We start from the raw sequence: 228,596 nt of genomic DNA on the forward strand, positions 1-228,596 counted from the left end.
TCCATCCAGCCCATTCCCTGCTCCCATTCCAGCACTACGCAGCCATCAGTCCACCACCACACCCAGTCTTTTTATTTTTTAAATTTATGTATCTATATATCTAATTATTTCTCTATTTATAAATAAAATAGAGAGAAACATTCCACGTGGGAAAAATATATTAAAACAAAGATTCTGTGACTTACCAAACGGGAAAGTGGTGGTAGATAGACACAATAAAAAAAAACACACAAACACTAAATTTCAAGCTTTCGCAACCCACGGTTGCTTCATCAAGAAAGAGGGAAGGAGAGGGAAAGACGAAAGGATGTGGGTTTTAAGAGAGGGTAAGGAGTCATTCCAACCCCAGGAGCGGAAAGACTTACCTTAGGGGGAAAAAAGGACAAGTATACACTCGCGCACACACACACATATCCTGATATGCGTGCATGTGCGCGTGCCGCGTGTGCACGTGCCGCGTGTGCATACCTGTCCTTTTTTCCCCATAAGGTAAGTCTTTCCGCTCCCGGGGTTGGAATGACTCCTTACCCTCTCTCTTAAAACCCACATCCTTTCGTCTTTCCCTCTCCTTCCCTCTTTCCTGATGAAGCAAGCGTGGGTTGCGAAAGCTTGAAATTTAGTGTGTGTGTGTGTGTGTGTGTGTGTGTGTGTGTGTGTGTGTGTGTGTGTTTTTTTTTTTTTAATTGTGTCTATCTACCAGCACTTTCCTGTTTGGCAAGTCACAGAATCTTTGTTTTTAATACATTTATCTATTTATTTATCTATTTATTTAATTATTTATTTCTCTCCTTTTCCACTACTCCCCCCCCCCCCCTGCCCACCCCCCCTACTTCCCTGCTCTCCATCTAACCTGCAGCACTTCGCTGTCTGCCATCCCCACCATGCTATCCCTCCCCACCCCAGCCTCCCCCTTACCCCCACCCAGTCACCACTCCCATCATGCACTGGTGCTGCTGCTCGCAGTGTGGTTTCAGTTGCCCGAGACTGCAGTCTTGTGTACGAGTTGCGTTTGCATGAGAGTGTGTCTCTTGTTGATGATGGCCATTGGCCAAAAGCTTTAAGTGTGAAAGTGTTTTTGTTGAGCCTATCTGCGACTCACATCTCCGCTAAATACAGTAGGAATTTTGGTTGTCCACATACACATAATATAATAATAAACACACAAACAATTTTTGCTGTCTTTATTTTAAAAAATACAAGCAGTGTAAAGAGACTTTACATTTCTTTCTTTCCTCTTTCTCTCAGTAAATTACCTGGTCTGTACGACACTAGTTACAAAACCTCCGTGGCATTTTGCCCCGGATTTTTAATACCCCAGTCTTCAGAAAACAAAACCTCGATTTGTTTTATACAATACAATGCACTCTTGTGTAATATCAAAACTGAACACAAATTTCTTTCTTAACAGAAAATATTAAACACAATGAATATCTCTGAGGAGTATTACATACTGAAGTTTTCCATGGCAAACAGAAGACTTCATTTACATGTGGCAGCTATACTACTCATCTAATAGAAAAAAATAATCTTACACTTCATCAAGAAAATTAAGGAAGATACACTTTTCTGAGCATTTCAATTACACACTACATTCATATATGACTGACGTGAGAAATACAATGTGATTATCCTACATTTGGTTTTGCGCAGCTTCTTATATTTGTGTTCTTTATAAATTCGCAGTCTTAACTATGGTGTACTTCATACTGAATGCAAACTGTATCAGGAAATATATGCAGGCAACACTGAACCCTAGTGAACACCAACAGCAACCAAACATTTGAATACAAAAATGATCACAAATTAAAAGTGCCATATTTTCTGAAATGCAACTTTTAACAGTTTCATCTCATAAGCAACAGTGACATTTACTTAACCTTAAGTCATTCTTTACATACCTGTGTTTCACTGGAACTGACCTAATAAATTCAACACACAGTCAGCCTTCTAGACTAGGCAAAGGTCTGTGCTGTATTGGTAATATGTGCCTCAAAAGAATAAGAAATAAATTTGTACAGTTGGACTGCACACAGAATTTTAAAAATGCAACAATATTTTAAGTAAACTGATAATTTTATGAAACTGTCACGAACCTTCCTTCCTTAGGCAAGAATTGTGTTTTGAATTATTAGCATTATTGTTCTAAAAATCTGATGTAAATATAAAATTCTATTTAGAATGGCTAGAAAAAGAGAGAGAAAGATTATGCAGCTACTGATAGCCAACAAAACCAAGGTTTCAAAGACCTTCTCAAATCTAAATATTATTACGTGACTGCTGCACTTCTCTAATCCCAACTTAGCTTCCACTCACTCACTCACTGCCACTGTTACAGAAACTGAAGCAATAAAGAAATGCAAATACCTATACATTTAATAGTGACACAGTGCCCGTAGTGATCTGAATACTGGAGTACTTTCCCTACACCATTTAAGACACTATCTGTTCCCATAATGAGTAAAAATTTTCAGAACTTATTAAAGTTAATAAGCTTCAGATATATTTGTTCTGGTGATACATTTGTCTGAGTACTATGAATCACTTCTTGGAACTGTAATTTGCAGCACAAGCAATCTGAAAGCATTATGGATGCCATGATGTATTCTTATAGTCACTACTTCTCCAATTCCCAGTTACTCAGGGCTGACCCATAACATTTGTCTTATTTCAAAGAAACAATATGTTGAGATTCAATGGTTTACCTATGAGCTATTCCTACAAATACAATTTTGTAACTGCACTGTTCAGTACTGATTACTACTGATCGATATAACTTTATAGGTACTCTATTTATGCCAGAAGTTTATATCATATTTATATTTAATCTAAGCATAGTAAATATATTTAAAGAATCATCATTCTCAAGTACAAATCTAATATCCCTAACAGAAATGATTAAAAGCAGATACTGTGGGTCTTAAACAATGGCAATATAACTGTACCTGACATAGTAAAATATCTTTTTGATTAAGTATGACAATCGACTGCAAAACTCATTTTAAGCAAGAATTCTGATACCAAATAAATGACAATTACTTTATTACAATTAAAGTGAAGCCCAGCAGTAACTGGGAAAATGAGAAGGTAAAACACACACACACACACACACACACACACACACACACACACACACACACACAAAACCTGTAGGCATATATGCTCAGCAGAAGGTTGCAGCCTCAAGTAACTTTGTCATTGCGACAAGAGAGCAATGACTGCAGGTACGTGAGCTGCACAGGCTTGTGTTGAGAGAGCTGCTCCAGCGCGTCTTCCACAGTGAACCATTTCCTTTGGCGACCTGTTAAGACAACCACTATTAGAAACCACAGTCATTGAAAGGAAAAAAACAACACACATTTCCTTGACCAAGTTCCAAGTGCCATACCAAAACCCACGAAAATATTCATCCAGGTGATGGCTATCCATTATTTTTCTTTTTTTCCAATTTGGTAACAGATTCTAGTTGTAGATGGTAGTAAGACAAAGAGAAATTAGAAAGTAGACACTGCAAATACAGGGTCTGGCAATAAAACCTCCCTCATTTTAATAGGTTGTCACAGAAAAGCTAAATACGATAGTGGAAAATTACTTATTTATGAAAAATACATACCATTGCCATTTTGAATAATTTGGTTTTAAAAATTGTATCTGCTAAATGGTGTCCTCCACTGTTGACACACTGACTAAGTCTCTCCCAAAAGTTCTCCATACATCTTCATGTCATTTCTCTTGGAATGGCTGTCACTTTTTGAGTAATGGCCTATATGTGCTTGCAGTGTTGTGGGATGATTGTACACTACAGCCTTTAAGTGTCCCAAAGGGGGGGGGGGGAATCATAAGGTGATAAGTCAGGCGACCTTGCAGGCCGCATATGTCTCCTTGCAAAGAGACAAGATGACCAGGAACAAACTTGCACAATATTTTCATAGAAAGCCGAGAGGTGTGGGGACACTGCTCTGTCTTTCTGGAACCACACTTCTTGATTTTCATGAACTGCAATAAAATGGTTTAGCCTAAGTTGGAGGAAGGTCTTTAGCATACGACAACTCGATTTGAATTAACTGTTACTGTGTGGCCAACTTCGTTGAAAAAATACAGTCCCCATACAAAACATTCAGCAACAGTGCATCAAACTTTCACATGAGGGCTGTGTAGTGGTTGCCGACAAATTTCTTTAGGGAATTCTGCAGCTCAGTAATGGAAATTCTGTTTGCTTACAGTTCGTGATACAAGGAAACTGGCTTCATCCGAAGAAAAAAAAATGAAGCACCAAGTGGAATGTTTTGAAGAATTTCCTCACCCACAGCTATGCGAGTCTCAAAATCTCTTTCACTTAATTCCTGGGTAACCACCATTTTGAGGTGTGCTTATGAAGTTCTCCATGAAGAATTCTTCTTACTTCCTATCAGATAATCCCAGGGCAGCTACATGTTTAAGTGCTGAACACACTGGTAATTGTTGCACAGACACACTCACATGTGCCGCATTTTCTGGCGTTGTTTCAGTCTGAGGATGGCCAGGAGGTTTTCTTTGAAGTACTGAACCTGTCTTTCTAAAGTATGGCACCTACAGTCTAATAGTTTTTCTATCCGTGACACAATCATGTCAGCCAAGTTTGAAACATCTCTGAAATGCTTATCGAGTACTAATCATAGAACCACCATTACGAATAAATTCCTCCACAACAAAAGCATGATGCACACTGAAAATGGCACATACAGTACTTTCAAACGAAACATACTCCACATCAGTTTCCTCGCTACAACTCGCACACAGGCTATGTCAAATGCGGGACGTTTTATTGCCAGACCCTGTATATAATAATATTATAGTAAAACAAATAAAAAATCTAAGAACTAAATCCTCCAAACAAGGTTTTGGAGGGTCACTGAGCAGGGAGAAGAGATTAGTACTCTCCAGGCTGTATTCAGTTTTTGCAAAATATCCATTGGGTACATTGGAAGAAGGAAAAAAGGCGGGGGGGGGGGGGGGGGGGTGAAGATTGTTGGAACTGGTATAAAGTTACAATTAAGGGACAAAATGGGAGTTCAGCACTCGATGGAGTCACGTGCGGAACAACATAAGATTTGTTACACACAATAATTGAGAATCTATGTCAGCTAGATTTAGTAGGAAGCAGAGTGCACTTAAATTCTCAAAATATAGGTTGTGAAGTATAGGTAAGTGTTGTACAGGCATAAGAAGTAAAGTCTGTTGAGGGCTGGAGAGATGGTCATCAGGAGAGAGGGTTTTGAAATAAAAAGAGTGAAATGAAGTAAGCTGACTGTGTTCTGAAATTACATGTTACGTAAGGGCTCACAACGGCCAGCCTGAATGATAGTTGAATACCAGAATATAAAGAGGGCGAGGTGGTCGTTCACGTACGAGCTGGCTGGTAACTACTTGAGAGCAGAGATGGGCAAATTGCCTGAATGTGTGTGCTCAGTCTGAAAGACTGACTTAAGATAGCAACTTGACTGTCTGCTCCCCAAGTCAATGGCTAGCAACTACCACGTGGCCTCCTCCCCACCTGCAGATGCATGTGACAGTTTATTCAGGAAAGTTGTGCATGATGCTGGTTAATTTAGCAGAAAATGTGGCTCAATACTAACATTTCAAGTTCCACCAGGTACATATGCGACTGTGGTAACAGACATTGCTAGATTGGTTGTAGATTCAAATACGAAAGCAGTGAAGTATAGGGTATAGGCTAGGTGCTACACAACAGATTCATATCAGGTTATTTGGTCACCAGTATTGTGATGCCAAGTGATGGTTTAAGACAAGTAACAGAGGACATATGGCCGTGTGTAGAAATATTTGTGCAGGAGATCATGTGATTATAGTATCAGATATTGGAGTGACTGAAGAGAGTACAGCACTGAGGGTGATATGTCTGAAATAGGATCAGCTACTCTTTACCAGAGAGTGGCCACAGCCAGCCTTGGGTGGACATGCTAGTAATCCCTGTCAACACAGAGCTGGATGGGCTGCTGCTGGCTGAAAGTCTAGCATCGGGAGTACACTAGACATAGCCTCCATCTGAATGAGAGGGAAGGATAGGTTAACTGCTGATCTGGCACAGAATATATGATGGGGAGGATGCAACCAAGTGATATAGGCCGAGAATCACCTTTTCTAAGTTAGTGTCATCATCCAGAGAGGCAGCAGATTTCTGCAAATTGTGTAAGAAACCAACAAAAGGCACGGTTATTTTTCAGAATATCAAAGGATTAAGAAATAAACTAGTTGTGAAAATGGTTCATGTGAGACATCTGATGTGAAAACCCCACAACATTTCATTGGCGCAACTGACCAACATTTTCAGCTGCAATTAAGACTGCCGAGATGTGACTGAAGCCTTTAATTTTTGGCAGTCAAAGTAGGAAATACGCAGGTGTGAAGGCACCAAATTCTGTTACAATAGAGTAAAATTTTTTTACCAGTTGCCGGAGGACAGCTACACCACTTGTAAGATGGTCAACCAAGAGCTTTGGTGCATGCACAAATGCTGTAGTTCATATTGTGCTTTGCTGTTGGCCACCCCAGAGCTCTCTGTCAGGAGCTGCATGCCATGTGTGTCCATGCTGACATATGATCATCTTTGCCATTGTCATCAGACTGTCACTACCAAAGTGTTATTCATTGTATGACCTTTCATGCTGCAGTCACTAAGAGTATAGAATTGCCAGCACTGTACCCCATCTTGTGTTAAGTTTGTATTCAGTGTCTCTGTTCACCAGATTTATCGAGCTGCAAATTTCCATCTCTTCTTTAATAATGCAGTCTTGACATATGTCGAAGAGAGAATTTTGTTATTTATGCTGTCCATATTGTGTCCCATACTGAGACAATGCTCGGCCATTGCTGATTTATCTGGCTGGTCCAGACATGGGTCACCAATGTTCAACACATCTACACTGTGATCAAAAGTACCCAGACACACCCAAAAACATACGTCTTTCATATTAGCTGCATTGTGCTGCCACCTACTGCCAGGTACTCCATATAAGTGATCGCAATAGTCATTAGACATTGTTAGAGCAGAATGGGGTGCTCCACGGAACTCACGGACTTCGAACGTGGTCAGGTGATTGGGTGCGACTTATGTCATATGTCTATATGCGAGATTTCCACACTCCTAAACAACCCTAGGTCCACTGTTTCCAAGGTGATAGTGAAGTAGAAACGTGAAGGGACACGTACAGCACAAAAGCGTACAGGCCAGCCTCGTCTGTTGACAGACAGAGACCGCCGAAACTCTAAGAGGGTCGTAATGTGTAATAGGCAGACATCTATCCAGATCATCACACAGGAATTCCAGACTGCATCAGAATCCACTGCAAGTACTATTACAGTTACGTGGGCAGTGACAAAACGGATTTCACGGTTGAGCGGCTGCTCGTAAGCCACACATGTTGGTAAATCCCAAACGACGTCTTGCTTGGTGTAAGGAGTTTAAACATTGGACGGTTGATTAATGGAAAAGCGTTGTGTGGAGTGACGAATCACGGTACACAAACTTTTTTTTTTTTTTTGTTTTTGTGGTTTTAGGGCGCACAACTACAGTGGTCGTTAGTGCCTAGACCAAATTAGGAATGCACTGCAAGGCACAATGTTAAAACAGTAACTAAAAAGAACAGCACTAGAAAAGGCACATTAACAAGCAAGGGATTAAAAGAAAATAGCATAATCATATGTCCTTAGACAGGTTTGTCAACTGGATAAAATTAAGAACGCGAGCAGCTGCTCCTGGGTCATCCGCTAAAATTTCATCCAGAGTACATGGCAGGCCAAGGTAGAGTAGTAAAATTCGGACAGGATGTTAAAATGTGGCATACCGTCAGCACTTGCCCACATGGGCAGAACAGCACCGGCGCAGCCATCAGCAGATGGCGGTGGCTGAACCAGCAGTGTCCAATCCATAACCGGGCCAAAATGACCTCCTCCCGCCGAGAAGGGCGTGAAGACGTCATCCCAGCCGTGGGGAGAGGTTTCAAGGCCCAAAGCTTGTTATCAGTAAGTGTAGACCAATCGGTATGCCACAGCGATAAAATGCGCTGACAAATGACCCTGCTAAAATCAGATGAAGGCACACAGCATGAAGCTGTCCGAGGCTGGAGGACCGAAGCCTTGGCTGCGGCATCTGCAGCTTCGTTCCCATGGATACTGACATGGCCAGGAACCCACATAAAGGTAACCGGAAAATCATCATACGTCAGGTGCTGAAGAGAGCGTTGGATCCGGTGCTCGAAAGGGTGAACCGGATACAGATCACTGAGGCTCTGGATGGCGCTCAGGGAATCACAGCAGATGACATAAGCAGAATGTCGGTGGTGGCAAATGTAAAGAACAGCCTGATAGAGGGCAAACAGCTCAGCTGTGAAGACCGAACAATGGCCATGGAGCCGGTATTTGAAACTGTGTGCCCTGACAATAAAATAACACCTGACACCATCATTGGTCTTAGAGCCATCTGTATAAATGAAGATCATATTAATGAACTTCGAACGAAGTTCGACAAACCGCGAGCGGTATACCGAAGCTGGAGTAACCTCCTTTGGGAGCGAGTGAGGTCAAGGTGAACGTGAACCTGAGCCTGGAGCCAAGGTGGCATTTGGCTCTCACCCACTCTAAAGGTTCCAGGGAGTGAAAAATCAAGGTGCTGAAGGAGGCGACGAAAGCGAACTCCAGGGGGTAGCAGGGCAGATACATACAACCCGTATTGATGGTCGAGAGAGTTGTCAAAAAAGGAGCGATAAGACAGGTGGTTGGGCATTGCTAATAGCAGACAGGCATACCAACAAAGCAGTATATCGTGCCGGTAGGTTAGTGGCAATTCACTAGCTTCAGCATGAAGACTCAACGGGACTAGTATAGAACGGTCCGATCGCAAGACTTAATCCCCGATGTATAGAATTGAGGTGGCGTAAGATGAACAGCCATGCAGAGGAATATACGAAGCTCTCATAATCCAGCTTTGAGCAGACAATTGACCAATATAGGCGAAGTAGGACGGTTCGATCCGCTCCTCACGACGTACCGCTGAGAACATGGAGGACATTTAGGGAAGGGGTACAATGGGCAGCCAAATGTGACATGTGGAGACCAGCTAAGTTTCCTGTCAAATGTAAGACCTAAAAATTTTGTTGTCTCCACGAATGGGAGAGCAACGGGACCGAGATGTAAGGACGGTGGGAGAAACCCTTTGTAGTGCCAGAAGTTAATACAGACCATCACGGTACACAATGTGGTGATCCAATGGCAGGGTGTGGACATGGCGAATGCCTGGTGAACGTCATCTGCCAGTGTGTGTAGTGCCAACAGTAAAATTCAGAGGTGGTGGCATTATGGTGTGGTCGTGTTTTTCATGCAGAGGGCTTGGGCCACAAAAGTAACAAAATCTTCCAGTCAGTGTACTCGTACTGGGACAATGTTTTTACAGAAGTTGTGGAAATTCGCAGCTCGACATATTTGGTGAACAGAGGTGCAGGATACCAACATAATACAGGACTGGATGTAATGTAGGCAATGTTCAACTCTCGGTGACCAAACGTAGGTCAAACAAGGGATGACATTTCGGTGACAACAGACAATCTGACAACAAAAACATCTATGGTCACTTGACAGCATGGACATGTGTACCGACATATGGGTCCGATGAAGGATGCTGGGATAGCCAATGGCACCACACAGTATGAACGGCATGCACCAAATTCATTATGCGACAGGTGCCGTAGCTGCCCTTCTCGCTACTGGTCAGGAAATCCTCAGCATTGGCAACTGAATTTGGCACCTTCATGTCGTCGCATTTCCTACTTACACTGGCATAAATAGGAGGCCTCAGTCACAACTCAGCAGTGAGTGTACGCCACACTATGATGTCCATCAATTGCACTGATGAAATGTTTTGAAAATTTCATGACACCCAACGTCTCATCTGAAAAGCATTTCTGCAACTTATCTGCCAGGTGAGTCTCAAGCAACACATGGTAGATGAGCTTCCTCAATTTTGCTTCACTTTTGGATCAAGACAGTTGAGTGCTTACTGATGTCTTTTCAGACAAAGGTCAAAGCAAGCTCAAAAATGTGTACCCAGTAGTTATTGGACTTATCACAATGTCCACATAATTACAACTAAGCATGCATTGCCATAGAGTAGGGGTAAGAGGGGTATCATGGGCCCCTGCCTGTCATTTGGGCACCTCAGTATCTGATAAAGCCACTAATTCGAAACCAAAAAGATCAAAATGCTTACAGATGTCTCAAAATAAATTTGCCTCCACGGTAAAAAACGACACACACCCACCTACACAAAACTGAGGATCAGATGTGCTACTTCCTGTCGAGGTTTGGTTCAATGAAACTATTTTATGCATGGAGGAGTATACAAGATAAGTAGTGACATGTCTGTCAGCATAGCACTCACAGATCTGTCACACCTTAACTCACCCATTGTCCTTGCATCCTCCCAGTCTGACAGTTCTTCAGTCACAACCAGCACAAAAACTTCAGTCCTGTGTTTCCTCTCACTGTTCTGGAACACCATTAAAATAAAACAAAACAAAAACTTTTCAGTTCTCTTGCATATTACCAGTGAACATGAAACTAAGCTAGAAAGGTGAGAAAGCAACAACTAGTACACGTCTGAGATAAAGTACTCAAATAGGAAATGAAATGTGGATGTTGAAAAAGTTTAAAGTAAATGCACAATATCAATTGGTTAAAACATGGCTCATGCATTCACCCATTATTTAAAACAAGATTGCCTGCACACAATGAGGTTATGACAAAACTTGTGGGATAGCAATAAGCAAATACACAGAATGTGGTAGTATTGCATACACAAGGTACAAACAGGCACTGCATTGTCAGAGCTGTCATTTGTACTAAAGTGATTCACATGAAAAGGTTTCCGATGTGATTAAGGTTGCATGATGGAAAAACAACAGATTCTGAATGTGGAATGGTAGCTGGAGTTAGAAGCACAGGGTAATCCATTTCAAAAATTTTGCAAACTGGTAGTGGCTCCATAATGGTGTTGTCTGTGTTTACATGGAATGGACTGGGTCCTGTGGTCCAACTGAACCAATCATTGATTGGAAATATTTATGTTTGGTTATTTGGAGACCATTTGCAGCCATACACAGACGTCATGTTCCTAAACAATGGAATTTTTATGAATGAAAATGTGCCATGTCACCAGCCACAACTGTTTGCGATTGGTTTGAAGAACATTCTGGACAATTTGAGCACATTATTTGGCCACCCAGATCGCCCAACATAAATCCCATAGAACATTTATGGAATATACCCGATAGGTCATCTTTGCAGAAGTGTTGCTGATGCAGGATTTTGTGCACAATGACCGATAGCGGCAGCGCCAGTTCACCTCAATATTTCTGCAGGTGAGTTCAATGACTTGGTGCATCCACACAACATGACAAAAGGAGGTCCAATGTGACTTTTGTCACCTCAATGTATTTTCCTTTTTTCTTTCTTTCTTCATCAAAGGAAAAAGACAAAATAATAAAACAACATTTTAAATTCTTTCTTCGTTATCTCTAGCAGTACAAATTTTACATACAAATTAGTTCTGAACAAAAATGGGAAATACAATAGACAGTCATTCCAAGTAAGTAAAATTACAGTTTGGTCCCATAGGATATATATATCCCTCATTTTGACACACTTAACTGACAACAATCCATCAATGAGCTGCTGTTTCCATCATATAAATTTTAAAAAGAGTAGCAATATTGCTCTTATATAAATCCATAAGGGGGGGGGGGGGGGGAGGAAGCGGTCCTCAGCAATAAAGACAAATATTTATGGGGAATTATTGCCATTTTCGTGCTTTAGCTCAGTTGGGGAGTGGAGCTATTCAACTTCTAGCTAAGTGACATATCCCATTTTTACCAGTACCACTGCCACTTTTCCTGTTACACTCAGGAGTAGTGAAAACACCATTTGTTGGTAAACTGTACACGAGTTCTAATTTTTTATTTTCTTTCCACTACCATTTTATCAGATGCATGACAGAGGAAGTAATAGTCCCAGAACTTCAACAGTAAATCTCTTCATGATTCACAATGCCTCTCTTGCAGTGTATGCCACTGTAAAGCTCTTTCATGTGCTAAACAATTTCCTATGATCACACACACACACACACACACACACACACACACACACACACACACACACACACACACACACACACTTACAATGAGTACAGCAGCCCAATTGCAGGAGATTTCAAAGTGTCCATTATGGGTAGCAATGCATGCTGTGTTACTAATACTGTGACAGGCCTTCACTTGTGTTGTACGACACTAAAAAAAAAGGTCTCATGGATATGCTGTTAAAGAGGTTGTTGCCGATGTTAACTAGGGTAGCAAACTGAAAATTTTTTCATATGCACCCCACATTCAAAATCCAGTGGGTGAGGATCTGAATACCGGCCATTTGTAGCACTATTTGGATGTATGACATACCCTATATTCTCACAACTAATAGTGATGTGCGGCCTCAAGGTCGTGTAAGAAAACTCTAGTAGATATTAAGGGATCTGCCCTGACACACTATAGTGTGCCTAAATCACATTAGTGATAAACTGATCAAGGGACATTTTCCAGCAACATAAACAGCATGTCCTTTACAGTGGTCCAGTGCACTAGTCGATTCAGTTGTCTGAACAGTATGCAGAGGACTATAAGGAGATTTTCTTCCCCACATTTTATTCAACCCGAGCTTGCACTATATCTCTAATGAACTCGTCATTGATGCGATGCTAAAACCTGATCTTCCTTCTTTTTGTATCTCACTGCCCCCACACTATAGGGCACATGTTGAAAGGAATACGTCTCTTCAGCCCAAAGGTCACCTTCCAACGTTTGTTAGAAATGTGTAGAAACACCTGACACATGCATATGTAAATATATTTCTCAGTTTAAAGACGGATGAAATTTATCAGAGTAAAATACTGGGAAAATTTACCTCTCGTTGCTGTTGTGCCTTTGATAAACAGTTTAAGCATTCAAGTGCCGTGGGAAGCACTACCACAAACTGGTTGCATACAGGTGACGGAAGAAAATAATCGCTTGCGACTCATTATCTATGTCCAGAACTAGTTTCTACTGGCACTAGAAACACTATAGAGAGTTTGCATGCCCGGGCGTAGTATAAATAATGCTGGACGCCGCGACACTGGGGCGGCACAGCTAGCCCCAGGCTCGGGACTGCACCCGAGGACACGTGGCCAGCACGTGGCACAGCTGGGTAATTAGCGGCGGTGGCAATTAGCAGCACCGCAACGCGCGGTGGCCACAAGAGACCGAGAATAGCTTTCCAAGTGGAACTCCGCCACGAGCACCTCCTTCACGCTTTGTATTGCCTCCCAACAAAGCAGGCAGGTAAATTAAAAGCAGTCATCAACCTGAAGCAAGGTTTGCACAGGCACGTGCCTATACTGCCGCATTTTGGCATTGGGACACTGGATTGCGCTGGGGAAATTTTCTTTATATTTATATGAAGACCAGTGCCCAGACTTCAGTTTCCTAAAGCAGCAGAACACAATTACTGAAAAGAAAGAGAATTTGAAAATTATTTCCGATCGCTGTTAATTATCGTTACCTGTATCTGAGTGTGCAGAAATTCACAAATCAATTTTGTTTTTATGTTACTGTGATGTATTTATGTATATTTTATTTTGTTAAATAAAGGCTTGGAAAAGTGTGTAGCGTAGAAGTGTAGTGGTCGCAAAATAGTTTTTTTAGTAAATTTTTGAATTCCATATTCATTAACAAATGAAAATGTTTACGAATACTGAATAATAATAATAATAATAATAATAATAATAATAATAATTAATAATAATAATAAACAGTTAAAAGGAAGTCACACTTGATCAAGGTCCGCGTCACTTTCCATTTTTAACCAGGCATAACGTCCGAGACAGGAAAGAGAAATAATAATAATATTTAATAAAAGTGACATTTTCATTTTTAATTTATCGTAGCAAAATAAATCGGCCATGTACGAGTAGGACTCGCGCACTGCTGGTTCCGTACTAACTTAATGACGTATGCACACATTTTATCCATTGCGGGAATCGAGGATACTGAAGATTTTTGCGTGTTATCGAAATTGATACTGCCAAGATATCGGTCCCAGAGATTCCAAGACTTTCGACAATGCTGTAATTTCAAGTTTCAAGTGAGGTAACAAATGACAAAAGAAATGTCTTCTTTTACTTATACTGTGTAACCTTCCTTCTTGCCAATTTCATGATTTTATGTCAACGCGAAGTACCCTACAAGTTTCGACGATACGAGTTTTCGAGAATCAAAATATGTGACAAATGGCCATGCCTTTTGACTTAACTGACTTAAAAGTTACAATTTTTTTACACCGCCAAAGGACCACAGATCGTAATATGAGAAATTTGAAGTTTATACGTTTACTAGTTCCTGAGAAAAACGGTTCTTAACAGTCGGTCGGTCGGTCGGACGGACAGAGCGATTCTATAAAGCGTTCCGTTTCCACGGATTGAAGCACAGAACCCTACCTCAAATTTTAATGACATCCCATATGCCTTATTGTGAAAGGAGGAAGTTATATGCATTAATAATATTATTCAAAAATATGAAAATATTTTATTTTCTATTTGATGCGTCGCATTTTTTGTACTAAGTTTTAATTTATTGGGAATACTTGCATTTTCATTTGGAAAGAAATTAAAATAGAAATATATTTTATTATGATTAAATATTTTAATTAATATTTCCATTTTCTAATACATATGGAATTTTAATAACACTAAGAAAGAATGCTATCAATGAGATTCGAACGAACAACTTCACCACTGCTGAACTGTCACGCCAAGCATTCAGCCACCGGAAACAATGAACTCTAAATGAAAAGTACTTCATACTGGTCGGAAATAAGTTTTCAAAGGCGAAGTTTAAATTTTTTTTAATTGTGTCGTACTGCTTTATGAAATGGACATCCAGGTTCTGATCTCGAAATCATGCAAGTATTAAAAAAAAAATCTAAGAGGACCTGCCCGGAAATTCATCTTGCCAATGTTATATTAGTTCCTTTGACGTGGTCTTTATAAAGACCTTTGGTGGGATTTAGGAACACTGGACAAAGTTTCGTCATGTGGAGCTACAACTTTGCTGCTACATTACACGCAAATGTTGATTTTGTGTAAGAAAACCAGTACCATAGTCGCAAGAGATTGATCGCAGTGTTATATCCGGTACAATGCAATTCAAATAAGTCAAGTGGCTTCTACAAGACTACATCTATATTATGTCAATAGCACATTTAAATGTAAATTGTTTTAATTTTGTTTGTATTAATTCACTGCTGCACGTTTGTCACAGGGTATTTAAAATTTTATTTTCCATTTTTATAACAAAGTGAAAGCAGCTTAATAATTTTACGTCCCTCGTTGGTTTTTTAAAATGTCTCCCCATAAAATTAACCTTTTCCCACATCGCCGGCCCTGACGTATTGGTTAAATTAGTGTGGTGTACGAATTTGACTATTAGTATTTCGGGATTTACTGATTTGCACTATTAATCAGTAGATACACAAACAACCAATGCCATAACAAGCTAAGATTAGTCCAATAAGCAGCTCCCAAGCAATCTGCCCCGGTTAACTACAGTTCTACCAATGTAATGCAGTTCGCTAGTTGCCCTCTTATAATGGAACGTCTGTGCGCTCTCCGCGCCCTTTCGTTGTTGGCACTATTTTTTCTCGAAGCAACAGATTTTCAATCAGTACAACACATTATTTTAGTACCAAACTAAAATAGCTTGTAAATCTGTTTACATGCCAGCTCTCCAACTTAATTACTGCATGTAGGGCACGATTACACGCGGGCAGTTCTCTGAATAGGTAAAAAATTTCAACAACACCGAGTGCTGGGTCAGTCTCCAAGCACATATGGTGACAGTGCCAACACGTAGACAGCGTGTCTGTATGTTGTGCGATCAATGGCTTCTGCGACACTGTGAATGTGACCAGCTCTTCTACTACTACTTAAATACACTACAGCTGAGTAACTGGTAGTCCGTATACAAGAATGGTTACTTGATACAAGACAGTTATGTCCTTAATAGATGTTATAGTAAGGTGATGCTGAGTTTCAGGGCCAAACTAAGACATTACAGCATTGTTTTGAAACAAGAAGGTTTGTATTATCCTCGTAATTTGTGCTTGGATCGAAATGAACAAGTCGATCAGTTACTTTCGTTACTTAAAGGAGTACTCTGAGAGGTACGATTGAGATTAAATGAAATATACATAAAAATTGAACCAGAAACAACAATTATAAAGCAGTGAATACGCTTCTATAGATACATCTGCCTTAAGGATACCGGAAAATCAGGATATTTCTAAAACCGAAGTTATCATGGGCATTACCGGAAGTAAAATAAGTGTCAGGAACAGTTTTAGAAGGGCGGAGAAAAGCTATCAGATTTTTCTGGAGGAAACAGAACCCAGCACATGGAGGGTCAGCCCGACAGGAGCGAAAGAAAGCGCCGAGTGATGGGCTCAAGAAATGGAGACAGCCATGTCAATGCTGGCCGACGAACAATGCGAATGCGACTGGTTGTTAACAAGCTGTTTGTATACAGCATTCTATCGAAAAACAGGCAGAATTTAATCTTTACACTTTTCGTCGTCCCTTGCCGGCTGATCGGCAAGCGAGTACCAATCCACAAGCTTCACAGTATACTTATTCTCTCATGAATTTTGCGTAAATCATCAACTACACTTCAACAGGAACAATGTTGTACATAATTACAACAACAGAAGAAAAAATGGCATTTATTAGGCCACATTACGGTGGTTGTCTGCAGCATTGTGAACCCCTGTTAGTGCTACAATCAAAAGCATAAAAAGCCCCACAGACTGCAAAGTAAAATTTGAAACTAAACTGAAAACATTTCTCTGACAACTCTTCCTATTCCGCAGAAGGTTATCTATTACCGTAATGCATAAATGGTCATGACGAGAAATTATTGGCTAACATCTGTCTTTAATTAAAAGACGAAAAACTAAAAAGTTTAGCATGGGAGCAGTTATACAAGAAAAAAAAAAATTGTCAATATATAGCGCCTCGTTTCACATCAATACGATTTCTCGTGCAAATGATACAAGGAATACGAAACTAGGGAAGCAACTAAGTAACTAATTAATTATTGATACATCACAAAGCATGGTATAGGCTTATATACTTTGAAAACATGAAAAAATTAAGCAGATATCAAAGCGCATGCTGTGCTACCGTTTGGTTATTCCTGAAAAACAGAGATGCTAGCGAAAAATATTCCGGGAAATGCAGCAAACAGGCTACTGTTGGAAAGGTAGGCCTACATATTACACTAGTTAAGATCATCATTACAAAATAAATTCCTTACATACATGTTACAGGAAAATATCCTTTTTAAGGGTTCTTAATCGTTTTAGACCGTTCCCTTTATCAAATTTATTGTATTGCACAATGCTGGTAGATGTTTAAAAAATTATATTTTTTTACCCTGTAAATTGCTATTATTGGCCCCACACTGAATGACTCATCACAGGTAAGATTTCGAAGTGAGAAGATGTGCACACTACAATGAAACGAATGCACTGACAATCTAATAAAACAATATATTCTGCGTGGAGGTACATTTCCATGCAGTTCTGTTTCTTTGCCATTTCAATACTCTCACTTTGTTGACATGCACAAGATACGAATGCATGCCTTGCTTCTTTCCTCATTACACGCGTTTAGGGGCTACTTAAGAACACGTAGGTAATTTTTTTGCGAACGTGAACATTAGAAACATTGTGCAAACTAACTGAAAGCTGGAAAGTGACTAACAAGAATCGTTACGTTAACTAGGCCAAATATATCTTATTACTAGAGCAAATACGCGATCAAGAACAGAAAAACGTTCGAAATTGCCTTCCTGACACTATGTTATTCATGTATGCACTGTAATTTTGAGTATTTAAAACAGTTGTTGCAAGCACAAGACAGAAATAGTGAACAAGAAGCACACGTAAACAAGCTGCTGGTGTTTTGCGCTACTTAAAATGGCACCCACTCTGGCTTCAAAACAACGTACAGAGAATCTGTAGCGCCGTCCTTTTTTTTACCTCCTTGCTGAATACAACAGATTTAACATCCTCTCTGAAACAGTTGAGACTTTTACACACGTGTGCAATACAGGTGACTGAAGCCACGGGCGAAAATCCAAACTTATAAATAAAGATTAAATATCGTCTAAGATACAAAATTATTCAATCATGACAGATAGGACGATACCCGCTCGCTTCTTAGCGCATGTAATTAAAAATGATTTTAAAATAAAAAGCAGGTACCACAAACAACCGTTCCACACCTTTTTCCATGCTCCGTCCGAACAATTAAAGTTTCATTTCTAGGGTAGTTTTGTCATCCTACGCAGACAGTGTTGGCGATTTCTCCGTCGAATCATCTTGCAAGTTGAAGAAACTGCGGAATGCACCATTACCTACACAGTTCTCTGAAGACATTCCCAGCCAGCATTTCAGCGTTAAATTAACTGGTTGCTTGCAAGGCTGAAGAGGCAAGCCGTGAAAGGCGCCGTAACAAAAGGGAACTGCGTAGAACGGGCGCCACGCTACACCGCCCACGGCGGCTGTCACCTTGTCATGTACAAGCCCGAGCTGTTGTCGCTTCGATACAGCCCAGCACTGCACGGCGAAACCAGTCCCTAAGTCTTCAGCTCCAAGTTCACAAGCGTCGAGGCGTTTTGCAAACCAGGGACATTCCCCAGAAGAGGGAAACAATTCCCTCTAGAGAAACCCTTTTTAATTCCACGCTCATTACTTCAACAACACGTTACGCGATATCGGAATCAAAACTGTAGTAGCAAATCAAATGATATGCTGTCTCTCCTAGCAGCAGTGGATTTACAGTATTTTCGAACACACAGCAAGTGACAAAATTACAAATGTCGAGTAGCAACTTGTCGAACAACTTTCAAGCTACCTTTTATCTGCAAATAGTACTCCATTACAGCAATTTTACTCATATAATTTACGAGGTTTGCTATTGATGCCGTCGTGGTCTCTATTACTACCCATAATCGTTGCTTATGCTGCTGTGCCTTTAAATCGTTTACACTGGACACTCCGTGACATTCTAGTAAAGCAATCATCAAAACATCCGTTACTTGATCTTCACGCAAAATTAAACTAACAGGGGATGGAATAGTCCAGTGGCTCCGAAGCATGTGCAACGTCATTTGCAAAATCAGTGATTGCTTAAAGCTGAAAAAATCGTGGGAGACAAAATATGCCTGCCGGCAAAAGCTATCTACACGAGTGATCTTAAGACGAATTAGAATGTGACGTCTCAGTCACGTACACGTTTGGCCCCATTGTATAAACCCCTTTTAAAAACAAACTGCCAAGTAATGTTTATTTTTTCTTCATCCCACACTAAGTTATGGTGACGTAAGCGAGAAGTGTTCCTTGCTCATAGGTAAGACCTCAATTTGCACACACACACACACACACACACACACACACACACACACACACAGAGAGAGAGAGAGAGAGAGAGAGAGGCTATGTGATTTCAATACATTTTTAGTAATTAGGTTCATGGCTTGCCTGCTGGAATTTAAGGATACTTCCGACAAACACACTGTCTTATTTGCAGCTTTCGTTTCCATTACTGCCGTTCCTTTCCAGGTATTATTTGGTGAAAGAGGCTTCTTATTGTGGAACTGTTCTTTAACATCGTTTACCATTCAACCTAATAAAATACATCCACCGCGTGTGATTATTTGTATCATTCCAATATTGCTTACATGAAATAGCCTACCTCTAAATGTAACTGAGTGCTAAACGTCTTCGTCTTCCGTAACTTTCCTTTTACAAAAGTCAAGAAAAATATTGATTAATCTGTTTAATCTAGCTGACAAGATTCTGCTTTTAATTTACGGTAGTATCGCCACGAACTGAGAAACACTTTCACAACACGTCAAACCGACGATGAAAATGCCAGGTAACAGTATTATATCGTCACTTTTGGTTCTGCGCACCATAAATACTGAAACCAAACTTATTTTACAGAATGAGCATCAGTGTGTGGAGAGCTAGACAGGAAAAAGCTCAATTTCAGCATATTTTATTCACAACGACAGCAAAAGCACTGTTGTCCAGAGAGCTACCTTTTATATTTTATAAATTGAAATTGTAGACAGACCAGCAAGTTCTGTATGAACGTTGATACGTGTCTCATTTCTCTGCTGTGAAAACTAGACATTTGAAAGACCCACTACGTAAAAATGTACGTCTTACAAATTAATCCTAGGCTCTAGACCTTCCACTGTCTTGTCTGTTCTGATTATGGAACACTTATCACTTCCCTTCAGGCCACATACGAGAGAAAATACTTCCAGAAAAACTTCCTCACACTTAAATTTATATTAAGATGTTAAATTTCTTTTATTTAGCAATGTCTTTCTTGCTGTTATCAGTCTGTATTTCATACGCTCGCTACTTTGGCCACTGTTAATTAATTTGCTGACCAACTACCTAAATCCGCCTCATTCCCCACTGTAATTCCCGAGCATCACCAGATTTAATTGAACAGCACTCTTTTACACTAATTTTACTTTTCCTGATATCAATCTAATAATCTCTTTTCAAGACACTATCAATTCGTTTAATTGGTCTTCCAGGTCGTTTGATGACAGAATTACAGGAGAAACTTTTCCTCTCTGCACTTTAGCTTCCTTTTCAGACCTCTCTTCGTTTTCCTTTATTCCATGCTCAACGCACAGATGGAAATAACAGAGGATATGCTTCAATATTGTCTTACTTCTCAACTACTGCCTCCCTATCATGTTCTTCGACTTTAACTGCGTGTGCGTGTGCGAGAGAGAGAGAGAGAGAGAGAGAGAGAGAGAGAGAGAGAGAGAGAGAGAGAGAGCGACGGCAGTCAGCTATATTTCTAATCGCGGCGAGAGCCAGACCGCCGCTTGCCACTGACCACCCGTCACCTCACATCCTGCGTTCGCTTATTCTAGAGCACGACGGTTCCAATCCATGTGCGCCCATCCTCATCTACGTTCAGCAGTATTTCCCTAAATGGTATACGGTTGCGGTCACGGTGGCACCTACGACGGTCGGATCGGTGAGCGGCATCGCCGGACGTCGCCACACTGCATTCCATCTGCCTGTTTTTTTGGAGGGAGGGAGGGATGCCACGACCCGCTTGCGCTGAGAGATGAGCCCTGCATTGCGGCTTCCGCTATTAAAACTAAGTCGAATGCATATGAATGAGCTATAGTATACCTGTCTACAAAAATGTCGCGAATACCAAACACTCCTTCAGTTATTTGAACAACGAGACATGTTTTACGAATATACGAGAACCAAGAAATAAACTTTCTATAAAAACTCGGGATGACTCGTGGTGACACTGAAAACCAATCCAACTTTGCAAAACGCATTTGAAGTGAAGAGAGGTTAGTTCGTAATCAAACAGTAACTTTATTCATTCTATTTAATACCTTTTTAAAAATATTCTGTATTAGTCGCTATGGATCGCAAGAGATTCTCTCTGGTTTCCGGCAGCATCGTCGACAGGACCGAATGCGGATCTTTGGTACAGACCGAGTGGAGGGTCTGAATCAGATGCTCAGACGGTTATGCGACCGTGTAGGCGCACATTCCTCGAACTTTCGGATTCCGCTAAATAGGGCAGGTGTCGGCTACACACAGGAGGCGGCTATACGGGTAGCAAGGGCTGTGTGGCGTGGACTGGGCAGTCTTTTAGGTTATACACTCTCGGGAAAGATGAAAAAGGGCTCCAGTCTCAAAGGGTACAGGGCAAATGATCGAGGAGAATCGACCAAGAAACAGTCGGTTCTGTACTTTTAAACTGTAGCTGTGTTGGAAAACTACTAGAGCTTCAAGCGCTGATAGAAATCACTGAAGCTGAAACCGTTATAGGAACAGAAAGCTGATTAAACCAGAGATAAATTTTGCCGAAATTTTTACAGAGGCGCAAACCGTGTTCAGAAAGCATAGATTAAATAAAGTAGGTGGTGGTGTGTTTGTGTCTGTTGGTAGTGAAGTTCAAATAGATAAGTCCTGCGAATTACTATGGGTAGAGGTCATACTCAACAGTCGTACCAAAGTAATAATTGGCTTCTACCGACTCTTCCCCCCCCCCCCCCCCCCCCCTCGACTCAGATGATATAATAGCTGAACGCTTCAAAGGAAACATTAATCTTATTACAAATAAGTACCCCACTCATACAGTTACAATTGGTGGGGACTTTAATCTACCCTCGATTTGTTGGCGAAAATACAAGTTCAAAGCCCGTGGTAGACAGAAAACATCTTCCGAAATTGTACTAAATGCTTTCTCTTACTCTGAACATTTAGTTCATGAGCCCACACGAATTGTAAATGGTTGCGAAAGTACACTTGACCTCTTAGCCACAAATAATCCTTATCTAACAGAGAGCGTCATTACGGATACAGGGATTAGTGAACAAAAGGTCATTGCAGCGAGGCTCAAAACCATATCAACCAAAACCACTAAATATAAACGCAAAATACATCTATCTAAAACAGCACATTAAAATTCGCTTGATGCCTTCCTAAGAGAGTGTTTCCATTCCTTCCAAGCTAATTATGTAAGTGTAGACCAGATATGGCTCAAATTCAAAGATACGGTATTGACAGCAATAGATAGATTCATACTGCATAAGTTAGTAAGAGACGGGACATCCGCCATGGTGCACAAAACACGTCAGAACACTGTTGCAGAAGCAACTAAAAAAGAATGCCAAATTGAGAAGAACGCAAAATCCACAAGACTGGCTAAGTGTCACGGAAGCTCGAAATTTAGTGCGGACGTCAATGTGAGATGCTTTTAGTAGCTTCCACAATGAAACATTGTCTCAAAATATGGTAGAAAACCCAAAGAGATTCTGGTCGTATGTAAAGTACACCAGTGGCAAAACACAGTCAATACCGTCATTGCGCGATAGCGATGGAAATGTTACCGATTATGGTGCCTTAAAGCGGAGTTACTAAATACAATTTTCCGTAATTCCTTCACGAAAGAAGACGAAGTAAATATTCCAGAATTCGAAACCAGAACAGCTGTTAGCATGAGTGACATAAAAGCAGATACCTTATGTGTTGCGAAACAACTCAATCACTTAAGAAAGGCAAGTCTACCGGTCCAGATGATACACCAATCAGGTTCCTTTCAGAGTATGCAGACACAATAGTACCTTTCCTAGCAATCATATACAACCGCTCACTTGACGAAAGATTTGTTCCTGAAAACTGGAAAGTGTCACAGGTCACACCAATATTGAAGAAAGGGAATAGGAGTAACCCATTGAATTACAGACCCATATCACTGACCTCAATTTGCAGGATGATTCTGGAGCATATACCGTATTCGAACATTATGAATCAACTTTAAGAAAATGACTTATTGATACATAACCAACACGGATTCAGAAAATATCGTTCTTGTGCAATTTAACAAGAAGTAATAAGTGCTGTCGATAAGGGATCTCAGATCGATTCCATATTCCTAGATTTCCACAAGGCTTTTGATACCGTTCATCACAAGCGACTATTAATGAAATTGCGTGCAGATGGTGTATTGTCTCAGTTGTGACTGGAGTCGTGATTTCCTCTCAGAGAGGTCACAGTACGTAGAGATATGCAGTAAATCATTGAGTAGGACGGAAGTGATATCTGGCGTTCCGCAAGGTAGTGTCATGGGCCCTCTGCTGTTCCTGATTTATATAAATGCTCTAGGTGATAATCTGAACAGCCCCATTAGATTGTTTGCAGATGACGCTGTAATTTACCGTCTAGTAAAATCAGACGATCAATTCCAATTACAAAATGATCTAGAGAGAATTTCTGTATGGTGCAAAAAGTGGCAATTACCACTAAACAAAAGTGCGAGGTCATCCACATGGGTACTAAAAGAAATCCGATAAATGTTGGGTATACGATAAATCACACAAATCGAAGGGCTGTCAATTTGAGTAAATACCTAGGAATTACAATTAAGAGCAACTTAAATTGGAAAGACCATATAGATAATATTGTGGGAAAGGCTCGACAAAGACTGCGCATTGTTGGCAGAACACACAGAAGATGCGACAAACCCACTGAAGAGAGAGCCTACATTACACTTGCCCGTCCTCTGCTGGAATATTGCAGCGCGGTGTGGGATCCTTACAAGGTAGGATTGACGTTGGACATCGAAAAAGTGCAAAGAAGGGCAGCTCGTTTCGTGTTATCGCGCAATAAGGGTGAGTGTCAGTGATATGATACGTGCTTTGCGGTGGCAGTCACTGAAACAAAGGCAGTTTTCTTTGCGGCGAGATCTATTCGTTCTCTTCCGAATGCGAAAATATTTTGTTGACACCCACCTACATAGGGAGAAATGTTCATCATAATAAAATAAGAGAAATCTGAGCTCGAACAGAAATAGTATTAAAATGGTTAGATGAACCCTCTGCCAGGCACGTAAGTGTGAATTGCGCAGTAACCATGTAGATATAGCTTTACTAATGCAGAGCATGTCTGACGCTACTCTAAGTGATGGCTTTGCAATAACCCATTGCCCTATCAGTGGATCTGCGACTAGAACTACTACTAACGTTACCGAGGACACGCCTGATCGTGTGAAACCTCATTTTGAATAATATTCCAGGTACAATCATTGTGAAAATTCCTTTCTCGTATGTGATTAATCTCTGTGTGCATGTTATTAATGCTCTACCAGTACTGTAACAACTTCATGCCCTGAATACGTAACATAAAATAAATTAAATCTCTTACTAACCCAGGTGAAGTGATATAATGAGCAATATACAATTTAACTGAATTAGATCACATGTCATCTGTATTCTTCAATTCGTGCAACCAGGAAATTTTAAGCGAATAATATTTATTCAACTATGGCTAAGATACATTTAGTTAGTAAAAAAGTGATGTTGCAGATTTTTAACGACGAAAGAATGAAGACTTTTCTTACAGAAATACTTAATTACGTTTCACAAATCGTTTCACAATGTACAGGGTGTAACAGAAATATACGGCACAAACTGCGAGACACGTTCCTCACACGTACATGAACCATGGACCTTGCCGTTGGTGGGGAGGCCTGCGTGCCTCAGCGATACAGACAGCCGTACCGTAGGTGCAACAACAACGGAGGGGTATCTGTTGAGAGGCCAGATAAACGTGTGGTTCCTGAAGAGGGGCAGCAGCCTTTTCAGTAGTTGCAGGGGCAACAGTCTGGATGATTGACTGTTCTGGCCTTGTAACAATAACCAAAACGGCCTTGCTGTGCTGGTACTGCGAACGGCTGAAAGCAAGGGGAAACTACAGCCGTAATTATTCCCGAGGGCATGCAGCTTTACTGTATGATTAAATGATGATGGCGTCGTCTTGGGTAAAATATTCCGGAGGTAAAATAGTCCCCCATTCGGATCTCCGGGCGGGGACTACTCAAGAGGATGTCATTATCAGGAGAAAGAAAACTGGCATTCTACGGATCGGAGCGTGGAATGTCAGATCCCTTAATCGGGCAGGTAGGTTGGAAAATTTAAAAAGGGAAATGGATAGGTTGGAGTTGGATATAGTGGGAATTAGTGAAGTTCGGTGGCAGGAGGAACAAGACTTTTGGTCAGGTGACTACAGGGTTATAAATACAAAATCAAATAGGGGTAATGCAGGAGTAGGTTTAATAACGAATAAAATATAGGAGTGTGGGTAAGCTACTATAAACAGTATAGTGAAAGCATTATTGTGGCCAAGATAGATACGAAGCCCACGCCTACCACAGTAGTACAAGTTTATATGCCAACTAGCTCCACAGATGAAGAGATTGAAGAAATGTATGATGAAATCAAAGAAATTATTCAGATAGTGAAGGGAGACGAAAATTTAATAGGCATGGGTGACTGGAATTCGAGAGGAGGAAAAGGGAGAGAAGGAAACGTAGTAGGTGAATATGGATTGGGGCTAAGAAATGAAAGAGGAAGCCGTCTGGTAGAATTTTGCACAGAGCACAACTTAATCATAGCTAACACTTGGTTCAAGAATCATAAAAGAAGGTTGTATACATGGAAGAACCCTGGAGATACTAAAAGGTATCAGATAGATTATATAATGGTAAGACAGAGATTTAGGAACCAGGTTTTAAATTGTAAGACATTTCCAGGGGCAGATGTGGACTCTGACCACAAACTATTGGTTATGACCTGTAGATTAAAACTGAATAAACTGCAAAAAGGTGGGAATTTGAGGAGATGGGACCTGAATAAACTGAAAGAACCAGAGGTTGTAGAGAGTTTCAGGGAGAGCATAAGGGAACAATTGACAGGAATGTGGGAAAGAAATACAGTAGAAGAATGGGTAGCTTTGAGGGATGAAGTAATGAAGGCAGCAGAGGCTCAAGTAGGTAAAAAGACGAGGGCTAGTAGAAATCCTTGGGTAACTGAAGAAATATTGAACTTAATTGATCAGAGGAGACAATATAAGAATGCAGTAAATGAAGCAGGCAAAAAGGAATACAAACGTCACAAAAATGAGATCGACAGAAGTGCAAAATGGCTAAGCAGGGATGGCTAGAGGACAAATGTAAGGATGTAGAGGCTTGTCTCACTAGGGGTAAGATAGATACTGCCTACAGGAAAATTAAAGAGACCTTTGGAGAAAAGAGAACCACTTGTATGAATATCAAGAGCTCACGGAAACCCAGTTCTAAGCAAAGAAGGGAAAGCAGAAAGGTGGAAGGAGTATATAGAGGGTCTATACAAGGGCGATGTACTTAAGGACAATATTATGGAAATGGAAGAGGATGTAGATGAAGATGAAATGGGAGATATGATACTGCGTGAAGAGTTTGACAGAGCACTGAAAGACCTGAGTCGAAACAAGGCCCCCGTAGTAGACTACATTCCATTGGAGCTACTGACGGCCTTGGGAGAGCCACTCGTGACAAAACTCTACCATCTGGTGAGCAAGATATATGAGACAGGCGAAATACCCTCAGACATCAAGAAGAATATAATAATTCCAATCCCAAAGAAAGCAGGTGCTCACAGATGTGAAAATTACCGAACTATCAGTTTAATAAGTCACGGCTGCAAAATACTAACACGAATTCTTTACAGACGAAAGGAAAAACTAGTAGAAGCCGACCTCGGGGAAAATCAGTTTGGATTCCGTAGAAATATTGGAACACGTGACGCAATACTGACCTTACGACTTATCTTAGAAGAAAGATTAAGGAAAGGCAAACCTACGTTTCTAGCATTTGTAGACTTAGAGAAAGCTTTTGACAATGTTGACTGGAATACGCTCTTTCAAATTCTGAAGGTGGCAGGGGTAAAACACAGGGAGCGAAAGGCTATTTACAATTTGTACAGAAACCAGATGGCAGTTATAACAATCGAGGGGCATGAAAGGGAAGCAGTGGTTGGGAAGGGAGTAAGACAAGGTTGCTGCATCTCCCCGATGTTATTCAATCTGTATATTGAGCAAGCAGTGAAGGAAACAAAAGAAAAATTCGGAGTACGTATTAAAATCCATGGAGAGGAAATAAAAACTTTAAGGTTCGCCGGTGACATTGTAATTCTGTCAGAGACAGCAAAGGACTTGGAAGAGCAGTTGAACGGAATGGACAGTGTCTTGAAAGGAGGATATAAGATGAACATCAACAAAAGCAAAACGAGGATAATGGAATGTACTCGAATTAAGTCGGGTGATGCTGAGGGAATTAGATCAGGAAATTAGCCACTTAAAGTAGTAAAGGAGTTTTGATATTTGGGGAGCAAAATAACTGATGACAGTCGAATTAGAGAGGATATAAAATGCACACTGGCAATGGCAAGGAAAGCGTTTCTGAAGAAGAGAAATTTGTTGATATAGAGTATAGATTTAAGCGTCAGGAAGTCGTTTTTGAAACTATTTGTATGGAGTGTAGCCATGTACGGAAGTGAAACATGGACGATAAATAGTTTGGACAAGAAGAGAATAGAGCTTTCGAAATGTGGTGCTAGAGAAGAATGCTGATTAGATGGGTAGATCACATAACTAATGAAAAGGGATTGAATAGGATTGGGGAGAAGAGAAATTTGTGGCACAACTTGACTAGTAGAAGGGATCGGTTGGTATGGCATGTTCTGAGGCATCAAGGGATCACCAATTTAGTATTGGAGGGCAGCGTGGAGGGTACAAATCGTAGAGGGAGACCAAAAGAGGAATACACTAAGCAGATTCAGAAGGATGTGGGTTGCAGTAGTTACTGGGAGATGAAGCATCTTGCACAGGATAGAGTAGCATGGAGGGCTGCATCAAATCAGTCTCAGGACTGAAGACCACAACAACAACAACAACAACAACATGAAACTGGATCCGGAAACGTTTTGTGTCCACGTTGCAAGTGATTTTCTCCAACTGACTAATCAACGAGACCAGATTGTAAATTTTCGTAGTCGGAATGTATGGACGGACGTCAATCATCACTCAACTGTTGAAGCAAGTCATTAACAAATATTTTCTGTCAATGTTTCGGTTGGCATATTTGGTGACTGGTAGGACGTCACTGTCTTCCACCAATGCTTAACAGACAAAGTTATCAAAATTTCATAGAGAAATTAGCAGATGTGCCTTTACCTGTGAGAAATATTTACTTTATGCACAATGGAGCACCCTACTCATTTTTAGAATAAAGTCCGTCGACTTCTAAATGACACATTCGGTGACGGATGGATGGATGGATGGAGATGCACCAACTGCCTGGCCTCCACGGTCTCCGGACCTAAACCCCTGGACTTTTATTTGTGGGTGCATTTGAAAACTCTTGTGTATGGAACCCCAGTACAAGATGTTCAGAGGCTCCGTGCCCATGTCATGGAAGTCTGTGAAGCCATACGCAATACTCTAGGGTTACATCATTAGCGCATCCGAGAGTCACTGGCGACGAGGGGGGGGGGGGGGGGGAGTGTTTGGTACTATGTATCGATGCCTACGGAGGTCATGTTGAACATCTCCCGTCAGAGAATTGCATTTGGTATGCTGGTGCCATCTGTTCGTGCGTATTACCCATGACTGAGCTGGAGAAAGGAGCTCTAACATGGAAACAAAAAGTGTTTCCAGATCCATGTTCATATAACAATTTCTTTGTCTACGATTAAAGAATATGTCTTGCGATTTGAGCCTTACATTTTCTGTTACCCGCTGTGTAATTTGTGGTGTCCAGTAAAGTAGCAATTTTAGACCATATGTTTCGAGACATTTCTGTTATATATCTCATCCTTAGGATGCCACAAGCTCCTTTGCTGAACTAAACTACTTGTCACACACCGGGTTTTTAGCGTAGGACCGTCCCCATTTCGATTGAAGTAAACTAACTTATCTGAATTCCGCTGTCCGAAGTCGGTATGTTCGGGCGTTGGGGTCGGTTGCACAGATCGCTTTCTTACTAACTTGAAAACATCTTTTTGCCGTCGCGGCATATGTCGGTCATCGGTATCTCCATATATTTGTGCCACAGCTTAAGGGCAATGGAGGGATGGTTCTTTTGAAAGGAGGCAGCCGACTTCCTTCCACATTCTTCCTCAATCCGAGCTTGTGCTCCGTGACCTCTGTCGACGGGATGTTAAACCCTGATTCTGCCTTCCTTCTTGCCGTTGGTGCACCGCGGTGGAGTATCACGACAGGGGCCGGCCAAGTGTCCAGGGCAGGCCGCACTAATGAGCAAGGAAGGAGCACAACTGAAATCTCTTACCCTCACTTTGATTAAGTGTATGTTCCTTCTATATCATAAACCAATTAATATTTTTTACCTATTCAGTTAATGATATATACTGGTAGAAACTAAAACTTCACCTTGATAGAACGGTACCAAACATAGCCGGGTATTTCCATGCCTGTGGGACACGTTGATTGAAATGTTATCCTTGCAAGAATTTATTTTGAGCGGTTTCAGTACAGAAAAATGGCATCCCTACAAATGAAGAATAGTGCAAGTACACAATGGCTATCCGAATGTATGTAACGTTACTGTAGCTTCTGCCGTGGACATCGCGGTTCGACATGGTCAGAGGCGGTGTACTTTAAGCTTACCGCCACGTTTCGAACTCTGAGGAAGGTCAAGCACTTGGGTGAAGGACATGGGAGCATCGCGCCGACAGGTCGCACCGACACTTGACTGTAGAGCAATGACTGGGACACGAAACAGACTCTCAATTAACAGTGCGGCGAAAGAAGCACACTCCGGTTCTCGCAGAAGGAATATACCACTATAAGATCGTACCCGTGTTCAACTGGGTCTGAAGAGAGAGAGAGAGAGAGAGAGAGAGAGAGAGAGAGAGAGAGAGAGAGAGAGAGAGAGAGAGCAACAACTGAAACCCAGGCAGTGTCACCTCGAATCGACCAGAACGGTAAGTGTGCTAGAGATCTCGAACTGTCATACCTCGTTTACCGCTTAGATCATATCTGACGACAGCACACACTTACATAGTGCAGAGCTTGGGTCACTGTGGTGCATTCTGTAGTGCTCATCGATGAGTGTCACTTCTGTTTGTGGTGATCACATTGACTCAAACTGACTGACTAGGCGATCTGGTGAAAGGTCACAGGAAGCAGCAGTTACAGATACCTATAGCTCTCCGAACTCTGTAATCAGAGTGTGAGGAACTAATAGATATATACGAAGACAGTAACTGTTCTCGAAAGAAGAGATACTGTTGATGACTGTGCAGCTTTTCCCTCGAATAAATGATGATTAACTGAAACCCTCAGCTGCCGACAGGTGGTGTTGATATACCTCGATGTGGACAGCTGAAAATGTGTGCCCCGACCGGGACTCCAATCCAGGATCTCCTGCTTACATGGCAGACGCTCTATCCATCTGAGCCATCGAGGACACCGATGAATAGCGCGACTGCAGGGACTTATCCCTTGCGCGCTTCCCGTGAGACTCGCATCCCCGGGTTCGAGTCCCGGTCTGGGCACACATTTTCAGCTGTCCACATCGAGGTATAGCAACAACACCTGTCGGCAGCTGAGGGTTTCAGTTAATCATCAACTATTAGATATGGCGACGATTAATTTTTTGAAATGCTGCAGGGAGACTGAATGCTTGCCGGTATGTGGCATTAATAGTACATATTACCATCGTATCCTTAACGACCAAATACCAAATGTCATTTTCCAATGAGATAATACAATATTTCACACTGCAGTTCACACTACAAATGCTTTGAGGAATGTACGGGTCCAGTCACTTAAATTGACACTCAGATCATATCTGGCATGCTATGGGAAGACATACTTTCTTATCTGCCTCGAGTCATCCATCTTCATGAACTGATACAACCTGTGTTTCAGGAGAACATCCGTGCCTTTGGGGGTAGTAACTTACTGCTGACGTTAATGATGGGCATCAGTTCCAAATGAAATCGAAAATATCCTTTATGTTATGCACTGTGCCCCATGGTAGTAACTCCATGTGTGTGCATGGAGGAGGGGGGGGGGGGGTGGGGGGAAGAGAGGTGTTGTCATTCCAAAAGGATTAATTTACAGACAACCTCACCGGACCAAAAATTAATTACCTCAGTGTGCACGCACAGATGCATTGTTAAGCTTTTACAAGCGATCGATTCACGTGCTCAACCGCGCGCACTGCTCTACATCTGCATCTACATGACTACTCTGCAATTCACATTTAAGTGTTTGGCAGAGGGTTCATCGAACCACAATGAAACTATCTCTCTACCATTCCACTCCCGAACAGCGCGCGGGAAAAACGAACACCTAAACCTTTCTGTTCGAGCTCTGATTTCTCTTATTTTATTTTGATGATCATTCCTACCTATGTAGGTTGGGATCAACAAAATATTTTCGCATTCGGAAGAGAAAGTTGGTGACTGAAATTTCGTAAATAGGTCTCGCCGCGACGAAAAACGTCTTTGCTTTAATGACTTCCATCCCAACTCGCGTATCACATCTGCCACACTCTCTCCTCTATTACGTGATAATACAAAACGAGCTGCCCTTTTTTGCACCCTTTCGATGTCCTCGGTCAATCCCACCTGGTAAGGGTCCCACACCGCGCAGCAATATTCTAACAAAGGACGAACGAGTGTAGTGTAAGCTGTCTCTTTAGTGGACTTGTTGCATCTTCTAAGTGTCCTGCCAATGAAACGCAACCTTTGGCTCGCCTTCCCCACAATATTATCTATGTGGTCTTTCCAACTGAAGTTATTCGTAATTTTAACACCCAGGTACTTAGTTGAATTGACAGCCTTGAGAATTTTACTATTTATCGAGTAATCAAATTCCAACGGATTTCTCTACGCGGGCAAAAGGCAGTAGCCGTCAGTGATACATTTGTGTTTCAAGCGGACATTTTACGTAAACATGGGTAAGAGTTAGGGCTTCACGCAGTGGCAGTCATCAGTACCCATGGCGCAAATCCAGCTGGATACGCAGAAGCGAATTTGAAGACAGTATGTCGCTTGATATTTTATTTTAGCATATAAGCTTATTTCGGCTTTATTGCTTTCATCAATAGCATTTATTTATAATTTACATACTATAATTTATACAGCTTTTTACGTTTCATGTTGTATTCGCGTCCTGACGTAGATGGACACATGTCAACTTTGAGTACACCATCATTGCTGTCTGCAGAGTTGGATGTAATTTTTTTGAGCAATGTTTTAAAGTTGTTCCATAATTTGCTGTTGCACGTATATTATAATACTTGTTTACTATTTGACTGTGTAGAAATTCAAGTCGGACAGCTAGCTGTTTACTTAAATATTTATATAAGCTGTTGGGGTCGTGTATCTATGGAACTGTTATTGATGTGTGTGATTTGTGGTGTTTTGGTTATCCGTTATATATTTTTAAACTGTGTGTGCTTGAAATCGGTTTGTTTATTTGGTTTTAGTATATTGTGTAATCCTTGATGTGTGTGTATATTTCAGAGTCTCCAAAATATTCATGATTGATTGGGCCTTTCGGGATTTTGTACAGAATCTGCAGTGCGTTTTCAATGTTGTCCAGTTCGTGTTTTTCGTTTTTGAGGAGAGTAAAGAAGGTGGACTGGTTTTTGTTTCTCTAGTGTGTTCCCTGAATGTAACTATGAAAATTCTTCCCATCTGTCCTACATAAAATTTTGTAGATTCCAGTGTTTCGGGAGTATGGCTTTTCTTGAACGTAGTGTTTTGCTAATATTTGTCGTTGTTAAGGCCAATGTCACACTGTGTTTTTAGTAGGGAGTTTATCAGATAGCATTTTCACACAGTTTGTTGGTATGTAGATGGTCTTTTTTAATGCAGTATTATTTTATGATTTATGGGGTCTTTTTTGGGTGTGTTTTTTGTTGTATAGCTGCTGAAACTCATTAGGGTCATAGCTGTTCTTGTACGCGATGTACTGTAGTATAGTTGGTTGTTTATGTAGGGCCTCCCGTTGCAATGGCAGGTTTAGTATTCTGTTAATCATGGAATGAAAGGAACCATATTTATGAGACTTTGGATGTGACGATCTATGGCGATTTTGGCGTTACGCGGCGGACTCTTCAAAGCGGCTACAAGCAGTGGTGAGAAACACGCGGCCAAGAAGAACGTCAGAATTGTGGTCGGAAAAGATCCTGCCAGAAGCACCAGATACTCATTTCACGGCTTGTAAATCAAAATCGCTTCCAAACCCGACAGAAATTGCTGCAGGCAGTGAATGGAGGTCCAGTCCAACCCATTACCGGGAGAACATTGCGATGAGAACTGCATGCAATGAACATTTGCAATCTATCACCTCACAAGAGGCCATTGCTCACTCAGGCATATAAAGACAACATCAAAGTTCATACGGCTGGAAGAATATGTGACATTTCTGAACAGTCCCCCACCGTATTACATCTCGACAGGTTAGCAAAATCATCTGACCTTAACCCGACAGAACCTCAGTGGGGTATATTTGAACATCGTGTGGAACGCCAGCATCAGCATTCCCGAAATTTGGTGGAATTGAGCGATCAAATCCTCAGCGTATGGCTAAAGCTCAATGTGACGAACCTACACAACCCTGTGGTTTCATTACCTAGGCGCTCATCAAGTCCAGGGCCGAAATTAGACGGAATTAAATGATGCTTCTGGGGTGACTTTTGTGCTGTGAGCTTAGTTACCAGAAAATTAAAGTATTCTGAGAACGAATCTGAAAACTAAACTGAGCTACGAGTAAGGGAAGACATCTTGCTCACGAGAACCGTATTTCTAACAGACTAATTACGAGTGCAGGTCGTGAATCGCTCCTCGAGTGATCAGTCGACTAAGCACGGCCCGCGGTACGCACCGTTCGGAATTGGAGACGGTCTGACACACAATTTGCCACAACGTTTCAGACAAACAACATTGAAGTACTGCCCAAGACGTGCCATCGTCTCGCAGCGTGAACAATGTCTATGCTACATTATAGCCTGGATCCTGTGAAACAAAATATTCTTACAAGCTCGCTCAGTAACGTGGCATGTCTGTGCTGTATTTCTGTGCTCTGCCGTATTGATTAAATACTTGTTTCAGTTCGCTGCACGATTTTTCACGTCAAAGATTTATTACGTGCCCTTTCGTTCGCTCCAGTCTTTACTTTTTTCGGTACCCGGTACAATTTATTGACGAGAATGAATGAATGAACTATTAGGTTTTAACGTCCCATCGACAACAAGGTTATTAGAGACCGAGGCGCGGACGGTAAGAAAAAAGTAGTACAACCACGAAGTTCCTTATCTCATAGGAGGTGGAGACGCGCCAAACATTTTGTTGACTTGCTTTTGTTATGAACGTAATTACTTCACCTCCCACAAGTTATCTTCAAAGTGGCACCCTTAATAAATCATACTCAGTACACCGATGGCCCGGTGTAGCTGTGCCAACATGTTTGTCGAGCTCAGCCGGAGCAGTATGGTTGGTTAGTTAACATCACACTCAACGTACGCGAGTGGCTCATTTGTAGAAGCAGCTGAAGTCGCTTGAACTATCACCCTGGCATCATTTGGGACCACAGCAAGAAGTGATCATGAGAGAACTTATTGTTGACTGGTGCAACTTTTTTTTGTTACAAAAATGTCGTATTCAGAGGAGAGAACTAGCATTCGACACAACACAGCACTCAATATACACTGTAGTGCCAAAGAAACTGTTCTAGACATGCGTATTCGAGTACACAGGTATGTAAACAAGCAGAACACGGGACATCACCGCGGCCGGAGAAAGATCCTGCAAGAACGCGACCAAAGACGACTGAAGAGAATCGTTCAACGTGACAGAAGTGCAAACCTTTCGCAAATTGCTGCAGATTTCAATGCTACGCCATCAACAAGTGTCAGGGTGCGAACCATTCAATGAAACATCATCGATATGGGATTTCGGAGCCTAAGGCCCACTCATGTATCCTTGATGACTGCACGACACAAAGCTTTACGCCTTGCCTGTGCCCATCAACACCGACACTGGACTGTTTATGACTGGAAACATGTTGCCTGGACGGACGAGTCTCGCTTCAAATTGTATCGAGTGGATGGACGTGTATGGGTATGGAGACAACCTCATGAATCCACGGACCTTGTGAGAGGCGTGTGGAGTGATATGGGACCCTGGTACGTCTAGATACGACTGACAGGTGACACGTGCGTAAGCTTACTGTTTGATCACTTGCATCCATTCATGTCCACTGTGCAACCCGGCGGACTTTGGTGCAATTCCAGCAACACAATGTGACCCCAAACTTCCAGAATTGCTACACAGTGGCTCCAGGAACACTCTTCTGAGTTTGAACACTTTTGCTGGCCACCAAACCTCACAGGCATTAACATCATTGAGCATATCTGGGATGCCTTGCGGCGTGCTGTTCGGAAGACATCTCCACCCCCTCGTACTCTTACGAATTTACGGACAGTCCTGCAGGTTTCATGGCGTCATTTCCCTCCGGCACTACTTGAGACAGTCTATTCCATGCCACGTCGTTTTGCGGCACTTCTGCGTGCTCGCGGGATCCCTATACGGTATTAGGCTAGTGTACCAGTTTCTTTCGCTCTTCAGTGTATGTAAGAGAGTCGGGTAAAGAGATGACGTTATTGAACTTAACGACTTTCGAGGTGCTAACTAATTTTCTAATCTGTGAAATCTGCATTAGTGATCCCTTAAACAGGGATAGCAGTTTGACCTTCACGAAACTATACTGTTAACTTATTACTACATTTCTGCCCAACTCTGTTTCCAGTCAGAATAACTACGGTGACCGATTAACGTTTTGCATAACTACTTCTTTTCCCCAACAATTCTGAAGCTGCTTCTCTCGCAATACAAAAGATCGTAATTTATCAAGCGGTAAGAGGGCTATCTCAGCTAACAGAGAAATTGGCGATGAGTGAGTGTACGTTCAGGAATTTTATTTGGTGGCCAAAATGGCCCAGTCTTAAAAATACACTGACTCTGTCGCGTCTATCCACGATGTCTAAACCTATGACAAATTAGTCTCTTACGACCCACAGGAGATAGAAATCTATCAAACGGTACCACCTACTGATTAAATTCTTTAGGTGACAAGAACTCCGTGCGGTATTCGTTCAAGAATGTCGCCAGGGAACATTAAGGTCCCATAGCACCACGAACTATCGACGTTGTTCACAGATATGTGCTACATGTAGCTACGGTAACTTTTGAACGTTAGTCCATCACACTTCCGTCAACCAGCCGTCAATACGAACGAGCAACCTTTATAAACGCATTAGCAACTCAACATCGACAGAAACCGAGAGACTCAAGTCCAAACAGCAGACCGTATCACACGACAGTGGAGGAAGCCAGGCCTTTTACTGTTGCAGCCGTTCGCATGTCATCTCTCGCAGGACAGGCTGAGGTAGCCTGCAGGTCGCACTATGAATTTTGTTACGTCACTACCTGCTGTTTCAGGTTTAGGAACCACTTCGTCGTCTGAGAAACACGTTCTGCGATATTTAGGCGACGTGTCACGTAAAGTGGAACCAATAGGAAGGAAGAACGATCGGTACGTCACAAGCAGAAAGGCTGAGGCCCGCAGAAAGTGAGACACCATAATGTACTTGTCCAGTAGAACCCCATGTTCTGTGAGTTTATGTTATACTTTGCACTCCCCTTGAAAATATGCTATTTCTAAGCACCAGCTTGCTGGCTGTCGAGAACGAATCGTTACTGGTACGATATGCTGTAATAAAACGAAGTGCAACGTCATATTGGTGATTAAAGAATTTTCGTTCTTAGTTTTTATCGCGTCATAACTCGTGTGTTGTAAAAGTAAGTCGTTTTGAGGCAACGGCACATTGAAGATTCATGAAAAACTTTTTCTTATTAGGATTAATTATAATTAAATGTAAATTAATAGCATTTCGGCGATTAAAGCCTATAGAAGACTATAACATAAAATACAAAGTTGCTCTTAACGAAGCAACAGCATGGAACAGTGAGTAGAAGTACTATGTTAAGGGACAGAGATTAGGTCGTATAGGGTTAGAGTTTTTTACACCTTCGCGTTTTTAAAAAGTTGTGGGTCTTCCTTTCGAGCTTGGTAGAAATAATTTCTGTAATACTTTACGTTGTCTAACTGTAAGTGCCTTCTCGCCAGGAGAGAGTTTGTTCGATTTGATGAACATTTATAAGCTGATGTATTTTTGACTGGTTATTTATCTTTCCTTTTTATTTTTTTACACGTTCACAGAACACGACTAGCATATGGACACGGGAGGAAATCCCCATTTTAACACAACTAACGTAGAATTTTGATGCACGCCCGACAACAACGGCTGACAGCACAAAACCGCGTTAACCGTATCGTCCCGTGTGCCAATGGCGATGTGCCTCGTGACGTTGGATATCCCGTATGCGTGCACGATAACGTTAGCTGCCTCGTTTCCGTGTGCCGACGGCTTTAGGCTGGTGCCATACAGCATCTGGCCGACACGCGGAACGTTCCACCTGCGAAGTGGCGAAGGCTATTCATGTGTCACTACTGCAACGACGATCGTGAGTACCTCGAATCGGGGAAAATGACAGCCGCCAGTCAACTGCAGCGAGCTGACTGGGGTCCTCTACCACCACTGTTCGGTAGCAGGTCAGGAGCACTGGGGCATAGCATGTCACTCGCCACTTTAATGTTGGCCAACAGTCTGCGACGACTATCCCTCGTTCCAGATCCTCCGTCTCGCTAGGGGCTACCTGAGCCACCGCCCCACAGCGTGTGCAGTACTTCTCCTCAACGCAGCGGAGGGATATCAGCGCAGGCGCATCACCACTGGGCGCTTTGAGCATGATGGAACCAGAAGCTGGGCTACAGACTGGCAGGTACACGCGGCACTGCAGGGCACGAGCACGTCGAAAACTACACGATGCGATGGATACACTGCCTTCTGACGTGCATCTGTTTGTTAACTTACAGACACTGAACCCATTCGCGAGGATGGTGGTTCAAATCCCTGTCCGGTCCCTCAGATTTACGTTTTCTGTTTCTCTAAACTGCTTACGGAAAATTCTGGGACGGTTCCTATGAAAAAGGTTCGGCAATTTGCTACCCCCATAATTCCAAAATCAAAGCTCAGTCTCTGACGACCTTGCCCTTGAAGAGACGTTAAAATTTTTTCTATCTCTCAAAGTAACCTTTATGAAGAGATGAAAATTTTCATTCACAACAGAAAACATGGATAGAACACAATAAATGGAAAAGTTGATACAGTGGCTTCTTTTAGAGCTTTGCAGGTATACTAGATATAGCATTATAACTCTGCCTTCTACTTCCTGAATCAGTTATAAATACATACAAAATCCCAAAGCACGGGACAAACAGTGTTCATACTTTGTCTGCAAGCTTTTTTCCTTCAAGTTCCTGTCATATTTTGCAATTCATGCTTTTAACATAATGTTGCAAAGAAAGAATTTTATAATTGCTATATATATAATCTGAACCACAATGTAAATTAGCTACGAATGATCTCTGAAGCAAAGTACCATATTTTTACATAGCTACGAACTTTGGGGTGTTTATATTAGTGGTTCGTGTTTCTATGAGAAAAATCAAATCAAAAAATTTTCATTTATGACGAACTCAGGGTTCTGTTCACTGGAACAGATTATAAGCAGCTCCATTACCATTTCAAATGTATAATCGTAGTGCCATTTGACGATGAAAGTGCCTGGTATACTTTTTCTAGCCAAATAAAACTAAAACAGACAACTAGCTGTATCCAGCTGATACACACTTAACAAGATGTTGCTGTTGTCCTCCTGAAGGTGTGAGTATAAACTCTCGAAACGCGTCGTGGGAGAAAAAAGTGACAGTTAAATTGTTTTATTTGAACTTTGCTTAATCTGTGATTTCAGCAATAAAACCTATCGCTTCCATTATTTAACGGAGTGTACAGTCTGTTTTGTAGTTTCCACATCTAATACGGTTTTACTACTCCAGAACGTTGATGTGCTCTCTGCAAGAAAAAAAGAGCTTTGACGCAAATTTAATGCTTGTGTGTACATTGAGTAACCTTCTTAATGCATCCAGTCCTTAACTTTTTCCTTCTCAGCATCACTAATGTCCTTCGAGTGAAGTGTTTCACTTTTCGCGAAGTATACGTTCCGTGTGCTGAATTTAAAGATGTATTCGACTTGTCAATAACTTTAATTTTGTATGTGCCTTCACCGCTTGCAGCTTAAATCACAACTGAAATAAATTTTTCGGCACAACTTTGTTCGAAACACAAATATTTAAGACAGTGAGTGCAAAGATTAGGCGAGGCTTTATGACAGGGAGCCATCAAGTTCCTACGTCAACGTTAAGATAACGTTGCCACTACATGACGCACAGGAACTCATCAAGTTGAGAACTTCTGCCAATCTCTTAAATCGAAAGTAACTCTACGCATGGTCGTCGTTACATCAATCTCAGATAACTCATTAGTCTGACGTGTGTCAATCACATTGAATCTACGAAGGTGGTTGTCACTTAAGAACAGGTATTTGTGTGCTCCATCATTCAGGGTAAATCCGGATATTATGGTATAAGAAGCAAATCATCCAGGGTAAACCCTGATATTATGGTGTAAGAAGCAAATCATCCAGGGTAAATCCTGATACTATGGTATAATAAGCAAATCATTCTGCCTACGGATAATCAATCACATTTTGTCTGCTAAGAAAAAGCCGTCAGAAGGCAGTAGCCTGAAAGAAGCTTACAGGTAACGAGATGACAGTTGTACACTGATCCCTATTGATTTTCTCCATACGATTTGAAGGCCCGTGTTATCTTCCTAGATTACAATACTTACGAGCAATGCTACCTACAAAATACACTCCTGGAAATGGAAAAAAGAACACATTGACACCGGTGTGTCAGACCCACCATACTTGCTCCGGACACTGCGAGAGGGCTGTACAAGCAATGATCACACGCACGGCACAGCGGACACACCAGGAACCGCGGTGTTGGCCGTCGAATGGCGCTAGCTGCGCAGTATTTGTGCACCGCCGCCGTCAGTGTCAGCCAGTTTGCCGTGGCATACGGAGCTCCATCGCAGTCTTTAACACTGGTAGCATGCCGCGACAGCGTGGACGTGAACCGTATGTGCAGTTGACGGACTTTGAGCGAGGGCGTATAGTGGGCATGCGGGAGGCCGGGTGGACGTACCGCCGAATTGCTCAACACGTGGGGCGTGAGGTCTCCACAGTACATCGATGTTGTCGCCAGTGGTCGGCGGAAGGTGCACGTGCCCGTCGACCTGGGACCGGACCGCAGCGACGCACGGATGCACGCCAAGACCGTAGGATCCTACGCAGTGCCGTAGGGGACCGCACCGCCACTTCCCAGCAAATTAGAGACACTGTTGCTCCTGGGTATCGGCGAGGACCATTCGCAACCGTCTCCATGAAGCTGGGCTTCGGTCCCGCACACCGTTAGGCCGTCTTCCGCTCACGCCCCAACATCGTGCAGCCCGCCTCCAGTGGTGTCGCGACAGGCGTGAATGGAGGGACGAATGGAGACGTGTCGTCTTCAGCGATGAGAGTCGCTTCTGCCTTGGTGCCAATGATGGTCGTATGCGTGTTTGGCGCCGTGCAGGTGAGCGCCACAATCAGGACTGCATACGACCGAGGCACACAGGGGCAACACCCGGCATCATGGTGTGAGGAGCGATCTCCTACACTGGCCGTACACCACTGGTGATCGTCGAGGGGACACTGAATAGTGCACGGTACATCCAAACCGTCATCGAACCCATCGTTCTACCATTCCTAGACCGGCAAGGGAACTTTCTGTTCCAACAGGACAATGCACGTCCGCATGTATCCCGTGCCACCCAACGTGCTATAGAAGGTGTAAGTCAACTACCCTGGCCAGCAAGATCTCCAGATCTGTCCCCCATTGAGCATGTTTGGGACTGGATGAAGCGTCGTCTCACGCGGTCTGCACGTCCAGCACGAACGCTGGTCCAACTGAGGCGCCAGGTGGAAATGGCATGGCAAGCCGTTCCACAGGACTACATCCAGCATCTCTACGATCGTCTCCATGGCAGAATAGCAGCCTGCATTGCTGCGAAAGGTGGATATACACTGTACTAGTGCCGACATTGTGCATGCTCTGTTGCCTGTGTCTATGTGCCTGTGGTTCTGTCAGTGTGATCATGTGATGTATCTGACCCCAGGAATGTGTCAATAAAGTTTCCCCTTCCTGGGACAATGAATTCACGGTGTTCTTATTTCAATTTCCAGGAGTGTATTTGTACTGAACTCACGAATTCCCCGGAAGCTCAGTACGTAGTGTAATCTGATTATGATGGCAGTCACTTGTTCGAATCTCGCCATTAGCATTGTATTTGCTTTTTCCTTATTCCTTACCAAATGCAAGAGTTAAGGAAACATGGAATCATTTCGATTTTTAATTTCTGAACGTACCTAAGTAAAATTTCATAAACACATATGAAATGCCTTTTCGATAAACGAAAAAATTACATCAATAATACTGTACAATCTCTGCAGAGTAGAAAATTCACTTTGAATTTCATGTTTCGCATTTTTGTGCCAAATTTTGACTTATTGTGAATACTCTCATATTTCAAGTGATCAGTAGTTAAAAAATGTTTTATTTACTTGAAACGCTTGGTTCCAAACTTGTTAATTAACACTTCACTTTGTTAATAAATAGTTAAAGTAAGCTAACAGAAACATTCGACGCAGCGACTTTATCATCACAATCGGGTTATGCTACGCTCTGAGCTACCGACGAATTCGTCAATTAACTACAAATGGGTAATTCCATGTCAATTCAACGCACCACTCAACCCAACCCATGCAAATTTGTTTCAAATTTCATGGATTCAGTTATCCAGATGAGATATGAAACACTACCAATTTGCAAAGATTTACGACAAATGATGAAAATTATAGGTCTGTCAACATAAATAGCTATAATAATTCTGATTCTACTCCAGATATACCAATGAAACTTATCACTGAAAAGCTAAGGGGTAGCGCTTTGCACTGCTAGACAAGGTGGTGCGTTTCGAACAATATTCTCACTCAACGTCACTGACCCTCAGTTTTGACCGTGAATATCTCAGAACATACCAGCTTCAATTCTTTTGGGGAAAGATGTTTTAATGCTCCACTATGTTACTATAAACATGGTAAATATCAAGATGGCACAGAAAAGGAATCGTGCCCAAAAAATTTATATTGTCTACATCACTACAATAACAATATGCATAAGCAGCTATGCATCCAGGTTTTTTTTCTTTTTAAGAACAACGTACAATACTGAACATTTGTTCATCTGCAAAGCAAATTTATTACTTTTGGATGGATGTGCTGTCCAATACAAACACAGAAATAATTTCATGAATGTCTTATCAGGAAGGTTTTGATGTTACACCAGAATGCCATTTGTTTGGTGCGGCACATGCTGAAGGACCTTTGATTGGGGGGGGGGGGGGGGGTGGAGGGTAGGGATTGTAACGAGTTAGCAACACCAGCCAGCCCACGCGATCTCCTCAAAACCATATTTTGACACTACAACAGTTGTTTGGGTGGTGCAAAGTAAATATTCCTCCATCTGTCTTCAACTATACAATTGCTTCTGCGCATGGTTAAGACAATGCAACTCTGAAAGAACGTTTCAAGAATATACGTAAGATTCCTGTTACCTATTAACACAAGTATAGTAAAAACAAAGATTTCTGCTTCTCAGTGAGCAGAGAACAGTCAGTAATTGCTACGGAGCATAAAATGCTGTTACCAGACATACGTGTTTCATTGTCTATATGTGTGACAGTCATTGATGGGTTGCACATGTCTTAGAAGCTTTTGAAAGAGCATGAAGCATAGGGCAGCTCTTCTGAAAGAGCATGAAGCATAGGGCAGCTCTTCTGAAAGAGCATGAAGCATAGGGCAGCTCTTCTGAAAGAGCATGAAGCATAGGGCAGCTCTTCTGAAAGAGCATTAAGCATAGGGCAGCTCTTCTGAAAGAGCATGAAGCATAGGGCAGCTCTTCTGAAAGAGCATGAAGCATAGGGCAGCTCTTCTGAAAGAGCATGAAGCATAGGGCAGCTCTTCTGAAAGAGCATGAAGCATAGGGCAGCTCTTCTGAAAGAGCATGAAGCATAGGGCAGCTCTTCTGAAAGAGCATGAAGCATAGGGCAGCTCTTCTGAAAGAGCATGAAGCATAGGGCAGCTCTTCTGAAAGAGCATGAAGCATAGGGCAGCTCTTCTGAAAGAGCATGAAGCATAGGGCAGCTCTTCTGAAAGAGCATGAAGCATAGGGTAGCTCTTCCATCCACATGAATCATCTTCATTTGTGTTTGAGAAATTGTGGATTCTCACAGGACTGGGTCCAGTGACAGCAACTGGAAGAACATACACTCACACTGCACCATACCTGGTGCACATTAACGATTAAATTTGAGACTTCTGAAACGAGATGTGTCCATTGTTTATTGGATTTTCATTGAAGGTACACTGTAACGGATTCTTAATACCACTACAATAACATGAAACGTTATTTCGTACAATATTACTTACAAATTTTATTTCTTATTAATTTATATTCCCTAATCCTTCATTTTGATAGTGTACCGATGGTGACAAATTTTTGGGCATGATTCCTTTGCTGTGCCATCAATATTTACCATTTTCTACCACCATACTGGAGCAATACATTTTTTTTCCACAGAAAGTTTGGAGGCAGTGTGTTTTTGAGGTACTCACGGTCAAAAACGAAGATAAATGATCTTGAAAGTGAAAATTCTTGTAAATCCACCATGTTGTGTGTCAATGTGAGGTCCTACTCCTTAGATTTTAAATGGGACAAGTTTCACTGCTGTGTCTGTACTAGAAACAGAATTACAATAATTTACGTCGAGACAGACGCATGTAAAACACTTACAGTGTCCGAACTTTGCAGATCTGTAACTTTCTTCACAACTGTAGCATACCTTTGCAAATTGGTACTTTTCAATCTTTTACCTGGATCACTGAATGCACAAGATTTGAAAAAAATCTGAGGCGTCAGGTTGTACATGTTACTTTTATACACTGGAATGACATGTAATTACCAAAATGTTTTGTACTTAGCAGCCGCTCTGAAATTAAGTTCAAAGGCAATTTTTTTCGATTTTTTGAAAGTAGTGTGCGGACACGACATTACATTATTGGGTTATTTATTTCCTTCAGTTCTGAAAATGTTTTTGTGGTGCAGTTTCCAAACCAACTTTGGGCTGATGGCAGCTTTATTCAACACTGTACCGTTTACAGACAAGGCGACGCAAATTACAGAACCTGAATAGTTTTTATCGTAAGTATAATATGCTTTGCACATGAATCGGAGGGCGTGTCGCTTGCGTGACATCCCAATGCAAGCAAATTCAAAATTTTTCGTCGAGTCTACATACGTCCATTGGAATGCCAAATTGGTTTCTCAAGTCTCTTATTTCGATTTTAACAATACACAATGTCTTCAGAACGAGAATCGAACACTCCGCACAAAATTAAGACAGTCAGAGTCTCTCTCTCTCTCTCTCTCTCTCTCTCTCTCTCTCTCTCTCTCTCTCTCTCTCTCTCTCTCTCTGTGTGTGTGTGTGTGTGTGTGTGTGTGTGTGTGTGTGTGTGTGTGTGTGTGTGTGTGTGTGTAAAAAAAAAAAGGGTGAGGAAGCTTTTGCTGAGGAACAAGATTACTCATTCCGTGAAAAGCAAATGAGTGTAGCCTGAATAACGAAGTCAGGCAAAATTTGTTTGAAATTCGAACCCTGCTGACGATGAGCAATTCAGGAAAGTTACTTTGATGTTTCCACACAGGGAAATCTGCCAGCAATTACGGTACAGAGTCACGTGTCTGGACACCTATCTGATAAATTTGCTTAGCTACACTCCTGTCATGCAAGTTAACATAAAGACTTCTTTGTACACTCAAGCATAATTAATTGCATAGTATTTGTGAAAGTGATGACATACAAATGATTCAGACTGTTACTGCAGCTGCAAGCCAAACAGTAAACTAGGAGATTGACTCATTAGTGGGTAACGCCCTAGCCGCGATTGTTCTTACGAAAACAACAGCTAGGCCCATATCACAGGAGCTTCAAGTGAAATGCTCGTAACGTCTTTATTATGCCGCAAACCGCTGATTTATTCCTCATCGCGCCATTTCTAGAAACAGTGTAGTACGGTTGAAGCTATATTCGTGTAGACATTAAAACTTCAACGTGAACGACAAAGTAAGTTCTGCTGTGTACCGCTTGTACTCAGTTATTACGTAGGACACTGTCCCATTATTTGGCTGTAATTACCTAATTACCTGATTTCGGCTACAACACCATTTTGAAGTAAAAGAAGTGTGCATAAAAATCTCGGCATAACTTTTTCTGATTTACAACTCACGGAACTTGTCGTATCACCATTTTTCTGTTACTTTTTCTCTTTTAGCGCAGATGTTTGTGCATAATCGCGCCAGTGATCTATATGGATCAAAGACTCATTATGACTGATGGAGTGAAACATTATCTCTGAATCTTAATATAAAAACCCTGTGGAGATAATGTGGAACCTTACGTATACTATGAATTTACTACGTCTGATTTAGCAATTGCAGAGGGCATGATCGCAGTGAAACTGTAATTAGCGGCACTGCTGTACGCTGCTATTTTGAATACGAGATGTAATTTCATTAATTATGCTAACATTTCATATCACACAAGAAGATGGCGAATTCTGAAATGTAGTTATGAAGATCATTTCTGGAAAAATATAATTTCATGAATGGAAAAGATAATTCAACTCTTCGGTCATTGTAACTTTTCCCTCGTCTGTGGCTCTGAACATTATTTGGTGTCTCTTAAGTCGTGAGGAACTTTCTATCCAAGGAAAACGGTAAAGCCCGCACCAAGGTTGTTTATACTCATTTTGCGAGATTAATTTCTGGACTTTACCGAAATTTATACACAACTTGGACACCGATTCCCACGCTGCAGAGGGAGCACGTCATAGCATCCAAGATGGCTTCCCCACGACGTACGACTGTGTGACTATTTTAAGAATTTTCTGAGTCGACAACCGCCGGAATTCAACAGAGCCACAGAAATTTTATTCCAGGTGCTGACTTCGACATCCAGAGGCAGAGTATGATTGCGAAATGTAACCGGCCCTTTTCATAGCGTTCATCATTTGGCCTTCTAGACTTGACCATTCAAACAGGAATTAAATACCGGGGAGTGTGGGAGATATGTGTGTTAAAATTGTTGGGGAAGCAATTTCTCAAGCTAAAAAGTTTCCACTCAAGAAACCAGATATTACTCAGTTATAATTAACTTCGTTTTAATGGGGAGAGACAAAAACTCATTCGATACAGTTTCTCTCAGTCATTTACTGAACAGAATATGAGAGCACGGAACAATGTCGGACAAGATCTCTCATTGGATTTTCCTACCAAGACGAAATCTACAGATGTAATGGCAATTTTTGCTGTAGCCCAGTACTGTTACACGGCCGTTACTATTTATCAAGTCTATCCTGTACGTATGTTTTAATATCTGGGGTTCCTTGGGGCTATTCGTCGGCGATACTGTTGTCTGTAAGCCGGCAGCAACACCATAAGAACGTAGCGAATTACAGTAAGACCTGCAGAGGATCCATGACGTGTGTTAGAGCTGTCAGTTCATCTTGAATTTAAACGTAACCCGTAATGTACGGCGCGTAAAGAGGCGAAGGGATTCATCACGGCTCGTTTACGCTATTAGCGATAAACGCCGGAAACAGTAACAGCCGTAAAACAAATAGGAGTAACCGTCAACAGCGGTCGAAAGTGGGATGACCACCACATAAAACTAATAGTAAAAACGAAATCTTAGATTTACTGGAATAATCTTATGGAATTTTAACTCATCGACCAAAGAAGTGGCTTACAAATCACTTTTTTGACCTATTCTTAGAGTACTGTTCATCAGTCTGGGACGCTTAACCAGGTTGGATTAATGTGAGATATGCTCCTACGAAGATCGATTCGTTTCCTCACGTGATCGTTTAATAAGAGCGAGAGCGTTAAAGAGCTACTCAACGACCCCTAGTAACAGACGCTAGAACAGGTTCAAATGGTTCAAATGGCTGTGAGCACTATGGGACTTAACAGCTGAGGTCATCAGTCTCCAAGAACTTAGAACTACTTAAACCTAACCAACCTAAGGACATCCACGCCCGAGGCAGGATTCGAACCTGCGACCGTAGCGGTCGCGCGGTTCCAGACTGAAGCGCCTAGAACCGCTCGGCCACAGCGGCCGGCCAGAACAGATTCGTTGTGCTTCATCCAGTGAGGGGGCCTTTATTGGAATTCCGAGAACGTACGTTCAAAAAAAAAAAAAAAAAAAAAAAAAAGTCCGCCAACGTATTAGTTCCTTCCTCATACGTCTCGTCGAATGACCAAAACGAGAAAATTACAGAAATCAAAGCTTATACGGTCAACTGCCGACAGCAGCCCTTCCTAGGCACGATTCGCGAATCTAACCAGGACTGGGGGAATGACAGTAGTAGAAGCGCCCTCTGCCACGCACTGGAAGATGGCTTGCAGCCTGTACATCGTTTATGCACGTACTTTAAGCACAGTCTTACGATCCTCTATACTTTTATTCACGACGTAGAATGAAGGAATGTCGGTGTTCAAACTTAGGTTTAAGATCACTTGAAAATGGTTACTGTCGCCAAAATCAGCTCATTGTGTAACATGTACAGACATATGTGTACTTATTACAGCCAAATAAATGAACAATGACAACACTTGACAATTGAAGTTTTGTCCAGTGATACCGCATGTATGCACAGGACAACAAACATTAACATACGATGTGTAAATAGGCTGATAGGGTGTCGTGAGAGTGTACTTTCTCTCTGTCAATTTTAACAGGTGTACAAGTATAAAATCGGAATTACCCCAATAGATGGCTCTAGCCGTCAGTGTAGGATCCATGAGACCATGTCTGCAGCGCCATCTACTTCCTGTAAAGGCTGACGACGAATGTCAATACACAGTAACCAAAGTTCCATACATCGATATCCATTTCAAACCCGTGCCCACGGCCTAAGGATTTGCCGAGAGCATTGGCTTTCTGTTATCATTCGAAGGAAATTGCTACAGAATTGCATCGAATGCCTGTCGAAGCTTTCGGCGAACATGGTCTGGGGAAAACACTGTTTCGAGTGCTTCAAAAAGTTCAGAAGTGGTGATTTGGACTTTAGAAACGACGAGTGCGAGAAACCCAAGAAAAAGTTCGAAGACAACGAATTGTACGCCTTATTGGATGAAGATGATACTCAAACTCTACAGGAACTCGCGGAACAATTTGATGTGACGCAGAAAGCTGTTTTTCTTAGGTCGAAATAGATGGTAATGGTGCAGAACATGGGAACATGGGTTCCGCATGAACTGAATGAAAGACAGCAAGCAAATCTAAAGACCACTTGCGAAATGCTGGTCGCCAGATACAAAGGAAAGTTACTTCCATCGAATAATGACAGGTGATGAAAAATGGATATATTTTGAGAATCCTAAGCGTCGTAAATCATGGTTGAATCTAGGCAAACCATGGACTTCCACTGCAAGACCAAATCGCTATGGAAAGAGAATGCTCTGTGTTTGGTGGGATCAGAAGGGTGTCGTCTATTATGAGTTGCTAAAACCGGGTGAAACAGTTAACACTGATCGCTACTAACAGATTTAAATCAAGCATTACATGAAAAAGACCGGAATATGGAAAAAAGGCAACACAGTCATATTGCTCCATGGTAACGACCCATTACACATAGCAAAAAGGGTCATGGAAACGATCGAAGCGTTCAATTGGAAAATACTAGGGCAAGCTTATTGTCCAGACTTGGCTCCTGCCGATCATCATCTATTTGAATCACTGGGACACGCTCTCGCTGGACAAAGCTTCAGTTCGTATTAAAATGTACGAAAATGGCTCGGTGACAGGGTAAGCTTGAGAAGAACAACTTTTTTGACGTGGTACCCCTAGCCTGCCGGAGAGGTGGGAAAATATATAAATAGCAATGGAGATTATTTTGAATACAATACTGTTTATCAGTTTCAAACAACAGACGTTTAATTATTGCCACCAAATTCCGGTTTCATACTTCTACATCTGTTGCGCCAACTTTATACTTTCATTACTTTGTCAGTTAGCCTCTTGCGTATACTGTCACCATATTGTCGCGTGTGTGAGAACCGTACGACTGTCATCAATAGCTAACTGAGGCATCCGACTAAATTATGTCGTATAAACATATTTATAGCATTCTAAAATATAACTTTGCAAGTAGGTTCCAACTTCGAGGCGACAGAATCACAAATTTTGGCACATTTAATTTTCAATGAAGAATCGTATATTGAGCCTGCAAATATTACAAAAATGTAGACCGTGAATTATTTTGAAAAATGACGAGGGAAAACATCGTATTTTGAGAAATGACATTCATGATACTGAGAAAATCGAAGTAAACGGAAAGGAGATCGAGGAAGTTTAGTTAGTACTAAAACTACCTGAAATAAAATGTAAATTTTAAATTTTTGATGACTTTACAAGTTACATTTTGACGCAAATACAGGAGACAGCAATATCGACGAGTACTTTTTTTAACACTAAAAATGCAACGGCATAACGATGCGGTTTTAAGGAGTTTGAAACAAGGTTGTACCGAATCTTACCTCTAGGTTCAAATGGCTCTGAGCACTATGGGACTCAACTGCTGAGGTCATTAGTCCCCTAGAACTTAGAACTAGTTAAACCTAACTAACCTAAGGACATCACAAACATCCATGCCAGAGGCAGGATTCGAACCTGCGACCGTAGCGGTCTTGCGGTTCCAGACTGCAGCGCCTTTAACCGCACGGCCACTTCGGCCGGCAAAGAATCTTACCTCTGTTTATTCCCTTCGGAGTTTGAGTCTAACCAGTGAACTGGTTCGACAAACAGCATTCTCATTGTAAATCTGATGTTCTCTTGACCAGTCAGGGTGGCCAATTCCTAGCTTCTAAACAGTCACAGACACGAACGAGATTCTCAACAATATGTAATTTGTAACGAATGTAGTATTAAAAGACATTTTTATCACAGTACGTTTTATGGACACGATATACGAACAACATATTGCCAAAAAATATGTTTTATACCAAAACTCGTTAATCACCAATGTGTTAGCATAGTAACTACTTGAAAATGGTACTTACTCGATGCGAGACGATATGCAATGTAACGAGAACGCAGCCCGAAGTTAACCATTTTCTACGAATATGCCTAATTAGATGGTAAACACCTGATGTCAGTCGGTATTCATTAGCAGTATACGACTAAGAACCATATTTTCTTCGCGTTACTATGTTTTCCAAGCACTGACACCAATTTTTCGAATTTCAATTTTAAATGCTCACGTCTACAGCGAAATGGAATTTCCTCGCCAGGCAGAAAAGGTACTACTTCCGAACTGCAACAACAAGCTTGGAAATATCTTCATAGGCTGGTTTATAGTCACTCCACTTACAATAAATGAGAAAAGAACGAAATGTCTTGTGGCTAGGGCTTCCCGTCGGGTAGACCTATCGTCTGGTGCAAGTCTTTTGAGTTGATGCCACTTTTTTTATTTTTTTGCGCGTCGATGAGGATGATATGATGATGAAGACGAGAACACCCAATCCCTGAGCGGAGAGAATCTCCGACCCAGCCGGGAATCGAACCCGGGCCCTGTTGCCGCGCTGACCACTCAGCTATCGGGGCGGACTCCCATTCGTAATCTGGGTCTCCTACGAAATAAGTTGCGAAATATTATACTACCTAATTAAGATTCGTTCACAGGTTGTGCATTTCCATGTGCGGCCGAATTCATCTGATTTAATAGTTACGTTACGTCCTCCCACATCTCGCCAAGTGACCATGTCTCATTATTTATCTTTGAACGGACACACTGATTTTAACGGTAAATTCTTACTACTCATGTCTTCCCAGTAATCTCTCTGACTGGAGACGACTGAGAAATACTGTAACACACATCAAGCATGCGCGCATATAAATGTGTACCCTTCTAAATCTTGCGTGCCGCATCTGTAAATCTAGATTCAGTGACGCACGTCGACAAACACGGATTAGTTACGTGATCTCATTTGTAGGTTAGTTAAGCACTCCTTAGTCTTCTTCCGATGAATGCGAATCGGACACCTGCCTCGTCTAAAAATAAACAACCCCGTTCTACCTTTCAGTGTTGCGATGGAATCCCCTAGAGTTCTTTACTGGTTTGGGTCATTCGAAAGGTGTACCACCAGCACGAGAGAATAACAACGTATTTCCTAATGTTAAGCGTCTGCTATCGGTCGTTTCGCCACCCACTGATCATCTGCGCTTCGCCAGTTTTCTGATGTCACAGCGTCAGCGAACGACTCTGGTAGTTAGTAACATTACATCATTAGATGACTGATGAAACAAAATGAATAGTAACGGATCCGTCACACTTTCCCTAGTCATAAATTCGCTACCAATTCTGCCCGGCAAACGAAAACAATGTCCACAGTCCCATTTACCAGTATGCTTCAAACGAATTCATTGCATAGCTTTACGCATGGCTTTTTGTTTAAAAATCACAGCAATAAAAGCGGTGCCCTTCATTTAAAACTGGTAGCCAATTGGAATTTTTTTTGTCCCCATTCAAATTTATCATGGGTAACTAACATTAAAAAGATGTCATTTTACTTTGCATCTTTTCGCATGTGAGAAACCAGCAATAAAAGGCAACCCTCGGATTTTAACTCGATTCACAGATCTGCTTACAAAGTTTGTCTTTCTAAAAGTCAGCTTCAAAATTGTGCTGTCGTTCTTTAACAACTTCTTAAATTAAGTTCATAAATGCTTTTTCCACGCCAGAAAAACCTTTTTCCTCCGACAGGCGTTTTCGTAAATCGCTGAAGAAGAAATACTAGTTGTCAGAATTCCTAGCAGGCAGCTTCTTTGCTGAGCAGCTAAGTATTATTCAAATGCAAAACACAGAGAGCCACAGTCCTTAACGAAACTTCTCCGAGCCGTACAAAAACAAGCACTGCCTAGAATCTTAACAGTGCACAGAGCGATGTCTTGTGCTTAAAGAAACTTCAACAAATTAAGTTTACAGGAGGTGCTCTGGGCTAACCAAGCGAAAGGTCACTCAGGTCGAGAGCGATCCTGTACAAGATGACCTTTTCGTTCTCTTTCTAGCGAAGCGCATGCTGAGATTATGCCAAATTAAAATAGTGAAATGGTCCGGGGCTTAAACCTTGATCTCTTTCTAGCAACGTTATCGTATCTACGGAAGATAAATTCTTTGGTAATCTGGGAGACAGTCTGAGCAAGGCATTGTCATCAGGGGGGGGGGGGGGCGATTCATTCGAGAGCGTGTGCGTTTTTATTGAGTCACTGCGTCGTCTTGAGTCTGGGGGAAACAAACGTAACTTTGTGATAGACATCTGGAACAGTAATCGACATGAAACAGAAAATTAATGTAGACTGTCAGTAGAGCAGGTGAAACGTGATGGAAGCAAGAGTCTCAGTGACGTGAGTGAAGAGAGAATGATGACGAGTCAATGTTCTAATTAAAAGCGCCAAAAGTGGATAAAATTAATAAGAAACCACAATGGTCCCTTACGAAGTTCGAACCAAATTTTCGTCAAAGATCCAGAGTGACACTAAGCATACCGATAGTGAAAATGGTACTTTAACAACAGTGATGACTGCGATGGTTATTTTTACGTAGTTTCGCGGTTATGGATATTAACTGAAACGAACAGTACTAATAATTTTTTTTTTGTCATCAGTCTACTGACTGGTTTGATGCGGCCCGCCACGAATTCCTTTCCTGTGCTAACCTCTTCATCTCAGAGTAGCACTTGCAACCTACGTCCTCAATTGAGGACGTACTAATAATACTCAAATTACATTCAGACAGACACAGAATGTGCACTGGAGGCACGCTGTCAAAGCTCTTAAAAATCGTTAAAATGGATCTAAGCACTCTGGGACTTAACATCTGAGGTCACCAGTCCCCTAGAACTACTTAAACGTAACTAATCTAAGGACAGCACACACATCCATGCCTGAGGTAGGGTTCAAACCTGCGACCGTAGCAGCAGCGCGGTTCTGGACTGAAGCGCCTAGAACCGCTCGGCCACAGCGGCTGGCGTGTCACAGCTCTCAACCTCCCCGCGTTTAGCTGTACATGAGCACCACCCACAAACTAAATAAACCGCCACTAGCTTTCATTAAATTTACAATCTCTGCATGTTATCTTGGGAGAGTCATCGACAGAAGTGGAAGTAACTTCACGCGTGCCACGGAGAAGAGTGTTGTGACCGTTATCGTTCATGTTGCAACTTAATGCCTTGGCAGACATACTATTAAACGGCTAAAACGGTCCCCTGACCTAACTGCAGGCTATCTGTATAAGGCCTTCCAAGGACATCAAAATCTATTTTCAGTGTTTCATGTAATTACTGATAAATATAAAAATATAAAATGTTGCCATAACCCTCAGTACGAGATATATTGTTAGCTTAAAGTTTTAAAGCAATAAGTATTACAGTTGTGTGAGTGTGCGCGCGCGTGCTCAGTGAAATCAAGGCGTGAAAATTGCCCTGACTATACACGTGCACTATTTGAGAATGACAACACTTGGCCACTTTCAACAAACTTTACACACGGTTTCAAACCTTTCGAAACTTCCTCGCTGAAATCTTCACGAAATAACTCAAGGAAAATAGTTTATCAATTATTACATTTCGATGTATTCATGCAGTACAACATCCATATCCACCATGACGTTTTAATTGTTACATCTTGACTACCTACACATTTCGCAACGTGTTTTGCAGAAAAACAAATATACCACTGAATGTGTGGGCAAAATTATTTCATTCTACGACACAGTCCAGGAGATATGACGTCAAACATTTGGATGTCTGGAAAAAAAACCGCCTTTGTTAGAACAGGTTTAACATGCTTGACGTCAAATTTAACACGTTATCAGATGTCTGAAGGAGTTTTTAAATGAGAAGTTCGATTCTTTAAAGAATCCTGGGTGGGATTTGCTGGTTGTTGTCAAAACGACAGTTCAGAAATTGGTTGAGGAGGAGGAGGAGATTAGTGTTTAACGTCCCGTCGACAACGAGGTCATTAGAGACGGAGCCCAAGCTCGGGTGAGGGAAGGATGAGGAAGGAAATCGGCCGTGCCCTTTCAAAGGAACCATCCCGGCATTTGCCTGTAGCGATTTATGGAGATCACGGAAAACCTAAATCAGGATGGCCGGAGACGGGATTGAACCGTCGTCCTCCCGAATGCGAGTCCAGTGTAAATTGGTTGAGTAATACGGTCACGGTGATCTTTCCGTGGGGAGGAGGGTCAAGAAAAATGAAAATTTTACACCAATATGCTAGTTATTTTTATTTATTTATTTATTTACAATTTTCATGAAGGCCTAATTCAACAATTCAACAACAATAGATCCTATCGCTACGTTCTACCTTTCTTTAGTAATCTGTCAGCTTTAGAAGATACTGTTTACAATTAGTCTGCTGAATTTCGTCGTGGCAATGCATCCATCATCGTTGAATTTCGGTAAATGTCGACAAAAATCCGTTATTAAAAAATACAGTCGATGCTTTTCGCAACACTGTGGAAGAGGTTCGACCTGAGTTACCGCCAGACACAATTCTCTATAGGCGTGTTTATGACTACAGTGGATTCGACTTTTGGGTGAACGATTAGTCCCTCCCAAGTGTTCTGCACGATTTCGCCGAAGCTCAGGAACAGGCACTCGTCAACTGGTTAACGAAACACTCAGAAATTCGTCCGAGGAAGAAGCAGAACGTGTACCTTGACACACACACACACACACACACACACACACACACACACACACAGAGCCAAATGAACTTCTTTATCTTCGCTTTAAATATTTTAGTATCATTTTATGACAGCCAAGAAGATTATAGACATACTTAAATTGCTATAACGTTTGGTTAATATCAGTGATCATTTGAGAACTGGAGAAGGAGCAATCTTGATAATGGTAATAGACACATTAACTCTATAGTTACAGAATAGGACGATTTACCGACCAGTGCTTTACAGGATCGAAGAACAGTTTATGCTGCATGGTACACAGCAATTTCTTTGCATGAAGTCGACTATAAGTAATTGTCAGTTTTCGGGTGTTTGCTGATCACGCAGTATTAGCTGTCATTTGTCACGGACTAAGCTTAAAATTTATTATTTGAAAATATGCTTCCAGAATTGGCTGAACAGAATAAATTTTAAATGCGAATATTTTGATGAACAAACGATTCGTAACAAAAACTGCTTTTCTTTCATTTTTTCGTACAAACTTGAAAGTGGTCATCTTAAGTACAACACCAACGTCCCCTAGTAACGGCTTCTCAGAGAAACCTGACAAAACGAATGTGTCAGTAAACAGAATACATGGCTTCTACCAAATCAGTTTAAGATACACCTAGATGAACCAGAAACCTGTCCATCTCAAAGACAATAAGTGTCTACAGTAAGCTAGACACATTGTTTATCCTGGATATATTATGTACCCAGTTGTTCATGGGATGGTGCGTTATCATGCTTCAGGCGGCTAATTTAAAGAAAATTTCAATGCAGGAACGAACGCCAAGAAACAAGTCAACGATTTAAAGGAAATCTTAACTTCAGAACCATATTAGGAACAGTTTCTTGATACGACTTAAGAAAAATCTTGACAAATCATCTTCACCCGCGAAAAGAGAATGAAAGGGCAAGACAGGGTCTTGTTAGGTATCAGAGATACAACTTCGGGGACGGCTTTTACACCATTATCGTCGTGGCTCAGATCAGTACATGCGATAAAAAGCATCCTACGTATAGATTCTGTGTTTCACGATGCGGTACAATAATTAACGTTTAATCGAGACAAACTGTAGAGTTTGTTGAGGGAAGAACTAAAATGGAAGTCTGTTAACTGCAGAATCTTTTCTGAGGCGTTAAGAGAAGCGGAAAAACATCACAAGAAAACCGACCAGCTCTCTCGTCGTTAATAGGGCCTTGGATTCACTCAGTATTGTTGCTAGGTGTATCAGATTTTAAAGAGCCGCTGTATCCCATTTTCCAAATGTTACGGCACACTAAATTCATGACAGTTCCATTTAACGAAGAGTCGTTTGCTACGAAATATTGCCATTTTCAGGCACTACCATCATTCACCGTAGCATTACTGTTTGCAGGAAAGCTGACTCTCTCCCCCGGCACAATCATCCAGTTGATGAAGCGCACACATTTTTACAGAACTGTGTTATAATCATTGAGGATTTCTGTCACTGAGGTTTGGAAAGCCATTAATACACTGGATGCAGAGAGCAGCACAATTATAACAAGGAATACCACACAGCGAATGGTGGTTTTCCACAGTGACTGAGGAGAAAAATTTCGAAAGTAAAAATTGCCTGCACAGAAATCAACAAATTAAGCTCACATCAAAACAATTTAGGTTATGTGGAAGTGTTGCTTAATCTGATGACATTCACGGGGAATTAAAAAAAAAAAGAATGGTAACGAAGGGGATTTCGGCTTCTGACTATGGTCTAGGAAGCTGAATGGCGATTTGTGACAATAACTTTGCAGAACATTGATTGATTGATCAATTGAGGGGGGTGGGGAGTTATGAGACTAAACGCCGAAGTCATCAGTCCCGCAGTTCCAAACAGAGAGGGTCCGCTAATAATGGACGGACCCAGTCAGAAGAGTCAAACTATAAAAGCTAGAAAGTTGAAACACGCAGGGAAAGGTATAAAAGGGTAGCCCAAATATACTGGGAAAACAGAGCCAAAAGAGCGGTCGTTGCAAGGGGGAGTGGTCAAGGGTCCCAGACTGGGGAATCCTACAGGGCGGCCCAACCACAACCACCCTGTCCCTGTTGCAAGAGTAAAGCAAACATCTGAACGTAAAAACCACTTTCTCAGAGGAAACAGAACCAGTTCAACCTTCAGTGAATCGTTTACCAATATTGAATTTAAGACATGTGGAAGGCTATACTTAGTGCGATGGGCCAAAAGAAGGGGACATTCCAGGTTTGTTACACAAAAGCGAACAATGAATGAGCCTGGTATGACCAATGCGTACACGGCAGAAGACAGCTGATTCCTTCCGTGACGAGGGGAAGGAAGAGCGCCAAATCGCAGTAGACTCCTTGAGTGTGGAGAATTTATTACAATGAGCTGTAGTGCACCAGAAGTCATTCTACTGTCGGGAGAATGATAGCTTTTACGTAGATCCGCATATACGCAGCTGGAACCATCAAAGGGAATGTGGGATAAGTATTTGCTCCTTTAGTCAGTCAACCAGTTTATTCCCTGGGATCCCCTCATGACTAGGGGACCCAGATAAAAAACAACTGAGCAAGCGCAGAGCGGTCATGGATAGCAGAGACTAAGGTGTGACGAGAGTAGCATCAGTCGATAGCCTGAAGGCTGCTCATTGAGTCTGCACAAATTAGAACACTGTGGATGGAGGCCTGAGAAATAAAATGGAAGTCTCTGAATGGCTAGGAGCTTTATTGTGAACACACTACATGATTCAGACAATAAATAGTGTTCTAAGGCAGTAGCAGAAATGAAAGCGTATCCCACCGTATTTATCTTCTTAGGACCATAAATGTAGAAGATGGTGGCACCCTGGAACTCTGCAAGGATGGAACATACAAGACGCTAGAAAACCATAGGGGGCGACAGAGAACTTAGAACCCTGGAACAGGTCGGTACTGATCCGTGGTCTAGGCGCCATTCAAGGACGGGTGTGCGAGGAAGTACGCGGGATGCATTCCTGAGTGGACATGGAGATCCCAACAGAGGTAAATGAGACTCACTCCAACTGGCAATCCCACCTTTGGGAGGTGATCAGGAGGGAGACATCCTTCGTTTGCAAAGAGGACAGGATACACAGGATGGTCAGGGAATTGGCTAATGTCATTGCGTACGAATCCCGGAATTGGCTCCGTCATATTTGTAGAGGGGGAATCCCCACTTCTGCGAGGAGACTGCCAACAAGACTAGTGCAAAAGGCCCCAACAGCCAGACCCATCCCACAATGGTGAACAGTGTCTAGTATTTACAAAGTGGAAGGAACTTCTGAGCCATAAACCCCATTACCATACTCCAGTCTGGACAAGGCCAGAGCATGGTTAAAATGGAGTTGCACAGTTTCCACCCCAAGATGTGTGGGCCACGAGGCAGATAGCATTAAGCTTCTGCATGCACGTTTTCTTCAGGTGGTGAGTATGGGGCAGCGATGTCAGCTTCTTATCAAACGTAAGGCCCAAGATACGGGAATGTGCTAAAACATCGAGGAGCTGTAAATAAAATTCTGGATTGGGATGTACTGTGGATCGAAGACAAAAATGCATAACCCGCGTTTTGGAGGAAGAAAACGAAGCCATGGGAGAGAACACATGCAGAGGCCCGTCATATGGCGCCTTGGAGCCGGCACTCAGCAGATGCTACCGAGTGGGAGCTGTACCAGATGCAAAAATCGTCGATATACGACGCTGGGGTAACCCAGGCCCAATAGAGGTTACAAACTCATTGATGGCTTTGGGGAAGAGCGTGACACTAACACAGAACCCTGTGGGGTACCGCTCTCTTGAATCCGAGGGGTGCTGAGTGAAGCGTCAACTCTAACCCGGAACAGGCGCTGGGATAAAAACTCGCGGATAAAAATCGTAAAGGGGGGGGGGGGGGGGGCGGCGCGAAAGCCCCAGTCATGGAGGGTAACTAAAATGTGATGGCGCCAAGTCATGTCTTAAGCCTTATATAGGTCAAAGAAGACTGCGACAGGGTGCAGGCAGTTAGTAAAGGCCTGTTGGATATGAGTAAATGGTCAGTTGGAACTTGTCCTTCCTAGAAGCCACACTGATATGGGAAATAGGGCCCTCAGATTCGAGGATCCAACATAATCGGAAACTACCATCCTCTCAAGCAGTTTAGTAAGTACGTTCGTCAGGCTAATCGGGCGGTAACTGTCGAGAGACGTTGGGTCTTCCTGGGCTTAAAGACGGGGAGAACTATACTGTCTCGCCCTTGCGACGTGAAAGCACCCGTGATCCAAATGCGGTTGAAGACCCTGAATAGCTGTTGCCTCTGGGTAACGTCCAAGCATTAGGTCATCTGGTTGTGGATGTAATCCAGACCTGGGTCTGTGTCATGTGAAGAGAAGCTCACACCATGGGTGCCACCCAGCCACAGCAAGGGTTGTCTGGCATGGCAGCCATTGCTAGGAGTTCCAACGTTCAGAGGGCTCAGCCACATGGTTACATAGCAGCCACACCACACAGACTGGCTACGTATGCTGGTGACCTAGCCGGATGGAGGGGGGCTATGGCATGGGGGGGGGCGAAGAGGGGGGCGGGGGAGAGGAATCCACACCGTAGACGCTAGACAGGGAGTTGTTCCCAATTGGCCCACAGTAAAAATAATAATAATAATAATAATAATAATAATAATAATAATAGGAGGTCAAACCTCAAGCGGGGCATAAAAGGATGAAAGAACAAGCAGGAGGAATAAAATTGGAAGCAATACAGGGAACCAGGAGGATAGCCAGGTCGACAAGGTGAAGAAGGGGATAGTGGGGAAGGAGCGAGGAGAGCGAGGATAGGGAGGGAGGGGCAGGGTCAAGGAAATGCCGCCAGGGATGGAAGAATAGGCAGCAATACTCGTAGCTCGGGACCCCGTGTGCGCCACGTTAAGGACTCAAGAGAGAACCGTGAGCTCCCGCGGTGGGGGAGGGGGGGGAGTTGCACAACGTTAGGAAGCGTTTCCTTTTTAATATTATGATCATAGTATTAATGTTTACAAGCTCTGGAGTTGACAACAAAGTTATCTTCTAAGGCTGCATACTCCTGACACAAACCCTCGGAGTACGGAGTTTTGAAAACTTGAGCAAAAATTACGACTTTCTATGAAAGCTGTTACGTCTCTTTATAAGGAAATAATGTCTGCTGCCGTAACACCGGCGACACAAACAAGCAAGAACTGTTGTCGACAAAATATGAGACGGAAGTGCATTTCATAATGAACACCCTCCGCTGAAGAATACTTTTCGTGGGGTTTTCAGCATTAAATAGTTCATTACTCATGACGTTTGTTAACACGCAGTCGCAAATTCCACAGGTGATAATGACAACAGCATTCCAGGACTGCGACGACGCTCTTAATACAAAGTCCGTCCTTGTGACTACGCAAGTCACTATTTATCTGGCGTAAACGTTTCAGTTAACATTACCACCACCACCATCAGCATACAAAACAGATGAGGATTTCTTCGCCGTTCAGTACCACTTATTATGGAGATATGCGTGCACGATCCCCAATTTCCACTTCACGTTTCTATTAGATATCCATAGTAGAATATAACAGACCGCATATTCAAGGAAATGCTTTTCAGCCACTGTGCAGGAATGAAGACAGTTCCACGTAACACTGCCTTTGACTACATTTGTAAGAAGCTAATAGCTTATAAATATTTAATCGCAGAAACGGCTGTTATACCAAGCGGATAACTACAGAAGATATCTAATGTGACGAGTATGTACGATTTTACCGAGTCGAATGTGAAAGAAGGATATAATTACAAATCTTGTACCCAGATACGTCGAAAAAGTTTCCGTACAGTATTTTTCTTTAATTTTTCACATTTCCTACTGTATTATCATTAAGTGGTAAAGTTTATATGAATATGAACGTGGCTACAAAGCGTTAAATTTTTCTATGTAGGCATGCTACCTCCCTCCCCTCCTTCTCCATTCCCCATCCCCCTTACTTTCGCAGCATGACATTGCTTCCACCACTCTTCGTTTGTAGCTTGCCCCCAACTGGCATTACGCAGCATCACGGACCAAGTATTTTGCTTGTCATTAGTACCAGGTGAAGCTTTGAGGTAAACGACCAGCTCGTTAGCAAATGTTCCGCCACTGCCTCGGTAGGCCTGTAGGCACGCTGGGTCAGCAGTATCTTAACACTACTGTCCATACCACATTAAGTTCCATTAGCTTACCGCGGGAGGAGAAGAGAAAGTTCGCCCCAAAGCAACCGCTCCACTAATAACAGGTGCCATGCGCATTCAGAGAGAGTGTGTCTTCCTTAGAGTACTACTTGCGTGGCTTACGTCGCTACGCAAGGCATTCTGTGCAAGAGTGGACGTTCGTGGGAGATACTTATCTAAAATAACAGAAACTTCTGGAGTAACATGGTACGAAGTAAACCGGGTAACTGCCACGAAGCCCAAGCTTCACTTCATCAAATTGAAGCTGCTGAGTGCCTGTGTGGTGCTTAATACAACGACACCCCAGAACTTAGTTTCCTATGCACTGTTGTTGTTGTCGTTGTCGTCATCAGTCCTGAGACTGGTTTGATGCAGCTCTCCATGCTACTCTATCCTGTGCAAGCTTTTTCATCTCCCAGTACCTACTGCAACCTACATCCTTCTGAATCTGCCTAGTGTATTCATCTCTTGGTCTCCCTCTACGATTTTTACCCTCCACGCTGCCCTCCAATACTAAATTGGTGATCCCTTGATGCCTCAGAACATGTTCTACCAACCGATCCCTTCTTCTGGTCAAGTTGTGCCACAAACTTCTCTTCTCCCCAATCCTATTCAATACTTCCTCATTAGTTATGTGATCTACCCATCTAATCTTCAGCATTCTTCTGTAGCACCACATTTCGAAAGCTTCTATTCTCTTCTTGTCCAAACTATTTATCGTCCATGTTTCACTTCCATACATGGCTACACTCCATACAAATACTTTCAGATATGACTTCCTGACACTTAAATCTATACTCGATGTTAACAAATTTCTCTTCTTCAGAAACGCTTTTCTTGCCATTGCCAGTCTACATTTTATATCCTCTCTACTTCGACCAACATCAGTTATTTTGCTCCCCAAATAGCAAAACTCCTTTACTACTTTAAGTGTCTCATTTCCTAATCTAATTCCCTCAGCATCACCCGATTTAATTCAACTACATTCCATTATCATTGTTTTGCTTTTGTTGATGTTCATCTTATATCCTCCTTTCAAGACACTGTCCATTCCATTCAACTGCTCTTCCAAGTCCTTTGCTGCCTCTGACAGAATTACAATGTCATCGGCGAACCTCAAAGTTTTTATTTCTTCTCCATGAATTTTAATACCTACTCCGAATTTTTCTTTTGTGTCCTTTACTGCTTGCTCAATATACAGATTGAACAACATCGGGGACAGGTTACAACCCTGTCTCACTCCCTTCCCAACCACCGCTTCCCTTTCATGACCCTCGACTCTTATAACTACCATCTGGTTTCTGTACAGATTGTAAATAGCCTTTCGCTCCCTGTATTTTACCCCTGCCACCTTTAGAATTTGAAAGAGCGTATTCCAGTCAACATTGTCAAAAGCTTTCTCTAAGTCTACAAATGCTAGAAACGTAGGTTTGCCTTTCCTTAATCTTTCTTCTAAGATAAGTCATAAGGTCAGTATTGCCTCACGTGTTCCAGTGTTTCTACGGAAACCAAACTGATCTTCCCCGAGGTTGGCTTCTACTAGTTTTTCCATTCGTCTGTAAAGAATTTGTGTTAGTATTTTGCAGCTGTGATTTATTAAACTGATAGTTCAGTAATTTTCAAATCTGTCAACACCTGCTTTCTTTGGGATTGGAATTATTATATTCTTCTTGAAGTCTGAGGGTATTTCGCCTGTTTCATACATTTTGCTCACCAGATGGTAGAGTTTTGTCACGAGTGGCTCTCCCAAGGCTGTCAGTAGCTCCAATGGAATGTAGTCTACTACGGGGGCCTTGTTTCGACTCAGGTCTTTCAGTGCTCTGTCAAACTCTTCACGCAGTATCATATCTCCCATTTCATCTACATCCTCTTCCATTTCCATAATATTGTCCTTAAGTACATCGCCCTTGTATAGACCCTCTATATACTCCTTCCACCTTTCTGCTTTTCCTTCTTTGCTTAGAACTGGGTTTCCATCTGAGCTCTTGATATTCATACAAGTCGTTCTCTTATCTCCAAAGGTCTCTTTAATTTTCCTGTAGGCAGTATCTATCTTACCCCTAGTGAGATAGGCCTCTACATCCTTACATTTGTCCTCTAGCCATCCCTGCTTAGCCATTTTGCGCTTCCTGTTGATCTCATTTTTGAGACGTTTGTATTCCTTTTTGCCTGCTTCATTTACTGCATTTTTATATTTTCTTCTTTCATCAATTAAATTCAATATTTCTTCTGTTACCCAAGGATTTCTACTAGCCCTCGTCTTTTTACCAACTTGATCCTCTGCTGCCTTCGCTACTTCATTCCTCAAAGCTGCCCATTCTTCTTCTACTGTATTTCTTTCCCCCATTCCTGTAAATTGTTCCTTTATGCTCTCCTTGAAACTCTGTACAACCTCTGGTTCTTTCAGTTTATCCAGGTCCCATCTCCTTAAATTCCCACCTTTTTGCAGTTTCTTCAGTTTTAATATACAGGTCACAACCAATAGATTGTGGTCAGAGTCCACATCTGCCCCTGGAAACGTCTTACAATTTAAAACTTGGTTCCTAAATCTCTGTCTTACCATTATATAATCTATCTGATACCTTTTAGTATCTCCAGGGTTCTTCCATGTATACAACCTTCTTTCATGATTCTTAAACCAAGTGTTAGCTATAATTATGTTGTGCTCTGTGCAAAATTCTACCAGGCGGCTTCCTCTTTCATTTCTTAGCCCCAATCCATATTCACCTACTATGTTTCCTTCTCTCCCTTTTCCTACATTCGAATTCCAGTCACCCATGACTATTAAATTTTCGTCTCCCTTCAAAATCTGAGTAATTTCTTTTATTTCATCATACATTTCTTCAATTTCTTCGTCATCTGCAGAGCTAGTTGGCATATAAACTTGTACTACTGTAGTAGGTGTGGGCTTCGTATCTATCTTGGCCACAATAATGCGTTCACTATGCTGTTCGTAGTAGCTTACCGCATTCCTATTTTCCTATTCATTATTAAACCTACTCCTGCATTACCCCTATTTGATTTTGTGTTTATAACCCTGTAGTCACCTGACCAAAAGTCTTGTTCCTCCTGCCACCGAACTTCACTAATTCCCACTATATCTAACTTTAACCTATCCATTTCCCTTTTTAAATTTTCCAACCTACCTGCCCGATTAAGGGATCGGGCATTCCACGCTCCGATCCGTAGAATGCCAGTTTTCTTTCTCCTGATAATGACATCCTCTTGAGTAGTCCCCGCCCGGAGATCCGAATGGGGGACTATTTTACCTCCGGAATATTTTACCCAAGACGACGCCATCATCATTTAATCATACAGTAAAGCTGCATGCCCTCGGGAAAAATTACGGCTGTAGTTTCCCCTTGCTTTCAGCCGTTCGCAGTACCAGCACAGCAAGGCCGTTTTGGTTATTGTTACAAGGCCAGATCAGTCAATCATCCAGACTGTTGCCCTTGCAACTACTGAAAAGGCTGCTGCCCCTCTTCAGGAACCACACGTTTGTCTGGCCTCTCAACAGATACCCCTCCGTTGTGGTTGCACCTACAGTACGGCTATCTGTATCGCTGAAGCACACAAGCCTCCCCACCAACGGCAAGGTCCATGGTTCATCGGTGGGCGGGAGGCGGGGTTATGCACTGTATTGTTCACAATACGCGGGTGAAACCCTTCCAGAGACTAAAGAGCAATTTAACAATCTGAAACTGACCGCATACAGGTGTGACTTCACCTTACATCACACGTAACCGATTAATTTATTTCATTCATGTTTATTTCACAATGTAAAATGATAGTGCTACATTGTTAATTTGCATGTCAATCGCTGCCCATCCTATCGTCTTAAGTAAACAGTTCTATCCCTTAAACTTAATTGTTAAAAGCAAAAAAAGTGGTAAGACGGTTTGAATCCTAGTCGTGAAACGACTTTTCACCGAGAGGCTGTGCAACAACCAGAATGAGAATAGGTTAATTAAGGATATGTTGTGCCTCAATGCCCTGGAGTGAACAGCAGAACCAGCAGAATCTCTGCACACGGCCTCATAGTGAGGGGGGACAGGAGATTTGACAGTGACCAGTCCTTCACGTGAGGGTGATGTTCGACGGCCTGCCTGGCTACAGAGGACAATGCTTCGTCCCTAATTACCTCTTAGACGGCGGGACGTTGAACGCTTACGTTCCGTTTTTCTTCCTTTCGAAAGAACAAAGCCGTCTCTCAAGAACATTTCTTCTTTTCAGTACCAACGTAACTATTATCTACATGTAGTGGTCTCACCCATCCACAACAAACACAATCTTAACACTCATTTCGAGAAGGCAACGTGCAACCAAGCGAGAGGAGTCGGAAGCTCTTCATTCACATAGCTACACCTGTCCACAGAAGTTTGTCCGCCAGCAATTCCACACGACATGCGTTGGGTTAGTTGCACATAATATACGCACATACTCCTATCCCATTAGCAGTCGGTTGGACCAGAAGAATGATGCTGCTAGAATGGTTACACAATACGTGTTGTCCAGCACAGATTCTAGCAGACACCGCTAAAAATGAACTTTTCAACGACGACAAAACACCATCCACGAATACATGCACATAGAAACCAGCATTTTAAAATGAGTTGCCCGTTTTATGCGACTCAATTGCTGCGATTCTTGCCGACAACAAGAATAACAAATCAATCCGCATTGTTCGCAATAGCCTTTATTACGTGGATCTCTTCTTTCGTATGATTATGCCACTTCTCTGTAAGAGCAACAATGTGCACAGTTTTGTTTTGTTCTTCTCTGTGTACGCGGTTTAGTTTTAGTATTTGTATCATCAGCAGAATGAACTTTTTCTTCGTTTTGTTTGTTGATTATTTGCATGAATGAGAACGAACGAAGTGGAACTCTTAAAAGGGTGTTGCTGGGTCAGTTTAGGGCACAGGGCAATGCAGCCATCAGCTTGAGCTCTTTATCTTTCCATGCATGAAATTTTTCGTCAGCATGAAACTTGTTTTAGTAGCAGCATGGCCCAAGAACAGGTTATCGCTCCAATGCAGTGTAATTGGTACTTTACTATATCAGAGGTTCGCTTGCTACACACTGTAGGTGTACAACAGATACACCAATATTTATTGACCGCAATAACGAAGCCCGAGATCGCTTTCCACAATAGCACCCACCCAAACGCCGCAGTCTTCCTGGTCCAAAACGGCGGCGTCCCCTTTGCCTGAATATAGAAAGCGTATCAAAGCACAGCTGCTATTCTGGATTTTCTGGTTTGTGAGATGTTCTATTGGTACTTTTCGCGTCATGGGAACTGCGATTACGCAGTTCTCACGTTGGAAACATTCTCTCATTGCATCTAAGTGTATCTACCAGCATGTATGACAACTTTTCTCATATGTACCTCGGCGAAATACATGGAGACCTTAGAAATTTGACAAGTTTTGTATAGGGCAGAAACATGAAATTCAGCAGACCTTTTTTTTTGGCACTTTAATCGCTGACATCTCAAGACACAAAATTGCTAGAGATTAAAGGAATGTAAAGATTCCTTTAATTAGCTGCAAGGAAGTTTTTCGCCATGGATACTTTGTATACTTAATAGGATAAGAGGAAAGTAGCCACTGTTAATCGAAAAATCCAATTATTTCGAAATGTGTGATACACAATTGTCCCTTTATTACGTCACAGACCTGAAGTTTTCAGCTAACTACAAACAAATATTAATAAACAAACAGCAATGCAGGGATCGTGTAACTACGTCATATTACTACCTTTAACTATTTGTGCAGTCGCTGCGCGCATGACGCGCTACAAATGTTTCGTTTTTGCATCCCGTGAAACGTTCTCAAATAGCATCGATTCGAATAAATCGATGCATCCGATTCGGATCGAGTGGTATGTGGGGTACAAGGGGCAGGATGAAGAAGGGAACGGGCGAATAGGACCTGGAATGAGTGGGGAGGGGGGGGGGGGGGAACATTTATGTGCTACATACGTATGTCTTGTCCCGAAGACCCTACCAAATTTTTTATTCTACTGTCTACAACAGCATGTCATTAACGGAACTATGTAACTACGTAATGCTGAAGTATTCCGAGATACCCCCTAATGCTAGCAGACTGCGGCAAGTACCACCTAACTTAAGATATGTAGTTGAAGGGGCTTGCTAATACTGATAGTAAAGTTTACTCGCACCCAATCTGCGACTCTGTCCACTGCTGACGTCACAAAACGTTCTTGCAATGTTAAGAAAATAAGACTCGACCTTTCTTAGATCCAATAAAAGAAACAGTAAAAGTTAAGAAATATGTTCATCATGCGCGTAAAACATGAACGTATCTTGTCTGCTACCGTAAGCAAAAGTTATTACCTTTAGTCTCTGACTATGAAGGCTTAAGTTTGAAAGCTAAACGTCGTCCGTCTGTGTCCACACCGAGAGACTTCTGTGCCGAAGTCTGGACTGACACGTTGTGTGATCTGCCAAGTTCTTTGCTTCGTCAGCGCCTAACCAGAAAATGTTTGTGCAGTGCTCAGATTAAACTTTCGCAGCAAGATGTTTTCGGTTGCAGCCACGTGACTACTGGTATAAAAAATAAACAATCACCGCCACCAGGCCCGGAGGAGCCCTCGATGCTGACTGGCCGCCGTATCATTGTCTGCCGCATGGCGTCGTCCTGATACGATATGGAGGGCCGTCGGGTCATCACACCACCGTCCCAATCGTTGACATTACCAGACCTTGAGTCGCTCTTCTCATTCACGGAGCTTCTCAATAGCCATTACGAGGCTCAGAGGACTTCGTTCGGGTCCTCCTCTAAAGGAAAAAACACCTAGCAGTAACGGGAACAGAACCCAGGTTCTTTATATGGGAGCCACAATACCTGACCACTCAGCTACGGACGCTGACACTGCTAATACTTACGCTTCGATAATTCACTGCTTTCCACTTACTTTCAATGACGGAAAGAAAATTTCAACACAAAAAATAATAAATTCAGAGTAATGAGCTTTCAGCATTGCAATTGTCTAGATGCCAAAAGCCCACTGTCTAGATTACAGGAAAATTAAAGAGACCTTTGGAGGAAAGAGAACCACTTGTATGAATATCAAGAGCTCAGATGGAAACCCAGTACTAAGCAAAGAAGGGAAAACAGAAAGGTGGAAGGAGTATATAGAGGGTCTATACAAGGGCGACGTACTTGAAGACAATATTCTGGAAATGGAAGAGAATGTAGATGAAGATGAAATGGGAGATATGATACGGCGTGAAGAGTTTGACAGAGCACTGAAAGACCTGAGTCGAAACAAGGTCCCGGGAGTAGACAACATTCCACTGAACTACTGACGGCCTTGGGAGAGCCAGTCCTGACAAAACTCTACCACCTGGTAAGCAAGATATATGAGACAGGCGAAATACCCTCCGACTTCAAGAAGAATATAATAATTCCAATCCCAAAGAAAGCAGGTGTTGACAGGTGTGAAAGTTACCGAACAATCAGTTTAATAAGCCACAGCTGCAAAATAGAAACACGAATTCTTTACAGACGAATGGAAAAACTGGTAGAAGCCGACCTCGGGGAAGATCAGTTTGGATTCCGTAGAAATATTGGAACACGTGACGGAATACTGACCCTACGACTTATCTTAGAAGCTAGATTAAGGAAAGGCAAACCTACGTTTCTAGCATTTGTAGACTTAGAGAAAGCTTTTGACAATGTTGACTGGAATACTCTCAAATTCTGAAGGTGGCAGGGGTAAAATACAGGGAGCGAAAGGCTATTTACAATTTGTACAGAAACCAGATGGCAGTTATAACAATCGAGGGGCATGAAAGGGAAGCAGTGGTTGGGAAGGGAGCGAGACAGGGTTGTAGCCTATCCCCGATGTTATTCAATCTGTATACTGAGCAAGCAATAAAGGAAACAAAAGAAACGTTCGGAGTAGGTATTAAAATCCATGGAGAAGAAATAAAAACTGTGAGGTTCGCCGATGACATTGTAATTCTGATACAGACAGCAAAGGACTTGGAAGAGCAATTGAACGGAATGGACAGTGTCTTGAAAGGAGGATATATGATGAACATTAACAAAAGCAAAACAAGTATAATGGAATGTAGTCGCATTAAGTCGGGTGGTGCTGAGGGAATTAGATTAGGAAATGAGACAGTTAAACTAGTAAATGAGATTTGCTATTTGGGGAGCAAAATAACTGATGATGGTCGAAGTAGAGAGGATATAAAATGTAGACTGGCAATGGGAGGGAAGCGTTTCTGAAGAAGAAAAATTTGTTAACATCGAGTATTGATTTAAGTGTCAGGAAGTCGTTTCTGAAAGTATTTGTATGGAGCGTAGCCATGTATGGAAGTGAAACATGGACGATAACTAGTTTGGACAAGAAGAGAATAGAAGCTTTCGAAATGTGGTGCTACAGAAGAGTGCTGAAGATTAGATGGGTAGATGACATAACTAATGAGGTATTGAATAGAATTGGGGAGAAGAGAAGTTTGTGGCACAACTTGAGTAGAAGAAGTGATCGGTTGGTGGGACATGTTCTGAAGCATCGAGGGATCACAAATTTAGCATTGGAGGGCAGTGTGGAGGGTAAAAATCGTAGAGGGAGACAAAGAGATGAATACACTAGGCAGATTCAGAAGGATGTAGGCTGCAGTAGGTACTGGGAGATGATGAAGCTTGCACAGGATAGAGTAGCATGGAGAGCTGCATCAAACCAGTCTCAGGACTGAAGACCACAACAACAACAACAACAACAACAACAACAATTGTCTAGATAACTCGTTTAAGTTCCTGACATTGCGAGATCAGACGGTAATGTAAGCGAGAAAAGCTTTTGCAAATGTGAAATGCTGGTACATTAACAACCGTTGTAACCGCCAATATGTTGATTGCAAGCATGCAAATGTACTTTCATTTTTTGTAAAGGTGACGGATGTCAGTTTGTGCAATGTAGATCCAAATCTATTTCACTTGGTTGGGCAATATAGGGACGGTTAATGCTGGATGTGGATGACACTGCAGTTGTCCCATGATGTCCCATATGTAGGTGATTGGCGACAGATCTGGTGACCGCGCAGGCCGAGGCAACATGTCGACAAACTGTAGAGTATGTTTGGTTACAACATAACTGCGTGTACTTGCGTTAGCCTGTCTCGAAACATCCCGTGGAATGTTTTTCGTGGATGGCAGGAAAATAGGTCGAAACACCAGACTGACGTACAAATTTACAGTCAGGGTGCGCGGGGTAACCACGACAGTGCTGCTGTTGTCATATGAAATCGCACCCCACACCGTAACTCCTGGTGCAGGACCAGATGCCTAGCACGCAGACAGCTTGGTAGCAGGCCCTCAACTTACTGCCTCCTATCTAACATACGGCCATCACTGGCAGCGAACCAGCTTTCATTAGGAAACGGAAGATACCTCCACCCTGCCCTCTCAATGAGCTCTCACTTTACACTACTGAAGTCGGAAATGGCGCTGGTTTGCGATCAGAGGAATGCACGCAACAAGAAGTGTGGCTAAGAGCTGCCCTTTAAGTAATCGATTTGTACTAGGGCTGAATGAAAAGTTATGCCTCCACTTTCGTTATTTCGAACGCAGAAATAATCCTTAGAATGTGATCTTTAATTACCAATCTTCACTTTTCCACATAATCATCGGCCAATTGGACACATTTCTGCCAACGATGAACAACTTTTCTGAAGCAGTCACGGAAGAAGTCGACACACTGTTTCCGCAACCACAGTCTCACAGTTCTCTCTCAACGTCTTCATCAGAAGCATAATGATGTCGCCATAGCTCTTCTTTCATTACCGGGAACAGATTGAAAGACGGTGCTAAATCTGGACTGTATGGAGGATGCCGAACAGTGGTGAATTCAGTCTCCGAAGTTCCGCTGTGGTGGCCCGTGAAGTGTATTGTCATGCTGCAGGGAAACATTTCCCTTTCCCTTCCGGACCCTTGCGAGCCGTCGTTTCACAGTTAGCAGCGTTGTGATGTAACGCTCTGACTTTATTATTGTTCCAGAATCAATCTGTCGACATTTTGCTTGTGAAAATCTGTGGTTGCTGTCACAGGAAGGCCAACTCCGTCACGCGGGTCAGATGGTCCCGCCTCAACATCTTTAAACTTACTCGCCCAACGAGGCACAGTCATTCTCTGATGTATGTCCTTTGGGGTGACACCTGCTGCTGTCAAGGATTCAATGACTGCGCGTTGCTTAAATCACATTGGCCGACCGTCTGCGCAGGGTTCCATACCTTACACTGTAACAACACAACCGTTCAATGCTAAGGCTTCCCGCCAACTGTAGTAGTAGAGAAGAGGCTACGAAACAAGCCAGTACATGCCGCATACCGATGCTGCCAACTGTTGAAGAGTTACGAAGGTGGAGGCACCACTTTTCAGTCAACCCTCTTAACAGTTTGTTCGGTTACTGTGATGGCAACTGCTGCTGCAGATGCAGTACGATGCGCAAGAGCCATACGCCGAACACGATGATATCTCTCTCTCTCTCTCTCTCTCTCTCTCTCTCTCTCTCTCTCTGTCTGTAGTGCCACGTGGCCGCCCAGAGCCCAGTCGTCTTGCCACCACAGATTCCCGTGACTACCGCTGCCCGCAATCATGTACACTGCCTGCGAAGTCTCTGTGCAGTATCGCAGAAGGAACGACCAGCTTCTCGTGGCCCTGTTACGCGACCCCGTTCAAACTCACTGGGGTGTTGATAATGGCGTGTTTGTCGGCTTAAAAGCATTCTCGACTAACTACTCACCACGTCCAGTCTCAAAGGTAACTAACGACCATGGCCGTTGTAGCGTGTATACGAAGGAAACCTGATTTGCATCCTCATAGGGACTCTAGTGGTGCCACTCTTACGTGACTGGCGCGATAATTGAATAGACGTTTTTCAGAGGTAGAAACACGCCTACCAACTTACATTTACGTCGCACAACTTCTCCTTGGTGCTGCGATTTTTTTTTCCGGCAGTGTAGTTTTAATACAACTTTCGGCGAAGTAAACGTATTTTACACGCGACACGGATGGAGGCAGAATGCGGGAGGGATGATTCCAGAAAGGATCGTGAACGGAATTTTATTACTGTTATCTACAAGGGTCATTTCAAAAGTTCTGCACACTCGAAGACAGAACTGAAGAAATTATTTTAGAAAATAACATTAATGCCTTCAATATAACCCACATTTTTGCTTATAACCGGTTCCTGAAGTTTCGGCAACTTCCATATTCTGCATAGGGACCTTAACTGTTGAGCTGCCTGATAACGCTGGTCACCTCACTGGATGCTTTATCAATTGTATCAAAATGTTTTCCAATGAGTTGTTCCTTTAGTTTGGGAAACAAGGTCGGGAGGGCTCTTATCAGGACTGTGTAGTGGATGGGAAGTATTTACTATGAATATTTGTTGAACGTTTCTCTCAATCGTAGGGCAATATTCGGGCTTCCAGTATCGTACGAAATGAGGACACCAGGCCTTCCTGAACGAATTTCCGGGCGCAAAACTTCTGCAGAAACAGCTTTTAGTACGCGCCCGTTACAGGCTTCCCCTGGGGCACTATTTGCAGCTATTACTACATTCATGTCCTACGCAAATATCACCCGTTTCGGCAGTGGGACGGGGGATGGGGAGGAGGTGTGAAGAGACTGAACTCTTCCGTGGTGATAACATACTTCATTTCTGGCTCAGCACCTCGTATCCCGGTATCATCAAGTGCAACAACCATTTTCAGAAACTGTTCTGTTCGATAACGCTGAAGCAATGCTTCAGTGATTCTTTTGCGACCTGCTTCCTGCTCTTCACTCAGATCAACTGGTAGCAATTTTTTTTCATCTTTAACTTTTCAGTTGTTGTTGTTGTTGTGCTGGTCTTCAGTCCTGAGACTGGTTTGATGCAGCTCTCCATGCTACTCTATCCTGTGCAAGCTTCTTCATCTCCCAGTACCTACTGCAGCCTACATCCTTCTGAATCTGCCTAGTGTATTCATCTCTTTGTCTCCCTCTACGATTTTTACCCTCCACACTGCCCTCCAATGCTAAATTTGTGATCCCTCGATGCTTCAGAACATGTCCCACCAACCGATCCCTTCTTCTACTCAAGTTGTGCCACAAGCTTCTCTTCTCCCCAGTTCTATTCAATACTTCCTCATTAGTTATGTCATCTACCCATCTAATCTTCAGCATTCTTCTGTAGCACCACATTTCGAAAGCTTCTATTCTCTTCTTGTCCAAACTAGTTATCGTCCATGTTTCACTTCCATACATGGCTACGCTCCATACAAATACTTTCAGAAACGACTTCCTGACACTTAAATCAATACTCGATGTTAACAAATTTTTCTTCTTCAGAAACGCTTCCCTCCCATTGCCAGTCTACATTTTATATCCTCTCTACTTCGACCATCATCAGTTATTTTGCTCCCCAAATAGCAAATCTCATTTACTAGTTTAACTGTCTCATTTCCTAATCTAATTCCTCAGCACCACCCGACTTAATGCGACTACATTCCATTATACTCGTTTTGCTTTTGTTGATGTTCATCATATATCCTCCTTTCAAGACACTGTCCATTCCGTTCAATTGCTCTTCCAAGTCCTTTGCTGTCTCTAACAGAATTACAATGTCATCGGCGAACCTCAAAGTTTTTCTTTCTTCTCCATGGATTTTAATACCTGCTCCGAACTTTTCTTTTGTTTCCTTTATTGCTTGCTCAGTATACAGATTGAATAACATCGGGGATAGGCTACAACCCTGTCTCACTCCCTTCCCAACCACTGCTTCCCTTTCATACCCCTCGACTTTTCAGTCATGATTCTGTAAACTGGAGTGATACACATTCTGTCCTCATAGGCAATTTCCTCACGTTTTTCGTCGACCCACTCCCAAAATGTTATTAACAGTACTTGAGATATTTGGCCTGTTGCAGTTTATGGTCCTTCCACTTCTCCGGTTGTGGGCACGGCTATTGCCTCATTCAACACGATCGAGCATCTGTTCATAATGCACGGCCTGTGGCGGAGTGGTTACGTAATAACATCCCTGTAATGGATTGGCCTGCACTGAGTCCTGACTTGAATTCTATGTAACACCTTTGGGAAGTTCTGGAACGCAGACTTCGTGTAAGGCTTCACCGCCCGTCATCGACACCTCTCCTCAGTGCAGCAATACGTGAAGAATGGGCGGCCATTCCCTAAGAAACCTTCCAGTACCTTATCGATCGTATGCCAGCGAGAGTGGAAGCTTTTTATCAAGGCTAAGAGTGGGTCAACACCATATTTAATTCCAGAATTACCGATGAAGGGCGCCACGAACTTCAAAGTCAATTTCAGCCAGGTGTCTGGATAATTTAGATCACATAGTTTATAAACAGACAGGTAGCACGAATAGTATGTTTGCGACGCGGGATAGCGTCATTGAAATGAAGAGAGAGAAAAAAAAAAAAAAAAAAAAACGCACTGAAAAACGGTCATTCCGCCGCGAAAGCATAATTACGAAGTTCCAAGAACGACATCTAAGAAAACCAAGAAAAATCTAGTACTCCCCGCCCCCTCCCATCCTAGCCCTCTCCCTCGTATAGCTTCCGTAGGGATAGCGAGGATATTACAGTAATCACAGCATGCATAGATGCTTTAAAACAATCCTTCCCGCTCTCCATACGCGAACGGAATGAGAATAATCCCTAGTAAATGGTACACTCTGAAGTACCCTCTGCCATTTACTTCACAATGGTTTGCAGAGTACAGATGCAGACATTGCGACCATTTCTTCAGAGAATCGAAGAACAGATAATGCTGTATGGTACAGAAAATTTGCTTGTCATCGATACAATCAGAAAAAAAGGAAAACTTATCATTCTTCCTCATGCCAACGCCATTTGCGGCACAGTAAGTCAGCTTATTGGTTGGCCGCGAAATTAACTGATCGTCACATGCAAGTCAAGATGACGATTCACCTTTAAAAAACCAGTGAGACAACATCATATATAAATCAACCGTTTTAATTGTCCAGTTCTTAGCCACTGCGACACACACACAAACACACACACACACACACACACACACACACACACACACACACACACTTTTTGTTTAGCATCTGGAGCATCCAAAGTGTCAGGTGTAGCAATAAATTGCCACGTACGTAACGCCTTTAGGAAGTTACGTAGACCTCTACTTTGCATCCATGGAAACGATCGCTTAACTCTTATCAACACGTGGAGTATCTCTTCACTCAATCTACTAGGATTACATAAACCACGCTCGCTTGTCATGTTTCAAATCGCTGCCCCACCGCCTCTTAAGCCCGTAAGCTCACATCACAGATTGATGTAAGATCAGGGCTTACAGAATCTAATTTACGTCATATCTTGCTGATTACATGTTATCTGCGCCAAGTCACTGACAAAGATAGTTTAAATCGTGAAGACGCGTGACTAGCCTATCTCCTCAAAATTATGACAGTGCTAGCATAAACGGTAACTATAAACTACAAATAAATTTGATGTTCGTGAAGATACCGACAATTCATTATTGTAACATAGCTACAGATTTTGCTGTCAAAATCATATACACCTTAGACCTATCAATCAAAGTCGTTTTATCATATTTTACTAACATCAAACTTGACTCATTACAACGCTGAAGTTTAGTTTCAGTGCGATAACGGCGAATTCTGTTCACACATGTTAAGCTTGTCACGTTTAGGCTACATTACGTAATTAACGCAACGTAGGGAACATGTACGGATATGCGTTACGAAATATTAAGACTAGGGAGAAACAATGATTACCTATACTACGCTTCACACATTTAACATGCCACAAAAGCAGACTGCATCAACTCTGGTGGCGTGTATTCTGGTTTCTAGAGGAGCTGAAGATTCCATTTTGCTCACAATATTTCGACGACTGACTATTCACGCTACCTCAGGTATTCCGAGTAAACCTAAGAAAATTCCTTTAAGCATATGAAGCCAGGAAAATTGTGTAAATCCGAACTCCGTCGATCACGCCGGTAATACCTCATATGAAGACATGTATTTATTGGAAACTTTAACTTCCTTATTTCGAGAAAATTAGGAAAAATAGGCGCTACCGATTCCATCTGTGTGTCTAATAATTATAGTATAGATTCAGACAGACTATCGCTCGATTCTTCGTCGGTAAATGTTTAAAACGGACCGACTGTTGTTGCAGTACTATCTTTCATGCAGTCATTTAGTCTGAATGGAACACACACTTCCGTTCCTACGAAAACTAAAGGCATCGGAAAGCTGCGATGAAATATAAAGAATCTTCACATTAACCTCCTCTGAGACAAACTCACGCGGGAAGAGTTCCAGAGAGCTGAAACTAATTCTTTCTGAGAATCTGTGCTAAGCAACTGGAAACATCAAAAAGTTTGGAAAATGTCCTACGTCATCTAAGAAATACCTATGAATATACAGAAATGGTCAACATTCTACCACCAGCTTTATCAGTTTGACAAAAAACCAGGTTCTATTTTCTCTTTCTATTGGTCTACTTGGGCCAGATTGCGTATCAAGAGCTTAGCAGTACCATCCGCAAGCTAATTATTTACGAAACATCTAGCACGTATTGTGTGTCTGACGCTATGTTTGGCTCGTCCCGACATCTGAATATCTATTACAGTTTTTCCTAACATAAAAGAGAAAGAGAGAGAGAGAGAGAGAGAGAGAGAGAGAGAGAGAGAGAGATACGGTGCCTGCCAAAGTGAGACAGTTTTCCTCAAGTTCCCGTCTCTTCAGGCTACCTCAACGTTAAGACATTCACTACGCGATGAAAACGAACACGAATGTAATAGCAGTCAATGAAATTTTCCTTTTTTATATAATACATGGCCCCATTTCCTCCGACCCCATGCTAATTTCTTCATCTCCGCATAATGCTGCATCCACTGTCAACAATTGCCAGTAGCAGTATTTCTGTCTCAGAATATTCCTTCGTTTGCTATTTCCTCTGACAGTGCCGTAACTAATTTGTCTCATCGAATATCACACTCGTCGGAACATCCTTGTAAGCTCTAACTCATCAAGCGTCAGAGAAACCACAAGGCTCCAGGCCCCGACCGAATCCGTACCCTACTCCTAGAGCACCCTCCCCCTCCCACCACAACGTACTTATCAAGAGTTTATAACACCTACCTGAATATAACGTACTACCCTCCAGCGTGGGAAACTGTTAAGGTCGTCACCCTGCGCAAACCTGACAAAAACCTACTCCTTCATGAATGTTGCAGGCCCATTTCCCTACTGACTGGCCTCACTAAAATCCTATAGTTAATAATCCTTTTACCCCTTCGACAGTCCCTGACTGAAAACCATATCTTTATGCTCGAACAGTTTGGATTCCGCGCTGACCATTCCACTATCCAGCAATCCCTCCGTTTTGAACACATTCGTCTGGCCAGCGTAAGGAGAGAGGTAACAGGGGCAGTGTTCCTGGACTTCCAGAAGCCATTTGACTTCGTCTGACACTATGGCCTAATTTACAAGCTAGACCAAATAGGGTGCCCAGGAGAGACAATCTGCATCACTGACTCCTTCCTTACGGGACGACAGTTCTTCGTAAGGAAAGGAGACAAGTCCAGCCACACACGGCAACAGTTTTTTTTTTAATTTGGCAGCAGAACAACAGACCGGCCAAAAACAACCTCCTTTATGCGTGGACTACACAGCCCGTGGATTCTTTTAATAAACCTTAGCCTACAGAAGCCGGCATTGGGGCACTGCTTCTCAGGTATGCAATCGAGTGTCAATACATCCCTTGAAACTAGAGCGTGCACCGTCGATTACCTTCAAGTCTGCCACAGGTAGTCATACACTCTAGTACGAGTTTGTAATTCAAAGAGATTGTTCCAATTTTGGTACTTTATGACACCTTTCTCACACGTTATAGACAGTGTTCCCGGAGCTAAAATTTACGTAGTCCTCGAAGGTTTCTGCTACCACGTTTAAGAAATCTGTTAATTTCTTGTTCCTACATTAGTTTTAGACAGTATTTAGCGCAACAGCCCGAAACGATCTGAAGTTACGTTAGCTGATGTTGAATTATTATGCACGAAGTAATTTTACATAATAAACAGATGCAATTCATCACGTAAGTTCCATTTGTCAGCCATTCTTCGTCAAAGAAGAGGACGTCGCTGGATACGGTTACTCACGTGAGATTCGTTAATGTCTGCCTCGTTAAGGTGGTGTCAGTTACAAAGCGCTTCTTACGGAGGTACTTCTTGTCGTTTAGAATGAAAATGTATCAGTCTAGGTCACTAAGAGGGGAGTTGTTGAAGGCTTTCGAGTCCCGCCACTTCAGAAGAAGCGGACGTTTCGTCCTCAATACTAAGTAGCAGGTTAACCTATAGGGACAATACTTGCAACTGGAATTTTGCACAGTTGCCTCCAGAAGAGTGGGCGCCTTAAAACGCTTGATTATAATCAAAATTAATCGCAATCTTCGTGTGCGGCTGATTGTGCGTATCTTTTTCCTTCCTGACGAGTCTATATGTATAACGCAATTAGTTTACCTTGCCGAGTTCCGTGAACTTCATTCACCGTTACGTTCTTTCGCGATGAAACTGCTGCAGATCTATCGCTTTATCTGAAGGTACCAACTGCGAAAATAACCATTTGTGTCAGCGAGCCTTTCCACAAAATTCCGAACTCTGACTACAGAAAATGTTCCGGCGAGTGCAGATAACCCTGCACGACTCAGCAGCGCGCACCCTTTGTGAGCCGGCTTTTCGAAACGCCCACGGCCATCCCTTTGTGGTTGCAAACGTGACGTCCGCGGAGTGGCAGGTCAATAGCTACCTACGTGTCCACGCTTGATGGACTCTGCGCCACCACCACAGTTCTTCGTCCCAGAAAAAGAAGCGTGCCACGATTGTCTTGTCTTGTCGCGTGAAATTTAAGTACACTTCAGCTCCGAAGAAACTGAGCTTTCAGACATGTGTACTTTTAATTTTCTTCTCATTCATATAATATTGCCGGTAGCAAACGGGCTACATGATTCGGTGCTAACTGCAGAACGCAACGCATCTTTTCACATGCATAATGTTTGCAAACTATTACCAGTGTTTCATATAGCCTACAACGTTTCAGGTAAAGATCACCGTAAAATTGACCCTTCAATAAACAGCAGAAGAAACTTTCACGCCATTACAGGCTGCAGAAGTATAATTAGCAGCTGCAACGTACATACACTTCTCCCCCTGAATAATGGCAGACACTCTTCATATCCGGAGCTCCTCATTTTAAGACATTTTGACGTTTCCACATCAGTAGTTATTGAAAAATACTCTATTACATCTCGCACGATTGGCCAATTTCGGCCTTACAAGCTATTTTGAAGGGCAGCAGGTGTCGACGCGATTGAAAACATCCTGTAAGGCCGACACTGCTCAATCGTTCAAGATTGAATAAAGAGAATATTTGTCAAAAACAATTGTTGTGGGAAACTTCAAAAGATTTTACCACATATACGGCTGTGGTACCTCAACATGAAGAAAATAACTTAGCGATGCATGCAGTAACGACTGTGCCAGGTATTTCCTCCACATACATCTGCAACTCTGAGATCACGTCTTTCAGTGGCAGAGATGCGGACTCTTAGACGTAAAGTTGCAACATTGAGATCTTAAAAATGTCAATGATGCAACATTCTTATTATTAGGAGCTGTCTTGTCTTTTTCAATAAAAACTGATTACTAGAGTCTAATGCGTCTACTTTCTCTCTGCCTTTTTGGTAGTGTTCGCCTTAATATAAAGCAGACCCAAAGCCTGCTGCACACAGGTATTACGCATGGGTTCAGTGGGAGGGAATTGTCTGGAGCCATTTTCCGTATTATCAGCAATAGCTTTTCATACACCTGCTTCGAACAGTTCTTGCGCAGTGTCGATTCATGTGGTATATACTGCGGCTGCTAATCAATATCACTGAGCCAGAAAGCTCTTAAAACCACTGTTCTTTGACACGTTCCATCAAAATGAAATTTTATGTGTGTGTGGTGGGACCGGGACGGATCAAGTGAATAGACACTAGATGGGCCACTGAATTTCTCTGTTGGACTTCAGAATCGACGAGCAAACCTAGATTACGACCGAATGGAGCGTGGTTAGATGTCAAGAAATATGCCGGAACAACACATGCCTATAGGTGGGGAAACCTGAAAGCGGCCATTATCCAGCAGACTGTCAAAAGACTGATGGTTAGCAGAAGCTGGCACAGGATGGTAGTCAGTTGAACAGGGAGGCTACGTCAGCACACACACCTCCCTGCCAACTTCTCAACGTATGCGTGAAACGGTGCGTATCATTTCATCACAGTGGTATCTAAGACTGAATTGTCTTTTAAAATGTGGGCACAGTGACTTAGCACATTTTCGTCACCAGCTATTGTTTTTCTCTTACTCCAAAGCACCCGGCCTTGGCTTCTGCTATCCTGCTGTTGATTACGGCCCATGAAGGACATCAATTAGCGTGACTTAAAAAGTTGGCGTGACTTAAAAAGTTAACGTAAAATTATTTGCTTTTGAGGTTACGCAATTTTTTCGGTTTTTTCTATCTCAACAGCTTTCACATCTACATCGATACTCTGCAAATCAGAAGGTTCATCGAACCACCTTCACAATTCTCTACTATTCCGATCTCGTATAGCGCGCGCAAAGAACAAACACCTACATATTTCCGTACGAGTTCTGACTTCCCTTATTTTATCATAGTGATCATTTCTCCCTATATAGGTCGATGTCAACAAATTTCTCGCATTCGGAGGAGAAAGTTGGCGATTGGAATTTTGTGAGAAGATTCCGTCACAACGAAAAACGCCTTTCTTTTGATTTCCATCCCAAATCCTGTATCATTTCTGTGACACACTCTCCCATATTTCGCGATAATACAAAACGTGCTGCCTTTCTTTGAACTTTTTCGATGTACTCCGTCAGTCCTATCTGGTAAGGATCCCACACAGCGCAACAGTATTCTAAAAGTGGACGGACAAGCGTAGTGTAGGCAGTCTCCTTAGTAGGTCTGTTACATTTTTTAAGTGTCCTGCCAATAAAACACAGTCTTTGGTTAGCCTTCCCCGCAACATTTTCTGTGTGTTCATTCCAATTTAAGTTGTTCGTAATTTAATTCCTAGGTATTTAGTTGAATTTATTGCCTTTATATTAGAATGATTTATCGTGTAACCGAAGTTTAACGAATTCCTGTTGGCACTCATATGGATATATACACTGTGCGTGTATAAAACTGAATTAAAAACTTATGTCTACACTCTGTGAATCACTGTAAAGTGCGTGACAGAGAGTACATCCCAGTGCACCAGTTATTAGGGTTTTTCCCTGTTCCATTCATGTGTGGATTATGGGAAGAATCATTATTTAAATGCCTCTATGTGTACTGTAATCAATCACTATGATAGTATGTAGGGGGTTGTTAGTGTATTCTTAGAGTCATCACTTAAAGCCAGTTCTTGAAACTTTGGTAGGAGACTTCATGGGATAGTTTCAGTCTATCTTCGACAGTCAGCTGGTTCAATTCTTTCAGCATCCCTGTGACACTTTCTCATAGGTCAAACAAACCTGTGACCATTTGTTCTTGTCCTTCTCTGTATACATTCAATATCCCCTGCTAGTCCTATTTGTTATGGGTTCCACACAATTGAGCAATATTCTGGGATGGGTCTTACAAGTACGCTCCAAAACCTTACAGACACTACTCGTGAGAGAAATGGGGCGATAGCTAGAGGGGAGATGTTTGTCCTTTCCAGGTTTCGGAACAGGAACGACGATAGCTTCCCGCAAACGTCTGGGAAAAGTACTGTCGGTCCAAATTCGATTATACATGTGAAGGAGGTAACGCAGACTATGGGTTGATAAATGCAGCAACATTTAGACGTGGATACCATCCGGTCCTGGGACGGAGGAGCGAGAAGAAGAGAGTGCATGTTGGAGTTCCCGCATGGAGAAAACAGTATTGTAGCTTTCGCGATTTTGAGAGGAGAAAGCAAGAGGTCGCACTTCCGCTGCACGTTTCTTCGGGAGAAACGCTGGCGGGTAATTTGAAGAGCTCGAAATCTCAGCGAAGTGCTGACCCAATGAGTTAGAAATTGCGACGGGGTCTACTAATGTATCATGCGCGACAGTGAGCCCAGAGACCGGGGAGAAACTAGGCGCGCCTGAGAACCGTCGAAGCCGACTCCAAACTTCCGGGGAGGGAGTGAAGGTGTTAAATGAGCTAATAAAGAATTTCCAGCTTGCCTTCTTGCTATCGCGGATGACGCGACGGCATTGCGCACGGAACTGCTTATAGCGGATACAATTGGCCAAAGTAGGACGGTGGCGGAAAACGCGAAGAGCACGTCGCCGCTCACGTATTGCGTCACGGCATGCCTCGTTCCACCAAGGAACGGGGGGGGGGGGTAATTCGGACGTGCGTGGTATTGAACGTTCCGCAGCTGTAAGAATAACGTCGGTAATATGTGTGACCTCATCGTCGACGCTGGGAAAGTGACGGTCATCGAACGTCGCTAGAGACGAAAAAAGGGTCCAATCGGCTTGGGGAAACTTCCAGCGTCGCGGGCGCATATATGGCAGTTGAGGCTGCAGTCTAAGGACACATGGAAAGTGGTCACTCGAGTGTGTATCATCAAGGGCGAACCAATCGAAGCGCCGAGCTAGCGGAACAGTACCGACCGCAAGGTCCAAATTAGATAAATTTGTCGTGGAGGCAGACAAAAATGTAGGGACCCCAGTGTTGAGGCAAACTAGATTCGCTTGGTGGAAGACGTCTAGCAATAGTGAGCCACGTGGACAAGGATGTGAAGATCCCCAAAGTGGGTGGTGGGTATTGAAGTCCCCAACCAGCATATAGGGGGGTGGAAGCTGACCAAGAAGATGAAGGAGATCAGCTCGTGCCATTGGTGTGGACGATGGAATGTATACAGTACAAAGAGAGAACGTGTATCCAGAAAGGGAAACACGGACGGCGACAGCTTGGAAGGAAGTGTTTAAGGGGATTGGGTGATAATGGAGAGTATCATGGAGAAGAATCACGAGTCCTCCATGGGCTGGAGTGCCTTCAACAGAGGGGAGATCATATCGGACGGACTGAAAATGAGGGAGAACAAAGCAGTCATGGGGACGCAGCTTTGTTTCCTGAAGACAGAAGATGACCGGCGAGTAGGATCGTAAGAGGATCGACAATTCATGCCGATTGGCTCGAATGCCGCGGATATTCCAGTGGATAATGGACATAGGGTGAATAGAAAATGGAGGAATGTGACCAAGGTTGCTGTCAACTCAACGACTGCTCAGAGCTTGCAACCGACAGCATGGAATGGCATTCAGCCGAAGGCAGAAGATTCTGATCCATAGGTTGTTCAGGAGCAGCTCCTGCCACCAGCGATCGGCCGGTTGATCGGCCGCCAGCAGTGCGCCTCGGCGACACAGAAGACGGCCGAGGGCGATTTCCGCCAGGTGGGGTTGTAGATGACACACGCCTTGGTGGAGAAGGAGATGAACTGGGTTTCTTATTAGCCTTCTTGGAAATATGATGTTTAGATGAAGGAGGAACCGATGGTTGTGAAGTTGGGGTACGTAAAAAATCTTCACGAGTATGCTCTTTTTTCGAAGTCTTTGTGTCTGACTGAGGGGCTCGAGATTTAGCAGAACCCGATGAAGGGTGAGCCAGAGAGTGTGCAGGCGAAAGTGGTGAGGTTGAACGGGCGATCTTTGCGCTGGCCGATCTGACGACCGTGGCACTAAAGGTGAGGTCGCAAGTCTGCGTGGCCGCCTCCTTTCATGGCCGAGGAGAAGCAAGGATAGTGCTGTATTTTCCAGTTTGAGGCACGGTGGGCTGTCGACTGGCGAATAATTTTCGAGCAGCAAAGGTCGACACCTTTTCCTTCACTCTGATTTCCTGGATGAGCTTTTCGTCCTCAAAAACGGGGAAATCTCGAGAGGAAGCAGCATGGTCACCCATACAGTTGATGCAGCGAGGGGATGGAGGTGGACAAGCACCCTCATGGGCATCCTTGCCACACGTAACACATTTGGCCAGATTGGAACAGGACTGGCTGGTGTGATTGAACCGCTGACACTGATAGCAACGCGTAGGGTTTGGGACGTAAGGGCGAACGGAAATTCTCATAGCCTGCTTTGATTTTAGATTGGAGATGAACTTTGTCAAATGTCAAGAAGACAGTGCGGGTTGGAATGATGTTCGTGTCAACCCTTTTCATAACCCTATGAACAGCCGTTACGCCCTGGTCAGACAGGTAGTGCTGAATTTCTTTGTCAGACAATCCATCGAGGGAGCGTGTATAAATGACTCCACGTGAGGAATTTAAAGTGCGGTGCACTTCAACCTGGACAGGGAAGGTGTGGAGCAGTGAAGTATGCAGCAATTTTTGTGCCTGGAGGGCACTGACTGTTTCTAACAACAGGGTGCCACTCTGTAATCTGGAACAAGACTTTACAGGACCTGCAATTGCGTCGACACCTTTCTGAATAATGAAAGGGTTAACTGTGGAGAAGTCGTGACCTTCGTCAGACCGAGAAACAACAAGGAACTGTGGCAACGATGGAAGAACTGTCTGTGGCTGAGACTCAGTGAACTTACGCTTGTGAGCAGACATAGTGGAAGGTGAGGAAACCATTGCGGAAGAATCCCCCATGATTACCGGCGTCTCCGATGGCGCGCTCCTCCCTTGTGGGGGCCCTCTCTGAGGGCACTCCCGCCTTAGGTGATTGTTCACACCTCAGGTCACACCTCCCGACAAACGGACGGCGGGACCAATCGGCACTTTCGGAAGGTATCAGCTCGGGTAATCACCCCTCCCTGGGCCTGGCCGTTACCAGGGGGTACGTACGTGTCCTACCTGTCTACCCGGGGCGGGGAATTACGCGTTACCCCGTCACCGGCTACGCACAAAAAATGCGTGGGTCGGCCTTCAGACACGCACAGGGACGAAGAAAGAGAAAGGGAAAAACAAAGAAAGGGAAAGGAAAGAGGAGAGGTCTCAAACGCCGCAGCGGAGGAAAGGGTAAAGAGAAGAAGTAAGGAAAAGAGAAGGACAAAGGAAGGATGAAGACATACAAGCAGAGAAGGCGAAGAATGCGGTACATTTACGAGCGTCCGTCTCCGGACGTAGGCACAAATCATACTCCCAGAGGGGGAGAAAGGGAAGGAAAGAGCCAGAGGTGAGGGGAGGGGAGGGGAGGGGAGGGGCGAAGATGGGGGAGAGGGAAGGATGCGGAAAAGGAAGGTATGCAGCCCGGAAAGGAAGGAGGGCCACATTAGCTTGGGGTCCCGTGCTCGCTACGCACGTATCCACAAAAAGAGTTGTGGACCTCCTGGGGACTGAGCCTACGTAGTCGTTCTGTTTCATATCCCTACTAAGTGTTACACCCAGGTATTTGTACAAGTTTACAGATTCCAACTGTGACTCACTGATATAATGTTCATAGGATACTATGTTTCTTCATTTTGTGAAGAGCACAATTTTACATTTCTGAACGTTTAAACCAAGCTGGCAATCTTTACAGACTGTATTTCACTGTAGATAATCGCATCATCTGCAAAAAGGTTGAGATTACATGGTCACCTTTAGAGCAGATTTCTGCCAATATTAATTATTCATTTCGTGACTGCTGAGCTGATCACTTTGCAGAGAGATCCTGTTCCAAATTCTTGAAAGCGATTTTGAACTACAGCCCTGGCAAAGATGTCTCAACGCAATGTCAGTGATCAGTGTCTAAGGCGTTTTAGAAAAACAGAATTCTTGGCGTCTCTCTATCTCTGAATCTTGCTTATTCAGAGTCGACCTTCAGCTTTTCGCCCAACTGTTGCTATAGGAATCTACCAGGTTATTGTCAGTGCGGTATAAGGACAACGAGAAACACACTGTCGTACATCAACGACTGTAGCGTTGGTTTCTCTTTCTCCGTCATTTAAGCAATACTGCGTTTTCCTCCAACAGAACTTTCCATTTTTGAAACAATTTTAACTTTAATACGAGGGTTGACTGAAAAGTATGCCTCCACCTTCGCAACTCTTCAACAGTTGGCAGCATTGGTATGCGGCAGGTACTCGCTTGTTCCGTAACCTCTTCTCTACAGCTCCAGTTGGCAGGAACGGTTGTGTAGTTACAGTGTAAGGTATGAACCCTCCGCAGACGGTCGGTCAATGCTATTTAAGCAAAGTGCAGTCATTGAATTCTTGACAGCAGAAGGTGTCACCCCAAAGGAGATGAAAGCAGTTTATGGTGACTGTGTTGATGTGAGTGCTGCGCGACGTTGGGCGAGTAAGTTTAAAGATGTTTAAAGATGTTTCAAGATGTTAAGGCGGGAACATCTGACCTACGTGACAAAGACTTGGCCGTCCTATGACAGCAACCACCGAGTTTCACAAGCAAAATGTTCACAGATTGATTCAGGACGATCGTCGTATCACTCAGAGAAACTGCAAGCACGATCGGCATTTCACAAGAATGTGTGGGTCACATTACTGCTTTGCTTGGCTATCGGAAGATCTCTGCACGATGGGTACCCCTGATGCTGACTCCTGAAATGAAGGCGCACAGACTATAAATTTGCTAAGAACTCTCGCGTTACGAGAATGAAGGTGACGCCCCTTTCTCCATTCAATTGTAACAGGAGGCGAAACGTGGGTACACCATTACGACCTGGAGACGGAACGTCAGCCTATGGACTATCGACACAAAAACTCGCCCCAGAAAAAGAAATTCAAGACGCAGTCATCAACTGGAAAAACCATGGCCACAGTGTTCTGGGACGCAGATGGTGTTATCCACGTTGATTTCCTTGATCGTGGAACAACAATAAATTTAGTGCGTTACATCACAACGCTGCAAACTTTGAAACGACGGCTAACAAGGGTCCGAAAGTAAAAAGGAAATGTTTTCCTGCAGCATGACAGTGCCAAACCCCACACTTCACGAGTCACCACAGCAGAACTTCAGAGACTGAGTCACACCACCGTACGGCATCCTCCATACAGTCCAGCTTTAGCACCGTCCGACTTCCACCTGTTCCAGATACTGAAAGACGATCTGCGTGGACATCATTATGCTTCTGATGAAGATGTTGAGAGAACTGTGAGACAGTGGTTGCGGAAACAGTGTCGACTTTTTGCGTGACGGGTTCAGAAAACTTGTTGATTGTTGGCAGAAATTCATCCAATTGGTTGGTGATTGTGTGGAAAACTGAATATTGGCAATTAAAAATCACATTCTAAGGATTATTTCTGCGTTTGATTTAAAAATACTCCCAACCAAACCCAATTAACGAAGGTGGAGACATTACTTTTCATTCAACCCTCGTACTATGGGTTGATGTTCTTATTTGTGTTTTGTCCAGATACTGAAAAAAAAATCTTTTTGTGGTCTAGTACCGCCGATTCTTGCTATGCTCAACCTCGATAAATCGATGATATTTTGCTTGTTTTGGTACAATCGAAAAAATCGAAGCTATTGTCATTACAGACCACCCTGTATACACCCTAATTCGAAGTAAGTGGCTAACACTCGGAAATACAAATCGTTGCGAAAATTCTTCAGATAAATGTTTCGTCATTCGAATTTCCGCGACATTTGTTTTCTCAACAATGGTCAACTTTCTAAACTACCTAAATCAGTAACAAAAATTACTTCAAAGCAGCCGGCTGGGGTGGCCGAGCGGTTCTAGGCGCTACAGTCCGGAACCGCGCTGCTGCTACGGTCGCAGGTTCGAATCATGCCTCGGGCATGGATGTTTGTGATGTCCTTAGGTTAGTTAGTTTTAACTAGTTCTAAGTTCTAGGGGACTGAGGACCTCAGAAGCTAAGTCTCACAGTCCTCAGAGCCATTTTGAACCTCAGAGCCTTTTGATTTTTTGAACTTCAAAGCAGTGTCACTCTCACAGAATACAAAAGAAGGGATGTAGCGATAAAGTTTCGGGGTTCCCTCATCCAGGTTGTCGACAACCCCGAAGCAGAAAGGTTGAGAATGCTCAAGGTCGGAGAGAATGCGGAACCGGCGAGATGGGTTCTTGGCTCTTGGAAAAATCTTACTGAAATGCCTTTGTCAAGCGTAAGATCGTAGGGAGGTTACATGCTTCAAAAAGGCTGTCATTCGCTGTTAGTCTTAGAATTCAAGGGTTCGCCGCTAGGGATGGGTGGCTCAAAAACTTTAAGGAAAAACGTAATTTCGTTGCTAACATGAAGAAATGAATCAAATTTAACTTGTGTCTAACTCTATCAATTATTAGAACCCTTTGTTAGGTTCCTCTAACGCCGAATTATCGAGGGTCGACTGTATTTGTTCTCTCCTGTGGAGGACCAGTCTTAAAAAAGAAGTCCTCGTGCAACCTTAGCAATGTGTCACGAATTACGGAGCAAACAAAATAAACATTAGGAGGGCACAAAATCTGGAGTGAGCACGGTCGCTTAAATCCACCTCAGTGGGCGACGCTAGCGGCCGTCGTTTCTGAATGTGCCCTCTCTTCGGCGAACTCACGATTTTAGAACTCTTCACTCGCCAGGATCAACTGGTCACTGACGTCACCGACCCACACGTGATACGGTTCGCGGTTGATTAACAGTGACATGTGACGCGCACCCAGAACGAGTAGTCTATTTGGACAAGAAAATTGCCCGTGCGAAGATGAGCTCGCTCAGACAGCGGATCTGGACACACACCACGTCACTGCGTTGTAGGCCGGACGCGGTGCGGCGGTCAGCCGAGACTTCTGTCCAGAGAAAAAGCCAGTAAACCCCCGAAGAGACGATTCTTTAAAGAGGCAAACGCCCATGTATTAAAATAGTTTCGCACGTCTGAGCCCTGCACAACTGAGGTAATGTATTATATATCTGACACTAAGCGTGGAAGCGAGAAACTTTACAGAAATTCGAATTTATACACGGAAGCGCCAAAGAAACTGGTAACAGCATGCATATTCAAATACAGAAACGAAGATTTAAGTGATTTTGGACGTGATGTTACAGTCGGCGCACGAGCGATGGGACATCTCCCAGGCAGCGATGAAGTGCGGTTTCCCCGTAGGACCTTTTCACAACTGTACCCTGAATATCAGGAATCTGGCAAAAACAAATATCCGACATCGCTGGGGCCGCAAAAAGCTCCAACACGAACGGGACCAACGACGACTGAAGAGAATCGTTCAACGTGACAGAACTGCAATCCTTACTCAAATTGCTGCAGATTTCAATGCTGGGCCACCAACAAGTGTCGGTGTGCGAACCCTTCAACGAAACGTCATTGGTATGGGCTTTCGGAGCCGAAGACCCACTCGTGTACCCTTCATAACTGCACGACACAAAGATTTACGCCTCGCCTGGACCCGTCAACACAGACATTGGGCATCGCCAATCAGGCCACTGCGCGTGCTAATTGAAACGGCCCGCCAGAGACTGTGTCGCCAAAAGTGTACTTTTGTCTGCTGAAATCCAACATGAGAGCTATACATCAATTGGACATTGGATGGGAGCAAGGACCGAACCGTAGCCAAAGACTGGGCAGTCTCGTGCGCTATGATAACTGAGGCTAGTTATACCTGTCAGTTCACTCGAATTTGCGCACGCAACGGTGTAATTGGCTCCCTTCAATGCTAATCAGCTCAAGCAGCGCAATTAACTCAAACGCATCGAGTTTTTTTCCTTAACAATTATTTCTCAGCAAACCCTACCCTGCAAACAAGCTTTTCAGGCCATTTCTGATCAAGCTGTCTACGTAGATAGTGTCTGCATAATGTATTGCAAATAGGGTAGTGGAGAAGTAATTAGAACATCATGCCAAAGATCTACGTTTTACTGCGCAAAGTGCGAAAAATGAATTCAGCAATAACTATTTCCTTTCATTATTTATTTGTGTGTGTGTGTGTGTGTGTGTGTGTGTGTGTGTGTGTGTGTGTGAGAGAGAGAGAGAGAGAGAGAGAGAGAGAGAGAGAGAGAGAGAGAGAGAGAGAGACTAAAGGTTTGAATAGTGTGTAAAGTTTGTTGGATGTTGCTAAGTGCTCTCATTCGCAAATACTGGATGAATATACTCTGGATAACTTGCGCGGCTTGAGTTTTGCTGCCAGCGCCATTCACTTTCTAACTTTCATACTTTTCTTATTGTGTTGACCTTTTAACGAAGGATTACACCTCACCTTTTAATCAGTAGATTATTAGAGCAATTTCAATTTTCAAGTTCAGTCAGTAACTGTATGAAACGGCGGCGGATGACTGTTTTAAGCGCTTAGTAATGCTGATGCCCTGGCACTAAACAGTTATCTCGATTTGAAAATGCGGTTTCCAAAAAATTTTCGTTGCTTCAGCTTTACGCATGACAAGAAATTAACACAATCTTCGTTGGTTGTAGAGTTTTAGAGGAATGTATACGCTGGTGCGAGTGCGACGTACCAGTATTCCACACCTTGTTTGTTTTTGGACAAAATTTTACTTTAACATGTATTCCTCATTGTTGAGTATCTCAGAACGGCACTACAAATTTCTCATACTTCTCGGGCATAGCTCAGTACTTCCTTTGTTCGCCTCAGAACTACTAGTTGCTTGAAATGTGTTGTCTTATTAAATGTGCAGACTACATCTGTAATTTTTTAGTGCTATTTCGGAGGTAACGAATTTTGTATAGATGTAGGAACGCTCAACTCTTCTTATAGAATGAAAATGGCATGCTTTCACGGAAACAATTTACTGGGAAACGCTAGCAACTGTAACCACACATCCAGTAATTTGATGAAAAAAGGAGAACCTATTTCATTTCTAAAAATCTATAGCAAGTAGTGCAAATGCGATTTAATTTTTAAAGAAATGAAAAGGTGCGTGGGGTGAATTCATTCAAAATATTAATGAGTCATTCAGTTTAAAAATTTGGAAAATATAGCCAAAGACCCACTTTTTTGGAAGAACAGTGCAGTCAGTTTTTATTACTTTTAATTGACAGGCTGGCAAATAAAAAGTTACCTAGGGTTTGAAAAATGAAGCCATGCACAGATTTTTTTAACGGAGTAGAATGCTCCACCAGGGGGGGGGGGGGGGGGGCGCAAGGAATGCAAAAAGGTAGCTGAAAAAAACAAATTTAAGTTAAGAAGGAACAAGAGTAAGGACTGCTGTATTCACATGAGTAGTTTTAGTTCACAGAAGTCATACTATGTTATATTAAAGCACGGTTAAAATCTCAAAGGTAATTATATACACAAGAGGCTTATCGGCCAAGGATCATCTTCAGTGCGAATGCACTCACATTGCTCAAACTCTTACGGGGATTCGGTAGATTGACTGGCACGAGTAATGAGTATAGAGGGCAGGGACACTACAAATGTAGTGTGTGGAGTAAGTTGGAAACGTGGGTCTCACTGGGAGTGTGCCACAGATAAGTCCCTGCAGTCGACCTATCCTCTGTGTCCTCATTGGCTCAGCCGGATAGAGCATTTGCAAGGTAAGCAGGCGATCCCAGGTTCGAGTTCCAGTCAGGGCACACATTTCCACCTGTCCCTGTTGATATTTATCATCAACTGTAAGCAGCTAAAATGGTCTGGATTTCATTGTAATTCCATCCAAAGCTAATTTTATCAGTCTGCATACTTACAAAGTGGTATCCCCAGTAACTTCTTGTCTAAAACATGAATCATAATTTTCAGAGGATACTCTCCTTATGATGCCCTATAACATCACCAGAATTTCTGCTGCAGAAACAATTTGCATATGGTGTGGCTTGATGTGCTACTGCATGTTCTACCTATACCTATAAAATTCAATTTGGGTGAGTGCAAACTGTTTATTACTTTTTGAATTATCAAAGAAACCATGAAGGTCAACACCGTTGTTACAGTAAATTTTAATTGTTGATTAAGTCATCTGTAAACTATTTTTTGTACAAGTGTCTTTCTCACTACTTGTATGCACATTTTTTCACAATAAACTGCATAGAATTTTAATACTTTAAGTAAAAAAAAAAATATTATAATGCGTGTCAATGTATCCAACCATTTAAAGGATTTGAAGAACGAAGAGAACTGAAGAGGGCCAGCCCACAAATGCCCTTTCCGACAGACTGGGCAAGGGATAGCGCACACTGCGAGTGGCCTGCTACAACAGGGTTGTCACAAGCTTCCTGAAATGAAATTCCCTGACAACTCCCTGATTTCCAGACAGTTTTAGCTCGTTTCCGTGCCGAATTTTGAGAGCTTAAGGGTAAGTAAACAGGTAACTTGACAAAAAATGAAAGGACATCTGTATTTCTGAACATGTTATTCACTGTAATTTTGAATTAATAGTAAGTTATTGTCACATTTATAGGACTTACTATCTGCGCCAAGCCAGTAATGGTGCATGGCCTCTCCATAAAGATACCATTTCATCCGTTGGGCCAAAAACCAGATTTTCCCCCATTTCCCTGACACGTACGTATTGATCTTACTTTGTAATCTACACGAAGTAGTATGTCCTGAGTGCCTTTTGAACTACCTATAGTAAGATGTGCTATGTTGCGTGCCAGTCCGCAAGAACTGATCGTTGGAAGCAGGCAGCATTTGGAAAACTGTCTCACCTGTTCCCTGTGTCAGACTGCTACCTCTCCCTTAGCGACCACAAAATTGACACTAACAAACAGATGAAGTGTTGCTGTATTGACTTTATGAGCGAATGATTAATTCATAACCAATAGTAATTTTAAATACTTAAATGCATTATCCAATATGGGACACAATCACAAATGTTTATTGATGTTTTGAATGTCTTTCTTCTAGTCACTGTGTGGTATTACAACATTCTAGATTTCATTTCATATTCCTTGCTGCAAATAGTTACCGTATTTGAAGGTGATTGTCTGTAATGCATATTCACAAATCGGTATCACTTCCGTGTCTAAATTTATACTATAGCAACTGATCTGACATTGGCTCTAAAGCTATTAGAAACACTCAGGATACTCTTCTTATGGAGTTGCTCTAAGTACCATGATCGCGTGCCTTGTCAGTGGAGCTCAAGCATTTCAGGGGGCCGTCCGGAGTGGTCGTGCGGTTCTAGGTGCTACAGTCTGGAACCGAGCGACCGCTACGGTCGCAGGTTCGAATCCTGCCTCGGGAATGATTGTGTGTGATGTCCTTAGGTTAGTTAGGTTTAATTAGTTACAAGTTCTAAGCGACTAATGACCTCGGAAGCTAAGTCGCATAGTGCTCAGAGACATTTCAACCATTTGAAGCCGTTTCAGGGGTAATTTAAGGTGGAGGAACAAAGTCTGTTGGCGCCACATCTGCAGAATAACGCGAATGACGATTAAGTCACCTTTTGTTGAGAGAGAAAGTTGAGCACGGAGACACTGCAGATATCCGACAACATGTGACCACGATGCGTCGAGCGAGTCCATGAGAAGCGTTACCCGACAGCTTTATAACCTATGCCAGAAGTGCGTTGTAGCTAATGGTATCTGTTCTGGAGGCCAGTTTGATGATTTTTGGTTTGTGGGGCGCTCAACAAAATCCCAATTTTTACACAGTCCAATCCAGCCATTGTCACGAATGATGATTGCGATGAAAATGATGAGGATAACACACAAACATCCTGTCCCTAGGCAGAGAAAATCCCCAACCCTCCCAAGAATTGAACCCGGGACCCCGTGATCCAGAGGCAGCAACGCTAGCCAATAGTCCTTGAGCTGCGGACACTGGAGGCCAGTGAAGGTATTTTGTTTGTAACTCTCGTTTCGTTTATTTTCTGAAACCATTCACCCAACTTTTCAGACGCACCTTGTATTACTGTCTCTAGGTATTTTTGTTCTGTCACTGAGCAGGAAAACTATACTCTTAAGAAGGTCTTAATATTAGTTGATGGTTTTGATTAGGCTATTTGTCTCTAGACAGATGCTGTTCTAAAACAAGGCTGAGAACCACGGGCCGCACGAATACTAAGAGTCCGACAGCAGGTGACCCGCAGGCCGCAGTGTAACGACCGCTAGATGCGTTGGACTCCATTCCAAAAATTTGGGGCACAGGAGAAAAAAATGAATGATCGTGTGGCATTGTTGGCCGGGAGGCCCCATCTGGGGAAGTTCGGCCGCCGAGTGAAAGTCTTTCAGCCGACGCCATATTGGGCGACTTGCGTGCCAGTGATAAAGATGAAATAATGCGGAAAGCACTAAACCCAATCCGTAAGCGGAGAAAACCTCCAAACCGGCCGGGAATAGTGCCCGGGCCCACGCATTACCACTGAGGCGGACGGATACAGTAGGTGCAGCGGCTTACCTCGAAGACGCCGAGGCAGCGGCCCAGCTTGCCGCAGACGCCCGCCTCCTCGCGCACCTCGCGGATGGCCGTCACGCTGGGCTCCTCGTCGGGCTCGACGCCGCCGCCGGGGATGATCCAGTGGTCGGGCCGGCGAGACGACGTCACCAGTAGCACCTGCCAGGCACCCAGCACACGCACCAGTCAGCCGCGCGGCCCTCACCTGCGCCTGCGTCCACGCGCCCACAACAACAACAGTGACGTCTCCGCGTCTGATCACGGGGGGTTCCCCGAGCAGCCGGCAGGGCCAGCGCAGGGCGGGGCGGGCAGGCTGCACGCCGGCGTCGCTCCGCCCCCGCCCTGCCGCTGCGCCACTGGGGCCGCTCGGGGAGCCCTGCACGACACTACAGGCGCTCGCCCGGCTCCGCCGTCAAGCGTCCCGGACAATGCGTCGCTTGACGGCGGTGGCCGGGCCAGCGTTCAAACTCACTACAAATAAATTCCACACACTCATTACTGCAGTTTCGTACACACATTAAAGTACAGCACTGTAAGTCCCGTGAAGGACAACTACGGCATCGAGTCAGCGCCAACCCCGCTCCACTGCTTCTCTAGGAATACAGGCCACTACCATCTAAACAACGAAACAAATAACATCAAACATACTGAAATCATTACACAGTTGCAAAGAAGGCGCCGCAAAATGTACAAGTCATTTAAACACACACATTCGTGAAAATCTCTTCATACACCCTACTGTCAAGTGGAAGCGAATGGCCAGCATACTGTGGCCCTGGACTTACCAATTTACAAATTGAGACATTTCTCTACCTCTCGACCCATGGTTTTTTAAACGTATCATTCCTTTCCCGTTTGGGGGCGGGTAGACGTGAAGATGACTTAAATGTGATTTTGGCACTTACGTGATCTTATGTGATTCTTGTTGATTAAAAACAGTCTTGGTTCCAATTTTAGCTTTTATTTTTCAACGATGCGTTCGCCCTATTTAGGAGTCTTCAGGTTATCTTAATTTGGTATTTCTTAGAAGAATCCTTTAATCAGTGTAGCCAAAGGGCATCGTCTAATATATCAGGCATGATATATTAGACGATGCCCTTTGGTTACACTGACTAAAGAATTATTCTAAGAGATACCACATTAAGATAACCTGAAGATGCCTAAATAAGGCGAAACGCGTCGTTGAAAAATAAAAAACTAAAATTGCAACCAAGACTGTTTTTAACTAATACTGTTAAGCAATGGTTTGCTGTATGCCACATATGGATTGGAAGAACTTTTGTGAGATTTTGTAATGATTTCTCCATTATTAACCTATTGTACTTCCGTTCTTCATTGTTTGCATTTTCTTGCTTTATTCTTCCGCTGGCTTGTCTTGCGGGAGATGTTCACAACCTCACTGCTGAGGGGAAACCTTCCTACGAATACACCTGCAATGGCAGCGTGTATTGCTTGTTCAACTTTCTTTGGTGACTTAGTTTGGTTGTGTGTTTCATTGATCTCCCGTAGAAGTAAATCTAGGATTCATGGTTTTTATGCAGAACCTAATTTCTTTGTTTTGCAGTTCTATGTTGATTGCTACGTGTTGTTTGAGTTGTCAGTACGCATCTGCAAGAAGGAAAATTGGGCGAGTGAAACTGCATCGATGTCGCGGTTGCAGGAGCAGTAATCCAATACAGATACACCACAATACACCACATACTATTCAGAGTTTAACACGGTCATGATCGTATCCTGCGATTTTATTTCTATTTTATCATTCACGTAGCAAGGAAGTAGTACTACGGAACTCAAATATGCCTTACTACAGCAGAGATCATTTATTCAGAGACCTGCCTTTAGCAACTGCAGTAAATCTTAGTGCCGTCTGTCAAATCTTTAAGGCATTACACCACCACATTTGACCCCGTGCTCCACAACTGGTTCACCAGGTCTACAGCCACAAGAGTGTGAATCGCGGAGAGCCAATTTATGCACAAGGGCGCGGTCGGTACTCACGTCTTATTCATTTGTTCCCCTTCAGATTAAGTTCAGCAGTTTTCACTTAAGATTGTGTTCCGCATTTAACGCTATTTTGCCGAATTTCCCCTCACAATTTGCCGTATTGGATTCCTGAGATTTCCCCAAATTTAAAGCTCATCGTTTAAAACTTCATAGATTGGAAGACACTAATGTTTTGAGTGATCTATTTCTTCTGTTCTTAGTATCATTATTTAGAGACGGAGTTTTACTAGGGGCCTGTGGTCACGAATTATAATTATTTCTGCGTCCCTGTAATAACCTGTATCTATTATTGAAAATGGACGTTAATCTTCCACGTTTAACAGCTACATTGCCAGACTAACATTCAATATTCAGCAACAAAAACGAGGTTCCGTCAGTTGCAAAATATACGCTTCGAGAAAACTTAGATGAGTTCCAAAAAGACGTACTCTTGGGAGTAGACTTAACGAAGGATAGCGGTCACATTCTGATCTCGTGAAACGGCGCACTGGACCACAGAACGTCTTGTAAGTTCATGTGAGAGACGTCACCAAGAATTTAGCGCTGATCGCCGAGACTGTTCAACGAGGAATGGAGACGCATTTAGGTAATTGCTGCAAGATACAAGAAAACATGAGTAATTGCATTTTATTTGATTTATTACATCCACTGACTTCTGAATCGGTCTTTTACTGAAATGTATCTGGTCGACAGCGGAAATGACAAAATGTGCTGCATCTTGTTTGCAGACTAACTTGTTCCATTTGCACGGATGAGGAAAGGGCGCAGAAATGGTAGAAGCGAGGCACTGAAGGCAATAATTATGCCAGAGCTGGAAAAAATGATTTGCGGAGAAGATCTGATAGGTACGTAGGTTAAAGCAGTCGGGTGATCTCCCAGGGCTACGCCGTGCCGAAAGAGACCCCACCCGCAGCCGACCCCCGGCAATGTGGTTAACGGCGAAGAAAGGCTACAGAATAAAGAATGCCTTCTAGGCAGGAGGTCTACAAAGGGGAAAGGTTACAAATATAATGGACACTAGCTGGGCCATCATTAATGAATTACGATGAGAGTAGTAGTTAAGGCAGCAAGTGTGCGTCCCCTTAGGCCATGGGCACCCACAACCATCTCGTCATCGGCAAAGCATCAAAGAGAATAGCACCTACTAATCAACAGAGTGCTACTCCTAAATGGGAGCCGCGTCATGTCGTTAAAATGCTGCAAGCTTTCGACCAAGTACTCTTTCGCCATTGTCAAGAGGAGCGCCTGCTGGTACGCCCTTGTATGCTCTAGCAGCCGGGTCCGACGTCACCGATGCTCATGCGAAGCCCACGAGAAAGACTGGCCGCTGCGCGTAAGTCACGAAAGTAGGTCTGAACTCGCTCGCATGCTCAGCTAAGCAGACAAAATGCGTTTCTAAATCTTAACTCGCAGCTGGGCGTGTACGTACTAACGAGAACTGCAGCTCCAACTGGAATCTGCTATTATGAAGTCTTGCTGATTAACAGTACAACAAAATTTAATTTAAGATCAATACTCGACATAAAGTGTATAACGGCTGGTTTTTAGCATTTAGTCTCTTCTACTTAACAGCTCTCATTTCATACAAAAAGTGGTGCCTTATGCAACTGATAATCGTTTTGGCATGATTTCAATTTTATTGTACCCCAGTACAACCGTAAGAAATTATAAGTAGGCCTATGGACTTCCGATTAGTGTAGGAATAATAACAGCAAGACTCCATTATAGCGTATGACAGTAGAAGATGCAATTCTCATTTTACGTACACACCTATTTACGAGTGAACAGGTGTGGAAACTTAGTGGGTCTCCTGAGATGAGCTAGCGAAGGCCTACCTTTCTGACGTACGCGCCGCGCCCCGTCTTACTCGGCTCACGGCATCGCCATAGACGGGCGTTCGATTCCGCCATTTCAACCTCGCGATCGCTGGATCGCACATCGCGCTCATGTGTAAGCCACGTCTCTACTGGGAGTTTCAGTTCAATGGCTTCTTTAATTACTTTCCCCAGTAGCCGTTAGTGCGGATCACGACTGAACTGTGATCGAATTTAACCCTTTGGCCGTTTTGTACGGTAAGCTCTGCTAAAGCAGACTTTTCGGGGTAGCGTAACCGTTAACACCTCTCGCACTCCTTGTTGTGTTGTTCGCACCTGCGGGGTATTTTTATGAACTCCCAATGTTCCCTGACCTGCCGCATCTTTACCAAGTCTCAGTAATTGCCAATTTTCAATAGAGGCCTGAAGATCTATTTGATTTCTGTCTTGAGCTGGCGCTTATCTTGTCCGACCGCAGCCACACAACGGCTAAAATGTAAGCATGTTTTCCTACTCCTCATCGGTTGTCCTACTGCGGGTCTTACTAGAAACAAGTACATTTATTTGATGATCGCTGTAGCCGTTGTTCATGAAGACGACTCGTAGATGTTTCTGCTGATGGAGCGTGACCATCATCAGACCCATGGCATCCTTCGAAGATGGTAGGTGGAGCATTCTTCTCAACTTTCAGTTGACATCACTACAGCTGAGAAGAGTGCTCCACCTACTATCTTCGAAGGATGCCATGGGTCTGATGATGGTCATGTGATATGACCGAAACCGGTCACCTATGTTCTTATGCACAGGTGGTGCGATCAAGACTGAATTTTAAAAAGAATTTTTTAAGAGGATTTGACTGTTGACGCACAGCGGGACGGGGGGGATGGCGATGCTATCTTGATACTGGGCGACTTCACTACCTCAGAGCCGAATTTCAGGTCGCATGTCTGTGCGGCAATGTCCTTCGTGGAGCGAGGGGTAACAAGAGCAGAACTATACGTGCCAGACGGGAGAACACAGGGTTTGCAACTATCCAGTAACTTGCAAGCTACTGGGTAAGGCACTTTTTCCTTTGCCCGAACCTCTTTGACAGTCCGCTCATCTAGATATACGGGACAATCCCGAGAGGAGGCGGCACGGCGGCCATTGCAGTTGATACAGTGGGCAGGAGGAGGCGGACAATCGCCCTCATGTGCATCCCTGCCACAGGTTACACATTTGGCTAGGTGTCAACAACAAGTTCTAGTGTGATTGAACCGATGACACTGGTAGCAGTGTATCAGGTTCGGAATGTTCGACCAGACTGTGATAGCTTTGATCTTTGACGGCATCACCACTCTATCAAAGGTGATGAAAAGAGTGTGGGTGGGCAGTAAGGAAGAATCTTAAGTTTTTCATTACACAATGGACGGCAAAGACACCCTGATCAGAGAGATAAGATGTATTTCGGCCTCAGACCGTCGAGGAGCCTAGTGCAAATTACACCACGGGAAGAATTCAAAGTGTGATGGTCCTTGACACCAACAGAGTGGCCATGGAGAAGCGAGGCAGCAAGCAGTTGTTACGTTTGGGAATCAGAAGTCGTCTCCAAAAGCAAAGTGCCATTCTGTAAACGAGAGAAGGATTTCACAGGGCCAGCAATTGCATCAACACCTTTCTGAATAATAAACGGATTGACCGTGGCAAAGGACTGACCGTCTTGAGTATGTGAGACCACATGGAACCGTGGTGCAGTGGTAAGAGTCTTTGAATCAGTAGCCTCATTACGTTTACGTTTTGTAGACGTCGATTGGGAAGATGAGTGACTCATAGCGAGAAAATTCCCCACGATTAATCTCTGATGGCACGCTCTTTCCAACTGGGGGCTCCCTTCACAATGGGGCACATCCGCCTTAGGTGACTGTTCACACCTCAGGTCACACCTCCAGAACATCTGACAGAGGGACCAATCGGCAATTTGGGAAGGTTGCAGCTCAGGCAGTCACCCCTCCCTGGGCTTGGCCTGTACCAGGGGGTATGTGCGAACCCTACCTGTCGACCCGGGGCTCGGAATTACGCGTTACCCCGTCACCTGCTACGTGTCAGGCACCTGGGCCGGCCTTCAGGAGCGCACAGGGGGGAGGAAGAAGAAGAAGAAGAAGAAGAAGAAGAAGAAGAAGAAAGGGGATCCTCAAACGCCAAAGCGGAGGAACGAGAGAAGGGAAACAAAGAAAGGAAAAGGGAGCCGAAAATAAGAGACTGTTCGTACGTCAGCGACAGAATGCAGAAAATTCCCAAGAATTCCCCAGACATGTTCCCCAAGGGAGGGGAAAAAGAATAGCAAGAGGGCAGACATGCAGCACAGAAGGGAAAAATGCTGGTAAGGCTGGGGCGCCGTGGCAGCCAAGTACGAACCCGCGAAAGAGTGGCGAGCTCCCCGGGGGACCTATGAGATGCTGTGCCCCATCGTTGGTGCGCCGACTGTACTTCTCTTATACGTATAGGCGCTGCCGACCGCAGCGCCGTATTCTGCCTTTTTACATTTCTCCATTTGAATACGCATGCCTGTACCAGTTTCTTTGGCGCTTCGGTGTATATGTTCAATAAAACTCAAGCAGAATTTAATTTGTAAAATTACTCAGTCTGAAATAGTTTTTACGGCTGTTTAGGACTAATACGTAATAAACACTGTCGACTAATTTCATTGTTAATATTATGTAAATTTTTAAATTGGTAATTGCTAAAGACAGATCGTCATTCTTTCAACATCTTTCATGGGAATCTCCCGTTTAGAACCTTCTTGTGATCTATACCTTGTCTATTTACTCCCTCCGTCCCCCTCGCCCATGATTTCATTGCTGGTGACGCCTGTAATTACACTACTGGCCATTAAAATTGCTACACCAAGAAGAAATGCAGATGATAAACAAGTATTCATTGGACAAGTATATCATACTAGAACTGACATGTGATTACATTTTCACGCCATTTGGATGCATAGATCCTGAGAAATCAGTATCCAGAACAACCACCTCTGGCCGTAATAACGGCCTTGATACGCCTGGGCATTGCGTCAAACAGAGCTTGGATGGCGTGTACAGGTACAGCTGCCCATGCAGCTTCAACACGATACCACAGTTCATCAAGAGTAGTGACTGGCGTATTGTGACGAGCCAGTTGCTCGGCCACCATTGACCATACGTTTTCTGTTGGTGAGAGATCTCGAGAATGTGCTGGCTAGGGCAGCAGCAGAACATTTTCTGTATCCAGAAAGGCCCGTACAGGACCTGCAACATGTCGTCGTATATTATCCTGCTCAAATGTAGGGTTTGGCAGGGACCGAATGAAGGGTAGAGCCACGGGTCGTAACACATCTGAAATGTAACGTCCACTGTTCAAAATGCCGTCGGTGCGAACAAAAGGTGACCGCGACGTGTAACCAATGGCACCCCATACCATCACGCCAGGTGATACGCCAGTATGGCGATGACGAATGCACGCTTCCAATGTGTGTTCACCGCGATGTCGCCTAACACTTATGCCACCATAATGATGCTGTAAACAGAACCTGTATTCATCCGAAAAAATGACGTTTTGCCATTCGTGCACCCAGAATCGTCGTTGAGTACACCATCGCAGGCGCTCCTGTCTGTGATGCAGCATCAAAGGTAACCGCGGCCACGGTCTCCGAGCTGATAGTCCATGCTGCTGCAAACGTCGTCGAACTGTTCGTGGAGATGGTTGTCGTCTTGCAAACCTCCCCATCTGTTGACTCAGCGATCGAGACGTGGCTGCACGATCCGTTACAGCCATGCGGATAAGATGCGTGTCATCTCGACTGCTAGTGATACGAGGCCGTTGGGATCCAACACGGCGTTCCGTATTACCCTCCTGAACCCACCGATTCCATGTGCTGCTAACAGTCATTCGACCTCGACCAACGATAAACCGCAATCGCGATAGGCTACAATCCGACCTCTATCAAAGTCGGAAACGGGATGGTAGGCATTTGTCCTTACACGAGGCATCACAACAACGTTTCACCAGGCAAAGCCGGTCAACTGCTGTCTGTGTATGAGAAATCGGTCGGAAACTTTCCTCGTATCAGCTCGTTGTAGGTGTCGCCACCGGCGCGAACCTTGTGTGAATGCTATGGAAAGCTAATCATTTGCATATCACACCATCTTCTTCCTGTCGGTTAAATTTCGCGTCTGTAGCACGTCATCTTCGTGGTGTAGCAATTTTAATGGCCAGTAGTGTAATAACACGTAACAAACCACTGGACAGCAGACGTTCCCGGGTATGAGTCAGAAAAGTGCCTAAAGGACTTCCTAAATTACGTCGATTTTCGAGTTCATTCCGTATATCGAATGGGGACACAAGGTGTAGGAATTTTAAGTGTGTAGGGCGTGTATCGGCGAGGAAATGGTGAACAGAAGACGGCGAGCACAGTGTCGTGTAAGAAACAGCGCCGCCTCGTGACGCTTCCCGGAGCCGCCGGCGAGCAGCGTGCTAGTCCGGCACGGCAGACGGCAGCCGCCCGGAGCGACCTCGACCATTGACCGACGGGGGCGACCAGGCGACGCGGCGGCAGAACGGAGCAGAGCAGGCACGCTGGTCGATAGCGCGCGGCCTGGGAGCGCTAGCCGGCGCCGGCGCCACGTGGCCGCGTCCGCTCACCTCTCCTCACCTCGCCACAGCACCACTCCGGCGTTCCGCGTCGCCTGCCGCATTATCCGCTACATCCACAGCGAGTGGCAGCTGGGACACTCGTCCGTCGCAGTCTAGCGAACGTAGTACTACAAGCTCGGCATGAATCGAACATTGTCACCGTCCTTTTCAGTGACGTCACACACTTCCTCTACCTCTCAAAAGTGGAAAGTAAGACAAAACCAGTTAACCGAGTAGGCAAAGATACTACATCTGCATACATACTCAGCAAGGCACCGTACGGTGCATGGCAGAAGGTACCTCGTGCCTCATCACGCTCAAAGCGAGGGGGAAAACAGTCTACGTACCTCCGAATGAAGCCTAACTTTTCTTCAGGGTACTTACGCGTAATGTACGTTGGCAGCAGTGGAATCTGTGGTATCCCATATCGATACCACTGCATGGATGTCATAGCAATGGAATTGCAAGTTTCTATCTGACGCCGATAGCAATCTCGTTGACCCAATGGTGCGCGCCTGCTGCGCCATGCCTCCAGCGGCTATGGACTATACGAGCGCCCTCTGCCACTGCAATATAGGCTGGCCGTTGGCAGCCACACAGCAGAGTTTCACTTCACTACGACACCGTTGTTCGCTCTTACAAGGGGAGGCCACGACTTTTGGAACGCGGATTTACTTCAAACTTCGTACACTCGTAATACTCCATTAGGACAACAAAATGTGTAAGCAGTAGCCCGTACTTCTCAAGCGTTATTGAGAAAATCTCAAGATAATTTCGGTCGTCAAAAATATACATGAGCGAGGCCGTTTTTAACAGGAAGCGGCGGCAGTTGAGTGGTTAGTGTTCAAGACCCGTAATCGCTGGATCGCTGGCTCGAGTCCCGTTAGTCTTTTTTATTTGTAACAGTCATTTTCTTTACTATTTATATTACAATTGATAAAATGGGAAAAAACGTGTAATCGGATGAACTTTTATTAAATTTACAATGTTATTTGGCAGTCTACTAATTTTTATTATCACAAATAATATAATATTCATAACTATCGACTTGTAAACGACAAAAACGCACAAAGTGATACTGAAAATGAATGATAAATCCCTTATACCTGGAAGGAGCCCGAAACTACTTGTTACCTCCAAGTTTTGACCGGCATAGACGGCTTTCGAAAGATGTACAATTAATCGTCGCTTTCAACGTTACGAGTACAATGGCAGGATGGTATTTTTCGTAAACACATGGAAAACAAAGTTAAACGGCACCAGCTGCACTGAATAAATGCTGCTTCCGCATACGCAAGGTCTTTTGAAGTTTTCCGTGGAAAAACAAACCTCGTTAACATTTTCAAAAACCTCCCTTTGAGCCGATAATTTTGGATCAAACCATGCAAAACGCAGAATTTCCTCAAATATCGGCGCTGATAATTGATCATGCAGTATCGAGTGTAAATTAATAGCGTCTTCACGAGAAGCAATTGCCCGTTCTTTTTCGATTAAATACCAACAATTTTGAAGAGACGGACAAGCATACATTTTCAGTATCACTTTATGCGTTTTTGTCGTTTACAAGTCGATAGTTATGAATATTATATTATTTGTGATAATAAAAATTAGTAGACTGCCAAATAGCATTGTAAATTTAACAAAACTTCATCCGATTACACGTTTTTTCCCATTGTATCAATTGTAATGTAAATAGTAAAGAAAATGACTGTTAGAAATAAAAAAAACTGACGAACGGGACTCGATCCAGCGATCCAGCAACTACGGGGCTTGAACGCTAGCCACTCGGCTGCCGCCGATTCCTGGTAAAAACGGCCACGCACAGGTATATATTTGACGACCGAAATTATCTTGTGATTTTCTCAATAACGCTTGAGAAGTACCCGCTATTGCTTACACATTTCGTTGTCCTAATGGAGTACTACGAGTGTACGAAGTTTGAAGTAAATCCGCGTTCCAAACGTCGTGGCCGGGTCTCGCACTTGGCCTTGTGACAGCCGGACACTTTCTTGGAGCAGTATTTGTAACTAGTCTTCATTCACTTGGAGGAATTCATGTTAAGTGAATCTTTTGCTAATTGTGTTATCTTGTTCGCTAACCATTTCTACTCCTGTTTAGCTTTCCTTCGACAACAATTGCCGCGCCACTTCGGAGCCCACCTGACCTTACTGTTGTGTGCGAAGTCTTACACTACACAATCTTTCTGCCGTCAGCCGCAAATGCCAGTTCCCTAAATTTTCCTAGGATTCCGATCTGCAGGAGGGAGGGAACGAAACAAGGAAGATCAGGCTTTAACCTCAAATCGACATCGACGCACTAGAGACGGAGCAGAATCTCTATATGTTTCCTGGATAGGGAAAGGAAATCGACTGCGCCCTTTCAGTGGAACCATCGTGTAATTTACATGGAGCAATTTAGGGAAGTCACGGAAATACTCAACCTGGATGATGCGACGCAGATTTGAACTGTCATCCTCCGGAAGGCGAGTCCTTCGCGTCTGAGTTCACAAACCATATCCGAGTACTCGCATATTGATCGAATCTACTGCCAACGAATGTAGTGGCTTACATCTGAACTTCTGCGATGTCATGCTCTAATCAGACTTGATTGGGTACTCGAGCAATACCTCAGGATGGGTCGCAGTGGAGTGCTGTAAGCAGTGCACTTTATAGGTGAGCTACTCATTCCTAGCCTTCCCTCAGAACACCGAATTCGACCATTCGCATTCCCTAATACCGAAGTTGCGTACTCGTTGCGTTTATAAGATCGCTTTGCAACGTTATGCCTAGATATTTAATCGACTCGACTGTGTCAAGCAGCAGAGTACCAACGCTGTATTCGAACATTACGGAATATACATTACAAAATATTTTTCCGTACTCGTCTGGATTAACTTACTTTTTTCTACATTCAGATTAATATCCCATTCATCACACCAATTTTGTTTAAGTCGTACTGTATCCCCCTACAGCCAAAAAACGAGAAGACCTTCTCGTGTACCTCAACGTCATCACCAAACATCCGCACCACTATCATACAAGGGAAGGACACGAGGTCTAACGCCTGAAAACGGATGAAAGTGATTCATACGCATCGCGAAACACTGCAGTAATGTACAATCGATGTCGGAACATATCCAAACATGGCTCGATAGTTAAAAGGCTTCCGACCAGAACGAGATACTAATGAGATTCTACAGAGATTACGAGAAAGATCTTACCCCTTTGTAGAAGCAACTTACTGTGAGTTTCTGGGTACCTAGAGACAGGATACAAGCTCACACCATTCCCGGTTTTAAGAATGAGTCGTAGAAAAGATGCACATAATTATAGGTCTATGTCGGGCACATTTTTTGAATTGTGCATGTTTTATGTTCACCCATCCCGAAGTTTTCGAGAGCTAAAATAGCATCTATTAAAAAAATAATAATATAAAGATTCCACGCAGGAATATTATTAAACACAGCTTTGTTCGTCCATGAAATCCAGAGAACAGTATAAAACGGCGCTCGGGTTGATGCCCTATTCCTCCACCTCCTGAAGGTATTCGGCACAATTGTGCGTTGCCGTTTAGGGGGGAAAATACGAGCTTACCTAGTAGCGGACTAGATTTGTAAATGGATTCAGAGCTTCCTACCAGTCAGAAGTCAACAAGTTGTTCCTAAGGGAACAGAATCTACGAAGCAATGGTAATTTCGAGAGTACCCCAAGGGCTCGTTCTACGACCGCCAATATTTACTGTAAATATTAATGATTAGTGGATAATGTTCGAGGCTCCGTGAGACTACTTGCAGACGATGCCCTTATCTGCATGCGCCAAGCAACGCAAGAAGACTGTAGCTAAATGCAGGGTGACCTGCAGAGGATCTTTAATTACAGCATGACCTGTAAAAATTGACACTGAACGTACATAAATGTAACTTATTACACATGAAAGAACGAAGACAACCACGTCCGTTGCTATCTAAGGTGGAATAACTACATGAAACCAGTTTTACGATTCTCTGGCAGAAGAATACGAGTGACGAAGAATGTTAAGGAAATGTAACTCGTGCTGTGAAGAAGTGAGTTACGAAACACTTGTTCTACTGATGGTTGAGCCATGGCCATCAGTGAAGGACATTTACTACCGGGTTGAATTGATAGAATATCCAACACTGAGCGGTGTGTTTCGTCACGGGATCGTTTAGTAAGCGCGAGAAGACAAAATCAGAGATTCGAGCCCACACTCAGGCGTACCAGCGATCTTTCTTCCCGCGAACTATTCGCGATTGTAACAGCAAGGAAGGGGGGGGGGGGGGGGGGGGGAGCGCGGAAGTACCCTCCGAAACACACCGCAAAATGGCTTTCGGCCTATACATGAAATGCAGAGCGTTACGGAGCTGCTGAACGAACTCCTGCAGTAGAAGAAACTAAATAGAGACGTTGAGCATCATGGAGAGGTTTATCAATGAAACAGAGTTTGCGTTCGACGAAGTGCAAACGTCTCGCGAAATAACGCGGAAAAAATCAAATTAGAACACAAAAGAGGTTTATCGACAGTCATTCTTTCGACATAACATTTGTGAATGGAACAGGGATGGGCATAAACTGAAATGTCAGCGGAAGTATCCCCCGCCACACACCATAAGGTGGTATGCGGAGTACAGACGTACATGCAGAATGTATGAAAGGGCTATCAAGAATCGCTGAACACATCTCGAAGCATGAACAGACAATGACGACCAGCCAATTCAATTTCTTCTCTGGGAAAAAGTTCAACGTCTGCTCTAAACTATCCACGACAGCACCTGCAGTACTTAGAGTACCGGTTTGTTGTCGCGACGTTCTCCCCTTATCCGTCATCGAAGTGCAGATGTGGAGTTTCATTTAACCCGTTAAAACGCAGCGAAATGGAACAACTCCTGGGCAGAGTCTGCATGATGTGATCGCTCTGAAATTTTTGCAGTGCGCAGACGCCAAGTACTACGTAGCATGGAGAAAAAAAATTAAAAAATAAAAACGAGTGTGAAGGAACAGCATTGATTCGCTTGGTGCAGTGCAAGATACGGCCTGTGGGAGTAATGCCGTGCCACCTTCACTTTACCAGTCAGCCGATTACAGTGTGGACATCGCGTCTGTTCACTTGTTCTCTCAACTGCTGCTAAAAGTCAATTTACTTATTTCAACGTCTTCCACGTTATGTCCGTATACACTGATGAGCCAAAACAATATGACTACCTACTTAAAAACGCAGTGGTCCACTTCTGGAACGCACTTCGGCAACTGATTCTGCGCGCCTTGAATTCGACAAGTACTTGATGGGTTTCCAGAGGTTTGCGACACCAGATGGCTACGCACAGCTCAATTTCTGTAATTTAGGTGCGGTTGGTTTGTGGGCGCGGAGCTGTCGCCCGATAGCGTCCTAGTTGGGTTTCATCGGATTCAGATAAGCCATGTGATGGCCGAGCTATTAATGTGAATTGACTGTACTGCTCCTCAAACCATTGCGGCAAGATTTTGGCCTCGCGGCACGGACAGTTCTCCTGGTGGAAGAAGCCATCGCTGTTGAAGACATCAAGCGTAAGGGAGTTGCAGTTGGTCCCTAATAGTTTTCACGTTGTCTACGGCTCTTATGGTGCCTTCAATTACTATCGCAGGGTCCATGTGAATGTACCCCATAATGTAATACTGCTCCCATTGGTCTGTGTCCGTGGCGTGCTCCATGTTTCGAGAAGCCGTTCGCCTGTATGACGGCCTATCTAGACACGACTATCCACCTGTTTTAACAATAAACGGGATTCATCCGGCGACACGGTTCCATAGATCTGCGGTCCAATCTTTATGATCCCGTGCCCACTGTGATCGTAATTAATGATGATGTTTGGTCATCATCATACCTAGGGGTCCTCTGCTGCGGAACACCATGTTCAAGACTATGCGCTGAACGGTGTGCTCCAAACCACTTTTGCCTGCTCCAGCACTGTACTCTGTTGCCAGATCTACATCACCGCCTGTCCTTTAGAGGGCAAGTCACCGATCCGTACGTTCTGTGATGAGGTATGGACGTCAAACTTCTTGTCGCCTGCTCACGGTTTCAGCATTCTCCAACCACTTCTTGCAAGTGCTGACGACAGTAGCACGCCAACAGCCGACGAGCTTCGCAGTTTCCGAGATGCTCGCTCCCAGGCACTGGGCCACAACAATCTGGCTTCTCTCAAAGTCGCGTAAGTCGGTGGATTTCCGCATTTGCGCCACTTATCGCCGCTAGAAAGATTCGTCATTCGTCTCTGCTTCGCTCGTATACTTCTCTTACCGACCCACGCGCTCTCAGCGCCACCAAGCAGCATACAGCCTCGCGGTGGGCAGTGGTCATAATGTTTTGGCTCATGAGAGTATGTGCAAATGAATAAATGCAATTTACGTCTTTCCAGGCGTGAAGAAGTGAAAATGTGTATGCATTTCAGGAAACTGAAGATACTTCAATTACAGAAAGCGAAGAGCGTATGGAAAAACGAAAATTGGATTTATTCAGTTGCTTATAAACAATCTAAAAATCGTTAATACAGTATCGCTAGCAACTGACGCTGACAGACCAACAACATTAATGACACTTTATGTATAATTTCAATTGCATTTGTGTCCAAATCTCTTTTTTCCCCGTCCTGTGTCTGACGATATAATCATACGAACACAACAGATGCCCGTACGATTACGTTCTCCACGGAAGATGAACCACGCCAACGATGACTTCAGGGAACCTTTCAAACGGGGTTGTTTTTGCCGGGTCCCACGTCCACAGTCGCTGTGTACACAGTCACAGATGGTGCAGTATGGCACTGGAAGACGCTTACCAGAGACACTCAGATGGAGGGCCATGGGAAGAATGGAAGCAGGACAGTCGCAAACTCATGTGACGGATAGCTTAATGTGAATTGTTCTCTTTCTCGGATGTGGCGCCAGTTTAGAGAGACCAAAACTATCTGGAAGACCAGCGCAGTCTGACACATCAGACAGAGGAGACAGTTATTTGACTGAAAGAGCACGACGGTACCGCCTTAGTGCAGGATGGCAACTGACATCTGGCCTCGCAAAATCCACATGGCGCGTTGATCGAGGCAAACGGTAAACAGAAGGCTTAGGCAGATTGGCCTTCATTGAGTTCCGCTGTATGTATACAAATGGCTCTGAGCACTACGGGACTTAACATCTTGAGGTCTTCAGTACCCTAGAACTCAGAACTACTTAAACCTAACTAACCTAAAGACATCACACACATCCATGCCCGAGGCAGGATTCGAACCCGCGACCGTAGCGGTCTCGCGGTTCCAGACTGTATGTATACCCCTGACGCTTCACAGAAGGGAACGTCTAGAGTGGATTCGTCAACATCTCACCTGGGGGTCAAACAATGAGCCAATGTTCTATTCATAGATGAGCCCCGATTTGGTCTGGAGAGTGATTCAAGGGAATCGCATCTGCAAAGAACGTGGGACACGTTTTCGTGACCCATTGTGGAAAGTGACCAATGTCGAGGAGGATACCTAGTGATGTGAGCAGGGATTATGTTGGCCGCTCTAATGCCTCCTCATGAAACTGAGTGTGGATCGGCATGATTTAACTGCTGTCAGGTATATCGACGAGAACTGGGGAGCTCATGTGCGGTTGTTGCGAGGTGCTGTGGGCCCAGACTTCGTACTGATGGACCATAATGTTCAATCTTGTACAGCAGGGTTCGTTTATGTTTTCTTGGAAACTGAAGATATTGCACACATGGCATGGCCTGCTCGCTCTCCCGATATGAATAACAGAGCATGTCTGGGATGCACTAGCGAGACGGCTTGCATCACGTCAGCACCCACCAACCACTCTCTTAAGACTTGCGAGCAGCTCTGCAGGAAGAATGGGCGTTATTACCTTTACATGAGATTTATAACATGACTCACAGCCTGCCTTGTTGTCAGGCCTGCATTGCTGTCAATGGTGGTCACACCCCATACTGAGAACATTAACCAGCTGTCTGAATGTGTGCGCAAATTCGGTAAGTTGGAAGAAACTACGCATATTTTTGTCTACTGTTGAGCATGTTGAAGTTTACGTTCTGTATTCTTTCCATTATTTCCACTATACTATTCTATCATGTTTATACTGCTTTGTAGCAAAATAAACGTAGCCTTGCAAAATTTCCGTTCGTTGCTTTAATTCTGGACACCAGTGTATTTCATCAATTGAGCTCTCCTTACTGAAATGCAGTTTTCACCCTCACACGCTCGTCAACTCCTTAGATGGCTTCATGGCCTCAATTTTCCATCAATAAGAAGTTTGAAAACCAAAGCTCCTGACATTACTAAACCCTCATGCTACTCATTTAAGGCGTGCTGGCACGTACACCGTGTTTAATTGGTGGCTATGCAGATGGACACAAGCTGCCGTTGCCGGAGTATTCAGACCTTTGGTGATAAGTATGTAACCCGTAGGCTATCACCACTTCGTTAACAGCAGTGGTCCGGCCCCGGTAACAGACGACAGTGGTTTCTAGACTGATATGACCTGTGAGAAAAGGCGGGTTAGCATCAACGTAGCTGTCAAGGTGGTAGAAAAAGATGGGGACGGAAATCCAATGTGGCTTCGTAGCACGAATAATTTCTGTATTCACCCCGAAGTGGTTTAACAAAGCCAAGTGCAACAGTAATTTGCCCGTACAGAGATTTGAACTCCGCTGGGGGTGAGAGTTCTTTACCACTGCGCAAATGCACTCGGCTGACAACAACAACAACAACAACAACAGCAGCAGCAGCAGCAGCAGCAGCACCCCAACAGCAGCAGCAGCAGCACCCCAACAACATTGCTCTTGTCAAGATAACATACTAGGTTCGCCTTACTGACCAAAAATGAACTAACATTCTGAACCCATCCTAGTTGATCTAGTCGAGAAGGATTGCTCTTGACCTACTTCAACATATCACCTGCGTTATATTCAAGACTGAACACCAAACTTCGTACCTCGACTACCAACTGATGGCAAAGAAGTGATATGCATTTCACCTTCAGTGGTATGAGCACTGCAGGTTCCTTTGCGCAATAAATGTATACGAAACGAATGTCCAGTCACGGGTACGGTCTAAAAATGCATGCCCACTAATGGCTAAGAACGGCGCACCTGTATTGAAAGGGTCCTACTGGCAAATCACTGTTCAGGAAGTCTTGTTACTGACATTGCACGCTGCAGCGTATTTCACTGATAACTTACTCTTTTGCAGAAAAAGACAGGAAAAGGTGCACAGACTGGCACGAGTGAGAACGCGACGCAAGGAAAAGACAAGAGACGCGGCGACCGATTGCAGCCTGATATAATGGGCATGACTAGACTCCATTATTCCTAGCAGATGAGTGAAGCATTGTAATGTCAGATGGCGATGTAGCATGCTATCGACCGCGTAACTGAATCCACTCGAATAGCTACCTTGGGAAATTATGACAAGACCCGCAGTTTGTAATTGTAGACTGAAGGACAAAGTAGTTTAATAACAAGATTTCGAGGAAATTGGAGTTGTACTCACGATCAGCGCATCGCAGCCAGATGCATCTCTGATAACCTGATGAGACACGCCATTAAGAATGTGTCCACGGAATGAATGCACACCACTTCCATGAAAATCTTTGCCTACAAAATTACGGTGCATGCACGATAAGCCAATGAAACGAAGACCGTAAGGTGCGATGTTAATGTTAGTTTATTCTGCAACAATTTTTTGAAAATTGGATGCAATCTCCAGTTTTTTTGTATACTCCAGCTATCATTGCTGTGAGCAAGCATCCTCGAGATTAGATTTCTGGTCGCAAGTAAGATATTTTCGTTGTATTTATCGAAAACTGTAGCACTAATTTAATACTGTGAACCACGAAACGTCAGTTATTATTGCCGTATCATAATAAATCATAACCACTGAATAAAAAAGGCAATATGTTCTTTCAGTGTTACTTGAGTACGATTTTACGTGTTATAGTTTTTAACATAATACAGGATTTTTCAGTTCTGATGATTCCTGTCGAAACCAGAGCATTGTAATTTATATTTGAAATTCGACCAAAATATTTACGAATGAAAGAGTATGTTGCAAACAGATCGCGTGCTCCAGTTGACAATGACAAATTTCACTGAAAAACCGACCTGGTCTTGACGTAACTGTCCATGAGCTACTCAAAATTCAAGACTGTCATTGTGGTGAAAGTTGACCGCACGCTAGCAAATAAGATAATGAATCTGAATAAAATTTATGCCTATTATCAAGCATAACATTTGTTTGTACATTATAGATAATTAACTGTGGTCATATTGTAAGTGGTAACCTGTCACTTGCAAACTTGTTTACACTGAAAAATATAAATAACGAAGTCATAGCGCGGATTCAAGCTTAACACGTTAATCTCAGATACGCCACAATTTAAAAAACCTCACATACACTAACGTTGCCAATGCCAAAGTAACAAGCAAAAACAAAATTTGACGTATGGCTCATCACGAATATAGCGTCTTACTATGAAGAGCTCATAGGTAAACTTGCTTCGGCACACAGTCCACAGCCGAGTGAAAATTAATTCTGGATGAAGTACGTTATCAAATCTGTCCTCATATAATTCTATTTCAAATTCTCTGAGTAGGTCAAGTTTTCACCCCTTCTGCTCCACATGTAAGTTCTCTTCAATTCCTTTTGGTCCCTAACTTGTCTCGTGTTCTTGGCTGCTGCCGACCTACAGAATTGTCTACGCAACTTTGAAAAATTCAGGTACTTCTGATTGATGCTTTAAACGCAAACAAATGACGTTTCCTTGCCTTTCAAAAACTGTAGGCGTGTGCTGTATGCTAAATAAACGGAACTGACAAACTCTTCGTCAGCGAAGTCCATAACATAGAAAATGTTGCAAAAGTTTGCTAGCCTCGATAGTTTCACGTAAGATTGCAATATGTCGCCTCCCACATAAATGGATTAAACCATTAGCCTTCACAACGGATGATGCAGTCTGATCCATCGCCAGTTGATGTTCACCATCTTTAACGCGGAATCAAAACAAATCTTATGAATTAAATTGTAGACTCCTCCGCAATAACAAAACAGCAAAACCAGTATTCTGAATGACCAAAAGTAGCAAAATGCGAGTGTTGCAGTTTCTGGCATCCAGTTGCCTTTTACCTGTTCTGTGTACTCTTGCTGGAAATGTGGCCCGTGCAGCTTCGCCCCGCAGTCTTACCGCCGCTACATTATTACCGTCGTCCACCTCAACGGTATCTCTGACCTGAATGTAGCCCTGTGACTTTTACATAATTGGCTACAGTGCTGAAATATTTAAACCCATTCGCTGCTTTATAAAGGTCAGCACGACACAATAAACGAAATGCATCACTCATCTGAAAGCCAGTTACATCTTTCCCACATCCCCCCCCTCCCCCCCCCCCCCCCCCCTCCTCCTCTCCCACACTCTTTGCAATCTGAAGCAAATGCCACGTATCTCTGATGTCCGACGTTACAAACAAGAAAGATACCTATTGCCCTGGATCTTGGAAATTCATACGTAATTACGGAGTAGTTTGGAATGCACGAAGACAATCTGGACAAGTTTAGTTATAGACTTAATTCTGTTACTTCGGTGTCTTCAAAATTTTATCTGTTTCGGCACCGAAAATGCGGATCGCAGAAGTGCGCCGTCTCACTGAAGTCTCTCAGAAGTCCTTCACGAAGGATGGAGGGACTTATCCACGGAAGACGTCTCCTAGAAGATACTGGAAACGCAATCGGCGCCCCTCTCAAATCGGCGCTGCTATACACCAACATTGGGTATGCAACGAAACAAACTAAACATGCATGAAGTCATTCTCAGACACTGCATATTACAATAGGATATGCACTATTCTGAATTACTTAGTGTGTCGTTACTCTGCCCTTCGCTGGATGCCCTCTAGGAACCGTTCAATGTTTTCTCGAGAAGGCGTAGAAACATTAAATTGGCTGATTATGGATTTCATACAATCCAACGACTGACTCTACATGCACTGTTTAGGACAAGTTACATCTAATAAACAGCTATTGTGGAATAAGCGTTATTTCGCGCCACGAAAACTACTTCATACAGAATTTTCAATATGTTTCACCTATCAAGAATTCTTTTAAAAAAAGTACAAACTGACACGAATTATCAGCATATTCTGTGTTTGTATCGGTTCAGTTTTATCTGATACTGATTAGCATTTACATGAATTGCCCAAGATGAGAAAATCCGTTTGTTAGACATAATTAGTTTTTAGAAGTCAAAGTCTCAGACAGCACAAATGCCCATGGGTCGTTAAAGCGAGGACGACCCGTAGGTCTTCATTTTCAGTACTGTGCCTTTCAGCTTCACCGATAGAACATCCAATGAAAATTTTTATAAACTTACACATTTTCAATCTATTGGAGCATGTAACAGGGTAAGTGTTGTGAAATTCGTATAACCGGCCTAAAATGGTAAATAAACATTAACGATAACTTACTTTGAATGCAATAAAACAATTAAAAGCAGTAACGCATCTTACTTTACCCTATTTCATTAGCAACAGTATCAAAGGAAAATTAAGAACAGTGTCAATTACTTTCAGCCTTTCGGCGCTGCTGACTATTACATGGCATGGAAGAACTGACAGCTTCCACGCTCGTGGGAATACGCATATTACACTTTGGTATGTAATCCACTCTCGCCGATGAATGTATGTGTCCACGGACAACCTTGTCACGAACGCGACCATTAAAGTGATTGGCATTCCTAGGTAGCGGCCGAGCTCGTAAGTACGTGCTTCTTGGTCCCAGAGGCACACTTCCTCAGAGGGATACATTAATATTACGCAAAACACAGTAACTTTACACGATTACATTTACATCGGAAAACGCAACTTCACTACAGCATCAGCAAATTGCAACTACATTATCGCAAGGTCACAAAGAGGAAACCCGTGCATATCTTCTTGTTCTTATCAAGACTCTCCACCGAAGGGTCTTACAAGGAAATGACAATCTTTAGCATGCTACAACAAAAACATTTTAATGCAAGTGAACTACCTAAGTTCGATTCGAATCAACTGATCTTTACTTTGATGTTTGTACAGATCATTCCTCTTATTTGCAGACAACTGTCGGGAGACCACAAGTTAGACGTGGAAGCTGAACGTAAGATCTAACTTTCACATATTATGTATGAGCGAAAATTGATTACAATATTAAAATCACGTTCAGCTCGTGGGATTTTCGAACGTACCGATAAAAATAAGGTGGAAGTGAACAAGAAGTTTCAGTTTTAGCTTGGTGCACACAGCAACGATAAAACCAGAACCTTCTCAATGACGTGAAATAACTCTGTACTCTATCCTATCGATCTCCCATCAAACTGATAAGTAATACGTACTTCAGTCCGTTAATAGTGCTGTTTTACGTTGTAAATTATAACATCGTTTCGTGTAGGTCCAAATCACTAAATTCGTATTTTGTATGGCACATTTTTCACTTTTTTGGTTCGTATAGTTGGACTTTAAAGAGTTCACTTAGATTACTTAAAGATCGTCCGTGAAGTGAGATGTGAGGTGATATTAAGCTCACCGGACAACATACGACGTCTTATCAAAAATTAACGGGTATCTGTGCATTTTCAACTTCTCGCGGCGTAATGAAGAGTCCATTAAATTTCGGGCATGCAGCCGCGCAAATAAAATTTCCTCCACTAATATTCCGGCCGCGTGTCGTTCGGCCATCCTCAGAGTGAGTCACGACTGACAAGAGGAAATTTTGGCGGCTGCATGCCCGAAATTGAATGCACTAACATGTATTTGTTTTGCTTAGACAATTTTCATTTATTGATTAGTTCAAATGGCTCTGAGCACTATGGGACTTAACTTCTGAAGCCATCAGTCCCCTAGAACTTAGAACTACTTAAATCTAACTAACCTAAGGACATCACACACATCCATGCCCGAGGCAGGATTCGAACCTGCGACCGTAGCAATTTATTGATTACCATCAACTTTGTTCCCCTCAGATAACACACTTGTCCCAGCGATTTTTCCAATCTTGGAAACACATCTGGAACTCACTTTTCGTTACAGTGTTCAGGTCTTTCAGCGATTTAGTTTTTAACTCTTCAATGGTGGCAAAACGACGTCCTTTCATGATTCTCTTCAGCCTCGGGAATAGAAAGGAGTCGCAGGGGGCCACGACCGGCAAATAAGATGGCTGGTACAAGATAATGGTTTTGTTTTTGCCAAAAAAATCACTAACAAGAATTGAGTTGTGAGCGGGGACGTCATTGTGCTGAAATTTCCAGAAGTGGTTTTGCCACAATTCCGATAGTTTTCTGGCGATTGCTTCACTCAAAGGACGCGTAACTTCCTGGTAGTATATCTAATTCAACGTATGACCACAAGGTAGGAATTCATGATGGACTAACGCATTGTAATCTACGGAAACAGTGAGAAGAACCTTCATATATATGATCGAATTCATAGAAATCTTTTCGGCCTTGGCTTTTCAAGTAGTTTCTATTGGGACGATTGGGCCTTGTTTTCAACGTCATAGCCGTATACTCATGTTTCGAAACCTTTTTTAACGTTCTTAAGAAGTTCTGGGTCATTGTCGACTTCAATCTGCAATTCCGGAGCTACGTCTACGTGAAGTCGTTGCAATTCCACATTTACATCTGCGCGACGTCGTTTTTTGGTCTACATTCAACAATTTCGGAACAGACTCTTATTACACATTTCATGATCCAAACATCGGAAAAAATTGCTTGTCTTGAGACAAAGTACCGTATATGCAGACATCAGGGAAATGCCTTATGGCGACCTGGCGTTTTTGCAGAACGATTTTCTGTATTGTTTCCACACAAGCTGTTCTAGAACGTTCAGGGCGACCGTCATCTTTAACTTCTCCCCGACCCTCTTCGAAACGTTTATACCATCCGTAAACTCACCTCTTACTCATAGCAGACTCGCCAAAAACTAAAGTCATCACTTCGAATGCGGTGCTGCACTTTGTTCCATTTTTTCAAGCAAAATAGAATGCAAATTCTTTGATCCAAATGTACACGCGATTTTAATCCTGCGGTTCCCAATGGCCCGTGAAGACATCAGGTGCAACATGTACCCGGATTTTGCCCCTACCTGATTATCAGTCTGGCACCGCTGTCCGCACAATGCGTCGATCTTTACGTACGTCGGTACTATGCGGACGTATAAACCTGGTCTACAGGTGGGAATATTCGACAGACCACTACCGACAGCAGCAAGATACCATCTCTACTTCGTACCCAGCATGTGTGGCAATTCGTCCATACGACCCTTAAGCGTCCTGAGGCCCACATTGAGACTACCTTCGAGAGTCTGTTGTACAGGAGTACGTACTTGTCGGGCGGCTGGTTGTACCCTAAAATAAATCTTGCAAACACTGTTCACCTCCATGTTCAGCACAGTTACTGCCGCACAGCCGAAACAGAGGGCGCACTAACAGGCCTCCTAAGCGCATAATGCACATAGTTTGCCCTTGTGTCACACGACACAGTCCTTGAGGGTGTCTTATTTTTCCGGCAGGTCATGAAAACTCAAGATTATTCGAACTGTGTTCCTCATAATATGACACCAGTTCAACCTTGGAAAACCATGTCCCTTGGTGGTTAACAATTCTGAGATCTTAACTATTTCAAGACCGCTTCCAAGTAAGTGACGTACTGGAAGGGAAGGTGGGGGGGCCTAAGAAGCTCCGAGTTCCTCCGGTGCCACAGTCTTTACGTTTCACCTAAATACGTGACCACTGCGCCAGATGCTGGCTACAAGTTAATGCGGCCGCGGCAGCTTCAAACGACTGGCGCCGAGCGTGGGAGGGCCGGCCGGTGGCGCGCCAGAATAGCCTAATTACGTCACGGCAGGCAGACAGCGGTTAGTAGCCTCGGGTGCCCGTGGGGACAGCCACCTCAACCTTCACTCGGCCACGTGGGGCTCCCTAGGTAGTGGGCGGCGGGCGGTCACTTACTTGCGTCATTGCACTTTTAACAGGTTTGGCGCGGCCCACCACGAATTTCTCTCTTGGACCAATCTCTTCATCTCAGAGTAGTACTTGCACCCCCATCTCCTCAATTATTTGTTGGATGTCTTCCCCTACAGTTTTTACCAGGTCTTTAAGTATGAAACCGGATTTTGGTTGCAATTATTATACGTCTGTTGTTTGAAACTGATAAACATTGTTTTATTCAAAATAATTTCTATTGCTATTTATACATTTCTCCCGCCTCTCCGGCAGGCTATTAATGCTAGGCCACAGAACAGTTGTTTTGAAGCGAACCGGTCAGCGAGCCATTTTCGTATATTTTCATACGAATTGAAGCGTTGTTCAGAGAGAGCGTATCCCAGATATCAAACAGATGATAATCGGACGCAGCCAAGTCTGGATAATAAGCCGCATGCCCTAGTAATTTCCAGATGAACCCCTCTATTGTTTCCCTGACCCATTTTGCTGTGTGATGGGGTGGTGTTACGAATCAATATGACTGTGTTGCCTTTAACCATGTTCGGTCGTTTTTCACGTAATGTTTGATTTAAATCTATCATTTGCTGTTGGTAACGATCGGAGTCCACGATTCCACTCGATTTTAGCAGCTCATGATAGATGACACCCTTCTGATCCAACCAAACACAGAGCATTGTCTTCCTTCCAAAGCGATTTGGTCTTGCAATAGATGTCCATGGTTTACCTTGATTCACCAATGATTTACGACGCTTACGATTCGCAAAACATCCATTTTTCATCACCTGCCACTATCCATCCGGTGAAGAAGCTTTCTGTACCTTTCCCATAGCTTTCAACCGAAGAGGAACGGCTTTCTACGTCACAGTCAATTATTCTGCGAGTTCGTGCTGAGTATCACTATCCACTAAGGCCTGCAATTCGTTGTCTTAGAACTTTTCGTTGGTTTCCTACGCTCGTTGTTTCTCACGTCAAAATGACCACTTTTGAACTTTTTGAACTATCTAAACAGTGTTTTCCCAATAGCACGTTCACCGAAAGCTTCGATAGGCATTCGATGAGATTCTGCAGCAGTTTTCTTCAGATGATAACGGAAAACCAATGCTGTTGCCAAATCTTAGTCCGTAGGCACAAAACTCGACATGTTTACGGGTTTGAAATGGGTACCAATGTGTGAAACTTTGGTTACTGGGTGTTGAAATTCGTCGCCAGCCTTTACAGGAAGCAGACGGCGCTGCAGACGCAGTCCACGGGCCCTACACTGACGGCTAGCACCCTCTGTAGGGAAATTCCTGTTTCATACCTCTACACACAGTACTCTCTACGGCTGCATCTAGTAACATGGAAGTTACTCCATGTCTAGAACACATGTTCTATCATACAGTTTCCCCCTCTCCTCACGTTTTCGTACGCTCCTTTCTTCGCCGCTTTTCCTTACGCCGTGTTTAAGGACAGTGATGCACGATTTCTTGTACACAACTTGGACCTCCTCGTTCATTATCGTATCAGTCAACAAAATTTTCAACATCTTTCTAAGCACCACATCTATAACGCTTCGATTCTGTCTTCTTTCGGTTCCCACACTGTCCATGATTTACTCCCACACACGGCTGCGCTCCAAACGCGCCCTCTTTGGCTGCGTTGGTCTCCGTTTAGGATCCTTGCTCTGTCATATATTTTTCTGTTTTCAAAGCAGCACAATTACTTACCTTAGCCTACTTCGTGGTCTAGAACGTTAGTGTTAACTTTACCGCTAATCTCATTTCTGCTACGCATTACTTTTGTCTTTCTTCAATTTCCTTTCAATCCAATATTGTCTAATTTTACACTGTTCGTGATATTCAACACTTCCTGCAGTTCTTCGCTTTCACTGAAGATAGCAACGTTATTACGGTACGTTAATGACGTTATTACAGTCCGAATTTTAATCCCACTCAAACCTTTCTTTTATTTTCATTGCTTCTTCGATGGACACACTGAAAAAGTGGTGGAAGACTTGACTCTCTTTAATCCGAGCACTTCGTTCTTAGTCATCCATTCTACTGGTTCTCGTACGGATTTTATATTAGCCTTCTCAAGATAGCTCACTCCAATTTCTCTCACGATTTCGAAAATCTTGCACAATCTTACATAGTCTAATGCTTTTCTAATGTCGACAAATCTTACGAACTTTTCTTTGTTTTTCTGTAGTCTTGCTTCCATTATCAGTCTATGACTGAATTACAATGTCATCGGAAAACCTCAAAGTTTTAGTTTCTTCTCCCTGGATTTTAATTGCTACTCCAAATTTTTCTTTGGTTTCCTTTACTGCTTGCTCAATATACAGATTGAATAACATCGGGGATATGCTACAACCCTCTTTCACTCTCTTCTCAACCACTGCTTCTCCTTCATGCCCCTCGGCATTATAAATGCCATCTGGTTTCTGTACCAATTGTAGATAGCCTTTCGCTCCCTGTATTTTATCCCTGCCACCTTTAGAATTTCAATGAGTATTCCATTCAACACTCAAAATTTCTCTAAGTATACAAATGCTATAAAAGTATGTTTGCCTTTCCTTAACGTATCTTCTATGAGAAGTCTTGGAGTCAGTATTGCCTCGCGTGTTCCTACATTTGTCCGCTCTCCTACCTGCTCTTCCGCAAGACTGGCTTCTAATAGTTTTTCCATCCTTCTGTTAAGGACTGGTGTTAGTAATTTGCAACAAGAACTTATAAAACTGATAGTTCGATAGTTTTCACATTTGTCAGCGCCTGCTTTCTTTGGAATTACTGTATTCTCTAAGTCTGAGGGTATTTCAGCTGTCTCATACATCTTGCACGCCAGAAGGAAGAGTTTGGTTGCGGCAGGCTCTCCAAGGCTATCACTAGCTCTAACGAATTGTTATCTACTCGGGGGCCTTATTTCGATTTAGGTCTTTCAGTGGTCTATCAAATTCTTCATGCAGTATCATATCGCCCATTTGATCTTCATTTACATCCTCTTCCATTTCAGTAATATTACCCCCAAGTAAAGCTCCCTTGTATAAACCCTCTATATACTCCTACCTTTCTGCTTTCCCTTCTTTGTTTAGGACTGATTTCCATCTGAGCTCTCGACATTCATACAGGTGGTTCTCTGTTCTCCCTGTAGGCAGCATCTATCTTACCCCTAGTAACATACGCTTCTGCATCCTTACATTTGCCCTCTAGCCATTCCTGTTTAGCCACTTTGCACTTCCCGTCGATTTCATTTTTTAGGTATTTGTATCCCCTTTCGACTGCTTCATTTATTGCATTTTTATTTTTCCCCTTTCATCAATTAAATTTAGTATCTCTTGTGTTACGCCTGGATTTCTACTAACCCTCGTCTTTTTACCTACTTTAGCCTCTGCTGCCTTCACAATTCCATTTCTCAAAGCTACCCATTATTCTTCTTCTACTGCATCCCTTTCTTCTTGTCAATGGTTCCCTATACTCCCTCTGAAACTCTACAACCCCTGATTCTTTTAGTTTACCCAGGTCTCATCTTCTTAAATTTCTACTTTTTTGCAGTTTCTTCAGTTTTAATCTGCAGTTCATAACCAATAAATTGTGGTCAGAGGCCACATCTGCCCCTGGAAATGTCTTAAAATCTAAAACCTGGTTCCGAAATGTTTGTCCAACCATTACATAATCAATCTGAAACCTTCCGGAGTCTCCAGGTCTCTTCCACGTATACAACCTTCTTTCATGACTCAGAGTGTTAGTGATGATTAAGCTCTGTACAAAATTCTACCAGGCAGCTTCCTCTTTCATTCCTTTCGCCCAAATCCATATTCACCAACTACTTTTCCTTCTCTTCCTTTACCTACAATCCAATTCCACTCCACAATGATTATTTTCTTCTTCCTTAAATATCTGAATAATTTCTTTCCTCAAGCTTCTCCTTTCTGCGGAGCTAGTTGGCATACAAACTTTTAGTACCGTGGTGGGTGTGAGCTCGTGTCTATCTTTGCTATAATAATGCGTTCACTACGCTATTCATAGTAGCTTACCCGCGTTTCTATTTCTTATTCATTATTAAATCTACTCCCGCATTACTCCTATTTGATTTTGTATTTATAACCCTGTATTCGCCTGACCTGAAGTCTTATTCCTCCTGCCGCCGAACTTCACTAATTCCCCAACACACTCAACTTTAGCCTATCCATTTCCCTTTTCAAGTTTCCCAACCTACCTGCCCGATTAAGGGACCTGATATTCCACGCTCCGATCCGTAGAACGCCAGTTTTGTTTCTCCTAATGACATCATCCTTAGTAGTCCCCGCCTGCAGATCCGAATGGGGCACTACTTTACCTCCGGAATATTTTACCGACGAGGATGCCATCATTTATACATACAGAAGAGCTGCATGCCCTCGGAGAAAATTACGGCTAGTTTCCCCTTGCTTTCAGTCGTTCGCAGTACCAGCACAGCAAGGCCGTCTTTGGTTGATGTTACAAGGCCACATCAGTCAATCATCCAGACTGTTGCCCCTGCAACTACTGAAAAGGCTGCTGCCCCTCTTCTTGAACCACACGTTCGTCTGGCCTCTCAACAGATACCCCTCCGTTGTGGTTGCACCTACGGTGCGGCTATCTGTATCGCTGAGGCACCCAAGCCTTCCCCCAACGGCAAGGTCCATGGTTCATGGGTGGGACGGGGGGGGGGGGGGGGGGGGGAGATTCTTGGCTTTATTCCGCGTTATTAGAACACTAACGTGCAACCGTTCACTCACACTATTTCATTTGCCACTGTGACTGAAGAGTCACATCCACACCAAAGCCTTTCGTTGCATATGGGCTGGAATGCTTGGTTTACTTTTAGACTTTACCTACGTAATCTTAAAGACAATGTCATAGGCATATTATGTGTCCGCCCCGATAGCTGAATGGTTACCGGCACGGTAGCTCAGCGTGTTCGGTCAGGTTAGCTGATCTCTGTAATAAAAAACTGAGGGAACAACGATGAACCTGAACAGGTGTCATGGGAGGCCCGCCCCGAACAGAGGCAACTACCTATAATGAACAAAAAGAGATAAAAGGTGGTCAGCGCGACGGATTGTCCTGCCAAGGCGCTCGGGTTCGATTCCGGGCTGGGTCGGAGGTTTTCTCCGCTCAGGGACTGGGTGTTGTGTTGTCTTCATCATCTTATCATCCCCATCGACACGCAAGTCGCCGAAGTGGCGTCAACTCAAAAGACTTGCACCAGGCGAGCGGCCTACCAGACGGGAGGCCGTAGCCACACGACATTTCCATTTCATTATACGGTTACTACCAAAAAACCAACTTTACATGATCTGTCAATATTATAGCCCGTAAAACCTAACAACAAAATCAGTTTTGTTACACATTGGTGATATAGTATCATATGAAGTTTTTTCATGCAACTTACTTGCCAATAGACAAACTAACGAAGTGACAAAAATTTTAAAAATTTCAAATCTATGGAACAACGCAAAAATTCAAGATGGGCAGTGCAAAGTACGAAACGAAAATAATGTTCTATTAAACATTTGGCATATGAACACTGTTGTAAGGAAGTGAAACACTGAAACCTACTAAAATAGTAGTTTCCACAGCAGTCCACAGAAATGGGATTTCTTCAAGCTGAGCGTACTTTTTATCGCGTCGCACATCTAAGATTTGTCACACAGGGATGGAGAATGTGATTAATGACAGCTGACGTGTCCCTACAAATCGCTATACTCTTATTTTTATCTTCAAGGTTCCTAGGTGAGCGATATGAAAGTAACTAACGAACATTCATGCGTACTTTTTTACAATTTCCTCAGTAGAACATCTGTGAAGCTGGGGATGTAACTGAGAAAAACAAGTCCCAATCCTTGCACTGCTCGCAAAAGCAAGGTTCTGGTTAGAGTCCCCGTTTTATTATATTCGAGAAAATCTTCAGCAGCATTTGCACAGTTGTTACCCTGGAATCTATAGTATTCTCCTTTACGCTAGTTCCCTAGATCTGGACGCAGTAGCGTCCTGCACAAATTGTGCCTGTTCTCGATGATTGCAGCTAAGCTCATTTAATCACTACTTATTCGTAAGTTTTACTCGAGTGGTGGTTCGTATTTTGGGTGATCTACTTGTTTTGCAGCTACGTGTGTGTGTGTGTGTGTGTGTGTGTGTGTGTGTGTGTTTGACACGTTCATTTATGGTTGGCTTTCGTAACTTTTACTGTATTCGTTCTGGAATTTTGCATTCGCAATTTCCCTTCTTCTGCACTGTTAATGCTCATTCTTGTAAGCGTTTCTGTCACTGCAGCACATTCATAACAGCGCGACATCTTTGATAATTAGATTTGAGCTCTTTTCTGTTTTCTTGGTGAAAACTAAACTTGTTTACACGGCTTAGACGTGAGCGCGACACTAAATTTAGTACAAGAATCTGACACAGCGCCAATCGTAGGACAAAAGTACAAAGACAATGTGACACTGTCGCCGGTTCGAAGAACTATGTCGTAATACGAATGCGTTAGCGTGGTTCCAGGAAACAGTATTTCGCTCATCCCTAACCCTGTGCACAAATAATCTCTTCAAGGTAAGGATCTCGCCTAAAATTGTACCGCAAAACGCCTGTGAGAACACCCCTCCTCCACTGCAGGCAAATCTATAAATGGTACAATACATGCGCATCGAAGTAGTTACTACATTTATGTCTGTCGTGGATACACGAGTCTGGCTCAATAAATAAATTTAAAAATATAATAAATATGGCGAGGAAGTTTTAGTGATTATTAAAACCGTAAACAATGTTTTTCCAACACTTTTTATTCGTGTACACTGTGATCGAAAGTATCTGGATGCCCACAAAAACAAAAGTTTTTCATACTGGGTGCATTGTGCTGCTACTTACTGCCAGGTACATATCAGCGATCAGCGACCTCAGTAGTCATTGGACATCTTGGGAGCAGAATGGGGCGCTCCGCGGAACTCACGGACTTAGAACGTGGTCAGGTGACTGGGTGTCACTTGTGTCATACGTCTGTACGCGAGATTTCCACACGCTTAAACATCCCTAGGCCCACTGTTTCCAATGTGATAGTGAAGTAGAAACGTGAAGGGACACGTATACAGCACATAAGCGTATAGGCCGGCCTCGTCTGTTAGAGACCGCCGAAAGTCGAAGAGCGTCGTAATGTGTAATAGGCAGACATCTATCCAGACCATCACACAGGAATTCCAAAGTGTATCAGGATCAACTGCAAGTGCTATGGCGGGAGGTGAGAAAACTGATTTCATGGTCGAGCGGCTACTCATAATCCACACATCACGCCGGTAAATGCCAAACGACGCCTCGCTTGGTATAAGGAGCGTAAACATTGGACGATTGAACAGTGGAAAAACGTTGTGCGGAGAGACGAATCATGGTACACAATGTGGCGATCCGAGGAGGCTTACACGCCTGGTTGTTTTGCGTGGTACTATCACAGCACTGGTCTACACGATGTTTTAAGCACCTTCTTGCTTCCCGCCGTTGAAGAGCAACTCGGGGATGGCGACTGCATCTTTCAACACTATCGAGCACCTGTTAAAGCACGGCCTGTGGCGCAATGGTTACACAACAATAACATCCCTGCAATGGACTGGCCTGCACAGAGTCCTGACCTGAACCCTATAGAACACCTTTGGGATGTTTTCGAACGCCGACTTCGTGCCAGGCCTCACCGACCGACATCGATACCTCCTCAGTGCAGCACTCCGTGAAGAAAGGGCTGCCATTGCCCAAGAAACCTTCCAGCACCTGATTGAACGTATGCCTGCTAGAGAGGAAGTTGTCATCACGACCAAGGGTGGGACAACACCATATTGAATTCCAGCATTACTGACGGAGAGCGCCACGAACTTTTATATCATTTTCAGCCAGATGTCCAGATACTTTTGATCACACAGTGTACATCAGTGTCTCATACAACCGCTTTGCTTTATTACAGATGGCAGCTGCTTTGCAAGTTTCCATCCAGAAGCAGGGTTGCTCAGTTAAGTTTTGTTAGCCGAGAAGGCTTGAAAACACAGTGACGTTTACAGTCTAACACAGGAATGGCAAGGTAGTGTCTGCATACCGCTGAAGCAACTTTTGAGTGGACGCATAACTTCGAAAACTACCAGTTTCGCCTAGTTCCAGGCCCGGATGCAAGGGAGGCAAACCGGTGTTATCTGCCCCGTGCGCTAATTTCTTGGGGTACCAAACTCATTCTTTAAGAAAAAAACCTTGTTTCAGAAAACGCATGATTTTGAAATATATTGCTGTTGATTTTTTAAATTTTGGAACACATTCTAAGTTAATTTCTGAACGAATCTTACGTTTATTTTTGAAAGCGTGCAAAGTTTACGTGATGTCTCTGCCAGGGGAATCCCCGTCGAATCGAGAAATAAACTTCCCCGGAGACAAAAGGGAACGGGATAGCTCTTAAGCTGAGCCGAATGAACCCCAACAGGTGAATACCAATCTCTGTTTATGTGCGTGATTGAGTGTGCAAATAATAAGCATTTTAATTATTAGCGAAATCCATAGATTCAGACTACCAGAGTGGAAATAAACTAACAACGAGGATAACAGGTGAGAAAGATTGCATATTATCTTCTCGGTGTATCCAAGAAAATGAAATTTTGACAATTTTTATCAGATCGCTACACTAAGGGCCTGTTGTACAGTCCCCGGTTAGCAGCCGTTTAAGTTGTATTCTCGGAAAAGCACAGAAAACGCATTGTGCGAACACTTAACGCCTAATCGGAGAATAAACGCGGGATAACTGAACCGGTGATTCTGACAAGATTAGTGAAGTTAACCGAAGAATAAATTTTGAAAATGGCAGGAACAGTTACAGAATTAGTGATGACAAGATTGTTTTTTTAGAACGAGGAAGGAGAATAAAGGGGACATCACACAAAGTACCTATATGGAAGAACATAACTATTCTAAATTTATATAAAAATTTGGTACTACTACTACTACTACCATTCGATCTCATGCTTGAGAAACTGGAGCATATGAATGAAATGTGAAACATTTCCAAACATAAAACTTTTTGTTTGTAATAGGCCTAATAGGCATTTGATATTGGTACCTCGTGAATTTATACCGTCGTGTCATGTACGTAAATGACCATTTATGGCAAAACAGTTTGGCTTATTTGGTGTGTGTTACAATTGCTGCAATATTAGAAAAGCCTATTTCGTTTTATCTAGCAGACATTGATTAAACAGATGTAATCAAATTTAGAAACCAAACCACTATTGGATACTATTCATATTAACAGCTTTTTTAATATTAGACAGCGATATCTTTATTTTTCATGCAGCAAAACGTTTGACGAACTCTGATGAAGCATTAGAGCTGTAGCAAGATTAGAGGGGGGGAAAATGCTGGGATTTAAGGACTGAAGAAATGTGTACCGTTTTGCTTGTCTCGTGTCTTTACTGTTTTTATGTTTGCTGTGTTTAACTTTATATCACACAAAAGAAAACGTTATTACGTAATTGGCAATGTAGAGCGCAAATTTTCTGAATAGTTCTTGTTCTCCAGTCACAAATAATCACACTCAGTAGTAGTTGTGATTTTTTTTTAAGGGGGGAAGGATGTGAAACAGGCCGACTGGGAGTAGGAGAGGCATCACAGGTCATTTTAATCTACATTGGCCTGAATATAGATTTGATGACTTCTATCACAAAATATAGACGTTTGAGTTCCACAGAGCGAAATGCACTGACGTGCGACAGAAGAATGCTGTGTGAAGAGGCGTGGCATTGCACTTTGGCACACGTAAGACCGAATAACATGGCTTCTATTTCCTCCAACATGTATGGTTTATATATCAAACTCGTCAGAAATATGTACGCTACAAAATGAAAGTATAAACACATTTATGAAAAATCTATTTTTTAATTTTTTACGTCCTATCTCAAACGCTCGAGTGAAAGAGGGGTGGCGGAAGGATGGGGGGGGGGGTGTCTCCACTATCAAGGTTTTGCTCTGGTTCGGGAATATCATACATCCGGGGCTGCCTAGTTCTCTCTAGTGTTGGTAACAGCCAAGAAATGGCTAACATTAAACGAGTATGGACCACACCGCGAACAGCAGAATGCATTATCTTCCAATAAAGCCTCAGCAGGTTGACACGAACTATACCTCGACGGCAGTTCTCAAAACTTGGCGGAACACTGCCCGTCCCCGTAGCTCCAGGAGTTACTATTTGAGAGAGCTGCGCGTTCTTTACACCTGGTATCCTTGCTTCGCAACTCACGCAAAATGAATACTCGGCTAACAAGAATCAGCTGGGGTTTACTTTTTGGCAGCAGTTATTGCTTTCTGTTACCACCCCTAGTGGATTCAGTATCCAAAAAATTGTACATTGCATAAAAAAATGACTGTTACAGACTCAAATCTGGCTACATGATACTCCTAACCTCTCTTCGGATTGACACTGATCAGCAAACAAGACAGTAGTGCTTTTTTTTGTAACAGCACAATATTAAGCTGCGCACCATTTAAATAGCTCGCATCTATTTCACTAGAGAGATAATGTGGTGCGAAGAACTCCTAAGAAAGTAAAGACGCTTCGTGTGCAGAAGTTCTACGCCGCACGACCGCCTTGAAGATAACTCCTACGACCTGTTTTGATTAACTAAGCACCGTATATGGTTACGGGCGTATGAAATTCCATAGTCTTTTAGCGGCTTACGTTGACTATGCGGCGCCTTCCCAACAGACTATTCTGCTCCGTACATTTATGTTCCTACGTACCACGCTGTACGGAAGGTAAAAGGAAGGCAGTCTTACACCGAACGTTGTCACTATAACGACTTTTCGATCCCGATGACGGTCCCACAAACTATGTTAACACCTCACTTCTTCGATGGGAACATTCGAAGCGTTGAGATGTAGTGTAAAACGCTGCTGGATAGTATGTACAAGGAAATTATAAACGTGCAAAAGACTACACAACGTTATTCTTGTACGAAGCGTTCAAGTCAATGGCGGGCGAGAAAGTTACCTCAAATCACGCAATAGTTAAAGCTGGCGATCCCACGCCTCGACTGATCTTTCAATATATTCAACTTCTTCACCGTCAACACACTACTTAAGTGGGGCGCTCGAGGAGTCTCTTTTCTAAAAACGAAAAGATAGTCGACCAAGTCAGTTACCTATAGTTGTAAGTTCTTCGAGTAGGATATCCTGCCTAAGTCTGTAAGAACCAAGTAGATGCTTCAAATGTTTCACAGACTTTGGGGGGACAATTCTCAACAGTAGGAACTGAGCAACATACAACGAGAAATTTCTCTATGTCACCTTAAATATTTTTAGTAGTTCACATAAAACGCTGTCCATTAAGATCTCTATGTGAGCCAATCGAGGACCAAGAATTTCTTTGAGTGGCCAACATGGCACAAAGAGTTCTAGGATCAATTTCATGGTAGTGTGCTTTTCATGGGAAGAAATTTGACATGATAGACCCTGAGGTAACAGATCAGAATTCCTATTTTGTTAGTTGTTGAATGACGCAAACAATCGCAAATACTTTTTTTAGTGCCATAACTGGTTTCGGGATACCATGCCCATGTTCAGATGGCTAGTATTTTTCGTTACATACACGTTTTGATCAACAGCATGTTATCTGCTCCACACTGTACAAGAAAATTTGAGTATTTAGTGCCACTTTGTCAGTTGTTTCATTAGTAAAAATACGCTAATGTTCACTTACACACGTTCTAGTGGATGGTGATCTGTTTTTTATGGTTTATGTGGTTTTCCAGCTCTATGTACATGTTGTGAATTCCACCCCAGCACACTTTTGTGAATGAATCACTATGGCACACTTCAGAATATTCTTAGAATGCGAGTTGAGCATCGCGCGTGCACACTTGGTATTTTTGTTTACAATGCAAAGATTTGCCGCTAGGCAAAGATATCATTCATTAAATATTGACCACGGATGTATACAGAACAAAGACAATGATGTGGGATGTGTAACATGTTAACAGTACATTTCTTTTGTTTTTACTGTCAATGGAAATTACTGATGAAATACTTCAAAGCAAACTGAATGGATATTACGGTGGGCGGACGCGCGGGTAGAGGGTAGGGTGAAAAAAAATCGTTCAAATGGCTCTGAGCACTATGCGACTTAACATCGGAGGTCATCAGTCACATAGAACTTGGAACTACTTAAACCTAACTAACCTAAGGCCATCACACACATCCATACCCGAGGCAGGATTCGAATCTGCGGCCGTAGCGCCTAGAACCGCACGGCCACCACGGGCGGTGGAGACTAGGTTTTTTTTTTTTTTTTTTGGTGGGGTTTAAGGGCGCTCAACTACTGAGGTCATTAGCGCCCAGTCACTGTTGTTAGAGCACATGGAATCTAGTAAAACTCAAGGGTATGGGGGGGACACCAGAAGGACCTGACAAAGATGCAGATAAAATAAGTAAAAAGGTTAGATGTCTTTGGACAAGCCAGTCAAAGTTATAAAACGCAGAATACGAGCAGCTGCTCGAGCGTCATCAGCTAAAACATCTGGTAAAGTAGATGGCAGGGACAGGACAACACGAAATTGACTGAAACGGGGACACGACAATAAAACATGGCGCACTGTTAATGCCTGACCACAAGGGCACTGCGGGGCTGGGTCACCGGAGAGCAGGTAGCGGTGGCTAAACCGGCAATGCCCAATCCGCAACCTGGTCAGAATGACCTCCTCTCGCCGAGATGGTCGGGAGGAGGTTGTCCAAGCAGTTGGGAGCGGTTTTACTGCCCGGAGCTTGTTTCCTTGGAGGGATGACCAAGCATCCCACCACAACGACACAAGCCTCTTACATACATCCCCACGAACGTCAGATGACGGGACACAATGGGAGGCTGGCCGAGGGAAGAGGACTGCAGCTTTGGCTGCAGCATCCGCAGCCTCATTCCCAGGCACTCCTACATGTCCGGGAACCCACAAAAAGCTGACAGAACCACCATTATCAGCGAAAGAATGGAGGGACTGCTGTATCCGTTGAATCAAGGGATGGACCGGATAGGGAGCTCCAAGGCTCTGAAGAGCACTGAGTGAGTCAGAGCAGAGCACATACGATGAATGGCGGTGGCGGCGGGCATACTGAACGGCCTGATGGAGAGCAAAAAGCTCTGCCGTAAAGCTCGAACATTGGTCGAGGAGCCGGTATTTAAAGGTGGCGGCCCCGACGACAAAGGCACAGCCGACACCATCGTCAGTTTTGGAGCCATCGGTGTAAATGAAGGTGTGACCGGCAAGTCGAGCACGAAGTTCGACAAACCGTGAGCAATACACTGCAGCTGGAGTACCCTCCTTCGGGAGTGAGCTGAGGTCGAGATAAATATGAACCGGAGCCTGGAGCCAAGGTGGTGTCGGGCTCTCACCCTCTCTGAAGGTGGTAGGGAGGGCAAAATCCAATTGTCGAAGCAGGCGACGGAAGCGGACTCCGGGGGGCAGCAGGGCAGACACATACAACCCGTACTGACGGTCGAGAGAATCGGCGAAGAAGGACTGGTAAGAGGGGTGGTCGGGCATAGACAACAGCCGGCAGGCATACCGACACAGCAGTACGTCGCGCCGGTAGGTCAATGGTAATTCGGCAGCTTCAGCATAAAGACTCTCGACAAGACTAGTGTAGAAGGCTCCGGTCGCAAGACGTATGCCCCTATGGTGGATGGAGTTGAGCCGGCGTAAGAGGGATGGCCGAGCGGACGAGTAGACGAAGCTCCCATAATCCACCTTCGATCGGACAATGGACCGATACAAGCGAAGCAGGACAGTGCGATCTGCTCCCCAAGATGAACCGCTAAGAACTCTGAGGACATTAAGGGAACGTGTACAACGGGCCGCCAAATAAGAGACATGTGGAGACCAACACAGTGCCTGTCCAACGTGAGTCCTAGAAACTTAGTTGTTTCCACGAATCGGAGAACAACGGGACCGAGATGTAAGGATGGCAGAAGGAACGCTTTATATCGCCAAAAGTTGATACAAACCGTCTTCTCTTCAGAGAACCGGAAGCCATTTGCCACGCTCCATGAGTAGAGGCTGTCTAGACAACGCTGAAGGCAGCGCTCCAGGAGGCATGTTCTCTGGGCACTGCAGTAGATCGCGAAGTCATCGACAAAGAGAGAGCCTGAGACATTAGGTGGAATACAATCCATAATTGGATTGATCGCGATGGCAAAAAGGGCTACGCTCAAGACGGAGCCCTGAAGCACTCCGTTCTCCTGGAGGAAGACGTCGGACAATACGGAACCCACACGTACCCTAAACTTTCGATCCGTTAAAAAGGAATCAATAAAAAGGGGCAGGCGACCGCGTAGGCCCCACCTGTGCATAGTGCGGAGGATACCTCCTCTCCAACAGGTATCATAAGCCTTCTCCAAGTCGAAGAACACGGCTACCGTTTGGCGCCTTCGCAAAAAGTTGTTCATGATGAATGTCGACAAGGTCACAAGGTGGTCAACAGCGGAGCGACGGCGACGAAAGCCGCATTGGACATTAGTAAGTAGCCGTCGTGATTCAAGAATCCAGACTAACCGAGCATTAACCATGCGCTCCATCACCTTACAGACACAGCTTTTAAGAGAAATGGGGCGGTAACTAGAAGGAAGGTGTCTATCCTTCCCGGGTTTGGGTATAGGAACAACGACGGCGTCACGCCAACGCATGGGGACCTGACCTTCGCTCCAGACGCGATTGTAGGTACGAAGAAGGAAGCTTTTGCCCGCCGGAGAAAGGTGTGCCAGCATCTGAACGTGAATGGCATCTGGCCCCGGAGCAGAGGACCGGGACAGTGCAAGCGCACGTTCGCGTTCCCGCATAGTAAAGGGGGCATTATAAGTTTCCAGATTCAGCGAGTGGAAGGAAGGTCGCCGAGCCTCTTCTGCCTCTTTCCTGGGAAGGAAGGCAGGGTGGTAATGGGCGGAGCTTGAAACCTCCGCGAAAAAGCGGCCAAAGGCGTTGGAGACAGCCACAGGATCAACAAGGACCTCATTACCTGAGGTCAGGCCAGGTACCGAGGAGTGGGCCTTAATGCCCGACAGCCGGCGCAGGCCACCCCAAACGACGTCAGAGAGAGTAGAACTGTTAAAGGTGCTGGTGAAAGAGGCCCAACAAGCTTTTTTGCTGTCTTTGATTACGGCATTGCGCTCGGAGTCGTTTGTACTCAATACAATTCGCCAACGTAGGATGGCGGCGAAAGGTGCGTAAAGCACGTCGTCGAGCACGGATAGCGTCCCTACAAGCCTCGTTCCACCAGGGGACGGAAACGCGACGTGAAGAAGAGGTAGTACGAGGAATGGAATGTTCGGCAGCATTGATGACAACGGCCGTGAGGTATTCGACCTGACTGTCACAACTGAGAAAATCGTGGTCCGGAAAGGTCGCCAGGGAGGAGTAAAGTCCCCAGTCAGCTTTCGGTATGTTCCAGCGCGAAGGACGTGGGGATGGGTTGTGGTGCAGGAGACGAACGACACAGGGGAAGTGGTCGCTCGAATAGGTGTCAGAAAGGACATACCACTCGAACCGACGGGCAAGAGTGGTAGAACAGATCGAGAGGTCCAAGTGGGAGTAGATATGAGTAGAGTCCGAGAAGAAAGTCGGGGCGCCGGTATTGAGGCAGACAAGATTGAGATGGTTGAAGACATCCGCCAAGAGTGAGCCTCTTTGACAGGATGCAGGAGAGCCCCAAAGGGGATGGTGGGCATTGAAGTCGCCAAACAATAAAAACGGCGGGGGAAGCTGAACGATCAGGTGCATCATGTCAGCCCGACTAACACCAGATGACGGTGGAGTGTAGATGGTACAAACTGAAAAAGTAAAAGCAGAAAGAGTAATACGGACAGCTATTGCTTGGAGTGGCGTGGTCAATGGGATGGGATGGTAGTAGACATCGTCCCGAACGAGCAACATGACCCCACCATGAGCTGGGATACCATCCACAGGGGTGAGGTCATACCGCTCCGAGGTATAGTGGGTAAAGGCAATACGGTCAGTCGGGCGCAACTTGGTTTCCTGGAGACCAAGGACGAGCGGACAGTGCAGGCGGAGTAGTAGTTGTAATTCCTCCCGATTAGATCAAATACCTCTTATGTTCCAAAGTAACAAGGCCATCGCTAGTCAAAAAGTTGGGGGAACGAGACGGGGGAAGAGCTGGTCACCTCGACGGCCGCGGAGGGCCAGGTTGCGAGGGAACAACGCTACAACCGGCGGGAGGCGGATCCGGTTCCATCGAGTCTTCGCCAGCTGCGGCCGCTGTCCGTGGTTGTGTAGGAGGGGCAGCATCACTTGCCGACGAGAGGCCAGCTGAGCGCCTGGCAGCAGAGCGTCCCGGCGAAACTGAGGACGGGCGGGAGCAGCGACTCACAGATGGAGCGTCAGACAAAACGCGCCGGGGTGGAGAGGGGGATAGAGACTTCTTCTTGGAGGCCTTCTTGGAAGGCCGAGGAGGCACAGGGATGGTGGGCTGGACCCGAAGAAGGTCCTCACGGGCGGGGTCCGTTTTGGAACGCCGGACCTCGGAAGCTGGGGTCCGGAACGTTTCCCCAATGGACGCCTGAGAAGAGGATCGCTTCTCAGGTGGCGGGGGGAGAGGAGGAGGAGGAAGGGTGGCCCCTGGGGCAGAGGGGGCGGGGACCACGGGGGAGGAGGATTTGGAAGGGAGGGATTTGGGAGGTGGAGGTAGAGCCCCCTGAGGGGCGGAGGAGGCGGAGGGGGGACTGGATAGGGGTGAGGATACCACGGAAGGAGTGGACACAACTGAGGCAAACGAAGTGGTCAATGGCACGGGATGGAGGCGGTCATACTTCTTCCTGGCCTCAGAATAAGAGAGCCGATCCAAAGTTTTGAGTTCTTGTATCTTCTTCTTCTGATATGCGGGGCAGTCTGAGGATCTAGGCGAGTGGATGCCAGGACAATTAATGCACCGAGGTGGTGGGGTGCATGTATGTTCCTCACGAAGAGGATGTCTACAATCGCCACAAAGGGGCTCAGCCTCACACCGTGACGACATGTGCCCAAAGCGCAAACACCGAAAACAGCGCATAGGAGGCGGGACGTAAGGTCGCACGTCGCACCGGTAGCACATCACCTTTACCTTCTCCGGGAGAACGTCCCCCTCGAAGGCGAGGATAAAGGCCCCGGTGTCGATGCGACTGTCTTTGGGGCCGCGCTGGACTCGCCGGACGAAATGCACGCCTCGGCGCTCCAGGTTGGCCCTGAGCTCCTCATCAGATTGTAGCAGGAGGTCACGATGAAAAATAACCCACTGCGTCCTATTTAGTGCCAGATGCGGGACAATGGACACTGGGATGTCCCCTAGGCGGTCGCACGCCTGGAGCACCGCCGACTGTGTGGCGGAGGTGGTCTTTATAAGAACGGACCCCGAACGCATTTTGCTGAGAGCCTCGATTTCCCCGAAGATGTCCTCGATGTGCTGAACAAAGAACATGTGCTTGTAGGTGGCGAACGTCCCCCTATCGGTTCGAGAACAGACCAAATATCGGGGGAAGTACTTCGCCCCAAGCCGGCGGGCCTGTCCCTCCTCCCAGGGACTGGCCAAGGGGGAAAGGGCAGGAGAACCAGAACTAGAAACGGTACCTTTTCTTTTGAAAGACTCGGCAGCAGAGCGACCTGATACGTGTTGACGTTTCATCTGCGAAACGTCCGCCCCGATACCACCCACTCCGACCAGGGGCTCTCCCCACGGGCGCCACCCAGCCTCAGCAAGAGCCACCTGGCAGGATGACCGTTGCCGGGAGTCCTGATGCCCCAAGGAGACGGGCATCTACTCCTTGGCCGACATGGGGAGGGTGCAGCTCAGGTATCGGCAGTACGATCCCTGTGTTGTCAGGGGGCTACAACCTAGAGGGTACATGACGACCCCACCACAACGGGCTGGCTACCGTGCTGGATTTCTGGTGCCATGGAAAGTACATCATGATCGCTGGTGCAGATGGGGACGCACTACGGGCGTAACTTGTACAACCCATCAGGCGTTTAGGCCCAATTTGAGGAATAGTGGGTATGGTTACAACGCCGGTACAATGCTGAGTGCCAAGGTCTTTGTGCACTTAGGACCAGTGGTACACCACATAAGGTGTCCTTCCCCAAAAGGCTCGTACTTCTGTAGAATTTTGAAAAATGGAAGTCAAACCCCAAGGGGGACCATCACATGGAAGGCCGAAACGGTTGAAACTCCTTTTAGTCACCTCTTACGACAGGCAGGAATACCTCGGGCCTATTCTTACCCCGGACCCGAAGGGGGGGGGGGGGGGGGGGGGAGGCTAGGGTGAGAACCACACGTTTGTTCACATCATGGTAGTTTATACTTATACAAGTATATATTGGTATTTTAAAACTGAAAGGGTGTGACTGTTAGGGGTGTAATTTGTGCTTGATTTCTGTTAACAGCTCAAGGAAATTATTTAGAAAATGTTTATTTGCCAGCTCCAGCTGTTCATTTAGAATGTATTGTGGTGAGCTGAGGGGTATGAATATATATTTCTAGTTCCTCTAAGGGTCCACTTTCTTGCCTTCGTTGGTGGTATGTAATATCTGTAAGTTGTTGGAAACAGAGTTTCTATATTGGTCCACGTGATGAGCTACTGCAGATTTATTTAAATTTTTTTAGTCTGAAGGCATCTGTGTGTTCTCCATGGAGCCAGATGACCTAGAAATGGGAAGCAGTCTTGCAGGCCTTTTAGCTGACATTTATATTAACCATTTAAAAGAAACTGACTTATCACAGAAGATGACACAACCATCTTGTTCAGTGGTACAGACGATGAAATAGAGTCACATTTGCAAATGCCATGAGTAACATGCACCACAATATCAAATTCACTGTTTACCATCAGACAGAAGACGGTATCAATTTTTCTTTATGTTAGAATAAAAAGATGAATCGAAAGTGTGCCTTTGAGATTCATAGAAAAACTGCCACAGCTGTAATTCTAAATAATTATTCATGCCCCACTACACAGCACAAAAGGCCTCTTTCATATCGATGTTAAACTGCATAAAATTCCACTCAGTTTGTCTGTCAAGGGGGAAGAAATAAATATCAAAACTGTAGCCAAAAATAATGGCTATAAGCCACAAATAATTGAGCATCTACACAATAAAATTAAAGATAGATAACTTACAGCAAACTTGCAACCAGCAGCAGAAAAGAATGATTTGCATGCAATCCCTTCTTTGGCAATTTAGTATGAAATTGTGCCTATCTTTTCTGAAGGACAGGAGTTCAAACAAGTTTCCACACCAACAACATTGTGCAAAATAAAGTTAATTTAGAAAAATCAGGAGTTTGCAGGAATATCTGTGAATTTCCCCAGCTTTCATTTTTGACGGACCAGCACAAGCTTCGGTATAAGATATTGAGAACATATGGCTTTAGACTAATAAATTTAAATGAATACGCACTAACCACTCACACAAACCACTATGGAAACTCTGTTTCCAACAACTTACAGATATTGCATATCACCAACAAAGGCAACAAATGGACCTCTTAGAGGAACTAGAAATATATATTCACACACTCAGCTCACCATAATATGTTCTAAATGAACAACTGGAGCTAGCAAATCAACGTTTTCTAAATAATTTTCTTGGGCTGTCCACAAATCAAACACAAATTGCACTCCTCACAGTCACATCCCTGCAATTTAAGATATCAGTATATAATTGTATAAATATAAACTACTACAATGAACAGATATGTTTCTCTCACCCTATCCTCCAAATTTGCAATTTTGTATTTCCTCTAATTAACTTATTAACTGTATTGATAATCAAATATCTGTATATATAAATTTATAAATACATATATCTACTTTTATATGCATTGACAGTAAAAAAAACAAAAAATTATCCTACTGTCTTAATAATAAGTTTATGCTTATAGTGCAAACACTTTCCTGTTATTAACATGTTACATGTTGCACATCCCTCATCACCATCACCATCACCATCACCCTGGGGGTTGGGTTGTTTGGGGGAGGAGACCAGACAGCGAGGTCATCGGTCTCATCAGGTTAGGGAAGGATGGGGAAGGAAGTCAGCCGTGACCTTTCAAAGGAACCATCCCAGCATTTGCCTGGAGCGATTTAAGGAAATCATCTTTTCTCTGTTTACATCCTTTGTCAGTATTTAATGAATAATGTCTTTGTACCTGTACTTAATGATGACCTTGGCATCGTAAAGAATAACATCAAATGTGCATGTGCAATTCTCACCACGCGTTCTAGGAGTATTGTGACGAGTGCCACAGGTATTTACTCACAGTGTGTATGCTATGATGGAATTCAAGAACATATACATCTAGCTAGAAAACCATGTGGACCATAACAAAACAGATAGCCATCTACTAGGACATGTGTAAGTGAACACACAAGCACTTGCGCGTATTTTTACTGATGAAGCAACTGATAAAGTGGCACGAAATACATTTTTTTGTCCAATGTGGAACGGACGACATGCAGTTGATCAAAACATCCACGTAACGAGAAATATTAGCCATCTTAACATGGGCATGGTAGCCCGAAACCGGTAATGCCACTCAAATAAAACATTGCAAAGATATTTTTGGCTGTTCACGTCATTCACCAATTATCATTAACGGCCGCAGAGTTCACAAGATCCAACAAGGATAAAATAACATTGCTATTTTGTTAATTTACAGCACTGTTTGAGAAGAAAGGTAGGTTGCTAGTTTTATAAGGCCTGTCCTACACACAGCGTCAACAGCCATGACCACCGGTGAACGATACCAGTAGGTATCAACTGAACTTTATGCTGAACCTGTCTCAACACTTGCGATGAGGGAATAGAAACCCAAACGCTAAATCAAATCAAAATCTCATGACGGCAAAAACAGTGCCCTGAGTACCCCGCACTGATTAGTCCATCACCTACAGGGCTATTACAAATGATTGAAGCGATTTCATAAATTCACTGTAGCTCCATTCATTGACATATGTTCACGTCACACTACAGATACGTAGAAAAACTCAGTTTTGTTCGGCTGAAGCCGCACTTCAGGTTTCTGCCGCCAGAGCGCTCGAGAGCACAGTAAGACAAAATGGCGACAGGAGCCGAGAAAGCGTATGTCGTGCTTGAAATGCACTCACATCAGTCAGTCATAACAGTGCAACGACACTTCAAGACGAAGTTCAACAAAGATCCACCAACTGCTAACTCCATTCGGCGATGGTATGCGCAGTTTAAAGCTTCTGGATGCCTCTGTAAGGGGAAATCAACGGGTCAGCCTGCAGTGAGCGAGGAAACGGTTCAACGCGTGCGGGCAAGTTTCACGCGTAGCCCGCGGAAGTCGACGAATAAAGCAAGCAGGGAGCTAAACGTACCACAGCCGACGGTTTGGAAAATCTTACGGGAAAGGCTAAAGCAGAAGCCTTACCGTTTACAATTGCTACAAGCCCTGACACCCGATGACAAAGTCAAACGGTTTGAATTTTCGGCGCGGTTGCAACAGCTCATGGAAGAGGATGCGTTCAGTGCGAAACTTTTTCAGTGATGAAGCAACATTTTTTCTTCATGGTGAAGTGAACAGACACAATGTGCGAATCTGGGCGGTAGAGAATCCTCGCGCATTCGTGCAGCAAATTCGCAATTCACCAAAAGTTAACATGTTTTATGCAATCTCACGGTTTAAAGTTTACAGCCCCTTTTTCTTCTGCTAAAAAAAAAAACGGTACAGGACACGTGTATCTGGACATGCTGGAAAATTGGCTCATGCCACAACTGTAGACCGACAGCGCCGACTTCATCTTTCAACAGGATGGTGCTCCACCGCACTTCCATCATGATGTTCGGCATTTGTTAAACAGGAGATTGGAAAACCGATGGATCGGTCGTGGTGGAGATCATGATCAGCAATTCATGTCATGGCCTCCACGCTCTCCCGACTTAACCCCATGCGATTTCTTTCTGTGGGGTTAGGTGAAAGATTCAGTGTTTAAACCTCCTCTACCAAGAAACGTGCCAGAACTGCGAGCTCGCATCAACGATGCTTTCGAACTCATTGATGGGGACATGCTGCGCCGAGTGTGGGAGGAACTTGATTATCGGCTTGATGTCTGCCGAATCACTAAAGGGGCACATATCGAACATTTGTGAAAAAAGAGTTTTTGTATGTGTGTGCAAAGCATTGTGAAAATATCTTAAATAATAAAGTTATTGTAGAGCTGTGAAATCGCTTCAATCATTTGTAATAACCCCGTACATGCCTTTCTGTATAATATGGCAGAGTGGCTTAATAACAGTTACTATTTCGCTGAAACTATTTTAGAGAAGGTTTTGAGACGGTACCAAATCTCTCCTGTGGTGGGCATTTACACTTCTGAAAAAGGGGAGGGAGGGAGGGAGGGAGGGAGGGAGGGAGGGAGGGAGGGAGAGAGAGAGAGAGAGAGAGAGAGAGAGAGAGAGACGCCACATCGCCGTCTCAGAAAACCTGGTCTGTTTGTTAAATTTCAGACTGTAACATTACTGCACTACGAGTATGAAATCATCGCAGCCATCTTTTCTGCTGTTTATTTCCATCCGAAGACTATCATTTTGAGTACAAATATGGAGATCTGATCGAACAGCAACTGCATGTTCTATCTTCAATCGCAGCTTTCGTCCTAAACATTAATTCACACATTAACTATTCACTGATTTCAACAGAAAGTATTTTTCAACAGCCATGAACTTCGCCTCCCTCTTTCACGCAAAATGAATGGCAATTTCAAAAAAAACTATGACTCCTAGAAATCTGTTCCTGTAACGTGACTATTTAACACGGAATTTTAACGATACCATCATCACCCATAATTACGAACGGGTAAAAAATGAAATTGCTGTTTATTTTTGCATTTCCATGAAGAAAATGCACTTAAAACATACGATGGGATCGTATAGCACCTACAACACATACTTTACCCGCGCTGGGGCCTCACTAATACACTCCGAAGGTTATGCGTTCACCGACAGACTTCTTCGCGTGATGGAAGCCCAAGAAGCTCAACAGGAAAGCTAGCTACAGTACCAGAAGACTTCCTTTCAGTTCGGTAAAAAGCTACACTTTCACGCACGATCAGCCCGTCTTTTTCTTTAACATAATACATAGTTCGGTATTATCGATTTTAGGCCTCTGACTTAGAGGGCAGTATTTCGTTTATGTCACTAAAGAGTCAGTTGTTCTTTATCTTACGGAAAAATGGCTTAATGTCAACATCGGCTTATTTATTGGCGTAATGCTAGTTCAATAAAAATGGCTCTGAGCACTAAGGGACTTAACATCTACGGTCATCAGTCCCCTAGAACTTAGAACTACCTAACCCTAACTAACCTAAGGACAGCACACAACACCCAGCCATCACGAGGCAGAGAAAATCCCTGACCCCGCCGGGAATCGAAACCGGGCGTGGGAAGCGAGAACGCTACCGCACGACCACGATATGCGGGCAATGCTAGTTCGGTTTGGTAAGAGTATAGGAATGAGTCAGCGGTTGTTGTTGTTGTTGTTGTTGTTGTTGTGGTCTTCAGTCCTGAGACTGGTTTGATGCAGCTCTCCATGCCACTCTATCCTGTGCAAGCTTCTTCTTCATCTCCCAGTACCTACTGCAACCTACATCCTTCTGAATCTGCTTAGTGTATTCATCTCTTGGCCTCCCCCTACGATTTTTACCCTCCACGCTGCCCTCCAATACTAAATTGGTGATCCCTTGATGTCTCAGAACATGTCCTACCAACCGATCCCTTCTTCTGGTCAAGTTGTGCCACAAACTTCTCTTCTCCCCAATCCTATTCAATACTTCCTCATAGGTTATGTGATCTACCCATCTAATCTTCAGCATTCTTCTGTAGCACCACATTTCGAAAGCTTCTATTCTCTTCTTGTCCAAACTATTTACCGTCCATGTTTCACTTCCATACATGGCTACACTCCATACAAATACTTTCAGAAATAACTTCCTGACACTTAAATCTATACTCGATGTTAATAAATTTCTCTTCTTCAGAAACGCTTTCCTTGCCATTGCCAGTCTACATTTTATATCCTCTCTACTTCGACCATCATCAGTTATTTTGCTCCGCAAATAGGAAAACTCCTTTACTACTTTAAGTGTCTCATTTCCTAATCTAATACCCTCAACATCATCCGACTTTATTCGACTGCATTCCATTATCCTCGTTTTGCTTTTGTTGATGTTCATCTTATATCCTCCCTTCAAGACACCATCCATTCCGTTCAACTGCTCTTCCAAGTCCTTTGCTGTCTCTGACAGAATTACAATGTCATCGGCGAACCTCAACATTTTTATTTCTTCTCCATGGATTTTAATACCTACTCCGAATTTTTCTTTTGTTTCCTTTACTGCTTGCTCAATATACAGATTGAATAACATCGGAGAGAGGCTACAACCCTGTCTTACTCCCTTCCCAACCACTGCTTCCCTTTCATGTCCCTCGACTCTTATAACTGCCATCTGCTTTCTGTACAAATTGTAAATAGCCTTTCGCTCTCTGTATTTTACCCCTGCCACCTTTAGAATTTGAAAGAGAGTATTCCAGTCAACATTGTCAAAAGCTTTCTCTAAGTCTACAAATGCTAGAAACGTAGGTTTGCCTTTCCTTAATCTTTCTTCTAAGATAAGTCGTAAGGTCAGTATGGCTAGGCAGGGATGGCTAGAGGACAAATTTAAGGATGTAGAGGCTTATCTCACTAGGGGAATCCAAACTGATCTTCCCCGAGGTCGGCTTCTACTAGTTTTTCCATTCGTCTGTAAAGAATTCGTGTTCTTATTTTGCAGCCGTGACTTATTAAACTGATAGTTCGGTAATTTTCACATCTGTCAACTCCTGCTTTCTTCGGGATTGGAATTATTGTATTCTTCTTGAAGTCTGAGGGTATTTCGCCTGTTTCATACATCTTGCTCACCAGATGGTAGAGTTTTGTCAGGACTGGCTCTCCCAAGGCCGTCAGTAGTTCCAATGGAATGTTGTCTACTCCGGGGGCCTTGTTTCGACTCAGGTCTTTCAGTGCTCTGTCAAACTCTTCACGCAGTATCGTATCTCCCATTTCATCTTCATCTACATCCTCTTCCATTTCCATAATACAGGGTGAGTCAAAAAGAATACCACAACTTTAGGAATTTAAAACTCTGCAACGACAAAAGGCAGAGCTAAGCACTATCTGTCGGCGAATTAAGGGAGCTATAAAGTTTCATTTAATTGTACATTTGTTCGCTTGAGGCGCTGTTGACTAGGCGTCAGCGTCAGTTGATGCTAAGATGGCGACCGCTTAACAGAAAGCTGTGTTTAGTGATGAAGCAACTTTCCACACTAACGGGCAAGTCAACCGTCACAATGTCTGTATATGGGGCACTGAGAATCCGCGGGAAACCTCTCAGTATGAACGTGACTCGCCTAAGGTGAACGTTTTCTGTGCCATTTCAGCCAATAAAGTTTTTGGTCCCTTTTTCTTCGAAGGTGCTACTGTAACTGGACTACAGTATCTGGAGATGTTAGAGAATTGGCTGTTCCCTCAGCTCGAACAAGAAGCACAACAATTCATATTTCAGTAGGATGGAGCGCCACCACATTGGCACTTATCTGTCCGTAACTACAAGAACGTCAACTACCCGAGGCGATGGATCGGCCGCCAGGCAGCCCGTGACAGAGCACTTCATCACTGGCCTCGAAGAAGCCCTGATCTTACCCCCTGCGATACCTGGGGGTATGTTAAGGATATGGTGTTTCGGCCACCTCTCCCAGCCACCATTGATGATTTGAAACTAGAAATAACAGCAGCTATCCAAACTGTTATGCCTGATATGCTACAGAGAGTGTGGAACGAGTTGGAGTATCGGGTTGATATTGCTCGTGTGTCTGGAGGGGGCCATATTGGACATCTCTGAACTTGTTTTTGAGTGAAAAAAAACCTTTTTAAATACTCTTTGTAATGATGTATAACAGAAGGTTATACAATGTTTCTTTCATTAAATACACATTTTTAAAGTTGTGGTATTCTTTTTGAATCACCCGTTATTGTCCTCAAGTGCATCGTCCTTGTATAGACCCTCTATATACTCCTTCCACCTTTCTGCTTTCCCTTCTTTGCTTAGAACTGGGTTTCCATCTGAGCTCTTGATGTTCATACAAGTGGTTCTCTTATAGCCAAAGATCTCTCTAATTTTCCTGTAGGCAGTATCTATCTTACCCCTAGTGAGATAAGCCTCTACATCCTTACATTTGTCCTCTAGCCATCCCTGCTTAGCCATTTTGCACTTCCTGTCGATGTCATTTTTGAGACGTTTGTATTCCTTGAGTCAGCGGTAGTTTAGCGAATAAACCATTCTGGCATTATTATGACTTTGGGAAACCGAGCCAAACCTAATAATGGCCAGACAGGAATTTTTTACATCTTTGTTTGTTCTGGGTAAGAGTTCAATACCTTGCGTCGTTGCTATGTTTATACGTGATGAAACAGGAAAGAAAATACTCAATGGAAACAACATTGAACAACTCGGACGACCATTTTTAATAAAGGTACCTGGGTGACTATGTGTTGGTTCGAGATTCGAACTTCAGTCAGTGCTACGGTTCTTTCACTTCTTGCAATAATTTGTAGATGAGAACAACGTCAAGATGCAGCGTGGTTCGCACACAACATAGAAAAGTAGTTACCACCCGACAAACTGCTTAAGTCAGTTCTACAGTAGGACTGAGAAAGAAGTGTAAAATCCTCTAGCATAGCTATGGTGTTCAACATTCAAGTTGAGAACAACTTCAGTTGATGAAGCAATAGTTCAGTGCAAATAACGATAGGACAGACATACAGCGCTATGTCAAAGTGCGATTTGACTTGACTCTTTCCACTGATAAAACTAATTCAGTAGCGACAATGGCTGGTGTCTTAATTATTCTATCAAATACATGCTGCAAGCGCACAAACAACATAGGGGGTGAGTATGGTAGACAGGTTAGAGTTGAACGTCTCTTCGATGACCAGATCATTACGAACAGAAACAGAAGTAGAGCCTATGATGGACAACGAGGGTCGGATTTGGGTCTGACAAAAGAAACAAATCGTCACAAGCCTGAGATGTGTCTTTCAAACGTATTTCTCCACCGTAGCCCAGTGTCTTAACTACGCACACTTCCTCGGTCACAGCAGCGACATGTACCACACAACGGGAACATCCGTATTCCACATATACTCCCTGACAGACAACAGTAACAGGTCAGTGAGCTTCTCTAAGCTCCCAGACGCCCCCTTCCGGTTTACCGACCGCTGGCGGTTAGCACTGACCTACTAACCCGAAGACCGGAGGATCGGTACTCTGTGAGCTCTTTGGATTTTTATGTAAAGGGAAGGCTAACACTCCCCTGTCTCACGCACTCTAATACTCAAACGGAGAAATTGACAAGGAAACGTTCAAAGTGTCGTCAAACTCTAAAATACTGGCTTGTATCCGGCAGGAAGCAAGGCGACTTTTCTGTTTAACCATGCTCCAAGCAGGCGAGAAAGGCTCATGGCTTCCAAACTTCAATACAAACTGCCTTTTAACCTCCTGCCCATGTTTACTACGGTTATAAAGAGGCAGCTACTGTAGCATCCGTGCCTCGTTTCTGACGCAGTCGAGAAAGGAGGAGCATCTCATGGACGTGTGTAGCTTTAATCACCAACAGATAACACTACGTTGTGCTTGCTGAGAGATTTTTTCTTACTGTCTGTCCGCACAGTTACTTACCTACTTTTTATTCAAGTGGCATACTTAGATTGTTTTCACACTCAAGTTGTGAGGTCCGGTGATTATAGCCCCCTCTCTAAAGAAAAGAGAACATCGATGAAAGATGTGTCAGTTGTGTGAAAAAATTAAACTTCACCAATGATGAAATTAAGGAACAACGAGACACGGGGAGGAGCGTTGCAAAAGATCTTGCGTCCTGTTTTTTTTTTTTTTTTTTTTTTTAGTACTCAAGAATACCACAGTCACTTGCTACGGATTTTCAGATCAACCTCGGGCATTTATGGTACATCTTTAGTAACCTAAGAAGTCAAAAGGTGGCAGTATGAGCCCAGCATTTTATCGTCCTACTAGCTCTAACATTACACAATTTTAAGAAAGATCATGGTGCTACACAACTTCAAATACACTATTACCCATCTGACCTAGTGCGATATGTGAAGAAAAACATGAATGTAAGAATGTACCTTCGCTTTTTCTACAATGTTTACTATAAAGTGAAACAAAAATATTAAATATTTGTAAGGCGCTGCAGTCATGGACTGTGCGGCTGGTCCCGGCGGAGGTTCAAGTCCTCCCTCGGGCTTTTGTGTGTGTGTGTGTGTGTGTGTGTGTGTGTGTGTGTGTGTGTGTGTGTGTGTGTGTGTCCTTAGGATAAGTTAGGTTAAGTAGTGTGTAAGCTTAGGGATTGATGAACTTAGCAGTGAAGTCCCATAAGATTTCACACACATTTGAACATTTTTTTAATTAAATATTTCTTCTGGCTCCTGCTGTAAACTTCTCACAACCAATCGGAATGTTTTCATCGCTATAACGAATAGAGATACACACAAAGTTAACAATACACATGGATGCACGACGAGTTTCACTCAGGAGGAGAACTTATGTTTTATTTATATTTAAACACCGTGTCCTACGCAAGATACAGTGCAGTTCGGTTTAAGTATCGAACGTCTCAACTAGAACATCTATTAGAAGTTGGACTAAAAGGCGAAAATTCAGTAACTTTTGTCGGGATTTGCCGTTCATACGTCGCTATCCTCCAACCGTAGCTGTGTTGTTCGGGAGCAGACAGTTAAAAGGTAGCCACGATGGCACAATTAAACTGAGTGCGGTACTTAGCCATGCAGACAGCTAGATAAACTGGGTCACTTATTCTTCCGGTGCCAAGTTGCGTTAATAGCCTGCAACAACTGAGAGCAAATATTTGCTGAACTTGCAGACGTCTCGTTTGAGTAATGCAGGTGTTTACAGACTGACTCTGCAGTCTGGCGGAATAGGATTCAAATCCCAATTAGGCTGTACATATTCCGTGGTTTTCCTACAGCACTTCCGGTGAATGACTGGGTAGTTCCCTTTGAAAGCCGCCTCCGGGTTTCTCCCTGACCCTTGTCTACCACAAAGAGGTACTGAAAGTAATTACCTCGCCATCGACGGGACGTTAACCCCTAATCTACCAATGTGAACTCCGCCCTTCCCCAAATCCCTATTCACACATCCAGAAAACGGCGGGGATGCTGCTTAGACGTTTCTATCGTTGAAACTTCTCTGGTTTAATTTAGCATGTCAGGATCAAAGTATCTGATAGTGAATTGTACCCTCCTCTTTCCAGGCTCCAGCGACACAGCTACGAGGTACATGCACTCTATGATTATCTGCTGTGAACATGGGCACTTTATCGCTAAGTCGCAAAGCAGTGCAGAGAAACAAGTAATTTACAAAACCACCAGCAGTTATTTGCATAATTTCCTCAGTTTCACTTACCAACAATGACACTACAGCGCCCTGCGAATCAGACCACAAACTACGATCGAGATCACGATTAATCGGTAACGCCGATTCTGTAATAGATAGTTGCTCTTGGGCTAAGAGCGTGGGAATAGAACAAATCCCAAAGTGCCAAGTTCAGGTATAAGTTGGTGCGTCAATTTTTTTCTATTTACTACCGTTTCCTCCGCCTTTGGCCAACTCCCTCAAGCAGAGCATCAAGATTCCAGCGGTACAAATTCTTTCAGATGATCCGCGTACATTTCGGATCTGGTTACACGTCGCCGTCTTATTTCTACGATGTTTTGGCCCAGTTAATTTTACCGCTGATGTATTAGGTATAGGAGCAGTGATTTCTGGTATTCACTAGCATCATTTAAGATCTGCACTCTCATTCTAGCAACATCCCCTATTCCATCTTTGTCGGAAACACCGTTTCCATGCAGTACTCTAACATATTTCCGGTTGACAAGAGGTAGCTCTTCAGCGTATTTTACTGTTAAATCTTTGTTACATATAGTTATACATAATTCAAGCAAAAATTGGTCACTGGACGCAGTTTTAATGTTTCGCACAATCACGTCATTTTCTTCTATGGCTGCCTTCTTTGTGGCTGCCTCATTTCGATACGAGTATTCACTCTTCTACAATAAGTTGGGAATTGTATGACCACTTCCAGAGATCGCGGCGAGAACCCCGATGAGCAATATGTACGTTGCAAGAGCGTAATCACAAAGAACAATGTTCAAGCTTTGCAGAACTAGCCTTTATTAACGTAATAAATGCATTTAAGGGAGCGACCCGCAAGGTAGAAAGGTTCGTGGCCATTTGCAAACCTGTTGTTCGTATACGATGTCCCGTGATGGTGGTTATAATTAAAGTGTCGCAAATTACGCAGGTCCAGTATTGGCTGTAATTATCGTACGGCAGCGAACTTCGTAGATATTCTAATATGTTCACGCGGAACCGATTTACGCTGAAAATAAAAGTGTCAATTTTGGCCACCAGGTGCAAACCCGAGATGCGAATGCAAGAAAGACGTATATAAATGTTTCCTTATGTAAAGGATTAGAAATGGGACGTGGGCAGGAAAGGTCAGACAAGAGAGAAATGCATAATGTTTATTTTATTATCAACCGCATTTCACACGAATTGTTCAATATGAGTGCCGGAGACGTCGACGAGATGCTGTACAGCACCAAATTTGCTGCCAGTAGCCAAAATTTTAACTATTTATTTCAGCGTAAATAAGTTCCGCATTAACTCATTAGCGTATCTACCAAGGTTCGCTGCCATACGATAATTACAGCCCACACGCCACCTCCGTAAGAAGCTACACTTCAATTATAACCACCCAGTACAAATCTATATGGAGGCCGCTTAACAGGACGTTCCGTAAACAGTCTTCCGTAGACAAACGACAGTATGCGAGGAGATATATTAAAACTTAAGTTTCCCACTTCCTACGAACGAAGCGATTTCGTCACTTTCTTTATAAACTAGTGAGCACCGATAAACGCGGGCAGTGTTTACTGTTCTAGAGCCGCAGTGTACAGGAGCAGATTTCCAATCCCTGTCTAGCCACCCAGATCCAGATTTTCCAGTTTCAGTTAAATATCCCAAGACAAATGTCTGGTCCGTTTATTCGCGGAAAACACGGCCGACTTCCTTTTACTGCGGAACCTACATTACTGTTCCACAAACTTATCTCCAGATACTCCAAATATTTATACGAGACTGGCAACATCACCGTTATTACATTTGTCTAAGACAGGAGATGGCTGCCACACTTTGCACCACACAGATAAACCGGACAGTTCTGACCGGATATTGCTACAACCTATAACGGTACAGCCTGCTACACACGTCATTGCAAACTTGTCAAGCATGTATGTGAAACCATTTTGTGGAATCTTAAATCCTCTTCACCTCCAGACAGTTCAAGCATGATTTTACAAGTATTAATTTGTGCTTCAGTTACATGGAACTGACGACCATTTGCTCGTTTTGGCCAACTGCCGTTTGAATGACTGAGCAAGACACCAACCGGCAGGGCACCTGACAGCAAAGGACCCAGATTAGATTCCTGGCCAGCATATAGTTTTAATCTGCCAGGCAGTTTCAGCCAGTCTTAAGTTTAGCTATTTTAGAGCTAACCTACATCTACACTCCGCACGCCACCTTACTGTGTGTGGCAAAGAGTACCTCTGGTCCACTATCTGATTCTGATCCCCCCCCCCCCCTCCCCCTTGCTGGTAAACCTCCGTATCAGGTGTAATTTTTCCGATTTCCTCGTTGTGGTCTTTCGCGAGACCTATGTGGGGCGAAGTAATGTTGTCCAACTCTTCGCGGAACATTAAATCTAGAGATTTTAATAGTAAACGTCTCCACGATGCACAACGACTCTTGTAAGCGACTGCCACTGGAGTTTAGGCATGTAATGATCTCGGGCACATAAGATGATGCGGCGCTCTTCGTCGGATTCTGCATATTCCTTCGTCATCCAACCTAATAAGGGTTCTAGAAATAAGAAATACTCGATCGGTCGAACAAGTGTTTTGTACGTCACTTCTTTCGTGAATGAATTACATTTCCTATGAATCTCAAGCTCGGCATTTCAGTTTTCTACTGTGTGTTTTATTTGGTCACAGTACTTCAGACTGGTCGCTATGGTTAATCCTAGGTATATTACGGTAGTTACTGTCTCAAGCGGTTTGTTACCAACAGTGTAATTGCACAGTATTGGATTTCTTCGCCTATTTATGCTCAATCTCTTAGATCTTATCTTCAGATTAGGATCAATTTCTAGTCACCGCATCTTTTAGCAAGTCCTCTGTAGGTCTCCCTACTGCTGAGAACCGGTTATTCAACACTCGCTTTCTGAAAAATTGTAATTTTTCAGGAAACGCAAAAGACTATTTACACACTTGTATATGGACGAAAATTTTGCAAACTTCACGTGTAACATGCTAATTTTTAAACAGAAATTCATACATCTATAAATCAAAAGAATTTGCATGCATATATTTAAGAGAGATCATGAAAACGTCAACTTATTTCAAAACCTGCTTTCTATGTAACATCTATTGAAAACTATTTTTGTCATCCATTTCCCAAGAAAACAACAAAAAATATATATTACATACAACTTCTTGAAATATTACTGATGTACAATGCAGTAACCGCACTAAGCAAATATTTAAAATTTTTAAGTCACTCCAATTAACATATGGTAAAGTCCAGTGTCTCGCTGTTTCCTCAACATCTGTATTTCCCATCGCATCACTTACTTGCACTACCCACAGCACTACTCCCCTTCAATATATTTTCACTGAAATCCCTGGCATCACCGGGTATTTCAATGTTCTATTTGGATTTTGCCGTATCTACTTTTTTACAGACATGATTCATAGTTTTCATTTTCTACGCTACGTCCACGGCTCTGAAGGATTTCTGTCCTTCCTTGAGGGTCTACTACAGTTGACTCCCCACAGTACCTATACCTATCAAGTCTTTACCTTGAAGTTTCAATCCTTTTTGTACCAAGTAACTCGGGCTTGCGCAATGCTGAAAGGCAATATGAACTTTTAAACTATGGTTAGGCTCCCGTTTGAGATAGCACACATTCCAGTCGTCTTGCAATACTTTGACGGCACCATGGTATCTGAGGATACAATGAGACTTCCTAGGTAATGTAATTTCTACTTTCTCTCTGTATCACTCATTTCGTTGTCGATTAAGTCAGCAGAATGACAGCTCCTGGGCCCTATTGTGGGCGTATAGTCGCTTTAAAGGTGACCGAAACTTGTCTCCAACGGCCCCGCCTTTTCTTTACGATATCTTTCATTGCTTATTTTATGCATGGTGTATTATAAAAATAAGGCCCGTTCTGGTCATACAAAATGAGCTCATGAGAAAAGGCTTTTACTGAAAGTAATGTTTTAGCACATATCTACTTCTCCACATAATCGCTGCTCGCATCTGTACGTTTTCTGCAACGCTGCACCAACTTCTTTAGCCCCTATCCACAGAAATCTGCCGCCTGTGACTTTAGCCAGCTGGTAACAGCAGTCTTGAGTTGACCGTAGTTTTGAAGTCTCTGTCCACACAGTCAGTCCTTCAAATGCAAGAAAGGAAATAATCGCTCGGTGCAAGGTCAGGATCGTACTTATCAAGTTTGGTTAGCGTTCCACAGAGTACGTCAGCTGTAATTGTTGACACATGAAATCAATCAAAAGGACGTCCTGTTCATTCCAAAAAACGGTGGCCATCATTTTTAGGATCGAGAACGGAGACTGCATGAACTTTCTTGGGTCGGATGAACATGAATGACGCCATAAAATTAACTGGTATTTTGATTCTGGGTTTCTGTACAATATCTGCGTCTCTCTCTCTCTCTCTCTCTCTCTCTCTCTCTCTCTCTCTCTCTCTCTCTCTCTCTCTCTCTCAACAGCGTGGGAAAACAAATCGTCTCCAACTTGTCTATAGCGCTTCAGCAACTGTCGTTAACATTTTTGGAAGCCACCTAGCACGCAGTTTGTGGCAGCCAAACTGTTCAGTGACAATCCTGTAAATTGAGATTCGAACAACATTTTGGGGCTCATTAGCCAGACGACTAACCGTCAATCCGAATACTGGGCCCGCCACTCCTCTGTTCATCGTGAACATTTGTGCGGTCATTTTGAAATTCAGACACCAAAACGGACTTGTTTGTGGCTCATTATTTCGGGTCCATACACTAGGCACAACTCACGATGTATTTCAGCAGCTGGAGAGTCTTGCCAGTAAAAATCTAATCACACAACCGGCATCACAACTGGCGGGCTCTAAGATTGTCTCTGCCATTATGATCTGCTCTCACCGGTTGGCAAACGATTACTGAATCAAACCCACACTGCAATACATGGAATGTATTCGCAGTTGCGATTGTGGACAACCATCAGCTGTATGATGGAATGACGACAATGAAATTTTGTGCCGGACCGGGACTCGACCCTGAGTTTCTCGCTTACCCCAAGTTGTCGTCTTAGCATTCGGCTATCCCAGCACGACTCACGGCCAAACCCAAATTTCCACATATCGTCAACTACGTGTCTGCAACATGTACTCTTACATCAATTATGCATACTCCCGTCGCTGTCGGCGGATAAATACGATATTGCAGTGCCGTGGTTAATCCGAATAACGGTGCATCGTAATTCGGAATAACACAGGCAGTGCAATATCGTATACAACACTGCGATACGCTGCATGAGTGAAACTATCACTTAAATATCTGTCACCGGATTTTATTTTTGGAATACACCTCGTATGACGCTCTCGTCTTCTTGTCTTCCTTCAACTTTTAGCTTCTGTTACAGGTTCAGAGTATTATTGTCATCTTATTTTAAAAAAACTTTTAAACAAAGGCTACGAATACATATATCATTCTCGACTCAGAGAGGCAGTTCTGCAACTGACAATGACCTAACAGTAATGTAAATTGACAGAAAATAAACGCCACAACTCTGTATTGTTACTTCCGCAAATGTTACGAAAACGAATATTGAAAATGGCGTCATTAAAATCGAACGACTATTCACCCTACAAGTATTAGCTGCAGATAGTTGTTTTGCAAAGCCAGTTTCAGAATAAAATGGGGCATTTGGCACCTTCTAACCGCGGAATTAATTGGGTTTTGTAGAAACTGTTTTCTGAGTTAGAAAGGCGACTATCTCGAATAGTCTATGGCTCAAAAAAGCTCGTTCTGGTCTTCTTCGCACAAAGTGAGTTTTGAAAAAAACGTTCAGTTCTCTACAGTCTTCTGGGGTTGATAGCTTGTTATAGACAACCGCACCATTTGCGAACAGCTTGATTAAGTCTCCGACGTTATCCGCTAGCATTTAAGAGCTAGGAGTTGAACTCCATCTTCAAGAAAGTCCTCTAAACATAATCAGAAATCTGATCCGATTCTCTGTAAGCTCATTTTTTTTCCCCATTAAGCGATAAGGCGGAACTGCATCAAATACCTTCCTGAACTCCAGGAATTAGGTAAACCCACTGTCAGTAGCGCGAAAGAACGGATGTTTGTGTCCACCCAGGCAGAGCCCCGCAATCCTGAGCAAACTTCTACAGCTGTCGTGCTGTTTCCCCACAGGTTGCACGCTATATAGTGTTTTATAGCGCCTACATTAATTCACCTTCTCGAGACTATGGGAGGCTGCAGGACAGGCAACACACGGTAAACTCCTAAAATTCCAGAGACTACTCTTCGCCAATTTGAGCAGTGCGGCAGAAAGTGTCGGGAGTCCGCCGAGTTGCCCTGTGAAGGAAACGTGTGTGGCTTACGGAGTGGGGGTGGTGTAGTCAGCGTTAACCACCAGTGCAAATACTAGCCTGCGTAGCGTTGACCATGTAAGATATTCAGCGTAGGTGCCAGTCTTTGTGAATGGGGCAGAGAAGACTAAGTGCATGTAAAACTAATCCGGACACAACCACAGAATAGAAAATACTAATGTCCACCATTACAGGGATCGGCTGCAAGTGTAAATCAATACCTACGTTATCGAGTCTGCGACCACAACACATCCATTTCATTTGCGACCACACTATTCAGTACGGACATTTCTGGTTCCTACTGGTCATGTACAAGTTTAATCAAGTCAGTCGACAACACACAACGTTTGCGAAACCACGAGTCAGCTGGCAAAAAACACGTTCGTTATAATCAGTATTTTAACAGTCAGACGGCCATACTTGCTGGGTTTGTGTAATGTTAATAAACCACGACAATAATAATTAGCAAATATTAAAACGACAGGAGGCCTGTTTCAGGCAAATTTAAAAGACACGGAGTTGCTATCGAATGCAAACAAATACAAAAATGCACACCTTTAGTAACTACTCTTCCGGGCACATGTCTGGCAAACATTGTTTCCTTCACCGTGCAGAGAACAACATTCCACGATGCCTTATCCGTTACTCTTCGCTTTCACCATTTCGAGACCTTCCATTGTAATTATTACGGAGCTTTCGAATCCTGAAAGTACAGCGTGAAACTTCGTGAAATTCCTCTTAGATACTAGCACGATTTGTAAACGGCCCAGAGTCAATAACGAAGTATGGGAGGAGATGTCTGCAGACATAGCAATTGAGCCACAGGCATAAACGTGTAAAACAAAGCAGTCCACTCCTTCACTACTGTTGAGTGAAACAGCAGCTGTAGCTAACACTGCTAACAGCTGTATAGATGTATCTCTCTAATGTGGTAACGATGCTCAGTGTTGAGGCATACTTCAGACATACAGTATATACCTAGCTTATTAACCAGTGTATCTTAACTTCTTCCATTGATAGTCAGCATCCTGTTACAACATTACCACGTTAATTGCTTACAAATGTAATAAACACAGGAGACACGGTGATTTACTATCCTTTCAGCTAGTAGACGCGATGAGGGGAGGGGGATTTTTAACAGTGTTTTACGCGTTTGTTCCCGTGGAAACAGACTAGGCGTTCCTCTGCGAAGTTACCTGCTTTCGAACACTCATGCCTTAACAAGCGCTCTAGGGTCTATGTACATTTTAAAGAGCCCCCGCGGCTTCTGGAAATCTTATCACGTCCGTAGCTGTACCACATATGATACGAGCCTCACTTTTTTTTTAAACGAAGTACATGGTCATAGTATGAAGGCTTTCACGACCGGATGAAATATCTTCTGGTAAACCTTGCGGGATGTAAGGTCGTGGTCCATGAAACTCTTCAGCTCCTGGCGTTTCGTCCAGTGCTTCGCTGGACATCTTCAGAGGGGTGTTTCTCCTCCGGTCGGCAAGACTCACCGGAGGAGAAACACCCCTCTGAAGATGTCCAGCGAAGCACTGGACGAAACGCCAGGAGCTGAAGAGTTTCATGGACCACGACCTTACATCCCGCAAGGTTTACCAGAAGAAGTACATGGTGCCACAATTTTGTCAGTTGTTACTGTTGAAATAAAGGTAGCTAGAATTTGGTCTCGCAGTTATTTTACATTGAGCGTTTGAAGAAAATGTTTTTAATAAATGGAAATTTTTCAGCGAACACGTGAATAACAACGTCGTTGGGGTTTGTATCAGTTCGTCCAACGACAAATGACAACGAAGGTCGAACAAAAAAGCTGTTCTACGAGCAGGTAATCCTTGGAGACCAACAAACTTTTAAAGGCAGTAGTGCCAGAATTGCATTTTGAATTTACGAAGGATAGTTTTGGAGTCAAATTTTTGTACGACAAGGGCTTCAGAAACAATTTCAAAACTAAAGGAATATTCCTGTCTTTCGCTAAGTATCACATCCTCCCTATTACTTCCATGTCTTTCTTTTATAATAAAATAATTCTATTGCAGTACTTTCAATACAATATATTTTCTAAAACAAATACAGTTACTGTTATTCTCACAGTTATAACACTAATCACATGATCATCATCATCGCAGATCCCTATCTAACTGCCCGTTTTCGTTATCACTATTAAGGAATTTTGTTCTTGGGAGATACAGGGAGTCAAATGTCAGTGACACCTTAAAAATGTTCCACGGAGATAATTTAGCTTAACGGGATTGCTAAAAAAAGGATTCCAGAATCATCCTCAATCAATCTTCTGTAACACCTCGTACAACATTCTTAAATCCATATTACAATATTCCGTAACGCAAATAACACAATTGAATACTTCCAGAAATCCACCGTATGCCAAACAGAAAGAGATACAACGTTAGAATTATTTTTTAGGCCGCATTGTCACATTTAGCGTATACTGCAACAACGGATTGTCAAAATCGCACGTTCGTTATGGAATATATCGTGGAAGTACAACAGGCAGTATGATGAAATTCGTGCTTTCTCTTTAGTAGAGATTCCGCAAGCCATTACTCACCGCACAGTCCCAAAGTTCTACCGTTAGGTCATTAGTGCGAATACCGTTGCCACCCTCTTCTACACCAGCGAAAGGAATGTTACACTGATTCACCTTTCTTGAATGCGGCCATACGGCAAGCCAACTTTCCGATTTCTGTATGTACCGTTTGCAAAATCGCCGAGGGAACCGTTCGACTCCAATAAATTTAAAGCGGCTCTTACAAATAACTGTTACACTTTCATAGCGAATACCATCGACAAGATTCAACAGCAGTCCGACATCATCACAGACTGGGTGAAGAAGCTGAAACCCTATCAACCCCGCAACAAGTGAAGTTCACTATGCGAACGCCAACCTGGGGGTCTTTTAGGGCATGGCGGGACTTTTCCACAGCCGTGTACCGATCGATGTCTCTGTAATGGAAACTGCCGCACTTCGTTACTTGCTTTGTCCCGCCTGCTCGATGCTCGCAGATTCGGTAACTGCGCAAAATCTCCTAATTGTTCCCCATCACAAGCTCTACCACAGACAGTTAGCAGTTACTTCATACTTTTAAAAATGATTCAATTCCAGCTGTCTTCCCCCATAAAATACAATCACTAGGGACGCTCCACCAAGTTACTACAAGACAATTTTTACTTTGGGACCGTCTCATTAAAACTGAATCTAAATTTTCGTGACATACGGGTTTCGCCTTTATTCTTTTCAAGTCATTTTCAGTGGCCTGGAATATGTACATATTTTCTTTTATACTATTTAGTTTACACTTTATATGTATATATAGGTTATAAATAGTTCTGGCAGTTAGCCTATCTACGATGTAGTAATAATTTGAAGTTCTACTTACATGGTTTGTGGATATGTTTTTGTTCCATTTTTGGCGCTGTACTACTTCTTACAATTGCCATTCGTAATTTTGTGTTGCAGAGTTTATAGCGACTAGGAACTGAAAACATGTTTTGATATGCTTTGGTTGGTGTTTTCAATTGTCGGACCAAAAGCAAAAGTTGTCAACATACGTAATATCGTAAGCAATGAGGACGACAGGACTACGAAAGTTGAAGACTATACCACGTGTCTATAAAAGCTATTGCTTTAATGCCTTTCTTAAATAAGCAGCTTCCCTATTTTCACCTCCTGATGAAGGCATCCGACAGTTCAGCATTGTCATTTTGTAATAAAACCCTTAGCTTAACGGGTATCAGACCGGATTTGTAATTGGATTCAGAACTTCCTTGCAGACAAAATTCAACATGTCGCTCTTAAGGGACAAAGTCGATAGAATTACCAGTATGTATGGCTGTTCGCAGACTATTTTGTTGTATACAGGGAGATTTCAACGCCACGAGAGTAGCGGAATGCCGGAAAACCTGCAGAGTATCGACGGTTGCTGCAAGAAATGACAGTCTAACCTGAGGAGGTGTTTTATATCCGGGACCTGAGGAAGACATTGAAATGGCGGAAAGAATTCCATTAACAAATGTTAATCGTTCTCGTAGCAGTAATGATATTCGAACAGTGCAAATTCAACTTGTTGCGCGTAAAATGCCTACGAGTAACCGTAAGGATCTACCTTAAGAGGAATGACAAAATCGGTTGTAGGAAAAGCAAATGCCAGACAGATTTACTGGAAGAATCCTCAAAAGTAGCAGCTTACAGAAAAATTACGACAGATCTTTAATACTATTCTGAACACTACGACCCTCAATACCTTCTATTTATAAATGAATAGTGGTGAACAAAGTAAGAGGGACGGGTTTGATCACGTTATTCTACAAGCGTGAGCGCGCGCACGCAGAACAATATCAAAACTGCGAGGCCTATTTACGATACGGAAGCAGACGAACACTGGCGCTCCGAGTGGCGTGGCAATGAACTTCGAATTCGGGAGGATATGGCGCCATAATCTGTATTTTTGCTTTGTGAATAAGTAGTACTATATGATAATATTTTTCACTTTATCGGTGTATCTGGTATTTATTTGTAAAACCCACTACTGCAACTTCAACCATGTGGGTGTAATCAACAAGAAATTATGATCCTGACTACGGTCTCCTTGTGTGCATTGCCTTTATTGAATTGAAATGTCGTATGTTGCTTGTATTCTGCTTAATTTTCGCTCTCATCCGTAATACAGGATGGGGTGGGGGAGATGCGGTAAATGATGCCATATGTTGTTTCTGATTGACATGAAAGAGAAGCTGACGGGATCATATGGTAGTCTATTGACTCAACGATTATAAAGAATCCGCCTCGATTGCAAATAGAAACCGGATGTTGACCTAGGCTTCGGCGCGGATAACCACGCCTTCTTCGGAACACACAAACTACAAACTGCCTAAAGAGGCATAGTCCAACAGAACGCCCGCGCCGAAACCTAGGTAAACATCCGGTTTCTATTTGCTATCGAGGCGGATTCTTTATAATCATTAAATTATTCACGATTGCTGACGCGCTGCAATGTTAAAAGTTCTCTATTGACTCACGTCAATTTTTCCTGCTAAAGAATCTGTGAGCAAGCTGCTCGAATTAAATGCATTGTAGGTATGTCGCTAGTATTCTAAGTTATTTTTTGTCATAATTCGCTTTTCGTACTCTTAATGGAGGTCACCGAAATTTTCATTGACTTCTGCTAAAATGTACAGTTTGTAGTGCCTGTTATTAACATGTTAAAACATTTGCTTAACTACTGTCGCATTTTTAGCATTTCTATACAGTCACAAAGACTAAAGCATACTCATCTACATCTATACTCTGTAAGTCACTCAAATGCAGGGCACTCATTCCGTGGTGAGAACGAAGCATTCAAGTTGAATACCAACATTGTCAAACCCGCTAACATTACGTAAAACAAATGCAAGCAAATGCAACGTAGAATAAAAGCAAAATACTTAACACGCATTTAAATCTTAACAGTTCACACCCAAGATTCGTGCGCATTAACAAATACACAAACGTCCACAGAATACCGTGTGACGAAACAAGCTTCTATTTTCTATGAAACAAAACCAAATGGGGAATCATTTACCCCACCAAATACTACGGATGCGAACACTACCATCAGAATGCGAGCAACATACTTACAAAGCAATTCAAAGAGTGCAATACACACGAGAAGTCGCAATCAGAAGCACAATTTGCTGAAGCCAGATTCTGTTAACTACGAAACGAAAAAAAAAACAACAAAAAACACAACATGGAAGACGAAAGATCAGTCTGTAAGAAAGCGAAATGGGCTGATAAACTTCCAGCGCGCCAAGTGGCCTGGCACCGAAACTTGCCGAAAGTCCCCTATATATGAGTTTCACTTCCGTGGTTAGATGTTCAATAAAAGCCAGTGACTGACGCTACAAGAAAGGCATTGTGCATCACAGATATTTGCTGTTGAAATTCTGGGGGTGCACGTTCGAATAGGGGGAGGACATATTTGCTCCTATATACGTTTTGCGAAATGACGAGAAAAAAATGAGAAATCACGAGCTCGGACGGATCAGTGAGTCTCTCTTCCCATGTGCCACTTGCGAGTGGAACAGATACAGGGAAAGTGACACCACGGTGGCTTACCGGTGCAGAAATGGTGCACACAGCAAACATGCTGTCGAGTCCATCAAACAGGCATGCTGCCATCTGACACTCTACCGAAGGCAATACGATGGAAGGAATAAGAAACGTTAACGTCCAATGGACAACTGGGAACAAGCTCTAATCCGGAGTTACGAAAGCGGCGTTTCCTTTTCAAAGTAACCATACCTACATTTGCCTTAACCGAGTTAGGGAATATGCGTTAAAATCCTGGTGGCCCAATGGGGATCTGAACCACCGTCCTCCCGAATGCGACCCCAGTGATTGGGCTAACAGCTAATCTTATCTCTTGAAGGCAAGAAAAGAGGAAAAAATCTACAAGTTACACCAAAAACACAGGATGACAATCGATACACAAAAGCTCTTATTCTGGAGAGTCCGATCCATGTTCCATAAAAAACGTCCGCCCTAACGCCATCTCGCTCCAGGATGTAATTAGCAAAATGAAGACTGACAGCAAAAGCCTCTGGAACTGAATATTCGCTTCTAACGAGGTAGAAATGGGTGCGAACGGTACCACCATAGTGTCCTGTACACGTCCGTCTGACAGTAACTGAAAGTCGTCGGTTATTTACAACATGCTGGAATGCTCGTGAAAATGAACACACGCGCAACCGTTCAGAGGATCGCAACTGCAACGGATTTCTCAACGCGGCTCAAGTTTGTCGCCCCTCCGCAACTAATGCCATAACAACGCTCCGCGAAAAGTCAAGGTTGTGACAAATGTACACGTATTTTCGGCAGGAACATCAGAAGTACCTGTCTTTAGTATCTTTTTGTGCTGCAGGTGTTAAGCCAAAGTAACATCTTCTCTTTACTAGTGTAGTTGCGCACAAATAGGTGCCCCCTGCGTAATAAGTGTCGCTTCTCTGCATGTCTGATAAACCTCTCTAAATGGAATTACTTAATTGATATGGTATAGCCGCCCCCTACCAAGATGTGACAGCCATAATTATTTAACAGCGGGTTCTGAGATACTGAACATGGTAATTACCACTTACGGCTGTTGAATTTTTATTAACTGCGAATGCAACCTCCAGTGTAGTGCAGCGGCAGTTTTCCTACATAGACCACCGCCTGCATTTGTCACAGAATACGGATGGCTTGAAAATGGACACAGGTGTCCTAAACTAGTCACGTCAAGAAATAGCAAAAAATATACTTCTAAACGCAACTTGACAGAGTTCAACCAAGTATTTCAATTTTAAGATTAGTTGTGGACCTATTTTTCACATGCAGCATGTTGCAAGTTCCTAAATTAACATTTGTATTACAACTTTTGTCTTGTGTAGCTTGATGTTTATTACGTAATGAAATATTATTCAAGGCGAAGCGGAAGTAATGTACGAGGGTTATTCCAAATGTAAGGTCCGATTGATTGCCAAATTGAAACCACAGTGAACATCAGAAATGTTTTACTTGTAACAATTAGCTACACCTTTCAGCTACTTCTCTACGTAGTCGCCGTTCTGACTTAGACTTTTGTCATAGCGTTGTACCAACTTTTCAATAGCCTCATCATAGAAGGCAGCCGCCAGTGCTTTCCGCCAATTCTCCAAACTGGCCTACACCTCGTTGTCTGTGTCAAAATGTTGTCTTCAAAGACAGCGGTTCATGTGACCAGAGATGAAACTCAGGGGGAGACAATTGCGGACTGTATTGTGGGTAATCTAACATTTCCATTTGAAAACGATGCAGGAGCATCTTCATTTCTCACCAGGCCCTCGTACTTGGCGGCAGACACTATTTTCTAGACATCTTTACGCACTCACTGCGAGCTCAGAAATGAGAAGAGCGACGTGATGCTAACTGGGGTTATACTAGAGACACTACCCAACACATCTGTGCAAAGCTTTATCGGATTTTCATAGTCGTTTCCATTTCGCGACCGATCGGACCTTACTTTTGGAATAACCCTCGTAGAATCAACGACTGATAATGATATCATCAAACCCTCTGTGAAAATCCATAATGAAATAATAGCAACAATAGAATCTCTGCAAATCTAGATACACTTACTGTAGTTTGAGCATTATTATTCCTTTAGGAATCAAGAAATAGAGAAAACATTTCTATCTTACAACCGACTGGATGGGTGGGGTAGGGACGAGGCTGCAGTCGAACATGTTTCCTGCATGTGAAAATGCGTACAAGAGAATACCAACAATCTGGGCAGCTGACAAGTTTCACTGTGAATCGCATTTTTTTTTTAAATTATAAATCACAGTGTACACATGTCATTAGTCAACATCCACTGCATTATCTGGTCTTTTCAAACTGACATTGAAATGACAGACCTGTGGCTGGTGGGAACAATACGACTTTGGTTTATGGAGACTTTTTGCGAGTGGGGGTCTGGCACAACAGCTGTCCTTCATGGATATAATTTTTAATGTACACCACAGGTTGAGGCAATAAGATTCTGCAGTCACTGACTAGCATACCCGTTAATCACAGAACAATGACATGAAACACTATTTTAGACAGTACAAGTAAATATAGGAGAGTAATGTGCTAATCTTTTGAGTAATCAGCATTAAGGCAAATAGGTATCAGGGACTAAAGCCTAACATAAGTACCTTCGAACTGACAATACTTTATTCACTTATTCTTTACGATTTTTTATTTGTTTATTTGAGCTCCAACATGGACTTTTTTGTATCAAAGCTAACCACCTGCATCTCAGATGTTAGTAAATTATACTAATTTTGTGGTTTAAAAATACTAGCAACACATACTCGACCTAGTCAGCCAACCAGAAGCATACTGGACACCAGTTAAAAGTCGATCGTAACTCAGATAGACTACGCATACTACATAAATAATTAACTGACAAAAGAAATTGTTTCTTTAGAGGGTATTCGTAAGTGTTCTGTCTGGACTGAGTGACCTATGACACTAACTTGTTACATCAGACAAATAACAAGCAATTACCTTATCAGCCCCATAATCACACAGTGCCTCCGAAGAAGTTTTATATTAAGAATGTCAATCATTGTGTAATACAAGTGTATGCACATATACAGATTGCCATTCAAATATTTATTGCAAAGTCTACTGACTTCAGGGCATTATACTATGTAACAAGAAATTTTGTCAATCAACCTTTCAGATTAAAACTGACCTGCAAAAAACTGAAATGACCATAGTTTTGCACAAATAAGGATAGTGTCATGTTGGTTATTTTAGTTTTATCTCCAAATTCTTTGTCAGTACCATAGATTACCACTAGATAACACTCAAATGCAAAATTATTTCATTGTTTTCTAGATTATTATGGGAAGGTTTTACGATGATTGGACTTGTTCTAAGACTTCAAGGATGCTTCACAAAGTGCTCTGCCTGAGATAGCAGAGCAGCAACACAACACTATATTAAGAAAGAATGGCCAGTGAGAGAAGATTTACTTCCAGACACAAATAACTAACGAGAACCTCTTGTAGACAGGGAAAAAAATTTCACTGTCCCTACTGCATATTAAATTGTGACTAATTTAATAGTATTAAAGTTTTGACTACTGATTCTGCAGCTCTTCACTTTGCAAGTTAAATGTTCCCCGATATTTGTCACAAAAGTGAAAGCAGAATTTTCGCTGAGCCCCAGATTTGGCTCATATTGCACTCAATAGGAATCAATGACTTCAGAAAAACGCAATGCTTGGGAATTGTTCACAATGCTGCTGCATCAGTTTCCAGGTTAGGAAAAAAGTGGGGTTTACCTAGGACTCTCAGATTCTTTTATTCACAGCTACAATGCCCTTGGATGCAATATGCCAACTAAAATGGTCTAGCTGCCTTTACATATTCATTTCTTTACTTGAATTTAGGAACAGTGAGTCAAGAACATGGTTAATGTTTTCACCAAGACATTTGGTCTATGAAAAATACCAAGGAAGATGTGATACAGCTAAGATGATTGGGGGCGGGGGGAGGGGGGGAGGTGTTATGTTCGAGCTCAGTGCGTAAAACAAAAGTTCCATGCAAACGAAGAAGCCATTATGATGGTCAATTTTTACTTTAATTCTCTGCATCCAAAAAACCCTATTGTAATGTATGTTGTATATAATAAACTAACTGCAGTGCTTGTAACTAGATTTTTTTTTGTCTATTATTCATTTTGTTGAACACAATAATTACTGATGTTAGTCTAGTGCCCATAATAGTGAATATTCTGAAATTACACATTTAATGTTTAAATTGGAGAAAAAAATAGATTTATAGCCTTCATTGACAAGTGCAAATACAAATAAAAAATTAAGATAAAAAACTTGGTTTATGAAGTTCTAATATACTGACGGAGCATAGAACCAGCAACATCAGAATCTTTTTCCGCCCTTCCAGTAGTCATCACAGCTGCGTTAAGTCATTTCTATGTGGTGAAAAGTTTTGGGCCATCACATCCAGTTTCAAACAGCTGCCTTAGATATAAGGGTAATCATACAGTTCCTACCAATGTACACTTTGACTCATCAATCTTCTGGCTAGTTTGATGCAGCCCACCCCAAATTCCTGTCCTGAGCCAACCTTTTCATCTCAGAGTACAACTTGCAACCTACGCCTTCAATTATTTGCTGGATTTATTCCAATCTCTCTTTCCCTACAGTTTTTTCCCTCTACAGCTCCCTCTGGTGCCATAGAAGTCATTCCCTAATGTCTTAACAGATACGTCCAATCATCCTGTTCTCTCTTGTCTGTGTTTTCCACATATTCCTCTCCTCTCCGATTCTGTGCAGAATCTCTTCATTCCTTACCTTACGAGTCTACCTCATTTTCAACATTCATCTGTAGCAGCATATCTCAAATGTTTCAGTTCTCTTTGGTTCCGGTTTTCCCACAGTCTGTGTTTCACTACTATACAATGCTGTGCTCCAAACATACATTCTCAGAAATTTCCACCTCAAATTAAGGCTTATGTTTGATACTAGTAGACTTTTCTTTGCCAGAAATGCCTTTTTTGCCATTGCCAGTCTGCTTTTGATGTCCTCCATGCTCCACCTGTCACGGGTGACTTTGCTGCCTGTGTAACAGAATTCCTTAACTTCACCTTCTTCGTGACCATCAATCCTGATGTTGTTTCTCGCTGTTCTCATTTCTACTACTTCTCATTACTTTCACTGTTCTTTGATTTAGTCTTAATCCATATTCTGTACTCACTAGACTTCATTCAATTCCCCATATCATGTAATTCTTCATTACTCCGCACTAGTAATCATTACATAAACACAAAAGTATTAGCTCTGTATGAGTATACAATGCTATTTCATTCGACTGGAAAGGAATCACACTGGATAGTCATATGAAGTTAATCATTTTGTATTTACGTAATGATTACTACTGAGGAATACCAATTATTTGGTTACTCGCATGTGCATTGATGGGAACTGTATGGCTACACTTACTTCTAAGGTCATAGTTTGAAAATGGATGTGATGGTCCAAAAATAGTCACCACAAAGAACTGACCTGTCACAGCTGTGATGAATATTATAATGGGGGGTGGGGGGAGAGAAACACTTAGTCAAATTTTGTTTCCCTTTATTATTACAGTGCTCAAATTAAACAGGTACCTTTGCAAAATGTTAGTAGAATGCTTAACTCTTACGTCAGCACCATACTGGCTGGACAGGGATTTGACCTCGTTCCTTCCTCAGCGCAAATCTATTTTATTTAACCACTGTGCCAGCCAGCTCTGTCTCAGACAAAATTACACAAATACAAGAACTATGCTATTAGGAATGCAACACAACCTTCTCCATCATGGTATATCCATTCTCAACTATGTTTAAAGCTGTTTCTCCATCACTTCCACTTCAGGCGCACTCTGAGATGGTTGCGAACACCTCAGTCTACTGCACATGCAGTAAAAGACTGCTGGTGTTTGATGTGGTCAATCATAATAAACAAAAACATCACTGTTAAAAACAATAAAGGGAGCCATATACAAGAAGCTACTTGTGGCACTACATGAAGTTTCCTCTGTGAATGGTTACTCCTGTTACCCTATGAAAGACTACTACTCACTGCACTGACATCACTTTTGCTGGATAATGAAACAACTATTTTTGGGACAGATGTAAAAATTAAAGGCCTTGCTGTGAGTGGTGATAAAAGCTGTGATTGTTTCCACAAGAACGGTGAGGTGATCAACTGCTGTAGGACTACTAATGTGCACATTACGGAATGTGGAAATTGGTACGTTTTCAGGAGGAGAGACAAAAGGGGGAGGAGGTAAACATTTTATGGTATGGCATGGAGGGTGGAGTTAGCACCTTGTTGGAAAGAGTTGTGCACCATACACAGAACATCAGAAAAGCTAGTTAGTGTAGAAGGATCTTAGTTTTAGGAACAAAGCAAGAGAACAGCACAAACAGGTAAAAGCAACTTAGTTCTCATGCCAACCTACTGACGGAAGGTTTTTTTACTGTACAAAGGAAGAAAAGGGTCTGCAATGAAATCTTTTTTGCACTTCACGTTTCAACAACGATAAGTGTAAAAGATGATTGGATCTAAAATTTATTCCATATCTTGTAGGGGGAGTCAGTTCATAAAGCTTTTTTGTCAATAAGTCTATAAGGATCTATGTAGTAATAAAAGGTGCAGCCTTTAATACAAGCCAGTCTCTTTACAGCACAATGTATTGAATCCCATACTGAAATCACATACAAAGAGTGACTGACTGCGGAGAAATCTTAGCTTTCTACCAAAATCTGAAGCACCATTTAAAACTGTAAACCTTCATGAACTCTTACATTTAACTAAGATGTAAAAGTAATACTAAAAACTGCTCTGAAATTGAGAATGGTGACAACTCAAAGTTCATCATGTAAGGGAGATAATATTAAATTTTGAAGGTGATCATTGCAAACCAAATTAAACTCACTAATTTCTCTCTCTTTCCTTCCATGTAGGTTCAAAGCTCGATGACAGCAAGGTATGGATCATTTACTAGTTGGGAAAAAAGATTTTGACCAAATTACTTATGGAAAAACTGTCAAGTCATGAAAATTCAGAGACCTGCAACAACATTTTGCCAGAAGATCATGACAATGACTCATAGAAACGACATGCATTTTTGACGCAGCTACATTGATGGACGCCCGAGAAGATATCATCTGCAACAACTGTATTTAAACCTCTAAGCATATCTGTTGCACTGATCTCACATCTATTTGTAAATGTATTAATGTCTGGGTCAAGAGGAATATTTTATATGAGTCATCAGCTTTGCCCACTGACATACTGTTAACAGCCATTGTGAAGTCCCTTTTGGTGCACATATAGACAGTGTTGTTAACTGACAAAGCAAACAAAAATGTTTACCTACAAGTACAAAAACCGGGTTGTAGTGAGACTGATCTATGGCTTAGCTCATTTATCATTTAAATGGGAATAATAATAATAATTTGTCATTAGTATCACATTATAGTCACCAAGGTCGTTTACAGCATCTGTCGAAAATTTCCTACATCACTGAAAGTAGACAGCTCTTCTTGAATATTCCTCTGGACCCTATTGTCTTTGTCCACTCTACTTGCCCACCATATGTTTACTAAAGAAACAGTAAAAACAAAAGCAGATGGTGTGGAATGTCTCTGTAAAAAATCCAATAATGTCTTCCTGCTATAAAATGTAAAAGACCCTAATGAAAAGTATTAATAAAATGGATTGAAAGTGCAGAGACTGATAGTTACCAAACTTTATACGTTGATGTAGCAATTATTGCCTCTTTCCACATTTCATATTATGCAGTTCACAAAATTCATTTACTTTTCAGATAAATTCTACATATTTGACATATGAATCACTTTTGAAATGATGTAATAGACCATTCATGATAAATTACAATGGGACAAGTTTGTAAGCTGTAAATTTTCTTGGTTACTTTATTTATCTCCAGTGTGATGTGTGTGTTTTGTCAGCTTTTAATTCATTCCACCAAGAACTGAAGGAAGCTAAATTCTTCCATGTGCAATTAAGCTGCACCTCTTCTGCTAGCAAATTTTAAGATTTTTGCAAGAGTGAAAGCAAAAAGATTACACCTTCAGTCCACATTGTACCAGTCAAAAGTACCCACAGAAAGACACTGCCTAATATGTTTACAAAAATCTACTTTCTTTCAAGGTCTAGAGTACTGAGCAAAAGAGGGTCCATCATGATTATGTCAGTGCATACCTCTAATTTTGATTACTAGTAGACAACAAGGAAACAACCACCCTTAAGTTAAAATTGTCTGACAATCAGAAAAAAGTAGAAAATTATGTTCATTACCAATCTTTCAAACACCACACACAAAGTTGTTACACAATTTTCACTGGATGTGTTAAAAGAAACATTTGAATCGCCATATGAATGAATGGACACGATAGAAACAAGTTACAGTTTATTTCCTTTTATGCTTTCTTACAAATGTAATAGTTGGGAAGACATTCAGAAACATACCCGTGCCAACCTGAAGATCCAATGTGTGAGCATTACACTGACAATGTTTCTAGCATAGAACAGATACTCAATAAAAATGGAATGAACTTTGCGTAACAACCATCATAACAATTTATTAATGAAATTTTTCTAAGATTCCCTGTAAACATGACAGTCTGAAGACTTCAAAACTTAGAAATGTTGGTCATCATTTTATAAATATTATGCCTGGTGCAACCAAATTCAATTGTGTAGTATTAAATATTTAACCCAGTATACTAGAAATAATATACACACAATCCAAAATGTGTTCAACAGATATTCACAAGTAATGTTTGGCGTCAGTGCTACCTACACCAAAGGATGTTTACACGGCTACAACAAGCAACAAGCTATATACAGCTTTCTTTTGGACTCATCATTTACCACGGGCCTCCAAGGAAAGATCATAGAATTAATAGTGCCAATAAATGTCTAGTTTATGGTCAGGCATGTCACTGCAGAATCAATAACTGTCTTGGGTGCATGTGTACTAACGTTTGAAGACAACTAATGCAATCTGCTTATACGCTTCTACAACACTGTCTTAAGAAAATAAAAACATAGATATGGACCACTTTAACATAAGCTTTAACTGCACCACGGCGAATGTATCAGGCTTGTAAATCTGTTACTGTATTAGTGGACGCTTTGGACAATTTTAATAATGGCTCAAGTTAATTAACTTGAAATATTGAGTCACCTGGCATGTCTAAATTTTGAAGGAGAACAGAACCCATTATGCATAAGTTTATTAGTAGGAAAGTCGACTGAAATCGTTTCAACGAACAGTTCTCTAGTTTCAGAGAAGTTAATGGATTGTGTACGTGTGTTAAAAACATGTTCTGGCATGGAAATTAAAAGCATCTGGGAATTTGCTAGTGAAGTCTGGAAAAATAGCACCGAAATGAGCAAGTGGTGGTGTGTGAGAAAAAGTAATTAATCAATCAAAACCGGAACACTGAGTCAGTCGCTACTCATTACGTGAGCAAACAGAACTCGCGAACACACAAAACTAGTTAGGTCACTACTATGGTCCCAGTAAAGAAGAAATAAGAGCTGGTTGTACATATGTGAGACAACATTAACAACTTTCAACAGACTATGCTATCACCACGAAACTGCAACAAGCTCCAAAAAATTTAATTGTAAACTCTTCACAAAGCACACGCACTGTGTACAGTTACCGTCGGCCAGTAGCTTATGTTGCGTTCTTTCAACTTTCGATGACGCTCTCATCTTCGAGCATACACTCATTCACAATTACTCCGAACAGGCACAAAGCGTTTACCAACAACACATCTCGCCAACCCGCAGCCTTATATTATTTGATAAAGTACCGTTAAGTCATACTTCAAATCATTACACCCATCACAACATGTAAAAAAAATAAAAACACACAGTACACACATCATTCCGATACAAGTTTCACTCACCTCATCTTCCAGTTCACTTCTTACACAGATGCAAGCTGCTCTCCTCCTAAAGCCTTCTTCGTCGTAAATTCGAGTGGAATTTGGTTTTTCCTTAACCATTTTAAACTGGTCTCAGTAACAGGTTAATGTGCTGGAAACGAAAATTTTATTCACTGTACGCATAAAACTTTCCCACGTTTGGTCTTCACCGCTGAAAAATCCTAAGGTCCCCCATGATTTAGGTTAACCTTGAATAAAATATTCAATCCCATAGTATAACAGAAACTGTATTCTAGAAACAGAAAAGTGTAATAAGCTGCTGAGTACTGATAACAGCACCCTTACAAGTAGACACTACGATAGCCACATCTCCTTACTCTCCATGGCAGTAACCTACTGCTTCTTCATGAACAGTCGATCAGCTGGAGGCAGATCGCGGACTCGGTGACTACGTTAGTCAGTTCCAGTAACTATTTGCAATCCTGGTTATCTTCAGAATAGGGTGACATCGAATGTTTGACAAGACAATACTTTTCATCACGCTTTAAGGCACTAATTGGGGTGACAATTAAAATAATCTCATAGCTACCGGAATACTCTAAATGGCTGTTCTTCCGATTTCTGGTGTATTTCATTTCAGTTTTTTTTTCTTTTTTTGTTAGTAATTGCCAAGACACAACAGCCCATCATTATGCAGTAGTCTGTCCACAGTTTATGACACATAGAATTGAGTAATCCAATACTTCTATTGGCGTTAACGATCCCAAATTTCAAAAGACTTTAGTAAGTTCGTTTGTGGTAGCTCGGTACAACGAATGTCCAAAATATCAAAAATGTGCGCATTTCTTAAGTAAAGAAGATTCCTTAATGAGAAACATATCAGTTTTTCTTTTGTAAACGGAAAATATACATCCTTTTTTTCCACACACGAATGACAGATGCACACCAGACGAACAATAAATTTGTAAATACACACATCACACACACAAAATCTTCTGTAACTCATTTATAAATTATTCAGAAATAAACTTATCATTCGTTCAAAGTACACATGCTGAGATCTTAAATACAAATATTTTTGCCGGACATCTCGAATTTCGTCATACGATCTTGAAAGATGCCATTACATCAAACTGCTAATAATCACCTGTAGTCCCTACTGATCCAAAATAATCTCCCATTTGATATGAAGGATAGGGATTGGTTATCGATTGATTATTGTTTCGTAAAATTTAAATACATTATGTACACAGTGCAAAATTCATACACACTTTTAACCAGAATGAAATTTTCACTCTGCAGCAGAGTAGACGCTGATATGAAACTTCGTGGCAGATTAAAACCTCATGCCAAACTGAGACTCGAACTCGGGACATTTGCTTTTTATGGACAAATCTTCCAACGTCTGTCGTACCCAACGCAGAGTACAAATATCTCTGAAGTAATCATTGCGTTTTGCGCATGTTGTCAGTATTAAACAGCAGGTGTCACATGATCTCGGGACGACGCTGTTCGTAAATACTTGTCACGGAGTTAGAAACATCTAATATTACACGTATTTGTTGTGTTTTCACAGTCTACATCTATACTCTGCAAACCACCGGGAAGTAAGTGGCAGAGGATACATCTCATTGTATCAGTTATTAAAATTTCTTCTATTCAGGTATGGAACGTGGGAAGATTGAAGGTTTGAATACCTCTGTGCATGCAAATTATTCTTATTTTATCCTCAAGATCCCTATGTGATCGATATATAGGGGATTGCAGAATAATCCTAGAATAATCATTTAAAGCCGGTTCTTGAAACATTGTTAGTAAACTTTATAGGGATACGGTAGTTTATGTCTGTCTTCAAGAGTCCTCCAGTTCAGTTTCTTCAATATCTCTGTGACACACTCCCATGTATTAAACAAACCTGGGACCATTCGTGCTGCCCTTCTTTGTGTACATTCAGTATCCCCCGTCAGTCATATTTGGTACAGGTCCTATACACTTGAGCAATATTCTAGGGTGGGTCACATGAATGATTTGTAAGCAGTCTCCTTTGTACACTGATTGCACTTCCTCTGAACTCTACCAATAAACTGAAGTCTAGAACCTGCTTTACCCACAACTGAGCCTATGTGATCATTCCTTTTCATATCCCTACAGAGTGTCATAACCAGGTATTTGTATGAGTTGGCCGATTCCAACAGTGGCTCATTGATATTATAATCATAGGGTACTACGTTTATTCGTTTTGTGAAGTGTACAATTTTACAATTCTGAACACTTAAAGAAAGTCGCCAGTCTTTTCACCACTTTGGAATCTTATCAGGATCTGACTGGATTATGTACTACATGATCGGAAATGATCCGAACGTACTTCACTGGGGTACACCCGATGTTACTTCTACATATGATTATGACTCTCCATCCAGGATACCATGCTCCGTCCTCCCTACCAAAAAGTTCTCAATCTAGTCACAAATGCACTTGATACCTCATATGATTGCGGGGGTGCCAACTTATAAGAAATATTGGAGGGGGGGGGGGCATACTGGGGGTCTTGCCCTGGTAAATGTTCTAAATTTTAGATGAAAAATAGTGAGTTCTGAAGTTTTTTAAGAATTTTAGAGTCATATGATCAACATTAGAACTCCGAAAACTGGATTCTGGATAACTTAACACTCTGGGAAACTTGACAAGCCTGACATATTTTTTGTCTTTGAAAAAAGAAACAAAACATAAACACACATGGTATTTTCGTAAAAAGTTAATTTAATTTACAGTGATAATCATGCTTATAGACAATTATAGAGCAGTGAATATGTAGCTCTGAAAGACTGAAATTATATTTAAACAAATCCTAAACTATAATTAAAAGAATAAAACTTAAAATATTGCTCTTGCAGAGTAATAGCACTTTGATTAATTAGTGAAATAGCTAATTTAAGGTTACTTTGAATAAAGCATAGGGTTCATTAAATAAAAACAATATATCAATGTTAATGCTTTAATACAGTGAGTAAAGTTAATACAGTATGCCTAATATGTTGAGTCAAAAAGCATGTAAGTAGTGGGTTTTAATTGGATCTTACACCTTAAAACATTTAAGTATCTGAAAATAACTAATACAGCATTATAGTAATATAGTAATACAGTACTAAACTAGTACTAATATTTCGAAACTGGAAATTTAACATTATGTATGTGTTTAATTCTCTAGTTTATAAAGATTTTTAATATTGCTCTAAATGCCATTAATAGGGCTAGAGTGTCTTTTGAAAGGCGCAAATGTCGACTGTCTCACAGGATTACTAAATATGAAGTCATTGATGACTGGTCAGATATCCAAAACATCTCAGTGGGTATGAAGAACAGCCAAGTTGTTCAATCGTTTCTGTCCCATTGTTGATTGGAGATATGACTTCAGATGTCTAATGGCGCTAAATAACTATTTTTCTGTTGCTGTCGTGAATGGAACTACTTGGAGAAGTTTAATGCACTTCACTACTTCACATAACATTTTTCCAATTGCAGGCTCTTGTATACTGCACTTTCTTACGTCACATATGTTTTTTAAGACCAGTTATTTTTTAGTAGCGATATCAGCTAACATGTTCAAGTGTAAGGGCAGTCTCTCAATGTCTAGGTCATTTTTGAAAAACTCAATTGATTTTTCCAAATTTGTTTCACCTCTGTTTACTAAAAGCAAGCTCTCTTATTCAACTGCAATAACCTGTGTGAGTCCAGTTGAAGCAAACCTCTCAGTAATGCACCATTTCACAAACTTCAATATAAATAGCTTTGCAGTATTCCTTTGGGATTTTGAAAGTGTGGTGTCAGCTTCGTTGTTTTCGTACTTCTTTGGTATACTTCAATTCTGAGGAAGGGAAGGATCATCAGTTACTGAAGATTCTTCTTTTAAACTCAATTCCCCAAAAGTGTTCAAAACTATCACACCTTCCATTCAATATACAAATCAAGCCCTCATATATTTTTTCCAGGTCAGCAACACTTGGATGAGGGCACTGAATTTTTTCATTGACATCCTCTACTTGGTTCATTGCATGGCAATAAAGATGTAAAATGAAATAAGTCTTGAATTGTAACATTGACTAAAGGTAGCCTGCACATTTTTAACCTGCCTCTGTTTTGTCCTCTGCAGAAAATATTTCAAAAAACTCTAGGAGTTTTTCGAAGTTTTTCAATATTCTCAAGATACTAGAAGCTTGCATAGTCCATCAAGCCGGGCAAAGGTGTCTAAGACCAGCTTCGTCATTGGCACTCTCATGGGGTATGCTTCTAAAAAGTCCCATCCTTTTGTTGGATTCCCTTAGGGCGTTTATTAAGTCCTTGGCTAAAGCCATAATATACCACATAGATGTAAGATGGCGGAGACGGTCTACAACTGCCAAATCTAAACTATGAGCAGTGCAGTGCACATAATGTGATTTTGGGTGTATATCCAAAATTAACTTTTTTAGTTCTCTGAATTTACCTCTCATATGTGAGGCACCATCATAGCACTGTCCTCTTAAGTTATCCATTGACAAATCAAGACAAGCATAAACGTCTTTTAAAATACACTCCTGGAAATGGAAAAAAGAACACATTGACACCGGTGTGTCAGACCCACCATACTTGCTCCGGACACTGCGAGAGGGCTGTACAAGCAATGATCACACGCACGGCACAGTGGACACACCAGGAACCGCGGTGTTGGCCGTCGAATGGCGCTAGCTGCGCAGCATTTGTGCACCGCCGCCGTCAGTGTCAGCCAGTTTGCCGTGGCATACGGAGCTCCATCGCAGTCTTTAACACTGGTAGCATGCCGCGACAGCGTGGACGTGAACCGTATGTGCAGTTGACGGACTTTGAGCGAGGGCGTATAGTGGGCATGCGGGAGGCCGGGTGGACGTACCGCCGAATTGCTCAACACGTGGGGCGTGAGGTCTCCACAGTACATCGATGTTGTCGCCAGTGGTCGGCGGAAGGTGCACGTGCCCGTCGACCTGGGACCGGACCGCAGCGACGCACGGATGCACGCCAAGACCGTAGGATCCTACGCAGTGCCGTAGGGGACCACACCGCCACTTCCCAGCAAATTAGGGACACTGTTGCTCCTGGGGTATCGGCGAGGACCATTCGCAACCGTCTCCATGAAGCTGGGCTACGGTCCCGCACACCGTTAGGCCGTCTTCCGCTCACGCCCCAACATCGTGCAGCCCGCCTCCAGTGGTGTCGCGACAGGCGTGAATGGAGGGACGAATGGAGACGTGTCGTCTTCAGCGATGAGAGTCGCTTCTGCCTTGGTGCCAATGATGGTCGTATGCGTGTTTGGAGCCGTGCAGGTGAGCGCCACAATCAGGACTGCATACGACCGAGGCACACAGGGCCAACACCCGGCATCATGGTGTGGGGAGCGATCTCCTACACTGGCCGTACACCACTGGTGATCGTCGAGGGGACACTGAATAGTGCACGGTACATCCAAACCGTCATCGAACCCATCGTTCTACCATTCCTAGACTGGCAAGGGAACTTGCTGTTCCAACAGGACAATGCACGTCCGCATGTATCCCGTGCCAGTCAACGTGCTCTAGAAGGTGTACGTCAACTACCCTGGCCAGCAAGATCTCCGGATCTGTCCCCCATTGAGCATGTTTGGGACTGGATGAAGCGTCGTCTCACGCGGTCTGCACGTCCAGTACGAACGCTGGTCCAACTGAGGCGCCAGGTGGAAATGGCATGGCAAGCCGTTCCACAGGACTACATCCAGCATCTCTACGATCGTCTCCATGGGAGAATAGCAGCCTGCATTGCTGCGAAAGGTGGATATACACTGTACTAGTGCCGACATTGTGCATGCTCTGTTGCCTGTGTCTATGTGCCTGTGGTTCTGTCAGTGTGATCATGTGATGTATCTGACCCCAGGAATGTGTCAATAAAGTTTCCCCTTCCTGGGACAATGAATTCACGGTGTTCTTATTTCAATTTCCAGGAGTGTACTAAACAGAGTTTGTGATTCAGTGTTGGGGGTCTAGTGTAAGCCAATAAAGTATTCGTTGATGATTAAGGAATCATTGACAGTATGAATACAAAATTACACTTGTTCGTGAGTCGAAGAATCACTTGTTTCATCAACAATAATAGAAAAATGTTCAGTCTTCTTGATTGAAGCCAATACATCTCTCAACACAGACTTTCCTAGTAGATCAATGATCTCGTTTTGAATATCGTGGGACATCCACTGATACCCTCACCACCTAACCAATCTTTAAACTCAGGTATGTCATTCTTTCAGAGTTCCAACAACTGAAAAAAATTTGAGTTTACATCTTCTTGCCCTTTAATTGCTAGTCCTTATTGGCATAGAAATTGCTCGGTAGTAAAAATTGTCTCAAGAGCTAAACAGCCTTTCTTCATATCACTGTTTAACTGTTCATTCAATTGGGAGGTCACACTTTGGTTAGTGGTAGAATTTAGTTACAGAACACCTTTTTCATGTGTAAACATATTTTCATGAAGACAGAATTTTTCCAAAGCCTTTTCCACTCAGAAAACTCTACAGAAGTAAATATATCTTCATTACTTAAAACTTCCGGGCTGAATTGCCGTGGCCCATATATAGAACTTCTTCTCCTTCCTGACATTTCGTTGCCTACTGCGGGCAACATCTTCTGAGGTGAGTTGGCGACTGGCTGTTAGGCGCTGGAGGTCCCGCTTATAAAGAGCGCTTAGATGACACCACCACTCATTATGTGCTTTCAACTTTAAAACTATCTAGTGTCATCTCTCTCGATTACATGTAATCGATTGTCACTTCGTTGGTAAAAAGTCGACCGCTATATCTTGTCTAGTTTTAATCCTTCTTCTTTTTGATTACAATTATCTCCGTGGTTGTAGATCTCTATAGCTTCTCTATACATGCAGGTATAATAATGTGAGGTCCTAGCTATCACGTTTGTTTCACTAAATTTTATTTCGTGATCACTGTCTTTGAAAACGTGTTCCGTTACAGCTGATTTGTCAATTTGTCCCAATCTACAGTTCCTTTTGTGTTCCATTAGGTGGGTATTAACCCTCCTTTTAGTTGTTCCAATATAAACCAAGCCACAGCCTAATGGAACACAAAGGAACTGTAGATTGGGACAAATTGACAAATCAGCTGTAGCGGAACACGTTTTCAAAGACGGTGATCATGAAATAAAATTTAGTGAGACAAACGAGATAGCCAGGACGTCACATTATTATACCCACATATATAGAGAAGCTGTAGAGATCTACAACCATGAAAATAATTTTAATAAAAAAGAAGAAGGATTAAAACTAGACAAGATATGGCGGTCGACTTTGTACCAACGAAGTGACAATCGATTACCTGTAATCGAGAGAGATTTCACTAGCCAGAGATAGTGGCACGTGATGAGTGGTGGTGCCATCTAAGCGCCCTATGTAAGCGGGACCTCCAGCACCTAGCAGCCAGTCGCCGACTCACCTCAGAAGATGTAGGCAGCAGTGGGCAACGAAACGTCGGAAAGAGAAGAAGTTTTATATATGGACCACGGCAATTCAGCCCGGAAGTTTTAATTAATGAAGACGCCGGTTCTGAAAGCTTACATGCTATAAATGTATCTTCTTTATTAAAAAAAAAAAAAAAAAAAAAAAACAGAAAATTGTAATAGATTTTTAGCGTCTGCCTCGTTGCAGGTTTTGCAAAAACTTTTTCAATAGATGCTTCATATTGTAGCCATGTATCTTTGATCAACCATGACTTCTGAAATTATCTTCCCTTACTGGATTGTCCAGGTTTCGGCTGTGAACGGTTTTCGCCTGAAGACGAAGAAATTGATGACACAGTAATTGTTGGAGGTTGACTTGCAGTATTCTGAACTTCCAAGCGCCCCTTTTTGGTAACAAATTTTTCCATTGCAAACTTAACTCAGAATACACTAAGAGACTAAAGTAAACGAATAAAATATAGTCATATAAAATAGTCCACTAGACACTAAAGTCGGAACACTAAACATGTTTGCAGCATGCACTGTACGAAACTATCCACACTGAATTACTGCGACAGTAGGGTGGGCTTTATATAGCCGCGGCGTCATAATGGCTCGAACCGTCAAGGCGATATGAGGTTGAGGGTTCCAGGCACTTCTGCTTCAGTTCTTTTGATATCGCCACGGCCGCAGCGCTGGCCGCCAGCTCCAGACTTTACCTGAAGGTTCGCAGACTGGGACAAATTCTAAGTGTGCCCATTGCACCGTAACACTATCATGATTCACACCACTTGTTTACAGTCAACTTGTTTACCATAATAATTATTTGTTTTAACGCACTACTGAATGTATTTTAATAGGCAACTGTCATCAAACAAGGAAAAGAAAAAATTCCAACATAATTTTGTGATTTTACAAAGCATAGTATAAGTAATAATTTTCTTTAATTATTGGGGGGGGAGGGGGGTTCTGCCCTAAAAGTTTGATGACTGTAGTTTTGACAATAAGCGTAGCTGTAGTACTAAGTCAAATGCTTTTAACCTCTTGTTTATTCGTGACAGCAAGTTAGAGTCGCACAGCAGTAAGGGGCGGACGTCCGCTGCACCCTGCCTATTGTGAAGCTCGAGCGCGTTTATTTACTTCTTGGCGCTGTTTCGTGTATTGAGTTCCTCTTACGAGAGAGCCATGGCAGAGTCATACCGCCAGACAACGATCAATATTGCATTCCAAGCAGAATATGCACGACCAAGACCTTACGAAATTGAGAACTTTATATGGGATGGCTCTTGCCTGGATCCACAGGATGTCATTGACGTTCACTTTTCTCCTCACTGGGAACGTTGTATATGTCAAGATGTGCATCGAAGAACTGTGTACTGAAATAGTCAGCTACCACGCACGAAACTGAAAGTTTAAGTACACCGATGGACACACAGGCGATGTAATGACTGACCACGCGGGTTTCGACCTGTGTACGATAAGGGCTTTCGAACTCACGGGATGTCGTCATGTCGTCTTTTAAGCCGAGTGACAATGTACTCAGTCACCTGCATGAAAAATGGAAAACCTTTGAGACCAACACTGTACTCAACAGCGCCCGTCAAGTGAAAAAGTGCCGTCTTACTTGGTTATAGGTGGATGCAGGGCCATCATTATGTATGACAGACAGCCCTGGCTGCCACCAGGGGGGCATGTCCGTCTAAACTGTCTCCACCTCCGGACTGTATAGACACCACTCAACAACGCCGGTTCCCCTGCGCCATCCACAGTTCTTCTTGTCATCCATGCTGCAGTCACAGCACCAAGTGCCGCTCTTCCACATGACCCATGCAACCCGTCACAGGTGACAACTACCATTGTGGAGACTAACCTGACACTTTTCACATCAATGGAACCAGATGCACTGTAGGGAGACGCACTCGCCTGCCAACTACCGCTGACAACGACACGAGAATGGAACTGACGCCTGGCGTTGTACCGACTTCCGCCTTTCTTCCACCTGGCGAGGAGGCAGTGGACAACCGCTTCCATGTATGCAAACAAAAGGCCCCACGGAAACGCCAGAGGCGGCACCGTGCGCCCTCGGATGATTATCTTCAAAGAATAGGGCCACAAGATGACGACAACATGTCCGATGACGCAAAGTCATCTGATGCGCAGATGTCGTACGACAATGTTCCGCCAACTTACCCCACAACACACCTTCAAGTCGTAGTGACGCAGTGGCGCTGAACCCTCCCACAAGCTTCCTGGGTGACGTCCCTCCTCCTGTGTCAATTCCACCTGTGTGCACAATGGACGACCTGTCACGGGACACCACGTTTGTACTTACGAGCTCTTGGACCAGTGACGGGAATAATGCCACGCTGTTGCCTGGTGCCGCGGAAGGACATGTTCCGATGCAGGCGTTGGGACAGCTGCGACACAGTGACTGAAAATGTGATGGATGCTGCCGCTGGTCCGCCCCTGACGGCCGACACCGGAGCGGACGCCACCTTCCCGATGGACGTGGTGATCCAACACTACTAACTGGCGACTCTCAGCATCAATAACATTCGTGCACGTCATCAACTGACAATGTTACAAGATATGCTGAATGGGGCGAATATAGTCCCTGTCCTCTTCCAGGTGATCTATGTCGAGTATTTCGTCGGCCCTTTCAGAAATACTGCTCACTTCTCACACGTGTCTGCCAGAGGCAGTGGCGCCGCAAACCTTTTCTGTGATGGCCTCATTAGCGAAGACGTCGCTTTCCTCCCTGATGCGAGAGGCATGGTGCTCAGTCTGCATGACGCCAAATTGTTAATATCTATGCGCTCTCTGGATCAGGACGATACTTGAACGGTCCACTTTCTTTGCAGATGTGGTCACTCTGTTCTTTATGGAACGCCAGGATGCCCTAATCTTCGGTGGGGATTTGAACTCCACCCAAGCGCCGGAGGACCAACTGCCATATTATGTTCCACGTCCAGCGCTCTCCACCATCACCACCAACCTTTGCTCATAGACACAAGGGAGTGTTTATATGGCGACAGCGCGGGTTTCACACATTATACCAGCCACTCCTCCAGCCATATAGACCGTGTCTATCTCTCATGGACCATAGTTTGGGGCACATGGGCCACTGAAACGTGGCCATTTCTTTTTTCTGGCCATGCAGCCTACATATGCACAGTCACCTTGCGCCACCATGTGCTATGGCATGAGCAAGACCCCTGTAAATTCAACGTGACACATCTACACTCAGCCTGAATGCTGACAGCTTGTGGAGGCAATGTGGATGTCATGCACCCACCAGCAAAAGGTTTATCTGACTGCACTCTCTTGGTGGTTGCCATGTGCCAAGCTGGCTCTAAGGGAGGCGTTGCCTGGTCATGACAGGGAGATCACTGCCTGGAGGTGGCACTCACTAGATTTTTACTACCACATTCTACATGACCGTTTCACTATGCTGCACTCACCTGCCTATCAGCAAGCAATCAACCATGCAAAAGAGTGGATCACAGCATTCATAAGGCAGCATATCAAAGGGACTATTGTTCATGCGTGGACCATGGACATAATGAACCATGAAGGATCTTCAATGGATCACATCATCATGGAACACGAGCATCAGCAATGGGTGCTGATTCATGCTGTAGCATTATCCAACAGTCATTGTGTCACAATACAACATGCTATTGGAAATGCTCTTCACGTTCACTATAGTCAAGCGTTCACAGACCACCATCATCCCCCAGATGTGACTGAAGAAATCTCTCGCCTTATATATGGCACACTACTGCAGGATGAGCAGTTGGCATTACTTGTGGAACGTGAGTGAGAAGGGGGTCACTGTAGCTATACTGCTCAGCGAGCCAGGACCCAACGGCCTCCCATTACAGTTTTACAGGACCTACCGCCAATTACTGACGCCTGCCTGGACAGACATATGCCATGACATGATGTCCCCTGAAGTACAGCTTTCTGGTGTCTTCCCTTCCTTTCCATAAACCAAATGACTATCCCCCCCTATCGCTGGTGAACTCTGATATGAAGACTTTTACCCAGTTTTTGGCAGCACATCTCAAAAAGTTGGCTGATTTGTGGTGTCCCACGATCAGACCTCTTTAGAAGGAGATCACAACATCTAGACTGTATTATGTTGGCACTGTTACATGACTGTGCTTGCAAGTAAATAGTGCATCACAGGAGTCCTGACCTCCCTTGATTTCAGTCAGGCCTTCAACAGGATAGATCACTCCCATCTGACAATGGTGATGCAGAATATGGGATTCCCAGACACCTTAGTGGAGACCATAATTTGCCTGCTCTGGGGTACGACATGAAGGATCCTGTACAATGGTCATCTTATGCCACCCATCCAGGTACAACAATCGATGCAGCAAGGATACCCTCTTTCTGTGATCCTGTACGCTCTGGCCATAGAACTGTTACTTTGCAGTCCCTGCCAATGCCTCACCGGGATGACTCTAGGCAGACACACATTTTGTTGCATGGCCTATGTGGATGATCTGGCCTCCTCCTGTGCAACAGCAATGATGTTCAGGCAGTGCTGAAGTGGGTGGAGTACGTCAGTGCTGCATTGAGCAGATGTTCGCATATAGGCCATGGCTGCCCAGTGAAAGCGTCGCTCCCTTGTGGATCTATGACGTGGTATGATGTTGGGTATTGATTTTACAACTGACTTGTGGTGATTAGTGGCCCTTAACAGTAGATGCTTATCACGCTAGATCCGAGCAAAGCCCTGTCATCATCAACACTGAACCATAGACATACCGCAAAGAACATGTTCTGCTAATGTTTATGTTGCATAGTGAATCCTGCATATGGTTCAGACATTCCCCATCCTGCCGTCAATGACCAAATGCATGTTGGCTGCATTTGATTCCTTTGGGAGTCTAGGCCTGTTATTTAAAGTCAACTATGAGTCCCTCGTCCACCCAAAGGACAAAGGAGGCCTCAGTCTCTGTTAGGTATACCACTGATAATAGCCCTCTTTGTAAGCATGCATGGCAAGATGCGGCGACCCACTCCAACATGCCTCACCAGCCTACTAATGAGGGCGCCCTTACCCTGAGTTCACTTGTTGCCTGAGTACTGCTGACAGACCTCCCAGCACCGTTTTTCCATTTGAGCTGTTTCTTTCTTGATTATAGATACGTCAGGACCATGCTTCTTCCTCCATGCCTACGAATGGCCTCTCTCCAGTCGCGGCTTCTGCCGAATGTGCTCGAAGAAAAACATCCCGTCGTCTCGTGGAATGCCGTATGGTGGGCAGTGCACGTCTCTACATTTGTGCCGGACGTCCAGATCACCTGGTATGTAATGGTTAATGGGATGCAGGTCTGTCAGTCGCTTCTCCACCAGATCCACCTGGCGCCATCACCATTATGTACCACATGTGGCTTGCAATATGACAATGACCATTGACTTGTGTGCAGTGAGTCAAGTAATGTTTTGCTTTTGGTCCACCAGATGCTGGCATTCATCACACTCACAGCTCCTGACAGCGTCACCCCACAAATGATTCTCTTGCTGGACATGGACTATTTTCCTGTGCAAAGACCTACTCAGTGGCTTGGATTATCAGGAATGAGGTCCACTACCTGTTTGGTGGTGGTGACAAATAAGCCATTGATTTCTGGCAATACCTTAACGAGCAACATTGTGCGATAGTAAAGAATCCAAAGTACCACCAACTTTCTCTGGAGCACTTTCCACAACCCCTCCCCCCCCCCCCCCCCTCATAGCTGTATCATCCATGCAGAAAGCAGCTGACAGTTGACCCTTCTTCCATTTTATAGATACAACCCCTTCAACAGTTATTCACACACACTTCTAAGAAGACGCGTATCGGTGATCTACTGAAGTGTCGCCACTACATGGGATTTTCTTTCTTGCCAATGTTGAAAGCGATCGCCAGTCTTGAAAGGACATGCTTGTGCGACAGTGATGGATTCATGTATGATAAAATAAATAAAATAAAATAAAAACATTTAAATTTTTTAATTAAGAAAGAAGTGCCTTCCATGTATCCTCCTTTACTGTTGTTGTTTTTTCCTCTTTTGGTAGAAGTTGTTGGAATCTTTCATAATAGGGTCCAACACCTGAAGCGGTGGAGGTTTTCTTTTGAGGCTTCTTCTTAAATAGCGGTGACATTAGCTTTCCTTTTTTTATTGTAGTTTTAGGTAATTTCGCCAACAGCCTTGCTGCAGTGGTAATACCGGTTCCCATTGCATCATCGAAGTTAAGTGCTGTTGGGCTGGGCTGGCACTTGGGAGGACCACCATCCAGTCTGCCGAGCACTGTTGGCAAGTGGGCTGCACTCAGCCCTTGTGAGGTAAACTGATTAGCTACTTGATTGAGAAGTAGCAGCTCTGGTCTGGTAAGCTGATATACAGCTGGGGGAGCGGTGTGCTGACCACCTGCCCCTCCATTTTCGCATCCAGTTACGCCTGTGGACTGAGGATGACACGGCGGCCGGTCGGTACTGGTTCAAAAAATGGCTCTGAGCACTATGGGACTCAACTGCTGAGGTCATTAGTCCCCTAGAACTTAGAACTAGTTAAACCTAACTAAACTAAGGACATCATAAACATCCATGCCTGAGGCAGGATTCGAACCTGCGACTGTAGCGGTCTTGCGGTTCCAGACTGCAGCGCCTTTAACCGCACGGCCACTTCAGCCGGCGGTCGGTACTGTTGGGCCTTCCAAGACCAGTTCGGGTGGAGATTGGTTGAGTTAAGTGTTAGGTAATTTCTGAATTAGTAATCAACACATGATCAGTCCTGGGTTCAAATCCCACCATTGCTTAAATTTTGATTAATAATCAGCATCGGTGGCTAAATTCGTCCAGCATATGAAGTCACCTTCGTTCTACCAATGGCCTTGCCAAACAGACCAGAGGACTGTATAGAGGCTGAGGGCACTCTCTTGTCCTTTGGATAGGAAACTGCCCCTGAAGGTGGAAGAATCAGCAATGATCAATGGTGTGAGAATGCAGAAGGCAATGGAAACCACTACATTAAAGACACATAACATGTATTCACAAGACACGTGGCCTGTAACTGAAAAAGTGTCATAATGATCGCTCCATTGGCAAAATATTCCAAAATAGTTCCCTATTCAGAACTCCAGGAGGGGACCACCAAGGAGGAGGTGACCACGAGAAAAAGATTCAATAAGCAACGAAAGTATAACGTTCCAAAGGTCGGGGCGTGGAATGGCAGAAGCTTGAATGTGGTAGGGAAGTTAGGAAACCTGGAAAGGGAAATGCAAAGGATCAGTCTAGGTATAGTAGGTGTCAGTGAAGTGAAATCGAAAGAAGACAAGGATTTCTAGTCAGATGAGTATAGGGTAATATCGACAGCAGCAAATTATGGGAGTAGGATTCGTTACGAATAGGAAGGTAGGACAGAGGGTGTGTTACTGTGAACAGTTCTTATCAAAATCGACAGCAAACCAACACCAACAATGGTAGTTCAGGAATACATACCGACTTTGCAAGCTGAAGATGAAGAGAGAGAGAAAGTACCGTATATCAAGATCCTGAAATGTAATTCAGTATGTAAAGGAGATGAAAATATAATAATCATGGATTGCATTGTAGAGGAAGGAGCAGAAGAAATGGTTACAAGAGAATATGGGCTTGGGAAAAGGGATGAGAAAGGAGAAAGACTAATTGAGTTCTGTAATATATTGCAGCTAGTAATAGCGAATACTCTGTTCAAGAACCACAAGAGGAGGAGGTAAACTTGGAAAATACCAAGTAATACGGGAAGATCTCAGTTAGACTACATCATCGTCAGACAGAGATTCCAAAATCAGATATTGGATTGTAAGATGTATCCAGGAGCAGATATAGACTAAGATCATAATGAAGTAATGATGAAGAGTAGCATGCAGTTTAAGAAATTAGTCAGGAGAAATCAGTATACAGGAAGTGGGATACAGAAGTACTAAGGAATGAAGGGATACACTTGTAGTTCTCTAAGGCTATAGATACAGCATTAAGGAAAAGCTCAGTATGCAGCACAGTTGAAGAGGAATATACATATCTAAAAAGGGCAATCACAGAAGTTGGAAAGAAAAACATTGGTGCAAAAAAGGTAGCTGCGAAGAAACCATGGGTAACAGAAGAAACACTTCAGTTGATCGATGAAAAAAGGAAGTACAAAAATGTTCAGGATAATTCAGCAATACAGAAATACAAGACACTGAGGAATGACATAAGTAGGCAGTGTATGGAAGGTGCATGAAATGGCTGCATGAAAAATGTAAAGAAAACTCAGCATATAGAAAACAAAACAACATTTGGCAAAATTAAAAGCAAAGGCTGTAACATCAAGAGTGTAACGGGAATTCCACTGTTAAATGCAGAGGAGAGAGCGGATATGTGGAAAGAGTACACTGAAGTCCTCTATGAGGGGAATGATTTGTCTGACGTAATAAAAGAAGAAACAGGAGTCAATTTAGAACAAATGGGGGATTCAGCACTAAATCAGAATTTAAAGAGCTTTGAAGGAGTTAAGATCAAATAAGGCAGAGAGGTTAGATAACATTCCATCAGAATTTCTAAAATCATTGGGGGAAGTAGCAACAAAACGACTATTCACATTGGTGTCTAGAATGTATAATCTGGGAACATACTTCTGAAAAATTTCATCCACATAATTCTGAAGACTGCAAGGGCTGACAAGTGTGAGAATTATCGTACAATCAACTTAACAGTTCATGCATCCAAGTTGCTGACAAGAATAATTTACATAAGAATGGAAAAGGAAACTGAGGGTGTGTTAGAAAGGAAAGGTAAAGGCAACAGAGAGGCAATTCTGACGTTGCGGTTGATAATGAAAGAAAGAGTAAAGAAAAAACAACACACGTTCATAGGATGCGTCGACCTGGAAAAAGTGTAAAATGGAGCAAGATGTTCGAAGTTCTGAGAAAAATAGGAGTAAGCTGTAGCGAGAGATGAGTAATATACAATATGTGTAATTGTCAAGAGGAAATAATAAGAGTGGACGACCAAGAACGAAGTGCTGGTATTAAAAATGGTGTAAGATAGGGATGTAGTCTATCGCTGCTGCTGTTAAATTGGTACATCGAAGAAGTGTTGATGGAAATAAAAGTAAGGTTCAGGAGTGGGATTAAAATTCAAGGTGTAAGTATATCAATGATACGATTATCCTGAATGAAAGTGATGAAGAATTACATGATATGCTGAATGGAATGAACATTCTAATGAGTACAGAGTATGGATTGAGAGGAAATCGAAGAAAGACGAAAGTAATGTGAAGTAGCAGAAATGAGAATAACGAGAAACTTAACATCACAATTTGTGCCCAAGAAGTAGATGATGTTATGGAATTTTTCAACCTAGGCAGAAAAATATCAAATGACAGATGGAGCAATGTGGACATAAAAAGCAAACTAGCACTATCAAAAAGGATATTATCGGCCAAGAAAAGTCTTCTAGTATCAAACATGGGCCTTAATTTGAGGAAGAAATTTCTGAAAATATACGTTGGGGCGCAGCATTGTATGGTAATGAAACATGGATTGCAGGAAAACCGGAACAGAAGAGAGTCAAGGCTTTTGCGATGTGATGCTACAGATGAATGCTGAAAATTAGGTGTACTGACAAAGTAAGGAATGAGGAGGTACAGCACAGAATCGAAGAGGAAAGGAATATGTGGAAAATACCAAGAAGAAGAAGGGACAGAATGATAGGACATATGTTAAGACATCAGGGAATGACTTCCATAGTACTAGAAGGAGCTTTAGAGGGCAAAAACTGTAGAGGAAGACAAAGATTGGAATACAGCCAGCAAACAAATGATGACATAGGTTGCAAGTGCTACTCTGTGATGACGAGGTTGGCACAGGAGAGGAATTCGTGGCATGCAGCATCAAACCAGTCATAAGACAGATGACTCAATAAAAACAAAAACAGCAATGGAGGGTACATGCAATTGCTACTGATGCAAAGAGAAATGCACGAAAGGAGAAAAAGTTGGTGTTGTATGAATGATTTGATGTATTGATACCATAATGTGCTGTTTTGGTTGCATTCTGAATAAATGTTGTGAATCATTATTATGTGAACAAAATATTTAGGGTTGTTAAGCGAAGTATTTGGTTATTTGCAGCAGTCATTTCTTAGTATTCACTCATACAAAAGGCAAGAAACCCAATAACTCTGAAATGTCCTATTATTTTGACAGTAGTGAATCTCAAAGAAGGCTGGTAATAATTAAGCTTTTTTCCCTTTTTATACATTTCTGATAGGTCACAGCTATGTAACTGAGGTCAGTTTATTTGTTTCAAATGAAAATACGCGTCCCATATGACACTATGTAACATGAAGAAACAGTTTCGTGTTTCAGAATCAATATGTTCGTGAAATATTCCACTCTTGGTTGGGATGTTTTGCAGAATAGAGAAGGAAAACTGAATATATATAAACAGATTGTGTGTGTGTGTGTGTGTGAGTGTGTGTGTGTGTGTGTGTGTGTGAGAGAGAGAGAGAGAGAGAGAGAGAGAGAGAGAGAGAGAGAGAGAGAGATAGATAGAGAGAGATAAGGAGAGATAGAATTGAAACTAAATAGAAACTTAAATATATATTAATAAATATATGAAATTAAGATCTGTGAAGTATATGAATACTGAGTGAAGTTTCATTATTTTTCTTATACACAGATTGTGTGAGTTTTTTTACAGAACACTTCCTTTATTTGTTTTTATAGCAAGACACTGGCATCCTCACACATTGGTTGTGTGTTCTGTTTTGTAAGTATGTTATAAAGAAATCAATAGACTGAATGTGAATCATAATACACACACACACACACACACACACACACACACACACACACACACACATACACACACACACAAACAAACAAGCGCATGGCACAAATACTTATTCAGAGTAGAAATTAAGCTGCCCCTTTGGATTATATTCAAGTTATTATCTTTAGCATTTGGTTAACATGCATAAAATATTAGTACACAAGATGCCATCAAACTCCTTCACATGTGTCATTGCCCATCTCCCTTCATACTGTTACATGTCCTATGCCTGAACAGAAGAACTACAATAATTATTTTGAAGGCAGTCTTCAGTGTGTCAGGAGGGGGAGAGGGGCCATGGAAGGAGAGTGATACATGTCATACATATTTTTAATATTTGGAACACATTTGGCTTTTTAGTATATATAACAAGGAATTGGATTTTTTTATCTACTTAGTCTGTAATGTAGTGGGAGTATGCACATTAAATGCACTAAATAAATAAGTCTAAGTATTACCAGTGAGTAAAATTGTGCTTTAGCCTACAGGAAAAACGAAAATAAATACACAAAAACTGAAAAAAACGATGAAGAAGCAGCCGATATAATCCCTAATGTGTGGCAAATTCATTATTCTTTGTGATTCTTTCAAAGACACTGGCTTGCTACTAAGCCATTTTGCAATGCTATCAAAGCAAAAATTCACAACAATGGAATCGGCAATATGATAAAGTTCGGCATAAAACCCAAAGATAGTGGTTGCTGTCCCAGATACCAAAAAATGAATGCATCTGGGCTATGACACTTGTCACAAAGGAGCAAAAACATCTCTTCATTTTTCTCATAAATTAGTCTAGTTTATTCATTGTATCAAATGCAAGATGTCATGATGTCTACGAAGTGTATATACCAAATCCATGAATCTACGACGATAATCTGTTTGTACTAGCGATGCAATGACATTCTAAAGGCACAAGGCGTTTTACAGACAAATGTACAGTCTCCCAAGGTCACAGGAGCAGTACGTTGACAACACAAAACCTGTTCTGCGCATCCAAGTATTTCTACTCTATGATAACCACGCATTACTCTCGATCCATTCTCAAAGCTTTACTTCCGCCAGTACCACATCTCCTGTCTTCCAAACTTCACAAATGTTCTCCTGCAAAATTTGCAAGACTAGCACTCCTTGAAGAAAGAATATTGCGAAGAAATAGCTCAGCTATAGTCTGGAGGATGTTTTCAGAATGAAATTTTCTCTCTGCAGCGGAGAGAGAGAAGGGGTCTCGAGACGAGCTTGAGTAGCTCAGTCGGTAGAGCAACCAAAGTGCAAGTCTCAGTGCAGCACACTGCTTTAATCTGCAGGAAGTTACACTCTCTTATGCAGATAACTACAAGACATGGAAAACTTGGGCAGCCATCCAATTTAATGTTCCTAGAACCAGTGACAAAATCAGAACTCATGAAAATAATTCAGCATCTAAAATCCAGAGGAGATGATGAAATACCAAGTTATCTAATGAAACATGTGAATAAAAAAATAACTGACCCTTTTTTGGATATGGCAAACTGATCATTCAGAAAAATAATATTTCCAGAAAATTTAAAAAACACTGGCAAAAAGTATGTTTCCTTCAACAAACAACAGTAAAGTGTTTATACAGAAGGACTTAATTAGAAATCTAAAAAAGGCGATGTTTGTGGTGTTCCTCTACACAGAAAATGAAGACGACAGAGATATATTCCTCTATGGAACAAACTGGAAGAAGTTAAATCTATAAAACTTTCATCCATTATGGATGAGGATCACTGAGACTGTGATGAATAAAGGTTTCTTGAAATTGCTGCAATCAGTAGCTTTTTATTTAGTTCTTCAATTTTTATAATTTCGATCCACCTAGCGAATCATCATCAGATGGTACATATTTATTGACTGTCTGTTACAGTGTGGGAGTCGTGTAGCTGTGGCAAGATGTATAAACATGTTTCTTTTACACATCTTGCCACAGTTACATGACTGCCACACCACTACAGACAGTCAATAAATATGTACCATTTGATGACGACTCACTAGGTGGGTCGAAATCGGTAATGGGACAATAAAAATCGAAGAACAAAACGAAAGGTGATTGGTTGCAGTTACATCAAGAAATCTTTAAATCTATAAAATTTTTGGAAATTATATTTGATGAGAAGCTCCAATGGAGACAACATACAGACAATGTCTACCGTAAATTAAACACTGTAATATTTATTATGTAACAGTTTCCTCATTATGGTAGCTTCAATGTACTGTGTAGCATGCAATTTCTGAACTATAGTTACAGTAAGGAATTACTGTTTAGGAAAACTCCAGAAGAATGTAACAAAACGAATTTTTTATTCCAGAAAAAGTCCATTATTCCCATCCTGAATGAAAAACAGACAGTGTCTTGTACAACTGCCTTTCATAACCTACAAGTATTGACATTCCATTCATGTCCATACACAGAACGATAATTTCATTAAACAAAGACAGTAAAATACTAGAAAAAACGTGTATGTTACTGCATATTACATGAGAAATGGAGGACATGTGAGAAATATATCAAATGGACTGAGAGATTCTGGAAAAGGTCATCAATATTCAGATGTAAAACTAGTAAATCATCTTCCTAAGAGCATACAGGATAGAATGAGTGAAAAGACATTTCAGATATTTCTAAAGGATTATTTAATGAAAAAATTATTTTATAGTGTAGAGGAGTATACATACAAATAATGAGCAATGTTATTATTAACTGTATGTATGTACTGCCAACACCTGAATATATTGTATGTATCACATGGTTTTGTATGTGTTGTTTGTATTCACATAAATTAAACAGTAAGTGAGTAAGTTTAAGACCTAACTATTAATCAAGAGTAAAATATATGCAACTTTACCATCATTATTGCCGACTTTATGTTTTGTATGCTACAAGTGCTACATGTTTTAAGACACTAGATGAATTTGAATTGTCCTATATCCTATATTACATGTACACATTCTGTACATGATGTAACTAAATAAAAAATAGTCAGTCACACAGAGTAATAATATATATATTCACACACACACACACACACACACACACACACACACACACACACACACACACATATATATATATATATATATATATATATATATATATATATATATATATATATATAGGTAGACATTTTATCAATCGTACAGCTGAATATTGATGACATTTTTCAACATCTCTCCATCTGTGTGGTGTGCTTCATTGCTAGTCTTTATTTATTGCGTCATGTCAATGGCCATTTGAAAATTTTCTGATAATTTATTGCGTTTTGCGAATGAAAAAACATTGTTTTTTATAAGTAAATACATGAAAATGAAAATGTTTTTAGGTTTTGGACAGCTGTTCTGTTCAAGCCACTTCATTATTAAATTCAGAGTGGTCCTAATTAGTCTTTTGTAATACAAACTTTCTTTTTGAGCTCATGCTACTGGATTTATCTGCAATTTCGTATTGTAAGTATTTTTCAAAGTGACCATGCATAGCACACAGTGCACAGAAGCTATTTATTCGAATAATGTGCAAGCTGTTTTATAGCTAATATTACGGTGTTTCACTTACATAAAACTTTATTTATATGTTGTCTTCAATCGAGCTTTTTCTCTAACTCAGTTCCCAAGCATTTTACATATATAAATACATTCAGCTTTCTTTCATCCATAAATACATCCAAGTCATCTTCCTTTTCTTTATTACTTAATATCATGGATTTTGTTTTTTTTTAGATTCATAATTAAGTCTCTCTGTGAGAAACATTTCCCTGCGTTATTTGATGAAATAAATCTGTTTCTTTAATGTGGTTCCATATTTTTTCTACATTTACTAATGTCGGGTCATCTGCATACAGTACAGTTCCTTCTCACTAACTGTGATGTTGCATATAAAGAGACTGATCAGTAATGGAATATGTGTAGATCCTGAAGTGCACCATATTTAACAACCTTCATATCAGATTTGCATCCAAATTACAATACACAAAATCTTCATAGTCACAGGTAAAGCATATCTAATATTTTATGAGTGCTCATGACAACTTGTTATTGTTGCTGTTGCCCATCTGTCTAAAGACTAATCTGATTCAGCTCTACATGCCAGTGTATCCTGCAGAAGCCTCATCATCTTTCTATGAATAATGCAAATCATATCCATTTGAACTTGCTTAATATTTGATTTCCTTGCATAGTTATTACCAAGCAAGGTAATAATTACTGATGACAAATTAGATACCACATTTAAATGCAATTCCACGTATATGAATATCTGTTTGATATTAGGCAATTCAGTACTGGGTGTAAGACTGTTGCTAATAACTATGGAACAACCTATCTTACTCATCTCTTTCTTTTTTAACTTGCTGTAAGAAGTTAAAATAAATGCACTGGAACACTTTAATTAAGGAAATATTGGAAGCTATGTAAAGGTTCACTGACTCTTTTATATTATGTAGATTTACACATGAGGAATCAGCATAACAACATACAAATTCAGTTAAAGAAAAAATATCTGTGAAAACGTTACAGTCTACATGAGTGAGGCAGCATGTGCTATGCTAGTACTATTATATAAAGACAAGTCATTGTTTATATTATTACCAAAACAATTGAAAGTTTTTGAGTGATTTACTACAAATTTTTACACATACACTAATGAACATTCAGACAGAAATAGGCTGTATATTTTTATATATATGCTATGTAAATATATGTGTAATACACTCCTGGAAATGGAAAAAAGAACACATTGACACCGGTGTGTCAGACCCACCACACTTGCTCCGGACACTGCGAGAGGGCTGTACAAGCAATGATCACACGCACGGCACAGCGGACACACCAGGAACCGCGGTGTTGGCCGTCGAATGGCGCTAGCTGCGCAGCATTTGTGCACCGCCGCCGTCAGTGTCGGCCAGTTTGCCGTGGCATACGGAGCTCCATCGCAGTCTTTAACACTGGTAGCATGCCGCGACAGCGTGGACGTGAACCGTATGTGCAGTTGACGGACTTTGAGCGAGGGCGTATAGTGGGCATGCGGGAGGCCGGGTGGACGTACCGCCGAATTGCTCAACACGTGGGGCGTGAGGTCTCCACAGTACATCGATGTTGTCGCCAGTGGTCGGCGGAAGGTGCACGTGCCCGTCGACCTGGGACCGAACCGCAGCGACGCACGGATGCACGCCAAGACCGTAGGATCCTACGCTGTGCCGTAGGGGACCGCACCGCCACTTCCCAGCAAATTAGGGACACTGTTGCTCCTGGGGTATCGGCGAGGACCATTCGCAACCGTCTCCATGAAGCTGGGCTCCGGTCCCGCACACCGTTAGGCCGTCTTCCGCTCACGCCCCAACATCGTACAGCCCGCCTCCAGTGGTGTTGCGACAGGCGTGAATGGAGGGACGAATGGAGACGTGTCGTCTTCAGCGATGAGAGTCGCTTCTGCCTTGGTGCCAATGATGGTCGTATGCGTGTTTGGCGCCGTGCAGGTGAGCGCCACAATCAGGACTGCATACGACCGAGGCACACAGGGCCAACATCCGGCATCATGGTGTGGGGAGCGATCTCCTACACTGGCCGTACACCACTGGTGATCGTCGAGGGGACACTGAATAGTGCACGGTACATCCAAACCGTCATCGAACCCATCGTTCTACCATTCCTAGACCGGCAAGGGAACTTGCTGTTCCAACAGGACAATGCACGCCCGCATGTATCCCGTGCCACCCAACGTGCTCTAGAAGGTGTAAGTCAACTACCCTGGCCAGCAAGATCTCCGGATCTGTCCCCCATTGAGAATGTTTGGGACTGACTGGATGAAGCGTCGTCTCACGCGGTCTGCACGTCCAGCACGAACGCTGGTCCAACTGAGGCGCCAGGTGGAAATGGCATGGCAAGCCGTTCCACAGGACTACATCCAGCATCTCTACGATCGTCTCCGTGGGAGAATAGCAGCCTGCATTGCTGCGAAAGGTGGATATACACTGTACTAGTGCCGACATTGTGCATGCTCTGTTGCCTGTGTCTATGTGCCTGTGGTTCTGTCAGTGTGATCATGTGATGTATCTGACCCCAGGGATGTGTCAATAAAGTTTCCCCTTCCTGGGACAATGAATTCACGGTGTTCTTATTTCAATTTCCAGGAGTGTACATCGAAGAAAATATTTTTTTCAAAAATCTCGAAAAGTTCTCAACCAATTTTCTTCAAATTTCTACACAAACCTGTGACGAACATTCAGACAGCCATAGGCTACATAATTTTTCATACATAAGTATACCGGGTGACTCATCTAACATTACCATTGGAAACACCTCCCAAACCACAACAAACACTGAATAACCAATTCCACAGATCGAAAGTGAGGAGAGGGGCTGGTGTAATTGGTTAATACAAACAATAATAACAGGGTTCCATTAAAAAAAACATAAGTATGTTTTGAAAATCATTCTTCCTTCTATTTCTCAGTGGTTTGTATTAACCAATTACACCAGCCCCTTGTCTCACTTTTGGTTTGCGAAACTGGTTATTCAGTGTTTTCTCTGGTTTGGGAGGTGTTTCCAGTGGTAATATTAGGTATTCGCCCTGTATATCTAAACAGGAAACATTTTACCAATAATCTCAAAACATTGTTAACCGATTTACTTCGGATATTGAACAATACTCTAACGAACATTCGAATAGACAAATGCCCTACATATTTTTCATATATAAAATATACATGCAATATATAAAAAGGAAATGATGTTACCAAAAATCTCGCAAAGTTATTCACCAATTTACTTCAGATTTTTACATGATACTCTAATGAACTTTCAGGCATACATCATACGTATTTTAATATACATTATCTGTAAATATATTTATAGTTCAAAGTTGTTATCATTAATCTCAAAAAGTTTTTAACTAGTGTAATTAAAATTATTACATTATACTATACTGCACTGAAAATTTCTTGACTTGCAGTTAATTTATGTGTATATAACATATAAAAGGGAAACTTTGTTACCAAAAGTATTGGAAAATTGTTGAATGATTTACTGCAAATTCTTACACAATACTCTGTGAACATTTAGGTGAACATGGACTACATATTTTTTATGTATGTAATAGAGAAATACAAATATATATAAAAGGGAAACATTGTAGCAAAAATTTCTTGACTGATTTCCTTCTAATTTGATACGAAAATATTTGTTATATAGAAATATATATGTTTCATATAAAGATGAAACAATGTAACTAAAAATTTCGAAAAGTTCTTGACCAGTTTACTTCAAATTTATATATAGTATTCTAATGAACATTTGGACAGACATAGACTATATATTTTTAATACACACAATATATAAATATATTTGTGTCATATAAAGGGGAAACAATGATAGGAAAAAATTTCGAAAAGTTCTTGATCGATTTGCTTCAAATTATTACACAATACCATAATGCTTATTTGGAGGTATATACACTATAAACTTTAACACACACACTATACAAATATTTAATATTATGCAATATATAAAGGGATACTGTTGATACCAAGAATATCTTGACTGATTTCATATAATTTCTTACCCAATATTCTAATAAACATTTGGACACACACACACACACACACGCACACACACACACACACACACACACACACACACACACACACACACACACACACACACACACACACACACACATACACACACCCACACCCACACCCACACACATACATACACATATATATTTATAGATATATATAGACACGATTTTTACTTATGTATAACTTTAGAACACACATATATATATATATATATATATATATATATATATATATATATATATATGTCTGTGTGTGTGTGTTAAAGTTATATATAAGTTAAAACCATGTCTACACAACTCCTTAAACCTGTAAACAAATTTACAACATGGAAATCACCAAATTCAACTTTTGAGTGACTTTCAGATAGACCATGTTGCCATATCTAATAATAATATCAAAGGTATACCCAACATACAAACCAGAAAGGGATTTTTTAAGTCAGACTACCATCTGCTGCAAATAAAAATTTGATTTCAACCTAACAGAAGGAAACCACCAACGAACAAAACAGTTACAGCTGATCCAGAGTACCTTAAGCTTAAGAAGAGGGAAATTCTCCAGGAAATTGGGCAATCAAATGCAACAAACTGCAAGGAACTTGCAGAAACACTGAAATACACTATGAAATTTGGCAAACACCCAAGAAAGAGAAAACACAGGGGGTGGAGCAGTGCATGTGATCAAGCAATAGAAGAAAAAATACAAGCTTAGAAAACTTTCGGTAGCAACAAAACTACAGAACAATGGCAGGAATTTTTTAGAATACAGAAGAGATCATCCAAGGCAATACGAAGACAAAAATGTAGATATGATATAAGCCAGCTTAAAGAAATTGAACAAGAATTTATGAAGAGCAACACGAGAAATTCTCACAAAATTTTCAAAGACAATCTAACAGGATATAAACCATCTAATCTGTGCTTTTGCCAGCCTGATGGATCACTGGCAACCAACACTAACAAGAACTGTCAAATTTTAGCTAAATACTTTCACTCACTTCTCAACTGTGAGCCTCCGACAGAAGAACAAGATTTCGAAAAACCCACATTCAATCCCAATTCAAATCCACCATCACTTAAAGAGGTAAATGAAATAATGAATTGTTTGAAGAACACCAAGTCTCCAGGGAAAGACAGAATCATAGCAGAAGTATTGAATTTAAATGACAATAATGTCACACAAGCAACCCACAGAATTCTGTCAAATATTTGGGAAGCTGAACAAATACCTGCAGATTACCTCTCCACAAAAAGGTGCAAAAACCAGTAGAAATAATTACAGCGGAATTTCACTGCTCCCTGTAATACACCAAATTCCTTCAAAGGCCCTGTTAAACAGACTAGAAGAACAAGCAGATCAGTTAATAGGGGAGTATCAAAGCAGCGTTTCGCAAAGGTCGACCTTGCATTGAACAGATATGGAAGTTAAAAACAATTTTGCAAATAAGAAGATATAGAAATACTTTGGTAACTTTTGTCGATTTTAAGAAGGCTTAAGATTCAATAGATGGACAAACATTATTCCAACTTTAGAGGAGTTCAAGATTGACAGGAAAATAATGTCAGTTATTGAAAAGGCATTAACAAATACAACCTCCAAAGTTAAATTCATGGTAAAATATCAGCCGGCCGCTGTGGCCGAGCGGTTTCATGCGCTTCCGCCCGAAACCACGCTACTGCTATGGTCACAGGTTCGAATCCTGCCTTGGGCATGGATGTGTGTGATGTCCTTAGGTTAGTTAGGTTTAAGTAGTTCTAAATCTAGGGGACTGATGACCTCAGATGTCAAGTCCCATAGTGCTTAGAGCCATTTGAACCATTTCATATCCATACTGTTGTTGGCCAAGGAGATGGAATGTCCCCCCTTCTATTTAACATGCTTCTGGAAAAAAATTGTGAGGACATGGGAAAAGGAAATAAAAGGAATTCAGCTTGGGATTAAAGAAGAGCAGAGAATCATGGTGAAGTGTCTGGCTTTCGCGCACAATCTTGCCATTCTAACGAACAATAGAGAGGAAGCCAAACTTTCACTGGAAAAACTACACGATATTTCACAGAAAACTGGGCTGCAAAGCTCCTACAAGAAAACACAGAATATGGAAAACAAACCTGTAGATAATCTCCCCATTACTGCTCAGTATGGGAAAGTGGCACAAGTTGCCCACTTCAGATATCTGGGAGAGAAAATCCAACCATCAGCACTGAACTCAGTAGCCAATAAAGATAGACTCTACAGATTACAAATAGCATATAAGCTCACTTAGAATCACTATTATAAGAAATCTATTTCTGTCAATGAGAAACTAAGGCATTACAACACAATAGTACTACCAGAAGCACTTAATGCTGCAGAAACTACAGTGATTCGTGGTCTTATGAAGATCAGAGAGATTGAAAAGCAGGAAAGAAAAATTGTGTTGAAAATATATGGACCAGTGTTTTGGGAAGGAATTTGGATCAAGAGGCCAATTAGAGAGATTTACAAAGACATAGGAACACTAACAGAGACACAATTAGACAGAGAAGGATGAAATTTTATGGAGATATTAGCAGGATGAATAAAAGCAGGCTCACAAGGCAAATCTTTGAGATAGTAAACAAGAGCAAAAACAAGACAAACTGGATCACTGAAACAGAAGAAGACATTAAAGAACTGGGGATCACACAAGACAACATAAACAATAGAGAACAGTTTAGAAACATCATACTGAAACACACACTTAAGCAAAAACACGCAGAGAACAGAACAGGAAAAAGATGGTTGGAAGAACGCAAGGGAGAACACAGTAAACGTATGAAGAGAATATGGGAATAATGAAGACAGAAGAAGAAATCATGACTAATCAAGTGCAATCGCTCTCTTGAAAGGGAATAATCGAAAATAATAAATAATAATAATAATAATAATAATAACACACACAAACACACACACACACACACACACACACACACACACACACACACACATACACACACATATATATATATATATGGACTGAGGTACGGGGAAGCAACAATACCATCTCTTGTGAAACCTGTCCCATCGGTAAATAAAATCTTGGATGTGAACAGTGGATCTGCAGCACACTTCTGCAACAGCCATTGACAGAACCCCTGTCTGCCATGAGGATCCTGAGACCTTAGGGCCTGAATGCACTGTAATTAAAATGGGCACAGCAATTGTTCATGAAGTACCCCCAAAATAAAGGAGTGAGACATGCCTTCTAGTGCTGCTACTTGTAACATGCTGGTCCCAGGGATTTCTTCCACCAACCGTGGCACATGCTCCTCCATGTCAGGCATGCGAACTGTGCAGGGCCTTCCACTGCCAGTCTTCCAAGGTGCAACGGTACCAGTGTCCCTCAGGTGCTGGAAAAGTCTGCCAAAAAGCTTATTGGAGGGCACTCTTCGCTTTGGATGTTATTCAGCATAAAGGGCACAGGAGCGCATAATATGTTCATTTGCCAAACCATGGCAGAATATCATATCCACCATCTCACTTGTGGAATAGTAGACTTTCACTGCTAAGAAGTGGTGGAAGAGAGAAAATGTGAATGTGTTGTATCGTCTGTACGTACAAACAGTGCAATAACAGTAAACACATGAGTGAATCCGCATTTAGAAGAAGGTAAAACATCATGATATATTCCCAGGGTTGACAGCACTGCACAATAGGGCACACAAATATGATGAAGACAGACATAGCCTACAACATGACTCTAACCACACAACTCACTACAGACCACGTGATGGTAGGTAGAGCTCTGGGTAAGACATCGTAATACCATGCTCATACATCTACTGGAGTGTCAGTGCAACTACTGTGCTAATATCCATAACCATGTGTTGCACAGTCCTTCCTATAAACATATGCTTATCTCAGAAAGCATACGTTCCTGTACCTGCATTTATAGGACTTCTTATTTTTCTTGTTTCGATTAGTGATGGGTACTACCCCTTCTCAAAGAATTCGTCACTTTTTAACACCCTGTGCATATATATATATATATATATATATATATATATATATATATATATATATATATATATATATATATATATGTATATATATATGTGTGTGTGTGTGTGTGTGTGTGTGTGTGTGTGTGTGTGTGTGTGTGTGTGTGTGTGTGTGTATGTGTGTCAAATACTCACATAAGTTTGTGATCAATTTACATCAAATTTTTACATGATGCTCTAATGAACTCTAATGAACATAGGCCATCTATATTTTTAATATATATGAAATATAAGTGTATAAGTAATACATAAAGTAAAATGTTGTAACCAAAAATTTCTAAGACTTCTTAACTGATTCACTTCCAATTTTTACATGATATGGTAACGACTATTTGGATGAACAAAAGCTACATATTTTTCAAATATATATGGTATATAAATATACAGGGTGGTCCATTGATAGTGACTGGGCCAAATATCTCACGAAATAAGTGTCAAACGAAATAACTACAAAGAATGAAACTCGTCTAGCTTGATGAGGGAAACCAGATGACACTATGGTTGGATCGCTAAATGGCACTGCCATAGGTCAAATTGATATCAACTGCAGTTTCTTAAATACGAACCCCCATTTTTATTACATATTCGTGTACTATGTAAAGAAATATGAGTGTCTTAGTTGGATCAGTTTTTACACTTTGTGATAGATCGCGCTGTAATAGTCACAAAGGTATAAGTACATGGCATCATGTAACATTCCACCAGTCCGGACGTATTTGCTTCTTGATACATTACCCGTGTTAAGATGGACCATTTACCAATTGCAATATAGTGTTGATGTATGGCTGTTGTGATCAAAATGCCCATCGGGTGCATGTTATGTAGTCTGCTCAGCATCCTGGATGACATCATCCAAGTGTCTGGGGCGTTCGCCAGATAGTTTCGTTATTTAAGGAAACAGGAGGTGTTCAGCAACATGTGAAACGTCAACCACGACCTGCAACAAATGATTATGCCCGCCGGCCGGAGTGGCCGTGCGGTTGTAGGCGCTATAGTTTGGAGCCGAGCGACCGCTACGGTTGCAGGTTTGAATCCTCCCTTGGGCATGGATGTGTGTGATGTCCTTAGGTTAGTTAGGTTTAATTAGTTCTAAGTTCTAGGCGACTGATGACCTCAGAAGTTAAGTCGCATAGTGCTCAGAGCCATTTGAACCATTTGACGATGCCCAAGTAAGTGTTTTAGCTGCTGTTGCGGCTAATCCGCACATCAGTAGCAGACAAATTGCGCGAGAATCGGGAATCTCAAAAACATCGGTGTTGAGAATGCTACATCAACATCGATTGCACCTGTACCATATTTCTATACACCAGGAATTGCCTGGCGAGGACTTTGAACGTCGTGTACAGTTCTGCCACTGGGCACAAGAGAAATTACGGGACGATGACAGATTTTTTGCATGCATTCTATTTAGCGACGAAGCGTCATTCACCAACAGCGGTAACGTAAACCGGCATAATATGCACTATTGGGCAACGGAAAATCCACGATGGCTGCGACAAGTGGAACGTCAGTGACCTTGGCGGGTTAATGTATGGTGTGGCATTACAGGAGGAAGGATAATTGGCCCCCATTTTAGGGGATGGCAATCTAAATGGTGCAACGTATGCTGATTTGCTACATAATGTTCTACCGATGTTACTAAAGATGTTTCACAGCATGACAGAATGGCGATATACTTCCAGCATGATGGATGTCCGGCACATAGCTCGCGTGCGGTTGAAGCGGTATTGAATAGCATATTTCATGACAGGTGGATTGGTCATCGAAGCAGCATACCATGGTCCGCATGTTCACCGGATCTGACGTTCCCGGATTTCCTTCTGTGGGGAAAATTGAAGGATATTTGCCATCGTGAACCACCGACAACGCCCGACAACATGCGTCAGCGCATTGTCAATGCATTTGCGAACATTACGGAAGGCAAACTACTCGCTGTTGAGAGGAACGTCGTTACACGTATTGCCAAATGCATTGAGGTTGACAGACATCTTTTTGAGCATTTATTGCACTAATGTGGTACTTACAAGTAACCACGCATGCATGCGTTCTCAGACATGATAAGTTCACAAAGGTACATCTATCACATTGGAACAAACGAAATGAAATGTTCAAACGTATCTACATTCTGTATTTTAATTTAAAAAACCTACCTGTTACCAACTGCTTGTCTAAAATTGTTAGCCATATGTTTGTGACTATTACAGCACCATCTATCACAAAGCGAGAAAAGTGGTACAACTAAAACATTCATATTTCTTTATGTACTACACGAATATGTAATAAACTATAGGGCTTCCTATTTTAAAAAAAACGCAGTTGATATCCGTTTCACCTATGGCAGCGCCATCTAGAGGGCCAACCATAGCACGATATGGGTTCCCCCTTCAAGCTAGACAAGTTTCCTTCTTTATAGTTTTTTCGTTTGACGCTTATTTCGTGAGATATTTGGCCCAGTCACGATCAATGGACACCCTGCATATCTAATATACAAAGAGAAATGTTGTTACCAAAGATCTTGAGATGGTGTTGATCAATTCAATTCAAATTTTAACACATTTTTCTAACGTAATTTTGAAAGACATTGGCTTTATATTTTTGAATATACATAATATATAAATATAAATGTAATGTGTAAATAGTAATCGTTGTCAAAATTCTCTACAAGTTCTTGACCAATTTAGTTCAATTTCTACACATTATTCTGATGAATATTTGAATGAACACAAGTATCTATATATAGGGGAGCTGCTATTACCAAAAATCTTGATCGATTTCTTCAAATTTTCACATGATACTCGAATGACCATTCAGATGGACAAGTGGAATGTATTTTTACATATGTAATATATGAATTATGTATGAAGGAGAAAGTTTGCTTCAAATAACCTTGGGAAGTTCTTGTCCAATTCGCTTCAAATTTTTACATGTTACACTAATAAATATCCAGACATCATAGTATATATATATATACACTCCTGGAAATTGAAATAAGAACACCGTGAATTCATTGTCCCAGGAAGGGGAAACTTTATTGACACATTCCTGGGGTCAGATACATCACATGATCACACTGACAGAACCACAGGCACATAGACACAGGCAACAGAGCATGCACAATGTCGGCACTAGTACAGTGTATATCCACCTTTCGCAGCAATGCAGGCTGCTATTCTCCCATGGAGACGATCGTAGAGATGCTGGATGTAGTCCTGTGGAACGGCTTGCCATGCCATTTCCACCTAGCGCCTCAGTTGGACCAGCGTTCGTGCTGGACGTGCAGACCGCGTGAGACGACGCTTCATCCAGTCCCAAACATGCTCAATGGGGGACAGATCCGGAGATCTTGCTGGCCAGGGTAGTTGACTTACACCTTCTAGAGCACGTTGGGTGGCACGGGATACATGCGGACGTGCATTGTCCTGTTGGAACAGCAAGTTCCCTTGCCGGTCTAGGAATGGTAGAACGATGGGTTCGATGACGGTTTGGATGTACCGTGCGCTATTCAGTGTCCCCTCGACGATCACCAGTGGTGTACGGCCAGTGTAGGAGATCGCTCCCCACACCATGATGCCGGGTGTTGGCACTGTGTGCCTCGGTCGTATGCAGTCCTGATTGTGGCGCTCACCTGCACGGCGCCAAACACGCATACGACCATCATTGGCACCAAGGCAGAAGCGACTCTCATCGCTGAAGACGACACGTCTCCATTCGTCCCTCCATTCACGCCTGTCGCGACACCACTGGAGGCGGGCTGCACGATGTTGGGGCGTGAGCGGAAGACGGCCTAACGGTGTGCGGGACCGTAGCCCAGCTTCGTGGAGACGGTTGCGAATGGTCCTCGCCGATACCCCAGGAGCAACAGTGTCCCTAATTTGCTGGGAAGTGGCGGTGCGGTCCCCTACGGCACTGCGTAGGATCCTACGGTCTCGGCGTGCATCCGTGCGTCGCTGCGGTCCGGTCCCAGGTCGACGGGCACGTGCACCTTCCGCCGACCACTGGCGACAACATCGATGTACTGTGGAGACCTCACGCCCCACGTGTTGAGCAATTCGGCGGTACGTCCACCCGGCCTCCCGCATGCCCACTATACGCCCTCGCTCAAAGTCCGTCAACTGCACATACGGTTCACGTCCACGCTGTCGCGGCATGCTACCAGTGTTAAAGACTGCGATGGAGCTCCGTATGCCACGGCAAACTGGCTGACACTGACGGCGGCGGTGCACAAATGCTGCGCAGCTAGCGCCATTTGACGGCCAACACCGCGGTTCGTGGTGTGTCCACTGTGCCGTGCGTGTGATCATTGCTTGTACAGCCCTCTCGCAGTGTCCGGAGCAAGTATGGTGGGTCTGACACACCGGTGTCAATGTGTTCTTTTTTCCATTTCCAGGAGTGTATATATATATATATATATGAAATGTTACTTTAATTTTTGCAAGACACCTTAAAAATATTTGGATACCAATAGACTACATAATTTTAGTACATAATTAATATATATATATATATATATATATATATATATATATAATATAAATTATGAGTCAAATACCTATTTCATGAACAGCTTGAAGACACATATGATGTGGTAGTGGAAAATAATGTGAAAGGAGGCATGAGTACCAAGGTGTGAACAGAAAGGGGTTTAGACCGAATGTGGGAAATTTCAGTTTACATGAAGAGTGTAATGACAACTGATTGAGACTGGTTGAAATCGCTGTAAGCAAAAAGACCTCACAATATGTGACACCGTATTCCCACAAAAGACTATCCAGAAAGGGTCATAGAAATCTCTAGATGGAGACACAGGCAACCAGATAGATCTTGTGCTTATCCAAAGAAGGCATTGCTCAGATATTAAGGATGTTAAGGTAAGGAGGGTGGCTGATGCAGATTCGGACCACTATATTCTGATAGCTAAGTATGAGCAGGACATCAACAATAATCTATAGCTACATAGAAAGAGATAGGAAGTATAATGTGGACCCAGCCATCACCATTGAGTGGGAAAGAGCAGAACTCCAAAGAGAAATGGAAGAAGGGATGAGAGTGATTGTCATTGAAGAGGAAGCTAGCCCTGAAGAGCTTTGGCAACTAATAGAAAGGACAACACAGATGACGAAAAATGGAAAGCTGGAGCTAGAAACAGAGTATGGCGAAGTGAGAGGTATGAGGATAACTCTGAGAAGACTATTGAACGAAATAGCTCAAAGAAAAAAATGCTGCAGTAACATACATGGGCCACCTGACAAAATTATGAAGAGATGGAATGGAAATCAAAATTTATTTGCAGAAGGAAAAAGAAAGAATTTCAGAAAAATAGATTGAAAAATATCGAGGAATGTCGAAAAGAAGAGAATATTAAAAGAATATTTAATGGAATGAAATAGATGAAACTAGGACGGCAGCCTTGGAAACGATATGTAGGGATAAGGAAGGAAAGTTGACTGGAGATGAAAATGAGGCTATAGAAAGATGGGAACAAAATTTTAAAGACGTATTGAAATATGGTGAAGTCCAGGAATTTGAAGAAGAAAAACAGGCGGAGCAGAACGGTAGCAATGATGACAAAGACGAAAGAGACGAAGCGATTGTAGCTGTTAAAGAAGTGAGGAATTACAGAGCTGCGAGGGAACACAAGGTACCAAGTGAAATGCTCAAGTACAGTGGTGTAGAGATATGGAAGAAAATGTCTAAAATCGTTCAGAAAATATGGAGAATACCAACAAACTGGAATACATCCATCATTATACCAATACATAAAAAGGGCTCTAAAACAAATTTTAATAACTACAGAGAAACAAGAATGGTGAAAGCTGTCTACAAAATGATGGCTATGAAAGTTAACAAGAATTTACAACCATACACCACAACTGTAGAATACCAGTGTGGAAGGAGAGAGCAACAACAGATCAGATGTTCGCCCTTAAATTAATAATGGAAAAGTGTTATGAGTACAATATAGCGGTGCATCAATTGTATGAGGATTTCAAAGTAGTTTATGAGAATGTCAACAGAAATGGTCTTTCCAAGATGTTACGGGAGCTGGAGATACCACCAAAGCTAAAGAGACTCGTGATAATTACCGTAAGCAGCGCCAACTGCAAAATAAAAGCTAATGACAAATATTTCAATAATTTTCTAATCTTTCAAGGACTTAAGTAAGGAGATTCTGTGTCACCAACATTATTAACTTGGCTCTGGAGGCTGTCATGTGAAAGCTACCAATAAAAGCAGATGATACTGGCATTTGTGGACGAAATAGTTATACTTGGGGGAAATAATGAATATTTGCTGGAAAACTACGTAGTTTTGGAACCAATGCAGCTGCATTGTGCTTGGTCATAAATAAGGAAAAAACAAAACATATGATCAACATCAGAAACAAAACAAGTTGGAGGGGCGTTGAGCAGTTTGAAGGGTTAGAAATAGTAAACCAGTTTATTTATTTGGGAGGAACGGTTGCAGATGATAAAATGAAATTATTTCAGTCGGTACCATATTGGGCGACTGGCGACCAGTGATGAGGATGAAATGATGATGAGGACAACACAATACCCAGTCCCTGAGTGGAGAAAGTCTTCAACCCGGCCGGGAATCGAACCGGGGCCAGTGAAAGGGAGGCAAGCATGTTACTACCCAGCTATGCAGGCAGACGTTGTGGAAGGTAATATGGTATGAACAGAGATAAAGGCGGGAGTAGCTATAGGTAACAGGCGCTATTTCAGCTTCCTTAATGCGTTACAATGCTCCAACATTTCAGGACAGCTGAAGACGACAGTTTACAAAACGATTTTAAAACCAATTGTTATGTATGGGTCCGAAACATGGACAATAAAACAACACATCAGATATGCCTTGGATGCCTAGGAATGTGAAGTACTGCACAAGATACATGGGGCAGTATGTGAAAATGGTGCTTGGAGAATTAGGACCAATGCAGAAGGTAGCCGCTCAGTGAGCAGACCGTGATTTTGATGGCTGGATGATGTAGAGGCGGATCTGAGAAAGTTAGGAGTACGAAGCTGGAGATGGCTGGCGAAATCAGGAGAGGACTGGAGGAAACAGATGGTCAACAAAGCATAGGCGCTTCATAGACTGTATGCGGGAAACAGTGAAGAAGATAACATGTAAAGGGGAAACATGACTACTAGTAAAATTCTCAATAAGTTCTTGACCGATTAGTTTCGAATATTATTTGTACATCAGAAATATTTTCATGATTATAATACCCACTGCAACTATGCTTGAAATATGAGCCCTAGTGCCTTTCAGTTAAGCTATAATTTATTCTCGTCCTTGCTTTTTAATGCGACAGAATGGATAACGCATCTGACTAAGAGCTATTGCACATTTCTGATGGACTCACTCCACCCTGCAAGGCCACTTTTCCTTCCTGTCGTATATATTTTATCCAAAGCTTGGACAACCCTGCAAGAAAGTGGAGGTTATGTTAAAATACCTCAACAAAATGGCTACCCACAACTCAATAATCAAGACCACTATTGGTCTCGTATATCTCCTCTTTTATTACAATAAATTCTTTCATGCTAATGTAGCAAAATTTCTTGAATTACACTTAAACACAATAGTAAAATAAGTGATTCTCCACCCAATGGGCATGATATAACATAATCATTTTACTATTCTATGGTCTCGTAATGTTTCTGTCTATTGCTACTGTGCACTTTGGTAAGGAATCTTTTGCTACTTCATTCTGTCCCAAACTCTCGTAATCTCATTTATTAGCAACATAAAGAATTTACTGACTTTTCGTGCTGTACTGGGAAAAATCATGCTAGATTCACTAAATGCGCTACTGTCTCATGCAAATCACACAGATTAAATACACATAATAAATCACACTCACAGTATAATACACTTCTCTAAAAACGAAATGTTTGATTTTATACTCGTTGTGCTTTCTCACAGCAAACAGTAGTCATCCCAGAGTCACACGTCATTGACCCACATAATAATTTTCCTACCACAAACTCTGGAGGATTTATGCACATCTCCCTGTGCAATGCAATCCTCATGGAGTTGCCTGGTAGACTGCTGACTCACCTTAATTCACTCTCATAGTATCCAAATATCATGCTGGCGTCACACGAATGTACCTCATAATGGAAGTTTTGGTATCTTATTTATTTCACACACGGATCCTCAACTGAATGCTAGGACAAGCACTTCTAATTCTTTTTATTGCCTCATAGTCTGGTTGAGACTCACACTGTACTCACCACGTGGAAGTACTTGTCTCTAATTCAAGCTCTACACACGGAAAACTTAATTATTTTCAACTTAGATTTGCACATGCAAGTATTTCATTTTAATACTACCACACGCTAGTATTTCGTCTTATGATTACAACATGTGGTTTCTTTGTCACTTCTGAAGAATCCTATGTCCCCCATGAATTTTTACCTGCCTATCTTTTTCCGTACAATTTACATCAGCCTCCCACCAAAAGTTTCTGAAAAGAGAAATTATTAGTTCATCTACTCCTAAATATTCTGCATGCATACCATTTTCATTTAACTTTGTTTTCTGGAGCACACATAGAGCACGTCTTCGCACCTCAGGAATCAGCGACATAGTGCTGAAACATGGCCGTTCATCTGGTCATACCGCGCTTCTGCAGAAGTGGGGGAGGACCTTGCCACTATATTGGTCAGCCACATTCCAGGCCCTCTGGTGGTCTGGTATACTTCCTCTCTTTGGTTCAGCCAAAGGTGACCAGAGAACTGTCTCAAAGATGATTCTATAATCTTCTTCCTATATCTGTGGTCAGCAGACGACCAGCCATTCATTCAACTCACAAACATTACCAAACTCGATTCAAGGATCTATTTTAAGGAAGTGTGCATCTGAATAATTAAACGTACAAATTGCAGTTCTTTCCTACATTGGTATCCGGCTTCAGTGTATTAACTAAAATGATGTTATTCTACAAAAACGCTGTTCTAACAAGAACAACAAAGTACATTATTGTACATCTTTTCTATGTTGTGAAGTACTGTACCCTTTCAATAACACAGGGTGTTTCAGGGGTATAACAGGAATGATCATCCAAAACAAAATAGTCAAGTAGACATGGGGTCTAAAACGCATACCTTAAGAGCTATGAGCAATTCTGGATCTTCGATACTGTGAAACAAATCTCTTCTACTGCAAGCTCTTTGCTTTCCATATTTTCGGAAGTGGTAGAATGGACAAAAACGAGAAAAAAATGTCCATTAAACATGTGCTCGAAAATCCATACCTTAAAAGTTATAAGCATTTGTTCATTAGAAGAGTTGTGTTTCAAACAGCGAAGATGAACAAGTGTTCATAGCTCTTAAGTTATGCGTTTTAGGTCACATGTTTATTGGAATATTTTTTCTTGTTTTAGTCCATGTGAACGCACTTCTTCTTCTTCTCCACAACAACAAAATATTACAAGCAAACACATGTACCCAAGAGTAGATCACAAAACTTCAGAGGGCTATTCTTCCTTGTCTGTCCTACAGCCCAGATCTTGCACTTCTGACTCTCATCTCTTTGGCCCATTGAAACATGGGATCTACACGAATCGTTACAGCAATGCTGCAACAAGAAATGGCTAAGTTTCAGACCAGTAAAGTGGTACCATGACGGCATACAAGGTCGCAGATTAAGATGGCGTAAGATCATAGAATTGAACAGAGAACTACAATGCTAAACAGAGTTTTATAGCAAAATAACTGGCGATGATATGAAGTATTTAAATCATGAAAACAATCATCCCACTTTGAGAAAAAAGGATGCCATTAATTATTAAATGATCATCATACATATTACCCATAAACGTAACTTGTCCAATAGAATATTATAGGTGACATAACTAAAATCGTTCAGTAGTTCACAGAAGATTCCCAACTAATGTATTTTATAATTTAAACATTTTATTATGTGCTCAGGTATGAATAGCTGACTTCATAACTGTGAATGGCTAAGCATTCGATTACTACACAGATGGATGACGACCCTGGAGTACATTACATTCTCAAAAAGTTTAAAAGATGATATTAGTGGTTTTGGGCATTAGTTATTGACATCTGTCGAGACACCCTTCTTGTGGAGAGAACTAACAATCGTATAATGCGACTGGGAGAAAAATCTTGAATTAATAAGGTATTACTGGAGGGATTAAAAAAATTACAGTTTACAAGGCTACAACTTTTTATTGCCTTATTGGAGATATCAATGCCACATTAACATATGATGGCCTCTGTTGTTCCAGATAGGGATAAATTGCTTCTTCAAAGTATTATTTTGCTTCTTTTCTGATGTATGTAAATTGCCTTGAATATTTTAAAAAAATAATTATTAAAAAAGTCTGTTACACATGAGTTGTCTTTAACAGAAATAGTGTCATCTTCTTTGGCTTCTTTTCTTGCTTCTCTTCTAACAATATTCCATGCTGACTTGATTGTATTGTCAGATCGGTTAGTTTCAAAGACAATACGCACAGTCCTGAACTTTTTAAGAACCTATTTACTATGTTACAGTACTTTTTATAATATGAAAGTATTTTTGGATCATTACTTGTTTTGGTTATTTTGTACATATCCCTTTTTCGTTATGAAGATAAGCTTATATCTACAGTGATTCAAGCCTACTTTAATGCATTCTCATTATTACATTTAGTTATCTTTTTACGAAAATGACCTATAAAAATGAATACAGATGCATTAACAAATATACTGAATTTAGAACTAGCATTAGTCTCAGTGTAAACTTCACCTCAGTCAACGTTTTTTAAGCTTTCCTCATTAATCAGACTCTCTGTTTACTTACAGTGTTTTTGAACAGGACATAGTGCTAACTTTTGCAATATAGCTAACTGTGCACTGTGATCTGACATTCCATTTACCATAGGATAGGCTTGTGCTTCTTTAACTTCAGCATTTTGTATAAATTCATCGTTTTGTAGCTAAAGGGACATCAAGGTCACTTTTCCTATTAGACTTATTTAAAAAATTTATATTGAAATCACCACAAATTAATAATTCCTTCCTTTTACCTGACAGAATTTTTCGTGAAAATAACCCAGTTACTCAGTCGAGAAGTGTGTATTGCAATAGTGACAAGTATTACATTTTTCTAACATTGACTCACAAGCACATGCTTTTATATTCCAGTTTGTAAAGAACTTACTTATTTCTACATTTTTGTAGCTACATTCATTTTTATGAATGTGATGACTCGTCCTTTGTCTCTATTGGATCTACATGAATGTGCAGCAGCAGTCACTTACATTAAGATTTTTTATCCCTGTGAATGTGTTGTGTTCAGGCAAACAAATGGTATCAACATTTCTTTCCACTTACTAAGGTCTTAAAACGAATTAATAACTATTTTACTTAATTTTTTTGCCTTCTAAATTTCGATTTGACCTAAGGTACGTCTCTCACCTGAATCAAATAACCAGCAGGGTTTGTCTTTTTGTGTTCCTAAACACCTAATGTTTTCTGCTAAGATATTTGCTGCTGGAACAGAGTATGTTACATAAACCTTAGTTTGTCTAGAGGAGTGGGCGGAAACAGGTTTTCCATCACTGGACATGTTTGATCACACATGCATTCGAAGTCCTCTACTGACTGTGCTATGGAAAGGTTTGCTGTCGGTGATCGCAGGTAGATAGTGCCCTAAGTCACATACAGAACACACAATTGTATACAAGTCGAATGCAGGGTACATGACGCAACTGATACCCCCTAGAGAACAACAGAAAAAAATCGTTAAATGCGTGATAAATGATCTGCAGCAACATAACACTTTTTCTAGAAAGCATCATTTGTCTACCATTAAATCATATCTCGTTGCAACCCCATCTCAACAGATTGCTCCATGCACTTCCTGTTGTACGTTAACACAGATCCAAGTCAGTTTAGAGGCAGATGCGTCTCTTTTCCAGGAAAGCATCAAAGGCAGCAGTCAACTCGCTTGTATAACTATTACCTCAATAAACATACAGTAGAGTGTTGTTTACAAAAAACGATAGAGTTGTTCTGTAAGGTATTTGTTAGATGACACAGAATGATTGTGATTGGTGGAGAATATAAAGATGCACATTGTAAATAGTGTTTGTTAGGGTTTAAAACACCTAAAAAGTCCTGCACAGGGTCAAACACTTGATCCTTTATGTAGTTGTCTATGGCATGTTTGGAGGTAACCCTGTCAGGCTGAACGCCTTAGACATACTGTACACCGAGTGCAGCGAGGTGGAGGTTCCTGATGTTTTGGGGTGGCATTATGTGGGGCCGATGTACGCCGCTGGTGGTAATGGAAGACGCGATAACGGCTGTACGCTACGTGAACGTCATCCTCCGACCGATAGTGCAACCGTATTGGCGGGATATTGGCGAGGCATTCGTCTTCATGGACAACAATTCGCGCCCCCATCATACACATCTTGTGAATGACTTCCTTCAGGATAACGACATAGCTCGACTAGAGTGGCCAGCCTGTTCAGACATGAATCCTATCGAACATGCCTGGGATAGATTGAAAAGGGCTGTTTATGGACGACGTGACCCACCAACCACTCTGAGGGATCTACGCCAAATCGCCGTTGAGGAGAAGGACAATCTGGACCAACAGTGCCTTGATGAACTTGTGGATAGTATGCCACGACGAATACAGACATGCATCAATGCAAGTGGTCTTGCTGCTGGGTATTGGAGGTACCGGTGTGTACAGCAATGAGGACCACCACCTCTGGAGGTCTCTATGTGTGGTGGTACAATATGCAATGTGTAGTTTTCATGAGCAATAAAAAGGGCGAAAATGATGTTTATGTTGATCTATATTCCAGTTTTCTGTACAGGTTCCTGAACTCTCGGAACGGAGATAATGCAAAACTTTTTTTGATGTGTGTACAACTATAGAATGGATGACCCTGTGCAGGACTGTTTAGGTGTATTAAACCCTAACAAACTGTATTTACAATGTGTTTCTCTGTATTCTCCACAAGTCACAACCATGTGGCATCAGCCAACAAATATCTTACAGAACAACTGCAGCATGGTTCTTAACAACATCTACCATATTGAGGTAATTGAGGTATTGAGGTAATAGTGACACATGCATGTTGACTGCTGTCTTCGATGCTTTCCTGGAAAAGAGAAGCATGTGCCTCTAAATAGACTTGGATCTGCGTTAAAGAACGATAGAAAGTGCTTGGAATGATCGGTTGAGATAGGGTTGTAATGAAGTATGATTTAATGGAAGATTGATAATGCATTCTGAAAAGAGAGAAATATTGCTATAGGTCATCTATCACGCATTTAACCACTTTTTACACGTGTTCATTCAGGGTGTATCAGCTGCATGATACGACCTGCGCTCGATTAGTATACAACAGCGTGTTCTGTGGGTGACTTAGAGCATTATCTATCTATGATCGTTAACAGCAAACCTCACCATACTGCAGTTAGCAGAGGACGTCCAACGCATGTGTGATGAAACATGTCCATCTTTGGAAAACTCGATTCAGCACCTTTGTCTAGATGAACTAAGATTTATGCAACATACTCCAGTCCCCTGCCGCACCTTAGATACAAATCTATTCTTCAGTTTCATAATTTCAGAGATTCTAAGCTAGTGGCAGGTGTTTGCGAGGTGCCCTTGCCTATACATTTGCTTGACATATGTTGTGTGTGGTACAGACTGTATGCTGGGCACAGAATTAGAGCAACATGGCACGTAATTTAACATACCAAACACTGCTGCTGTGCGTTTGTCTTTTTCCTCATAAGATGCATTCTCCGTTGCTGATGATCATTTTATAGGTATGATGCGAGCACAGTATAATTTCTATGATCGCATGTGAACAGTGGGCGCTATACATCTCCTGAAAGCTGTATTGTGTATGTATCACAAAGACTTGGTGTAGGATGAATTTGTTTTATCTTTTTAAAGTTTGTCACTGTAGTGATAGAAAACTTGCAAGGTGGATGTATGTCAGATGTTGGACACATGTCCTGCATTAGATTAGTAAGAGCATTGCACTCCACATGGCTAATATTTCGGAAAGCACCTGGCTTTAACTTTTGAGTAGAGAACCATGTAGCTTCAGGAGTGCATTTTTTTATGTTCTATGATCATTTCTTTCTCTTGCCAATATCTTCTTGGTACTGACCCCAGACATTAGTACAATACTTTAGAGTTGATAGCACAGTTGATTTAGGTAAAATGCTTCAAACTCCATCTGCCTGCAGCTCCATCATGCATAAATCTCGCATTTCTTCTTAACTGTCTGTTATATCATCACAACACACTTGTATCTAATTTTACACCGATAAGGGGTGATAACCTCATCGACATGCACGCATATGGAGAGGTCTTGTGCACTTAGATGGATGCCATGAGTAAGATTAGTGTGGAACAGTCTTCGCTGAACAGCATTTATGAACTCAGTTCCCTCTCTTCCTTCATAAGACATGAAATGTAGAGGATATACTTCTGTCAGCTGCAAAGTAAATCAGTGATAGTGTTGTAGGAAGGATTGGTCAAAGACAATACAAGGAGACCTTTCAATCCACAACTTAATTGAAACAATGTGAGACTACTGTGTGTTTCCTATCCACATAGCGAAAGGTGGCTAATCATAATCTTAAATTACGCACTATGATTGAATTGCTAGAAATATGTAGATAACCTAACTGCATCAGTATACGAAGCTGTTTGGTATACATTGGTGTATATGACCAAGAATTAACATTGAATGTATATATACTGTACAGTCATCTACCTAAATTCGCAGTCTAGTATATGGTACTCGCAAAGTAGTGGAGTGTGATTTAGCTCTGAGACAGAAATTGAGAAGGATGCTGCCACGTCATTGGTCGGCGTTGAAATTACGTAAAAACTGGTAAAATTGCTGAATTTGATCGCACTATCAGCTGTGGGGCTTATTACAACATACTGTTGCGTATCGACAGTGTCTTTTCCATCTGATCTGTCCATTGGTTCACTGTTGATTAACACATAATGATTGAATGACACAATTTGTTTGAGATGGAGAGAGCTTTGGTGGTACAAAAACATTCCAGGGATGGCCAGCACCGAAACAGTGATCACGTACATGACTGCAATGTGAGGAATCAATTGAAATAGAACACTGAGACATCTGCTACGCAATAACTGTGAAATATGAGATTAAAATGTAGAGGTAATGAACTTCAGGCAGCTGTTTGGAAATGCTCCACAATGCCCCAAACTCTTTGAGTTTCTATATGCTGTGATTCATTCGTTTTCGTTTTGTCAATGAGGAACAGCACCTCCATCTTTCATTTCAATCATCCTGTGTGTTGTGGAAACAGCAGCATAGCTTACACCATGCAAGTCCAGCTATCTGTGAGAGCCAATAGATCGAAACGTATTAATGTTGGTTTAGCAACTAGCACAGACCTTGAGGTCATGGCGGAAAAACAAAACGTATGGCTGTGTACACAGCTGTAGTCTTACACTACTTGGATGTGAACAGCAGAAAAAACAATGTATCAAACAAAAACAAAGGGACAGTCTCTTGTGACTGATAATCTGTGGGATATGGTCCTCCTGCACTACAAGGTTTGAAACTTCACACTGGTATGTGCGAGTGACTTTGATCACTGGCCACCTGCTGCTGTGGGCCAATACCTGTAAATTTAATAGAATCACCACGTATGGTCAATGTCAACATACAGACAGAATTTGTTTCCCGATATATCGGATGGGAGAGATGCAGTAACATCTTATCTCTTCCTCTGCTGGGTGACATTGGTGGAGTATTTATAGCTTTTATCTGTTGGATTCTGCAATGTAACAATGATCGAGAGAATGTTTTGGTGACAGACTTAAATGCACCCTGAGGGACACAGATCTCCTTCAGACTGGAGTACCTGTATGTAGTTTGGAAATGCAGTACTATACAGTAGCATAATTCTCGTCCCTCTTCCAGTTCCCATACGAAGTAGAATCTTCATAATTTTCCCGAAAAGAAACACCATATTAATTGCTATTACTGTCTTTTCTACTATGTTGTTTTGCAGGTGGATGCTTGGCCTTACACACAGAACATGGTTGATGGAGCTATAACAACATGTTTCCACCAAGTCGTTAGAATATGGTCCTACCTCATGAACTCAGTTCACCATGTTTCTCCACATGTTACAGGAGGTCTTATATATAGCGCTTTCCAACTTCTGTTCTGTTCCAACTTAAATTCGGACAATACATGAACAAAGCCGCAGGGAGGACAGGGCAGAAACTAAGGAACAGTTAAAAGATGCAGAGGGACTATCTAAAACCACATTGGAGTTTTGCTGTACGGGGTCCTTAGCACAGGTGACTCGTTTCGAGATATGAGAGTGCCATGAATATGATTCACTAGTGGCTGTAATCATTAAAAGACATCTCCATAGCATCCAACGCAAGTATGTGGTTGAATGGAGAGACTTGATTCCAAATCGCAGGAAGCATATCTTCCAGAAAGCGTAACACTGTGGATCTGAGAAGCCATGTATTGGTCATAGAATTTTGTACATTCTTTATGACTTCAAACTCCCTCTGCCGAAAAACCTCAAGATCCATAAGAATGGAGTGCCTCTCCATCCCATTGTAAGTAACACAGGAGCACCTACTTATTTTGTTGCCAAATACCTGACATCGTTATTGGAACCTCTCATAAGCAAGTGTGACCATCACATTCGAAGCTCTGAAGATTTCATAGGTCACCTGAAAACCCTTAGATTGCAATCATCGGATCTGTTAGTAAGTTTCGATGTTGAGTCTTTATTTACAAAGGTGCCCTTGCAGGACTCTTTGGAGCTCATTAGCAACTAGTTTGAGGAGGACATAGTAGCATTATTCAAACACGTGCTTACTTCAACATACTTCTTATTTCAAGACCAATATTTTGAATAAGTGGGCGGTCCTACTGTCTCCCGTAGTGGCCAATTATTTTATGGAGTACTTTGAAGAAGAAGCACTACAGTCATCCACTCTCAAACCCTCTTGTTTCCTGCGGTATGTGGCTGATACATTTGTGGTGTGGCCACATGGACTTGATACTCTACCTACGTTTCTTCAGCATCTGAATTCGCTCCATCCGAATATAAACTTCACAATGGAAGTGGAAAAAGATGGTACTTTATCTTTTCTTGATGTCTTGGTACGAAGGAAAGCAGATGGAACATTGGGACACAGTTTCTACCGCAAGCCAACGCATACAGGCCACAAGCTGCCATCATCCTGCACAATGCGGTAGTACATTATGTACGTTAGTTCATAGAGCACATGTACCTGATCCTGAGAGCCTGTTGAGTGAATTGAAACATCTGAATACACTGTTCCGACAAAACGTTTATTCTGAGAGACAGATACGTAATGCATTCAGGCCCAGGCGAGTTCAATCTATGGAGCAGAATGAAGATACGAAGACACCCAACACTTTGGCCTTTTTGTCTTATTTTGGTGCCATGTTGTCAAGAATCGGAAGAGTCCTTGGGAAAGCTAGAAGAGTCACACTACTGTTATATAAAAAATTTATCTAGGCATGTTTCAAGTCAAATTATAAAACATGAAGAAGTAAAATTCATTTGTGATATGTGTCTACTCCACTTCAACAGTGAAGAAACATTAGATAATAACACACCAAATTACTTTGTTAAAAGTTGAACTTAAAAAAAAGAGAATAGATAAGTTCTAAAAACTATCAGCATACACAGAACGTTCCATCATCATTTATGTTGATTTTGAGAGTTTCCTGTTGAAGTTGGATACTGCACAACCTGACCCAAAAAATTCATGTTGAATGAAACACCAAAAACGTGAGCTATGTGGTTTCTGTTATTACATGAAATATATGAATGGACACTATAGAGATACAGTTGTTTATCGTGGGCTAAATGGTCACAAAAAATCTATCAAATGTATGAAAGAAGAGGTTAAAGAGATTGGAATAATTTATTCTTAAATTGAAGAAATGAGATGATTAACATATGATGAAAGATCAAGATATGCTATATCAAGAATTTGTTCATTATGTAGATGTCATTATTCACAAACAAACAAAAATGTTCATCATCAAAGTCATCTGATTGTAAAATAATAAGTCCACTATGTCTTTTACAATTAAAACAATAAAATTTTGTACCTGTATATCTATATAATTTTCATAATTTATTTGGCTATAATTAACATTTGTTTGCAAAAGAACTTTGTTATAATACAAAGGATTTAGGTTTAATACAAGATAATGAAGGCACATATATTAGTTCTGGCTAGAAGACAGAAGATTTACAGATGAATTTTATTGACATATTTAGATTTAGCGTTTCAACTCTTGATCAACTTTCATCAAATTTGAAACTGGTCATCAAGAAGCATGTCTAACCCTATTGTTACATGGATAGTTGAAAGAAATTTGAAGAAACACAGCATTCATCGAGACAAGAATTTGTCAAGAAACTGAATGACAGTGAAATAGATTTTGAAGATTATGAACATGCACAATTAATTTGGGAAAAATTTAATATCTAAAATTTTGGTGTATATCATTTTTTATATATTAAAAATGACGTTTTGTAATTGGCTGATGTACATGAAAATTTTAGCAAAACTTATATCAAAGCTTATGTTTTAAATCCATCTTGGAATTTTATTGCACATGGTTCATCTTTTGATGGTATGCTAAAAACGACTTGTCAACTACTTGATTTATTAGATGATTACAACATGATTTTAATGATTGAAAAAGAAATAAGTGGCAGTATACCCCAATGATGTAAAAGATATGAGAAAGCATGTAATAAATAAGTGGAAGATTATGATGTAAAAAAGATGTCGAATTACTTATCATTACTTATCATAAATAATTTATATGGCTGGCCTATGAGTCAATATTTACTTATGGAGTGTTTTATTTGGATGATCCAAATACATTTAATTCTACAAAAAATTGAAATGTCTAACACACCATCACTTGGATACATATTTGAAGTAGGTCTAGAATATACTAAATATTTACATGATTTATGTAAAGATTTACTGCTTGCTCCAAGAATAAAATTATACCTGGACTTAAAGAAAACAAGTTATTGGCTGCTATGGAAGACAAGCATAATTATGTAGTTCACTGCAGAAATCTAAAACACTATCTGTCTCTAGGAATGAAAGTAATAAAAATACATAAAGTTTACAAATTTAAACAACCTGATTGATTAAGGAAATGTATAGATTTGAACACAGAAATGAGAACCAAGGCAAAGAATGATTTCGAAAAAGTTTTCTACAAATTGACGAATAATTTAGTATTTGTAAAAACAGTGGAGAATATAAGAAACAGAGTAGATATAAAATTATTTTCAGACAGACAAAAATGAGAACTAAGGCAAATAATGAGGATTTCTACAAACTGATGAATGATTTAGTATTTGTAAAAACAATGGAAAATATAAGAAGCAGAACAGATATAAAACTATTTTCAGATCGAGAAAAATGAGAAATAAGGCAAAGAATGATTTTGAAAAAGATTTCTACAAATTGATGAATAATTTAGCATTTGTAAAAACAATGGAAAATATAAGAAACAGAGTAGACACAAAATTATTTTCAGATGGAGAAAAATGTGATAAATTTGTATCAAAGCCAATCTTTAAAGGGAAAACAATATTTGCTGCTATCCATAAGAATAAAATAAATATTGCGTTTAATAGGGCAATTTATATTGGAATGGTTATACAGGGTGAGTCACTAACTATTGTCACCTAGAATAACTCTAAAAGTATGACAGTAGCTGAGAAGTTTGTGGGACAAATGTTGCATGGGACAACAGGGGCCATATATGACGTTGGTTTTCTGTTGCTAGGCGGGGTCGAATCAGAGATATGAAGGTCAACTTTGTTTTTTAAAGTGGATGCTATAGTTTGGTACTTATTTTCTGATAACGGCTATCGAGATGGATCCAATGATGTGTGAAAGTAAGGTCAACGAAGGTGGCATGAATGTCGATTTACATAAGGTGTTCGAAGTGATAACCATTGGTATCAAAGAAGTGCTGCAATATCCTTATCATAGATTTCTTATCACATCAGCACTTATCGAAACACATGATGTGACAATTCTCTCTTGTATATTGTGCAAATAGTAAATATTCGCCAAATATGGTGTATCCATCTAATGCGCCATTGAGATGTAAACACCATTCGAGAGTTTTGCAGTACAACACTAACAGGAACAGTAATACTAATATTGTCCAATCAAGTGAATGTGAATGATGTATTCCTTCGAAGAACAAGTTGATATGCTTCTCATTTATAGAGAATGCCAACGAAATTCAATGAGAGATAAGAGACTTACAACCTGAAAGATATCCTCAACGTACTCACCCTACATATCGTACATTTAAATATGTGTACAGTAAATTGAGAACAACTGGATCTTTGATGCATTGGCAAAATATCTGGTAAAGGAAAGTTACTAACAAGGAAATGGAAATTGGTACTCTTGCCACTGTGGTTCGAGATCCTTGTGTTACTTTGCATCAAATCACAAGGGAATCTGGCACGAGCAAGGGTAGTGTTGTTCGTGTTCTGCATCGCCGTAAATATAATCCTTACCATTTCAGTCTCCACCAAGAATTAACTGGCACAGATTGTTTGCGTTGCATTGAATTCTGCTGATGGGCTCAACTTCAGAGGGATGACACATTTATTAATATGGTTTTATTTACTGACAAGGCTACATTCACAAACCATGGAAATGTTGATTTGCATAACATAATGCATTATTGGGCAACTGAAAATCCGTGTTGGCTGCAGCAAGCTGCTCACCAAAATCCATAGTTGCGGAATGTATGGTGTGGGATTCTGGAGGATAGAATTATAGGCCCCTATTCCATCTGAGGAAATCTTAATTGTAATTTTCCTGCAAGAAACGTTAGGTCTGTTATTGGAAAAAATACCTTTAGGAACAGAATGTGGAATCCACATGATATGCATCCGGCACATTTTTGCTGATGGCTAGAAATGAGTTGCAGAGACAATTCCCAAATCATTGGATTGGACATGGAGGAGACGTGTTGTGGCCAGCTTGTTCACCAGGCTTGACACCTCTGGACTTTTTCTTGTGGGGATTCGTAAAAGATATTGTTTATAAAGATGTTCCAACTACACCTAAAGACATGCGAGAGAGAATTGTCACAGCATGTGCTTTCATAAGTGCCAAAGTGATAAGGAATACCACTCAGTCCATGATAAGAAGATTGCAGCACTGCATTGATACCAATGGTCATCACTTCGAACGCAATATATAAATGGACATTCATGCCACCCTTTCGACCTTTGCTGATCTTACTGTTACATATAATTGGATTCGTCTCGATAGCCGCTATCAGAAAATAAGTACCAAACCATAGCATTTCATTAAAAAAAACAAAGTTGACCTTCATATCTCTGATGCGACCTCACCTAGCAACAAAAGACCAGCGTCATATTGTGGCCCCCATTGTCCCAAGCAATTTTTGTCCCACAAACTTTTCAGCTACTATCATACTTTCAGAGTAGTTCTAGGTGGCAATAGTGACTCAGCCTATATAGCCTTCTGATTGTGATGTGTTATTCCTACAGGATTATCGGCTGCATATCCAAATGTGTCGATTTCTTTATGATTGTACCTAACTGCTTAATATGGATCGCAGCTTTGACCTAATAGATGAAACTGTCTATATTCATATAAAGCAGCTTGTGATTGGCGAAGTTTGGCTTTGCAGAATCGTGGTGGAATCGCTACATGTGGAGTTTGTAGAGGTCTAGAGGTACAGAACACACATGCAGATATAGAAAAACTTTGTGGACTGCACTGAAACGTGGGCCATCCCCTTAGCGACTACTCCCTCACTGAAGATGGTTGCAATAGTTAGTGACTCACCCTGTAATTGGTTCATCTAAAGAACTGATGTATGATTTTAGCTATAGAGTTATGAAACAATTATATGGCGAGAAAATTGAGTTGTGTTATCAAGATACAGATAGTTGCATATACAGAATACAGATTGAAGATTTCTATGATGACATGAAATCGTTGATTGATAAATTTGATAGAGTGGTTATCCAAACAGGTAATAGACAATATTCCCCAAGGAAATGAGAAAGGTTTCGGAAAAATGAAGCCTAAATTTAATGGAAAAATAAAGTAAGTCTTTTGTGGTTTGATAGCAAAAATATATGCTTGTAAAGTTTGAGACAAAATAGAGAAACATCAGAAAGTGTCAAGAAATGTGTTGTTAAAAATAAAATAAGCTTAGAGGATTGTAAAGATTGTTTGTTTAACAATAGGGAACAGTGCAGAGCTATGAATTTAAAACGAAGAATTAATAATTAAATTTTTTCAGTTGAGGTAAATTAAAAGATGTTGAGCATATGATGATAAAAGATTTATTTTGGAAAATAGAATAGATACACTACCATATGAGCATTATGCATTATTATCAACAGTATAAAAATAACAAAATAAAATATTAATAAAAAATTTATCTATGCAAATGGAGGCTCCACTCAAGAAGCTCAACAATGCTAGCAATACGAATTTGTTTAAAAACGTTAGTGAACTATTACTAAATGTTTTAATAACATTAGTGGTTGTGAATATATTTGGAACTGAATAATAAATTTATTTTATGAAACAGATGTTTGAAAATAATTAGTAGTTTGTATTTTCAGTTTTTTGAAGATGGTGATATTAAATTGAGATGCAAGGGAATGAAGAAACTTAAAAAATAATGATAATGAATGTCATGACCTAGAATTTCCAGTTTGAAAAGTTTTATGAATATTTAAATGTTTTTCAAAATCTTTTTTTAATTCACAATAATCTTGTGGGGGACAATGATCCTCCACAACATCTGATACACCAAAACGAATAAAATCTACAATATTAGTGGTAATAATGCAGCACTGTAGTCGATCTAAAAAGTTTTTCACCTTTGCTTTAATTTTAGGTAAATCTAAATTATTTTATTTTGCATTTTATTTACATCTGTTTATCGTTTTTCTTCAAACTTGATTGTTTTGTGAAAAACATATTTTATTATAATATTTTAGGTAAATGTGAATTACTGTAATTATGCAAATTTACTGTGATTATATACATCCATTTACCTTTCTCACTATCACTCAATGTTATACCAATTTTACAATGAAATTTATATTTTTTATAATTTTTATATGAAAAAAGTGACCCATAAATTAAATTTTATGGTGGTAGAAGGAAATTGTAGATTCATTCTAATTTTTTTAGAAGCTCAATCTTCTGTCTGAAGATGATGTAGGTAGATTGAATAACTAATGAGGAGACACTGAATCGAACTGGGGAAAAAAGAAATTTGTGGCATAAGTAATCTGTCACCAAAGTTGGTGTCCAATCACTCACAGGCAAGAAAGGAATTGAAATTTGGATTAATTTAAGGAGAACACATGGGAGGATGGCCCAACTCTCAGTGCAATTTATCATACCAATACAAATATTTTTATTTAGTAACATTTGTATCAACAGCCAACTAACAGTTACCAAAATTCTTGCCAAATTGATACAAATTGTTACGTTTATAAATTAATATTGTAATGCATAAGGACATTTGTATTATACATAAAATTACAAATAGTACTCGAAGTACATGCCACCTATGCAATGCAATGGTGGCCCAATTACAAACAGTTAACTGATTAAATAAATCTGCAGTGGTACTCTGTCTGTGTGACTAGCGTCACAAGTGTGGGCGAATCCCACAATAGGACTTGAATATAAGTTCAACAAACGTCAAATAAAAGGCATTAAAATGCATCCATCCACACTGTAAAATTAAGCTCCAGGCCTACTCCAAGGCAAGAAATTAGACTCAAGTACAATGTTGGTATCCAAAGTCCATTAGCCACTTCACCAGTAGGAGGTATACAATCAAGTTAAATTTTACTTTTACTAACAGTGCTAGGAAGCATAAAGCAAATGGCGACACTTTGGTATCATAAGACAATGTTATTCTGCTCCCATAGAGACAAGATAAGGCCAAGCTGGCCGAAAGCTACCCTCCTGTAAAAACCGAAGCAAACAGTAATACTTCACTGATTGGGCACAAAGCTGTTACCCATAAATCATGTTACGTATTTAAATAAAATACTGGACCCCAAAAGCACTTTTGAAATGATAATGATAGTTAAAATCCATATTTTTAAAAAAAATCAAGAAACTCAGTGCTCAATTTACTCAAAGGCTTTTATCACACACCCACAAGGACTTTACATTAACAGGAACAATGAGTACATTACCTCCCCCTAAATCACTAAAGCCAAGTCTTATTCTGGCAACACCCCTACCACGGGATGATACCAAAAGAATGGCAATAAACTACTCAACTTGAGGCAAGAACAGGTGATCTGCAGAAGCATGTGTGATTTGCCAACACATAGACCTCATGAGATGATGGGAGAGCTACTGAAGAAGAAGGAAAACGGGTCCCTGCCCCACACCAGCAGAACAGCAACATGTCATACAAAGCTGTCAACAAATACCAAACAACAATGCAAACAAATTTGATAGACATTAACATACACAGCTATACTTAAACAGGCAATTAAAGATGATCTTCAAGGAAACCTACTACTAAAACTTCAGTACAGAATCGGTCCATTCATAAACGTTGCAAGTTAACCTTCCTAGCAATAAGAAGAGTCAATGTACAAAGCCATTTAAAAGAATAATCGCATAATAATTCAAAAAAGATTAAATAAGTCAAGGCATATCTTTACTGGGGCCTCTTTGGGACTAATAGACACTGTAATTTGGATACACACCAAATGGCAGATGACCAATTAAAATATACACCTATAACCCGAAGGGCTCCTCAACATAGAGTAAGAGAGGGTGCAAATACAAGCATATGCATGCACATGACCCCACATGTGCGTACCTTTAGGTTGATCACACAGAACATTAGTTTCAGGTCAAAACCAATAACTCGCCCTGGGAAGGGCCATAAGGTCTACCACAAACAGAAATTACAAGCAGTGGTATCAAATACTCAATGATAAGAAAGAATGATTTCAAGTAATAGATTAACATTGCAAAATACTGGCTTGGTGCTTATAGATCGATACACACAGCCCCAAAACAGGTCATTGAAAGGTATAAAGGAACAAGATTCTTGTCCATATCACACCCAGGCAGAATCAACCATCTTTGAGTAGAATACTTATTGAACAGTATTCATACACAACCTCAAATAAATGCCAAGGAGGCCAATAGCTTCGGGACTCCAGGTAGGCACAGGGTAGTACTGCCCAACTGCTCGTAGCTGCTAACAAGTTGTACTCTACAACTCAGCGTATTTAGCACACCACAGTTAACTGATGCACTTCACAGCCAGGTTGCACACAACGATAGCCGCTCCTTCCCCGCTAACCTCACCAGTAACAACGGTCAACACTGCAGGAAAACGTGGGCCTCCATGGCCCAACGGTCAATGGTTTCAACTCGCTGCATTCGCCAGGACGCCGTGTACTTAGGTACACCCGTCCAGCTCCGTGCCACAAAAATCCCTGCCTACCACACAGTCCCAGAAAGAACATAGAACCAAGAAAAGGTAATACGACGAGAGCCAGAATCGATGGAATGTGCGCACAAATGGCGCCAGTAGGATCACGCACTCACAGAAGCTGCCACTGCTCAAAATGCTTTACTCCATTTTCAAATGTTCCTTTACAAAAGGAAAATCCAAGAGTTACCCCAATTTAATCCTTCTACCACTGAAAAGGTGAGCGAATTAAGTGTTATTGTCAGTGGTGTAGAGAAATATCTTAAATCGTTAAAATCGAACAAAACTCCGGGGACCGATGAAACTCTATACTGAATTTGTGGCCGAGTTAGCCCCTTTTCTAACTATAATCTATCATAGATCTCTCAAACAAAGAACTGTGTCCAGTAGTTGGAAGGAAGCACAGCTCACAACTGTTAACAAGAAATTCGGTAGAAATGATCCACAAAACTACTGTGCAGTGTCCTTGACATCGATTTTCCGTAGAATCTTAGAACATTTTCTGAGCTCAAGCATAATGAGATCTCGAACAGAATGATTCACTCCATGGAAACCAGCATGGATTTCGAAAAAAATCGATCACACGAAACCCAACTCGCACTTTCCTCGCGTGACATACTGAAAACTTTGGATCAAAAATCATTTGATTCAGTACAAAATGTACGTTTCTTGTCAAAAGTATCAAATGAAATTTGTGTCTGGATTGAGGATCTTTCTCTTAGATGGAGAGTTGTCAACAGGTGCAGAATTAGCTTCAGGTGTGCTCCAAGGAAGTGTTAGTGTTGTATTTTAATGCCCTTGCAGACAATATTAATAGCAACCTCAGGTTTTTTGCAGATGATACAGATTTCTGTAATGAATTATAGTCCGAAAGGAACTGCATAAATATTCGGTTAGATCTTGACAAGGTTTCAAAATCGTGCAAAGATTGGCAGCTTGCTTTAAATACTCATAAATGTAAAATTTTGCACTTCACAAAACGAAAAAAAACTTAATATCCTATGACTATAATATCGATGAGTCACAGTTGGAACCGGCCAGTTCATACCGTTACCTGGGTGTTTTGTAGAGATATGAAATGGAATGACCAGACAGGCTCAGTTATGGGTAAAGCAGGTGATATACTTCTGTTTATTTGCAAAACATTGGGGAAGCGCAATCAGTAACTAGTACTCGCAGGGGATATTGAAAGTACATAGAGAAACGCAGCACGAATGGTCACAGGCATGTTTGACCTGTTAGACAGTGTCACAGAGAGCCGAAGAAATTGAACTGGCAGACATTTGAACACTTTGTAAACTACCCCAAGAGAGTGTACTTACAAAATTTCAAGAAACGGCTTTAAATAATGACTCTGTAAATATACTACAATCCTCTATGTATCGCTCACGAAGAGTTCGAGAAGACAAAATTAGATTACGTGCAGCAAACACAGAGGCATTATGCATTCTTCACGCGCCCCATTAATTGAATGGAAAGGGAAGAAAGCCTGATAATCAATAAAATAGTCGTACCCTCTGCCATGCACTTCACGGTGGTTCGCAGAGTTCAAATGTAGATGCGGATGTAGACAACGAGCAGCAACCGATTGATACAACATATCGTGAGGGATCATGGAATCGTCTATTTGGTAACAGAGCGAAATGGCTGTGTGTGTGAGTGTGTGTTTCTGGGGGGTGGGGGTAAAAATTGTAGCGGGAGAGTAAGAAATGAAT

At 42.2% G+C, this 228,596-nt stretch overlaps 1 protein-coding gene across 2 annotated transcripts; it reads right to left on the minus strand.

The window, feature by feature from the left end:
• Nucleotides 1-1,164: 1,164 nt before the first annotated feature.
• On the minus strand, nucleotides 1,165-171,779 carry LOC124605386 (diphosphoinositol polyphosphate phosphohydrolase 2). Of its 2 annotated transcripts, none has more exons than XM_047137027.1 (4): nucleotides 171,360-171,779; nucleotides 95,003-95,158; nucleotides 10,453-10,537; nucleotides 1,165-3,298 (listed from the first exon to the last, which is right to left on the minus strand). In XM_047137027.1, the coding sequence occupies exons 1-4, from the start codon at nucleotides 171,456-171,458 to the stop codon at nucleotides 3,180-3,182; spliced, it is 459 nt and encodes a 152-aa protein (XP_046992983.1). In that variant the 5' UTR covers nucleotides 171,459-171,779; the 3' UTR covers nucleotides 1,165-3,179. The 2 variants fall into 2 exon arrangements, with proteins under 2 accessions (XP_046992983.1, XP_046992982.1); XM_047137026.1 differs by having other exon boundaries at nucleotides 10,453-10,546.
• Nucleotides 171,780-228,596: the final 56,817 nt, after the last annotated feature.

Source organism: Schistocerca americana, chromosome 3, assembly GCF_021461395.2.
Source record: "Schistocerca americana isolate TAMUIC-IGC-003095 chromosome 3, iqSchAmer2.1, whole genome shotgun sequence".
NCBI classification, from domain to species: Eukaryota; Metazoa; Arthropoda; class Insecta; order Orthoptera; family Acrididae; genus Schistocerca; species Schistocerca americana.

Coding starts and splice junctions, on each gene's coding strand:
- LOC124605386 (XM_047137026.1), bottom strand. CDS start 171,458: ATGGTTAAGGAAAAACCAAATTCCACTCGAATTTACGACGAAGAAGGC. Junction 95,159..171,359: donor GAAGTGAACTGGAAGATGAG/GTGAGTGAAACT, acceptor GGTGCCTGGCAG/GTGCTACTGGTGACGTCGTC. Junction 10,547..95,002: donor GCTGCCTCGGCGTCTTCGAG/GTAAGCCGCTGC, acceptor TTTATTTTAATG/GTGTTCCAGAACAGTGAGAG.